The sequence below is a fragment of the Diadema setosum genome, chromosome 1 (assembly GCF_964275005.1).
Source record: "Diadema setosum chromosome 1, eeDiaSeto1, whole genome shotgun sequence".
NCBI classification, from domain to species: Eukaryota; Metazoa; Echinodermata; class Echinoidea; order Diadematoida; family Diadematidae; genus Diadema; species Diadema setosum.
The window spans coordinates 15701425-15989782 of NC_092685.1; the positions used below are offsets into that span (position 1 = coordinate 15701425).

At 38.2% G+C, this 288358-nt stretch overlaps 15 protein-coding genes across 15 annotated transcripts in view; 6 read left to right on the forward strand and 9 right to left on the reverse strand.

The window, feature by feature from the left end:
• Window positions 1–3392, reverse strand: part of LOC140227459 (beta-1,4-glucuronyltransferase 1-like) — a 5014-nt gene extending 1622 nt beyond the window's left edge. The window contains exons 1-2 of the mRNA XM_072307866.1: window positions 2409–3392; window positions 1497–1631 (exon numbers count right to left, since the gene is read on the reverse strand). Coding sequence (XP_072163967.1) covers window positions 1497–1631; window positions 2409–3392 — 1119 coding nt within the window. The remainder of the gene's footprint in view (window positions 1–1496; window positions 1632–2408) is intronic.
• A 6023-nt stretch (window positions 3393–9415) lies between these two features.
• LOC140234310 (uncharacterized) lies at window positions 9416–29425 on the forward strand. Its single transcript, XM_072314375.1, has 16 exons — window positions 9416–9812; window positions 12700–12878; window positions 14060–14130; window positions 14956–15119; window positions 16459–16574; window positions 17165–17274; window positions 17932–18034; window positions 18477–18563; window positions 19225–19367; window positions 20985–21094; window positions 22611–22780; window positions 23392–23498; window positions 23981–24122; window positions 24905–24988; window positions 25579–25688; window positions 26727–29425. The coding sequence occupies exons 1-16, from the start codon at window positions 9506–9508 to the stop codon at window positions 26770–26772; spliced, it is 2049 nt and encodes a 682-aa protein (XP_072170476.1). The 5' UTR covers window positions 9416–9505; the 3' UTR covers window positions 26773–29425.
• Window positions 29426–34157: 4732 nt separating this feature from the next.
• LOC140234321 (ubiquitin-ribosomal protein eS31 fusion protein) lies at window positions 34158–38165 on the forward strand. The gene is made up of 5 exons (XM_072314385.1): window positions 34158–34186; window positions 34300–34368; window positions 35290–35344; window positions 36457–36674; window positions 37806–38165. Exons 2-5 carry the CDS (start codon window positions 34321–34323, stop codon window positions 37953–37955), a joined length of 471 nt encoding a protein of 156 aa, XP_072170486.1. The 5' UTR covers window positions 34158–34186; window positions 34300–34320; the 3' UTR covers window positions 37956–38165.
• A 2464-nt stretch (window positions 38166–40629) lies between these two features.
• Window positions 40630–53058, reverse strand: LOC140227470 (translation initiation factor IF-2, mitochondrial-like). Its single transcript, XM_072307876.1, has 14 exons — window positions 53005–53058; window positions 51829–52204; window positions 50525–50578; window positions 49594–49702; window positions 48973–49133; window positions 48265–48441; window positions 47653–47702; window positions 46882–46971; window positions 46212–46336; window positions 45859–46063; window positions 44967–45207; window positions 43689–43994; window positions 43004–43144; window positions 40630–42458 (listed from the first exon to the last, which is right to left on the reverse strand). Exons 1-14 carry the CDS (start codon window positions 53017–53019, stop codon window positions 42289–42291), a joined length of 2220 nt encoding a protein of 739 aa, XP_072163977.1. The 5' UTR covers window positions 53020–53058; the 3' UTR covers window positions 40630–42288.
• A 959-nt stretch (window positions 53059–54017) lies between these two features.
• On the forward strand, window positions 54018–64441 carry LOC140237265 (prolyl endopeptidase-like). Its single transcript, XM_072317212.1, has 15 exons — window positions 54018–54104; window positions 54935–54966; window positions 55784–55895; window positions 56435–56513; window positions 57227–57439; window positions 57999–58125; window positions 58678–58897; window positions 59510–59728; window positions 60181–60435; window positions 60647–60822; window positions 61050–61119; window positions 61822–61968; window positions 62611–62760; window positions 63254–63442; window positions 63964–64441. The coding sequence occupies exons 1-15, from the start codon at window positions 54018–54020 to the stop codon at window positions 64012–64014; spliced, it is 2127 nt and encodes a 708-aa protein (XP_072173313.1). The 3' UTR covers window positions 64015–64441.
• A 5106-nt stretch (window positions 64442–69547) lies between these two features.
• LOC140227480 (DNA-directed RNA polymerase II subunit RPB7) lies at window positions 69548–82943 on the reverse strand. Its single transcript, XM_072307885.1, has 8 exons — window positions 82841–82943; window positions 74889–74998; window positions 73551–73710; window positions 73050–73100; window positions 72526–72591; window positions 71890–71961; window positions 71089–71122; window positions 69548–70329 (listed from the first exon to the last, which is right to left on the reverse strand). Exons 1-8 carry the CDS (start codon window positions 82850–82852, stop codon window positions 70316–70318), a joined length of 519 nt encoding a protein of 172 aa, XP_072163986.1. The 5' UTR covers window positions 82853–82943; the 3' UTR covers window positions 69548–70315.
• Window positions 82944–86933: 3990 nt separating this feature from the next.
• Window positions 86934–100418, forward strand: LOC140237276 (cryptochrome DASH-like). Its single transcript, XM_072317224.1, has 14 exons — window positions 86934–87030; window positions 88310–88408; window positions 88988–89160; window positions 89633–89732; window positions 90239–90366; window positions 91004–91152; window positions 91314–91402; window positions 95622–95695; window positions 96908–96997; window positions 97156–97235; window positions 97917–98134; window positions 98735–98854; window positions 99329–99502; window positions 100266–100418. The coding sequence occupies exons 2-14, from the start codon at window positions 88343–88345 to the stop codon at window positions 100416–100418; spliced, it is 1614 nt and encodes a 537-aa protein (XP_072173325.1). The 5' UTR covers window positions 86934–87030; window positions 88310–88342.
• A 5716-nt stretch (window positions 100419–106134) lies between these two features.
• On the reverse strand, window positions 106135–115460 carry LOC140227492 (trafficking protein particle complex subunit 6b-like). The gene is made up of 5 exons (XM_072307893.1): window positions 115360–115460; window positions 114307–114486; window positions 108807–108890; window positions 107931–108024; window positions 106135–107143 (listed from the first exon to the last, which is right to left on the reverse strand). The coding sequence occupies exons 1-5, from the start codon at window positions 115438–115440 to the stop codon at window positions 107112–107114; spliced, it is 471 nt and encodes a 156-aa protein (XP_072163994.1). The 5' UTR covers window positions 115441–115460; the 3' UTR covers window positions 106135–107111.
• A 7525-nt stretch (window positions 115461–122985) lies between these two features.
• Window positions 122986–171625, reverse strand: LOC140227501 (transmembrane protein 62-like). Its single transcript, XM_072307904.1, has 15 exons — window positions 171575–171625; window positions 163226–163411; window positions 162405–162516; window positions 144024–144161; window positions 134159–134204; window positions 132881–133028; window positions 130987–131117; window positions 129200–129322; window positions 127735–127890; window positions 126961–127120; window positions 126417–126527; window positions 125391–125475; window positions 124788–124886; window positions 124238–124356; window positions 122986–123741 (listed from the first exon to the last, which is right to left on the reverse strand). The coding sequence occupies exons 2-15, from the start codon at window positions 163406–163408 to the stop codon at window positions 123397–123399; spliced, it is 1956 nt and encodes a 651-aa protein (XP_072164005.1). The 5' UTR covers window positions 163409–163411; window positions 171575–171625; the 3' UTR covers window positions 122986–123396.
• Window positions 171626–175489: 3864 nt separating this feature from the next.
• LOC140234333 (uncharacterized) lies at window positions 175490–184682 on the forward strand. Its single transcript, XM_072314394.1, has 5 exons — window positions 175490–175831; window positions 177415–177681; window positions 179001–179067; window positions 179928–180025; window positions 180423–184682. Exons 1-5 carry the CDS (start codon window positions 175637–175639, stop codon window positions 180558–180560), a joined length of 765 nt encoding a protein of 254 aa, XP_072170495.1. The 5' UTR covers window positions 175490–175636; the 3' UTR covers window positions 180561–184682.
• Window positions 184683–190848: 6166 nt separating this feature from the next.
• Window positions 190849–192000, reverse strand: LOC140237286 (uncharacterized). The gene has a single exon (XM_072317231.1). The coding sequence runs from the start codon at window positions 191998–192000 to the stop codon at window positions 190849–190851; it is 1152 nt and encodes a 383-aa protein (XP_072173332.1).
• A 12155-nt stretch (window positions 192001–204155) lies between these two features.
• On the reverse strand, window positions 204156–221159 carry LOC140227511 (GDP-D-glucose phosphorylase 1-like). Its single transcript, XM_072307915.1, has 10 exons — window positions 220976–221159; window positions 220052–220168; window positions 218188–218295; window positions 217510–217713; window positions 215958–216016; window positions 215427–215529; window positions 213374–213477; window positions 210762–210907; window positions 209783–209848; window positions 204156–208279 (listed from the first exon to the last, which is right to left on the reverse strand). The coding sequence occupies exons 1-10, from the start codon at window positions 221072–221074 to the stop codon at window positions 208158–208160; spliced, it is 1128 nt and encodes a 375-aa protein (XP_072164016.1). The 5' UTR covers window positions 221075–221159; the 3' UTR covers window positions 204156–208157.
• A 3092-nt stretch (window positions 221160–224251) lies between these two features.
• LOC140227521 (cytochrome c oxidase assembly protein COX20, mitochondrial-like) lies at window positions 224252–227971 on the forward strand. The gene is made up of 5 exons (XM_072307925.1): window positions 224252–224342; window positions 225517–225634; window positions 225986–226049; window positions 227534–227673; window positions 227885–227971. The coding sequence occupies exons 1-4, from the start codon at window positions 224316–224318 to the stop codon at window positions 227643–227645; spliced, it is 321 nt and encodes a 106-aa protein (XP_072164026.1). The 5' UTR covers window positions 224252–224315; the 3' UTR covers window positions 227646–227673; window positions 227885–227971.
• Window positions 227972–230452: 2481 nt separating this feature from the next.
• LOC140234343 (G patch domain-containing protein 11-like) lies at window positions 230453–240594 on the reverse strand. The gene is made up of 7 exons (XM_072314405.1): window positions 240528–240594; window positions 237998–238230; window positions 237350–237395; window positions 236130–236337; window positions 234870–235019; window positions 233802–233883; window positions 230453–232561 (listed from the first exon to the last, which is right to left on the reverse strand). Exons 1-7 carry the CDS (start codon window positions 240581–240583, stop codon window positions 232506–232508), a joined length of 831 nt encoding a protein of 276 aa, XP_072170506.1. The 5' UTR covers window positions 240584–240594; the 3' UTR covers window positions 230453–232505.
• A 5322-nt stretch (window positions 240595–245916) lies between these two features.
• Window positions 245917–267498, reverse strand: LOC140234354 (signal recognition particle subunit SRP54). The gene is made up of 15 exons (XM_072314415.1): window positions 267393–267498; window positions 265430–265687; window positions 264770–264946; window positions 264194–264298; window positions 263275–263341; window positions 262777–262834; window positions 262014–262164; window positions 261261–261409; window positions 260182–260282; window positions 259613–259699; window positions 259188–259261; window positions 257504–257612; window positions 251852–252022; window positions 250273–250368; window positions 245917–248700 (listed from the first exon to the last, which is right to left on the reverse strand). The coding sequence occupies exons 2-15, from the start codon at window positions 265505–265507 to the stop codon at window positions 248603–248605; spliced, it is 1521 nt and encodes a 506-aa protein (XP_072170516.1). The 5' UTR covers window positions 265508–265687; window positions 267393–267498; the 3' UTR covers window positions 245917–248602.
• Window positions 267499–288358: the final 20860 nt, after the last annotated feature.

A 288358-nucleotide genomic window follows, 5' to 3' on the forward strand; every position in this document is an offset into this window, starting at 1 on the left:
GTTACCATGGCAACGCTTTGTCCGACAAACACAAAAATTATGTGTTCCACATCTATGCCTCAATGCCATAATGCCTACCAAATTTGATTTCAATTGCTTCAAAACTGTAGAAGTTGTTCACTCCACAAGATTTCGAAGAAAACATGCGGTTACCATGGCAATGCTTTGTCAAGTACAAATACAAAGAGTGTCTTGCATAACTACACCTATAGATCATCATAGATACCAATTTTGAAATTGATTGCTTAAATACTATGGAAGTTATTCAATCAACAAGGTTTTGGTAAAATTATGGTTACCATGGCAACGCATTGTCCGACAAACACAAAAAACATGTCTTGCACATCTATACCTCAATAGCATCATTTACCCTAAGTTTCATTTAAATTGCTTCAAAACTGTAGAAGGAGTTCACGACGCAAGATTTTGCAACAGACCGACCGACAACCCGACCGACCGCCCGACCAACATCATGGTGATTCCTATATACCCCCTTCACACTACGTGTGGCGGGGGTATAAAGTTTGAAGTCAGATCATCAAAATTAGTCAAAACCATAATGTTTTGTCTTATCATCTGCCAAAATCTTGAAACTAAATGACCAAAGGAAAGGCAAGAAATCAGTATTTTTCTGGGCCATGATTTTCTGACTTTCAATGGAAGAGTAATGTGTGCGAAGATTTGGATTTAGCGCTGCAGATAGACTCCGCCCTTAGCAACGAGCGAGTGTTCTTATTGGTCAGTGCGTGGCATCCTGGTTACTGATTGTTTGAACGCAGACCGCTGGTGCTAAGCTTGAATGAACATCGCAGAGGTTGCTGAGAGCATATCTTCTATTGTCCGGAGGTGAAAAATGTCTTACCTCCCCTTGATCATGATTGCGTCGGAAGGAAAACTTTGAAGGTAGTTTTCTCGAAAATGCTGATTTAATAGACCACTCAACATAATCTCATAAAATTGTTGATATCTCTGCAACCAAGTACTTTAATGTGTCATGTGAAATTAAAGCATAAGAGTAAGGGAATAATGTCATGCCATTTTTAGAAAATTGACCTCCCCTGACTTTCGGATCCTTTAGTTGAAGCGGGTCACAATTTCTCTTTACATCTCATAAACTGAAGTGACTTCTGAAAATGCTTCCTGTACCTACACTGGTAGTGGATGTTACAGAAGCACTTTATAACTTTCACATATACAGTAACAAAGCAATCTCAACAATAATCTATGATTAATGGAAGGGCTGCAGTCGTTAATCTAATGTTTTGGGGAAAAGAAACTTTGATGGCAATTTGTGCAAAATGTAACACATACTTGTGATAATATACTTCCTGAGGAGAATCTTGGTAACAACTTTGAAGTAGAAAAGCAAATCTTTGTTTTTGCACTTTTATAGGATTGTCACTAACCACTACATACTGATGTACGGCGGAAGGGAAACTAACAGACTGTCTTTACACAGGCTAGCCCCATCAATGCACAATGGCTAGGATTATCACCTGACTGATTCTGTTGTAGCCATACTGTCTGAAGCGTTCATCATAGAGAGGAACATCACTCCGGCTGATGTAGAAAGGTTCCCATAGGGGTTTCCATTCCACTGTGTAAGCCACACCAAGCTGTCCAGTGAAGCTCTACGGGGTAAGGAATGGGGGATATAATACATTGAAATGTTGGCCATGTACAGCTGTTAATATTGTATATTGCCTGCAATAAAATCACTATCACCTGCTGTGGTTTCCATGCTCATTTCATTCTCTTTTCAGTAATTTTGAAATAACATTGTGCAAGAATTGACATGAAATCATCAGTAATATCACAAATACAGAGGTGAATTATTAAACCAGGGATGACTACATGGCATAATAAAATCAATTTAATTTTTCTAAAATATCAAAATGACTGATTATTCAAACTTATTCTTAAACAACTGAATCAAAATAAAACATCACACATCTTTCATATTTGAAAATGACGACTGCATACACATTACAGACAGGTAGAATTCATAAGTTATTGATGACTGATGTAAACATATTTGCCTAGATGGGTAATTGGGGGAACTTCTTTTTAGCTTCCAGCAGGCATGGGGGATCTTGGTTCTGAGAATAGTTGTATGTGATGCATCATCTTAAAATACACATATTTTTTCACTAATTCAACTAAGTTGTTTGCATTTGCTGCAATATTCTATATTCAACTTTCTCCCCAAGGGTAGTTCACCTTAAGCAAATCAAATACTGGTATAATACTTTATAGTTTATATGTAATGTATGCATAAAGATTTCTTGTTTTTAGAACAGCACTTCTTGCAAATGATCAAAATGTTTCATTCATCAAATTGGAACATGGGAATGATAGATGGATTTGGACAGAAATGGTACAGTCTGAATTTACAAATTGTTACTCACTTGAAGACTTGTCCAACGCAAATAATCTGTATGGTTCTGACAGTAGGGACACTGCTTCACATAGAATTGTCTGACTGTGTCCTTTCCAAACTCCACCATCAGTTCTCTCTTGTTGCAAGGCAACCTGTGAACTGCTCTGACGTCAACCTCAAATGCTGGCAGCACAAACACCATCTGCTGCACCATGTCCTGATCCAGCCAGAGTGAGGATGACCCCTGGACAAACTGAAGGAAGTTCTCTCGGAGACCACAGCTTGGAAGCATGTCGACATCCAACACAAAGTGATAATCGGTGAGGGCATGCGTCCTGCCCACATTTCTTAGTAAGTTCGTTGGATACGAAACCCCGTTCTGTGCATAATTTCTCACATTCTCACTCGAAGACTTGATGCTGTCGATGAGTTTATCACATTGAACCATGGGTACTGAAATGGAGCGCTTATTTGTCTTTGCACCATATACTTCAGCTTCTTTTGAAAAGGAGCTCAGAGGGTGCACGAGGTGGAAAGTCACATTTCTACGAATTCCTAAATAGCACTCTTGGAGTGAAAAGATATAGCTGACTATTGAGGGTATGTCAGGAAGGCTGCCAAAAACAGCTACTGACACTGGGCCTTTCCATCTTTCAACTAATTCTGGCAGGTGAAGCATGTTATTCATAGAGCAGTGAGTAATTAATGTTACATCTCTCCTGTTCAGAGGCCTGACTTTACTATAAACTCTGGATAGGTCGTAGAAAATCTGATATGAGCCATAGGTGTTAAGTTTTGGTGCTGGCAAGTTGATGTATCTGTGCTTGGTCCTGTATTGATGACTGTGGCTGCTGTTTGCACTCTTCTTTGGAGCAAACTCTCTTGCCCCACTCTGAAGCCCATTTTGAGTTCTGTTGTCCAGCCATGAGATCATTGTGAGATGAATGAGTTGGAGGAAGACCAGTATTATCACCAGAGCACAGATGGTGTACTGCATCAGTGTGCAACGCATGTTGACTGTAACTGTAGTACTTCAGAATCATCATTTTTCAGAGAAACGAGCCAATCTGGAAAAAAGAAGAAGAAGAAAACAGCCAAACATTAACCAGAGAAGAATCACCTTCATCACAACAACCTCCCAAAAATATATCACATACCAATAATAATAACTGTAGTACCGGTAGTTTCCTTGTATTATTAATAAGGAGCTTTAGATTTTGACGCGCGGACGTTTGAGCCGACGCTTGCGCTGGACGTTCTCCTCTCCCTGCGTCGTGTGGAAAAGTAGCTTTAGATTACGCTGGGACGCAACGTATAAAAAACAAAATCGCGCCCCCATATGATCAGTGCATGAAGAAGCTCTCTATGTCGCAAACTGTGCGGACGTGAAAATAGCCCAGTACGCGTAGTGAAAAACTCGAGCGACGCAAGCTAAAAATAGATTGACTTTACGCGCGCTACTGCGCAAGCTCAGAACATGTTTTTAAACGTCCGCGCGTCTAAAATCTAAAGCTCCCTAATAATGCAGTAAACTCCCCATATCACATTTAACAAAACTTGGCATCATATACATACAAATGTTCCATGAATATGGTTTGAAATGCTAAAGGGACTTACAGCCTTCTTTAGCAGTACAATGTATGTAAAACTCTGAGGTTAGAACATTCTGTATTTTCAATACAAGGAATGTCATCAAGATCATAGCAAGTGTACATCATATGGGTTAATAGAACTTTTCCGACTCGCTACGTTGTAGATATACGAGAGTGATTGCCATTCAAATTACACGCAAAAGATGAGGAGTGAAGCAATACGGACTCTTACAGACCTGATTTTAATCACGGATTTCAGTGGGTTTTTGACTTAAATTTAAAAAAAAAAAAATTGCACACCGATTATTGAATGAATATCATAGACTATGGGGATTCCTATTTTTTAGTTTTCTACAATTGATAAAGATATTCATGAAGGAAACGTACACCCACTGCTGAAAATGACAGACGTGCAGCCGCTGTCGCAAAGCGATAGCGGCTGCGAGTAGTTATGTACTCTCTTTTTATTCGACATGAATTCAGATACTGATGAGGTATTTACAATGAAGTATTTGTAGGGGCAAGCATGGTATTATCGGACACGCACATTTTTTGCGTACTAATGACATTCTGTACGCGCGAGACTTCGTAGAATAGCCTCACAGAACTTTGTGTGGACCGAAATCGCAAAAAACGCCACATAAAAATGTAAAAACACGAAAAAATTCACATTTTACCTCAAATTTATAGTTGAGTGACCCGCACCTCGAGATAGCTAATATTTATGCATGTTTGAATCACATTTCGCGACTGAAATTCTATGAAATCCAACTCACATACAGGAAAAATGCTGAAGATTCCAATAGAACCAAAAGTTCACTGATTGATATCGGAAATTTGTAGCTATCGTCCTCAAATGCGAACGATGTGGAATAGTTGAGCGCTAAGGGGCCCTCAACTCATCACCCGCGTGTGCAGCTCCCATAGACAAAGCATGTAAACTAGAAGTAGAGTCTAACCAGTTGTCAATTTTTTCACAAGGTTTTATTCTGTGAACTGTTCGAAATGTTCAAGACAGACATTTTACCGTAAAATACGAAATTTTAGCCTCATTTGCCAATTTTTTCTTTGTCATCCGCTCAGTGATAATGTGTATGATGATTTGTGGGATAAATTGTGATTCTTGTGCAAGGATAAGGTGCGAAAGATGTCAATTATTTCGTTGCGAAAGTCGTGTCCGGTAATACAATGCGATTTTGCACCGCGCAAAAAGACAACTTTTGTAGAGGGTTATGTTTGAAGCATATTTTCTAAAAACTGGAGTGAACAATTGACATCAGTTGGCTGAATTCGTAATTTCCAGGAGTCTGTGAATAAGTGATATTATTTTTAGCCCAAATTTCATCCTCTGAGTACAGAATTCAAAGCCATGAAAGAAAGCATCCGGTAATTGGATGTGCCACCCTACTAAAACATTTGATTCAGAGAACTGAATTTTTCATAACTTGTGTGATTTTTTCATATCTTACCCTGATTATTATAAAATGAATAACTGGATAACCCTAGTTATTTTGAGATGAATACCACCCCCCCCCCCCCCGGCCCCCTTGCTCTCAAAGCCATGCAACTAGACAGTCTAGGGCCCGCTGCAAGAAAGTTGCAATCAATTGCAAATAATTGCTAATTTTGAAACAACCATTCTGATTGGCTCATTGTCTGCCCTATTAAGAAGACATGCATGCAACAATGATTTTGATTGGCCAGTGACAATCAGTTGCAAGTTGCGTTTAAACGCAAAGTTTCTAGCAACGGGGCCCTGATTATGTTAAACTACTGTACGAGCTGAAATTTTTGCGTACAGATATTTTCGCGAATTGCTACTTGGAAGACATTTTCACATGCTGTTAATTTCGCGGTTGCGAGGGTCTAACTGAACTTAGTTATTTGAGAGTGTTGTTATTTTCACGGTTCAAAGGCGATTCGCAAAATTCGCGAAAATAAAACCACCGCGAAAATTTCAGCTCGTACAGCAAAGGACGGACGAGAGCTTTGGAAATTTCAATAGCAAATCATGCGAATCATGAGTGTTGATAACCTTGGGGTGCTGTTTAAACCAGTAGAACTGTCTAGTATTAAAGTAGTATAGTAAGGGTACTAGGTCTCGCGCAGGGACCTAATGATCGCGCATAGCGTAACTGCGTATAGCAAGCGATATTACGCGTAGGATTAAGCGCAACATTTGCCGATACGCCCATGGAATAAATATACTTGACTTACCGCTCAACATGAGAAGGAAGCAGGTAAGAAATTTTGATTTCCAACAAATTTTCCACTAAATTTCCAATTTTTTACCTTGTACAAACCTACCTTCCCTTAAAATCTGTTCTAAGGATGTTGTAGCCTAGACGTGTCGTCTCGCTTGTCTCGTTCGTAGTCGATAGAATTCCTAATTTGTTCGATCGATCGTTTACCACGTGACGTCATCATACACAAGAACAATGTATGCTGCCAGCTACGCTGAAATACTATTAATAAATGTTGTTTTAAGTCAAATTTTAACACAACGATTATAATATTTCAAAGGAATAAATATTTCAGCCTATCGAAGTTGAAGTGTGATTTCAATTTGAATTTGCTAGTGATTTCTTGCGCTAACTTGTGATACATTTGTGACAGGGGAGGGCCATAATGATACTGAAGAAAACAAATTAGATGAGAGTGTGACAAATGGGTGACGAAAATGAGAGGGTGACGAATGGGTAAGCACACACACAAACACACACACACACACACAAAAAAAAAATATATGGTCATATTTTACTTTTTTCCATTTTATATTACGTGTATATTATTGGTTAAAGTGATTAGAAATATTGTAAGAAAACTATAAAGGAAAATCATTAACGATTATGAAAATATCAATGATAAAAATAATGATAATAAGAATGATAAAATGATGATGGTGGTGGAAGTGATAATAATAATAATGAAAATGATGATGATGATTATGATGATCGATGATGGTGGTGGTGGTAATAGTAATAATGATAATAACAATAATAACAATACTAATACTACTAGTATGGTTGAGGGGTCTAGATATCGCGCACGAAAATTTTAAATGCTCTTATAATAAACGTTATTCCATAATCGTACCTGAATTTCTCAATGAATATCACGAAAATGCAGAAAAATCACCTCCCAGAATCTCCTGATGATACGATGACGGAGTAGTGCGCTGTCGCCGTTTGTATGTCGGACTTTTTTTTATGCGTTCACCTTCTCGGGGTGTGTAAAGATCGCGCAGCTGCCCTATGTAGTTCCATGCGTGAAAGTGTCTGCCCCTCTCTGCGGCTGTAGCGTGCTTCGGCTTTCGTAGAATATTATCAACGATCGATCGAACAAATTACGAATTCTATCGGCTACGATCATACGAACGAGACAATCGAGACGACACGTCTAGGCTACAACATCCTTAAAAAAAGATTTTAAGCTAAGGTAGGTAAATTATAAGGTAAAAAATGGGAAATTTAGTGAAAAATTTGCTCCAAAAAATTGGAAATTTGGTGCAAAATTTGTTTGAAATCAAAATTTCTTACCTGCTTTCTTCTCATGTTTAGCGGTTGTCAGGTATTTTTATTCCATGGGCGTATCGGCAAATTTTGCGCTTAGTCCTACGCGTAATATTGCTTGCTATACGCAGTTACGCTATGCGCGATCATTACGTCCCTGCGCGAGACCTAGTACCCTTACTATACTACTACTACTAGAACTGTACTACTACTACTAATAATAATAATAACACATATAATAATAACAATAATATATACAAGTTAGGTAAAACTGCTGTTGCTTAACAGGGACAAATTTAATATCAAGTGAAAAAATAGTCTACGAAAGCCGGAGCACGTTACAGCCGCAGAGGGGCAGACACTTTCACGCATGAAACTACAGAGGGCAGCTGCGCGATCTTTACATACCCCGAGAAATTGAACGCATAAAAAAAAGTCCGACATACAAACGGCGACAGCGCACTACTCCGTCGTCGTATCATCAGGAGATTCTGGGAGGTGATTTTTCTGCATTTTCGTGATATTCATTCAGAAATTCAGGTACGATTATGGAATAACTTCTATTATAAGAGCATTTCAAATTTTCGTGCGCGATATCTAGACCCCTCAACCATACTTGTTGGGATCACTGGTCTGGTGCATTTAGGGTGTTGACGGCCACTGTTTCCTTTTGTTTTGTTTTCTTGATGATCCGTGGTGGGCATGGGGGTGGGGCCTGGGCCAGCAGGGGCTGTGCTGCAGCAACCAGCCTTCCCCTGGTCCCTGGCCCCTGCCCCCCTCCATGGTACCCGGTTCCGCATTTCCATGGCCAGCCCGTCAATTCAATCTACTCAAAATCATTGGGTATTACAACTGCATGACCAACAGCACGGTGCGGTGGAGGCTCGCGACTGCACCATCTGTTGATGGGATGGATGGGATCATGTGAAATATAAAGCACAAGCTACAACTCAACTGCAATGCAGGACAACAGCACTATACTGAAGATGTGGGACTACAGACCAAGGCCAAGCACGGCACGGTCATGGCGGCGCAGCAGCAAGACTTCACATCCGACATGACATCAGTGATTAGATTAGGCCTATCATGCCTATCCACGAGTTTGATGTGCATTGCCAAAACACTGCGACATTTAAGACATAAATCTAACTATTACATGTAAATATGTTTGCTATTATGTGACGTATTGCGATGATGCAAATACATTTCAGGTCACATTCGCACTCGTAGTCGTACACACACATTTCTGGTAAATCGAATTTCATTTTTACTTTGCTCCATACCATGAGTTCAAGTGCTCAGACCGGGCAATGGCAATGTCAGTGCAGATGACTGCAGTGGTTATAAGAACGGGGGCTAGGTGGCTAGTCTATAACGAAACATGGTTTCATACCTGGAATTTTCAATGTCACGTCACATGGAGATTTAGCTGATGTGGGCCATCGGACTCATCTCACTTGAATTGAGTACAACTGATAACTGTTCTTGTCATCCCAGGCCCCATCATCCCTCGTGTCTCTATATCGATCGTATCGCGGATCGTACCGCGGCCGTCCCCGTACTGTACGCGGAGGGGAAAAATCTCTTTAACACAGTCGGTTGCGACACAGTATGGATTCGGCTTTGCGTGTATGAAATACACATCTATGGACAGTTTAGTGCATATTGCCTTATCATGAAACGGCACAACTCGCAGGCGCATCGCGCTGCATGAGAGCGACCATCTGTTGTGTGGATAATGGAGCGCGCTAGCGTTATAGCGACTGCGACGACGTACGACGCCGACGTACGGCCATTCATTTACATAGATACGACCGTCTGATGTACCAAGGAGTGTAGAAGCAGGGAGGTGGACTGCGTGCGCTCTATTCTCTTTGCATGCTATGCTACTGTAAATAAAACGTGTGCATTGTCATCGTCGATCTGCTAGCTAATATTGGCCTATGACTGCTTCTTCAGTTGCTGAAACAGTGAATGACGAAGCGTTTGTTGTGGTAAAAAATCCTCCGTAGGCCTAAATCATGGAGCTCAAGTGTGTCTTGGAGCTGCTTTTGAGCGCAAAGAAACTTGAACGAGATAAAGGTTTAGCAGCTCTCCAGCAGAAACTCGATCAACAGCAACCTAATTCGGAGCTGGCCGAAATTGAGGTGCCTCTCATGTCAGTGTTGCATAACCAACAATCGACTTGGGAAGCTAAACATGGTGCTCTCATGGGAGCAAAAGTTTTGACGGGACTGGATCGAGCAAGTGATGATTTTCTTCAAGAAATCAAAGGCTGTTGTTTGCAGCTTTTGAATGACAAAGAGGCGCGGGTTCGACTTGCTGCTGGTAAATTCTAAACTTATTCATATTCATAAAATGATATTTTAAAAAAAATATTGACTCATTTAGGCTACTTGTTTGCTTGAAAAATGTTTTGAACGAAAGTTGAATTAATAAATTAAAATGCATGCCTTAAAGTAATGTATAGACTTACTAGAGTCTTAATTAGAACCTTGGACTTGGTCTAGTGTCTGTAATGAGAGCTTGGCTCTATTCTTCTTTAATCTTCTTCTTTTGTAACTTAAAGTATGTATGGTAGCCCTACTACATATCGACCACCCTTTTTGAAACCGACCGCGTATACATTTGCGCACAGAACGCTTAGTACGCACTTCACTGCGTGCAGAGCACATAAAAATGGATTGGCTTTGACCGTTGATGAGGATCAGCTGAGGATGGTGTGGGAAAACGCGAAAATTCACTGTTCATTAATGGTTTTAATCAAGGACAAAATTTCGAATGAATATTTTCACCGAATCGTCAAATGTAATGTCTATGGAAGTTTCTAAAAAGCTTCGTACAACACGGTGTTCAATACAACTCGGTTTGCATGCATTGTCAATGCAAAAACAGCGGTCGATCTCAATAAGGAGCTTTACCGCGGGTAACTACACGCAGCCGCTGTCGCGAATCTCGACAGCGCTGCACCTCTATTCCTTCGCGGACGTTGTTATCGTTCACTGTTTCCTTCATGAATATCTTTATTAATCGTGGAAAACTAAAATATAAGGAATTATCGTAATCTATGACCATCATTCAATAACCGGTATGCGATTTTTTGTTTAATTACGTCTAAAACTTACCGAAATCTATGGCTGAAATCAGGTCTGTAAACGTCCTTACTGCTTCACTCCTCATCTGCGTGTTATATGAATGGCTTTCACTCTCGTATACTACAAAGTAGGTAGTCGGAGATAGTCGGATGACCCCGACTAAAAAAGGTCAAATCATTGCCGGTGCAGCACGCGCAGATCTACTACAAGTTTTACGTAACACATGAAACGCACGGGCGCACGGGCGTAGGTAAAAAGCAACCACTTCTGAATGCGCATGCGTGGTAGTTTGTTGATTTTTTGAAGCTCTCGAAGGAAAAGATGCCACCGCACGATCTATACTCCGAAAAATTCAACAATAAGGTCTGGATACCAACAAAACGCCGAATTCAACTCAACAATCAGGAAAATATGCTGTAGGTAAGTGTTGCAATTATGTATTCTTAAAATCATACAAAATAAAAGGTATTTTATGTGATTTTGCCGTCAATAGTGACGGTCGTTTACAACGTTGAAACACTAACACATGTCAGACCCTGTGCGCAGCGCAGTGTCTGGTCAGGCTATACCGCGGGCAGCTGAAACGAGGCCACGCGAGTTTGACGGCGATATTTTTGCACTGAAACTTCGAATCGAAAAGGGAACAACGGCATTTGATAGTGCTGGATTTTCTCAATCATGTAGGTCAAGTTTTTTACGTGAATTTCAGTGTAAAATATTCTTATCAAGCAAATAAACATTAGGCGGTCGATGAGTAGTAGGTCCAACCATATACACAGCCCAGTCACTGAATAGATCTAAATCGCACAGCGCGGCGTCTGGTCAGGCTGCTTCTTTTGTTGACTTCCTCCACAGTCCTGGACTGGAGAACTGTGTTTGATTCGCAGAAAGGAATTATTAGTGATACACTTTATCGTCATGTACTAATGTGGTCAGGAGTCGAGCCAGAGACAACAGACAAGAACCGGCCAACAGAGTAAACAAAAGCAGAGAGCAGGAAAGATAAGGAAGACGTGGGTTTGATCATGCAGCAGGAATGAAGAGGTATACAACATCACATCATAGATGAACGAATCACATGCATATCAGTTATCAGCATGGAAGTGAAGGGAGTTGATGTGGAGATACGCAGATTCTTCAAGGGAAATATTGGAGTCACTTGTTCCGACGAGTATTAGGCTGGCAGTGAGTGTGACTTGCTTGTCTATAAGGGCGTCCGGGAGAGCAGTGCCTCTTTCTGGAAGGTGTGAGATTTTTGTCTTCTCCTTGGTATAGAGCATGCATTCCCCGAGGAGATGCATGATCGATGGTCTCATCTTTGTATTGACAGGGACATCTGGTTTTCGGTTGCTTCCCAACCAAGGCTAGTGAAAGGTGTTAGTAGGGTAGACACCACAGAGCAGCTGGCATTTAACTGGTATTGCCTTTTGGAGCGAAGTTGAGTCGGGCAGGGAGGAGGGTAGTTACCAGAGGGGGGTCCAAGGAATGAGGAGGTGAAGTGTGGACTTGGTGGCCATTGCCACTTTGAACTTGCCTTCTCTGTGGCCGAGGACTGCTGCAGTGGTGATCCTCTTCCATTGCTGAAAAGTAGCAGGCATATTCATGACATCCTCTAAGGGTGGAAAATTGTATTGGTGAAGAAGGCTCTTGAAGGCTTTGGCTGTTTTGGAGTCTTGGTAATACCGGTATATAAAATTTGTTATTCTACATCTTGTAGAGTCTAGTCAAGTGAACCGTACACTGTGTTGCAAGTAATTTTGTAGTTTTTTGTTTTGGGGTTGGGTGTGTTTGTGTCTGCAATTTTCTATCACTTTCATTCAGTTAAGTTCAATAGACAGAAGTTATTTTTATGCTGTCTTTATTTCACAATGATTGTTACGTTGTATTCACTATTCTATGAGAGCAAAAATGAGATGAAAGCTTATCTAGTTTTATGTCTATGATATTCTACAAGAAAACCAGAATTTTCTGGGCAGAATCTTTGGCACATTGTATTATCAATTGAGCAAGATGATTATTTTGTGTCTCTACTGTATGGCGGACTAGATTAGGCATGCATCAAGTGCTTGACATTTCTGTATTCGCATAAAAATTGCTACCTTTGGTGTTCGTTTCAACAGGGGAGCTTCTTGGAGCACTTTGCAGGCGGCAAGGGTGTGAGGTGTACCTGTTGTGTCGGGAAGACATTTTTAATGGAGTGAAACCAAACCTTGCACGAGCACCCCTGGGTGATACGATGCTAGATGAACAGACACGAGTTGACCATCTGGTTGAAAAGCTTGCCAGTGGGACCAGCCCAGTAAGTGCATGTATTCAATTCATTTCACAACACTTCAAAGAATACTTGTTTGTTTAAGTTAAAGAGATGTTTAAAGCATTATTTTCTTCTCCCTCTTTTTTTCTTCTTTAAATCTAGCCCCTGCTGAAATGAAATATTACAGTACTTATTCCCATATGTATTCAAATTATAAATGCTCAAATATATATCACAAAAAGATGATGTCAGTGGAATCCATGGCATTACATCTACTTTAAAGGTAGGGAATCCCATTTGCATGCCTTAAATGAAGAGTTGTATAAATACAGTGGTATGTTGAAGAGAGTATCTTTTAGAAACTCCCATAAAGTATTGAAAGTGGAAGGTAACATTTGGTACATTTTTATTGACCGTTAGATTTTGAATTGAATTTTTTTCGGGGCTCACCGTAAATTCCAGTACATTACTAGGCTACCTTTGCAGACCCATGCACTGCATGTGTGTCCATCATGTATATTTTGTGAAGAATGTTCATCAAAACTTACAAACATTTCCATATACATTCTTGCCACACACTCTATATGCTATTACATCAGCTCTTATACTTTTAGATTTGAGTTTATATAGATATGTAATACAGAAGACTGCAACAAAAAGGCTTAAGTGTGGCTGACACACAGAACTACTGAGTAGTTGAGGTTTGTGCATTATTCAAATTGCAGATACTGTTGACTTCCAAATTTCTCAGCAGTGGCCTAAACAATTCCCCTGAGGTTCATATTTAATGTTTTGCTGCATTTTGGGAGGTCTGTAAAAGGTATCCCCTACCTTTAAAGCAAGAAATATTTGGAACATGAAATTTTTGTGAATTTGAGCCAATGTCCTTTTTCATGGGATGATATTTTCACAAATTGACATTGGCATTCAATGCATAAAGTGTAGACAAGAACATCCATATTAATTTTGCAAATCTTGGCTCCTGTGAAATTTGCAAAATTAGAATGCATGTGAATATTTCTGGCTTTACATTATTTGAAAAATAATGTAAATTGTGGTTAAGGCAAGTATGCAAGATTTCTGAATGCAGGGTGTTGCCTTTCAGGACTATGAACTGCATAAATTATTGCATGTTGACCATGCCATTGTAGTTTTTCACTCTCAAGTTAGCTTTTTAATTATCCGTAAGTCTGTTTTATATGTGTGTGTCCTCTTTGATATTTCAGCCAGGGAGCAGTGTTGCTGAACACATTTTCCATGACACTGCAGGATGGAACCACCTTGAAACATGGATGAGGTAAGGTAAAAAAATTTCATGAAGGTGCAGCTACATTTAAAATGACATTGTGAGGCTTCATACAATGGGAGTGATTGTACTGTTATGTTTGGATGTTACCCACCATCCCTAAACATAAGATCCCGAGCCACATTCGACTCTGTGCTGGTAAATCTATGAACTATAGATGTAAAATATGCTTTGCTTGGGTGATGATTTTGACAAATACATGTAAGAGAAAACATTGAAGAGCCTACCCTGCCCAGAATGTGGATTTATTTTCCTTATAAATAAAACATTTTCAAACATCACCCTCAACCCTGAGACTATATGAAATCATTATTTGTGGAATGATCCAAGTAACCCCCCCCCCCCCCCCCCCCGGGTACCAGATTTCTTGACTTGTTAGTACCAAATGTTCACAATAGTATAGTGTTTATAAATGTGATGTATGATTCCAAGATAATATAATGTTACAAGTGCTGGTTCCTTTCAATATGCACATCAGTCACAGTCATTAGGTTAATGTAGGCTCGTACATTATTCTGCTTTCTGTTCTCGGGGCAAATGTTGTTATTGTAATAATTCATATTTCAAAGTGACAGCTGTGTATGCATAATGCTGTACCCAGGCACTTTATTTTCTGTTTACATCCAACATGTGCATGGGAATTAGAAAAAGGTAATCATTGTGTCAGTGCATTTCGGCATGTACAGATGTAGAGTCAATGCTTAAAACACCCATCTCACTCTCTTTCCATACACATTTCAGGGCTTGTTATAATACTAGGCATGCTTATGCTACTGGTAATCCAAACACACCCTTTCTTCATTGCTTCCTAAATAGATGTTTGCAGTCTGTGATCGAGGGCTGTGGTTCACAGTTCTTGCCATTCATTGACCAGGAACTGCTCGACCTCATCTTTCAAACACTGACCCACACCAACCGCTTTGTTCGAGAGACTGGCTTCTATGTTTGCTCATCTCTTGTTAGCTGCAGTACATCTCTTGGTAAGAAACTGCTGAAAAATTGTAGGGCAGATAGCTTAAAGCTATCTGTGAAATTCTTGCTGATATGATTGTTTTTAGCTCACCTAAGCAGATTCTCAAAGTGAGCTATTACAATCGTTCACCATCTCTTGTTTCACTTCATATGAATGCTTCTTCCCTGAAAGCGTACAGAAATATAAGGATTATTACTTGGGTACTGGAAATTTGGTTTCAAGGATAAAGATGCGTTACATTTGTTGTTACAATGTATATACATATATATTATATATTAATTACCCATCAGAAACATTTACTGTAAAAGTGGATATTTTCGCGCGACTAATTTTTCGCGCTAGGCTGGGTCGGAAGAGTTTCGCGTGTTTTTAATTCCGCGGAATCAAGACATCACGCACAGGAACGTATGGCAAGTAAAAATATTCGCGTGTTTTTATTTTCGCGCTAGTTTCTGGTTGCGCGAAATGCGCGAAAATTTCAACACCGCGAAAATTTCCACTTTTACAGTACTCGGGGTTCTGTTTCTGCAGGAATGGGTAAGAAACACACATATTCTTTTCATCATCAAATTGTGAGGATTCAAAAGCTACGTCTACCGCCTCTTCTTTACTCTCACCTACACACTACTACAAATGTAAGATGCAACGGCCCAGGGGTTTAGCAACTGAAAACACACCTTTCACACTTACTATATATATATATATATAGCAGTGCTTACTATTGTTTAAAATGCAAGAGTCATAATTGTGGAATTTGCAACTTCTTTTATTACTAGTACTTGCTCCTGAAGTAAGCTGATAGGCTAATAGGGAGCTTTAGATTTTTGCGATGGAGACGTTCAGAGGGAAAAAAACCTGGTCTGAGCATGCGCAGAATCGCGTATCAGACGTGATCTATTCATAGCTCGCACGCCTGAGTTTTCACTACATGTTCTGTGCCTTTTTTACATCTACTCAGTTCCCGACGTAGAGAGCTACTTCATGCACCGATCATAGATGGCGGCGCCATTTTATATTTTATACATTGCGTCTCAGCGTAATCTAAAGCTACTTTTCAGCACGATACAGGGAAGAAGAACGTCCAGCTCAAGCGTCGTCTCAAATGTCCGCGCAGCAAATCTAAAGCTCCCTAATGTTTGCCCAGTTCAGTGGCTGAATATAGTGATGTAAGTGTCGACATTTTAAAGATTTGTTAAGATAATGATCTATCAGGCTCAAGATGATTAATGTCAGATGTAGTCTCGCAGATTGTGTAAATTGTTTAAACCATGCTTTCAGAGAATAAGCAGGGCTGTATGTAATGATCACAGGGAAAATTTAAGTCTCATATGTCTTAATTTTTTCAGAGGATGGGGTAGAAAACATGGAGTTGAGTGATGGGCATGTCACGAACACCATCCTACAGCATGGGGATCAACTCGCTCATCACCTTGCTTTGGGTCTGGCTGACAACTGGAGCCAAGTAAGCACTTCATGCTTTCCTGTGCACTGTAAATAGCAGTAGGATGGATATTAATTAAATTTTGTGTGATTATGATCACCCTTTCTGATAGTGACCATGACTTTAATATGAAACAGATATGCATTATTTCTGTTGTTAGAAGGTGACAAAGTGTGAGTTTGAGTTTGTAATGATTATGTGTCCTCTCATTAATACAGTACACATATTTTCACTGATACACATTCTCATGTCAGTCTTGCCAAAGAAATTTTGTGGATTCCTGATAAGCTTGTGTTTCTGACTTTAGAAAAAAAAACAGAAGAAGAATGCCAGTAATGAGCATATTCAAATTTAAGAACTGTCTGTATCATGAAATGTACTTAGCATCATCTGATAAATGTCAAAACTTAATATGACTGACTGATATCCACTTACTATCTGGCTACTATCAAAGATATTAAATGGTCTGTGGGAGTCATCAGTATTCAAATTGTTCATTTTGTTAATCAAACAGATTTAGTTCAAATTCTTTGTTAAAACAAACAAAAAATCTTTGAGGATTTCTAATTTGATTGTTTATTTTCATCTTTCTCACAACACCTCCTTGCCAGGTTCGTCTTGCAGCGTCTACTGCCACTAGACACTTTCTTTTGAACTTGCCAACTGAGTCGGCCAGGCAGAGGTTCTACCCCACACTCCTTCCCAGACTCTGTCTCAACAGGTACTTTTAATCAGTTATCCCTACAAAAGAGAAGTACCGTAACACAATGATTACTTTCTATGTTGATAATAGTGAGCAACATAAGCTGCCATTGGCAGGGGCCTGGTTGGTTCTTACCCCTCCTCAAACTTTTAATTTACCAGAGGTTTACATGACAACACATAATTTATCATTTGCAAAAGCCTTTTCAGATGATGGGAAACTTTTTTTTTTTCCTCCTCTGGCACCAATCACTATTTATGGCAGAAATGCCATTACTTGAGACACATCATCATTATTATTTTTGTCTTTCTTTGATATGAACCCCCTATGAAAGGTTGATCTACAATTATTTGAGTGTCGGTTCGCTCACACTCTTAAGACGTAACAGATAAACTGTTTTGTGTGCTTGAGGAATAAGTAGAGCAGGAATATAGTAGTGTAATGACGTGTGATTTGACTAGTGGGGTAATGTAAGTGATTGTAAGTTGTGGCTGTAATTTGTAGAGTGGCTACATACATGCAAAATGTGTAGAATTTTTAGAAACCAGCTTTCCAGGTTTGAAAGGAACCGGGAAATATACCTAAACTGTTTGATGGTCTGCTGAATAATCAGAATGAAAATGAGATAATGCCCATTATCGATTGCATGTACTGTCACTCACCAATTATCATCAGGTACTATGTCGCTGAAGGTGTCCGAATATACTCGCAAGAGACGTGGCGTCAGGTGACAGGGTCACGTGGGAAGGAGCTGGTGGAACAGCACATTGATCATGTGGTGAGTAGTCTGTCCACAGGTCTGATTGCACCATGTACACAAGAGCAGTGTGAGAAAAAAATGGTACCATTTCATTGTCTTTTTGTGAGATCTGTCATTTTTACCTCCGCCAAGGGAGAAGGTTATGTTTTCGTTACCGTAGGTTTGTTTGTTAGTTAGTTTGTCCGTGTGCAAAATAACTCAAAAAGTAGTGAACAGATTTGGATGTCCTCTGATCTTAATTCTGCATTGTTTTATTTGATTAATGGTCATTGACACTTATTAGCAATGCTATGGAAGCTTTTTCATTTGATGATGGCTGCTTACACAGCAACAGGAGGAGAATGTAATAACATTCTTTTGACAGAAACATGTTGAGCTTACTATTGACAAGTATTCATGGATCGTGTACTTTGAGTGTAGATTTAGGTTGTCAATCGGTCACATTGTTTGTCTCCCACAGGTTGAGTTCTACATACAGCAGAGTGATGCAGATAACCATGCAGTGAGGGAAGCAGCATGTGCCTGCATAGCAGAGTTGGGGTCAAAGGTCAGATATGTAGATTACTGTAAAACATGAAATCTTCGCGACATGAAATTTATGCAAATTGGAGCCGAAGGCCTTCTGTGCAGTATGAAATTTTGACACATTGCCACTAGCATTTAATGCATATAGTGTAGACAAGAACTTTTGAGGACAATTTAATTTTGTGAAACTTGGCTCTCATGAAAGTAAAATGCATTTGAAAATTTCTAGTTTTCACAGTACTTGTAGTTACAGACAGACATTAAATTGTCATCATTATTGTTTGGAAGGGGAAGAGGGTATATACATGTTTGCATTTGAGATCATTCACTGCACATGTAGTACTCTTGACAAATGTTATGGCACTTCAGAGTAAATGGATGTTCAAAAGAGGATCAGCTTGTGTACCATATATTGCTCTCTCTCAGAAACAGCATCACTTTCTTTTTTAATACTTACTGTGTTTATTTATGATTTCAGTACACCACTCACTGAAAAAGTAACAAACCATTGCCCAGATATTTCATTTATTTTGTAACTGCATAGTAATTTTCTTCTTTGAGTACATGTTCAATCTGTTTTTTACCACACTGCTGCATTTACCGTGACTTGTGTATTGCAAGCATTTTTCATCATCTTAGATTGACACCTGACTTGTGCATTGCAAACTTTCTTCGTGTTCCAGATTGACAAAGATGCCGTTCGTAGTCATGTGCAACGTTTACTGGAGGCACTCCTGGTGTGTTTCAAAGATGACAGCTGGCCAGTGAGAGATGCTGCCTGTGTTGCTTGTGGCAACTTTGTCAGGTGCTTCCCAGAAGAATCAAGGTCAGCACTCATTAAATGAAGCCTTTCTTCAGATTCCTTCCCCATCCCCATCTCCAAAATATCCAATTTCAAGTATTGGTCTTTCTTGATATTCCTCCCATTGCAAAGAATGTATGAACTCTAATTGATCTATAAGAATTATGCAGCACAATATCGAAATGCTGGACCAATTCGAGGATGATATGACATAACTTTTCACATATCAATTTCTTCCTGCCGTCTGAATTATGGATGGAAATACTTTGAAGTAGTGTTTTGAAACAGGTTTCTAAAGATCTTGCATTGAAAGCAGTGTCATGTTATGTAAACATGATTGATGATGCAGGCATTGCATAGGTTCACAAAGAGAGTATACTAGTACTCTGCTATTTTTGGATCTGTATAACAATGAGTGGAATAAGTTTCAAAAGTATAACATGTGATCTGTGTCATTTTCTCAGAGAAAAAAGATAGCATGAACTGATCTCTGATAGTTGTTTTTATGCCTCCGCCAACGAAGTGGCCGGAGGCATTATGTTTTCGGGTCGTCCGTCCGTCCGTCCGTCCGTCCGTCCGTCCGTACGTACGTCCGTACATCCGTCCCGTTTTGTTTTTGTCGATATCTCAAGAACCGTGAGGTGGTTTTGCATCAAACTTGGTATGAGGGTATATCCTGGGGGGATAATACTTTGTTTGGATTTTAGGGTCACGGGGTCAAAGGTCAAAGGTCACAGGTCAAGGTCAACTCCTCAAAATATCACTGCTTTCCTTATATTTATGCAATGCCCGAAGGATTTTTTTTTTAACTTGATGTATGCATGTATAACCCAATATATATTCTGTGGGAAGTTTCTTGCCAAAAGGTCAAAGGTCAAAAGGGCAAAGGTCAAGTGAAAGTGCTAAATTGCACTTCTTCCTCCATATCTTAAAAGTAACTCAAGGTATTATCATGAAACTTACATATTTATTCATGTTCTACCTAACAGTGATTCTCTTTGGAACTGTGAGGTCAAAGGTCAAAGGCCAGGTTTAGATAATATTATTTTACCATTTGATACTGAAATTATACTTTTTCTCAATACCTTGAAAATTACTCAATGCATAAACTTATAAAAGGGTCAAAAGTCAAGTAAAAATCATCAGTTCCCCCAAATACCTGCACTCTGACGTTTTAATCATTCATCCAATTAAACCTAGTTCTAGGAGTGTGTACATTCAGCACATTTGTGGCAAACCTGTCATTTTAATATTTTGCCAATTGTGTGAAACTTTCATCACACATTGTCAAGACATTGTACTATAGACCTATTAGGAGAACCATGCATTATGGCGGAGGCATACACCAGTCGCCATAGCGACATTTCTAGTTTGAATTATGCAACTGAGCTCAAAACTTATCTGTATCTTGTTTCTTTCTTGAAATAGTCTTACATGCATCCTCTTCAGAAACATTTACGTGCCATTATGCACCTTTAAGTTGAAATTTTGGTTTGAATGCCTGCAGTAGTGAAATAGAACAGATACCTTGATTTAAAAACATATGTAAGATATAGTGAAAGTGTTTGATCTATTTTGATGGGAGGTTTTCAGTGAGTTTAAGTATTGATTATACCTTCACTTTGCTTCCTGTTTGTAAAGACAAAGTATGCCTGACCTGTACCCACTCTTCTTTGAGAACCTCCAAGACAACATTCCATCTGTCAGACAAGGCGCTGCTGCAGCCCTGGCTAATGTAGTCAGAGCTTATGGTAAGTGTGCATGATTAAAAAATGTATGAGGTAGACAATATAGAGATCACTTTTTGTTTTGTTTTTTGCTGTGAAAAATACCATTTGTTGCTTATCCTTTGCTGACTAAAAAACTTGGGAGAAGATGCGTTAATTTTATTAGTTTGGGTTATTTAGCAGTTCTAGAAAGAGTACATTCTTGATGTAATTGCAAACTATTTGTATGACTTTGCAGTTTTGTTGCATGTAATATAACAAAAGTGAGCAGAGATCATAGCATAACAAAACAGGTGGTCTCATTTAGCCATTGCACAGAATAGTACCTGTGTGTATTTTTATGCCCCCACCACAAAGTGGTGCCGGAGGCATTATATTTTCGGGTTGTCTGTCCGTCCGTAATGAATTTTGTGGACAGCGTAACTAAAAAACCTTTTGAGGTATCCTAATGAAACTTGGCATGTATGTATTAGAGGGTGAAGTTGTGCCTATCAACTTTTGGGTGCACATGCTCAAGGTCAAAGGTCAAAAGGTCAAGGTCAAATAAATAAAATTTCACTATTTCTGCCATATCTATGCAATGCCGGAAGATATTTTCTTGAAACTTAGTGTATACATGTATTACCCAATTGAGATTCTGTGGTGAAAGTTTGGGGTAATGAGGTCAAAGGTCAAAAGGTCAAGTAAAAAATAGTAAAACTTCACTTTTTTCTGCGTACCTTGGAAATTGTGCAAGGTATCTTCATGGAACATAGTATATATACATGTACTGACTGGTAGTGATTATCTAGACAATTTAGGGTTCCTGGGGTCAAAGGTCAGGGGTCAAAGGTCAAGGGCAACACTTCAAAATTTTACTATTTCCCTCATGTTTATGCAATGCCAGCAGGATTATTTTTTTTTATACTTGGTGTATGCATGTATAACCCAATAGAGATTCTCTGGAAACTTTTTTTTTTTTTTTTTTTTTTGCCTCAAAGGTCAAAAGGTCAAAGATCAAGTGAAAGTGCTGAACTTACTTTTTCCTCCATATCTCAGAAGTGGTTCAAGTTATCTTGAAACTTACTACATATTTATGCATGTTCTGCCTGACAGTGATTATCTTATGAATTTTAGGGTCACAGGCCAGATGAAAATGGTAACAATGTACTATTCAATACAGAAATTGCACTTTTTCTCCATACCTTGAAAATTTCTCATTGCATAGATGTATGAATGGGTCAAAGTCAAGTTAAAGTCCTTAAATCCCCAAATACATGCTTTCCTATTCATCCAAGTAAACCTCGGTCAAGGAAGGTGAACATTCAACACATTTGTGACAAACTTGTCATTTTAATATTTTGCCAATATTGTGAAAATGTAATCACACATTGTCCACATATAACATCTAGACCTATTAGGAGAATCATGCATTATGACGGAGGCATATTAGTCGCCATAGCGACATTTCTAGTCTATTGTGATTTGATACATGTATATTCAATATCTTTAATTCTTTTTCTATGTGTATGGTTTTGTTTGTGTGTCTGTCTTGTTGAAGGTGATGAAGCATCAGAATTCCTAATGACCAAGATTTCAGAAGGTATCAAAGGATTGGAAAACCAACCGGCCAGCTCAGAGAGATACAGTGGTTTGGATAAGGGTCCAGCTACCTATGGTGTTGTCAAACAGCTCAGAGACAATGACATGGAGCTTCATTCCAATCAGCAGGTGACTTTGCTTTCTGCTGTGGTGTATTTGTCTGTTAAAGATATAATCTTGCTACTTAGTCTATTTTCAAGTAGGTAGACTACCTACAGGGTATGCAGTAATTCCAAGTCATGTTTCATAGATGGTGATTCTGTGCAAGAACCCTTCATTCTCTGCAAACTTCTGCCTGTGCACTGAGAATAGTAGAAGACTGACATACAATGTATGTAAAATATTATATCTTGGTCTGATATTGATTCAAATGACTATGCTCCTTTCTTCATGATATCTTCTGAAAGTTTTTGCATCTCTTTGATGCATTGGGTTGAAAGTCATGCAAAATTTGTTTTGTTTTTGTTTTAGTTTTTAGGGAAGTTTTAGTGTAGTTTTTTGTGTTTTTCGTGTAATCTACACAGTATCATTGAGTAGAATATATGTCAAAGCATCAAACTTGGAGTATGCAAAGTTTCAGGGAGACAATTTATTCCTCTTTAATTTATTTTTTTTTCTTCTTTTTAACTGTAAGAACCCCTATTTTCACCGTATCAATCCATCTGGTTTTGAGTATATTAGAATCTAATGAAGTGATAAAAAGAACTTGATTGAGATCCAGCCGGTCTTTCTCATCACAGATGTATTCCTGTGGGTCCCTTGCCCCCAAGATGGGAAGAGGACGAGAAGGGGGATGTATGGACCACAAGTTCAGGAGGCCACCTGAGCCATGGGAGCTGTGCGATGGGTAAGACTCTTTGTTCTGAACCTACCAGGGATAGGACTTTAAAAATGGTGGCAACAGCTCAATGGAATAAGTAAGCAGAAGAGATAGAAAACACATGACTTCTCTTTTGAGTTTAGAGCTGCAATCATTTTTTCGTAATCAGGTTTGAGTTTCTTGGATTATTTTGTGTGTGTGTACTTGTTTGTGTTTTATGGGATGCAGAATTTGATATAAAGTTGTATCACATCTACGTGTACATTTCCTATCTTACATTTTTTGTCTGTCAACCAAGATGTTTATGCATCACAAAGTGGAATAAATTCATGATTTTAAATTGAGCAGCATGTTGAATAAGATAACTGACAACATCATAATATAGGTATAATAATGGTACTGTGTTGTTGCTGTTTTTTTTTCATTACTTGCTCGTACTCTGGTGTGTAGACCTGTAGTCACCTCTTAGTTCACTCCTGCCATTTACTGTTTGCATGCTTCTCCTTCAGATGTATTGATCTGCTGACAGAGTTATCAACCATCCAGTCACTGGCTAGCCATGTTGCATCATTCCTCCCCATGGTGGCTGGAGCTGGACATAGGCAAGATTACCCCCAGCACGTCGCTCTCCTGGAAACCATTTGTAACCAGGTAGTTACATTATTACCACCACCAAGGGAGGAGGTTATGTTTTCGTTACCGTTGGTTTGTTTGTTAGTTAGTTTGTCCGTGTGCAAAATAACTTAAAAAGTAGTTAACGGATTTAGATGAAACTTGCAGGAAAGGTTTAGAATGATACCAGTAACAGATGATTAAATTTTGGTAGTGATCCAAGAATTTTGGGGGAATTTATGAAGGATTTTTGATATTTTGGCAGGTAGGGTCAATGAACTTGGGAGTTCAGGCTCCGCGTATTTGAGGTTTGCATGCGTGCACTAAAGTGCATGCGCCAGTTTCTGCTAGGGCGTGGCGCAGTGCAGCTGAGGGTTTATGACGTAACAAAGGCTTCTATATTGGGAAATCGGGTGACTTTCAGCACACAATGCTGTATAAAGTACGTATGGGTGGAAATCACTGATATCTCTGTGGAAGAACAAGATCAGTGGTGGAAATGAGCTGCATGCTTGGCGGAGGTCTGCGCTCTCAGAGTGCTTCTCTAGTTTATATATTGTAGACGTACAAGGGCATAAATATCATTCAATCCAAACAGAGTTACACACATCCTCCCTTTAAACATATTACTGACGTGTGTGTACCACATTCATCATTTAATGATTCATGCAGCATTTTCTACTAGTGTATGAAATGGCAATATTTTCTACTCTACATATGCTGTAACTTGTGGAGTGATAGTTCATCTATGATGAAAAATGAAATATGAATTGTGTGGCATTCATCTAATGCATGTTTGAATTTTTTTTTTCTGATTATAGCTACCCACTTTGGCAAGAAACCTTGGGAAGAGACATTTTAAGCCCCATCTGGAACTGTTTTTCGACATCATCTTTGAAGCACTGGTGAGTTTGCTGTTGATAGTGAATGTACAGTGTATATAGCGACTGCTTATAAAGTTACTGTAAAAGTGGACATTTTAGCAGCGTGGAGATTTTTGCACATTTCAGACAATAAGAAATTATCATGAAAGTGAAAGCTTGCAATTTTAATTTTTTTGTTTTGTTATATGCAATAAATAAAAATAAAACCCTGAAATTGGATGCTTCTCTACCAAAGAGATATATCTCACTACCTATATGGGACAAATTATACAATAATGTCTGTGATTACTAGGAGCTACACATGTCACCTACTTAGTAATGGCGGACTTCACTTTGCTCATGTACTCTATGCGCTCAGGTACCATTTTAACGGGATGTACTTGAATGTTTGAACTTTGCTGCGAGTCCGCACTCCTTGATTTGGTTGCCTCTGGATGCTCATATGCTAGCATGCTAGCCATGTGGGGTAAAGCCTAGTGCCTCATAATCAGGCAGACTTCTTTCCGCGCAGTCACAGAGTAGTTATACAGGGCGTATGGTGGGTGCACACTCAACCAGATTTTTGCTCTCTACTGAAACTATTTTCCCTTTTTCATTTGTTTGCCTGACAGAGTAGTGACAGTGCTCTTACTTCCACTGCAGCCAGCCAGTGTTTGGATTCACTCAGCAACTTTCTTGGACCCAACATCCTCAGGGGAAGGATAGAGCAGCATAATCCAGCGTGAGTCTCCTCTTCTCTCACTTTTCAGATCCAGCCAATAAATTGTGCAAACCCAGAGATGCCTGCTGGTTAATACTGTTTTTTTTTTTTCCAGAATTTTTGTGCTGTTTGTTTGCCCAAAATACTGCAGATATCATGGAAAACACTGTTTTTCATGATTCGTCTACTACACTTTTCTATTGCAGGAAAGGTAAATATACAGTTTTTCCACACAAAAATATACCTTTTCAGCCGCCAGAATACTGCAATTCTGTGTACAAGGTTGCCATCCGTGCAAACCTAATAGAGCCATCAGTTCAGTTCAGGCAGGTCACAGATGTGGTGCCGATTTTTGACCGTCATTTAGTGATAGTGTCGAGTCGAATATAGTCACATGAGAAGACAGAACTGTTTAACCATACGTGTATGCTATGAAAATTGGTATCAGCTCATTAAGATTTAAACAGCTGTCCATTTAGAAAGACTTTGAGAATCTGCCATGAAGTGCTCTGTAACAGGAGGTACTGAAGTGTTGCCGTGCTTTGGAAAATGTAATTTTTGTAGGCCTAATGAAGAAATCAAATTTTTCTGGCTGAGAATATTTGTAATAACAGCATATCTGGAGTCACAGAGAAGATGTGTCTTCTCAGGAAGTGTACAATTAGTGACATTTCCTGCTCAGACAATAGAGGAGTGTTTGTGTAAAGTGATGCCGTAGTGACAATTATGCAATACAAGTCCAGTACAGCCATGTTATTTGTTTGACCAACTCGATCTTTATTTTCATAGTGTATGTCTCATTTGTACTTGAAATGTTACTGACATGTTTCTCGTATGTCACTGCTTTGTGTTATACATGCAGTCTTAAAAGGAAACAAAGATGTGCAAAAATTTGGCAAGGAAGATCTTGTTCCTAATAAGAATCGTCCTCCTCCTCATCATCATCTCCTCCCCCTCCTTTGCATGGTGTTTTTGTTGTAATTATTAACTATTGGTGATCCCTTATCATATCTGCCTGGTGCTTACATGTATATCCAATCTGTCATCTTAATCTTGCAGCTATTTGTCAAAGATGGTTCCTCACCATCCAGGACGGCTCTTCTGATGTATCAGCCAGAGCACACCACTATTCTGGACATGACTGACATAAAGATTGGACAGTGGCTACAGCAACGCAGTCAAAAAGGCATTGTCAAGACCCATCGCTCAATGTGCAAAAACAATTCAATGGTTGAACATTACATTTAGAAAAAAAAATGCATATAAAGAGACAATCAGATGGCAATTATCTTGTAAGCCTTTGAATATTAGATTGCATATATCTTAGATTTACAACTATAAGTTATTGGGTCTCTAATTTACATACTCTCAGGGGGTATCACACAAAATAAATTAAGCAATTTATTCAATTAGTCTATATGAATTTAAAAAAAAAAACCCTCCCCTGTTAAATTACAGCACTACATTAACCTCTGTATTATTTTCAACTCCTTTTGTGAAAGGGCATTTCAAAGCATACAAATGGATATGTGTGTTTATAAATGTTGTATTCTTTTTTCTGGATGTTGATAGAGAGAGATGACAAACAGCAGACAGAAATTGAAGAAGGGGTGTAGAGGAGGGTAGAGACAGATGGAACATTGTACTTACTTGTGCATATAGCATCTATTATGTGTACAAGTGATTTATGAAATATCATAAACCAGCTTCTTGAAAATTGACATCATGAATATATCTATAACTAAGCATGTTTTATCTGCAACATGATTTTATTTAAAATGAAACCCAGAAAACTTCTCATTTTTATCTGAGGACAACTTGAAGACTCTGAATGTAGTCACTCATTCATAGGATGCCATGAAATGTTGCAAAAAAAAAAAGGCATGTAAATTTTACGTGACACCTGCTTGCTTGTCTTCTGCCAATTGACAATTGCTGTGTCAAGAGGGAGAACCTACAGATGATTTTATCTGGACAAGATGGACTCATTCTTATTTCTTTTGTTGCAGTGCGATTCCCTTTCACATTAATTGATAGTGTATGCTACCAGGAAGGCATGAATGAAAACTGAGTATCAAAGCAGCTTACCTCTAGATGACTGCCTGTCACTCAACTATTTTGCCAAAGATTGAGTGAGTGGAATAGGTGATGTGGAGAAATTTTTTTGTCACATTCAAAAATGCTAGAATTTTTTGCCGTTCTTTTGCTTTGATGATGTAAATGCAGAATTCGAAGTGGAATTCAGAGAATATGTCATTAATAGAATGTCATTGAGCAGTGAGTTTTATCACAACAAAAAGCAGTATTGCATAGTGACATCCATATACATTTTTATATCTCGTACCCTGCAGCTTTTTATGTGTCAGCAACGCCCATATTCTGGACCCCTCGGTAGAACAGCTCCACCATGAGGGCGGAGCTGAGTAGGGCTATCCAGCCGCAGTTTCATGTACTTTTGTGATAATTTCTTTGTATTATTCAATAAGAAGTGATGTACATATTTTTATTTTGCGGAAATAAAATCAATCAATCAATCAACGCCAGTATTACTATGCTTACTTTGTATTTCAGAGAAGTGAGCAGAAATGTATATCAGTCATTGAGTTTAGTGTGGCTGAGTGCACTTTGATTCAAATGCATACATACTAACGTTAAGACAGAGACCTGTCGGTTTCTATTTTGTTGATGAATGTAACATGGAGCCTGAATGATGGTTATTCTGATTTTGATCAAAGGTACAGTGTAATTGCAAATGGCACAATGCTTCATGCATAAAGCAGAACTGTTTGTGTGATGTCAATATTACAGGCAAGATGCCTTGAGATTGCATACATTGATTCTGAAGTATTGTAATGGTGTAAATCTCTTTCTGAACTTGATGCATTGCAGTGTGAAATTATCAGTCATTGCTGATTATTCCTTAGGAATGTTTCCTGAGGACCGTGTACAGCATTATAGCACACTCATTCTTTCCTGGGTCAAATATGTAAATGATGAAGAGGTATTCATCACTGTGCACATGATTTGATATGTACTTTATGGTGGAGTGTTTTCATTTTCTACACGATTGCAAAAATGTTGACTTTGAGAAGACATCAATCTATGCAGGATTTCAATTTGCATTAGGTCAACTCTGAGACAGAAATGACCATGTTTTCATGTTGCTGACATCTCATCACTAAATTCATTCCATAGTGAGACAAGGCCATCTGACATAAAATACAGTAGACATGCTTTCTTTTTTTTTTCCTGAGTCCTGAGTCAGCCTGTCCCCAACGGGTTAATAGTGCATCAGTACTTACTTGTCACATGTAGAATAATATTCAATTCAATTTGCCTCATACACTTTTGTGGCAGTGATGTTATTAGTCAATAACACGCTTGTGTCTTTTAGCTTTGTATAATTTTCCCCCTCATCACTCCCATAATTTGTAGCCTCTCTAAAATTCATGAAGCCTACCAGATTTTATATGTCATAGTTCCCTATGATTCATCATATTGCTGGTTGTCTTATCTGAAACATACTGTTTATCTGTCTGGCTGTGTATACTGCAAGTTTATTGTCCACCTCTACTATAACCACTATCATCTAGACTACTTGAAACTTGTTCCTCATACGGTACTGTGTTTATGAAAATGGCCTATTTGCTTCCTGCGTTTCCTGAAGTATCAGTAGATTGTTCTGAGGCACTTTTGCTTTTGAGATATATGTTCATGAAGCAGATTTGTCTATGATGTGTATTAAATACCCATTACCACTGAAAAAAAAAGAAGTGACTCTTGCTTTGGAAATTTCTGAATGACAGTTATTACATATTACCAAGCAGTTGTTGCCAATATGCACAGGCATGCATGCTTTTGTGGATTTGTTTGTCTGTCTGTGTACTGGTATGTACATGTATGTGTAGCTTCAAAACAATTTTCCTTCGATGACAAGTGCAAAATACAAACAAGTTACACTAATATATATACATATGATCATGTACCCATTCATAGCAATGACGATAAAAGCTGTAAATATATACAGAATATTTTTATTTTTTTATTTTTTATTAAACCAAGGAAAGAACGAAATGTGGGTAAGCTTATAGTATCAAACTAGTGAAATCTCATATTCCTCAGTGACAGAAATTGCACTTTTTTCTTCAGGGCTACACGCCCCTCAGAAAATACAGGCAACCATGCTTAAGTCGATCTCGCAATAAGTCCAATAATCACGTAAGTTGAAGGTCTTTTCAAGTCCTCTTCTTTTTATATTCTATTAATTTAATTCCTTCATAAGTCAAATTTTTTTCTAAGTCAGAGCTTTTTCTTCAGTTCAATAGATTCGACTTGGGCATGGTTAACTGTCGTGTTATAATTTCTACTAGAGCCCCTCAGTGCATGCATACAATGTATTCGCTTACTCTTCCATGCATGTGATCAGAGCTGTGCAGTTGATCAATGGTTTTTCATTGGTAGCTGCATAAGGTGCTATCTGTATCGGCTTCGCATACCGCTGTGTCTAATAAATTGCATCCATCGCGGTATTAAGTGAGAACATTTTGTATTGTATTTGGGTCCAAGATTTGTTTTGGGATATTAACCAAATATATCATGCTTTGTTTTGAGCCAGTGTTGAAATTATGGATTTCTCAGTGAGAAAGACACAAGTATAGCATTGTTCCTGCCACCTCGGAATCCTCTTCAGCTAGACCTGATTTCGGCTAGAGCATATCACATGCATGGTAGGCCTTCATGAAAGCCCAATTTGTTTACCGGGTACTTAATGTTGTGCAAAGGAGTTTCCAGAGATGGAATCACAATGATCTTATTCACTTTGAACCAATGTTTGGTGTCAACAATCAAACGAACAAATATTTGAAGTTATGTTCCAATTCAAACCAGATATGCCTCACAGATAAATTTCAAATTAATGGATTCACTCACATACAGAAGATACCGGTATGTCTTATTTGGTGATAAACCTACTTTTTGCCATCCCTACTTTATATACCGTACATTGAGTAGAACATAATGATAGAAATACAGGGATCAATCCGATGCCCGCATAGATGTTGCGCAAAGATTGATGAAATAAAAATCAAGATCACTTGACTGGGTCCATCCCAGAAGGAAATACCAGTTACAACTGGACAAGTTGAACAGTTCAAATCAACTGGCAACCATGGAAATTGATATAACCCAATGTATATATATATATATATATATATATATATATATATATATATATATATATATATATATATATATATATGTACAATAATTCATCAAGAACTCTGAATTATTTGAAGATTATACCATATCAATTCTACTTGTTAGAATTAATCTGTATAGTGATATAATCACCCCAGTCGTTTTTCCCAACGAAAAAATGTTTTTTGATATTTTTTGAGTACAGTCAAACTTGTCTATAGCGGCCACCCAATAAGGGAAACGGAAAAGGTGGCCGCTATAGACAGATGGCCGCTATAGACAAGTACGAGTAATCAAACTTTGTGCACATTGCTTACATGTACGTGTATCATCGTTGTATCCTTACATGTACATGTATGTGTGTACGTATGCACACACCGTGTGTTTCGTGCATTTAACCATGCCGGTGTAGATTATGAAATTATCGCACAGTAGTATGTGTTTTGCAGAGACTCCAACTCTCCCGTTTTCGACGGGAGATCTCTCGCCGAAAGCCCATTTTTGCAAAATCTCCCGTTCTCCCGTTTGAGATTTGATTTCTCCCGCCCTGGCTCTGTGTCTCCCGGTGGAAAGGATTTCTTACTTATTTCTATTGTATGTTGAAAAAATAAGCCTTAGATAGCACCAGAGAACACCTAGAACCCAAGGAACTTCGCGCCTCGCACACATCAACTTAGAGTCTCCCGTTTGCTAGGGGTTTCGGGCGGGAGAATCTCCAGATCAGAAGGTGCTTGGGGTTGGAGTCTCTGGTTTTGTCGTGAAGAAAGCTTTACTCTAGTGCATCATTATGACTAAATGAGGGATGAATGCTGCGGTGGCGATCACTGAACCTTGCCCGCTCGGCTACAAAGCAGAAAAACACGCTAAATTATCGGCTCGGCTACGGCTCCATCTGATTTTTGGCCGCTATAGACAGGTTAAAATCTACCGCGGGAAACAAAATTTGTGGCCGCTGGCCGCGTTAGACAGGTGGCCGCTATACACAGGGTCTTTAACATGGCTTTTCTCTCGGGGGGGATTTTTCAGTGGCCGCTATAGACGGTTGGTCGCTATAGACAGGTGGCCGCTAAGGCAGGTTTGCCTGTATTTTCTTCTAAACTGCATATTTTTGTGACATTTTTTGGAAAAATACTTTGAAAATAGCATATTTTGGGGGTGTTTTTTGAGTCGTCAGATGAGATGAATATTTTTTAAAAATATTTTTTCATCTTCCCTATAAACGTTCTTGTCAGTTTGTAAAAATACGCTAAAAATAGAATATTTTGGGGGTATTTTTGTCAAATTTGAAATACTATTTATATTTTTTCCGTATTTTTTTTTCAGCTTAAAGGGGATGGTTAGTAACTGATCAGTGGGAATCAGCGGGAATGCTGGAGGATGATTATCTTTGTGGGATTTATTTAAGAGTACATTATATATCTATTGTTGTGTGAAAATTATTTGCTTCAGAATGGTCTCATATATTCAAGTAATGTGCAGTTTAATGTTTCCAGGTTAGCGTGCCTGGTCAGTGACGGGGCATTAATTTGCACTATGTTTATGTTTGCACTTTTTGTGTTCTGGGATACACTCAAACATCAACATAACTCAAGAAAATATTGTTTATTTTGTCCAAACTTGAACATGTAAAACAAAAATATGTGAAAAATATATTTTTGCAGTATTTTTGTAGCGCAAAATCATAAAGGCATTAAAAATAGCTAGAAAATATATATTTTTATTACTATGTTAGGGAGCGAAGCGACCGAGCCGAGCGAGCGGAGCGAAAAGAGGTGGAGGGTGTGGGAGGGGGTGTCTCCCTCCCAGGGTGAGAACTTTTTGCATTTTGATGTTGTAAATGGCGCAATATGATGCGTGTTTTTGCGCGTCTTATGGAATTGAAACGGCCCACTTGTTTAATTAAGGTAGCAGGATATTTTGATGTGGATTATTATTGAACAACTTGCCTATAAAGACATTAGTGGTAGCGTTTGAATAAACTTCTTGTGTTAATTATTACAATGAATTTCATGAACGCTGTCTGTTGTAAAGCAATCAAACAGAAAAGGCATGCACACGTCGAGGGTGTACATAAGGGATATTTCTCCTTCCATACTAAGGTGATTTTACATTTTCAGACCTGAAATTCAGCGATCTGGTGCAAACTTTTGTTGCAATACTTGGAGTTTTTTCTAGCTCCCCCCCCCAAAAAAAAACAACAACAACAAACAAGCAAAACAACTCATGGAAATAATTGGGGCTTTTTTTCAGGGAAGTGTTAATAGAAAAATCACGGGATTTAGCTATTATTCCGCATGTGCATCACCTGTGTGTATAATGTACAAAGTCTAATGAGGTAAAAGGGGGAGGGTGTGGGAGGGGGATGCCCCCTCCCACTCGACGGAGCTATTGAGTTTTTAAAATTGAAATAAAGCGATCTGAAGCACACTTTTTGTGGGAAATTCGGAAATTGCCATTCCCCAAAGTGTACTAAGTCTATAGAGGGGACCAATCAACGGGAGGGTGGCAAGATACCTCTCCCATATTCGAGGGAGGTTTTTTTTTTTTTTTTTTTCATTTTTAGAACTGAAATTCAACAATCTGGCGCACACTTCTGTTGGAATATCTGAAAATTTGTCAAATAGAGAAGTGCAAGTCTGTAGAAGGAGACATAGCAGGGTGATGTGGGAGGGGATAAGCCCTATTCTCCCTCCTACATGAGGGAGATTCTGTATTTTCTGATTGCAGTTAAACGTTTTTATGCACACGTTTTGTGGTATATGTTTGGAAAACTCGAAGTATATAGCCATACATAGTCTACTTATTTGCAGGGGGGGGGGGGAAGGAGAAAGCATGGGAGAGTGCTATCCTCACCCTTACCGTATGAGGGAGCTTTTGCCTTTTTAAAATTGAAATTGAGATCTATATTTCGTATACGCATATATGGAATATTTGGGAAAGTATTAAAAAAAAAATGATCGGGGGAACCGAGAGAGGAAAGGGGATAACACCTTGTACACGACGGAACTTTTGATTTTTTCGGAATGTAGGCCTAAGTGATAAGTCTTGGGCGTCTTGGACAGCCATCTTGGAGTTCCGCGTATATCTCAAATTGCTCAATGCTGACAGAGCTCCAGCATGTGGATTGTTAAAATAGAAGGTCTTAACAGTCAATATCAAAAAAAAAAAAAAAAAACAAAAAAACAAAAAAAAAACTATAACATTCCAATCAATGCAATCTTACCCCGGCCCCCACGGCTACCGGACTACATGGCCCAGCTATAGCGCCCTCTCTGTTGGAATTGCACCAGTACGTCCTTTCTCAATTGCGGTCGCCATCATTGGTATGTGGAAATGAGATGCCGGTCAAAATCATAGTGAAATAGTATCAAAATCATGCCGATCACGTAAAAATATGATGCAAATATGTGACATAATGATTTTCTCATTCCTGTAGGTGCCGACACAATCATTCAAGATGCAGATATTCGTGAAAACATTGACGGGGAAAACCATCACCCTCGAGGTAAATCGTAGCGGCGAACAAGAAACCCATGGCCATGTTTCACACATGTATGCTCAATGGCCAGTGGCATGCTGCTGTGCACTGCCCGGATAAAGCATGCGTGGGCATGGCTATGTCACGATTTATGGCGATGGCAAAGCAAGCGGCCATGACCATGCTGCTGTTTTACATCAGTAAAATTAAAGCCAAAACATCGTTCTCGCATGCCTGCCGAACGGTCGATTAGTGCTCCCATGTGTACATGTAGATCTATGCATAAGAAATGTGTGAAATAATACTGTAAATAACATGATTTCAGTTGGGTAACATCAAAAGTGAGAAATATTTAAAATAGGGTTAACGTTACTGTCGTTAGAACCTAGTAGAATCTACTTCAGTAATTTACTTGGCCAAAAAGCCAAGGTTTTTCCAGAACTAATGTTAGGTCTTGGAAGTCCACAATCGCATGCCAAAATAGCCAGGTTTAGGCCCTATAAATATCGAAAGGCCTATCCAATCTTGTTAAAGTTTACATGATTTTTAATTATAACTGTTAGATAATCAACATCATGTAGAGTATGACAACTGATGCACTTGAAGGAATTGGAACCTGTGCGCAGGTGTATATCAAGCAGTGTTTACTACCAAGGGGGTACTGGATAATGTAGCTACTGGTCATTTGATTGAAAAACAATTGGTAGGTTTTTCATACAATTTACAATTTTCTCTACAACATTGCTCATTACGTGTCATGGGTAACAATCTGTAAAAGTTACTTAATTTGGAAAAAAAAAAAAAAATGTTTTCCCAAAGCATGACTATTTTGCTGTCTCAGAATAATGTGGCACACGGGGTTTCCACCATGGCTCATAAAGAGTTGATATTGTGCACTTTGAAGATCAAGGATTACATAATGAAATTTATTTTTCTGTCCTCATTTAGGTTGAACCAAGTGACACCATCGAAAATGTGAAGGCAAAAATTCAGGACAAGGAGGGTAAGTGTTCTGCAGAGCCATCTGTGTTTGGGAAAATTTGCAGAGGGGTATGACATGAGTAAAAGATGTTTCTCCTGAATCTCAAATCCATTTAATTTGAGGGATGATGAAATATGTGCAAGCTGTCTTATTTAGTAAAGTACAGTAGAATTTCTACTTGTACTTTTAGTCAGGCTCCCAAACATTAGTCATGATGGGAAATATGATCATGGTATGATATTACCTGATTCTGATTTAAAAAGTTAGAATTGGTAACAAAACATGAATTCTAACTTTGAAGTGCTGAAATGGATAAATTGAATGTCTGTTTGATCAGTATGCACTTAAAGACACAGGATGCAGTAGACTGGCCATGAATAAAGAAAAGATTCAAATATTTCTGGAAATGTTACATCTCCAGTATTGAACGTTATTGAGCTTTAGATGTGTGACACGAATGCTAACACTACACTAGTTTGGCAAAAAATAGTGTTTTGCTTATATGCAAGACGGCACTTTCCATTGTTTCCATTTTGCAACCTGGGGTGCTGCGTCATCTTAGCATTCGCGTCGCAGATCTAAAGCTTGCTACTGTATAGGGCAAGACTGAGATAAGATAGCAAAAGTACTGCTGTGATGACCAGACTCACTTAGGACACCTGATGAGTGCTTCTTTGATATAAAAATGAGTTATTGGTTCTGAGCAATGACAGAGCGATTGATGTTGGGCAACAGTCATACCAGCGTACATGAAAATTACTGTCAAGTTGTATGCAATAGATTTGAAAGGTAGGTGAATTGCTGTAGATATGTGCTAGAAAATATTTTGTGTGTACAGCTGTGTCCATGACTGTATTAGCAGGGCAATGTCTTTTTTCCATTGATTATTTGAATTCTTTATATTTGGTAGTACAATGTACTTTGGTAAAACTTCATTTCCAACTAGCATACAGATAGTAGACGTGCTTATCATCAACCTATTCTTTATAAAAATATCTTTAATAGAAAATATAGTGTGCCATCAGCATCTAACCACAAAAATTACCTGAAACACACCTGTTATTATAAATTCTTTGGGTATGTAAATGGTCTACTTGCAAAATTACATCTCAAAATTATATTTGTGCTTGAAGGCATCCCTCCCGACCAGCAGCGTCTGATCTTTGCCGGTAAGCAGCTGGAGGATGGCCGTACTCTCTCCGACTACAACATCCAGAAGGAGTCCACTCTCCATCTGGTGCTCCGGCTCCGTGGTGGCGCCAAGAAGCGCAAGAAGAAGAACTACACCACACCCAAGAAGAACAAGCACAAGAAGAAGAAGGTCAAGCTGGCTGTGCTTAAGTTCTACAAGGTGAGACAGCTTGGCTGCCATTATGGTGATTTTTTTTTTCTTTTTTTTTTAATTATTATTGGCTTTTATGTTATGAAAGAAACTGAAAGTGTTACCCATCATAATGCCTCCATTTCTACATTTAGGAGGAAAGTAGACTTTGCTTTAGTTGACTGACTAATATTTTTTACATGGGGAAAGAGGGATGGCTGTTTAGGAAATCTGTGGCAAACTAAAGGTGACCACAGCATTCTCTCTTTTGTTGATGTTTCACAAGGATTGCTTAGACAATGAAAGTGAATATTTAATTATTGAATATCAGGGTTTGAATGGTTGGTGTTCTTTCCTTTGATGTCACGTAAAGCAGTAATTTCGATGGGGGGGGGGGGGGGGGGGGGGCGGGGGGCGGAGGGAGGGGAGGGATGATGTGTCGTTTCTTTAACATTTTAATGTTTGTTTGTGTGTGCATGTGTTGTGATTGATCCATACACATACGAGTTAAGGTTGTACCTGTTATGATTTCTCTGCCAGCCTTAGTATTTTTGAGCTGTACTCTTTTCAATCTGAAATATTAAAAGGAGTAGAAATCCAGTCGTACATTGCTGTGATGATGTAACTCACTTAGGACACCTGATGAGTGTTGCATTGATATAAACATGAGTTATTACTTCTGAGCAATGGCAGACACCACAAGGATCTTTAGCAAAACTTAAAACTGCATGAGAGTTATGATTACTCAACCAAGTCACTTCATAGTTTGTAAAATCCTCAAAGTTAGCCTCATTTTTTCCCCCCAGAGGTGTAGTGATATAAACTTTAGATTGATGCAAATTTTGTTGCAGTCAAGTGACACAGATAATTGTAGCATTCATATCCATTCAATTATATCACATAGATCTGTTCAAAAGGATGGTTTGCATTATTTAGGGACATTTAAGTAGTCTTTAGTCAAGGTTTGTAAAACATCTCTTATTATGAATCACATACTAGACACATACCTGGTAGTGTATTCTTCTTGAATGTGAGTTTGTGTACTATGCATGTCAGTGACTAGGACACAGTCTGAGGGGGTAATGTCTTATGTGCATTGCTGTTGCATGTCATCTGATAACTACCAATCCTCTCTTGATCATTTGACCTTGCTATCCTAAGGTTGATGAGAACGGAAAGATCACTCGTCTCCGCCGTGAGTGCCCCAGTGATGATTGTGGAGCTGGCGTCTTCATGGCCTCCCACTTCGACCGCCAGTACTGCGGAAAATGCTGCCTCACATACGTCTACAACAAGCCAGGAGAGAAGTAGAACTGACTCGGCAATATTTCTCAAGCACAGACCTCCAAGCGCGCACTCTCATCACACAGTCTCATTCATTTACTTGTCATGTAAATTGTCATTGAAGCAGATCTGGACATCGCCTCCAATCATGTGAGCCCCAAAACATGAAGATCACTCTCCATTCGTTGCCATCTGCATGATGAACAACATTCGTGTACAATAAAAGATACAATCCAATGTATTGATGTGAATATGAGTTTTTACTCCTGTGTTATCTTGTGTTTACCTGTTTGCTTGGGTGAACAGAGAAGAGAGAAGAGCCAATTTAGTAGTTCTTGAAAAAGTCAAGCGGGCAGACTGAATGTGGAGTTCAGTATGTGTATATAGTAAATGATGGAATGTGGAAATGAATGGATAGTCATCTTTGTATGCCTCTTAATCAATTTAAAGATGCGCAAACACATTGGTACATCATCCAACTTTGAACAAGATTCATAAAAATCATGTATGCAACTTATGTAGCATTATTTAATATCTCTCAAACATGAAATCTTGGAGTACTGTACTTTATCAGTTCTTCATATTTTCATATAATTTGCTGAGATATTGTACGTTCAACAGTCTTCACTTTTTTCCCTTTATTCTCACACAAGGTTCAAACATTTTGAAAATGTTTTGATACATGTATTTATTTGAAGGACAAGAGTTGTAGTCTTGATAATTTTTGGAAGCCCAGTTTTCAACTCACTGCAAGTACATGTACTTTTAATGTGCTGCAGTAAAGTACTCGAAAAAAACAAACAAACTGAAAAATATGTGCTGTGATCATTTGTGCTGCTTAATGATTGTGGAGCTGCGGCTGCACAAGTTTGTTTACACTGTCAGTCTTGTGATGACTGTCATTACATTTGCCAGGAAGGGTTCATTTTAGATTTTGCTCATGGCAAGCTAGACCCCAATCTGCACAACAAAGTGCCAACTTTGTCTCGGAGAGGATATGCATGAGGATTACACTAGAGGGGGGAGTTGTGTGAGTGTGTGTGTGTGTGTGTGAGTGTGATCGGCTGGGGTGATGGGAGGTGAAAGGATGTATCTGAGGAGGGTTGCGCCTAAAAATGTGATCTGTAATATGGACTGGCCTTGAGGGGGGATATGACATCTATTGCCTGAAGTAGAATTGTGTTGCCCTCGTCAAAGCGAGGGCAATGTGATTCTAGTTAGGGCAATTTATGTTGTATCCCTTGAAAGTAGCCAGTCATTATTATTATTATTATTACCCACATCAGGCATCTTGAGCAGTAATAGAAATTGGTAAAATGTAAGCTTTTTACAGTTTCCTGATAACAAATTTCCACTTGGTGCCAGCTCGAGCTCTACACCACTCTGCTGTATCCACAAGCATGCACACATAGCTCAGGCAAGCGACATGCATATACAGTACAGTTACACAAACACACACCAAAGGCTGCAGCGATTGTCTTCTTTATACCCCCGCCAAACGAAGTTTGAAGGGGGTATATAGGAATCAGCGGACGGTCGGGCGGGCGGTCGGTCGGTCGGGCGGTCGGTCCGTTGCAAATCTTGCGTCGCGAACTACTTCCTCAGTTTTCAACCGATTCCCATAAAACTTGGCACAGATGTGTGCCTTGGGTTGTAGATGTGCAAGACGTATTTTTTGACAGTACCCAAAAGTACGTTGCCATGGTAACGGCATATTATGGGCAAAAATGGGTACAAATCTTGCGTCGCGAACTCCTCCCACAGTTTTTGATCAATTTTTATGAAATTAGGTACAGATGTTCATCTGAATATGTTAATGTGCAAGACACATATTTCCGCAGTGGCAAAAAGTGCGTTGCCATGGTAACGGCATGTTATTGGTAAAATATAGGGCAAAGTGCTTCATGGCAAAACTGCTTCATCAGTGTTCTTCCAATTCTCATGGAATTCATACTGAATGTTTGTCTTAGGATATAGGTCAGCATGACACATTTCTTGACAGTGACAAAAAGTATGTTGCCATGGTAACACGCTCACATATTATGAGCCAAAATGATGGAAAATTTTGTGTTGCAAACTACTTCCTCAGTTTTTGCCCAATTTCCATGAAACTTGGTACAGATGTGTGCCTTTGGTTGTAGATGTGCAAGACGCATTTTTCGACAGTACCCGAAAGTACGTTGCCATGGTAACGGCATATTAATGGCAGAAGATCAAGGAAAGATCTTGCGGATTTAACTACTTCCTCAGTTTTTTGACCAAAGCTTATGAAATGTTGTTTTGACCAAAGCTTATGAAATGTTGTTTGGCGGGGGTATAACCAGTCGCTGTAGCGACATTTCTAGTTTTTTTTTTAACATAAGGGAGATTGCCCTCTGTCACGAAATTATCAACCGCAAACTTTCATCACCGAGTGTTAAAGTGGCTGGATGCCATATTCGCCTCCTTAACATACTGGAAGGGAATATATTTTCTACTGCAAAGCTTTCATAGATTCTATATCCATCATGCACATACAAAACTCACATCCTACTGACCACATATATGTACTGTAAAGCAAACATAACTTCACACTATGTACTCTCAAGTCAGACCTGAAGTAACTTTTTACGGTCTCAGTGTAGGCACAAGACTAAACAGGAGTTTGTGTGTTCCCCTAAAGTACAGTTGTGAAACAAGACTAGACACTACAAGTCCTTGTTTATTAGTTTATTTCATAGTTCCTCTGTAATATACCTTTTTTGATACAAATTTGCACTGGATTCTTCCATTTTGTGGGGTGCACATACGTGTATTAATATTCATGGACATTTCATGGACGTGAACTTTTGCTTAGCCAAGGTGGATGGGCAAAAAATTGTCCAAGTATACAACCGTGAGCTTTAAGAACAAATGTATACTCCATGCAATGAATGTGGTCTCCTGAGGCAAGCATCTGACAAGGCATAAAAACCTTTTGAATATTTCAAAGAATGAAGTATAAAATGATTTACCATTTAAACTTTCCTTATTTCCCTTTACTTGCTATCTTTGTTACAAGACTGAAAGAACAGGAAAATTAATGGTCAAGTATACTTGAACACATTACACATGTACCCAATGGCACACAAACATGTGGTGTATAATGCATCCCGTCACACTCAAAGCAAAGATGTAACAGTTGCTGTGCAGTTTTCGTAAGTTTTACAGTTGTAGCACGAGTATACAGCATACTATCTATCAATCTTTGGATGGTAATAGGTGTGGGCATAAAGGATTCTTTGGCTATGATTAGTGAATGCTCACACTCTCCATATGGATGTTAGGAATTGCTTAAAAGCTTGTCAGTGGGAATGAGAAGAATACAATGTATTCTGTCAGTGCCCAACCTTCCCCCCCCCCCCCATTTCTGTCTCTCTCTATCTCTCTCTCCTCAATGCTTACACAAGTATAACAAACAAATGAATTGAATATTCATACTAAATGGCTTGTTTCACTGGGAGTTAACAGATTCACATTTACAAACGTACTGTTCAAAATACAATAAACATCACACAAGTTGGACTAAAGAAAATCTGTCAATCTTAATACCAAACTTTTGACTTCCGTTGAAGTCAAACAAAGAGAAGGCAAATTTGGGACTTCTTAACGGTGTCAACTTATGTGAGGTTTACTGTACTCTATATCTGACAAAAACAAAGACATGCTATCAGGATAACTGTCATCTGCAAGTGAGGCCTAATGTGTCCTGACCATCTGTAGTCCTACATCTGTGTTTTTATGTAGCACCTATGGGTATATGTTTCATCAAGATTCATTATAAAGAGAACATTTTCATACCCCAAGAATCTCATAATAATGGAGTGCACCTATATTAATTGCTTTTAATTGCCAAAGGATAGACAAAGATAAGCATAATGTTCAGTCTATAAATAGTCTCATAAAACACAAACATGATGTGAGATCCCTCAGCTCAGGCCAACAAGAGAACCATAATGTGGCCCGGAAATCCCGTCCCATTCTAGACTGACATTCCAGCTCCTACTGTCTCAAAACTGCAATCCATAACTCAGTCTAAGCACCAGCATAGTCCAGTTCAAGTCCAGATCAACATCTTACTTTTAATTTCTGAACAGAATTTCAGGTCTCAGCTCCAGCTGGATACCAAGGTCCCAGTCTCAACAAAAAATGTATATCTCTGTCAAGACTTGAAGACCTGTTCCATGTCAGACCAAAAAATCTATTCTGGACTGCGCATAGAGGTTCAAGCTCAGACTGGATATCGAGGCCCTGTGACATTCCACAGGAGAAGCCATGGTCGAGTCCAAACTTGAAAGCTGAATTTTAGAGTTCAGGCTAGACAAATAGAACCCAGACAACACTAGAAGTCCAGATCCCAGTCCACCTCCTGAGGAATCTGCTCCAGTTCGTAGCAGACGATGGTGTCCCCTGGCTGGTACTCCAGCTGCTCTTCAAATCTCAGCCCACACTCCGTGCCATTCTTCACTGTGTTGACATCATCCTTGTGGTGCTTCAGGGAGGCCAGGGGACCTGTGAGTCACATGACACAAATACAGAACGATGCACTCCCGTTCTAATAAACATGGTTATAACGAAATTCCAGTTGCAACAAAGTAAACATTCAGGCCACAACATTATCCACTCTATGTATTTTAAATGTTTATTTGTTCGGTTATGACAAATTTTCGATATAACTAAGAAAACTGCCGGTTCCAAGGACTTCATTATAACAGGAGTCCACTGTACATCACTCATGGCAATTCATGGCATCACTAATGGCAACAATCTCTGCAGAAAACCACCACTTACATTTCTGCAGTATTTTTTTTTTTTTTTAATAGAAAATACTGTCCTGAACTTAATGCCAGTGAAAGAGAATTACATAATCCTCCTCATCTCTTGTGTCTCAAAACAGCTCTTAGAGTGGACTGCTTTAGTGATACACCTGCGTGGGTTTGTCTAATCTATACCAAGTTTGGGGTCAAATAACTGAATGCAAAGACAAAAGTTTGCAGAAGATTTAGCTCAGTGGCCTAACAGACATGAGAAGATGAAGGTAACATCATTGTGCTAACCTCTGTGTATGACCTCTTGGCCTCGCATCAGCTTGAATAGACTTCTGACCTGAAGCTCGCCCTTTTCGACACGGCAACCAGCAACGCTGACTTTTCTTCTTCCCATTGAAATATCGAAGGGCTGCAGGACAGTTGCCTCACCTGTTGAAAGAAGTTGTAAATTCATGGTATGTACCTTGAGTAGTGCAATCATTGATTGTGTATGGTGAATAGGTAATGTCCAAAAATTTGACAACGGCATTATGTATTTTCAAAAGTGGACATAGTTCAGAAAATCTCTTGAAAATACGAACAAAATAGAAAGCCAAAAGGATAAGCCAACTGGAGTTGTGAATGTCACAATATTATTGAACCACGGCCCAATTTTGATGTGCATAATGCAAGAGCAGGGTTCCTTTTGTGCAAACCTTTGTTCACATAAGTCTCAACACAAACACACACACAAACACAGGCAAAGACACACACTCGTATATCAATTTACATAGATTTCCAGAAGATAGTTGTAATACAATGATGTACAGTGCATTTGTTAGTTTTGGGGTTGTAGAGGCTAAATGGACATGGCTGAAGGGGTGACTTTCTTCCACTATTCCCAATAAAAGAAAAAAAAAATCCATCGTTGAAGAATAACAAATGCATGACACCAACACTGATTTCTGCCACACACAGATGGGGGCCATTATACCTAGGACTACTTCTTGGTCCAACATGGGTAGCCGGCTGTTGAGGTCCTCTCGGAGGTCGTCCACCAGTCGGTAGATGACGTCGTGCAGCTTGAGGGGAATCCCCTTGCTCTTGGCTAGCTCTGCGGCCTCCTTGCTGGCTCCCACGTTGAAACCCACTACAGCGCCCTCAAAGGTCTGTGCCAACTCGACATCCTTGTCAGAGATTGGCCCGACCCCAAAATTGATGACATTCAATCTACACTGTTGGTGGGCAGTGTATGTGTTAAGGGTGTCTAGAATTGCCTCAACAGAACCATCCACATCACCTGAGGAGAAAAAGTGAATAAATAGGCACCCAAAATATCTTTGCCAGCACTACATTTGTTCTTGCCTTCTACTGCTAAGAATATCACTGTGCATATCATAAATGGGACATGTTTTGTGCTTGTTCAAACATATCATGTGGTTCTGTATAGCTATTATAGTGAATGTGAAATGGCAATTAATACTGTCTAGCCATTCTGGTTTGCTGCCAGTGGTCTCGTGATGAGAGAGATAACAGCAATGAACACAGTGAGGATGGACAATTCCAGCATGGTCAGGTTGGTTCATTTGGCAGATATACATTGCAATATTTTATAATTCATGACAACAAATTTGACTTTGGGAATTCATAATTATCATACCCATCTTCTAATTCCACCATTTAAAAGAAAAAAAAACAACATTAATATGCCATAATTTAAACTTTCAAATGTGAACATGTCAATCACGCACACGTTCTGTATTCATATATGAACACAGCATTGAGATGTTTTTTGCTAAACATAACATATTTTTCAATTTTTTTCTCCTTACCAAATTTCTTTGCTTAACTACTATCATTACAACACTGGCTTTTGACACCATATGTTTGTTCTGGCATACAATAGTTGACACAAAGGGGAGGAATAGAAATTGTTAAGTACACTACATCTCTGAAGACCACCTGTACCATTACAATCCCTAATTTGTCCTTCTGAGCATTGAGAACATATTAATGACCCTGGTCATTAACCCATTGAGGACGGACTGATTTTGCTCCAACACGCATTTCCCATAGACACTTACCCGAGTATACTCGGGACTCGTCCTCAACAGGTTAAGGCCATCTAATTAAGGCTGGGTTGGCTTTTTGTTTGTTTTTTGTTTTGTTTTTTTCTGTCTCCCCTTACATGGAATTAATTACGAGGTTTGCACTGATTTTCTTCTTGTTGAATGGTTCACAAATGTATGGTTTTGTCACCATTTTGCCTTACCCTTTATGATGATATTGAGTTCTGGATCTCCAGATGATGCAGACTCTTTCTCCTGCAAGTACCTGGCCTTGACTTTCTCCGCCCGAATCTCTCTCCAGTGCATCTGACTGTGGGCCTCCCGACGGGCGTCGTATTCACGACGATGTTCACTGCTCTTCTTCTCCACGATAACTGCATCCTCCGCCAGCTTTGATGAGGACATCTCATCCAGCCGCCATTTTAAGACCTCTTTGGCCCGTTTCTTATTATTTCAACGACAACAACAGGAAAAGAATAGAGAAAGATAGAGAAAGATAATAAAATATGTGCTTACAAGACATATTCAGTGAAAACATAATGAAGTGAATGAATTTTAAATTCACAGGCAAAGGAGTTTCTCCTAGCTCCTTTCAAACTTAATCTTTAAGCTTTATTTTTCCTCATCTTGGAAACATAGCGTCTACCATCTAAATGGAACATGCTTGTTAAAACTTGGTGCTATAACACAGAATGCTTTATGTGATATATGACGACTTGTAGATATCTATTTTACCTCATTTTTACAAAATAAAATTATGAGATGTAAAACGATTCCATACGTAGTCTAACAATTTCCTGCAGGGATTAACCAAGGATGATTCATAAGATGAAACTTTTTTCAATCATCACTTAAAGATTAGATCTGAGTGATGTCATTCTGATTAAAGTTTTTGTCTAGTGTTGAAATCTACAGGGAATTCATCCTGACATCAGCATATGAACAACATGCCATGAACTTTTGTACTGTCAGTGTGCACATGTTATATGCATTGACCAGGGGATAAGGTTTGACTGTCTCCACTGAGAATCCTAATTGAATTTAAACTGAAGGCTGTCATTTAAGTCCAAATTGATCATCATATTATCATAGTACCTCTGACTCCACCTGAAGAACCAGATCCCCAGCAGCAGGTGTGTCCTTCCATCCGGTGACCTCCACCGGTTGACTGGGAAAAGCTGCACTCATCTCCTCCCCCCTTTCATTCTGCATTGCACGCACCCGGCACTTGGCGGTTCCAGCCATCAGGATGGCACCTTTCTTCAGAGTGCCTCGCTGGACAATTAGTGTTGCTATTGGTCTAGAGAGAGCATGTGAAACATATAGCCAAGAGTTTTTGACCAAGTGACAAATGGAAATTAATTAGGTTTAGCATTATTCTATGGTTTCCATTTTGTACCCAGATTTGACAAATTGTACTAGTTACTACTAAATTGTACCTTTCTTACCCCATTCCTTTGTCCACCTTGCACTCCACAATAACCCCTTCCACCAGGCCTGTCTTGTCAGCACCCAGTTCTTGGAGTTCAGCCTGGGTCATGATTGCATCACACAGTTCATCTATGTTATCTCCCTGTAGGAATGAAGAGGGTAATGTCCAGTGGCAGTACATGAATAACCCCTCATATGCAAGATGCTTTTAGTAACAATGTATTGTACTAAAATATCCTCTCAAATGTGGACCAAAAACGTCCCCTTTTGTTGACTTTCAGCTGCACTGAGTCACAAAAACAATGTTGATAAACAGCCCACATGAAAGTCCTTTTAACTTTAAGGCCCTCAATTATGCCTTGTGTCACCTTTCAATGTACATTGTATGTGTAGAACAGTGTCACAGCTTGTATTACCTATTCAGTACATACCGGTAGTGCAATTCAAGACCTTTTTTAAGGGAAAGACATTTCTGTACAGCTTTAAATCAATCGAATATCACAGTATATACATGAATTTACTCAATAGGAGCTTGAGTAAACACCTGTAAGACATCTGAAGTACAAAAAACATAAAACAACAATTAACCAATCAACCTAATAACTGGCAAACAGTTCCAGTAAGCAAGCAAAACCAACAAACTACCCAGCAAGACATATTGCTGAGTTGTGCTTTAAAGCTACTCACATTTAGAGCAGAAATCTCCACACATTGTATATCACCACCATACTCCTCTATGGATATGTCATTGGACAGGAGATCATTCTTGGTGAAGGCCTGCGTAGAATCAATATTAAACATGCATAATAGCTCAATACAAGAACCATCTAAAACAACATTGCAAAATGTCTTTCTCACTTCACAGTCACCCCAAAGTATGGATGAGCCAACACTAAGCAAGCCAAAAATTTCAGCTATCAAATAGTTTGAGTAATACACCTATATTTTTTCTTGACTGGGGGGGGGGGGGGGGGATGGAGGCCATTATCAGTATACACTGTCCTATATTATACCCACATCCCTCTGAGCCTCTACCGAGTGTATGATACATATAACTGTATGGAATGCACTGCATTAGATGATGTAATTCAATCCACAATCTATACTTTACAAATATTTAACTTGATTTCTCTCCTGAAATATTTTCTTGCTAGCCTTTATAGGGCATCAGCTGCAGCTTTTAGGAGACTGCATGACTGAACGACTAACTAGAAGTTCACAATAGGCACAAAAGCAAACAACTACTTTCATATCCCCTCTGTTGAGTAATGGCTATTACTTATTCATGTTTGATTTATATCTTGCTGGAAACATCACACAGCAAGTTTGTTTACATCAACACTTCTCAGAAATTATATCAAAGACATTGAAAGTCTACTACCTCATCCTTTCCATATCTATTTTTCATATTTTTGTTTATTTGCACACATAATTTACACCAAGTTTGTAAATACTCACTGGATCTGCATCCGGCTTGTCGCATTTGTTCAAGGCAACAATAATTGGAACTGCATAAATGAAAAAATAAAAAATAAAATCAGTCACAAGCATGATCAGTCCACTCAGTATGCGAGTGTCATTAAAATCAGTCCTGTTTAAAAGTGAACAATATTACACATTCTGATAATAAAAAAGTACACATAGACTACAGACAATGTACATATTGTGCATCACAGAAATATATAAAAAAAAATCACCTTCATTTTGTCTTTAAATTGAATAATTTGTCACAATCTGTAAAAACTTCCTATAGATTTTGGCTAAATCAGTCTTCGGTTCATCCACAACTTTCCCAGGACCATTTCTGAATAGGCAGTTTCTGGACAAACATCCTGTTCACTATGTCACCTCTCACTGACGCACGACACTTCTACCATCCCGGGATAGTTTCAAGGAACTGCTGAAAGGGATTACTACTGCAAGGTTCAAGGTTCAAGGAGACTTCTGGCAAATCAAAAAATGCAAACAATGGAATTGATACAGACTAGCCAACGATTTTGAAAGAAATCTGCTATAACAGGAAAAGCTTTAAAGCTAGGTCCCATTTTTCAATAGTTATTGAAGAATTACCTCCAGCATTGCGAGCATACTTGATGGACTCTCTGGTCTGTTCCATGACACCATCATCTGCTGCCACCACTAAGACCACGATGTCCGTCACGCTTGCACCTCGCTCCCTCATGGCCTTGAATGCAGCATGGCCCGGTGTGTCAAGGAATGTGATAACTTGGCCGGATGGCAAGGAAACTGTTTTAAAAAATAACATAACATTTTAAAAAAGGTGTGTGAATGCAATGCATATTCTATAAAGTCCTTTCATAAACAAAGAGTTAAAGTCAACATCCAAAATATTTTACCATCTCTGAAGTTCTCAGGATCATACATTATCAAAATATCCTTCAGGGAAATCAAAAACTACCCTTGGTGGTAGGGCATTCATGCATGCTGCACTGAAATTGTGGCATAACCCCCTCCCCCTGAGTTTGAACACTGACCACAAGTATTAGAAAGAAAAACATGTGTAAGGCAAAACTTTAGAAACAGCCACCCATGATTTACGATTTGAATAGGGAATTTCATTGCAGCACCAGAACAGAAACACAACATGCTTTAAAAAAAAACAAAAAAAAAACCAACAGAAAGACAACTACATGACTGACAGACAATACTCATTCAGTCTTAAAGGATGTTCAAAATTGCTCTATTGATGAACAGACAATTACTTTCAAAATAAATATCTGCAAAATAAGGAATATGGATTCTTTCATGACAACTCACCTTGGAAAGCTCCAATGTGCTGTGTGATGCCACCTGCCTCACCGGCAGCTACCGATGTCTTGCGCATGGTGTCCAGGAGGGTTGTTTTGCCGTGATCAACATGTCCCATGATGGTGACTACTGGTGGGCGTGGCTTTAACTGGGATGGGTCAGCAGGTGGTCTGTACGTGACATGATGGCACAGGCCAACATTTATACATACTACTCACTAGTTTGTCCTGTACATACCACCATATTGGGTGCCTTCTTTATCCAATATCAACATTTAAATTCAGATATGAATCAACTTATAACTGGCACAAATACACAAGACTTTTTTTTTAATGTCCAGGTATCTACTCTCAAGTGTATTGATTTATTTTACCTCAGGAATTTATGCCATTACATAGACAGCATATAATCATTTTTCTGATAAAAGATGAATGTAATACAAAGCAGTCAGATGTTAGTGTCTGCTATTGCAGGCCAGTAATTGTTTGATGCCGTTAAGTCCACACAACATTCATTAATCATACCAAATTGTCATTTGGGTATTCATGATAATCCTTTAGGGGATGATCTGAACCAGTGCATGACATGGCCTGACATGGATTGAGTGGTTAAGAAAATATCATGGGTTACCTTGGATGGGCATCTTTATCCTGCCTCGGCTCCTCTCTCGTCTTTTTTAGGAACACATAATGCATATCAGCCCCTGTCACAATCTGCTCAATGACCTGAGGTTTCAGCACTGTGGAAAGAAAATAAAGACTCAACTTCATAATGAGATCCTGTATTCCATATAAGTTCGATATGTTAAGACTTCTTGGGAAACTCTTCAAAGTCAACATTTTTCTCAAAATGGGCCCATGATTGCTATTACATTAGCTTTACCAGGTATTCAATTTGTCAAGGTCAAGTTGGATTTCAACCTAATTGAAATTCAACCTAAAATCTCTCTTGTATGAGTGACTAGAGCATCATCCACTGTGCAACAGTGCCTTTACTAAAATCAAACAAGCAACTAGTTGTGAAAGCTACAAAATATAAACATTTATGTTGCAGACATATTTTCAAACTACATAAAATCAATTTCAAATTGATGTCTCTACAAAGATATCATTATCATCTTATGTTTCCTGTACATTCACAGTTCAGTTGGATCAGAGAGCTAGCCAGCTGTAAAGAAGCATTTTAATGTGATGTGAAATATATAGTAACTGGGGAATAATGAGAATACATTTTGGCATTATGGTGACTACACAACTCACTCACTTTGCTACCCAATGACTTCACCAGACATACAACAATTAGTTTACTTTGGCCAACTACAGAGGGAGAGAGGTTGAGGAATTCATACAAATACTTTTACAGATATCAGACAAAACAAATCAAACATCCTACCATACATGTATCTCACAACAAACATGTATAATAAAAGAAAACACAGCAAAACAAGGACATGGGTAAGTTTTTCTCCTTCTTATCTCTTCATTCAGTAGTATCTCATTGATGACTTGATCCATGGAATGAGATGTGGGTACTAGAACGTATTCAAACTCTTTTGTCTTACCTGTTGAAGGAGAGAGGTCCGAGTGTGTTGCTAGGAGGAATTCATAGATGAAATCTGTGTGAAGAAATCATAAATCATTAGTTCCAAATGCTGCAGCAGTAAATTCAGCAATGGCTTCTTTGCAATAAATGATTTTCACGAAGACATCATTTTGGGAGGGTAGGGGAATGGATCTGCTCGAGAATTTTTTTTTGTTTTTGTTTTTTGTTTGCAGTGTTTGATGCTGTACATATACATCAGTCTCTCGTCTGTAGTAAGAATAAAGTATGACAGGCATGGTAGATCAATACACGGAGATGCATCACTACATATTTAATACTACCAGACAATTCCCAACAATCAATAATGGCATTAGGTGATTGATATCCAACACAGAGATTGATTCACGCTTCATATATAAGTGGAATTTTTTGCGGTGTTGAAACCAGAAGCCAGCGCGAAAATAGACACACACGAATATCCCTGCACATCATATGTTCCACTAATACATGTCTTGATTTCTGTGGAATTAAAAACATGAGAAACATATCTTACCCAGTTGTGCATGAAAAATTACTTGCATGAAAAAACGCTTTTACAGGACATGGCATTTTGAAAAAATAATGGAATTAAGAAAAGCTTTCAGAATGCCAAATTTGGATCTTGACATCAAAAGAGAGGAAATATATTTTGCATCAAACATATATTGATCATAAGAAACTCCTCTATTTCACTAAACTTAAAGGGAACGCAAACCCAAAGAGCAATGAGGATTGATTGAAAGCAGCAACATTAGTAGGACACATCAGTGAAAGTTTGAGGAAAATTGGACAATCGATGCAGAAGTTATTAATTTTTAAAATTTTGGTGATGGAACCGCTGGATGAGGAGACTAGTAGAGGTTATGACATATGAGTGGACAACAATACAAAGAAAATATATGTATAAAGAAATTTCAACAAAAATTCATTTTCTAGCATTATGAAAGAGCACTTCACTAACCGCTTTCAGAAAGCAGGGGGAATAATTGCTACCCTTAACATATATGTCAGTATCAAGTTGATGGAATTTGTAATTTTCATGAAAAATGAATTTTTGTGGAATTTTCCTTATATTTTCTTTATATTGTTGTCCATTTATACGTCATAACCTCTAGTAGTCTCCCCATCCAGCGGTTCCAACACCAAAACTTTAAAAATTCATAACTTTTGCATCGATTGTCCGATTTTCTTCAAACTTTCTTTGATGTGTTCTACTAATATTGCTGCTTTCACTCAATCCACATTGCTCTTTGGGTTTGCGTTCCCTTTAAAGTTTTACTCTACCTTCCTCTACACCCATTGCCTCCTGCAGCTCTCCGACAGTCATGGAACCTGATATAGCAATGATCTTCTGTTGACCCTGCTGCTTCTTGCGGGGACGTGTGCCCTTCTTCACAGACTTGTTTTGTCTGGAGGACTCGTGCACAAATCCTCTGCTGAAGATGAGTGAAAAATCGCGCCTTCTCTCGATTGCTTGAAGCAGTGGCAGTCTTTGTGATAATTGATAATGGTCCATGCATACCTCACATGTAACAAGATGACGATGCTTCAAACTCGGAGTGGGTTTGACTGATGGGGAGCCAGCAGTCCTACCAGGACTTGATTGTTTCCTGAACTGCTGTTTGAAAAACCTCTGCATCAGGTAGCTCATTCTGCCACTCTGAATTCGTTTTTTTTTTCCCCGAGAGAGAGAGAGAGAGAGAGAGAGGAAAAAAACACACAAATATTTAGAGACTGTCTACAGTAAACTTTCAAGACACTTGGCATTAGCCATTAGCATGTTGTAGTCTATAGACTTTAGTAGGTTTGACCCATGGATTGGTCTGTATCTGGTCGTCAAGGATATGTTCCGCAGACACTACATCTGGCTTCATGGAATCCCCTCCTAGTCCTGCTACGGAGGAGAGCTGTAAAATGTCTAAAAATGATTTTTTTTTTTTTTTTTTATTCCTCCGGACAGACAGAGTTATTAGCTAGTTCCTCTTTATCACCAGCTTTGCCTTTAATTTTAGTTTTATAATATCAGTGTAATTTGTAGCAATTTCATCATATTCAAGTCTCATCTTATTCAAGAAAATTTCAACTAAAACTGTCACTGATTTTGCATCTCACACTTGTGGACGAGTTTTGTCAGTTTTCGCCAGTCAGTCCTTCCATCCATTGCCATTGGACAATTTGCAGACTGAATCATACAGATACAGCCACAGATACGCTAGACCCATCTAAATTTTACCAGGTAGGCCTACAGATATTAATTATACAGCCACAACACAAGCGGCAGGAGGAGTAGCCTACACAAGCTTAAATGAGTGGGACTGAGCAACTCATCCTTCTGGAGGCTGCTTACGCTACAATTGATGGTTTCTCGTCGTCGTCGACGACGATGTCAAAGGCATACCTATTTTTGTTGTACAATATTTTACTTTATGTGATGAAATATGAATTCGCGATGATACTCACAACGGCTGAAGCCATCCTTGCAGGTAAACACGGACTGTCGAGAGCTGTCCGTGGCTGAGTAACCTATCTCAAGCACGATGCAGCAGCAGCGCAGCGCGAAACTACGGGTGGCGCGGCGTTATGTAGTATGGCACGTGCACGTACCGCTCCATCACCACGAGCAAAGAGTAGCTTCTTTACTCTTTGACCACGAGCACTCACCGGAGCGGCGGGCGCAAGATGCGGCGCCACCGGCGGCTGTTTCCCGACCCCTTCAGTTTCCTGAGTAAACTTTTCGATGCGGCGCGGCGCGGCGCGGCGACGGTAGCTGAGCCGTAGGATCCAAGCCAAGGGCCGGCCAGGGAGCCCATTATTTGAGGTCTGTCAGCAGAGAGGACATGATGAGAGCTAGGAGGCGATTGCTTATACTTGTGGCGACATACACTCAGGTAGGAGGAAGAAGGAGCTTCTCCTGATACTTTGAGTATAGACACCACAACATCCAAGGCAGATACAGAAAAGCTTGAGCTAGCTGGCTTGACACTGAGTACTACAGTAGTACAGAGTACAGTGTCAGTAGTGACAGTAGTGGAGGCCAGTTCTTTTATAAAGATAAACTAATTTGATAAATAATGTCTGTCGTCAGATCTGCAAGTTGCAGACCCCAGTATTGTGTGGTAGCTCTCAGAAGAATTTTAGGATTTGACACCTACAATTGGTATCTTGGACGAGTGCCTGTACCACAATCTGTGCCTCAAAGATGTTTCGCTGATTTGACTTGTCAACACAGTGGCAGCTGTAGAAATATTCTCATTGGAAAGCAAAGTCTCCACTTGAACGATAGGCACAGACTTGTCGCAAAGAATTCAGGACAAAAATATCTTTTAGCAGCCACATTGACCCTACCCATTTGGAACAACTTCTGCAAGGCATTTGACTGCACGTACACTGTGAAGAGCGTTGTAAGGCAGCAATATTGCAGAAGTCTGTCTTCGCATCCTCCAGGAGGCTCGTCACCATGGAAACAGGAACCCATGGCACCCAAAAAGTCTGCATCATTTTGCATCCATGGACATCAGTGGGTTGATGAGTTTGCATGGATGCAAGAAGGCATATCAAAGGTAACCATGGTGACACACCAAACAGGAATGCTATACCTATCAAGAATTCTGATTCACGACACTCCTGTTAATAACAAACATGGTTACAAAGAAATTTTGTTACAACTAGGTTAACACTCAGGTCCAAAAAATTGTTACTGGTATTTGTGTATCATATAATATATAATTATAATAGTCAATACATGTACACTGTACTTTATTTGTTCGGCTGTGACAACATTTAAGAAAACTGGCAGTCCAAGGACTTTGTTTTAATGGGAGTCGCCTTCATTCACCGGTGTGAGGGAACTTTGAAAGATTATGGTGTTTGCTATAGCTGATGAAGTAAGGGTACAGACTAGAGGGGAAAATTATTGGTTTGAAGTTGTGTTGTTGAGGACAATAAAGATGTGAAATACTGTACTGAGAGCTTCTAGTGATACAATTAAGAGTGAAGTCACAGTACTTTACAAAGTATTCCTTGGCTTTACAACTACTTTTCAAGTGATAATTTTAGATATTTTAGATTAGAGTAATTAAATGCATTGATTATTACACAAATTGAGTACCGGTAGGTTAAGTGCTCTATCAGAAATGTAAATGATGGTAATCCCATTTCTGTTTTCAGTTTATACTGTCAGTATGATGATGCATTGAAATGCAAAACAGTGAAGATATAGTAATAAATTCTTTTATTTGCACAAACTCATTTTGAAAAGGTGTATATGCTGTCCCATTAATTATCACTAGCTATATTGCATGTGGTACTGATGTTTAACAATATTTAGTGGTGTTATCCAATGTAACCGAAATTTTGAACTTTGGTTCATGTACAAATTTCTATTTTGCAGGAACTTTTCCACTACATCAATGATGAAAACAGGTGAGCGCATTATCCTACATTCCCAAGAAAATTTTATGGCCAGCAAGTTGTATTTCTGTTAGTGTTTTACAATGACTTAGAACTCTGATCCCACCACTTCTTGGTGTCCTTCACTTTGTTTCTGTTTAAGTTTCATTTCTTTTTAAATGTTGCCCACTATCTTCAATATCTTACAAGCCAGACTGTGACTTTTTACATTCCCAAGAAAATGTTTTGGTAAGCAAGTTGTATTTCTGTAAGTGTTTTACAATGACTTCTCTGATCTCCCCACTTCTTGATGTCTTTCACTTTGTTTTTGTTTAAGTTTAATTTCTTTCTAAATGTTGCCCACTATCTTCTATATCTCACAAGCCAGACTGTGACCGGTTTGAAGAAGAGAAACTGTTCTATAATTAATATGTTGACTTGATAATGACTGTGTAGAGTGAAATGTAAGAGGGACCTCATCATGTCTTCCTGGAATGAGCAAAACATGTAATAATCCATATAGTTTGTTCACTTAAATGATAAATGTTAATTAATGCAAACTGAACTGACCTATTGAAATGTCAAATTTGCTTTCTGTATGGAAAAAAAAAACTCATAGAAGACTCAACACCATCCTTATGATGTAGTGTAAGAATATCATTTTATGATTACAACTTCCTTTTTTACTTTCAGAATGGCAGTATAATAACAAGCATTTAAAGCTAGATATCTATATATATTATACCAGTATATCTCTTGCTTTTCAATAAGTTCATTATGCTTTGTGGTTAATGAAATGTTAACGAGATGCAAATAACTTTGTATTATTTGACATGATTTCTGTTTACAGATACTGTGATGCGGTTCTATCAGAATGGGCAGAATTTCGGGAACATCTGAAGAGAGAGATATCACAGCTTGATGACCTTTGCTCCCAATCACCATCCTATGGAGATATTCAAGTGAGGCATTGGCATTTGAGCATACATCCTGCATAAAAACTGTCAATTCACAAAATATTTGTAATGGATACTTTCATGCAGAGGAAGTTTTTTTTTTTTTTTTTGCGAGTTAGATTCAGTCTTTCAGTTTTCACCCCAGTATTGTAATATGAATATTTCACTACAATGTATATAGTATTTGTTTTTGTTTGTTTGTTTGTTTGTTTGTTTTTGTACAATACATTGTATTCCATATGATTGGCACATCTGTAACCCATTGATTAGGGAAAATAAATGTACCAGTAATCAACTGTTTTGGAAATTGCAGCATCCCAGAGACAGTGTATTGCCTTGCCCAGGACCCAGGTAGTAGATGATAATCAATTTTTATAACTCGTCAGAAAAAGATACTGTTTAGGAAAAAAAAAAATGTATGTCTGGAAATGCAAGAGATGCTCCAGGATAAAGACAATTTCAAAAGACAAGCTTTCAGTGCACATCCATAGTGTGACCAGCCTTGCATTGACACTGATATGTGTGTTTGTTTATTCTTCACTCAGGTCATTGGAGACTTTGTGTATTATCAAAGCATCTCGGAGAAAGGCACAAACACATTCTGTCGGAGGAGCATCATTTCAGGTACTAGTGCACAGGATCTTCAGTTGTTTTCACCTTGTCATCTTGATGTATGCTCATACTTTGTAGTCAATTTCAGCACTGCATTTGATGGCTTCTTTGTATTCTGTTCCTTTTATCTATTCTTTATTGTTTTTATTTGTATTTACTCTGTGATTATGATGTCTTCAATCAATTCTTCTCATCTTGTCATCATAGCACCATCCTTCCTCTCTTTATCAATAACATTGCTCCTGTTTTTTTTTCTGTTGCTTTTATTGTTATGATTATTATTATCATTATCATTTTTGTTGTTGTTATTCATAGTAGTAGTGTAGTAGTATCATCATCACCATCATCATCACTACTGTAATTCTCCCCATAGTGCAATACTGTAATTGTCTTCCAGTTTTGTTTTTGACAATCAAAAATCAAAACACAAGTACAAAGTGTAGCCAAAGCTTGACAATGGCAGTGAAATATTTGACTTCAAAAATCAACTTTCATATTTTGACCAGCCTCAACTTAAATGCAGGTAGAAATTGATGTAATTAGTGGAGTACTGTATGTGTTTGTTTAGTGTTGACTCTTTTATTTTAATAGATACAAGCTGTGAATAAGTGAAATATACAAGTGCATGTGAAGTATATTGGAAGAAAGGAAGATTATTTGTAGAGTAAATCATAATCAGTAAGTTATTTTTTGAAGCACTTTGGTATACTCTTGTGTGCACACAGGAGAAGAACGGATTCTCTTGGATGCTACAGATCTTGCTGAAGAGATTGGAAAGCCACATGTGGTCATCACAAGACTGACCATATCACCATGCCAACGCTTTCTTGGGGTTGTCGTAGAAAGTAGTCCTGATGTGTATGAAGGTCACATCTTCAGTATAGAGAGTGATGCAAAACCCACAGGCTTGGAATGTATACATAACATTGTCAATTTAGGTGAGTGGTTTCTTTTATTTAATAAATTAAAACATTTATGTAAACATCACAACATTTGAAAAAAAGATATATATATAACAAATGAACTTGTGATATAAATTTACTTGAAATTGCTCATGGTACAACTTTTATTTGAATTGTTATTAACATATACGTATGTGTGTGTGTGTGTGTACATATATATATATATATATATATATATATATATATATATACATACATATATATTATATATATATACATATACAATGTATGTGTGTGTGTGTTTGCAAGAGAAAAATATAATTACTAGATTAATACATATGTATATGTGTCAACCCATCTGCCCGCAAGCAAGGCACATTACTTTGTTGTGAGGCGAGTTTGTATTAAATGGTTTAAATATGTATGCCAGCGCTCTCTCTAATCATAATCCACTGTGCAGTTGGTGTACAGTGTTTGTGAAGAATCTACATACTAGTATCCTCGACCTAACTTTTGAGTGCAATGCAGCTAGAATTTGCAGCTGATGTGAGTCACAATGTTTACATGCTTTGAACTTGTTTCCATTCTAACACAGAGTTTGGTGCCAAAGAATCTGTGCTGTACACGACTGCAGACAGTCTGTGGTCCCATCAGGTCTGGTGTCATCAGATTGGCTCCTCAACAGCAGACGATCACTTGATCTTCGAAGAGACGGATGCAAGGTAATGACAGTATCTCTTGCCTACTACGTCAAATTTTATAAACTCTGACCAGTAAAAATAATGTTATGCACATGTCATTTGAAATAGGGTAGAACAAAAAAAAAAAATCTAGATCTAACAAATTTTTAGGATTTAAAAAAACAAACAAACTCACATTCCTTTTCAAAAGCACTCTTTTTTTTTTTATTGCCAGTACATTTGTACCAAACTGGGTATCTAGTGCTTATATTATACATTGGACATGCTGGGTAGGGCCTAATGTCCCTCATTCTCTTTGTTCTCTACATAGTGGATACATTTGTCAATACTAATTTAAATGTGATATAATTTACTGATACATTATCTAGTTGTGACCATCTCTCACTTTCTATATCCCTTTCTTTCTTTCGTTTTCTTCTTTCTTTCATTTCTGCTGTCTATCTCTTTTCATCTTTCTATGTATCCATCTGTATTTACCAATCTGCCTGTAAATATCTGGCTATTTATCCGTCTCTTTCTCTTCTCTCTCAATTTTTCTATCTGATAACCTTGATGTATCTGTCTCTCTCTCAGGTTTTTTGTGGACCTGTCTCATACAAAAGACAGACGCTTTGCTGCCATCAATTGCAACTCCCAGACAACGTCAGAAGTCTGGCTGATTGATGTTCATGGTTCAGTGGAGAACCCACCCACTTTGATCTGGCCCAGACGCGACGGAGTAGAGTGCTACATTGACCACTGCAAGGATACGTTATTTGCATTGGCTAACCCTGGCCCTTCGAGAGAGTTAAAGGTGATAGTCCGTTATTTTGTGTTTGGTGGCGTGCTTCCTTTGTTAGACAATCCATTCAACAAATTTTAGACATCCAAAATAAATTAGACACCATCTTGTAACCATATTTTCCTCAGTTCGGCGTTATTTTATGTATTTTTAGGAAGATGAAATCCATTATTCAACAATAATAAAAACTATATGTACTTTTGTTGAATATCTTATTATTGTCATTAGGAAAATTGGGCTAGGATGTTTGCTTGTACATTCCAGTTTGCTTCAAACATTCTGCTGCTGGCTGTATGAAGTGTATTTACATGTAGCTCTTCCAGAATGTAAATATATGATAAACATAATGATATAAGAGAATTGACTGTGCACAGATTAATTAGTTTACTTCAAGCCTAGGATTTTACAGATGTGAATAAAGAATGATGTAAAATATCTCTGCATAGCTCTGTGATGTTGACTATGTTTAATAGATATGACCCATGGTAGCAGTAACATGTTATCAGTGGTAAGTATTAGCAGAATCTACATGTAGTTGGCAGCTGCCTCATTGCCAGCCTTATTTGCTCATTCCAATCTTTTGTCTCACTATTTATATGTTTAAAATTTTTCCTTGATACACAGCTCATCAGCGCACAATCCAGTGGTCTTTCCAAGAGGGGGCAGGGACTAAAGCAGTCCACGTTGTCATGGCGAGACATGTTCGTCCCTCCTCCTGGATGCGTGCTGCAAGACATGGATGTCTTTTCCTCGGCTTGTGTGCTGTGTGTAGTGGCAAACAATGTTCCACAGTTAATCACTGTACCACACATCTCCACGTCTGGCAAGCCCTCATTTGTTGAGGTATGATATAGTGTTAGCCTCAGTCTCACTACTAAAATTACTCCCTCGGTGACTTATTTTACTGATCTGATTATTAGGGAGTGTTGTACATATTACATGTCCTTGATGACATCACAATCATAACAATACATTGTACATTGTCTGTGATATATACACGGTTATAACAAAATTCTGGTTAAAACAAAGTAAAAATTAAGACAGCAACATTATCCACTCTTTATTTTGTATTGTTTATTTGTTCGGTTATATCTTATAACGAAATTTTGTTATAACGAAAGAAAACTGCCGGCCCCGAGGACTTCGTTATAACAGGAGTCCACTGTATTTTGTTTGTACTATGTGTGTGTGTTGTGTGTGCGTGCGTGTGTGTGCGTGTGTGTGTTTGTGTGTTGCTAGACTCATATCACAGCAATCTGAATTATTTGAAACCAAATCCTATTCTTGCCTTCCAGCTTCCAGCAGATTGTACAAGTCTTGTTCCAGGGGTCAACTCTGATCATAACTCGGCAACATTCCAGTTCCAGCTGTCCTCTCCCGTTCTCCCACCTCGCGACTTTGAGGTTGACCTTCAAACTGGCCATGTGTGTTGCCATGACAAAGATACATTAGAAGTCTTAACTGGACAGAACAGAAAGAAAAAGAGAGAGGGGAATAACCCATGGACGGAAAAAGGATATGCTTGCACAAGGATGCTCTCTTCTAGCAGGGTAAGTGATATGAAGTGTTCCCTCATGATGATCATTTTTGTCATTGTCATTGTACTTTTCTTTTCTCTTTTAGTAGTAGTAGTAGTAGGACACTTTAGTAGGACATTCTAAAAACGCAGGTTAAAAGATGTATCTTATATGTGAGGAGTCCACCACAACCACACCGCACCACAATTTACTAACTGCCCCCTTCCATTTCTTTTCCCTCCAGGATGGAACACAAGTCCCAATGACCGTCATCCACAACAAACATCTCCGTCTGGATGGCAGCAATCCCTTACTGGTGATTGGCTATGGTGCCTATGGGAGGAGTGTTGACATGCAGTACTGCACAGAGAGGAGAGCTTTGGTGGATCGTGGATGGGTGCTTGCTTTCTGCCACGTCAGGTGAACATTTTCTTGTCAACATCCTGATGAAATATCCAAGTTCAGCCTCGTATCAGACTGCATATGATAGTGACATGTGTAATACAGCGATATTACTTATATTACTCTTTATGATATAAGTGATCAGGTTGTTGCAGTTTGAAAAATATCTAATCCTACAGAAGACATTTCATAGAACTCAGTTCTCAGAATGTGATAAGAAACTCCACTGTTCTGTTGCTTCACAGGGGAGGCGGAGAAATGGGAAGACACTGGTATGATGGAGGGAGGCTTGATCAAAAACATCACAGCTTTGAGGTAAGTGCTTGACTTAACATAAACATGATGGGGGGGGGGGGGAGGCACAAGAACTGGTTGAGAGCAGAGAAAGTGGCCCTCTCTTACTTCATCTTATAGGCCTAGTACTTTTAAAGTGCTTTGAAAAGAACAGTTTTTGTGGTAGGTTGGGATGGTTGTGTGAGTCAAAATCAAAGTAGCTGTATGTTTGTCTGTGAGATTCGCTCTTCATGTGGCAATGGATGACATCAAAACAGAAATCAACAAGGATTTGGATGGTCAAAAGATACGGCAGGCTTGTGCTGTATATGTGGGCAAGGTAATAAATTGGCCTTTGTCTCATTTAAGAGGAATCACTGGGTAATTGCAAGATGTTAAAGTCCTACCTAAATTGAACTCTTTGGGAGTGGACATAGAGGTGGCTCAAATCACTACAGAGACATACCTTATGCCACAAGGAAGTAAAGTATGAAGTCATAGAAAGTTCTTGTGTTTGTGTGTATATATGTGTGTAATAGAGAAAGAGAGAGGTATTATACACAATGTACTGGTAGTGTGAGCAAAACATGAACCTACGCATAGGTGCAGTAAACGGCGATCCTGTACTGTTGTGTCCTATATCGCTATAATGGGACTCCCCATGTCATTGCCTTTGCTTTAACCACACAACACATTGTTCATCTTTGCCCAAGTCATGCTCACTTTTAACACTCTCCTCTGCAGGACTTTCAGAGCTGTGTCCACCTGTTGCACTCAGCAGGCTACTCCCAGCCCCAGCTAACAGCAGCCTGGGGTGCTAGTGCAGGTGGGCTCCTCATTGCTGCATGTTGCAACAGATTCCCTGAACTACTGAAAGCTGCTGTGATGCGAGTAAGTCTCCATTTTCAGCTGCTCAAGTTTGTGTGAGGTTCCTTTTTACGCCCTCTATCATCCAATAATGATGCATTGATTTTATTTTAATGTGTGTGTGTTCATGGCAGGCAGTCAGGCTCACAGATCTATTGATAGCATCACCTTTTTATCAAGCAATATAGAATATGTATGGTACATGAATCACATGTGATCACCAAAGACAGTCCTCAATACTTGTCTCCTAGTGACAACCCCTTAAATTTGAGCCTTTTCTAGATTGCAATTATCTGTGACAGTGTGTAGTACTTTTCCAAAGATATACTGTAAAAGTGGAAATTTTTGCGCATAAAATAAAAGCATGTGAATATTTTTACATGCCATATATTCCAGTACGTAGTTAATGTCCTGATTCCGCGGAATTGAAAACATGCGAAATCCATCTTACCCGGCCGAGCGCAAAGAATTACTCGCGCGAAAAAATCCACTTTTACAGTACTGATATACTATTGTGCTTTTCCCCCCTTTCCATCAAGTTGCGGCTTTTGATAGTTGTGGTGCTCGACTTTTCAATGCTTGTAATACTGCAGAACCAAAGACAGCGATATAACTCTGTAATTCTGTACAAATTGCCATCTTATCATATCTTAAATCCCATGTCAGATGCCTTTTGTAGATGTTCTGTCAGCCATGTTGGACAGAGACTCACCTCTGACCCTCCAAGACACCATGGAGTGGGGCGACCCTCAAACTGATGCTGCTGCCTTTGAGACCATCTCGTCATACAGCCCTTATCACAACATCACATCACAAGTAAATTTGAAGATCACTTTTTAACTCATGTCTGTTGTTTTGTTTTTGTTTTTTGCAATTTGTTTCTCCAGGGTTTTTTTTTTTGGGTTGTCATGTAACATTCATAGGCAGGCCTTGAAATCTTTAAATATCATCTTGTCTGTACACAAAAGCTGATGTATGGCTTAAGGATAAAATGCTGTGGTCTGAATACAGGTTTTTGCGACAAAAAACAAACATTGAATTAATTCTCTGAAACCTGTGAAATACTAGTGCAACCTCTAGAATATCAGTATGACTCTATACAAAGCGTATAGATAAATTGTGTCGTCAAAAAAAAAAAAAAAATGTATTACCATCCAAGACAAATTCATTTTTACCATGATCTGTGCAGTAGGCCTACTGTTTGATTTGGGGATGAGTTCCACAAGTGTACACTAATAAATAGTGAAAAGGTACACTTTGTTGACTATTAAATCTCCCATTTTATGTTTGGTTTTACTACATACCTCAGAAAAAGTACCCATCCATTCTTGTTACAACATCAACAACTGACCCAAGGGTCCCAGTCTGGGGTCCCCTGAAATACATGGCACAGCTACGACACGTAACATGCAAGGACCACAGGCCAACATATGTGATGAAGGTGTATACCGACGGAGGACACTTTGGGCCAGAAGAAGTTGACAGAAATTTTGATCAGGTGACACAGTACATTGCTCTTGATGACTGAACATTCAAAAAAGCAAGACTAGCCCCTTCTGTTGAGTACGCTATTCAAGAAATCGCCTTTAATACAGAGTGTAATAAATTAACGAATGGATTGGACAGGTACTGTTATGTTACTAATAAAAATTAAAAAGTGACCAAGACTTTGCTAATTTGTAGATATACATTATATTTAAATAGCTACTGCCATTCAATTATTTATGGTTTAATGAATATAATGCCATCCAGTCTCATGGATTTTTTTTTTTTTTTTTGATGTATGAAAGAAAGGAATTATTCAACAAATATATTACATATTAAATTAAATTAAATTGTAATTTTAAAAGGAAAACAAATCCTTACACCTTGTAAACATTCAAGGTTATCACTTTGTTACAAGACTCTACTATGTTATCCTTGAAACGTTCTGAAAAATACTTACCGATGTAAAAAACATGTATATGATACTTTACTACATGTAATGTTATGTCTTCCTTTTTTCCCCTCTGCATGCAGGCCACTCTGGAATGGGCTTTCCTTTACAGAGAGCTAGGACTTGGCAGATGACACTGACCTCCTTTGCCCTGTTTGAAAACGGCTTTTTTATAATCTTTTACTCTTCTGCAATTGTTTACGGAATGCAATCAAAGCAAAAGTATCCTATTGTAACCCACTGCCTAGTGGAATGGCAACTCAGTTTAGAATACTAGTATGTCAAAGTAGAGGATGGGTTTACATCATCAGAGGCGAATGAAAGAATATTTATGTTGAGGATTTTTCCATCGTGTAACTTTGATGGGAATGGGGTCATAAAAGGAGTTGGAGATTATGTGTGGAAAAAGGGCATAGTTTCTGAACAGGGAATTGTGAGAGAAGCCCCAGTAACGTGGGGTGTGTCAAAAGTTGTAGAGTAGCCATGGAGCACTGCTGTATTAACTCTGATAGGACCTGCCCCCAGCATCTGTCCGCCAAAAAGATGCACTGTGGATGCAGTCATTAAAGGGAAGGTAAACCCAAAGAGCAATGTGGATTGAGTGAAAGCAGCAACATTAGTAGAACACATCAGTGAAAGTTTGAGAAATATCGGACAATCGATGCAAAAGTTATGAATTTTTAAAGTTTTGGTGTTGGAACCGCTGGATGAAGAGACTAGTAGAGGATATGACGTATGAGTGGACAACAATACAAAGAAAATATAAAGGATATTCAACAAAAATTCACTTTTCTAGAATTATGAAAGAGCAGTGGACCAACCGCTTTCAGAAAGCAGGGGGAATAATTGCTACCCTTAACATATGTCAATATCAAGGTGATGGAATTTGTAATTTTCATGAAAAATGGATTTTTGTAGTATTTTCTTTATATTTTCTTGATATTGTAGTCCACTCATACGTCATAACCTCTAGTAGTCTCCTCATCCAGCGGTTCCAACATCAAAACTTTAAAAATTCATAACTTTTGCATCGATTGTCCGATTTTCTTCAAACTTTCACTGATGTGTTCTACTAATGTTGCTGCTTTCACTCAATCCACATTGTTTGTGGGGTTTATCTTCCCTTTAAGAAAATTCCTCTGAACACCCAAGACAACAGCAGTTTTAGAATTGGTGGGACCCACCTTTTTAAAGGACCACTTTGTTTTGCTTTGTTTTACGGTATCTCAGACATTTCAATACCGATTTTCATCAAAATATACTTTTATTTCATCTTAGAATATTATGCTCTTCAATATAAGTGGTTTCCAATTGTATCTCACACAAAAAAGTAAAAACCTGAATCCCTATCTTAACCAAAACTAGACCATACCTTTAACTAAATGCACATTGTACCTATGAAAGTTCTTATTGTACCTGAAGTCTTAAAAAAAAAAATTGTATTCTTAACATCAAATCTTAATGTGTTACCATATCCTTCCAGTGTAACTCATAGATGAATACAGTGTAGATTGTAGTTGCTGGACAATCATCCATGCGCAAATTTTTTACGACGTTTTCTGCACAAAGGAATGGAAGAGTTGCTAGCATCACCTTGGCTAATTTTCATTATGTGTGACTAGTGTCATTTTATGAACAAAGAATTCCACGACTTTCATAATTTATGTCCAATTTGATGAAATTCTTACTCTATATTACTTTTATAAGTCATCTAGTGTGGAGTTCCTTTCTTTCTTGTAAGGAGTTGCACCAACACAGAAACTGTTGGTACACATATACCATACATTGATTATGATAAAGGTGGAATCATTGGGCCAGAAGAAGCACAGAACAGTACACTATGAATTTGAGTCTTTTGACTAATTTTCTTAGACATATTTATTCTGCAGCAAATACACAGAATAGAGTACCAACTGTGGAGAATGATTACTCATATCCAACAAGTCTTACATAAATAAAGTGGAGTGAAAAATGGGTTACTTTATTTTTACACTGATGTTACAATTGCTACTGTCATGAATGTTACAAATGCTCATAGCATGTGTGAATGTTGTGGTATTTTCAAGAACATTTATATTTACATGATCACCCATTTTCCATTAAAGCAGGCAGGAAAAATTTTGATTTAAAGGGAAGATAAACCCCAAGAGCAATGTGGATTGAGTGAAAGCAGCAACATTAATAGAACACATCAGTGAAAGTTTGAAGAAAATCTGACAATCGATGCAAAAGTTATGAATTTTTAAAGTTTTGGTGTTGGAACCGCTGGATGAGGAGACTACTAGAGGTTATGACGTATGAGTGGACAAGAATACCAAGAAAATATAAAGAAAATACTATAAAAATCCATTTTTCATGAAAATTACAAATTCCATCAACTTGACATTGACATAATGTTAAGGGTGGCAATTATTCCCCCTGCTTTCTGAAAGCGGTTGGTCCATTGCTCTTTCATAATTCTAGAAAAGTGAATTTTTGTCGAATTTCCTTTATATTTTCTTTGTATTGTTGTCCACTCATACGTCATATCCTCTAGTAGTCTCCTCATCCAGCGGTTCCAACACCAAAACTTTAAAAATTCATAACTTTTGCATCGACCGTCCGATTTTCCTCAAACTTTCACTGATGTGTTCTGCTAATGTTGCTGCTTTCACTCAATCCACATTGCTCTTTGGGTTTACCTTCCCTTTAATGTGAACATATAGAACATATGAAGAGTTTGTTCGCAAAAACCGATAAGTCCATATTTTCTAAATGGAGATATTTGCGATTAAAGGTCAAGAAAAATAGAGAGAATAATAAGAAAATTTTTGCTTCTTTTGACCATAACTTAAAAAATGTACCTTTATATGTAGTGACCGATATATCATTTAAAAGGTATTATTTTGTACTTTATGACAGAGACCGTACTTCAAAATCTTCAAAAATGGACATCGGTTTTTGCGAACAAACTCTTCATATATTGACAATGACTTATTTGTAGGCAATTTTCATTTCAAGTTACATATTCTTGTGATGAATCAGTCAAGGGGCTGTACACTCTGTAATTGCTTTACAGACACAATATTTTTACAAACTGTAGCTTCTTCACAATTGAGAAATGGCTACATTTAGATTGGTAAATTTAGAAGGCTTTTCTCATTGTGCAACGTTAAGGACACTGTGTAACCTTGTTTAACCCTGTGTAACCTTGACAATATCCAAAATAGTCAAACTTGGCTGACTGAGCTGTATTGTGATGTTCAATCATGTGAATAAATGCTCCATAATACAGGAGTTGTGAGAAATGTGCTGTCATTATCAAGAAGACATCTTTGAACAAATAACACCATACTAATAAACTGTTCACTGAATGGTTCATTCTAACAGGACTGTCAAGCAAATATTGAGTATGATACATGTATATCTGGTCACTTGCAGACTTTCACTTTTTTCAAGCATTTCATGATTATTTTCAATTCTATTTTTCCAATACACTTGTAGTTTCATTTTAAACAATATCAAAGACTGGTACAAAGTGTTGAGCATCTTCAACAATGTAGCTCAGAGTTAGTTTTCAAACACAAAATGTGTTTAAATAGTGCCTGCAATGGTCATAGGGAAAGAAATAGCACTCTTGTCATTAACACATAGCTTCAGGTATTCATATACAAATGATCTATAGGAAACTGGCAACACTTTGATCCCGATTAACAATTTTCCTTGAAATATGGCACCAATATCTGTAAAAATCAAATCAAGGTATGTGTCTGCAGACTTAAAATCATATAAAAAACAGCACCTGAAATTTCAGTGTTATCAAAATAGTTTGACACTTTCCTGTGCTTGCATATCATGAATTTGAAATACATACAGTAATAGGAATCATCCACAGTTAGCTAGGTGTAATACAAGTGTACATGTGTATAACAGTGTATTCTACATTACATGAACAGACATGAAATATTTACAAACAAACACAAAACAATAGCATGATAGATTAATGCAATGCCACAAATGCTACATACTTAAAGGGGAAATCCAGTCCAAATATAAGTTAGTCTGATAAGAAAGAGTAAAATATTACCAGTTCAATGGTAAAAATTTGATGAAAATAGGGTGAACTAGAAATGTCGCTACGGCGACTGGTGTATGCCTCTGCCATAATGCATGGTTATCCTAATAGGTCTATAGTACAATGTCTTGACAATGTGTGATGACAGTTTCACACAATTGGCAAAATATTAAAATGACAGGTTTGCCACAAATGTGCTGAATGTTCACTTTCCTAGAACTAGGTTCAATTGGATGAATGATTAAAACATCAGAGTGCAGGTATTTGGGGGAACTGATGATTTTTACTTGACTTTTGACCCTTTTATAAGTTTATGCATTGAGTAATTTTCAAGGTATTGAGAAAAAGTATAATTTCAGTATCAAATGGTAAAATAGTATTATCTAAACCTGGCCTTTGACCTCACAGTTCCAAAGAGAATCACTGTTAGGTAGAACATGCATAAATATGTAAGTTTCATGATAATACCTTGAGTTACTTCTGAGATATGGAGGAAGAAGTGCAATTTAGCACTTTCACTTGACCTTTGACCTTTTGGCAAGAAACTTCCCACAGAATATATATTGGGTTATACATGCATACATCAAGTTTTAAAAAATCCTTCAGGCATTGCATAAATATAAGGAAAGTAGTGATATTTTGAGGAGTTGACCTTGACCTTTGACCTCCTGACCTTTGACCCATGACCCCCAACTTCCCTAGATAATCACTGCTCATCGGTACACGCATATATACTAAGTTCCATGAAGATACCTTGAACCATTTGCGAGATATGGAGAAAAACATGAAATTTCAACCTTTTTTTCACAAAATAACCTGTGACCTATGACCTTTGACCCTGTGACCCTAAAATCGAAACAAAGTATCATCCCCCCAGGATATACCCTCATACCAAGTTTGATGTAAAACCACCTCACGGTTCTTGAGATATCGACAAAAACAAAACGGGACGGACGTACGGACGGACGGACGACCCGAAACCATAATGCCTCCGGCCACTTCGTTGGCAGAGGCATAAAAATAAGGAATTTATGACATTTTGGAGTGTCACTAATTTTTCAGGAAACATTTCTTGAACGGTCAATATGAATATGCAAATGGAAAAGTGAGCATGTCGTCCCCTCAAAACTTGCCATATAGTTTGTACATAAAATTGTGAAATTTCCAGTTTTTCATTCAAAGGCAATTAAACCTTAGGCTCAAATCCTGATATATTTAACTGATCACTATTCTGAAGTTATTTAACCAGGAATAACATGTTTCAGACTTCAATGACAGAAACATTGAATTTTCGTCATTTTTTTGTACACGATCAATGGAAAATTGTGAGGTTATGACATGGTCATGGTCAGCTCACTCATTTGCATATTCATATCCATATCATATGTTTTTGCAGAAATGAGCAAAACTTCAAAATTTCACAACACTTTATTTTTCATCCGATTTCAGTCAAATTTTTACCGTTGAATTTCTAAGATTTTACTCTTCTTTTTTTTTTAATCAAACTTATTTTTGGACTGGATTTCTCCTTAAACATTTCTCCTTAAAAATCCTTCTTTCAGCTGAACTTCAACTTCATGAAGTACATTGTACATGCCTCGCATCACAAAAAAAAAAAAAGGCCTGTAGATATTTGGTAAAGTAAATACATGTATTTCTACTTTATTTTTCCATCAATTTAAAAAAGAAAATGTGAAACTTTAATGATTCAAATGAATTGATTTGGATATCATATTTGAAGTCCTATGTCAAATGGGTCATTTGTCCAATATGTACCGTACCAGAAAATATGATATGTGTAAGAGCAAAATAGTGCTTTTGGCAAGTACAGTGGACTCCCATTATAACAAACTTCTCAGGACAGGCAATTTCCTTTTGTTATATCCAAATTTCCTTATAAACAAACCAACAATAAAAAACATAGAACGGATAATGCCGCGGCCTGAATTTTTACTTCCTTGTAGCCAGAATTTTGTTATGACAATGTTCGTCATAACGGGAGTGCACTGTATCTGACTTCAATGACCTTATCACCTCTGGCAATGAGTCAGTTTGCCTTCCAGTTTGCTGCAAGATTTTCCCCATTGATCAAATGTCAACAAGGAACTATCTCTTAGCTGACTTGAATATTCTAGACCTACTTTCTGATGATATTGCTTTAACAGCACAAGTAGATAAATAGTCAACAGCTGGCTTCTTTTTTTACATGTTAATATTTACACTGTTCTCACTTTTACAGATGACTGGTTAATCATGTATAACCTGGAAAGAATGCTGTCCTCTGTGCTGACATCTCTGCACGGAGCTAGTGTCCCAGATTGCATGCATTCAGTCACTTCTGCGGAGAACCGTTTTTTGTTCTTTCATGGAAGCACAGGGTGTTAGCTCACAAGACCTGCAATGCCAAAAAGAAATTCAATTTCAGTATCTCGTTACTGCTTGCATGACCAAGACGATAGGCCAACCCACTCCAAGTAACATTAACTTTTACCAATGCAATCAAAACCTTAAGCTTTACTCACTGTACTTGCTGGTGAGTAATTGTGTTTACTGTAAAAGTGGAAATTTTCGGGGTGTTGATATTTTCGCACATTTCGCGCAACCAGAAACTAGCGCAAAAATAAAAGCACGCTAATATTTTTGCTTCCCATATGTTCCAATAGCTGAAGTCTTGATTCCGCGGAATTAAAAACATGCGAAGATCTTCTTACCCCACCGAGCGCGAAAATATACACTTTTACAGTACTCATGGCATTTGTAAAATTTTTGGTCATATGGCTTTAGTGGCTCTCACATAGTACACAGTGCACTGTACAAAACAGGACAATTTACTTACGTTTTTAATTCAATGATTGACCAGCCTGATTTTGTTTTGGAAGATGGGTAACAACATGCAGTTTGGTCCATAATAATATCTTAAACACAGAAGAATTTCTGTACAGTGATATAAAAGCATCGTTTTATGTACAAATAAAACAGTTCAGTGCCAGTATGCCAATGATAGTGATACCGGAATCAGATGACCTACACCAATTTTTGGAGGTGTTTGCACATTGCCATATTACATGACCCACAAACATTCAAATTATCACTTTCTCATAAATTGGTTTCATTAGAGATAAATCTGTGCAACATAATGACAAATGAGACTTACCGAGGTAGTCATCCATAAGCGTACCAATGGCAAACTGTTCAAAATTAAGGACATGAAATTATTGATTAGTGCATGTCATGCAAGGCAGACAGAGACATATAAATACAAGATTTCTCTTCTTTTTTTCCCTTCTTTTGCACAAACCTTAATGAAATCATCTAGCTCTATAATTTCATTATTTCTCTTTACTCGAGTACAGCAAGCTGAATGTATATCAATTTTTTGAATGCAAAAAGTTGTACACAATTACTTGCAGTACTTCACACCTGTGTACAATAGGTACATGTCACATGCAGTGACAATCATCTGATTTTAGACTGTGAATGGGATGAAATCTCTAAAATCCATTATTCATTTCATTTCCATTCAATCTTTTTCCCTTTTTTTTTAAATACCAAACTACTGAAATTGATACTCATATTTCTTACGACTACATACAATGGACTTCTGTTATAACAAAGTCCTTGGGACCAGCAGTTTTCTTTTGTTATATCAACATTTCGTTATAACCGAACAGATAAACAATTAAAAAAAACAATAGTAGGATAATGTTGCAACCTGAATTTTTTTTTTCTTTGTAACTGGAATTTCTGTGTTTATTATTCATCAGTTCAGCCCATCAAGGCATTGTTAAAGACATAAATAGCTCCCATTCTCAATATTGAGGAAGCCAAACAATTTCATCAGACTAATGCCCATTAATTCTATTTGCCCTACATGCCCAAGTGGACAAAGTGTGTTTGAAGCATCTGGCCCATATTTTGCATTTTTATTCCACTGACTGACTGGAAGTAAACTTACAATGTCTGATGCATCAACTCTTGTGCCAACGATCTTCAACCTTATTTCATCATCTTGCTGGATAACGATGTCCTGGTAGTGTGAAATGACATGACAATATGGATTTTAATTTCACGGACATATTTGCTACAGTTACTATTACAAGCAGGGTAAATGATTAAACAATGACATGCTGTTTCTGAATTGCATACAGGAGGACATACAATGGCATGTCTCTAAATAATTTGCACATCACATGCCAAGCACAATGCTCTAAACCTGTGCCTTGTATGTATGTGATATCATAGATAATACCTTCAAATAGAAGTTTTCTGACAGTATTTCAGCAACAATTCATTCATAAACGATACACATGCTTGCTGAATGAGAACATTTTATAATGTGTCTAATATAATGTCAAAGTAACTTTGCAGCAAGATGGAACAAAAATTGTCAAAATTGACTGATTTTTTGTTTAGTTATTCTTAACTCTGGGTGAAATGACTTGTTAAAATGTTCCTGTTTATTTACCTCAGTCAATGTAGTCAAATGAACTAATTTTCACCAATTACATTGCTATAGATGACCATGTTGCACATGAAATTACAATAAACTTGTAATGTGGATCCCATCTGCTCTTTCTGTGGAATAGATTACCTCATCTTTCGTCTTGTAGCACGGTGGTTGCGAATTGGGATCAAACTCCATATCAGCAGGGATGGACTGCAAGGGGTTGACAGACAAAATTTAAACTCCACATGTCAGTATTTTGGTATGCATATAATTTGTGAGACTATCTGATTCAGCAGGAAAAATTAAAGTGGGTATGTTCTTTCCCCATCACACATTTTACACGTTATTTGTGGACTACAGTACTTGCTACAAGGCAATATCCATATTCATACATATGAATACATGTACATATTGCTCACCATTTCCAATTTAACTGGAGTATCAACACATTAAACAGAAGTTGCTTCTATGTGATAATCTAGATGCATAGCAAATGAAATATTCATATTCTTAACACGAACTTCATTCATGAGCCCTTTAACTTCTCACATTAATAGAAATCACTTTGGCTATGGCAGGCACTTATCAATAGCATGAATATACAGTGTAAAATATAACCCAAGTTTTGTAATGCAAAAAATAATAACATAATCTACCACGGAACTTACATGTCTTGATACAAAGCAAGAGAGAGGTCCAATCTCGGTGAAGAGGCCAACCTGCACAACAAAAAAGTCAGTGCTATTACTCGTTCAGTTTCTGCAAAGTTTGCACTGAATTAAAATATGATGTAGCAACAATGAGAAAGATAAGCCACTGTCACATTATTCTAGTGCTCTGTGTGATGTGGGTATAACTACCTATCAAGAGTAAAAGCATTAGACACTTCCACATTGCTCTTAGTCTAAATAGAAAATAGATACAATCACGCACTGTGCATGTCATAAAGTTAATACCTGGTAGACATTGTTTAGTTCAATACTCACATACAGTACCTAAAGCATATTGTGTTTAGAAATTGGAAATAATACAATATAATCTGCAGGTGTACTACAGTGTAAAACTGAATTGCAGGTAATGCTGATTATACAGTGAACTAAACAAAAGAATCACAGAAATTTAATTGTGCCTGAAATAATGAAATGATTTTTAGTTAAGACAAAATTTACCTTGTTGACCTGCGTTACCATTGCATCGACAACTTCCCCTTTGAATGGTCTGAAAACGATGGCCTTGTACTTCACAGGATAGAGAACAAACCCTCTACCAGGCTGAATCATCCCAGCTCCAATGTTATCAATTGTTGTCACAGCAATCACAAAGCCATACCTTGAAAGGAACAGACATAGTTAGACAACTTGACAATAATCAATAAACAACAGCATCGACAACTTGACAATACTAAAACTAAAGTAAACTGTCCATGGTTGTGTAAATGCCAAGAAACTTCACAAATCAGTAACAAAGGTTGTAAATCTCAAGGGTATTTGTCATGATACACCAGTATTCTGAGAGATCAAGGTTGTATACCTTTGGATATGTAGAACAAGCAATGCATGGACAAACTCTTTAAAATCTAAAGACCACAAGCTATCAAGAGCATAGACTTGTCTGCCTGACCTTTTTTCTTTTCTTTTCTTTTTTCACTGCTTTTAGGATGGGACCTGTCAGATTTATCCAATGGCCAAACTGTCTCATATGTTTCCATGCAAAACTTATGGCTTGCCATAAATTGAAATATGGCTTACAACAGATTTTCACCCTTTGGAGGAGAGAGTGGCTTTCTGAAAAAAACAATTGTATTAAATCACAGCCCGAGATGCTCATCAAATTGTCACAGCACCATTTGAATGTTAGTAACCTTTCTGTACTATTTGTCAAACTTTAGCCAAATGTCACTTCTATATTGTTACTGTTTTTTTACATGACGATTATGCAAAATTATTTCCTCTTTGATAGAAGTTAAAACCAATGTGTATACATAGTGTAACATGGAAATGCTACAAAATGAAATAACACCGTGAAATTAAAGCTTTCATATACTTATGAAAATAGCAACTGATCAACTCAACCTGTAAAATACTGTGCCACAATTATCTTGTGGGAATATAATGTACATGAAAAAGCACAGATGTGACTGTGAATTACTATGAATAAACATGAAGCAAGGCATAAGGTAACAGCTTCGAAACCCCTGGTGCATCTCACACCCATAAATTTCACCAAAGTTTCCATGGCAGACACAATACTCCTGAAAGGAACCTTTGAGAGGTTGACAGCATTCTGTGGTGGATATCTTTGATAGAAAGGCATATTGCGGTAACACACTGCAAGAATATTACAAGTATCAAGACTAACAATTTTTGGGCAGAATGTTACAGAAATCTATAATGAGGCTTCAAAATTGAAAGCACTGAAAAGGTTATTATAGAGATTCTTTTATACAAGTCAGCAGAATATCATCATAATAAATTAATCAATGGTAACACTGCTCAATTGTCACTCACTTGCCAGTGCATGTTCCTTCAACTTCTGTGAAAAGCTTCTGCTTGACTGTGTTCAGCAGGTTGGGTCCAAAGTACCGTGGATGGAGCAAGATTTCATGCTCCAGTGATACCTAAAGTAAAGCATAACCTTCCTGTATGAATTCCAATTTGAATGAGCACTACATGAAATCAGTGTCTCTGGATATGGGTTCAACAGCCCCATTATAACTTACGTATAAGTAACACAGGGAACATTCAATATTTATTTCTTATTGGAAATTTTCAATGCAATGACACACACTCAAATTCACACCTGAAAACAGCAAATTCTGAACTTTCAGAAGCTAAATTCACATCTTTCAAGCTATGGAACATTTCCTTCTTTTTTCCTTTTTTTTTTTTTATCGAGGGGGTGGGGGAGTATATTGTTACATTTGTAACACCCTGTACACATATGTCAACATTCATTTTAGATTTTGTGCCCCTTCAAAAACATGTAAGACGAGATATGAAACTCGTCAGACTGACGAGTTAGGTGATACGCTTGGGGTCATCAGATGTCGGTCATCTGCGATCGACAAAGAAAAGAATGTGATATAGGCACATTGAAGTTATATTGAGCGTGCATGCAAAACCGTTTCTCTAACCTCTCGGCCACGGGACATCCACGGAAATGGTAAGGCAAAAAAGAAATGTATAGATATTACAGGGAGAAAAGTCAATGCCCACTCAACCAACGTGGCCGCGTGAACATGTATTGCATTGCTAGACGGAAATGCGGCCTTGTAACTACTGATGTCGCTATGCCATTTCTGGCAACTTGGGAAAAATACGTGCCGTAAACATAAAACCTATAATCGGCTGGATTTGATACCTTGCCTTTAGGCTTTAATCACAATTTTCAGTGTGATGACGTCATCAAAGTACAAAACAATGACATGGTCTTGAAAGACAATTGTTCAAAGTACAACACCTCCGTCGTCGTCATTACATACTATGATCGGTTTGACAAAGTCAGCCTGCAAAATTTTGCAGCAGTCGAAGCAATGTGGTCTCCAACACAAAAAAGAGGGATATGGTGTGTGTGTGTGTGTGTGTGTGTCTGTGTGTGTGTGTATAGGTGCGTTTATATACGAATGTGATTTCTACATGGACGGTATATGTAATACAAAATTGAAGAAAAAAAAAGTAAAATAGCTAAGTATTTTGTTTCGTGATCTTGTGGGGTTCGAACCCGCACGTGTGCAACCTCACGTCTCTGAGACGTCGCCTTTAACCACTCGGCCATACGTCTCGACGAGAAAAAAAAGAGGAACATAAACTTATGTATGTGAAAAATGAATCAGGAATCGTTTTGTCCACATTCCATTCTCATTTTCAGTTTTAAACTGCAAAATTGTCAAACTAATAAGGAGATTTCAAAGAATAACATGCATGATTACTGCAGCTTATTGTCTCAGTTACCACACACTTAAGTTACAGAGGAAATGGAGCAAAATCATCTGAGATAAAGGTGCTTAAACGTTGTCAAGTTAATGCACATAAAAAAAAAAATCACCTCCCATAAAGATAACACGTAAACTTGTCTGATTTTGAGTCTTTACCTTTAATAACAATTTGAAGTATGATGGTAAGTCTTCTTGAACCAAGAGTGTGGAATGCAAGCTTCTACGTGAAAGATGAATCATGACGATCACCCGTGACCGACACATCTTCAAAGGGATCAGTTATTAGAAGTGGAAGCCCTCGTGCCAAGCATATTGTCTCAGCAATTCCAAAGCAATGATACCCTTACATTTATGCATACCATAATTTCCCTCTGAAATCAATGGTAGGTATATTCATGTACAATTGCTTGCCTTGTCCATAAACTTTGCTTTATACAAACTTTCAGTGAAACGTGTCATAACATAATTCTGTAACTCCATTAGCAGGGATTGACTTCATAAAGAAAGATATATCAAATTGAACGCTTAGCGCGTATAACTAAGGGGGATTTTAGCCTGATGCTCTGTTCTTCACTGCTCAGATACCAACAACACTCATTACCTACGGCTACGTATAGAGAAACAGCCATGACGAAAATAAGTTATTCCTTTTCTTTGGCAGATAGACACACAACCCCTTTAAACCACACTATAATTGACATGGAGGGACATGAAAAAGTTCATTACTACTACTGAACAGTGATGCCTTCTACTCATGTGGCACAAGATACCTCTATAGCAACATAAAACCTGTCTACAACTCCGTTATTGCGTCAAACAATAACATCCTGGAATTTCAAAGAGATGAGCGAGACGCCATACACCTGGCCTAGAGTTAATTCATTCAGTTGCCATTCCTGCTCCAGTTGAGTTATGCAAATTATTTTCCGACCTGTCTTGTGACAATATAACAGGAACAAACGTAGAGAAAAGGAAAGGGAAAAGGAAAGGTGGCAAGCGGGGCACTGTACCAAGGGCAATTTAAACAATACGTATGATAAATGAAGCAAATCCAACCTAGAGCCTCCGACAAAAAAAAAAAGAGGAACTTGAGCGACTGTGTGTCGTGGGGTAGTATAATTGATAAGATAATACGATAAATGACATCGATCGGAATAAAGCTGAACTGCCAAAAGAAACACAAAGAAAGAGAGAGAAGAAAATGATAGCGTCCTGCGGGTCTCGAACATCTCGTCCTAAGGTAGTGCATAATGACCATGCAGCGCGCTAAGTGACTATAAAGCCACACGGCTGTACCGAAGATTGGATGTGAAATTTATCTTTAATCTTTATATATATATATATATATATATATATATATATATATATATATTTATCTTAAATATTTATACCATATACAACATGAAAAAGTTCATTACTACTACTAAACAGAGATGCTTTCCACTCATGTGGCACAAGATACCTCTATAACAACATATAACCTGTCTACAACTTCGTTATTGGGTCAAACAATAACAACCTGGAATTTCAAAGAGATGAGCGAGACGCCATACACCTGGACTAGAGTTAATCAATTCAGCTCTCATTCCTGCAAGTTATTTAAACATACATGTTCCTACCTATCCTGTTACAGTATAACAATAACCAATGAAGAGAAAAGGAGAGAGCAAACGAAAGGTGGCAAGCGGGACACTGTAACAAGGGGCAATTTACAACATTAAGTGTGACAAAATTTATGAAGCAAACCCAATCTCCAAACTCCAATACAAAACAAGGGAAATAGAGCAGCCGTGTTCACGGGTTACGTACACTTGATAAAGTAATACGATAAATGACATCGGAGTAAAGCTCAACTGCCGAAAAAAAAAAAAGAGAAAAAAAAGAAAGAACGGATAAAAGTCCTGCGGGAGTCGAACCTCTCGCCTTCCGGTATGGCGTTATGAACAACCAGCGCGCTAACCGATTATGCCACATGGCTGTCCTGAAGATCGAGTGCGAAACTTAAATCTAAATACTATCGTGACAGTGTTGACTTGTGATGGCGCTATTCAACTTCCCACAAGTGGCAGCGTGGATTCGATCAATATACAGTTGCAAAGAAAAATTGGGAATCGTTCCGTACAGATTGCACTCTCATTTTCAGTTTTAAATTGCAAAATTGTCAACCTGATGAGGAGATTTGAAAACATGACATGCATGATTACTAAAGCTTGTTGTCTCAGCTACAACATATTTATGTTTCAGTGGAAATGGAGTAAAATCAGATGAGGTAAAGGTGCTTAAACGTTGTCAAGTCAATGCATGGTTTTAAAAAAAATCACCTCCCATAGACATAACACGTAAACTTGTCTGATTTTGAGTCTTTACCTTTAATCACAATTTCTAATATGATGACGTCATCATATTTCAAAACCATCACATGGCCTTGAAAGGCAAATGTTCAAAGTGCAACATATCTGAATTTGGGGTAATATTGAGCTTAAACAACAGAGATACGAGCAAATGAATGTCAGAAACAGTACCTCAAAAAAATCAATTCCACTTTTTTGATTTAAAATGACGATATGATGACGTCATCGCGTATTCCTGGCAATACTGATACTTGGAATGTTACTTACAATTCATATACTTTTGTAATATGCAATAGAAATATAGGGTCAACGGACGATTTAAAGAGCTATGGCGAAATAAACAAAGACATGTTTTTTCACTATATTTGCAGAAAGACGCGCACGCGGAATTTCAACTTTGACGCCAGTGCATTCCTTTGTTATAGGTCGTAATCGATCGGAAATCAATGGATATTATTACTCAAAGTATCAGGAATCCAAATCAGTCAAAAAAATTGCATTTTCATGTTGCTTACGGGCTCTGCGCGCGAAATTGCGCGGACGGACGCGCACGCGAGAAAATGTTTGAAACGCTCAAAATTGTCTGAAACTTCAAGATTTCCCATTGGGAAGTCGTTTTGAGCCTTTTAAAATTTTGACGCGCGCTTACGCGCGCATAATGATGACCTGTGTAACTAGCGTTAAAAAGTAAGATAGAGCGTGACCTGAACTTCATGTCCACCGAAAATGATACAGAAATGACATCTAGTTATGAAGTTATGATCGATCATGTGACAAGGTCCGAAAATCACAAAATGGCGCCTAGATGACGTCATAGATATGTTACTGTCATGAAAACCTTATTGTGGCTAGATTTTGTCATGAGACATGTTGACTGAAAATGTCATGTTATTTCGTAATGTCATTCTTGAGATATTGACGACACAAAATTGTCCAGAAAGAAAGAAGAATAAAAAAAAATAAAGAGAGATTTTGACAATCACAATAGGTGATACGCTGATAGCGTATCACCTAAATATTCTCACACAAATACAGGTGTAGTGTCGTGGCAACAACAAGTACAAGAATTATGCAGAATTATTCTCTGGATATAGTGAAGTCATTGATCAGATATACAGAGAAGGTTCTTGAAAATCACTCCAGGTCCAATCCTGGAAAAACAAGGAAAAGTAGAAATTACGCGGTGCGTAATATATGTCCCCGCCGGAAGTAGCATTTTGTAGCAAAATGTACAATATAGGTCAAAAATCAAGGTCAAAGGTCAAAGAAGTCAAAGGTCAAAATTCTGTGTAGAAGTTTTGAAGCGCTCACCTAGTGCCATCACATAAAGCAAACGGAATCGAAATCGGGTTAGAAATGGCGAAGGAGTAGCATTTTGTAGCAAAATGTACAACAAAATGTAGGTCAAAAATTAAGGTCAAAGGTCAAAATTCTGTGTAGAAGTTTTGAAGCCCTCACCTAGTGCCATCACATAAATCAAACAGAATTGAAATCGGGTAAGAAATGGCGAAGGAGTAGCATTTTGTAGCAAAGTGTACAATACAGGTCAAAACATCAAGGTCAAAGGTCAAAGAAGTCAAAGGTCAAAATTCTGTGTAGAAGTGTTGAAGCCCTCACCTAGTGCCATTACATAAAGCAAAAGGAATCGAAATCGGGTTAGAAATGGCGAAGGAGTAGCATTTTGTAGCAAAATGTACAATACAGGTCAAAAAATCAAGGTCAAAGGTCAAAGAAGTCAAAGGTCAAAATTCTGTGTAGAAGTGTTGAAGCCCTCACCTAGTGCCATCACATAAAGCAAACGGAATCGAAATCGGGTTAGAAATGGCGAAGGAGTAGCATTTTGTAGCAAAATGTACAATATAGGTCAAAAAATCAAGGTCAAAGGTCAAAGAAGTCAAAGGTCAAAATTCTGTGTAGAAGCTTTGAAGCCCTCACCTAGTGCCATCACATAAAGCAAACGGAATCGAAATCGGGTTAGAAATGGCGAAGGAGTAGCATTTTGTAACAAAATGTACAATACAGGTCAAAATCAAGGTCAAAGGTCAAAGAAGTCAAAGGTCAACATTCTGTGTAGAAGTTTTGAAGCCCTCACCTAGTGCCATCATATAAAGCAAACGGAATCAAAATCGGGTTAGAAATGGCGAAGGAGTAGCATTTTGTAGCAAAATGTACAATATAGGTCAAAGGTCAAGGTCAAAGGTCACGACTGAAATTCTGTGTAGAAGTTTCAAAGCTCCCATGTAGTGCTATCATATAAAGCAAACAGAATCAAAATTGGCTCATAAATGACAGAGAAGTAGCAAATTGAAGATTTTGATCACACACGGACGCACACACGGACGGACACACGGACGGACGGACGGACGGACGGACACACACACGTACGGAGCCCGTTTCATAGTCCCCTGCTCGAACTCGTTCGGCGGGGACAAAAAAAGTTTTAAAATAATGAAAAACTTACCAATATCAGATATTCTCAACCATTTGAAATAAGTGACAGAAATCAAAACTAAAAGGAATTCAGCTTTTAGGAAGGAGCTCTTAGGAAAGAGGTATTATGGTAAAGATTCAGTGACTGACCAACTTAGTTTAATGATTTCATTTAGACCTTTCATTATTCATGCATTCACGAGGACACATCTTGAAACGGAAGAAAGTTGAAGAAACAAAGCAGGAGGGGAAGAATGCCCTAAAAATGCTCTAAAAATACCCATGTACAATGTTACATCCCCCTCTAAACTCTACCTTCCAAGTCATTTAAATGGGAATTCTGGTGCAGTTGAAAGTTAATCTGAAAAGAAGGACAAACATTTTCTTAGCACAACAATAAAAAAATTGATAAAAAATGAATGAAAACTAGGGAAGTTTCGACATTTTGAAGCTTTTGTAATTTTTCAGGAAACAGTTTCTTGAGCAGCAATATGAATAGATCTACAGACTACAGTGTTTATTATAAGCAAGTACTGAAGTGATGATGTCATCCACTCAGAACTTGCCATACTTTAATAACATTAAAGTTTGGAATTTCTAAGTTTTTCATTCAAATGCAATTATGCTCCAGTCTTAAATCCTGATATATTTAGCTGATTATTATTCTTCAATTATTCAAGCAGAAATATGTTTTACACTTAAATAACAGAAACACTGAATTTTCACCATTCTTTTTTCACACAATCAATGGGATCAATGGGATATTGTGAGATGGTGACATCATCAGCTTACTCATAATATATTCCAATCAACTAGAACTAGAACTATTCTGCAGAAACTAATATTGATAGTAAAACTTCACAATTTCATAACTTCCCTATTATTGAAAATTCTTTAAATATCTGATTTTGATGAAATTTTTAGTGTTGTAAATCAAATCCTACTATTCTATTTACTCTTTTCTTTCTTATCAGGCTACCACAGTATCTGAACTGGACTGGAATTCCTCGTTTCGAATTGAAAACTTCAGATTCAAAGAGAAGTAGGAATATTGCCTACTCCTAGTCCTACTGAAAATATCACTGGAGATCAGCATTGATGATTCAGACACAAATCTTTTTAATTTTAATATTTCTAATCTTAGGCCTCGCCAAAAAAAAAAAAAAAAAATGAAGATGAGCCATTGCTTTGTGCTTATTAATAATATTTGATTGAATAGGTTCTAGTCCAGATCTAACACTAACAGATCTATGTAAATTTATAACACTGTTAGAAAGTCCTCAAACTCTGAAACTCATTTGTATCACATTGATGTGTTGATTTGGGTCCATACTTTCCCTTTGCTTTCTCGTTTCTGCTTGCACAGTAGAAACACTTCCACCTTTTTCCAGATCTGCCGTCTTATAGAATTTAGACCATTGTTTTAACTACAAATTCCAAGTATCTAGGGCTTCGGAAGGTGACAAAGACAAAGACAAACACAAGCACGTGAAACCTAACGTTAGGCAGGCCGGCCGCGAGGCGAGGAGAGGCCAGCGTGCAGCGAAGCAGCCAGCACGAAGCAGGTTTATCTCGTGAAGGCTTACCCCACAAAAATATGAATACATGGGACCGCGGGCACCCAAAACCATGAGACAGAGCGAGAGGCATATTTGGAACTTTCAAACCAACAAACTACAGATGTCTGTGCGATTTGAGACGAATTTCTCTAAATATTACAGCTAATAAATATACATATACTTACATGGTAAAACATCTTTATCGGGGGTCTCTAGTTTATGAGGAAATCCCAGTCATATACATAGTCACATACGTAGCGCAAATTTTTTTGAGTACATCACCGTGCCGTGCAATAGTGGATATACAGCAAGTACAGTGCAAAGATCTTGCATACAAAAGATGCAGTTTGAACGGAACGCTAGGGCCAAGGGGTCGCTATTCAAATTTCTCCGTGAGCTCTTGGAGGAGGGTGGGTGGGTGAGGACTATGAGGTGTATTAAAAATCTCCGCATCTTGCTTACAAGAGCTCAATTCATCAAGGTCGATCAAAATGATCTAGGTCGTCAGAAATACTGTACTAGAGACGAGAAAACAGAAAAATGAGGGAGAGAGAAAAAACACGAAGAGAAAAGACAAACAAAAGAATCAAGTCACTGAGCGTTGTTTGATGGTGGTAGTTTTTTAGGTAATGAGAAACCCCTTCTGAAATATGAAAGAGCATATAATTCTAAGAGGAATTCAAAGTTTATTTGATGAAAATCGGTCTTGAAATGGCTGAGATTATTAAAAAAATACAACCAAAGCAATTCTAATAAAAGGTGGAACCACCTTTTATCAAGATCGCTTTGTTTTGCTTTGTTTCTAGATATCTCAGCAATTTTAAAACCAATTTCATCAAAATTAATAAACTAAACTGTCTTTGAATTTCTGTTTGAATTGTATGTTCTTTAACATTTCATAAAGTGATTTCAAAGTATCTAGCAAAAAAAATTAAAAGCTGAATCCTCATCTAAACCAATACTATCTCGTCCCTCTAATTGCATAGGGCCTACTGTATGAAACAAGGCAAAAAAAATTAATAAATCATATTTTGCCAAGTGCATGGTAGACCTACAATGCACCAGTAAGCGTCGAGGATTCACGTTTTTCACTCTCTGTTTCTTATTATCTGTTATACATTTTAAAGCAAATATATATGGCTGCTATGTCATTCACCCAATTTATTTTTTATATCTTTTAAAGTATAGGCCCTATCTTCATCATCATCATCATCTTCTTCTTCTACTTCTTTCTGAGTCATTACACTTAACCTATTATATCAATAACTCTGCACAGTACTGGTTCTTCTTCTTCTTCTTCTTCTTCTTCTTCTTCTTCTTCTTCTTCTTCTTCCAATTTAGTAGTATTCTGGTTAAATATGCCTCCTTCAATTAGCTGAAGATTCTTGCAGACCATTGGCGTATCTGGGGGGGGGGGGGGAGGCAAGGGGGCACGTGCCCCGGGCGCCACTCCTTGGGGCGCCAAAAACGAAAAAAAAAACAACAACAACAACAACCGGACGGGGGAGGGAGAATGGGGGGGGGGAACAAGATAAAAACAAGATAAACAAGATAAAAACAAAAGATGATGATAACGCGGACAAAATGACAGTGTTTATTGTGTTCACACATGTTTTGTAAGCTGAAATACAAAAATTTTCGGCTCGCTCGCTGCGCTCGCTCGCCAAAATTGATATAAAAAAGAAGATAAGAACAAAACGTGATGATGACGCGGACAAAATGACAAATGTCTATTATGTTTACACATGTCATTTTATATTTAGCAGGCAAAATGTTATACGGAGCAGCGGCTGCTCTTTCGTTCTAAAGCGATCGCCGATTGGATCAAAAGAGGGCGACAACGGTTTCGAACATACGGGGGGGGGGGGCAAAAAAAACAAACAAATCAAACAAAGAGCAAAAACGTAATGATGACGCGGAAGTATAAATTTCGGCTCACACGCTCGTACTAATTTAGAGTATTTTTTCAAGTCCTCATTTTGTTGGTATAAATCGTTATCTATAGGGCCGTCACTATATCTTGATTAGAATCGTAAGATTTAATAACCAAAAAAATGACAAGAATTCCATGTTTTGTAAGCTGAAATACAAAAATTTATTACATTTAAATCACCCTCAAAAGACAATTTTAAGTGCTTCAAAAAGCATATCATGTGGACTTTTTTAAAAGTCCCTACTGGGATGGGGTTGGGGTTGAACACTTTTTCAGAAATTAGGGACGCAATTTTCGCACTGCCCCGGGCGTCGTTTTCCCTATAACGCCACTACTGTTGCAGACCGTATAGTTCACCGTGTTACGTCCATTCAATTGATGATACATATTTACAAGCACATAGGTAGCAAATAACCCAGGCCAGGTTCTGGTCTGGGTTGAGAGCATCCAGGTCATTTTGACGACGATAGTATTTGTCTCTGCACAGGTCTATAGGTCCGATGTATTACACGATAACTGTTCACATACACTTTGAGGCCCTACACACTGCCTATTTGCCCAAAATTTAATACCACCTTATTCCACTGTTCTGTTCACGGCTTAAAAGCTGAAGGGATCAAGGTTGATACATGTATAAGCTCTATTGACAGATCAAACCTAGTTTCTCGTACTGCGGCCAAGAAAAGTAAATAGGGCCCTATACATGCACATTATAAAAAATAGGGCCTATAGTCTAAAGATTGTGATGCTGATGATATCTGGATTCTCACAAAAAGATACACAAGTCATGAATACTTATATTCCTTCAAGTTTCTTTTCATAATAGGCCCCATAACAAAGTCGATGAATATGATAATGACTTACTTGACATACGGGAGATATATAAAAGATCGAAGCAGTGATTTACAGTTGCTGAATCATTTAAGATGAGTGCCTAGTTGTTTGGTTGTACTCCTTTTATGAATATTGTCGACTTGAATATTATGGAGTTGCTGTACGTAAGTCTCACGAACATTTTTAGATTCGTAGCGGAAGGGAAATAACAACAGATGCAAATGTCATTTGGTTGGTCAACGTATGTTGATATATCACTGCTGGTCATATCCATTGATCAGCGAGGTGAGAAGAAAATCCTCCCTGTATAGGCCTATAGGCCTACACCAATCACTTGCGCACGATATCAAACTGTAGACTGTGGGACCTGCATTATGAACCAAAAAAAAAAAAAAAAAAATGAATAGGGGTAATATGAGACAGGCAGTGCAGAGTTCAAGTGTGTTAGTTCCATATCACAGAGAAGAAATCCGACAGATCTTGAATTCATTAGTTCATGTCTAAGTTCTGTAATTGACTATACTTCGTATCGTCGGTGAGCGGCTCCCTCCTCCCCCTCCCCGCCCGCGTGTTTTTTTTTAGACGGTGCAGATTGGGGACCCTAAAAATCTATTGGGGACCCTATCCCTAAACCTAACCCTAACCCTAACCCTAACCCTAACCCTAACCCTAACCAGAAACCCTAACCCAACGTTTTTCCCATCGCGCCATGCCCCAATCTGTGCCGTCTTTAAAAAAAAAAAAAAAAAAAAAACGCTCCCCGCCCCCCCCCCCCCTATTGTCCTCAAAGCAAAGGATTCGCATTTCGCTTGAGGTAGTCTGGCTTCCACACCGTCTGCTCGTATTAGGCCTACTAGTAATTCCTTCCCAGAATATTAACGCCTTCTAACGACAAAAGAAATATTAGCAGGTTCAGCTGGATGGTCTTTCGCCTTTGGCAAAGGCAGCGACTTCGTCGTGGGCGGCGTCGCGGAGGGCGCATTTTGTAAAAGGAGTACAGTTTGAAAAGGGTCTGGAAATCAGACTACGCTTGTAGCGGAAATGTAAGTTTACACGTGCTCACGCACATGTGAAGTACAAAGTGTACATAACCTTTATCTGAACGTAGACATAGTAGTAGGCTACGCATACCGTACGTTACTTCCGATAGACGGCGATTATGCAACCTTTTTAACATGGGAAATAATTAATTTTGTATACCTATCTTTAATAGCAAATCAGAACCGATCTTTAATGAATCTTTTATTTCAACAAATATTATATGTTGTTACAGTCTATTCATGAATACACGATGAACATTGATAAGAACGAGCTATTTTATCAAATACTTGTCTGAACTTAGACTAGCTTGCTCGAAAATTACGTAAAGCAAGAACTGGCAGAAAACAGCTGTACATAACTACAAGCTTAGGTTAGGTACAGCAAGGAGGTACTAGTACCTCCTTGGGTGCAGTGAACGGTGGTAGATGTTTTGGCGTGCAGGGATTACAGTACCACATGGACGGTTAATGCCCAAACTGAAACACTCATCAGCAGTGGGGGTAGGCAGGCCTACACTTCGAGTGATTTTTTACTGCACACCGGTTGTTTCACGTACATGTTCCTGTGGTAAGTTGATCTTCTACTGCATGGCTAGAAAGGCTGTGGGCTTCAATTTCACTGTACGAAATTGTCGGGTTCATGTGAGGCTGTTAGGGAATTGAATGGCAATGCCAATGCAATGCCGCAATGGACTGGTCTGCATCACCATCATCAGTCATCACATTCACAGAGATTGGACGAGAGAGCGAGAAATAATGAGATGTAATTTATCTAGTTGTTTTTCAGTGTATTATGTTTGATGATTTTATGTCGAATGGAAATACAAAGTAAACTTGAATTAATGAACTTAATTGAATTGAATTGAATTGATGTGTGCACCGCGCCCCGCCCTGTCCTGCTGAAGGGCCGGGGCGAATATCAATTGAATAATAACAAATGGACCCTTTGCATTCCCATGTTCACATTCTAGTTGAAGCTAGGTGAGTAGGCCAAAGCGAAGCCTGGGGGCCGAAGCTGCAATTTTCTGAATCATTTTGTCTCTGAATCATGTGAATGCAGGCAGGCGCAGGCTGCATGCTGATTGCATGTAAACCTTGACTTTAAATCCCGTGTGTCACAAACTATACTCTCTCAGTGGGCATGTTGTTGCATATGCCAGAGAATAGATGATATTCCTTTAATCAAGGGCGGATCCTGGAATTCTGTAAAAGGGGGGGGGGGGGCGCAAACAATATTTCTGCTGCTACTTCCCGGTTTTATCTCATTTTTTTCTTTTAATTTCTTTTGTTTTAACAACAAATAAAGAGGGGGCGTGTACTCCGTGCGCCCTCTCTAAATCCGCCACTGCTTTAATGGTTTCCGAGATTCTGACTCTGTTTCTGTTTCTGTACTCCACCAGATACAGTTTTACTGTTACTGCTATGTCTGTATAGTCTTATGTCTTAGAGAAGAGCTGGAAAAGGGAAAAACAAACAAAAACAAATACAAGCAACTGTTCTAGGTGTGTTGGTATTATGAGTACAAATCGGAAATCACTTAGTTTTTTAGCATACTGTTGCCTTGGCCCTTACTGTCAATGAATTTCCTGGAACGTCAGTCATTTAGTAAAATGAACAGTGCAGGGGAGCTAAATTTTATTAGTGATTGTTTGTCTTTTTGCATAGTTTGCTCCATTGCTTGACAGAACTTTGTCAGGGATGCATGTGGTATGGGAGCTGTGTGAGGAGGTTTGTCTCCAGGAGAGTCCATTTTATTAATCTTCAGGTGTATGGTGTAATTCAACTTTTGTGCATTACTAGAACATGACATGATGTCCTTCATCTATTGTTTTCATCTTGAAATTCAGGATTTTCATCTTGGCCAAACAATAGCAGTTGACATGGCTGGGAAAATGAAAATCATCATCTGCCTCCTGAGAAATGACCTCCGTTACCATGACAATGAGGTATGAATGCATCAATCCTAGCTAGGCTTTCTATTGTCTTTGTGAATTTGTATTTACATGGATGAAGTGATAAGAGTGAGCACACAAATGACTTGAAAACACAAATGATCAAACCATTTATAAATGCCCAGATGAGACATATTGGATGAGCCTGCCTGACTCAGAATAATTAGAATATGCCATTTGTGTTCGGTTTGGCAAAGAATTTGATGCAGTTGTCTGCACTCTTTATCCCTGAAGTTGAAGTCGATTCAAATTATTGGACTTGTACAACTATGATGTGGCTATCTCAGTGCAATTCTGAGGAAGGATGCCATGAAATTTTTGATATCCCATTGCTCTTGAGAAATGTCCATCAGATTTTGTGTGCAGATATAGGTCAGTACTATGGTCAGTGTTATGGAGAAGCTGCCCAATTGTCATTGAGCAACATGGCTGATGTCTACAATAAGTTAACTCATCTCATAACATGGCTTGTCTTTGGTCATCACATTCAAAAGTCACCCAGGAGTAGAGAGGATGTACATCTGTTATTTTTCTCCTAATATTAATGTGCATGTTTTTCTCTTTGTGTTTCAGGTTCTCTTCTGGGCACACAAGAATGCTGTAAATGTGCTTCCTTTGTACTGCTTTGATCCAAGGCATTTCAAAGGAACCTGGCACTTTGACTTTCCCAAGACTGGCCCTCATCGGCTCAAGTTTCTCCTCGAAAGCATAGTGGACCTGCGGTCTACGTTGAAGTCCATAGGAAGGTAATGTGTAGCTCAGCAGGGGCATTACATGAGCTATAGTTTCCCTCTTGCATAGCAGTGGAAATACATGTAGTCACAAGTCATATTTGTTATATTTTCATCCAAAGTTGTGTTGCCAAACTTGAATCATGACTTCAGTAATTTGTCGTCATAATCTTCTAGTTTCTCTCAGCATAATATTCTTCTGCATCATGAGCAGATCCCCCCCCCCCCCCCAGCAGTATATTGTATCAATTTTTGCTCTTACAATCAGAAGCTTAATTTTTATGTAGTATTTTTGTTTGGAGTGTATGATATCTAAATCTAATCAGTTTAATAAAATCATAATCAATATGATCTGCCTTTCATTTGCTTTTTTTTTCATGTCTGCATGTATGGATGTCTATATTGAATGTCAGTGTTCATGAAAAGTAGATACCAGGTAATGTTCATATTGATTGACACATGTGTCATTTTTCTTTCAAAACTGCAGTGGCTTAGTGGTGAGGAATGGCCCACCTGAAGATGTTGTTCCAGAACTGATCCATCAATTGGGTCAGGATCAGGTTGGAGCTGTAGCTCTTCAAGAGGAGGTAAGTGTGTCTCTTCATTATTAGGTTGCGTCAGTTTTAGGACATCTGGTCAAGTAGTAGTTAATCTGTGATCACAGACCCTCCCTGATTCATCTCAAGCAAAGATTATGTAATGTTGCTTGATAGATATAGTTGCTGTCATACTTTCTGTTCACTGGTTACAGTAACAAAGAAAACCCACTGATGAGCTACATCTCAAAATGTACTAATGAAGTTGTGTACCCCTTAAATGTTATGTAGGCTCCTATATACATGTCATTCTGTCTCGAAGCTTTATAACATTTCTTTGGAACTTCAGCTTTGTTTTTCATGTCAGTGGTGATTGAGTTTTGTGCTGAACTCACAGGTGAAGTGTGTGTGCCTACAGAATTAATCTCTATATGCTTGGTATAATCGTCGCTTATCATCAATAGGATTGCTTCCTAGCATATTGAGTAACCACATCATGTCTTTGCTGCATCCTCCCTTTCCTCCTTTTTCACAAAATTATTATTATTCATGAACAGGCGACTCGAGAAGAGCTGGATGTTGAAGCAGGGCTGCAGCAGTCCTGTTCCAAGCTGGGTGTTCACTTCAAGAAGTTCTGGGGCTCTACACTCTACCACAGGGAGGATGTTCCATTTACCCCTCAGGGGTGAGTAGCACATCAAGGTCTTCCTTGTGTACTGAGATGCATCAATTAATTTTAGCATTATATTGATTTATCAACAATCAACTTGTAGTCATCTCTATTTTCCCCCAATGAGTATACTCTTAGCGCAGCTTCCATCTGATTAAACTCTTCGTAAGTGAAATTATTTTGACATCACGTACAAGTGCAAATTATTAAGAATGTCCCTTGATTACTTTGTTTTTATGGCTATCACATTTAAATGGTTTAATGGGAAAATTGAAGCGATATATTTGTGCACATGTCTTATGAATTATTCGTTATGCTTTATTTCAGTAGATAAATGCACAAGAATTCCTTATAAATTACCTAAAACAACAGGAGTGTGAACTGGTGTATTTTCCTTCTGTGACAAAAGATATATTTCGGCTTGAGTAGACCTCATTCCAGAAGTAACAGTCCACCAGGATTAGAAGGACTTTTTCAAAATCAAATACTGGCATTGCCCATTCAGGTCAACGATAATTGCTCAATAATGACAATTTGATAACACACAGTTCCAATGTGTTCAACTCTAGTGCTATCTACATCCTGTGCATTTGGTATAGATTGACAAAGCTTGAAAGGTCTTTCATTTCTTTCCTTCACCATTCCTGTGTAGAGTCCCAAATGTGTACACAGAGTTTAGGAAGAGAGTGGAGAACCAGGCAAGGGTGAGACCTGCCATTCAGATGCCCAAGCCTCTGAAGGGTTTACCAGAGGGCATTGAGGAAGGCGAGATTCCAACCTTTGCCGTGCTTGGCATGAAAGGTAAGAAAAGGATGGAAAACATGACATGCAACAAAGTTTTCATGGTTGTGATTGAAAGTTCTTAAGCCATTGCATTGTGGAATATGAGAAACTTTTCTATGCCTTTTTTCAGAAAAATTGGTGTCAAACACTGAAAATGGTTCTTTCTTTATTTTCTCCAGAACCAACTACCGGTTCCAGGACAGCATTTCCATTTGCTGGAGGGGAGAGCACAGGTCTTGCCAGGATTAATGATTATTTCTGGAAAACTGTGAGTGATATCACCTTTTTTTTTACATATATTTGTCTGCAAAGTAAGCTATTGTGATGGTACTAGATTAAACAGACATTATCATTCAGAGATAAATAAAAGGGAGCAGAGTAACAAGCAAAATAGTTTATGGATGTTGTTACCTGTAGTGAGAAAGTGAGTGGCTATATGCAATACTTGAAGAGGGATTGTGATTTAACCAGGAGAGGGCAAGAGAAGCACTGCTTCATATGTTACTCATCACTTATCTGTGCTTTTTAGTGGGGGGCCCTGCATGTGTTATTTTTGATTTTCAGTTCAAGTTGATGTAAAAGTTTAATTTTTGGTACCATTGTAAAGGTAATTGTCTATAGATCAATTTTGGTTCGAGTGTCAAGCACACAAGTAAGAAATACTCAAAATGGCCGCCAAAATCCAAGATGGCCGCCAACTTCTAGACTTTTGTCAAAAAATTGGATAAAACTCTCCATTTGAAGTGATTTAAGTGCTGAACCTGATATTTTCAAGGGTAATGAGATTATTGGACACATTTAGAATTAAAAACAACTAATGCCTTTTGCTTAATTTGCATAAATTTACATAAATTCCATTTTTAAGCTTTTTTCCTTAAAAAAATACAATTATTTAGAGACAAAATGTATATAAAAAATGAAATAATCACAAGGCAATGATAATAAGGAAAGAATTACAGCAAAATCTTCCAGAAATGTCCTAAAATACATTTTCAGCACATCCGATGAATAGGGGGTCAATAGCTCCATGTTTTACAGAGGCATTATACTCCAAAGAAAGGTCTTGGAACTGCTAGCGCACCCATTTGAAGTGATTTAAGTGCTGAACCTGATATTTTCAAGGGTAATGAGATTATTGGACATATTTAGAAATAAAAACAATTAATGCCTTTTGCTTAATTTGCATAAATTTACATAAATTCCATTTTTAAAGCTTTTTTCCTTAAAAAATACAATTATTTAGAGACAAAATGTATATAAAAAATGAAATAATCACTTTCAAAGCAATGTATCAATACATTGCTTTGAAAGTGATTGCTATACAGAATCAGAGCGTATGTGAGTTTTGTCCTGGCAGCTCATATTACAGGATATAACAGTAGTTGTTGAATTCATGTTCATGGAATACAGCAGTGAACACAGAAATGTACAGATGCACGTTACATGATCAGGAGTTGATATTTTCACATGTTGTTAGATTTGCGACTAGTACCCAGATCGCAGAATTCCCACAAATAACCCCAGGAAAACAGGTACGGTATGAAGTCTCATTAATAAAGATTGTCTTTGATGTGTTAGAGGTGACAAAAAATGATGTCAAGTATCAAAACTAAATGCAATCGTAGAATTTGCTTTGTGTTTGCTCTGTGTTGTGGGCTGCTCAGGTACAGCCCTGTCGCGATTCATACAGCGACTGGGCTGTGTATAGTTAGTGTTCAGTGTATTTACATAATATGCACAGCCCTGTACAGTGCATTTACATAATATGCACAGCCCTGTACAGTGTATTTACATAATATGTGTATGCACAGGCCTGTCACATTATCACAGCAAGTCATGACTGGTACTCTTAGTGGTCTCAGTCTGGTGGCCCCTGGCTGGGCCCCCTGCCTTGGGCCAGCACTTAGGCTCCTGGCCTCGGCCCGGCCTTGGGCCCCGTGAGCCCCTGGGCCCCTGGGCCACCGGGCCCCCGGGCTCTGGGCCCCTGGTTCTGGGCTAAGGCCTGTGGCCTTGGGTCCGGCCATAGGCCCCGCCTTTGGCCCGGCTGTACTTTGTACATGGTCTATGAGAAATCAAGCTTGTCTGTAACTGTATAATTACAAATAATTACAAATAATCACAAATGATCAACAGGTCCATACTATGAATATATAAATATATGATTATATGAATATATAAATATATGAATATATGATTATATGAATATATAAATATATGAATATATGATTATATGAATATATGTGAATATATATATTATTATATATGATTATATAAATGTGATCAGGCGTTCTGTTACGGTGTCAGATCTGCAGTCATTCATATATAGCAAATTTTATGCATGTATAAATGGCATACTTTCATGTGTACAGTATGCTACACTACCGCTATGAAGTAACTTAACTCTTAACGTGCCATGGTCGCCGCACGGCGACCTTAGTCCTGACGTGCCATGGTCGCCGATCGGCGACCAAGAACAGCGAGAAAAGCATTGATCATTTAAGTTCTTGTGGTACCGTAATGTGTTACACCAAGCAACTGCCAATGATATGTACTGGTAGCTGATTAGCATAGCCATCGCTTCCACTAAAAATATGAGCATGCTTACATAAGAAAATTTTGAGTAAATACATGATTTTTCAGCTAGATGTATTTTTTTCACATCGGGAAAATCCGCAGCGGGCGCATCCTCTGCGAGATGTGTATGGATCAAAAGTCTCATAGGTAAACCACGCGTGTGTATGCTATTGACTCTGCGTGTATTGTCTATGCGGTTCCACTCGCATTGTTCCGCTAGGACGCTGTCCTGCGGGAAGCTGCTTTGATTTTGTCCCTCAAAGTGGGTCAGCTTTCGTTCGTCGGTCAAGTCTTTCATCCTTTTGTTTTGGTGAACATCACTAATCATCCCCATGCTAGCATAGGAATTGCGCGTGGACAAAGGCCTGCCGATTTCAATAGAATACGCCCGCCCGCGGTCCGCGTAGACAAAAGGAGGATTAGCAGGTTCTTCCTTCTCAGGTGGACAAAAGACACTATTCCAGGGCCCGGGACAATTGCTTTAGTTTCAAATACAGGATCTGGGACTAAAGGACTCAGATTTGGGAATGAATTACTGAGGCAGAAAGAGAAATTGCTAAGACAAAATAAACTGCTAGTATCTTTGGAATCATACAATTCTAGAAGGCAATTTTGTTATCATTTGAAAGAGGAAATGTTGCTGTAAAACTTTCTCACAGAGTCAAGGGAGCGTTCCATTGAAGAAAAAACAAGACTGACTCTTTTTGTCCATACTACACAAAAATTTCTAATAATTTTTTTGATGTATCAAATATTTCTGCAATATTTCAGATTCAGATAGATATTGTGGCAAACTGACTGCATGACACAAAAGAGCAAACATTTCTTGATATATGTTGTGTAGAACTCAATTCAAAACAGTCAATAGTTTCAGAGATATGGCGGTTTTAAATTTCATTGTCAGTCCAGTTTCGAAACGTTCTGGCGTTAGGTAAACACCTCTGGCACGTTAGGGGTTTTGGGCCTGGCACATTAAGAGTTAATGCTCTACCGGGAAAACCGTTCCTTACTGGTAAAATATTGTCTTACCGATCTGCTTTCATTCAAGCATTACCGTTTGAAAACTGTTGCAAAGCTGACATGACTACCGGGAAAATACTCACGTAAAGAGAGGGCTTATCGTTGGCACAACTTTTACCGTACCGTACCGTTGTTACCGTACCTTTACCGATAGCGCACGAGTATTGCAGAGCGCGCGCGCCCGCAAATCTGTACTTCTACCAAAGATAGTAGATAACAAGATACGAAGGCGCGTGATAAAAATGGACACATTATGGCTACCCTACATGACGATACAAAAGAGAGCTAAGTACAAACTCAGTACACCTAGGAACATCATTCATTTCCAAAGGTAGTGGAATCTTTATTATCTTAAAAAGATTTAAAAATCATAGTCGTAGCTTTTTTTCGATTAAGGGGATTATTTTGAAGAACGAGATTTTAGAGTAATAAGGATTATTTCGTGGAGGTAAAAATTTGGCAACAACATGATTTCACAATCAAAATGCTTGATAAGCAACAACATCTTCAAAGACAGTGCGTCTCAGGCAAAAGACACACATCACCTGAGACGCGCTGTCCCTGAAGCCGCTTCTGCTGTTTATCAAGCGTCAAGGCAGCGTGTCTCAGGTGATGTGCGTAATCTCCATGGACACAGTGATGTATGTATTTCATCAAAAATGAAATTTAATTTTGCAGAAGCTGATTTCTCATAGGCTCTCATGCCATTTTGAGAATTTGGTCTACTTCCAAGCATGGATCAGTTGAAGTTTAGTGAAGTTAGCTTTCTAGTATGCCATTTTATCCCAGTAAATCACAAGTGATAACAGCTTTGTTTCCTCCAGCCTACATATAGACATGTTTGTATATTGCGATAGGTTTATCAAAAGTTGCTTTATTATTTACTGCCACAGGACTGCATTGCCAAGTACAAGGAGACACGGAATGGACTGATTGGGGCAGACTACTCAACAAAGTTTGCAGCTTGGTAAGCTGTTCATCATGTCATTTGTGTCGTTGACCTGATTCACAATGAAACTGAAACACTGTTTTTTAAGGTCAGTAACCTTGTTCAGAGACATTATTGTGGGTTAAATGGAAAACATTTTTTATGGTTTTGTCATGCAACTACAAGTGCATGGTACAGGTCAACTGGTATTTACCACAGATTAGCAAGGTCGTAGTCACGAGAGCAATAGAAATCAAGACAATATTTGACAATTTGCCATTATTGTAGAAGATTAATGGCACATTTCAACTCTGAAAATTGCATGGAAATATGTGACCGTGCACCTCAAAATGAACATACAGTCGCACACACTGATTTTACGTGAGGACTGAAAATAAGTGAAATGGGTCAACCTAGCCGAACTTGACTTTTTCATATTTTCTGAAAGAGCGGGTCTTCTTTTACATTATGCTAAAATTTGGTATCATAAAACGGGCAGGAAAGTGTGTTTTTTAGCCGTTTATCTCGAACATTTTTGGTAGAATAGTGTGATTAGGTGTGTCTTTAGAATCCCTTTTTCATTTCTGAAAAACCTTGTCCACACTCTTCACTTTCAACTCTAATAACTTTTGAAAGGATAGTGCTACTGCATTGAAAGTTGGCATTAATTATGGACAGAATGTGTTAATGAGGCATGCTTAATTTCAGTTTAATCTGATTATCCCTTCATTGTTGTTACTCTGGTGATTTACTTCCTGTTTTTTGTCCCATTCATCGCACAGCCAGCACGGTTTGGTAAAGATTAAGCGCTTGAATAGACACTGTACTTCAGAGCCTCTTTTCTCAGTTCACACTTTTCCTGAGTTTGTGCTTTCTTTCCAATATTTAGATAGGTTAGGAGAGTCCATTTGATTTGAGTTATACATCATTTTAAAGCTTAAAGTCTGCTCTTTCAGATTATGGTCTTAACTAAAAATTCATGTCTGGCGACTTTTTGTTTGTTTTGAGGTACAGGGTCACATATGTCCTAACCTTGCAAAGCAACTCCTCTCAGATGTACGGAATCAAACTAAATTCTAAGATGCCTTTTTGATACACAATTAACAACACTCAGTTACATCTTTGTATGTGTGACATATGAAATCTAAACTCTGCAGTAAATTAGAATAAACATTTTATTCTCTTTACAGTAATTGATTCAGCCATCTTTTACAAGAAATTTAGATTTTGGTGCCCATCTTGCTTCATTAGGTTGGCCCATGGATGCTTGTCACCCCGGCAGATTTATAAAGAGGTGAAGAAGTATGAGAAGGAGAGAACAGCAAACCAGTCAACCTACTGGTGAGTGGAACATCAGATTCAGTCTCTTTCCTTTCCACTATTGTCTTTCCTATTCAGTCGAGTACACCCTTTAACTGTGTTCATGTAGTTTTGATAGGGTTTCTCTGTCTTTTTTCTATGTGTATTCGATGTAACACTGATTCTTTTTCTTTGGACAGGGTCATCTTTGAATTGATCTGGAGAGACTATTTCAAATTTGTGGCTTTGAAGTTTGGAGACCGCCTCTTTTACCTCAGTGGTAAGATTCGAGCTCATTAGACTGTTCACTGTTACGTTTGTCATTTCTTACATTGTCCATTGTGAGATTTTAGTGATGTACAATATGTTCAATATTTATCCACTAGAGAAGGAATTTTATGAGGAGATCACTCTGTTCATTTTATTTCTGAGCCTTTCGTGTGTAGCTGTTTGAAGAGTTGAAGCCAATATCAATATGTAAAATATAACTGTTTTTGCTCCCTGGTAATGTAGCCTCATGGTACACTGTAACTTTTTACTCTCCTATTGTATATTTTTTTCTTTTTGACAGCTGTATGCAAAGATATTACCATATTATGTTTGATGAGGAGTCAGGGAATCAATTTGGGAGTCATGGTTATCTTTCAGCATTTTGAACTAAGTCACTTTTATGCAAAATACCAGATAATTGACATAACAGTTCATTATTGTAAAAGAGGATTTGTCCCTTCTCTCGCACACTGTACTCAATATGTTAGCAGAGTACATTGTATTACGTAAAGTTTTATCCCCGCAAATCCTGCAAGAACCTGCACGTTGCAAAACCTTAAATCTTCATATTCAGCTTTGTGTAAATGATTCGGCCTATATTTATGCTCAGTGTGCATGGTCATATAATGTCTTAAGGTATGAATTTAAGTAACATTGATTGATGAGTTTGTCTGCATCTTGCCATATGCAGGACTCCTCGGCACCCAGAAACAGTGGAACAAGAACCAGCGCTGGTTTGAGGCATGGTGCCAGGGTCGTACAGGGGTACCCTTCGTGGACGCCAACATGCGAGAGCTGGCTGCTACAGGCTTCATGTCCAATAGAGGGCGCCAGAACGTGGCCAGTTTTCTCACTAAAGACCTCGGCCTGGACTGGCGGCTGGGAGCAGAGTGGTTTGAATATCTCTTGGTAAGTCATGCCACCTTACCATTCTTTTTTCTTCTTCTTTTAAACTCCTAATGCCAAGTGAAATGTCAATCTGTTTTATTCTTACAGCCTAAAAGTAGAATGTCTCGATAGCATTGTGTTGCTAGCTGCTGTTGTGAATGTTCATACAGAGGGACAAAGAGTTACTGGTAATAATGTCCACTTGTGAATACCCAGTATGTACATTTGCCTGACTCACTGTGTACTATGAAGTAGGTTTTTAACCCGTTGAGGACGAGTCCCGAGTATACTCGGGCAGGTGTCTATGGGAAATGCGTGTTGTAGCAAAATCAAACCGTCCTCAACGGGTTAAGTACTAGTACTTGCATGAATCACTTGTCTACAGTGATTAAAATTAGTTTGTTTCTTAGTTTGTTTGTTCCTTTAATAAATGCACTTCTTCTTTTGATGTGCTTTAGTGTATTATTTCCTGAGTCAAAGACCTCACCATTGGTATGAAAGATTCTCCTTTTTTAAAAAACATGTTTCATGTTTCTGTAACTGCTTGTTTTACTATCAGTGAATTTGAATTTTATATATGACAGTAAAGTGAAGGTGTCGGCTTCTCTCTGTGTCATTAAGGTTGATCATGATGTCACCAGCAACTATGGCAACTGGCTGTACAGTGCTGGTGTAGGCAATGATCCACGACAGGACCGGAAGTTCAACATGATCAAGCAGGGCCTGGACTACGATCCTGAAGTGAGTATACTGAGGGCTTGATCTCAAGCTGGGGATGAAGCCCTTGCTTGAAATCAGAATAGAACTGAGCTAGCAAGTTTGATCAGTAACAAGATATTCTTTTTGTTTATATAGTAACATTTTTTATAGGCATTACCAGATAATGCTTATTTGGTCATGTATGATGCTTCCTGCCGTTGATTGCAATAAGAAACATGTTCATGTTTATTAGTGAACTAGTTAAACTCTTGTATTTTGTAGTGAGGATTTCTCTTTTCCTTCAGAGACTCCAGTGAGCGTGCAAGTCGTTAACAAAGGTGCAATGATAATTTGATCATTTCTCTTCTGTCAGTTTCAACTTAATTTTTTCTTACAAATGGAGTTTGTACTGCTATGAATCATTTCCCAATAGCATTTATATCAGTCATGTAAGCTAAGGGATGTTTTCATGCAGCTTCAAGAAGTACATGAGATGTAAAATTTGCCTGATTGCAGGGTGACTACATCCGCCAGTGGGTGCCGGAGCTGAGTCGACTCAAGGGCAGCGGGATACACATGCCATGGACCCTGAGCGGTGCCCAACTCTCTCAGGCTGGGGTATCCATTGGGGAGACGTACCCCGCCCCAATTGTGAAGGCACCAGAGTGGGGAAGGCACACAAGCCGAATGGTGAGAACACTCCCTTTCTTTTCAGATTCCAAAGAAGTGGTCCTTGCCAGAAAACAATAGTGAGACGAGGATCTCTGATAGAAAACGACTGACTCTAGTTGAGACAATGACTTTCATAGTAAGCAGAATCAAGTTTATAAACAGGCAGTTACCATGGCAATATTGTTGATTTAATGCACTACAAAAAGTGTTACCTGAATGGATACACCAATCAGAAATTTGATTTAGGATGGTAATACATGTGACTGTGATTTTACTGTGGAAAAGAAACAATTTCCGCAACATTAGCACTGATGTATACTGTACTCGTTGCTGGGATGATAAGACCTTGTATCTCAAATTTTGGTGAAAAAGACTACATGTATTTTGCATTAATGGTCAGATAACCAGTTAAGTGATGTCCTGTCCAAATCCTAGGTGTCTTACCCCAAAAATGAAGCCACAATGGCATGTCTAAGGAAAGGCTATCCCATTTGATATAGAGCTTTGGCTGCCATGTTTTTTGGCTCTCCTGAACATTTGACATTTTGTAGATACAAGGTCTTGTCACCCCAGCGACAAATATACACTTGTCACAACCTGACCGTTGTGAGTTCTTGCTCATAAAATCCAGACCACGAAGCCTTGTGATTATTTTGTGATGGGTAAATGTGTGGTTTGAATGTAAAATGTGATCACCCTGTGACTAGAATATATTTGCTGATTGTGATTTGAAGAAAAAAAAATCAAGGCACTGTTTCTTTCTTGTTTGTTCACACCTTAGGGAAGCTCAGGAGGAAGCAGGGGTGGAGGAGGAGGTGGAGGAGGGAGGAACCATTCTGGGAAAGGTCAAAGGAAGAACCATGGGTCAAGGGGTCAGCAGAGGGGGATTGACTTTTACTTCTCTAACCCAAGCAAGAAGAGTGAATATTACTGAACAGTAGCTGATAGCAATCTCTTTGCATCAGGGATCTCAGTGACTCATCAACAGACAGTGTGAGTGGGCTTCTGCAGTCAAGCAAGTGGAAAAAAAAAACCCAAACATACATAGAATGGACTTCACTCATCATGTGCTGTTTGTCTCATACTCCTGTAACCAAGTAGATACTTGGTAGTAGACTTGACGCTTTGAGGAGACAAAGATGTTGACCCGTGAATGATGATATCAAGTCTGGCAGAATGCCAGACATATGCCATGTAACCCAGGAGTGAGTGGAATTGTCTGATCGCAGATACAGCGAACAAATGCCTCAACGTATTGCAATGTTGGCTCTGAAGGACTGGCATTAATGTCCACACTTTAATCTGCATCACTGCTCATCTCTTTTTTTCATGTGTTTTTTTTTTTTTTATCTTATGGTTTGTTTGTTATTTTAGTATGGTGTGCTATGTTATTTGTGGTGTGAATTATTGTGTAAACTCAAGTTTTCTGAAATGACTAAAGCAAATTTGAAAATGAGTCAAAGAGAGGAATCACCATTCCTTTCCTCATTTGTGTGTGTGGGGTGTGTGTGCATGTGTGGGTGGTTTCTTTTTTTTTTTTTTTTTTTTTTTTTTGGGGGGGGGGGGGGGTTTGGCTTAATGGATATCGGGATGTTGTAGTATAAAGCATGGTCACACCCATTGATGAATGGATGTGAAAGCCAGTGGTTGTCTATACTTGGGTACCACTATGAACAATTTATGAATGGCATGCCAGTCAGTTATAATCAGGGTCAAGCTTGTTTATGAGTTTTTGTTGGTGAGATAATGTTCTCTTCCATATTGCTCTCAGGGTGTGTACAGTTTGTTTAATGCTCTTTAAAATTTTAAAGTTGCTCAAGGAACAATATTTCATAGCATTACTACATGTAATAAGGAAGCACATAATCATGTTCACCATTAGATTTGTGCAGGCTGAAGCATGAAGATGCTGGTACTGAATACTGTTTGTGAAAATAACTGCATTTTGCATAGATGTAGTGATATGGCTATCATTGATATGTAGCCTATACTTGTTTTGTGTACTTGACAGTTGATAGTGTTAACCTTTATATTTTTCCTAGCATTGAAGCTGATAAAAGCACAAAGACTGAGCATTGAAAGAAGTGGTTTTGGCCATTAGAATGATAGAAATGTAGACAGCAGTATGAAGGATATTTTAAGTTATGAAATCAAAGTTCATCATACCGTGACAAGTTTTAGTGGGAAAGGGCAATGGATGGATTCAAGTTAGGAGAAGTACATTGTATCATGGCAAGGGATATCTCTTAATTTTCAACATTTGTTCTCACTTGCTGAAAATGAAAATTTGGGTCTTCACGTTGGTATGTATATGTACTTACATTGGAGTTTGCTTATTGTTGTTTGGGTCATTGTGACCAATTACTGTGAAATACCAGTGTCAAAGTCATATTCATACACTTAAGGCTCAACAAGATACATGATATTGATATTTCCACTGCCTTCTGCTTATTTTTGCTATTTAAGTATGTAAGCTTAAAGTATTGTACTTGCCCAAGAGAGAAGATTGTCTTTTGTCAGAGACATTCAACCTTCCAAAGTGTTATATTTATGGTTTCCAAGGTTTGCCAGAGGGCACTACTGCCTTTGAGATAAGCGTGTACTGTAGTACAATGTACAGCATATATTAGTTGGGAACTCTGTACAGACATCATAATCGACCACACTCTCCTCACGTGTGATAACTAGAAAAGCACTCCGAGAGCACAGACCTCTGCCAAGCTAGCAACTAACTAGTATTTCCACCCTGGTGCATGCAATCTAATTACCGAAACAGAAGCCTTTTGTTACATTTATTGCACGGCCCCTTGCCCAAGCAGAGCATGCGCTTTAGTGCACGTATGTAAACCTCCAGTACACACAGTTTGAACCCAAGTTCGCTGACCTTACATGCCAAAAGATGAAAAATCCTTCAAAAATCCATGAAAATTCCCGGATCACTACCAAAATTGAATGAGATGTTCCTTGTGTCAATATTGACTTTCCATTCAAGTTTAATTTTTACACAACTTTTTGAGTTATTTTGCAAACAGACAAACCAACGCCAATGATCACTTAACCTTCTCCCTTGGCGGAGGTAATTATGAACAATTGCTGAGGAAAATGGCATTGATTAGTCATGCCTAAAATATACTTATGCTAAGGTATAGACAACCTTGTTAAAGTTTCTCAAACATGCAGACATCAACACAAACACAGGAGCTGCTCAGAAGGCTAACAAATTGTCTCAGTTCCAGTGCGACATATGACCTTCCCATGATTGACTGTATCCTGCATGTCTTCCAGTGCTTCCCACACCCTTCTAACTCTTGTATTGTTAGAGATTGGGATGTGTAATTTTGTTTTTGTTCATGGTCACTCTTTGATGTAAGAATATTATCATAGAGATGAAGGAGACTATAGTATGAAGCCCTAAACAACTCAATTCATGCTAGTCTCTGGTATTGAGCATGTTGATACATAGACTATTGAAGTTATAGTTGTGAGCAGGTCACAAATATTGTGTGGATCTGGCAATACAAACATGAAGTACATCAATGTGGTGATACTTGATAAGTTATTTGTAAAATAAACTGTTGAAAATAAAAAGATACACTGCTTAAAACGTGCGTACTTACTAGATCTGTAGAATTTCACCAGGCAATCATCAATTTCACCACGCAACCATCACCAAGACAGCAGAGACACAGCCTTACAATGAAGTACAGTCATGTTCATTATATTTTTCAGTATTTACAGAAGATTTGTTATAAGCACAGTAATTCATATTTGACATGGATTCAGAAAGAGGCTACATTGCTCTTTTCTCCCCTTTATCAATGGTACAATCACAAACAATGATGAAATGTGTATGATGAAAAAGACCCATATATACCCATATGTGGGCTTCCGGATGATATGGACAAGATGCTTTCACAGAGAGTCTGGGTCATTTATTTATTTTTTTTCCAATATGCACACAGTCATCAAGTTCAATGCAGCCCAGACTGCTCTACAAGATGATTTATGTGTACTGTGCGGGCCAGTTGCTTTGGTTCAAGCTGATCTATCTTGGCATAATAAGCAGGTCCACTGATCTAATACGTTGGGCTTTTGCTGCTATTTGGGGGAAATGGTGTTTGTGATTTGTTTGATAATACATGTACACTGTACATTTTAGGGCTGAAACACTGCAAGCTACTCAATACATGTACACATGTCTGAGTAAGGTGTCATTTCTTTACAAACTATTTTGCCACAGGAACACAACAGAATCTTCATTTGATATTCAAATATCTGTACAAGATGGAATATTGCACCATAAATATCACTGCACATGTATGAGTTATAGGTATCTTTATCAACCAATAGCAGTATGTGCTTCACTGAAACCTGGACACTGTCCAAATCATCAACTGTTGCTGTCCCCAACAGCTTTGGAATGCTAAGCATTTTTGTAAAGAATGCTAAGTACTCTATAGTGAGCTGAGTTTCAATGAACACATCACATTTACAAGACAAGCTAATGAATATACCAGGAGTGATGGGACCTTCGGCATACATTGTACTTTTCCAACAGACCACTCTAAGACACTTCTAAAACATAAGTGCTAGTGACAGCTAATGCAAGACTGGTTATGCTGGCATTGTTGACACCACTGGTTTCTAGGGTCTTGACAGTGTGCAATTCACATCAGGGGGGCGTTTCATCAACGAGTTCGTCGGAGGTTTTCACCGACGAATTTGCTATCAGCCAATCAGACGCAAGGATTTACACTGACAACTGTTAAAAGCTAATGAAATCCTTGGTCTGATTGGCTGATAGCAAATTTGTCGGTGAAATCTCCGACGAACTCGTTGATGAAACGCCCCCCAGATGTTAGCTTTTGCTAATGCAATTGATGTAAATATATGCCAGTTATCTATCTGTTACAGAAATCACACTTACATTGTAATCCCCACACAATTTAACCCTTCTTTAACCCTATTCTAACTGGGGGGGGGGTCAAATTGACCCCCCTCCTCGACGTTTCGCGGCACGATTTCGCAACGCGCAAAGATTTTGCCGCGTCGTTTCACGACTTTTTTCATTGAAGTCTCCCGCATATTTTGAGACCAAATTTGCGACGTCCGGGTACACCGTTTTGAAGTTACGTAATGTTTTGCATATGCATGTCAACCAAAAAACAGCTCAAATTCATGATATCGTGTGCAAATCCAATGCAAATTGTGTTTTTTGGTTAAATTGATATAAATTAGATTATTTTAACTTTTAACCATTGAAATTAATCAATTCTAGTGTAGATAAGCCTGAAAAAGTGCCTGCAACAAATTTTGGCAAAAAAACAATAGAAAACAAAAGGTCGAAAAAACAATAAAATACATAGAAATTAACAAAACGATAAAAAACAAAAGAAATTGATTTCGATTGTGCCAATTTTTTTCAAGAAAATTGTTTGATGTGTCTTGAGGAATTCTGACACAAAAATTTAGCAATCCTCCAGTCTTTTTAATGGAGTTATAGGTGAAAATATGATTTCATGCACAAATTTGCATAATTAATTTATTAAAAATAGAAAGGCAATATTTTTCTATTGTATGACCATGTTATCTTGTAGTTTACATCCAGCTCTATCTTCAGGCAAAATTTCGCGGCGATTGCACGATCGGCGGCCGAGATCTGAAGGGGGGGTCAAATTGACCCCCCCTCAGTAAAAACTTGGTCTCAAATAGCCCAGTTAGAATAGGGTTAATCCTTTGTTAAGAAGGTAGAAGTAGGATGTGAAGAACAATAAATTGAAACAGTGGTACAGAATACTGAGATCTCATACCCTAACATAAACACAACACAAAATGTAATAATACAAATTAACATAAGCAGGGGTGTATTAAGTGTCCTTGCTGACCAAAAAAAAAAAAATCTGAAACTTATGAAAAAAAAAAAAAAATTTGAAGTGCATGAAACTGAACATTTCAATGCATTTAAATTGCCAAAATATTTGAAATTAATTTTGGGCAAACCAGAAAAATCTGAAGTCAGATTAAACTCTGAACTCCATGCCCTGCATAAGCTCAGAAAATGGGCAGGCAAGAAGACAAACTCCACACAGCACACAGGCCGAAGACACAGAGTTGAGGACTCACACGGTTTTTGAAAGAGTTGTTCCCTCATTTGCTGAAGAGATTTTTTAGATAACACACCAAGCTAGAGAACATTGGTAGTTAGACAGGAAGTGAATCATAACAAGCATCAGCTGCTGGGAACCACTAAATCCCTGAAAATGTAAAAATTGATGAATGTACAATAATCTTATGCAGTGAAACCTCATTATTAAGAGGTCAGATATAACAAAACAGTCTTGTGACAAAGTGATTTTGCTGGTCCCAAGTCTTTATATTCCCATGCTTTTTTACTGTGATATTGTAAGAAACGTGATTGACAAGGTAATTACCATGGTCTGTAGGGCTTCATTACAATGAGGTTCCTACATTGTATGTACTGCACACGCTGTCATTTTCACGTACAGATATTTTCGCAAATGAGGAGGTCATAGATATTTTTGCGAGATGTTGACGCGAATTGACACTGATGCCAGCGTAAATTCACTACTGTACGAGCTGAAATCTTCGCGTTCAGATATTTTCGCGAATTGCTACTTGGAGGACATTTTCGCGTGTTGTTTATTTCGCGGTTACAAGGGTCTAACTGAACTTAGTAAATCGCGCGTTGTTATTTTCGCATGTTGTTATTTTCGCGGTTCGAAGGCGATTCGCGAAATTCGCGAAAATAAAACCACCGCGAAAATTTCAGCTCGTACAGTATTACCCTAGTGCTTGCAGACATTTTCGTGTGTTGCTAAATTCGCGATCCAGCTGTGATTCGTGAAATTCACGAAAATTAAACCCTCGCAAAAATAACAGCTTATACAGTGTTCAGTTATAGCAAATTTTCTCTCGGAGGGAGACTGATATTCGAGCGCCGATTAGGAAATTTAAACCTAAGAAGAGGATTTGTCAAACTGAACACACAGCATAATTTCTAAAAGCATCACCACATTAGCAAAATATCTTTACAATACAGTAAGTAAAGTTGAGAAGTGATATAAATGAATCTTGTTAACATTAATATTTGTTTACTTGCACCTGTTCACAGTGACACACTACTAAGAAATACAAAACCCTTACACAACTTGCCTATGTCAGTATCACACAAACAAAGTACTAGGTCGAGCCAATGCTCCATGTATATCCAAGCTGTGCTTGAATCAAGACTTCACTAATGGCAAGACAAATATTGTGTAGAAGTCAGACCCATCAGTCGGCCTCAACAAGTTGACTTCTATGTAAGGACAACTTCGCGTCATGCATCACATCACTCGATGTCCCTGTTAATTCCAGCAAATAATAGAAGTTGTTCACAAAGATGACTGCATCTTGAAGTTGTACACTAATTCATGGTTGCTGCATTGCAAATCTACCTTATCACAGCAAAAGTTTGCTGTGATCCGTCCAACTCCACATTTACCTGGAATTCAGTTTTCATTGGGTTTCATGCTCATGACATGTTCGAGTAGCATTAAGCTCACACTTTAATGATGTCATGTTCTGCTCCGACAAAGGTTTGATGATCCCTGCCTCCAAATTGGCACTATGTTCTTTGGATCATCACTTGAAATTTACCTGAAAGATATTACAAGATTAGAAGGTTTCATATTATTCCAACTAAATATTGAAATGCACTGTATTGAGGAAATATCATCTTGAGGTCATCACTCAGCTACAGTTGAATCAAAATATAAGATGAGAAAAAAAAATCATGCCACAGTTATCTACAGAGTAATCTACATGTATTACATTTGCAAGGCTGCACACTAACCCATTTTTCTACTGGTCCAAATTGTCTGTCAGACCAGTCGGTACCTAGTGTTTCATTTTCATTTTTTTCTTTTTTACTGCTCCATTCCTGAAAAAGTTACTGGTATGCCAGTCCAAACAGTGATTTTTACTGGTCCTAGACTGTCGGACCAGTGCCAGTGTGCAGCGTTGCATTTGTATCAACGTGACCATGGCCTGCCCTCTCATCACACTCCTTGCTGTAAGACGGGTAATCGGCAGCTTCCAATGATAAACATAAGATACTATGGATAGTGACTGTAAGATGGCAGACACTGGGAAAAAAACAACAACAACAACAAGAGAGCATGATCTGGTTCCTGTATACTGCAGTAAATGTCAAAAAGTTTACATGCACATTGTAATCGATACCTTATATGTAAAGAAAATAAACAGCCCTTAAAGAAATAATCATTTTTACAGTAGTCACATGAGGTTGCAAAATTGCCACAAAATAAGGACCCCAAGGAAGACCAACATTATTATGTTGAAAAAGCTGAATAAGGGCAATCCATCTGGTTTTATTGCTTTACACAGAAATAAGTACTACTACTACTACTACTTCTGTACTCACATGCAGGCATGGTGCTAACTTCTGCCGTGACCACACAATTGATGCCAAGGTTCGCCAATGCGCCTCGTATGAGACCACATGGAAATGCTAGATACTGAACAGAAACAAGAAAACAAGCAGAGAGTGGAATAATATAGAGGACACAGTATTGATAATATAATGTACTACATGATCAAGCCCAAGTTGGGGGGGGGGGGGGATGGGGAGAATACAAGAATATATCTATTTCTTTTAGAGAAGGGCTATCAGTATCACAGACCAAATCTGTGCTATCAAATGATATCATCTTTCATTCATTTTCTTTTAGAGAAGGGCTAACAGTATCACAGACCAAATCTGTGCTATCAAATCATATCATCTTTCATTCATTTTATTTCTATCTTTCAGTACATTCTTATCTTGGCATGGATCAGTCTTCCTTGCACCATCTTCATGTAGACCCAAAAAAAAAAAAAGTATCAACTTATAATATGTATTCAATCTACAAGAACAAGAATCCACCAAATAATGCCCTGCAGATACCCAACATATTCTGTTAAACAGCAGATGCAGCACTTGAATGAATGTTATGCAGTGATGGGGGTAAGAAATGTAAGAAAAGGTACCTGTGGACATAGAGCTGCATACAGAACGAGACATTTACTCTACCAATCCTCACTCAATGCATGCATATTATTTCCTTTTCAGTTTTTTTTTCTTTTACTCATAAAGAGTACTTTACTTAATCCAAGCCCCTGTTTTACATCGCTCTTTTGTTATGCCATTTAAAACACCATCCATTTACACTAACAACAAAAAACTGAAGCCATAAGTCATGATTTCTACATGTCTGGCAAATTCTGTTTTATTCTGATTTGTAAGCAATGAAGTACTCACCCTTGGTGCTGATTCCATGTACTGCTTTCCTGCAGACATCTGTGTTAGCAGTTTGAATTTGTTGTCTTGAAGGACGTATACACCCTGTTGAGGAAAAATTACTGTGATCAGTCTGATTCCTGATATCGCACTCTCTTTATTTCACCCCCTTTTTTTTTGGGGGGGGGGGTGGTTTACCCCTGGGACAAATACAAACAAAACAATTAACAATGCCGCTGTATGAATATAATGTGCAACAACTAAAAATATTCCCTCATGCTATGGCAAATAGGGAAATCATTCTTCCAAAGTGATATATATTCACCAAAACTAAAATTTCTTGTATGAATGACTCGAGCAAAAGATGCCATTGATGGGCATTGTCATTACTAGACAACATTTCGGGGGAGGTAAAATAGATGCCCTGCTATGAATCAAAACTGCATGTATAAACAAACTGTGAGCCCTACAACTCAGGGTGACGCAGTAAGAACCATTGATATCTTTCTAATAAATTTGCAACTGTCTTACTGCCACCATTTTCTGCAATGTCAAAACTTCCATCATATGCCTCAACACACACACAAACGAAAATTTGTCACAATGGCAAATAATGAATTCATAAATATCAAGACATGCTACCCATGTGAGGCTGTAGCAATCAGTACATTGCACTACTTTTATATCGTACATGGTACTGGTATAAGTACATCAAAATCCTTATTTAGACTACTGATATAACACATTCCTGCTATAACAAAGCAATTATATCTCATCCAAATGTTAAAGGGGCATTCCAGACGACTTTCATAATTTCACATTATGAAGTACCGGTACGTAAATCAACAGCTCCATGTATAGAGTTGTGGAATTTATTGTGACCCTTGAGCAGAGAAACCAATAATCTGAAAATCTTAAACAAATTACACTGAATAGTGTTGATGACACAAAATAGGAGCCTCACATATTTCAGAAATGTAGCAGTGTAATTCCATTACAATACCGCTTGCTTAAAAAGAAACATGTTCACCTGTGTAGAATCTATGCATGCCATCTTCTTTTGTTCTGCTTCCTTGAGCCCCAACTCAAGCGTTCTTATTGTGAGGCTGCCATGTCATCATCCTTGTTCATTGCAATTTGTTATAGATTTTGAAAATTGTTTTTCCTCATCCCAGTCACCAGAAATTCTGAAACTCTGTTCTCAGTATAACTTATCTATAGCTGTTCAAATGTAAAAATCTGAAAATCTTCCTGAAGTCCCCTTTAAGAGTGTCTTTTTCTTTCACTGTTCTCAAAGGAGATGTTTGTAGGAAGATTTCACTGTATCTCTCACGGTACTTTAAAGGCAGGCTTTCAAGCGGGATAATGTAAAAAAGTAGGAATAAAGTAGGAACAGAATCTCCAAAAAAGTAGGAAAAAGTAGGACATGAGAGGGAAAAAGTAGGACATTTGAGAAAAAAAGTAGGAATAAATCAGGACATGTGCAGACTTTTTGGAGTAGTTTTCGTCGAGACTCACCAGAACTCTTGATGTTACATGTAAATCTTAATTTGTACTCACAACCCTGCTGCCTCAGCCTCACTTTTGCTCCTGGGAGAGCCTGAAAAATACAACAAAGGCAGACATTCCTTAGAACAATGTCAGGAAACAAACAGAAATGCATCTTCAATCGTACAGGCAATATGAATCTTGATCACTTACTTTAATACTTGCATAGAAAAGACATTATTCTGTGATTGACATGAACACCTACCATACATGTGACCCTGCATTGCAACACCAACAAAGGTCGCTAGACATGGATTTTTAGTTAAGAGCAGATTCTGAAAAAGCAAACTTTAAGCTTTAAAATGATGAATAACTCGATTCAACTGGACTCTCCTAACCTATCCTAATATTGGAATGAAAGCACACACTCTGGAAAATGTGAACTGAGTAAAGGTGCTCTGAAGTATAGCGTCTATTCAAGCGCTTAATCTTTATCAAGCAGTGCTAACTCTGCAATGAATGGAACAAATAACGGGATGTTAACCGACGGAGCAACAACAATGAAAAGATTAACATATTTATTATTAAGCTGTGCATGCTTTATTAACACATTCTGTAGATGATCAATGCCAACTTTCAAAGTAGTAGCATCATCCTTTCTAAATTTATTGGAGTTGAAAGTTAAGAGTATGGACAGGGCTTTTTTTTTAAGAAATGAAAAGAGGACTCTATGAGAAACACCTAATCACACTATTCTACCAAAAAAGTTTTCCAGAAAAAAAAAAATTGCTAAAAACACATTTTCCTTTTTGTTTTAAGATCCCAAACTTTAGTATAATATAGAAGACTTGCTCTTTCAGAAAATATGAAAAACTCAAAATTGGCTGGGTTGGCCCATATCACCCATTTTCAGTCCTAACACAAATTCAGTGTGTGCGACTTATTGTTGGTTTTGTGATGCACAGTCACATAATCTTATAATCCCACGAAATATGTCATAAACATTCCATGATGTGTAAGTTATATACTTATGCCATAGGTATGTTATACACGATGGCATCTTTTATCTACTTTCATTTGAATGTTTTGAAGTTGTGAAGATATGTGCTTCATTTCAAAATGTGAGAAAAGAGTGGAAATAAGGATATTTGACAAAATCAATGAAAAAAAAGATGACACTTTTATCTCCATTCATTTGAAGTTGTAAAGATATGTCTCACTTCAAAGTGTGAAGAAGACAGGAAATAAGGATGTTTGACAAAGCTATTCAAGTGACGCTCAAGACAAGGTTAGTATGCTTTCAAGTTCCAGCTGAATTACCATGAGATAAGCAATAGACCAACTTTCCAAGAGACCTTCAATTTCAAATACACGTAAGCATGTAACATGTGTTCAAAAATTTTAAAATAACAGGAGAATTTAAACTACTTATATGTAGCAGTCAGTATTAGTCTCTGAGAGCATGTGTTATCATAATTTCTGGCAAGACATGCATGAAGAATGGATTGTCTCATGACAGTGAGGCCTTAAGAATTGAAATTATACCTACCAATGCATTAACATCTTTATTTTACAAATCCTGGCCCACTACAAATCTACACACTCAAATACTGTGAGTTTATGGCACAGTGTCCACCACTGAATTTCCAGAGATATAGATTATCTTGGTATTATCATATGATATAGATGGAAACATAAGGCTAGCTCAATTTGAAACACTTTAACCAATAGAACACAAAACATCCAAAGAGAGAGAGAGAGAAAAAAAAAAAAAGGAAAAAAAAAAAGAAGCAAAATACTTTACATTTCAGTATCAATCAGGGAAATGTAGTATTGTCACATGTAGAGTAACAGAAGACCAATATAACCAAATGACTCCACTTTACAAAAATGTGAGGAGCATATATGCACATCTGCTTTTTGTTTCTTGTCTGTAGTCTTACTGACTTTATAGGTAGCAAAAATGACTATTTTGATAATTTTCTGTAGATAACAAATATAAATCAATTTTTATTTTTTTTTTTTTTTTTGGTGTTCTGCAGATGCTAGATTCCATGTATTCTTGAATGAACTTACATTTGTTAATCTAGTAAGAATGGTGGAAACTTATCATTCTGTACTTTCCAATGACATCTTACTGTTTGCAATTTTTGCCAAATTCACCGCAGATAGTTAATAATTCTTTACATTCAACTTCTTTTCAGCTCATCATGGTACCCTTTTTGTTGAATATACATACAGCTGTTTGGTCTTTTCAGGAAGTTTCTCCATTTTGCAATATTATTCCAGGCACTTGTAAGCTCATTCAATATTCTTGAAATCAAATTTCTTCATATAATTTTGAGAATATCATATCCTTCAGCCTTTCAAATTTTACAAGGTTGAGGTTCTGCTTTTCATTCTCCAGATATTTTGCTGGCTCAGTATTTCAGCTTGTCAATTTTATAAACTACTCTTTACAAGATCTGGGGAATAAACAGTGACTGTAATTAAGTCCTTGCCAGCTTCTCTGATTTCTCAGAAAATTCCAATTAACAAACTTTTTGGTCATTTAAGTAAATACACACTAGATGATCTGTATATCTACCATGCAGTTCTCATCCCCCCTTAAATACAGCGTATTTGTGTCCTTTCAATTTTGATATTCTCCATTGTTCTTTGGGTTTTCACCTTCAACTTTCAGCTTTGTATGTTGACACAATTGACATGTTACACATCCATCCATTCACTTTTGTCTTCTTTAAGAAGTTTCCTTGTCTCACATTTTACCAAGACTCTTTCACATGGTTCAATATTTTGGGTATGTCACTTCAAACGATCCATCACACTTTAACCACTTTCACTAAGGGATTTCTGTTCTACCATTATCTTGCATCTTGTTCAAACTAGCTGGATAATAAAAAGATGTTCAGCCTTAACTTAAGAACTGTGGAATAAAAAGTCGTCATGGCTTCTAATTTTTCTGCAAGTTGCTTCCTCCAAACTTAACAAACTGTTCTTGGCGGTTCAATTGAAAACATTCACACACTTGCTCTTAATTGTGGAATTAACATTCATTAGCTTTCCTGCTTGTTTGGGGTTTTTTCAGGTATGCTTTAGATGGCTTTTCTCTCTATATATTCCAGATAGTTCTGTGTCTTCAGGAAGTGGACTCAATGTCTCATAGTTTCAACTTCAATCAATCTTTAAACGATAGTGAAATGTTGTTTTTGTGTTTGTTTTCCTTGAAGTTCCTCCACTTCCCGCTTTCTTCTAAGTTCTTCGAGGTAATGTATGTCTTACCTGTGATACAATTCAACCTCTTAAACAATACTTGTAAGATGTAAAAAGCCATCAACTTTTAAGATTGTCCATTAAGAGGTTTTTGCTCCCCTATTAGTCTTTATTTTTCAAGATGGCTAAGTAATTAGTGTTGTTCTTATTCCTTGTTCACAATTTGTGGGATCTGTAAATTACACATTTCTCCCTGTTCATCTGATTTGATGTCAAATTCTACTTTTAAGTGTATGGCAAGCTTACCTGGTAATTTTGAGCGATGATGACAGCTGGTTAAGCACTGCTCCAAGTCCTAGGCTGCAATATCAGTGGTATCAATCACATACAGGTCTTCACAGGAGCAAAAGCTGAGGCTGGCAGCAGTCTTGTGGTTGATTGGATTGTGTTATCCCTCTTTCATGTAGAAGATAGAGGCTCTCCCCATCGGTAAGAATCTGCAACTAGAGTCTACTCATCATTTCTGAATATCAACTATTCAAGTAGCCTTGCACAATCTTTTTTTGGCGGGGTTTTTCACCAAAAAAGTAGGAAAAAGTAGGAAAAAGTAGGATTTTGAGCAAAAAAGTAGGAAAAGTAGGACAGGCAGTAAAAAAGTAGGAAAAAGTAGGAAAAGTAGGATCACTTGAAAGCCTGTAAAGGTGATGGCTGTGACCTGTGGGATGCAATACTGCCAATAGAGTATGAGACATGTTGAATTCATCTTTGTGCAAATTGTGTTTCATACAGGCAACAATATATTCAGAGAGAATCATCTCACCTGGTGATTTGTCCGCAGGTTATCCACCTGTTTCTTGTAGACACCATTCCACAGGTCCTTGCATACAAATTTAATGATATCCAGCTCACTGCTGAAACGTGGACTATCCCTGGTGAACTTCTCAATCAGGCTTTGGCCAACACGATAGCCCATTTGCTCAAGTTTGGAGATCACTTTGTCCTTCAAAGAAACAGCCAAATATTGAAAGTCACAGATTATAACGTCACATGATTAAAGGCACATGATTCACTCAGGCACATGATCAGCAATTCTAATGTTTAGCCATGCAATATTCCACCATGCTATGCATGCTACACATTTTGTCTCATTCAAGTGCTTAGCATAGCCTTAGGTAGTGTAATCTAGTCTACTCAATCTAGGAAATAGATAAAAAAATTACTCATAACATTAACACTCTAACACCAACACTACAGTAAACACTCACTCACAGTCCATCACAGATCACAGTTTAGCATTCTACGAGCTGCTGCAGGGATTAAATTTATCCTTTCAAGGTTCAAGTCATGACCATGTTTTCTTTAACACAGCTTTGCACTTCTTTTTCACATATCATTACTATTATCAATATCAGACTGAACTTTGTAATGTAATTTAAAACTATAAAAGTACAACTTTTGACTTGTTAAATGGCACTGCACTGTGCTTTTCGCATTTTGACAGTTTTTCCTTCTTTCTCAATCTTTCTCTCTTTTCTCTCACTCTCAGAGTCTCAATTCTCTAGAGAAACAATATGTAGGCTCCTACTCATGACATGACTGTGTTTGATCAACTATTATCAGATTACTGATTATGATATAATTTACAGTAACAAATCTAGATATCTAGACTCTGGACATTTTACTAAACTATTATTGTCTGATGACTGAATGAATACACATTCTGCAGTTGGCCGAGAACTGAACCACCACTTACACGATTTATCGCAAATGGGACTGTAGCTAAGCGTATGACATCGAGATTATGGAAACGTACGGGTAGACTACGGCCACGGCACGGGCATATAAATCTAATAAGTGGATGTGCAAAACATACCTTTTCGTCTTTACACGCCGATCTTTGCACATAATCTACAATCTCCATGTGAAGAAAATCAAATATAAAATCATCAGCCATGTTGAGGTGGTATTTTCTGAGCTCTACTCACTGACCGTACGTAGCTTTGCAGAGGTGGTGCGTGTATTTTCTGTGTGCGTAGAATCGAGTCGTAATCGACTGATCGTCCGTGACCATGAAGGCCGCCTCCCACTACACGATTTTTTCAGGCGATAGCTTGCGATGCGATGCGACATCGTATCGCAAGAAATCGTGTAGTGTGAGGCAAGGATAACGGGTGTTGTTTTGTTGTTGTTGCTGTTGACATAGTATACATAGCAATAGAGAGCAACATCCCTTCTCGATCTGCTTTTTAACTTGATTTACCTCGATGTATGTTGGGCATAATAAACATAACTTACTAACATATTTGCCCCTCTGCATGGAACCTCTTATCAGAGTCCTGCTGAAAATGATATAGGTACTGTAAAAGTGGATATTTTTTGCGCGATCGACTAATTTTTCCCACTCGGCCGGGAAAGAAGAGTTTGGCGTGTTTTTAATTCCGCGGAATCAAGACATCAACTACTGGAACATATAGCAAGCAAAAATATTCGCATGCTTTTTTTTTTTTTTGCGCTAGTTTCTTGTTGCGCGAAATGCGCGAAAATTTCAACACTGCGAAACTCTACTTTTACAATAAACGGATGTATTTTTGCACTACTAAAATTCACATGTGTATCCGCTTTTACTTTTTGCGTCATGTCTGCATTTCTGTATGTATCTAAGTATTCTGCATCAGTTACACTCTGCTCAACTTTTAGTTATCATTTTTATTTGTTCATTAGCTACCAGTTGATTTACTGTAGTCCAGATGCCTGTGTAGGCACGTAACATAATAGATCCCTTATAGTCTCCTCACGAATCCGTACAGGGCCTGTTGTCTGCCTGTATATGTATAACCCTTGATCAAGGGCTGCAAAACGTTTTTCAGGGTTGGGGGGGGGGGCTGTAGACTGAGGGGTCAGAGGTCAACGTGGTCAATGGTATATCTCCTTCAGAAAGTCATTAGTGTTATGATTGTTTCTCATCCATTTTTTTCTGATTAATAGATAAAGATAGATAGATAGATAGATAGATAGATAGATAGATAGATAGATAAATACAGGGGCAGATCCAGGAATTCTGTAAAGGGGGGGGGGTGCACAACTAATATTTCTGGTGCCACTTCCAGGTTTCATTTCATTTTTGTTTTTTTGTTTTTTTTATTTTTTTAATGAAAAATAAAGGGTGGCATGTGCCGGTTGCGCCCCCCTCTGGATGGATAGATAGATAGATAGATAGATAGATAGATAGATAGATAGATAGATAGATAGATAGATACTGAGCAGATAGATAGATAGATAGATAGATAAAGAGATAGATACTGAGCAGATAGATAGATAGAGATCTACTCTAGAAAGGGATGGTGCAGTTTCGGTTGAGATGGGGCTGCAGGTTTCCAACGCTTTTTATGATTATTTTTTTTTAGATAATGAGAAACCTGTTATGAAATATGAAAGAACATATAATTCTCAAAGGAATTCCAAGTTTATTTGATGAAAATCAGTTTTGAAATGGCCGAGATATCCAAATTAAATTGAGCAATCCTAACAAAAGGTGGGACCCATCTTTTATTAGGATCGCTTGGTTTTACTTTGTTTTTGGATATCTCAGCTATTTTAAAACTGATTTTCATCATTTAAGGTTTGAATTCCTCTTAGATTTGTAAGGCTCTTTTACATTTCATAAAGTGGTTTCTAAGTATCTCGCAAAAAGTTTTAAGCTGAATCTTTACCTCAGCCAATACTATATGATCCCTTTAATATATTCAACACAAACACACACAAAGAACCAACTTAACTGTATTCAAATGCAATACTTTATTAATGATTTTCCACATCATTTACTGTGCTCATGATTCATGATAACATATGAAGTAAAAGCAGTGCTCCTTTCATATAAGCTAAATCAGCACCAGACAGGTAAGACTGCTGAAGTTTCCATTATTCATATACTAAAACATAGCATATTGAGAAACAATAATAAAAAGGACATATTGCCAATGGACATATCTGAATTTGAAAACAACAAAAGAAAGTGTATACTCAAAGGTTGATATTCATGTGCATTGCTAAATTCACTGACAAATCCTGATTGAATTTACTGTAAAAGTGGATATTTTTGCACGACTAATTTTTCGCGCTCGGCCGGGTAAGAAGAGTTTCGCCTGTTTTTAATTCCGCAGAATCAAGACATCAACTGCAGGAACATACGGCAAGCAAAAAATATTCGCGTGCTTTTGTTTTTGTGCTGGTTTCTCGTTGAGCGAAATGTGGGAAAATTTCAACACTGCAAAAATTTCCATTTTACAGTACTCTCATTCGAATCCTGTGGTCTAACAAGCCAATATGAGCTCTTCTCTTGAAGTGATGTACAATAATGTAAGCATTGCAAATTGTGATCACTCTCCTATGCATTCAGTGCTATTTCCAATTGAAACACGTAACGTACATCTATGCAAACCTTTCTTCCTCATGACACACATGTGCACATATGATATATAAGGATTATTTTCATCTATATATTTAGTAGCTTTGTGGCTACTACATTTGACCGTGTGCCAATGTTCAAAGATGACAAATTTCACATTCAATCCCATATCGATTTATAATCCTCTGGGCACAAACAAAAAGAAGAGAAAACGAAAGATATACTACGTATGTATATTCTTCATCATAACAGGTTTTATGCTGTAAAAATGTCCATGTCAATGACATACAAATGTCATGAACAGCCATAAAAAAAAATGGGTATTCATAATTTCACTACAAAAATAGGAATGGTAGAAAACATCTATGCCTATTCAAGCATTTCTTTAAACACACACACACACACACACACACAAAAGCAACTGGACGTATGTGCAACCCCCCCCCCCCAAAAAAAAAAGCAACAACATAAAAACAAAAACATCGGTCTTTGTCACAAGACAGACATGTAAATCATTACAATTCACAGCAAATGTTAAAACTCAGCATATGTGTAACCATTTTGACCCTTTTTGACACAGGTTAAAACAGAACATAAAAATATGACAGTACATTACATGACAGATTTACACTGTAGGGACAGCTTTTCAAACATGTTAATACACTCTGTCTTTGATTCAGCCTGTATTGTTAAATGGAAGCATCAGTAATCCATGTAACATGACATAGTGGGGGCGTTGTGGCATAGTGGATAAGACTCGCGACTCCCGATCGGAAGACCAGAGTTCAAATTCCGCCCAGTGCTTACGTCCTTGGACAAGATGTTTTTACCCACTATGTCCCTCTCGACCCAGGTGTATAAATGGGTACCTGGCAACGCTAGGGTAATAATAATAGCAGGGCCCTCTGGTAGAGCAGTGGCAACACTGAAGAGACTACCCTGATGAATAAGACCTTATTATTATTATATATCATTATCATAAGATGAAATATTAAAAAGAAAAAAAAATGAGACATCCTGTTGATTAGACTGAACACATTATTACAGTGCAAAACAAATGAAGTTGAGAGATGAGAAACAAAGAGAGAGAAACATACAGACAGATAGACAGACAAATAGATAGAGATGAAAAATGAGCAATAAGACAGAAAGAGAGAGAGGGAGACACACACACATAAAGAATGGGTGTTCTGAATGGTTGACTGGGCAATTTGCATACAGCCTCAGATCATGTGGTTTTCAGTTGACGATTCTTAGGTTCGCATACCACATGGTTTGGCTGAAGATCATAATAGAATCTACCAAGTTCACAAAATCCCTGGTAGTTTTTCTTTTCCCCCAGGGATGGGATAAAAGGCTGGTTCCCCCCCCAAAAATATCACAGGCTTAACTGTGTGGCATTACATCAATAGTAGGGGCAAAATAAGAAATAATATGATAACAAACAAACACACAAACATATGTTGGTTTACAACAGTCAACCATGTCTGCTGAAATCCCCAACTTAGTCGCTATGGGGACAATTTTTTAATGCTCTCCTATGCATGCAAAGCATCGGAGTTTGAAGATGATCTGCGATAATATTCATTTTGGTTTCACATTTCTTTCACTAATTCATCATCACTGCCATACACTTTTAAAAAGGGTTACTTCTGATAAAGTGGAGGCATCTTTGCAAAAGCTCTTCTAATCTTGCATTCCTACATCAGAACAGTCAATCTACATTTGATGTAAATACCAAAAAAACAATTGTGTAATACCAATAAATAGCGTGCACAGCACTGTCAACTACACTGTTACACCATGACTACTTCTTTTTTTTTTTTCAAAGAGTACAATGCGTGTACATTTGGATATCAACATTTCAGATATGTTATCACTTTCTTTTCTGTTCTTTACAAAGTGTCACTGGAAAATGTCACTTAAATATTCAGAACATTGTGTGATATGGGATAAGTCATTGTACACTGGGAGAAAATGAAATAGTGTACACAGATGGCTATAGATGGAGGATTTGCAATAAGGAATGTCTTTTTTTTATGGCTGACTTTTATTTACAAGCAGCAGAATACTGAAAATGCAGGCAGGCAATGTCACACAAACCCCAATTCATTATTGGTCTTCTGGATGATGGTTTATTAGCTGATGTGTAGTTCTGTATGCCATGTGAACCTGATGCCTCTTATGGAACACTCTGCAAATGGATTTGCATACATAGCTCAATTATTCATTTCTTCTATCATGGAAGATGTTTACAAACATGATGTCACAGGGGATATCCTGAGCAGGGTTGTGAAGAAAATTTGTGTTTTGGGTGAAGATTTACATTAACAACACTTAAAGCACACACATTAAAAGAATACTGTGTAAATGTCTGCAATATGTGACTATCATTTTTTACCTGAGATACCTCCTAGACATGAACTTTCCTCTACCAACAAGAATGTAACCTTCCAAAATATTGTTCAAGCCAACTTTCCTTCAGTACAATTGTTCTGTTTCATTGATTTCTTTTAGATAACATTTTCTTCAGGATATATTTTCTTCATGACTCCATCAACTTTATACAGTGCAACACCTCTACTGCTTTGTAAATGTCCATATTTCATACCGGCGAGTTCATATAATGTAAGCTGCAGTATATTACACCAAGGAATGTTCAGAAATTCCTACACTAGACATTCTGTTTGACAAATTAATGCAATTTACATGCATACCCCTTATTCAATATTTACAGGCAGACTATAATTGCAAAACACTAATCACGAGTGTCTAAATTTCATATATTATTATTTCATATCAATATATTCTATCTTTAAGTGCAGGTATATTTGCTAAGTTGCATAAAAACAAAACAATTACATGAGTTTCCACATGATATTCAAAACTGCTTACATACAAATGAACACCATATCATTTGACCAGGTTATTCAATCATGTTCACTTGAAGAAAAATCATTTCATCGCCTCGGGAACTAAATAATTAGCTTTGTTCATACATGTATCTGGCCATGTTACATTAAAAAAAAATAAATAAATAAAATGAATAAATGCCGCCAGAAATTTCTCTGCAAACTGCAAATCATTGGATAACAAACCCTTAACCCACTTAAATGATATGATACCCAACACACACATGTTCAACACGTGTGGTACTAAATATTAAGTAAACTGGGTAAAAATTATCATGAGTAGAAGAAACTGAAAGATACATTGATAAAGCTTACTAACTGGATATGTCCTTGTCACATGCACACCTATAAGCTGCACCAGAATGATTTTATGATGCTAAATCAAAAAGTTTGCACTGTGTGGTCTTTGCTGGTACTCACTTACCTGAGAATTGAGAGAGTGCCCTGGTGAGATTGCTGGAATATGAACTTTGCAAACTGTATTTAATGCAGACAACTACCACAATTTATTACTTCATAATGAATATATCATGATCAATGAGGAATTACCCAAATAAATATATTTTAGGTGCCAAAAATGACAATAAGTTAAAGAAAATTGAACATAAGTCTTTTCAATTTTGTCAGTCAAACATATGAGGCTACGGGTGCCTTCTCCATTTTTTTCCCACAATGCTTTGTGGTATCACATTTTCTCGCTAAACTGAGGAAGATTTACACATTTAGTAATGAAGCAACCAAACAGACACAAAGAAGACACATTGTTTATCTGCCATTTGCTACTTCTCATTTAAACACCTAATCACTTTGCATACACAGCACATAATTTATATACTAAATCAAGTTCATACTCAATGTAAAACCACAAACTTGAAATTATTGCTGTAACATTAGCTTACTGTTGTTTCAAATATCAAACTTGTCAAGAATATTTTTCATTAACAAAAGAAAATGCTTGGCAAGGAATTTGCAAAGAATGCTGCAAGCTACAATTGAACCACACAGGTACACATACAGACAATAAATAGTTGAAACGAATAGCATCAGTATTCTGACATTTAGAAATGCAACCAAATGAGTTATTAATGTACTAAGACTAACAATGATAATAATACTAGGAAGCATTTGCACAATATTTCATGTATTGCCAAAAAAAAAAAAAAAAAAAAAAAATCACAAATAAATCAATACCATTTGAGAGGCACAAGTCTATGGAAAACTGAAGTTGGCCCTACCCATATGTGACAATGCACACAATAATGAAATGTGATTCTTCACATTAGGCATTATATGTTCTATAAGTCATCTCAAAAGAGTGGAACAGGTGTTCATTGACAATCTATCTAAAGAACTTCCACATGATTTAGATAGAATACTCGCCTCAATTCTTTTTTTTTTTAATCAACTCGGGCAAATAATGACTGTAGGCACTATCATAGTGACTATTCAAACAAAACAGAGGTTCAGATTTCATGATAATTAATCAAGCTTTGTAGTACCGGTCAGTCCTTATTAGTTATGAAATAAAATGAGAAGAACAATCAGATTTTGAGGAATGCAACTGCATTTTCACTTTCTCTTGTGTCCAGCTCCATATTGCACAAACTCCATATGTATGGAACACCAGCCCATCTGTGTAACCCCACTTTTTGGAGCTCTTACCCATTCACAACATGGCCTACAGAATATTTCAATAAAGTGCAAGTTCATGAGCGCAAATCAGAATTTGGGTATTAAGCCTCCTACACAAATGAATGTCAATATCATCATTATCATTATCATTATTATTGTTACTATCGTCATCTTCATTACCATTACTATCATCTTCATTATCATAAAGAGTGGAACAGGCTGTGTATTCCATTTCATGCTGATGAAAAACTGAATGTGACAAATTTATGCATAATATGCAGATGGAAATGTTACACGGATCAAGCAAATACAGCGCAGCATCTTACCCAATGATGTGTATCATACATCTTGTTCAAATACATCTCTTATAGATAACCAAATTTGTTCTTTACACATTGCTGCTTCATCCCTACCCCCATAGAGTTTAAATAATCTTACATAAAAATAAGAGTGGGTTCCCCCCCCCCCCCCAATAGAGTTGAAATAATCACACATAAAAATAAGAGCTCCCCCCCCCCCCTCCCTGTGAGGCATAAACCTTTATCATTCATGCTCCTTTCTCCTACAACATGATACCTATGAGTGATTCTGGGAAAACCCACAAGAAGAGAGAACATTAATAGAATCAAGGGGCAATTTACTGAGAGATGATGAGTCTTTTCTGGTGTCTCTATTTGTTTTGCCCCAAAGTATCACAGGAAGAATAAGTCAGATATTCTTACATCCTTCAAAAATTATGTGTCTACTGCACATTTCAGGCATTTAACAAACACAAACATAACAACAATGCAGCAGTCTTCAGTATAAAACAGACACTCAAAGCACTTCTTTTACATCATGACTAGTTACACCAGCACACACATTGTCAACATCTAAGTCACATTACTGGTGTATGCTTCTCCCTTACAATGAGACCAGCATGAAAAATTCAATGCGAGAACTACTAGATAAAAGAATGACATTAGCTCCTGGTGGATGGTTGTAAATTGGAGATGGTCCCCGAACCCAACCGCCATGACCGAAAGGCCAGGTAGTAGGACCACATGTAGGTCCAGAGGAACTTGGGGGAGACGATGACTGAGAGCCAGCTATAGGTGCTATAGAGGGAGTACATGGTGTAGGCCTGCCAGAGGAACCCCAGCACCATGCCCGGTATACATAGCAGCACCCAGACTAGGTGCCTGGTGTCATGCTGCTGCTTTGCGGTGCGGTTCGAGCGGGTGACCGTCCCGTTCGACACGTGGGAGGGCGGTGGGGAGAGTTGGACGGCGCAGAAGAGGAGGAGGGGGTAGAATATTACATGTGCCTGGAAAATATGAAGGAATCAAAAAACAGGAAAGGAATTATGAGCAGCAGAAAAAAATAAGACATGATGAGTTTACTTATCGCCTCACTGTTCTATTTATCATGTATCAAATTTCACTGTCCAAAAGAAGCCTTCCACATAATTACACAATGATTTATTGAAACCAATTGTTAATCATTCTTTTCAAGTAGTTGTCATATGCTCTTGAAATGTTCTTGGTGCCCATCATATGGGCTATATGTTTTGCTTGACATCCAAAGTACCTTTTTTCTCAAACATTCCATGAATTCTATTTAAAAAAACCCATAAAAATTGCACTTTAGAATACATCATACAACTTCAACATAAACTGTAAAAGCCTCTACATTTTACTTCCTTTGTTTCAATTGCCCTTCTTTGGAGTTACTTCATGTTGTACCATTACATTCACAAATATCATGACACATCTGACTCTACAGGACCAAACACTTACAATGACGTCTGAATATAGACTTACCTCTATAATTGTGACACAGAAAGTAAATGTTTCTGTGACAAAGGTACCGTGAACATACATTCCATAGGCAGTGCTTATTCCGATATGATTAGTTAGAAGATGTCCTATACACCATGGACCTTTAAGATAAGGGGAAAAAAAATGATAATTACTGCAAAGATCAAGCATAATTCTTTTACATATAAAACCAACATCAGTCTGACTCATGGACTGACAGATATACTGAGGAAATAAATGCATTTTCATCAGTTTCTAACCAAATTATAGCAAAAATGGAAAAATATTAATTCTAGCTTTCCTGGTGCTGTATGTGCCATTATTTTTTAGCTCACTTTTAAACTCAATGTTAGTTTTAAACCTAAGCTATCATATCATCAGGTTCTGTCACTGACACATAACCTTACATTCAGCATGATGCACGGAAGGCGTCCATTCGAAACAATCAAACACTCCTATCACTGCACAGTAAACTGTAAGACCCATCGTCACACTGGTCCTCCAAGGGTTAAATTCTGACTGTAGCTCTCTCGCATAGGACTGATGTACTCACCAATGAATGGATAGACTAACATGACAACAAAGGAGTAGAAGAAGAGGTCTGTGTGAGACAGACGAATAAGGCCCCTGATGACAATGCTCCTGTAGAAACCTGTGTAAGCAATTCATAAGAAAATCAGGTTAGTGAATCAATGGAATAATTTCTAACATATATGACAATTGTAGGATTAAAAAAGGAATGTTTTTGGAAAGTGCAACCCCAGACAAATCTCTAAAGCACATAATTTAGTGACACATGTCATTTTTACACAAATTCCCTCCTCCTCCCCATCCCCCTCCCCTACACGCACACAAAATGCACATATATCTGGACATGAATAAATAGATAAGTATAAAGGCAATACTTGCACTGGCGTACTTGTTATGTCATTATTATTGCAAAGCAATCAATCATCCTGCCATTCCTGAAATAATTAAATATCCATATTTATGCTTCATTTGTAATTGCTGTCTTTACCAACAATTCTTGTAAAAACATATGTACGCGTATTCGTGCATACATAAACATGGCAATATGCTCTTGATTGACTAATTTTTGAAATCCAGACCGCAATGAGGGCAGTAGTGCGAAAGTGGATACTTCTGTCCGTATTACCTGCAGCAGGCTTGCGTATCTGTGTCCTGCAGATTGTGATTGTGCCAAGCAAGAAGCCAACCAAAAGAATATTCCACAGCTGGAACTGCAAAGAGAAACAGACGACGACATTTGCACATCAAGTATCACTCATTGTTTATGCCTAGGAATTACAGAAATTACAATTAACAACATCAACAACAACCCAGCAACATCATATTACCAGTGCGGACAACTTTCTCTCTAATATGGATGAGTGCTACAAAGGAAAAACAAAACAAACATGACATTTGAAGTGCTTGGAGTGTACAGAATGTATCTCTTGGGAAAAACACTTCACGTCACTTCCCGCCAACTCTCAACTCGAAACGGCTTGCTGATTGTTACAAGACAATGTCATTATTCAACATCACAGCAAGTAAGCCCACAAGTGATGTTGAGTGAAATCACACCCACTCTTTACTACCCCTTACATGCGGTTGCACATGTAGAAGACAAATTAATGTACAACCAGACATTTTTTTGTGCGTGAAACTTTCACGAATTTCACGAGGAGGCAAGATTTGCAAAAGTAAAATGCACACAAAAGTACTTGTCTACATAATACAGTAAATGCCCGTGGCAATTTGCGAATAAAGCAGAATCACTCATGCTACAGGACCAGTGAACATGAAGAAAACCAGAAATAACATAGTAACAGTAATAATCCTACAATAAACCTCCCTTGAGATCAAAGACACAAATCAATTTAACATATAACAAGAAAACAAACTTTGCATGCTTTTATTTTCCAGCTAGTTTCATGTTGCACCAAATCCAAGCCAAATTTTCACCCTACAAATATTTACACTCTAACAGTATCTCAAATCAGAAGAAAAATTCGATCCACACGAGGACTGAGACTGTACATGCTTTCACAGTTTTTCAATTTCCAATCAGAGTGGTCATGCAGCTTCACATGTTTTACTTGCTTCATGTGGTCATCATCAAGAGCAACTAGACTGCATGGGTTTTCAATGGTATTTTGTATTGGTAGTCCCAACTTACCGCTCTGGTAATGTCGATCATGATGATCAGTGCCTGTACAAACCACTGCTGGGGCCTGCTCTCGTCCAGCGAGAAATGCTCCTTGTTCGTACTCCTCCTTCCTCTGGCATCCTGAGAAATGAAAAACAAAATAATAGAAAACATGCACAATATTTGGACACACCAAATCCCTATCCACCATATGCTTCATCAAGTGATCAGATCTTTAGGTTTTGTTTTGTGTTTTGTTTTGTTTTGTTTTTGCTTTCATAAACAGCACTTTTCAAAATGGTGTTCTTGTTTTTACTGGGAATACCACATCCTTCTCGCTAGATGTCCAAGAATTTTGTCACAGCAATTAAAAAAGATCATGTAAGACTCATAAAATTCTAAAATGCTGCATCTGTCTTTTCTGAACGTTTGACAGTATGAAGTGTGGATGTCTTTATGGTTTCATTATTGATGCTTTTTTCTTACTAATCATGTATACAAGACTGTAAAGTAATGAGATCTACATGCAGGAAGACAGGATTTGCTCCAACAGCCTGTCTGTATCACTGCTTACCTCTGCTGTCACTTTAATAGAGTGAAGTCCCTCCGAATATGCATCTGGTTTCCACGGCAACACATGGAGTGGTCCCTCTACATGCTTGGCAACCCCTATCACTGCATCATCAATGCTGATAGTGACAGATTTGATGGGGTCTGGTGAAAAGACTAGAACCCTAAAGAAATGATACAAAAAGAACATAAAAATGTACCTGAGGTATGTAATTCATAACACGTTATGACACTGACAAAGCAAACACACAAACAAACAGTGACTGTTGTCAAAAGATTTGAATGAATGCTGATATACGAACATATCATATTTCCTCAATTCTTTCTTGTTCTGTCATAAAGATTGGGCTAAAAATTCACTGTCATTTGATAACGATATAGAGTCATTTTGCAAGGTAATCACTTGAAATGATGTTTATGACTTGTCATGCCATTACAACATAGTTTTCTCACAACCATCACAGATGATAAACAGCAATGCAGTTGCATGTTTGACATGGAAGTGGTATCTTATACAAGGAGATGCATACAGCTGTAGTCATACTGTACACAAACAAGAATATCAAACATTTAATCATCTCATTACTCCTTATCATCACAGCTGTTCTGAAGCCTAGGAAACAATTGTCCACATTAATCATGTGTCTCCCTCTGAAATTCCAGTAAGACTGAGTCAGAGGGGTAGCTGTAGATGCAAACGGGCTTAAAGTCACATTTCCGATGCAGGTACAGTACATAGGTCAGTATAGCATGATTGGACCAGCACCAAATACCACACCTGATATGGGTTGAGTGGGCCATCTTTTTGAGGGGCTCATGCCTAGGCACCATAAACCGTGCTCTCTTGGGATTGGTGATAAGGATAGCCGGCCACTCATCAAAACGGACGTCAACAAACGACAGCAAGTCATGGTCGAAAGCCATGATTCGATACCTGACAAGAGAGAAACGGTAGTCATGACATAAAATTGCAAGCGACTAATATTTTCAAAGAATGAAACATGACAGCTGGACATCGCACAAGAATTTGCATCATACAATAAACTCACAAAATTTAATCGCTGGTATATAAAATAAATGGGCGCTTGCCCAATCTCTTAACTCTTTGTGCTACATTCACATGATGACCACTTGCCAACTTCACAATACCGTAGTCATATTCTGCTCAAATGCACAACCGCCCACAAACCGATCAATAAATCACAATATGCAACAATACATTGAAAGCGTCACACGTGATTCCATCCCTCACACACATTTGCATAACAGCAAAGCTTGTCATCATCTCTACAATTTGACTGTACTATATTTCTAGCAAAAACACTTCTACAGAAAGTCATATGGCTTTGAAAAACTGAATGTTTTCTAAAAGCGCTCATGAGGTTGTAGTCTCAGAATAACGTGGCACACACTGAGATAACACCATGGCACATATAGAATTGATTTAAGTGTTAACTTTGCTCTCCCAGAGGCTCCTGCCTTTACAATATTTCCCAGCACTGGCAAATCACCATTTATACACCAGGAGTCCACGAGTTTCCTCTAAGAATGTCCACATCAGACAGGATTTGACTCCCAGACCTTCTGTTTCTATTGTCAAGAACGCTATCCACTGCATCCCAGCCCTTCTTTACTACAGCTGTATGTCTTATTCACATATAAGGATGAAAAATAGAAAATCAAAATCAAAACATTGTGGCTCTAGTGCAGGAAAGTTCACTGGCATGTACTGATGTAACAAAATGGCAAAAAAATGAACCTATTAAAATGTCTATTGACAGATTGGCCAGGAAATGTTGTAGAACATTTTATATGAATGCAAAGTTATGACAAGTTTATCGCAGAGAGAACCATGGGTGTACTGGATTACAGTTCATTGTAATAGGTGACATAGATTTCCATGATTTATCTATTTTTTCATTGGTTCAAGACGAAATAAGAGAGAAATATATATTGTATATCAAGGGAAGAATTACCAAACACTATACCAATTTAGTAGTTTGGGCATCTCCACTGCACAATCCTTCTTAGTCCAAGCTATCATATTGTCATTTAAAGTCACAATGATAATAACAACAACATAAGCAAGGTTGTACTGCTACACATACCAATCCAAACAGATTTACATCAATCTTACTGAGTAGATGGTAGACAGAGAAGAAGTTTCTGTTGTTGTTGTTGTTGTCATTGTCTGTGTGTGTGTGTGTGTGTGTGTGTGTGTAATTTTTTTTCTTTTTGCTTACATTCTGTTCTTCTTCCAGTCCTCTATCTCAAGTTCCAGGGATCCAGTCTTCTGTAAAGCCTCCATATGTCTCACAGATCCCCCTAAGCTATGCAGGTGGCCACACAAATAGGTAATGCCGCTCCTAGGAGGCAAAATGCAACAAGATGTCAGCAATACTGTGAGCATTCTCTCCCAATACACACCACACTGTCACAGCAAAAACAACTCTACAGAACAATTTCTGTCTGATCTAAAAGTATCAAAATGATTGCATCAAATATGAAATTTTGTCATTTTCTGTAAGTCTGGCATTACCAATATCATTTTTGATCTAGACAAAGTATATTTACTAATACCGAGATGACTGTGTGGCTAACAACATTGGTAAAGTGCACAAATATGAGAAACATGTGGTTAAGTGAAGTCCTGAAAGGGGAACTCCAGTGCAGTTGAAAGTTAGTCTGAAAAGAAGGAGTATTTTCTCAGCACTCACAATGAAGATTTCATTAAAAAAAAAAAGTCAGATGAAAAATAAGGAAGTTATGACATTTCGAAGTTTTGCTAATTTTTCAGGAAACAGCCCTTGAATAGTCAATAAAAATATGCAAATAGTAAAGTGATGATGTCATCCCCTCATACCTTGCCATATAGTTTGTAAATAAAATTTTGCAGTTTCAAGATTTTCATTCAAACATAATTATGCCCCTATCTCTAACCCTGACATACCTAACTGATCATTAATCTGGAGTTATTAACTGAGGAATAACAATGTAACATTATGTGTTACACTTTAATAACAAAAACATTATGAATTTTAATACTTTTTTTTTGGACAAATATTAATGGAAAATTGTGAGGTGATAACATCATCAGCTCACTCATTTGCATATTCATATCAACTGTATGATAACTGTTCTGATGAAATTAGCAAAGCTTCACAATTTCATAGCTGCCTAATTTTCATCCGATTTTGATTAAATTTGTACTGTTATACTTGTAAGATTTTCTTTCATATCAGACTAACTTATAACTGGACTGGAATGAAGTGCAAACTCCACACCATTTTTACATTGATTTTACAAAATAGCATAAAATCAGATGAACATATTTCTTTACAGGTTTTATCAAAGTCAAATAAAATGAAGGTTAGAGAATTCTGAAATTTACTATCTTTCTCCAAATAGCGCTACCATTGTGATCACGTGTGAAAATGAGTGGAGATATTGATGTCGTTACCTCACAAGTCTCTCACTGGCGAGTACATGAAACTATCATACTAATCATGGTTTGGAATCATCTATTTGTTTGTTTTCTTTGATAGAATAAGAAACAACAACCCTACTTCAGGGTTGAAAAAAAAAAACAACAACTCTAACTCAGGGTTCACAACTAATGCATGGCATTGCTCATGTACTTCACGGCTCAGTAAGCTACATTTGTAATATGGGCTAGTATCATTGCTAATTCTTGACATACAGTGTACACGCTTCAGGGTGAAATATATTGCAAATTTGCACAATGACGTAAGCGGCACATGAAATGAGATAATGGAGTAACTTCACTGAGATAGAGTGTAAAATGATCTATTGGGTATGACATTTGACAATGGGGGACAATCAAGTTACAATACTGGTTGGCAAGGAGATGGGCTAATGTGATTAAGGGGTGCACAAAATTTGATCCTTCTTCCAACTGCCCACTTTAAAGTGGGGCACTGCCAAACACGCTTGATGCAGACGAAGGCGAGTAATTGAAATCAAGGAGACAGGATGGGAAACTGGAGTAGAAAGTCACGATATGACTTACTGCAGACTCCGGCTGAGTCTTTGGTGAGATGTGATAATGGTGGATGTTGGATAATGGCCGAAGAATACCGTGTGGTTGTTTGGACCTTGTGCGGCCTTCGACACATACGAGTCCAGCCTGTCAAGTTCTTCCTGTCAGGTTCATGAAGTGTATAAGAAGATGATATAGTCACATGAAGAGGTTAATAACAACAGAGCAGTAATATGCTACAGTATTTAACTACAACATGCTCATAGGAAACTGCATAAATGGCACTTAATATTCACAAATACCTAGGTACAACAAACTCATGCTGTTGTAAATATTAAAAAAAGGGCCTCATTCTGTCATACTTTAGCCAGCCACATTGACAAAAAAATTTGTTACTGCTGCACATATCATTTATTGTTAGAAGACATTAGTATGTCAATACATTTCAGAGGTTTATTGATTTTTTTAGACATAAATTGTTCCCCCCCCCCCCAACAAAAGAATATATACATGCATGAAATAGACCTGGATATTTGCATTCCCTTTCTTTTCTTGTTTTTTCCGTCAATCTTCCTCCCCCCCCCCCCCCACTCTCTATTTCTCTGTCTTTCTTCCTCTATAATACCCACAGTTCATCTCTGGTCACAGCTGGAGCATTAACTGGCATCCACGCCATTTGTTAGGCTAGAAACAAGAACCTCTCATTCCAATAAATTGTGTCATTTGTCAAGGTGAGTTTATATACCCTGTCTGTAATACATCAACACATCAGTTCTCTAATTTATTTACATTCCATTTTATCTATCTACCAATTCTATCAAAGCAATCCCTCTTCATCTCTTTCCACATTTTTGTCTCTCTTGGAGAGATCCGCTCTACTGGTCCCCCCCCCCCCCCCCCTCCGTCTACCGCTACCGTCTACCCAACTAATACGGCGTAAATACTTTGGACTAATTTGATTTATGTAAACATAGCCCCATCTGTCTTCATATGGTCTCTTCTCTGCACAGAACTATTTACTCTTCCAAATACATTATAATATTCTCTTCCAGAGAAGATGGTCACAAATTATATCATCAGCCTCCCTTTGGGCTGTTGTAAAGTCTTCGAATACTTCTCTGAAACATTACACCAGCTAGCCCATTCTGATATTCCCCGTCTGCTGCAGCAACTGTCATACATTAAAACTTTATGATGGGTAAATGCTGACCTACATTACAACTACTGCATTGAACACAACAAAAGCTATTCTTCTTGGGCCTTCATTTCTCATTTGTGACAAGTTTATGTCTAGCCATCTCATAAAGACATACTCTATCTCCAACTCCCTCTCAGAAGCCATAAATACATACATCCCCCCTTTACACACACCCCAAACACACAAAGTATACACACACAAATACACAAAGACAAAGAGAGAAAGAGAGAGATTTCAACACTTGTGTATGCAAACAATTGATATCAATAGGCATGTATACAGAGTAGACAGCTACTATATCTACAGTTATACATAAAAATGTTTACAAGCACATACACACAGACACCAGAAACAAACACAAACACTCATACTGCAATGCTGTACACTGGCACTGGTCCAATGGTCCCTGACCAGTAAAAATTACCGTCCGACCAGTAACTTTTTCAGGAATGGCCCGGTAGACATATAGGGCAAAACTGGGTATGTTATACCTACACTGGTCCGACATACAGGCCGGACCAGTAGAAAAAATGGGTTAGTGTGCAGCCCTGCATACAGTACATGAAATTCTCTCCAAATAATATACACTGTTGTGCATCTCACACACTTTCACTTTGAACACAGTCTTATTGCCATTGTCACATAACTCTAGAACTGACCAGGGAGGTGGAAGTAAATTTCTTCCACCTCCCTGAACTGACTTTCATTTGTTATCAACAGTCCTACCTCTGGCATGGTTCCAAAGAAATTAAAGGGCCTCTTTGGACCGGGATCCAGGAGGGCGTACACCGAGATAAAGGAGTAGGTACCAAATGATGTTTTGTGTTGGTACATGAATGTTGAATCTCCCAGTTCACCTTGGACAGAGTATTTCCTATAGCAGAGGAAATGGATGCATATGATGGTCAAAGTGTACATCTGAGCACATTTGTAGGTTGAATGATTTCATCTTTTTGTTTTCCCTGTGACTGTTTTTGCTGATTCAATGCTCAAAATTAGTCATAAGATTTCAATTGCATCTTTAGAAATACCTCACTTACATCATCTTACCCATGTAATGTCACAGAATACACTTCTTAAAAATGCAAAAACAAGATGAAATGTAACAATGTCAGAATTTTGAGTTTGCTTAAATAACTCAAAATTTGAAGCATAGTTTGAAATTTAAAATTAAAGTTTGAAATATTACCTCATCTCTGTCCAACATCATAATCTAAGAATTTCTTGAAATTCATTTTTGTAAAGGTTTTCATAATATACTTTGATAAGACCAAGATATACAATGTATGTCTTGAACTTGATAGTGTTCAAATGCAGATCTTTTGCACACTTGGCAACACATTTAAACTTAAATGGTGGTCTCCTTGAACTTGTGTATAGCTGGTTGGCAAATTTCTCATCATTTCTGTGGTAGATTTTAGGAAATAAAGCAAAACAAAGTCTAGATGACAAAAGGATGCTGAGAGTCTGCAGGATATACATGCACAAAAACCAGGAAATCAATGTGCAGGGATTTTCAAAGGTACTTGCTTCAGTGACCGGTCAAATGTGGTGGAAAAAAAAAAACCACAACAAAAATGCAGAACATGATGGTGGAGAGACACAAGGATTGTAATAGCAACATCCAGTGTGCAGAGACAAAAGGGGGAAAAAACATGGTTTCAGAGCCTTAAAAGCCATGACTGATAGATTTCACTACTTTGAAAACTTAACTGATTTATTATCATGACTAATATATGGTATCAATGCCCTGAATGTGATTTCTTCCTGTAAACACGATGACACTTGCACACTATTCACATGGACCCTGGGTATAAATTACAACATATTCTAGTTTATGCTCTTTGTACCTGTGCTTATTATGGCAACTAGCATTGTCTGAGGACTGTCATTTTTGACAATTTAATCACCATATTAAACCAGTCTTTACCGATTTACATGTGATCATAAATCATGCCGTTTATGATCATGTAATATATTACTGCGACATGAAATATAACTCACCTGTAATAATTTGTCTCATGTTTCAGATGTGGGATATCAAATGCATCTGGGGAAAAAACGAACAAATCAGAAAAATAACTGTGGTGTCATAAGCTATATGAAGTCATGTAAATGTACATAAAGGGTACATTCATACATAATTATGGACACTATTTTTTCTTGCCACTCTTTTTTGACCAAATTGTTTCAAATGTTTGCCTTTGGTCTATAGAATACATTGAAACTCATGCTGGGTAAATCACACACACACACACACAAAAAGGTCTCACAATGTGCACATGATACAGATAACTTCCCCCTCGCCGAAATAATATGTAAAGTTTGTTAAACAAAAAAGTAATAACAATAATCCTCATAGCACAAAAGCTGTATTAATTGGTGATTGAAGAGTTATCCATTTCTTTCTTTTTCTGTTTTGCTAGTTAATGAAATTTAGGTATAACAAGGAAAAGTAGAAATTACGCGGTGCGTAATATATGTCCCCGCCGGAAGTAGCATTTAGTAGCAAAATGTACAATATAGGTAAAAAGATCAAGGTCAAAGGTCAAAGAAGTCAAAGGTCAAAATTCTATGTAGAAGTTTTGAAGCCCTCACCTAGTGCCATCACATAAAGCAAACGGAATCGAAATCGGGTTAGAAATGGCGAAGGAGTAGCATTTTGTAGCCAATGTACAATATAGGTAAAAAATCAAGGTCAAAGGTCAAAGAAGTCAAAGGACAAAATTCTGCGTAAAAGTTTTGAAGCCCTCACCTAGTGCCATCACATAAAGCAAACAGAATCGAAATCGGGTTAGAAATGGCGAAGGAGTAGCATTTAATAGCAAAATGTACAATACAGGTCAAAAATCAAGGTCAGAGGTCAAAGAAGTCAAAGGTCAAAATTCTGTGTAGAAGTTTTGAAGCCCTCACCAAGTGCCATCACTTAAAGCAAACAGAATTGAAATCGGGTTACAAATGGCGAAGGAGTAGCATTTTGTAGCAAAATGTACAATTTAGGTCAAAAATCAAGGTCAAAGGTCAAAGAAGTCAAAGGTCAAAATTCTGTGTAGAAGTTTTGAAGCCCTCACCTAGTGCCATCATATAAAGCAAACGGAATCGAAATCGGGTTAGAAATGGCGAAGGGGTAGCATTTTGTAGCCAATGTACAATATAGGCAAAAAATCAAGGTCAAAGGTCAAAGAAGTCAAAGGTCAAAATTCTGTGTAGAAGTTTTGAAGCCCTCACCTAGTGCCATCATATAAAGCAAACGGAATCAAAATCGGGTTAGAAATGGCGAAGGAGTAGCATTTTGAAGCAAAATGTACAATATAGGTCAAAGGTCAAGGTCAAAGGTCACAACTGAAATTCTTTATAGAAGTTTCAAAGCTCCCATGTAGTGCTATCATATAAAGCAAACAGAATCAAAATCGGGTTAGAAATGGCGAAGGAGTAGCATTTTGAACATTTTGATCACACACGGACGCACGGACGCACGGACGGACACACGGACGCACGGACGGACACACGGACACACACACATACGGAGCCCGTTTCATAGTCCCCTGCTCGAACTCGTTCGGCGGGGACAATAAAACAAGAAGTGAAATCAGAAGAACTTTGAATGCAACAGCTCACTTTTCAGTCTATGTTGCTGCTATGATTCCACTTTAGACCACTGATACACGTACTGTATGCATTAACCCGATGAGGACAAGTCCCGAGTATACTCGGGCAGGGATCTACGGAAATGCGTGTTGTAGCAAAATTAGTCCGTCCTCAACAGGTTAAAGGTACTAGCCCACATTTGCAAACCCACGAAAATCAAAACTGCATAAAACAGGTCCAATATGACTTCAAGTACAAGTTATAACAGTAACATACCTCACCTGTCGCTCTTTGTCTATACCATTCGATAAAAGAGAGAAAATCATCGTTTTAAAATCAATTTTCAAACCGGGTCAACCCGACCCAAAATCGAATTACGAGCGCGGGCTATAGCTACGTACATTGTACATGTAACACGTACGTGGACCAGAGCTAGCGAGCGTTATACGCATGCATATGGATTAGGGTGCATTTTCATTTATTTTTATGAAAGTAATGGACTAATTGGAACGAAATTTTGCACAGGTGTTACTGCAATCATACCCAAACTCCATGCTAACTATGAGACCAATTGCTGCAGGTTTACAAATGTGGGCTAATACCTTTAATAGAATGACAACATGAACACAGGGAAAGAGATTTGTGTGTGTATGTGTACAGGTACACTGAAACAGAATCCTTTATCACGAACAGAAAGAATCAATAGATGGTTGTATAAAAAATATGATTCTGCAGATTATGCTAAGCCTTGAACATAATAGTCCTTTGAGTCCATGAGAAAATATTTTGAAGAACTCAAATTTATGTATGTAAGTACAAACATATTATGTGTCAAATGTTAGGCAACAAGTGAAAACCAAAGTTTCTTCTCTAATCGATGACTTATTGTACATTGCTCAGTGTAAAATCTACTTTGGCAGCATATAGAAAATACATCCATTACTTATGCAGTGTACTTAAATTTAGGTCATGGAAAACAATGAAGCAATCACAGATTGGGATTAGATGGTACACCTACAAAGTAGGTAGAATATCATAGGACAGATATCAATGCTGACTGTTATACATTCCGTTGTATAAAGGAGTTAAAAACAACATGAATACTTGCACTATCACTACTACTAATAGTAATACTTGATACTATCAGTAATCTAACAATAATAACAAAAGCAATAACCAGCACACGAGCTCTCCAATGACCAAAAACTATTCATATGAATATGATATTATGTATTGTTGGTGTTGTTGTTTTAAAGAGAAAAAGAAGAAAGAGAGAGATAGAGAGAGAAAATGTATTGTTTGATGTTTTTAATGTCTCTTGATGGGCAATTTGTAGGTTCACATAAAGTACATGTGTCATAGCCAAATGCAAACAACATTTCACTGGCTAAATCTAATAGGGAGTATGCAGTAAATTATCATTGTTGGATGTAGGCTTTCAGTGTGGCCAACCTACACATATGTACTGCCCAAGATATTACACTCACATCCTGTCCAAGTGTGTTAAAGGATAACTCTTCCCACATAGAGATTTTTCCCCATTCAAATAATGAAATGGAACAATGCAACAGCCAACATTGAGAGATAACAAGCGCTATACTGACCAGGGGTCGCACTTAACTTTTTTTTTAACTAGCCAGGCGGACTACTTAGAATCAATTTTGACACTGAAGCAATATTTTGGCTAGCCAGACGGACTAGTTACTTCAGAATTTTGTGATTTTTAGCTAGTCCGACATGATTTTGGGTGGCCAATGGCCAGCGGACCATCGCCAATTTCGAACCCTGCTGACCAGCAAGTCACAGAGCTACATAAATGGTCTAAAAGAAAAGCGTTTACAATAACATCTCAATGATATCTCAAAGAGCTTTAGTCATATTGATTTTTTTTTATAACTTCAAGGTGAATGTAAGTAATTTTACATCCTCTTTTGTATAATCATTTCCAGGATCAATCAAGGATATCACATTTGTACTGTATACATTCTATAGCAGACAATGATGTCTGTAAAAATAAAAGAACAATAAACACTCCAATTCTAGGACTTAATGTGAGGACACAAATAGGACACAAGTGATAATCGCCCCTCCCCCCACCAAAAAAAAAAAAAAGAAAGAAAAAAAAAAGAGACCCAGTACCAAAGAGGTTCTATATGTAATAGAGCGCGCGCTCGCATACATTGTAGAAGCGGGGCCAATTGAACGACCCGCCACCATTAGCAACTCCTAGAAGCCTGAACCCGGAAGTGCCTATAGTAATACACGTAAAGTACAGCTTCGGAGGTGGGGTTGGGTTGGAAAAATCATTCTAATTTTAAGGAAAATCAATATTTGTCCATATGCCTCCCGATTTTATAAGAGAGATACATTCTCAACACAGTATACATGTTTTGATGAAAAAAGGACTTGCTCTAATGTGTCAAATATGTGCAAAATTGCCAAACAGGCATTCATGTATTCATACTACATAATAAAGATTGCAGAAAGGTACAGTTGTGTGTGTTTGGTATGGGAGTACTGATTTGACATAATGTCACTTAGAAACATCAAACACACATACAACACATACAACACACACTCCCACACACACCCACAACAAACACACACATACGCATTGTGTGTGTGTGTGTGTGTGTGTGTTGAAATTGAAAAACAAAAAAGTGTTTGTGTGTGTTGTGTGTGTGTGTGTGTTGGAATTTGAAATAAAAAAAAAGTGGTTTGGTGTGTACGTGTATGTGCGTATGTGTGTGTTTGTTGTGAGTGTGTGTATTTGTTATGGGTGTGTGTGGGAAGTGTGTGTTGTATGTGCGTCTGATGTTTCTAAGTGACATATATTATGTGAAATCAGTACTCCCATACCAAAGAGTATACACTGTACCTTTCTGCAATCTTTATAATTAGTAGTATGAATGCATGAATGCCTGTTTGGCAATTTTGGCTTCATGTTAAGGCACATATTTGACGTATTAGAGCAAGTCCTTTTTTCATCAAAACATGTATACTGTTATGAGAATGTATCTCTCTTATAAAATCCGGAGGCATATGGACAAATATTTATTTTCCTTGAAATTAGAATTATTTTTCCAACCCAACCCCATCTTCGAAGCTGTACTTTACGTGTATTACTATAGGCACTTCGGGGTTCAGGCTTCTGGTAGTCGACCTCTTTCGTGCGCGTGCGCCACTGTTCAATTGGCCCCGTTTTCATTTGTACGCACTGTATGGTGAGCGCTTACTCTATTACAGAACCTCTTTGCCCAGTACCCAGTACCACAGTGGGTTTCATTGTCCAACACTCACCCCAGTATCCTAAGTTTACCTTTTACACATTCTTGCAGACTATCACCTAAGAGGAACACATCAAACTTGAGGAGCCTTGGGGAACCTCCTGTCCCTCCTGTCCCAGCAGAGTTGGGAGCCAACCCTGGATCTGCCATTCAAGCTTTAAATCACACTCTCTAATGTACTTACTCAGAGCATTTCTTGCTTTATAGAAGAAGGTTTTTTTGAAGATTCTCTAGCTTGGGGGATCCCAGGGGGACATGTTGCCTATTAGTTCAATCATATTCTATCACCCTGGCCAGGATCCATCATGAACATACTTCGATCTATGCATGTACACCTGAGTGTACAGTCACTAATGTACTTATTCACAGCATTAACTTATCTCTATCACATCTGGTTCCAGAGAAGAAGATTTTCAAAGATTTCTCAATTTCAGGGCTATGGGGCCCTCCGGGGGTAGGGGGCATTGGGCCCACTTGAAGAAACTGAGATCCTATCACCCTAGGGATGCTACCTGCCAAGTTTGGTGAAAATCCATCAAAAGGTTTTCAAGAAGAAGCTGAAAATGTAAACAGTTTATGCATGGTCCACAACAAACAACCCATGACGGAATATGAATGATCACAATGAAAGGTAGCTCAATTTAGCCTTTGGCTCAGGTATGAAGCTGAAACTGATGATTCAAACTTTGAGTCACCCATTTGGGTGTAATGTTTGATGACTATTTTCTTCTCTTCATAAGATTAATTCTCCAAACATTTTCACTAATCAGTCACAATCAAGCTGTTGTTCTCAGTCACATTCATGTGACCATGTTCAATAAAGTGCGAAATGGAATGCTAGGTACCCTCCAGATCCCCCCCCCCCCCCACCCCACGCACACACCTGTGCTTTCTTCCACTGTGAGAGTCTTGAGAGATGGCAGAAAAAGTAAATCTGCACAGATCTCACACGCATGACACAAAATATGTTTCTCTTTGTTGGCCTGGCCTGCTCCCTCATCTGCATGATTGGATAAGACACTCTGGCGAGATTCCCTCATCCCCCTTTAGATACACTTGATGCCAACTGTGAAATGGCCTGATCAATTTCACTCTGCTGGAGCAGAATCGAGGTCTCTCGGTAACCAGCATATATACCATTTGTATATATATACGCATGCTTGGGTCTGGAATTATGCATGACTGTGAAAAAGACGTCACGGCCAAACCCTGGGGAAGGGAGCATGCTCCTTATATCAATCCACTCATGTCCAAACATACACATCCATACAATGTGTATGTATATCATGGTATGCCTGTAGTATTCCTACCAATGCACGAGACGGCTCGTGCAATGTGTGAACAACCAGAGGACAGAGAAAGAGGTATACAGCACTTAACAGAACTAGACCTCTCTTCCACCTCCTCTCCGCCTCTATCCCTGACCCTATCCCCCCCCCCCCCCCAAGAAAAAGACAAAATGATGATGATCATGTTTTAACAAAATGTGCAATAAAGGCCAATATAATGGACACATAATTTGAGAGCACAAATTTACTTAATTAATTTAGATAAATGGCTGTGGCTATAATTTGTTTACCCATAGCTAAGAAATATCTTTTATTACTCCTTTTTTTTTTTTGAGAGCAGCGCACAAGTGCAGCTTTTTTCTTCTCCTGCTCTATCATTCTCCTTTTTTTCTTCTTTTATAATTTGCATTAATATTCCTCTAAAAAAGAATAAAAAAAGAAAATGTAATTTGTCAATGCTGGCTGACATTCCTGCAATACAACAGCAAGAATCATACATATGTCACATCCTGAGAGATATAAAATGTACAATCTGTAATAAAGTCATAGAGAAAGAGAAGGAGGGGAGAGAGAAGAGAGAGAGAGAGATGGGAAGTGAGAGACTGACAGAAGGTGGAACCAAGGAAGTATGAACATACAAACAAGGTAAGGTGACAGAGACAAATTATTCAAAAAGAGACAGACAGTTAGGCACATTCTTCTGAGAAACATAGAAATCTTTATTACAGGCTATCCACCACATTTTGGTCTAATACTTCGATTGATTTTGCTCAGAGCTGCATTCTTGGTCAAGAGGTATAAAGGTGTAACCATACAAGTTTCTGTTACATGTATATGATCTAAATTTTGCGTTGGTGTTTGTTGATGCTAATCAATAACATATTATTGTTTTAAATTTCTGTATTGTCCAATTAATAAACATAATGAAATTACATAAAGAGAGACAAAATATGCATACTGGATATGAATTCCAAAAAGATGTGTCAACATTACGAAAAGAAGAGAGGAAGACGAGCAAAATAAAGTTGAGAATTGAAGTTAGCTGTGTGAATTGAGGTCACATACTTAAGAAGTAAACAGTAATATCTCAATGACCCTTTATACAACCCTGTAGTTCAAGAGAAATGTCAACACTTCAAAGTTTCCCTGTACAAACACCTTTTGCTCTCCATCCCCTATGATATTTGTCAAACTTGTGCTGACTGCACAGCGAAGAGAATACTTGTGGTAATATTGCATGTACACCAAAATGTTTCATAGAGGTACAATTCTTGAAAAAAAAAAGGCAGCCTATAATGCCTGAAAACATTCTGCAGATACCATTTGTCGTTGTTATTATCGTTTATCTAATCAGCAAGATGAACAGTGCTTGTGAGGTGCAACCCTGATATCTATGTGTTCAAGTGCATTTATCAACTCACTTCTGGTGCAGAATTAAGGTTTCCAAACAACTTTAAAGATAATAAAAAGTTTTGGTACCTCAAAAATTTCCTTGTCTTAGTTTGTGTTTCAGGTTAAAGTACCTTTCATATAACTAACACTGTGAGACTTACTCGCCCCAAAGTGCTCTCATGTCTTAGTAATCATGCAATTAACTGCGACCAGCAGTCCCATACGCATAGCGTAATCGGGCTTTGCATTGTAGCATTCAGGATCATGACAGATTTAGTATCGCGGGATAAATGTTAACTTAAAATCCCAAAAATTCTTCAATTAGAAGACTTACCAATTAAGGTGAAGTATTGAAAACAGGCTTCGGGCAACGTTTGGTTCTGCCTATAGTCCCTTTCTGTTCGAATTGATGACTGAATGTGACTCGGCCGAGAGGACCTTGGGAGAGCTACATACACCATGTACACTGAATACTACAGCCAGTGCATGCGAACACATCACATGCGCACAAATTTCAAATCCCATATCAACGGATAAGATGTTTGTGTGCGCATGCGCTGGCCGTAGTAGTCAGTGTATGCATCGGTCCATGGTGTATGTAGCTCTCCCAAGGTCCTCTCAACCAACATTCAGTCATCAATTCGAAAAGAAAGGGACTATTGGCAGAACCAAACGTTGTTCGAAGCCTGTTTTCAATACTTCAACTTAATTGGTAAGTCTTCATATCGAAGAAATTTTGGGATTTTTAATTGACATTTACCCGCGATACTAATTCTGTCATGATCCTATGCGTATGGGGCTGCTGGTCGCAGTTAGCTATGCGTACAATGGGCTGCACGCTGCTGGTCGCAGTCAGTGGTTTCGTACAATATTTATCGACGCTGTACGGCGACGGCTCTGGTACGAAACCATTATTGCATAATTACTAAGACATGAGAGCACTTTGGGGCGAGTAATTCTCACAGACAACGTACTTTAACGTAATACACAAACCAAGACAAGGAAATTCAGGGAAACTTTTGAGGTACCAAAACTTTTTATTATCTTTAAGGGAGTTTTGGGCAGTTGATAAACGCAAGGCTGTTATGATTATAGGGTTAGAAGCATACTTCTGAAACACACAAACATGAAAAGTGCCATCGCAAACACATTTGAGCCACAAATGCTTTTCTGTACACTACAGTTGATAAACGTTAACTTTTTTTGAAATGCATTTATAGCTCATACCTAGCCACGCCAACCACTGCCAACTACACACCTCCACTCCTCGGGTCAAACTGCGTAATGGAGCTGCGCAGTGACAAGGTCTCCTTGTCGACTCACAACAGAGTTGAAAAATGCAATAACTCGAGAAACATAATCCAAAAGGTGTTTGCAAAGACGTTTTGGTACTGGGTATTGAAACACGCTTCAAACATGGGAAAGTTGATAAACGCAGTGTTAACTATTATTGTTCATCTAATCAGGAGCAAGATTGGACAGTGCTTATAAGGATAATCCGTCAACCCCGATCATCTGTCTATGTCCTGGATGATAAATGTGACCAGTTCCACAGTCACACCATGTCAGCCCTCCCACAACGATAGAAATAGGTACGAGAATTAAAGGGAAGATAAACCCCAAAAGCAATGTGGATTGAGTGAAAGCAGCAACATTAGTAGAACACATCAGTGAAAGTTTGAAGAAAATCGGACAATCGATGCAAAAGTTATGAATTTTTAAAGTTTTGGTGTTGGAACCGCTGGACGAGGAGACTACTAGAGGTTATGACGTATGAGTGGACAACAATACCAAGAAAATATAAAGAAAATTCTACAAAAATCCATTTTTCATGAAAATTACAAATTCCATCAACTTGATATTGACATATGTTAGGGGTAGCAATTATTCCCCCTGCTTTCTGAAAGAGGTTGGTCCATTGCTCTTTCATAATTCTAGAAAAGTGAATTTTTGTTGAATTTCCTTTATATTTTCTTTGTATTGTTGTCCACTCATACGTCATATCCTCTAGTAGTCTCCTCATCCAGCGGTTTCAACACCAAAACTTTAAAAATTCATAACTTTTGCATCGATTGTCCGATTTTCCGCAAACTTTAACTGATGTGTTCTACTAATGTTGCTGCTTTCACTCAATCCACATTGCTATTTGGGTTTACCTTCCCTTTAATCTTCCACGATGCAATCTTGCTAATTAATGGACCTGTGGCATCTCTCCTTCAGCAGTACCCTATAACATGATGGTTTCAGTTTTAAACAAATTAATGTGAAACTAAAAGCAAACAAGTGATTGATTGGGGATGTACGTCCACTTACCATGATTGCCTCTGACATCAATCCACACAGTCTTCTCCGGCACATGAGCGTGCTTGATAGCATTCTGATAAGTCTGCCACTCAATTTCAAACTGCGTCGATCCGATGTTATCATAAGTCTTCGCGTCAGTCAGATCACCTACAAGAATTGAGGAGTAGAGGAATCAGATCATCAGTTCTCAGTTTTAGGTGTGTTGTTAAATTGACAACTCTGTTTAAACACGGAACGTGATCAAGTTTAGAAATCATTATTTCACATGTCAGAGCCTTTGCCATTTTTCAATTTGCCAAGAAAATGAATGGGCACAAAACAACTATGATTCAAATGTTGCGAAGGAGACATCATCATTCACTGAAATAAATGATACCTTATACATAACAAAAATGATGGGATAGTATAGCAATAAACAAGCAAAAACTAGAAATGTCGCTATGGCGACTGGTATGCCTCCGCCATAATGCATGGTTCTCCTAATAATGCAATGTCTTGGCAATGTGTGATGATAGTTTCGCATAACTAGCAAAAATATCAAAATGACAGGCTTGTCACAAATGTGTTGAATGTTCACTTTCCTTGAACTAGGTATAATTGGATGAATGGCTACATTGTTTAAGAGTGCAGGTATTTGGGGATTTGAGGATTTTTACTTAACTTTTGACCTTGTAATAAGTTTATGCATTGAGTAATTTTCAAAGTATGGAGAAAAAAGTGTAATTTCAGTATCAAATAGTAAAATTTTACCATTTTAACCTGGCTTTTGTCCCTTGACCTTTGACCCTAAAATTCCCAAGAGAATCACTGTCAGGTAGAACATTCATAGATAATCACTAAGTTTCATGATGATACCTTGAGTTACTTTCGAGATATGGTGGAAGAAGTGAAATTTAGCACTTTCACTTGACCTTTGACCTTTTGGCAAGAAACTTCCAAGAGAATCTCGATTAGGTAAGACATCTGTTTCAAGAAAAATCCTGTAGGCATTGCATAAATAAGAGGGAAATATTGACATTTTAAGGAGTTGACGTTGACCTTTGACCCCTGACCTTTGACCCATGACACCAAATTTCCTACATAATCACTGCCAGTCAGTACACACATATGTACTAAGTTCCATGAAGATAACTTGAACCAGTTGCGAGATATGGAGAAACAAAGTGAAATTTTATTATTTTCACTTGACGTTTGACTTTTGACCTTTAACCTCATGACCCAAAACTCTCTCTGAAGAATCCTCATTTAGCAATACATATATACACTAAGTTTCAGGAAAATACCTTCAGGCATTGCATAGATATGGGGGAAATAGTGAAATTTTGAGTATTTGACCTTGACCTTTTGACCTTTGACCTTGAGCATGTGCACCCAAAAGTTACCGGCACAACTTCGCCCACTCATACATATACATGGTAAGTTTCATTAGGATACCTCAAACAGTTTTTTAGTTATGCTGTCCACAAAAATTGATTACGAACAGATGGAAGGACGGACGGACGGAAGGACGGATGGACGGACGGACAGACGGACAACCCGAAAACATAATGCCTCCGGCGACACTTCGTGGCGGAGGCATAAAAACTAGAGAAGTACTCTGAGAGCACAGACCTCCGCCAAGCAGCTAATATCCACCAATGATCTTGTTCTTCCAAAGAGATCAGTGATTTCCACCCACATGTATGCATGCTGAAAATCGCCTGATATCCCAATATAGAAGCCTTTTAATTGTTATGTCATCGACTCCAGCTGCGCGACACACCTCGCCCTAGCAGAAACTAGAGCATGCACTTTATTTAGTGCAGAAACTAGAGCATACACTCTAATGCGCGCATGCAAATCTCAAAAAATGTGCAGCCTAAACTCTCAAGTTTATTGACCATGCTACAGACTCTGTACCAAAATATAAAAAATCCTTCATAAAATCCATAAAAATTCCCAGATCACTACCAAAATTTAATCATCTGTCCCTTGTGTCATTCTCAACCTGTCCTGGAAGTTTCATCCAAATCTCTTCACAACTTTTTGAGTTATTTTGCTCACAGACAAACAAACAAACACTGATGAAAACATTACCTCCTCCCTTGGCAGAGGTAGTAATAAATAAACAAGGAGGTTCTTTGCCCTAGCACACATTGATAAAATGTCTGCACTAGGGAAGGCATTTTGGCCACAGCCAAACAAACACTTATGCAACAAAATACAATGTAGGAGTATCCATCTTTCATTCTCGGTTGATCCTTGACAAAATTATAGAGCTGTCTAAGCTTTTGTAGAGTGAGGTCTTGACTCTTGAAAGAGGTTTGACATTCTCCACCATGGAACAATGCATCACAGAGGTCAAAGAGCAGGTATTGTGATAATCCATGCCATACCAAGATTAAGCACACTTTTCTACCACAGTATATCGTGCTAGGATATCTGTTGATGCTTCCAGTGATAATTGTGCAGTATATCATTATCAGGCATTATTCTTATCAAATCCATCCGCTAAAGCTGCACATTGTTCTGTATTCAGCAAGTGATATCTTCTGTTTGTTTGGTGTTTTACAATACAGTGTTCAGAAGAGAGCAGCTAGTCTATCTTCTATACTGAATTCCCATCATTTCATGATTTCACTATGAGGAAGAATGTTGAAAGATATGTGGAAAAATCCTTCAAAAAGTCCTCACTCCATTTGTAAGAGGGTACATGAAAATGTATGTTATACAACACCTATTTAGAATGTAGCTATCCAATTGGTCGATTACCCATCAAGTGACATTAGGCCCATTCACAAACAACGAAAATCGAAATTTCAATCGCGATCCAAATTTCGATTTTTTTTTCGACCGTTTATACACAGGGAAAAATCGCACTTCGCAGCAAGGAAAGAACGATCAGTGGCCAAACTGCGCATGCGCGCATCTTGCATGACCGAAGACTGACCCCGCAGTCCCAATAGAGTTTCGCACGCGCTACGAACGATGGGACAAAAAATACCGATTTCCGAATCTCGATCGCGCTCACACACACGACGCTTGGCAAAATAATCGCGATTATTCTGAAAAATCGCACTAATAGTGCGAGTTGGATCGCGATAAGGATCGCGGTAATTAGTGAGATTTTTCTGTCCACACTGGAAAAAATTTCGAAATTTTGATCGCGATAAGAAAATCGATTTTTAAATCGCACTTTTTCCCTTGTGTGTGAACGGGCCTATTTAGTGAAAGGTTCTATTGCATGCTCTGGCTGTCTCAGCGTGCAATTTTGGTTTAATCAAAATGTTCTATTGCACGCGCCCTGATGTCACAATAAACAAACATGTGCCGCGCGCACTCAACAACAAGCGCGCTTACAAACGCGTACTTTTGTCACTATTTTTTGTAAACAACTTCGTTTTGCATACGTATGTACACGTTAACATACACGGTGACTGCGACTGTGAGGCTACTCATTCATCTTTCACGGAAAATGGTTGCCATTTCTGTGCTAAATTCAAGAATCTGTGAGTACCAAATTCGTTGACGTTCAAGGTGTTGTATAAAACAAATAGTGTACCGGTATGGTCTTTACTCGTGCAATGGAACGAGATTTCGCACTCAGTGAAAGATGAGGCGCACTATTCAACTCGGCTTCGCCTCGATGAATAGAGCGCCTCTATCTTTCACCTCGTGCGAAATCTTGTACCATTGCACTCGTGACCATTCACTGTTTGTATATTATGAAATAACAAATATCATACAGTAATGTCATAAATAATGCAAATTTCTCACAGCTGTGCCAAACATTTGGGCCCGAATTCACAGAGGTGGTACAATTGAAACCATGGTTTAAACCATGGACAATGACCGTAATTTTGTATGGCCTATTTCATTACGAAATCAGTCATTTCGATTACTGAATGTTAACATTTCATCGGCGAAATGGTCATTTTGTCGAAGAAATTACCATTTCGTGACGAAATATGCCGTGAGACACTTGGCGCCCCATAAAATACTACGGTCTTTGTCCATGGTTTAAACCATGGTTTCAATTGTACCACCTTCATGAATTCGGGCCATGGGGGTTACTGATGCACCTGTCCAAGGCAAGAGGCTCACGCATCAACCACATTAAATATCGATGCACAAGGTGACATAATTTCTAGGCTTATAAAAATCAAATACTGAAGTATACACACATACTATTGTAGCTCTTGAAATAAAAATGAGAACATGACACACACACATACACACACACAAAATAATAATAATAAGACAAATAAATGAAACTTTCTATGAGAGAAGATAAAGATAATTTTTTTACCATCATTTCACTACCAGGAGCTTTATCCCCCCCCCCCCCAAAAAAAAAAAAAAAAAAAAAATCAAGCTCAAATACTGGATGATGGAGCTTTTTAAAATACAGTGGGTGCAATTCTCAAAACATGTTTGTCACGAATTATCTTTCCTTTTCCTTGAATTTGTACACCATTGCACAATGAACAATGGTAACAAGCAATGAAACCTTACAAAATCATTTCTATCTCCTTTAACAGAAGGAGTAAAAACATAGGCCCTACACAATGACGTATAAAATGCAATATGGCATGCAGATCTCTTTTCAAAGAATTTCTGGTATTTCATTAAAAGATATGATTGTTCTGATTCAATTCTGGAGCTCTTACAACTCTAGATGCCAGGAATCTATTGATACTGTGTCTGCACGATTTTTGTATGACAAGACTTGGGACCATTATTTCCCCTTCTTTTAGGGGGAGGGGACATGGGAAGATGTGTGCAAAGAGACAGATTACCAACTTCTTCATTATATTTGTATACAAAATCAGAGGGAGAACAAAACTGTTGGAGTAGCACTAATTTCTTCAGTATAAAAGAAGAAAAGAGAAACATGAACATTTCTCTGAACATCACGGGTGTCTCTGCCTGATGGGGGAGGGGTAAGGGGGAGGAGGTTGGGAAAGTGGACCTACATGTAGGTCTTCTTATAATGTACCTATTTGTACACTGCTTCTTATACCTGATGGCTATATCAAAATATAATTGTACAATGTAGGACAGCCGTACACTAACACACATAGTACAATTCATATCTCTGTAGACATAGAATCATAGATCATTGTTGTCAATATCAAAACATAAAGTGCATAGTATTTAACTGGATTGCAGTCCCCAGGGGCAGATCCAGGAATTCTGTAAAGGGGGGGGGGGGGGCGTGACTAATATTTCTGGTGCCACTTCCGGGTTTCATTTCATTTTTTTCTTTTTATTTCTTTTGTTTCTAACGAAAAATAAAGGGGGGGGGGCGTGCGCTGGTTGCGCCCCCCTCTGGATCCGCCACTGGTCTCACTTACAAGGTAGCCCCACTCCACACCCCCTCCCCATATGCACACACATGCCTACCTTTCTTGTATTTTAACCTACACTTCACCTTCTCACTAACACTTTCATCATTCCAGCCACCACAATGCCACAGATTTCCTGCTATAGTCACAGGAAGTCACAGGACTTTTTCTGTAAACCAAATACCTGGCCTGATAGTGTCTGTTGTTTGTGGTTAATGAGACCACATGACTGAAACAAAGTTTGCTGACCCTTGTATGACAAAAAATGTTTGTTCCTTTGTTGTTTTCAGAGTGCATTGTCAGTGATTGCAGAACAAGTTGTTCTGGTTAAAGGGTGTGTACAGTTCTGGTTGAGGTGAGGTTTTAGCAAGGAGGTTTAAGAGATGGAGTTCCAACTGGCTGTAATTATTCAAACAGTTGTCATTTTTCTATTGATGTACAAAAGAATTCCACAGGTGCATCTGTGCCTTTGGTGACGGGGTTTGATGCCGCCATCTTGCTGAGCAATCTGAAGATTCATTTTGAACGTTAACTTAATGTTGGCTATATTTTGCTTGTTTATCTATCAAATGAAACAAAATCTCACTTAATGATAAAGCTCATTAAACAAAGTTCAATCCCTTCAAAAAATATGTGCAAAAGTGTAAATCAGAGCTGTATCATGTGAAAGTGTTTAAAACTGTACCCTCCCGGAAAGCCGGTTTTATCACTTTTCCACTTATTTCCTCCAAATAAAACTGATATGGAATAATCTTCGAGTATAATTCTATATTAATAGATATATCAGATTAGTGGCCAGGCACGGCCAGTCGAGTAATTTTCATTTTCATTTCATCATTTTTTGCGCAATTTCTATTCGTGCATCCCCGTGTCTTTACCATTATATACCACCTATCTTTTATAAGTAGGGATGGCGAAAAGTAATTACCATCACAAAGACATATTTTCGTTAGAAAGTGGCTGATGATTATGCAATGAGGCATGAGTCAATTGTCTTCCTATCTGCGCGGCAGGTCCAGTTTGCCACATGCTTCAAATACTTTCGAGTGGCGGCATCAAACGTGACTTCAAAGGAAATACGACAGTTGTGACTCCATTCTCTTGAACCTCCTTGGTTTTAGCTTTTAAAGGGGCATAGTCCCGGTAGTGTAGGGGGCGCTGTTGATGATACTGCCGATCACTGTTAGGATTTATACGAAGATTACCGAAGTTGAGCTGTCATCAAGAGTAAAGTGCGTAGGTGTTGCTAAGTAACGTTGCCTTCGTTGTCTTCTCTGCGCAAAGCGTAAGCGCTAAAGAGGAGTCGATAGCGTAGGTCTCTATATGAAACTTGCGCCGTGCGCCCGCGTACGCATTTGACTAAAACACCGGGACCATGCACCTTTAAGGGATGGTACAGTATTGGTGGAGATGAGAATTGGGCTTTTAACTTTTTGCAAGATACCAAGAAAACACTTGATGTAGTACAGAACATACCATTTTAAGAGGAATTCAAAGTTTATTTGATGAAAACTGGGTTTGGAATGACTGAAACATCTAAAAACAAGGTAAAACAAAGCGATCGTAATAAAGTGTGGGTCCCACACTTTATTAGAATCGCTCTTTTTGGATATCTCAGCCATATCAAAACCAATTTTCATCAAAGAAACATTGAATTCCTCATAGAATTACATGCTTTTTCATATTTAATAAGAGGTTTCTCATTATCTCACCAAAAATGTTAGAAACCTGAAATTACGTCTCAACAAAAACTATACGATCCCTTTAATGTTTTGGGAGATATTCAGAAACCACTCTATGAGATGTCAAAGACCATGCAATTCTAAGGGGTATCAAAAGTTTATTTGATGAAAATCGGTTTTGAAATGGCCGAGATATCTAAAAACAAGGTGAAACAAAGAGATCCTAATAAAAGGCGTGGCCTGTCGCCTTTTATTATCATCACTTTTGTGGATATCTCAGCCATTCGAAAACCAATTTTCATCAAATAAACGTTGAATCCTTCTTAGAATTACAATGTACATGGTCTTTCATATTTACTACTGTACGAGCTGAATCGCCTTTGAATTGCGAAAATAACAACACGCGAAAAAAAAAAACACGCAAACAACTAAGTTCAGTTAGACCCTCGCAACTGCGAAATTAACAACACACGAAAATGTCCTCCAAGTAGCAATTCGCGAAAATATCTGTACGCGAAAATTTCAGCTTGTACAGTAAGAGGTTTCTTATTATCTCACTTACGTATGTTCAAAACATGAATCCCCACCTCAACCAGTACTGTACAGTCCCTTTAACAGGTCAGAGTTGAACATGATTTATTTTCACAACCCTTATGGGCATATTCACTTGTCCAACTAAGTGGGGGGGTTTTTCCAATTTTCCTACTGAAATTTCTTTCTCCAATTTTCCAACTGAAATTTCTTTCCCATCATGTGCAACAGTGTTTCTGTACAGAATAATCTAGTTAATCAAGGGCACTAACTACACACACACACACACACACACACACACACACACACACACACACACACACACACACACACACACACACACACACACACACACACACAATCTTTATGTACATAAGAGGTTTTATGTGATAATAGCACTGACTCAAAGCAAAAGTCTCCTAAGAGAACAATTAAGGGATATCAAAATGGCTACTTTGTGAGATATGGGGTATGGCACGATCAACTAGGGGTTTGAGCATGTCACTGCAAAGTGCTCAAATTCTTGTGCAACATTTTCAAGAGCCAGCAACATGCTATGCAACATCCTTGAGTATTGGTGGCATGCTCAAAATAAAATGTAGTAAACATTATTGTGCAACACTTGAGAAACGAAAACCTGAAATACATGCCTAGATCCTGGCCAAGCTTCCCTGAAATTTCTTTCTACTTGGAGGACATTTTCGCGTGTTGTTAATTTTGCTGTTGCGAGGGTCTAACTGAACTTAGTTATTTGCGCGTTGTTTTTTTCGCGTGTTGTTATTTTCGCAATTCAAAGGCGATTCAGCTCGTACAGTAGTAAATATGAAAGACCATGTACATTGTAATTCTAAGAAGGATTCAACGTTTATTTGATGAAAATTGGTTTTCGAATGGCTGAGATATCCACAAAAGTGATAATAATAAAAGGCGACAGGCCACGCATTTTATTAGGATCTCTTTGTTTCACCTTGTTTTTGGATATCTCGGCCATTTCAAAACCGATTTTCATCAAATAAACTTTTGATACCCCTTAGAATTGCATGGTTCCCCCCCAAAAAAAACAAACAAACAAACACACAGTTGTGATCAAAACAACTACCTGTTCATAAAGTTTATCATTACAAACCAAAATCACAATCTCTGTTACCATTTGCATGAAACAGGATGATGAACAGATGTTATACTAGGAAAGCCAAATGCCTCCTTGGTAATGCCACTTTAATAGTCCCTGTTTACACCAACCGAAAGGCCGGCCTTTCGGTTGATGTAAACGCACTAAAATCAAAATGCGGTACCACATGGGGTACCAAATTGCGGTACCAAATGGTGGCCCGAGACTACGTCAATGGGCCAACCTTTCACTGCCGTAAAGCAGATCCAAATGCACGGCCTGCCCTCTCAGGTATCTGTAGAAATTGCGCTGACGTCACGCACCGGTTCGGTTTCATTTTGTGTTCACTTCCATTGTGTCATTTTGTGCAGCTGGGACCTGCGTATAGAAAACCGGCTGCTGTCTCATTAATTTTTTAGATTATTTCCTTCTTGAAAGGTAAGAATAGATCTTTATCTAGATGTATGTATCCGACTTGTTTACCCTTATTTTTACGATTAAAATTCTGTATTCAAACGTCAGAGTAATGTCGTCTCTACTAACAGAATACAATAAACCTTTCGTTTATAAAAGTCCCATCCGGGAGGGGATATCTCTCCGAGGCCGCTGCTTGACAAGGCAGTGTAAACGCACAAAAATGTGAGTCCGAGGACCGCAAGGCGGGCCGGCCTTGGGCCCAAGGCCTGCCCGCCACTGTAAGTGGGGGTCTCACTGCAGGCATTATTTTCGTGTACAGATATTTTCACAAATGAGGTCACAGTCATTTTCGCGAGATGCTGTTTTCGCGAATTGACACCAACGCTATGGTAAATGCACTATTCCCCCAGCATGGCGACATTTTCACGCACTGCTTTAATTCACAATTCAACTGTGATTCAAGAAATTTGCAAAAATAACAGCTTATACAGTAAATGTATGCTATCACAAGCCACTAGTTGGTATTCATGAGTTTAAAAGAATAACTTTATTACACAGAACACAAACAATTGTATAATGTATAATACCTGTTTATATCCCTAAGAGTAAACATAACTTATGAAGAGAGAATGGATGAAATAGGGGAGTTTCCCAAGCCAATGTGGAAATCACTTGTCTATAGTACATCACATACAATGTACAGTGTACGAAACATCATCAAACTCCTACTTCACATATTTCAAGCAAACCTCCACCTCAGTGATCACTTCACAAACTGTGGTATACAACTGTTACGAGATAGCTAAGCCTGTAACATTCTTCTACTGGCCATATAATGTGGTCAGCATACCAGTACATTTACTCTTCACATCTCATATCCCTAAAAAGAAAGAAAAAAAAAAGACTACCTGCACTAGATACTGTAGTTGGTCATCCATTGAAATCCAGATGATTAAATGGGAAGAATTTTGTTTGTTATCAGTGAAGAATTGTTAAAGATGTTGATCTCTTGAAAATTTCCCAAGTCTGAAAGAGGTCCGAGTCAGACCTACATTGTACCAATGTGGCAACAGATCAAATGCATTGTCTTCTATGTGGTTGTGGAAGGGCTTTTGCCTGAGTGCTGAATACTATTTTTCCACTCATATATTTTCAAAATGCAAAATATATGTTGAGTTTCTAAGGTTATATTCTGCAAAGTTCTTGATGAAAAGAAGTCCATCTGTATGTTTATTGTCATCAAGAACTTTGCAGAATTAACTATATCAAATCGCAATAAACCACTTAATCTCTGCATAATTGCTCCAGCTGGACCAAAACAATTTCACTCATTCTTGGGTGATGATTTGATACTACTGTTGAAACATACTTCACACCACCATCTCCCTGAACAAAACTGACATTGCCGGGATGACTCAGCGGTGAAACTGAGATATATAATCCCGGTGTCATACAGTATATTAATGCATAATATATCATGATGGTATGATATATTGTTGTTCCTATTTGGCACGGTATTGTCTACACAATGGGCGGTTGTTAGCATTGATCTGATACCATAAATACCTTCATTGCTCTGCATGGACATACATTTTATATGATAACTATCAAGCTGTAGTTCATTTGACTGAATCAACACAAAAGTGCAGTTGTGAGTCATCTCTCAGATTGTCCAGTCCTTCAATTCATATCACATGGTCAATGAGTTTTTGTACAGCAGTTGTTTATTCTATCTTCATTTTATCTTCTCACACTGAATACTTCCACTCTATTCTCACATCTAATGTGCTGGTAATATTTACGTAAAGGTGCCTTTAACCCGTTGAGGATGGGCTGATTTGGCTACAACATGCATTTCCAATAGACACCTGTCCGAGTATACTCCGGACTCGTCCTCAACGAGTTACTGTAAAAGTGGAAATTTTCGCGCATTTCGCGCAAACAGAAGCTAGCGCGAAAACAAAAGCACGCGAATATTTTTGCATGCCATACATTCCAGTAGTTGACGTCTTGATTCCGCGGAATTAAAAACACGCAAAACTCTTCTTACCTGGCCAAGCGCGAAAAATTAGTCGCGCGAAAATATCCACTTTTACAGTAAATGATGGATGGTTATGGACTTTCTATTTAGATGATTAAGTCATTGAATGGGTCCTCTTCTGGGGGTAGCTTAAAGTTGTACACCATGTTCAAATAGCTCTGAGATTACTTGATTGCACCATGAACATAGAATATTTCATTCTTAAGAAATCTCCTCACACCTTCTTTTTTTATTGTGATACCTGTACGAAATAAAAAGAATGATAATAAGAAAAAATATTTTCCCTCTTTTGTCCAGGATGTCAAAATTGTACTTCTATTATACCTTGTTAACTGTCAGGAATCAGCATAATGTACAGCCAACATATGATATTTATGTCACTCAGCTGCATGGAAAAAAAGAAGAAAATGTATCCATATCAATGGCACGAAACAGTTACTATTTTTTTCAACAGAGTCTGTAACTTGTCATATTGTACAAAATGTACCTTCACTTTGCTACTGGTATCAACCGACTATAATGAATTATACATACTGGCACATGTACTTGTAAGTAGTGTAAGTCTGTACAAACTTGGTAAATGGGCTTAATATATTATGTTTTATTTCAAGTACCGGTGCTACACGTCTCATTACAGGGATGCCAACATCAAATAAAGAAGTGAGAAAGAGACATTTGTACGGGAGTGAGAGCAACCTAGGGGGGGGGGGGGAAGTCTACACACCATGGGGAGAGAGCTTCTGCATTTTTCATCACTAAGTGGTGTAATCAAGTGCATTACTTTGGGGACTGTATTTTGTGTCTGAATTAGGATTCAATTTATTCTGATCAAAAATTGCATAATTACCTATGAAGTACAGTGTATATTACATTTCTTTCTAGGGACGTGAACATGAAACATTTACATTTAGTACACTTGTCAGGTTTTCAGTGAAGGTACTGACATACATTTTTATTATCAGGGTTTTCTACTTGTAAAGACATGCATACTATGGGAGATTAACCTGAGCAGACGTGTGGAATATACTGTACATAGGTGAGTCTTACACTCATTTCATTACACTTATTGGTACAGCCCTGCCATAGTCATCACCTTCATTTAATCAGAAACATTTCTATTTTTCATAAATCCTTGTTTAACATAATAGTAGTAGACTTTCATCAATTGCATTATATATATGAATACAATTGTACATGTATGTAGTGGACTTAGCTGTTGCTGTTGTGGTGCCAGTAGTACTGATCACTGTAAAAGTGGAAATTTTCTCAGTGTTGAAATTTTCGTTTATTTTGCGCAACCAGAAATTAGTGCAAAAATAAAAGCATACAAATATTTTTGCTTGCCATAATGTTCCAGTTTGATGTCTTGATTCCATGGAATTAAAAACATGTGAAACTCATCTTTATACCTGGCTGAGCATGAAAAAATTATGTGAAAAATATCCACTTTCACAGTAGTTGAGCTTTTAAAACCCATCAGGGCCTTCATATATTATGGAGTTGATAGCAGCTAGCATTATGAGATAAAGATAAAACTGAAGTACAATGTACATCAAGATGAAATAATACATGTCATACAATACGTCATCACATGTATTTTATCATTTGGACAGAAAATATATGAATCTGAGACTGATAAATTTCTGTACATGCAAACACACCAATATAAAATTCTTTCTCTTTGTAGATCTTACGCACCAAAACGTTATAATTCATTGTTTCTTTTTTTAATACTCTAACCACTATCTTAAATGTGAATACTGTGAAGCTTCACTGAATGATGAAGGCATCAGCATCAGGTTAAATCTCAAATTAAGGTACACTATGTAATATTAATAACCAGGCTAGAGGAGTTAACTACCATCATCTGACCTTCACAATATGATCTCTATACAAGATTGTCAGTGCTCATAGTCATATTATGGTGTGTTTATGAAAAATAAAACCAAAAGATTCTCCCACTAAATAAAAATCCGCACTGTCTTTCTAATTACCACTCAATGATCAAATGGCCTTGATGCTCTCTTGCAGACACACACTTTCCAATTCTTCACAACATGTGTGTGATCGCACACAGCTTACAACTATGTATACCTCGCCCAGCATCTCTTGCATCACAATTACATGTATCATGCCTGGCTAAACAGAGCCCTTGCAGCATTGCATACCAGGTCACCTACAAACCCTGAGCTGTAGTATAGCAATGGCTCACCTGACTAGTGCAGGCACTTTGACTTATTACGGTATACAGCTTTACCTGGCCATCAAAAGGCAACCAGTCAAACTGAGAGAAATGAATTGCCTACAGTCGTTTCCTTCTCAGATCTCTGTTGCATGGATCACATAAAAAAAAAAAAAATACATTCAATGATGACAGAAAGTGCTCAGTTAATGATCACTCACTGTTGATACATCTCACTTTTAATAGCATTGTGATACAATGTATGTACACTGTATACATGGTATGACGGATAGAGAGGCAAAGCAAACATTATACAATGTAGAACAATTTACATGTATCGGTATACACACTGTATGTCTCTAGACGTACTTTCTGTTAGTTACCCTTCTGCCTCATCTGTTGCATGAAGTGCATCCAGATGATATTAGAAAAAAAAATATATATGTAATTTCCCCCCCCCCCCAACAGTCACCATCTATATTGTAATGAATCAACTTCATACTTGGACACAAATCTAATCACTATATCTGAGAACCTTATTTCTCATAGAAGGAGAGTTCATTTTGCAGTCCTCTGACAACAATTAATTATGTTAATGAAATGTACAGTGTAACTCAAATTGATGGAGCAGAAGTGTGAGTACAAAACTCTCTTTTCATCAACACACAATATAATGCTGTGTTTATTGTATGTAGCTCAGCATATCACGCAAGAATACAATGAACTTTTCAAAATTAATGTCCCACTATTAATGCGTGAGTCACATGCATGGAAATGTGTTTGAAGTTGTGTACGGCTGAGCTGAGTAATGGTTTTCACAAGCTCAGCATAGTCGAAACCACACTGTCTTCTTCATGTGCAGTGATGTCATCAACCAGCGCACATAAATCCAGCACACACTTTTCAGCACCGCATGCTGATTATGTGGCCACATGCGGCTGTTTGAACTCCTGTATCCAATACATTGGCACATTAAGTTAATTAAATGTGTAGCCCTCTTCCAGTAAGTTTAATCATCCTAGCACAACAGAGTGAATCAGTCAACAGTTTGGCTATTTTCAATGCCTTTTGTCACATGATGTTTTGTGAATTTGATTCTACATCCAACAATATAATTGCACCTACACAAGTGCAGGTATCAGCATAATGTAATGCAATTACTATTCTGTTGCTCAACAGGCTGAGACCTACAAAATGTATATTTCAAACCAATCAGCAATTCATATTCAGCCAGCAATATCTTTAGCTGCTGTACAATAACATGGAAAAAAGCTCTGGATATGACAGCTAGGCACAGTTCCAATTAAGGACTGAATATATCAAATATGGACAACAAATGTCTGTCGATGTTAATGAATATTTTCACAAGAAATGGTAATGTATCACAATACTACTGTTGTATCTACAATGTATTATACATCATAGACCTGCTCATTTACAAATTGGTGGTAACTGCTCTTGGATGAAAGATGTATGGTATTCCTTCAAATGGTACAGTAAAACTGATGCAGCTACAAGTGTCCATCACAAACTATCAACATTGTATAATTTGACTCAAACTCACACTAGCTGCAGTCACACATACCAACAAATAAGTTTTTAAAGACAGATATTTAGAATGCAATGCAAAATGTTATTGCAATTAAAAAAAAAAAAACAACATTTGTAATAATTTGTCTTATGCTGTGTGTGAGAACAGTGACAAAAGAAATCAATTTTTGCAACATGATGCAAAAACTGATAACTCTTGTGCGTGAATTATGCAGCTTCTTTTTCAACCTGCAAACTGTACCTGAAAACATGCGATAAATGATTTGTACAGCCTCAGGGATGAAACAAATCCTTGTATTTGATAAGTAATTGACTTGCAGTCATGCTTCAGGTGTGTAAATCCATCCAAAGTCATATCTCACAGATTCTTAGCATAACAATTTGCAATGTGACTCGGTCGAGAGGACCTTGGGAGAGCTACACTGAATTGACGGCCAGCGCATGCGCACACAAACATCTTATCCGTTCGTGGATTTGAAATTTGTTCCCATGTGATGTGTGCGTATGCGCTGGCCGTAGTAATCAGTGTATGTAGCTCTCCCAAGGTCCTCTCGACAGAGTCACATTCAGTCATCAATTCGAACAGAAAGGGACTATTGGCAGAACCAAACGTTATCCGAAGCCTGTTTTCAAGACTTCAACTTAATTGGTAAGTCTTCAAATTGAAGAATTTTTTGGATTTTAAGTTGATATTTACCCGCGATACTACATCTGTCATGATCCTGTATGTTACAATGCGAAGCCCCATTACGCTATGCGTATGGGGCTGCTGGTCGCTATGCGTATGGGGCTGCTGGTCGCAGTTAATTGCATGATTACTAAGAAATGAGAGCACTTTGGGGCGAGTAAGTCTCACAGTGTTAGTTATTTGAAAGGTACTTTAACCTGAAACACGGAAATTCAGGGAAACTTTTGAGGTACCAAAACTTTTTATTATCTTGAACCATAAGATTTCTTGTGGCTCTTAACATCGAGCTATAAACCTCGAGGTTAGCTAACTATGCGTATGGGGCTGCTGGTCGCAGTTAATTGCATGATTACTAAGAAATGAGAGCACTTTGGGGCGAGTAAGTCTCACAGTGTTAGTTATTTGAAAGGTACTTTAACCTGAAACACGGAAATTCAGGGAAACTTTTGAGGTACCAAAACTTTTTATTATCTTGAACCATAAGATTTCTTGTGGCTCTTAACATCGAGCTATAAACCTCGAGGTTAGCTAACTACGAGTGCGTCTTCACGGTCCCTAACTACAAGCTCTAACCTCGAGGTTAAGGCTTGTCATCTGAACGTAACTTATACTACACCATCTTGACAATGCGAGATCAAAGTTTCACATGATATGATTGGCATGAAATCGAAATGACATGTTTGAATATATTATGATGGCTCAACCCTAAAGAAATGTTTTGAGAGGTTAAGTGAAGTGAGGCTCAGTCCTACCCTTCCTTTTTTTTTGTATAATACATAGGAATACATAGGGTCTAACCACTTGCCCCCCCCCCCAATTTTTTTTACCCCAAAAGTGACATCAACCTTTTCCTTTCAAGCCGATCAACCCCAGAATTTGTAACAGAAAACTGCCACTGAAGGCCTTTTTTTTCTTTGTTTCTTTTGCTTGTCAGCTGATGAACCCCTCCCCTGCCCCCCCCCCCCCCCCCCGAAGTGGTACAGAAATATTAACTGCTCACTGCTCCCCCCCCCCCCCCACTTTTAAAATAATTGTTCATTGTGTAAATACCTCATGAAATGTAAAATTTACTTGCTGTGAAAAAAAAAAATGTGTGAAGTACATTGTGATGGATCATTTGAATCTGAACTTGTTTAATCATGGTATTTATGAGGGTATTTTTTTTAGTATCCACTAAACATGGTATCAATTAAACCCATTCCTTTCTTGGTTTGTTTTAAATGCAGCGCTTTCTTCTCCGCATAGCCACATGCTCTAAATATAATTTCAGATCATACCATTCATTTAAAAAGGGAGAAGAAGAAAATCAAGTATACAGAAAGGTATCATTTTATTGTCCAAACCCATCAAACTCCAACTTATATTGCATCTTAAGGAACATACACCATAAAGTCATATTTCACTACAAACTCTCTCCAAGGAATCCACACATCTCACTGGGTACAAGGCGCACCGGGGCATGAAACTAACTACAGGTATGCCTACATTGTATGCCTGCATCCCAGGGCATGACATGCTTCACTGACACTGATGTGGTCCCCTTTGGGTGCATGATGCCCATAAGTTTTCCCATAAAACATGAAGTGTGACAAAGTGTGCTTTTCACACACAGCTCATTGCATTTTTTATGTGTGCAGAAATTGCTTTAAGGGCAGCTAGATTAAGTTTGTTCAAGCCACATGACACTTTGCATAGCTGTTTCTTCATGCCACAGTCTGGTCTGTGCTGATACGATAAAGCAAATTTGTGTGCATTTATGCTCAACTTTTCAGGGCCATAATCAGCATTTTGAAACGTGATTAGTGCAAACGAGTTTGCGTCCATGCTCATTTTGATATAAACGCCGTTTCAAAATGTCGTTTCAAAACGCATAAAAAGGAGCATTACATACGAGTATGCTTGGTGATTCTGCCTTATCACGTTTCATGGATAAGTATTAAAAGTATATAAATGCAAAATCACACACACTGTAATTTGCAGGGGTTGTGCTTTTTAGCTTGAGCTCCCTGCTGGTACATTTGTATACTGTACGCACACAGACACATCAATGCATGAACAGCACACTTCAATACAATACAATTTTGTCAACACTTTGTCGATAGAATAAATACTCATATTTCCTATCATTGTCTGCAGCTCACACATGTGTACTCCCTAATAAATAATTGAAATGATGTTATACTGTATTTAGACATACAATGGTAAACACATAGCCAGTCAAAACGTAAACAATGCACAGACTCAGTCCAGAACTTCGAGAAAGCGCACTCCCCAATTTGACCTAAGCAATCGCAAACACTCTTTCCCAAGCTCAAAAAAAAGTGAGCATTCAAACTGTACTCCCATGAACAGTGTTTTGTTGAATCAACGTTCAAAACACTGATTCTGCCTTTGCAAATTGAGCATAAAAGTACCCTTTGATAGTTCGATGCTGGGCCATCTGTGAAATCTACAAACTAACAGAGGTCTCACAGAAATACTGTATAAATATATTGAAAAGTAAAAGCGGATTTCTTGAGCTAATGAATGTACATGTCAGCTACTGAACACCATCGTCTAGTTCACAGCAAAAACAAATACAGTATTTATTCCTCCCCTCCTAACTGCAACAACGGGCTAAGAGGCACAGTTTTCAGAATATGAACACAAATCTACAGTTTATCTCAAGAGGCCTCAGTGTTTTTCACAGAAGTAGAGGATATTGAACAAAACATCAGCTGACAGCTGCAATAATCTTCAGGATTGAAGGAGGCAGATTACCCCAAAAAGAAGAAGCAGAAGAGAAGAAGAAGACGACGAAGAAGAAGAAGAAGAAGAAGAAGAAGAAGAAGAAGAAGTAGAACTGACACTTCACACTCACCTGTTACAAGGACAACTTCGGGATTTATGATGTCAATGTATTCATTGCAAAATGTTTTGAAGTCCGCTGTCCGTGATGGATCTCTGAAACGGGATATGTGGATATCCGATATCTGCAAAGCAAAACCACAATTCAACCAGCCAGTGAATTTCTGCATGTTACACAATGGACGGCAGATTGATAACTAAGCACAATGGTCAAATGTTGTGTTTAATCATTATATTTAACATTTGTACTCCAAAAGTGTCAAAAGGTAATGAAATATGTGATCCGATCTTAGATTTTGTACAAAGTAATCTGTATGAAATTACTTACATCCCTGTACATGTATGTCATTCTCTAGGCATAACCGTGGGGGTAAATGTTTCACACATACATGTAACAATGTGTCATCCTACAAATAATGTATTTTCTTGGATATCAAATTTAGTTTGTCTGATCTCAGCATTAAATACAAAGGAAGAGGATTTTCATAGCTTAGCTTTCTGGAGACTTTCACATGCTGGTACTAACTTCTAGAAGTAATCATTGTTCAGTACCTTAGATTATATGCATGCTACTGATACAACAGCTTTACTTGCTTGATATGACAGCAGCAACACCTATGTATGTAACAATCAAAAAGTTAAAACAAAGTATTGGTGAGCCATATCAAATTTCAGTTACACCCTATTTGTAAAGCCAATGAGCGTGACTCAGACACAAATCAGCAAAAGAGAGATATTATACTGGTGACCACCCCTGGCTAGAGACAAGCAAGCACTCAAACACAGTGACAGCGTGAATAGGGCAGTTGGTGCAAAACATATATGTAAACTTACATGAATGAACCACCACAAGTTGTCTGCTGTTTCCCCTGGGAAAGGGGCTTGCATACTCCTTGGATGGGGTGGCCCGTGGTAAGGAGTAGGGACCATGAAGTAGTCCAGCAGCAGAGCAGACAACCATGCTGCTACTGTCATTAGCACAATGAATATGATTGCACAGAGCCCAAGTCTTGCCATTTTCTGTCAAAAGATTCCAGAACAATAACAACAACAAAAGTATCAAAATGCAACTTCAGATTTCTTTTCACACGAAGCAAGATGTTGAGAAATCAATGCTATGATCTGGAATTACTAGAATATATCGGTACATGTATTTCCATACCACATAAAATCTGCATACAATCTACAATTGTACCTGTGGCATATCTATGCAAATGCTTTCTCAACAGTACACCCCATTCAGGTCCTGAATATGCACAAAATTATTACAAGAGGAGATTCCAATGCTATGTTTGCATGACATCACAATCAGTTAGGTGAATTTCCATTGGTTTTTTTCAGCCACCCACGATAGACGTGGCAACTCAAAATCGATGTGGACGGGGACGAGAAACACAAATTTGTGATAATTTCTATTGCCATTTTGAAAAACAATAAATATCAAAATAAAACAAAAAACTAGAAAAGCGCTGAGAGAGCACAGACTTCCACCAAGCCAGCAACTCATTTCCACCCTTATTACACACATGCAAATTCCCAAAATAGAAGCATTTTGTTTACGTCATTACGTGGCGCCTTGCCTATCAGCAGAGCACGCGCTTTAGTGCACGCATGTAAACCTCCAGTACATGCAGCTTGAACCCCCAAGTTCGTTGACCTTAAAAGAAACCCAAACCCAAGAGAAATGTGGATTGAGTGCAAGCAGCAACATTAGTAGAATATATCAGTGAAAGTTTCAGGAAAATCGGACAATCGATGCAAAAGTTATGAGTTTTTAAAGTTTTGCTGTTGGAACCGCTGGATGAGGAGACTAGAGGTTACTGTAAAACGAGGAATTTTCGCGTGCATTTTAATTTTACGAATTTCGCAAGCGCCAAGATTCGCGAAATCAAAATTCACGCAAAAGTTCTTGTCTACACTACATGCATAGAATGCCAGTGGCAGTTCGCGAAAATTTCATGCTGCAAAAAAGGCCGTCGGCTCCAATTCACGAAAAATTCATGCCGCAAATATATGTTTTACAGTATGATGTATGTGTGGACAGCAATATAAAGAAAATACATGTATAAAGGGAATTCCACAAAAAATTCACTTTTCATAAAAATTACACCTTCCATCAACTTGATACTGACAGTTGTATGTTAAGGGTAGCAATTATTCCCCCTGCTTCCTGAAAGCAGTTAGTCAAGTGCTCTTTCATTATACTAGAAAAGTGAATTTTTGTGGAATTTTCTTTATATTTTCTTTATATTGTTGTCCACACACACATCATAATCACTAGTTAGTAGTCTTCTCATCCAGTGGTTCCAACACCAAAACTTTAAAAATTCAAAACTTTTGCATCGATTGTCTGATTTTCCTAAAGCTTTCACTAATGTGTTTTACTAATGTTGTTGCTTTCACTCATTCCACATTGCTCTTTGGGTTTGGGTCCCTTTAATATGCCAAAAGATGAAAAAAACCTCCAAAAATCCATAAAAATTCCCGGATCTAAAATTGAATGAGGATGTTCCTTGCTTCAATATCAACTTTTAATGCAAGTTTCATTTTAATCTGTAGGACCTACTCAACTTTTTGAGTTATTTTGCAAACAGACAAACCAACGCCGATGATCACTTTACCTCCTCCTTCCTTGGCGGAGGTAATGATGTGGTGCCAAAATTGGATGTGTGAAAGGTGAGAAACTACTTTCTTTTTGTACTTGTCTTTAATAACTCTATTTTTATATATTACATATTGCTCATATACAATCAGCAGATGCAAAACTCATTAATATTAAATTCATATTGTACATCTAACACTTTCATTTCTTTCAAGCCATTATCAGATATACAGTAGATCAAATGCCATGCTGCACTACATTGTACATGTCCAATGAAACTGTGCAGTGTATCATTGTCTTTATATAGGTGTTATACATAATTGTTTTACATCACCTTTTTCCCTTTTTTCTTTGTTATTCTGTGTTTTTGTTTTGTTTTGTTTTATGTGATATGTTTATTGTTATGCTAAAGATGTTGTTATGGATCTTGAAAATCAATAAAAACATATATTTAAAAAAAAATGTTTGTGTGTCTTTCTTAATACAAGCATGTACGCATGTTTCAGTTGTGCTCATATACTATCAGCTGCACTGATAATCTTTAATCCTATAAAAACTTGATGTTGTTTCTTTTCTACTAGCAATTGTGATAGTGAAACTTATTTGTGGAGATCGGGTGGGGGAACAATGTACACGGTATGTCCAGTGTATGCTGTTTATCACATTTGGTAACCAGGTATGGTCCCATTCAGGCCATTGGGAACATAAGAAGATATTCAGTTAGAAAATGAACTCTCCTTCTTCTTCCAGTTAGACTTAATTTTACAGTCCACCATTTGGTGAATTATTATTTCATACTCATACTGACAGACTGGTCTGATGTATTTTGAGGTGAGCTACTTTACCAGGTTCCCCCCCCCCCCCCCCCCACTTAGGCAGGAAGAATCCAAGGACAGAACCTTTGGAAATTCATGGGTGGTTTTTTTTCTTTGACAAGCCCAAAAAAGTGGGGGGTGCTGCAACCCCTCCCCCTACCCCCCCCCCCCCCATTCTGTGGCCCCTGTAGTGTTACTGTATGCACATCAATTTCCATTACCTCCGCCATGGAGGTTATGTTTTTGTCAGCATTGGTTTGTTGACTTGTTAATGTTAGGTGCAAAATAATTCAAAAAGTTGTGAACATGTGCTCTACTCAGGCACCGCACAGCATGCAGGAAGTCAGCTGATGATTTAGGCCTACCAGATAAACACAAGGCTTCTTTATCATTAGTGAGTTTCACGTCTACACAAATCTCGAGATTTGGAATGTGATCGTATAAATATCCCACTATTTTGTATGTGTGAAACTGGGCAATTTTCAGCATGCATATATGGGTGGAAATGAGCTGCTTGGCAGAGATCTGTGCTCTCAAAGTGCTTTTCTAACGTTAGTTGTTTTTTAACTTTTAATATTTTGGATCTGCCAAGATTTTCTCCTTCGACATTCCTGAAAGAAAAAGTGTTTATATGAGCAGATGACTAAATACAGGCAATACAGAGTATAGAATCTAGTCTTTTTATGATTGAAATGGTTTTTATCTGTACCCGATGTCAAATATTGAAGCCCGGCAAGGAGTTGTACTGCCCATGCCCAGCCCTGCCCACTGCACTGGCACTGCACGTGATCCTTTCTTAATACCCCGGAGCACTCCACTGCGATCAGGCTCGTCACAGTTTTGTCTAGATCGTTTCTAAAGACAAAAGTCTAACGATGTCTCTTCCACCTCCCTGGTCTAACTTTGTTAACCCGCCAGCCTGACATAAATACCACGCATAATGAAATCTTTGAAGGCTTCCGTGGCGGTAGAACGTTGGGTGGTAGAAGGCTGAACGGGTCACCACGTATTCTGTCTAGGGTATTAGTGTGTGGCCTTAAAAAGGGCCTGCCCAATCCCGACGTTTTGGCAAGCATGTTCTCGCCGTTCTCAAAGGAATGAGAATTCTCCGTTCTCAACTTCAAGGGAACGTGCTTGCCGAAACATCGGGATTGGGTAGGCCCTTTTCAGGGCCACACACACACTTACCCTAGAAAGAATATGTGGTGCACCGTTAAGCCTTATAGTTTAATATACCACAAATAAATTTACATTGTTGCAGCTTTAACGTGTTAGATTGCCCACCATGATGCCTGATGGCCCATATCATCAAGCAGGGCCGGATAGTGAGCAGAAGCGGATCTAGAGGGGGGGTTGGGGGGGTTGCAACCCCCCCCAAAAAAAAAAATCTGGGGACCATTTTTTTTTAAATCTTATCTTTGTTTTTTAAACTTGTAATTTTATTTTTTTCTATTTATGGCAATGACCTCTATACCAAAAATAGTGGTGTTTTAGATGCAAGGAAACGCCATTTTCACACACAGATTTTCAAAAACAGCCAAGATGGCATCTGAGCAAAAAGTGGTTATTTTGTGAAATGATCCTTGTAACATGGTCTTTGCGTGTGCAAAATATGGGAAAGATAGGACATGTATTCACCAAGATACAGGATGAAACATTTATGACCTTTGACCCTAATTTACATACCCAAGATGGTGTTGGATCAAATAGTTATTTTATAAAATACATGTAATGTTCGTGACATGAACTAAACATGTGCAAAATATGAGGGTAATAGGGAATGTTTTTCTTGAGTTATGGCAAAGAAAGTTGCAAAAAGAAAGAAATATGAAAATACATCGAAGCTAAGCTTTAATTTTAGCAAAGTTTTTCGGCATGATTTCGACATCGTATGAAAAAACGGAAGACACTCTAACGATAGCGCAAAGTCTCAGCTACAACATATTAAAATCTGGGAGAAATTCACCGAAGGGTAAGTGAGCTATTGCTCGATAAAGACAATCATGTCAATTTTCACATCTAGAAAAATTCCCTCCCATAGAGTTAACACGTCATATAACGAAGATACAGAAAGAAGTACATATGACCTTTGACCCCACTTTGCACAGACAAGATGGCATCTGAGCAAAAAGTGGTTATTTTGTGAAATGATATTCTTGTAACATGGTCTTTGCGTGTGCAAAATATGGGAAGATAGGACATACACGTGTATGTATTCACCAAGATACAGGACAAAACATTTATGACCTTTGCCCCTAATTTACATACCCAAGATGGTATCTGATCAAGTACTTGTTATTTTATGAAATAATGTATGTGACATGAACTAAACATGTGCAAAATATGGGGGTGATAGGGGCTGTGTTTTTTTTAGTTATTGCAAAGAATGTTGCAGAAAGAAATATCTGAATACATCGAAGATAAGCTTTAATTTCAACCAAGTTTCTTAACGTGATCCCGACATCGTATGAAAAAAGCTATTTGCGATAGCGCAAAGTCTCAGCTACAACATATTAAAATCTGGGAGAAATTCACCGAAGGGTAAGTGAGCTAGTGCTTGATAAAGACAATCATGTCAATTTTCACATCTAGAAAAATTCCCTCCCATAGAGATAACACGTCATAACAAAGATAGAGAAAGAAGTACATATGACCTTTGACCCCACTTTGCACAGACAAGATGGCATCTGAGCAAAAAGTGGTTAGTTTGTGAAATGATTCTTGTAACATGGTCTTCGCGTGTGCAAAATATGGGAAAGATAGGACATGTATTCACCAAGATACAGGATGAAACATTTATGACCTTTGACCCTAATTTACATACCCAAGATGGTGTCCGATCAAGTAGTTGTTATCTTACGAAATAATGTACTTGACATGAACTAAACATGTGCAAAATATGGGGGTGATAGGGCCTGTTTTTCTTGAGTTATTGCAAAGAAAGTTGCAGAAAGAAATATCCCAATACATCGAAGATAAGCTTTAATTTCAACCAAGTTTTTTGACGTGATCATGACATCGTATGAAACGAAGGGCACACTTACGATAGCCCAAAGTCTCAGCTACAACATATTAAAATCTGGGAGAAATTCACCGAAGCATAAGTGAGCTAGTGCTCGAAAAAGATAGTCATGTCAATTTTCATTTCCAGAAAAACTGCACTCCCATAGAGATAACACGTAAACTGGTCAAATTTGACAAGATTACTTTCAATCCATTTTTACGAGGTTATACCGTCATCAAATCAAAATGTTGTTATCACACTTATGAAAGAGCATTAAATAAGCTACAACAAACTGAAATCTGGGTGAAAATCGGCAAAGGATAAGTGAGATACACTTGAGTGAACTTGAAATGTGATGACGTCAATTTGAAAATTTACTTTTTTTATTTTATTAAGAAATTTGATATCTTTTAATCATTTTTTAAGCACTGCCAACCCATGAAATGACATGTACAACTCATCAGCTTTCAGAATGGGGGGTCACCTTCCATCCTGACGAGTAAAATCAGATTTAAAATTGGCGGTTTTTTGGCATAGTTGCACTGTATATCGCCATTGACGCGCGCGCGGAATTTCAACTTTGACGGGCCCGTATGACGTCATATTGAGTTGGATTGACTTGAAACTTATTAGTGGAAAAGTGAGCAAAGAAAATGGGATTCCATCGGGAGTCGAAACCGAGACCTCCAGATTGCTAAACCGGCGCTCTACCGACTGAGCTATAGAAAGCCCTAGTACAGTGTTCGTCCTAGAAACCCTTAATTCTCAATGCTTGGGTGGTCAGAAGCTATAGCAGTGTGTTTGTGTGTGACACACACGCACACACTTAAACCTGGCATAAGCCCGAAGGATGATTCAACTTGGGGATAAATGCGAGGGATCACCGAAGTGATGCAGCTTTTTGAGTTTGTAACAAATAAAGACTTGAAACTTGGTAGAAATATTCCTTGACATTTCAGACATCCGACCTGTGTGAAAAAACGGAAAATTTCTATTGGATATGAGCTGTGCGTGGGTATATGCGCGCGCATACGCATCCGTCCAATTTTTTCAATTTTTAAAAAAATGCTCCAAATGGTCTGAAACGTGTGCAAAAAATTTTTGAGCTCGATTGGAGCATGCAAATATTTCAACACGTGCGTACGTGCAGGTTTTTAGGGTATAGATGAATTTTGAGAATATGTGTAGAATCAACTTGACTTGAACTATATCAAATATATGTGATGTAAATTTCATTGAAAAATTCCATGCCATTAATGAGATATATGAATGAAAATGTGTTTTCAAATAATGACATCATAGCTAAGTGACGTCACGGTCGACTGATCACAATGATTCTACTAGATCTGTCGTCTTTGGGACACGGTACATATATGGTATAATTTTGAAATTGATAGGCAGAGGACTTTCCGAGCTAACCTCTGCACAACTTTTGTGGAGAAATAAAGAAGAAAAATAAAGAATCAGTAACCAGTTACAGATACAGAAGGTGATCCGAGACTACTCGGATCACCTAATTACAAAGTGACAAAACTGGGGGGGGGGGGGGGAATTCAGAAGAGAAACCGTTGCTACCACTGCATTGGCGTTGCGTTTGAAGACCGGTAGGTATATCTGCCGTTTGATTTCCTCCACCATCTAACTGTTAGCTCGGCCCCGGCCCGACCCTTGAGCGTCACGGAAAGCCAAGTCCGACAGAAAACGTAAACAAAGCATGTGAGAATCAGCTGATCGACACAAACCCGCTGTTGTGTGTGCGTGTGTCCCCACATAATAGGGACTTTTCGATTTGCACGTTGAGCCAGGCGTCACCCTGTTATGACGTAGTTTTACGTACTGCGCATGCGCGAGTGTCGACCCTCGGCTCATCGCACAAATTTCGAACGCGTTCACCCCGGTTATCACCGTCCACCCAAATCGGTTGCGCCGCGCTCAACCCACCTTGCTATGACGTCACACTCCTCTCGGGTATCGTGCGAAAGAGCACGATGACTCTCGGGAAATCCGTGCTCAGTTCACCTGTTTTCCTTTTTCTTTCGAGAGAATATTTATATTCTAATTACATGAAAGCTTATGATCTTGATACGTCACAGCAGTATCGCTGACATACAAACTACAGCCTCTGGTACCTACTTTATTTGCCCGTTTTCACTGTTTCGCACTTTGCAACTGCCTACCGTAGTCCCACACATGCATTTACACGTAATGCTGTACGCAAACAGATTTTGGTGCTTTTGGCCTAGCCAGTGCAGCAGTGCATTTGCCTAGTAGTCTTACCATGCATCATGTTTTAAAATCCACATAATTCCTCCCAGGATACGCATCTAGTCAAAGACAAAATAAATATTACAAGTACAGAAACGAGTCACAAATTCCGCTTATATGCACACAAGGCACAGGGCCTGGTTACCTCCTGCACACGCCACGAGACGTGACGCCGGCGCCCGAAATCGAAATGTGTTTTAGCAGCGGGTCAACGTACAGACGTGACGCCTTGACGTACGGTTGCGCTCGGCGGCACGTCCTTCTCGTTCACCCAATCGAAAACTCCCTAATACATTGTATCCCACCGGCGGCACGACACAAAGACAAACAACAACACTGATGAGCCACACGATCTAGAATCTAGATTTCAGTGCTGCCTACTTGCCATTGTGTTACTGTTTGGGCTTTGTGTTTCAGTATGACAACATCAGACAATTTAGCCTAATATTATGACATATGGACAGAATAACGCAAAGGAGTGAAAATTATAAACTTACCGAGACTGCCTTCAGCTTTTCTGTCACGATTTCGCATACGCCACGGCTTACTCTACAACACTCACTCGACTACACACCTAGCGACTAGACTGGCAATCTATCTGACTCCACCGCGCCGCGCTCTCGCTCTGATCCTACAAACAAGGGGATTTGAAGAGGATGCCGCGCCGTGCGTCCGCCGACAGTACTTCGCACTGTACATCCCCGTCGCTCTCGCCAGCATGCAGGTTACGCACACGACGCAAAGCCCAGGATCGATCGGTAAAGGTCTCGTGATTTGATTCAAGATGTGTATCATTGTTTCCAGAGCGGGTTGATTGTTTCTGTTCAGCGCCCTCTGTTGGTATGTGTATTCACATCTCATCGTCGACGTCTTCGCAAAGGCACATCGGCATCCATTCGTCTCGAGAGATGGTGTAGCGCTAGTATAAATGGTCAGAAATTGGGCCTGCTTTTCGGGGCTGTTTTGTTGTCCCGAGGACTAGGGATCTAGGACCAGGGGTCCTCTATCCCTAATCAGTGTATGCTGTAAACTGATGGAACATTATACTGGACAAAAATCCTTGCAAGAAGATCTTGACAATGATCTAGTCACATGGGCAAACACATGGGGAATGAAATTCCATGCAACGAAATGCTCCGTTATGAGAATTTCTAGAAAACGCGACCCATCAGGGCATACGAAATACACACTCCTTGGCCAACACCTCCAAGAAGTCGACAGTCACCAGTACTTACGGATCTACATAGAAAACAACCTGAAATGGGATAAACAGACATGACTCCATCAACAAGGGTACAAGGGCCTTAAACTTCATAAGAAGGAATTTCCACCACTGCTCCAAAACAGTTAAAGAACGACCCTACCACACCTTTTAAGAGCTCATCTTGAGTACGCATCCATAGCATGGCATCAGGGCACCGCCAAGAACACCAAATCACTTGAAATGGTTACAAAGGCGTGCAGCTCGATTCATAACAGGAGACTTCTCTAAAGAGTCTAGTGTCACTAGGATGAACACACTTGGCTGGATTCCCCTGGAGGACAGAAGACAACATCTACGCCTCATCAGAGCTTTTACAAGCACATCCATGGTGAACTTGACCTAGATCTCCACAAATACACCTCAAAGAAAGTAACCAGGCTACGGCGGACACACGACGAGCAGTATACGACGCCGTATCAACCTTCATTTCCACAAGCCAGCTAGCAAACTCATTCTTCCCAGATGTAATTTCCCTCTGGAACGACCTCCCAAAAGAAATAATTATCCACGAGCACAGACATTTTCAGAACCAAACTAAAAAATCAAAGCTCTCATAAAGCAAAATAAACTGGTGCTACCACTCTCGTCAGCGCTGAGCTACCCTTCCTAGCGGAGGTCTTCGGGGATAACTACGAGTATACTACAAGCAAGGTACAAGGTTTATGATCCAGGAAATGTGGTCTGAAACGTGCACAAATTATGTGACTCTCTTGCCAGTAAATGCTTTGTCTTTGTAAAATTTGAATTGTTGAGTTAAAATCTCCGTATTTCAAGATGTCTTTAAGTGTATGATTGATCCTGTGCTTGTATATATTATGCAAATCATGTCTTTTATAGGTTTTCCCGGCCAATTTCGCACTTTTGTCAGTCCATTTAATAGAAGGTTCATTCAATTAAGCGAAACCTCTCGTTATCGCACAGTCTGTCTTTCAAAATTGCAACTTATTGTGCGTTCAATTTAACAATAACATTTCGATCAATGAAATTTGCACATGTGGCTATGGAATTCGTAAAAAGGGCATTCAAATTGGCTGGTACTCTACGTTCATTCATACAGATTTGCCGTCACTCATCCAATAGGGTAATTTAGTCATTCAATTTCGCGTATGGGCAGTCAAATTCCAAACATTTTCGTTCAAATTTACGTCATATTACACGGTATTTCCTTCTCTCTCTTTTTTTTTTTTTTGTTTGTGAAAAGGTGAGAACATTTAAACGTGTATTTCCATGTGACTCTTTAATGTTTCATCCACGCACTGTTAAGCAGTAAAAGTATCATATTTTTGACACATAACTAGAGTTTGTGTTCTGTAACGCCCCTTTTCTTTCATGTCATTGTAGGCTTATATGTAGGTATACCAATACTACCAATAACTTCATCTTCTTACAGTCATGACAGCACAAGTTAGATAGAGACGTAGCAGTGGCGGATCCAGAGGGGGCGCGACCGCCGCGCACGCCCCCCTTTTTTTCCGTTAAAATCAAAAGAAATAAAAAGATAAAAAAAAAATGAAATGAAACCCGGAAGTGGCACCAGAAATACTGCTTAATTGCCCCCCCCCCCCCCCCCCCCCATACAGAATTCCTCACAGTGGATCCGCCCCTGCCTAGCCTACCCCAATCTCAAGAAGACAGAGAAAGATATAGAAACATTACAATGATCTGTAACCTTGACTCCCTGGAACTGGCCGACATGCACACTCGGAATAAAGCGCTCAACGGCCAGATAAGTTGTGGCCACATGCACTGAGAGACTCAATAAGCATATTGAAAAGAAAAAAAAACTGTTGCCATGCAAAATCTCTAAAATGAATACGAAAATATGAGATGTACTGATGCTTACAAAACAATAACTATGTTGAAAAAAAAAATGAAATGACCAAAGCATAAACACGTACTAAACTGGATGCCCAAAAATGAATTCGAATGAACGAGCGCAGCATTTACATGATCACGTTACTTCTAGTATATCATTCTAAATTGAATGAACGAATAACGAAATGGTGCTTTTTTACCTATTTTAATTGAAAAGTGGTAGAGCAGTGGCAACACTAATGAAGAGGCTTCCCTGGGTAAATAAGGCATTATCATTATTATTATTATAAAATGAGGTTAAAGTTAATTTGAATGCTCCAAAATGAATTTGAATGAAGAGATCATAAAATTGAAATAGTACCGAATATGTCATCTGCGCTAAATTTTGCTGGATTAAATGCAGCAATAAGGAATTGGACTGACAAAAAAAAAGTGCGAAATTGGTCGGGAAAACCTATATACCGGTGACACAGAGACTGGTAGAAAAAAAAAAAAAAGTATACATCTTATATCAATTTCGCGTCACAAACGAGGGAAACTCAAATCTTACATTCCATTTTGAGCGAAGAGGCATTGATATTTTGTGAGTTTTCACAGAATAAAGAATATTTGTGTACAATAATTATGATGGATTTGGCTGCAATAGAGTGCTAAGCCACATATTTGAAATGTGATTCTAAATATCCTCTTTATTCCACCAAAATATTAATTTCTTTAATTAAGAAAATATTCAATCTTGAGTATGTAAAAGTTCATGTAACAAAAAATTGGCCTTCTCGAGTCATTAACCTGATTTATGGATTTTTTTCAAACTTTCAAAAACGTTAATGTTTATGGAAACTGATAAGATGCACACCCACTGAAACCCGACCCTGCAAGCAAACTCGACCACCAAGATTTCTTCAAGAACTTCAGAGAAGCACACGCAGTCTGCGCGCCCAGTTAAAGTATAATAGAGTACGAGACTGATGTCCCTTCAGAGCCACCATGTACATTACCACTGCGACTCGTCAAAGTTACCTACGTGTAGCAAGCCCTAGGCCCTGCCAATGCCTGACTCATTCTCTTCTCAGTCGTTCGTGTTTGGGTATCTCGGAGTAAATGTAGTCCCACACATCAATCATACTGTTTGTATAGACAGTGTCTTACTACTACTAGTAGTTTACCGCTGTTGAATCTAATCATCAATGTTGCGCACTGCATGCCGGCGGGCTGCGCTGCGGAGCTCGGAGCAACCTTACATTTTTTGTACACTGTGTTCTCGCGCACATACGTGTCTGATTGCATATACTGTTACTGTCGCCAGATATCCTGTAACTGTATAGCAAAGATCCCCTGTTCGGATCTTTGATATTAGTCTTACGAACCTAGTGTTTAATGTTGTCATATCGACTGGCAGGATTCTGAATCCGGCACTGAATTCTTACAATTTTATACTGTCCAACTCTATTGGATCAAAAAAAGTCGGCGAATCAGTGAAATGGCTTCAGTTGTCTCAGGAGCAGAATCGAGAGCTATTGGTTCGGAAAGTATTGCCAGCACTGAAGCAGAGCAAGGGAAAATCGCGAAAAGTATGAGTGTTGCAACGCCAAGTGCAAGCCGAAGTAGCGACGTTGGACTTGGAGTTGGTGACATTCCTAACAGTGACATCCTGGCTGAAGTGAAACTCGAAACGGTATGTCTGAGTCTCCTCATATCTATTTTACCTGAATTACCTATGATGACGCCCAGTGCCATGCCAGTAAGTTGAAGGCTTGTACTGTTGTACAGTTGCAAGTTGAGTTGTGACAGTGCGACCAGCCCCATACGCATGGCTACTGGTCGCAGTTAGGTAGAGCCTAACTATACACAGCCCAGTCGCTGTACACGGTACGTCGCGACAGGGCTGTACGCGCGCGACCACCAACCACTAGGAGAGCGACGTAATCGTATTACGATAGCTTTGAATTTTGATACTTAACATCATTTTTGTCACCTCAAACTCAACGAGTATACTTTTCAATATTTACTCTACATCTGATGCTATCAGTATTCAAATGTACGCAATGAAACTTACCGAAATTGATCATCATATCCAGCATGTCCACACGGTACACAATCTTTCACGCCAGGCCTAACTATACACAGCCCAGTCGCTGTACATGGTACGTCGCGACGTACCGACGGTCAGGAATTGCGCCAGAAAGTGTCATTTATTTGTTCCACGGACTTATCGCAAGTGGTCTCCATGGACCCAGTGTGGCGAACTATTCTTCTGTAATAGAAATATGCATTTAACGTGAGTAAAGTATTCTGTTTAAAGGAGAAAAGTATACATTTTCCTAAGTTTTGTAGTGCTAGTTGTGTTGAGGTTCCTCACTTTGAGGCTGCATGCCGCGCTCGTCAGACGCTGTTTTCGCGTAGCGTAACAGCGTCTGGTCGGGCTAGGTAGAGCCTAACTGTTAGACTTAACAATAGTTAAAGGGTCTTTCAAAGAATCCAATCCTGAGCCTCAGGCTCAGGCTCAGGATTGGATCCTTTGAAAGAGTCTCTAGAGTTGTCGAATGTCTGTGATGTCTGCATGGTCTGTGTCTGTGATGTATCCACGTAGACCACGACACGGCCTGGGATGGTCAGTAATGCAATCTGGATTAACTGAGTGTTAACCCTGTCTAGATTTGTTATGTTTCTGTTTCCAGTGATCATTGACTGAGCTTAGACTTGAAGCTGTTAACTGATGTTGCCTCAACAGCTTCCGCACAAAGATTATTCCAAGTAGGGCCTACAATGTATTTACTAGAACTCTAGTCAGCTCTCTGGCTGAAGTGAAAGAGCTTAATTTTAGTTTTACTAGCCTAGGCCAAGGGCCCAACGTTAGTTTGGCCCTAGGCGTGTAACTTGATCATTGATAACAACAAAGAGAACAGCTGGATCAAAGTCTTCCATATCAGGCAAAATTATGCCTGAATAACATTAATAAATCATTCATGTACAGGGAAATGCATTGATTATGAAATATGATCATTAATATCATCAATAATTCTGATGAAGGTTGATTCGAGGCATTAATAGCCCAATTAAAGAAAGACAATGTCTTCATGTCTGATCCCCCCCCCCCCCAAAAAAAAAAAAAAATATATTGTCCCCGGGAAAGATGTACATTATTCATTTGTAAGTGTGTTCATTACAAAAGTGACTATGGAGATACAAGGATTCCTACACTGCACCGTGAATTGCTAAAAATGTGTCTACATCTATGTAATCATGTTTGAAACTCAGGAAACAGGCAGCCCATCCAGAGATGAAAACTCGGCGCCACTGAGTACAATCAGTACAGGAGCCATCTTCCCACCTGGTTTGATACCAGGAGCAGCAGGCGATGATTCATCCGGTCAGGCCCGCAAAGAGTTTGAGACCATCTCATTAGAGGAACAAAAGAAGCCCCGGAGGATCATCCACTTCAGCGATGGGGTCCTGGAAGAGTATAGTACGGACGAAGAAGATGGAGGGGAGGAGGAGAAATTGATGCAGCCATCTGTGGATCCAGTGAGTAGGGAAATGAATGGACTGGTGTCTAGGAAGTTTGATCCTCTTAATGGCATGTACAATGCGCTTATGATGAGTTATCTGATGATTGACCCTGAAAAGGAGACATCTTTACCATAGTCTTTATGGTCAGGTACATGTAGGATAAAGCCATATAGTGATGTCCTTTCTGTTTTGGTCTTGTATATTCTTCTAGCTAAGCAAATCTGGAGATGAAAGGGGAAGTACCCTGTACAGCATTTTCAAGAGTACTAGAGTGTACATTGTACAGTCCAATCTCAGTTATCTGGCCATCACTCATCCAGATCTCTCTATCATCCAGACTTGGGCTCAGGCTGGCTTACAATTTTCTCCATGTTTTCATGCATTTTCAGTCCCAAATCCCACCATAAAATCAAAAACAAAAACAAAGCATGCAATTTTAACCATTACTTGATTTATTCTTTAGACTTTAAGAAATCTGCAAAATTTGTACAATATCTGTAGTATGCAATTAGAAGTTCACTCATATTTGCTATGAGCGATGATGGCACTTTGTTGATGCCGTGCAAGTCCACTAGCAGTGCACTGCTGTGTTTGACGAGTCATGATTTCAATTTCATAACAGCAGCAGTATTCCATGGGTCACAATCTCAGTTTCACTCTCAGTCAATATACATCAAATAAGCACGCATACATTAATGGATTCTATTAGTCACATTATTTTTCATTTCTGTATCATCTAAATCATGAAACATGAGATGACAATACCATGCAATTGATTATATAGTTATGGTAAATTGGTGATACCATGTGCACACACACAGCAGAACATGCTTGAAAGTGCTTATTTGAGCATATCTTAACCTGCCAAATCAATTATCTGGATTCCCAAAGGTCCAGACATGGAAGAATAAAATCTGAAGATGGACTTTTTATGATAGAGAACTTCAGATGTATTGCTGTGAAAATTTTCTAGTATTGTAATGAAACAACAACCATACAGCAGTGTGCTGTATTGTAGGATAAACGAGCCACCCACACAGGCACCATTATTACATGCCACTAGTATGACGCATCAAGCAAACTGCAGAAGTTTAAATGGGGAAAAAACTCATTTAGTATGTTTTCCTCATTAAGCCATACAAACGACTCATAAGCCACATGGTTTCACCAGTGCGGATGTGTTGTCAGAGCTAAGCTTGTATTTTCCCCTTGATTTAGAATTAATCTATGATGTAGATTGAACTGCATGACATAAAATGGGCTTATTCATTCCAACTGCCTTTTAAATCCTAGATGTCAATTTAATGCCATAATTACTTTGACTCTGCTTTCAGAAAACTTTGGATTGGCTGCCTTACATTTGGCACTACATGGTAGCAGCATCATTTGCCACGTACCGAGGTGAGATAGAGCAAAGTCACTAGCAAAATCCTGAAACATGTATGCTTGAGGAGTAGGATAAGAAAAGTTGTGGTATCAAAAAAAAAAAAAAAAAAAAAAAAAGTGATTATCTTGTGAAGCATTCCACTATCTTCCATGTGAATGTGACTTGCTGCCATTTACTTATACTACCAGGCCACAAAGAAGTCTCAGAACTTTTTAGTATTGATGTACAATTGTACATTGTATGTGTGCATTTCCTAAATGCACTGACTTTAGTAGGTCTGGTTTCATTACCATCTCTACTATGTCTCCTACTTTGATATGTGTATGTTTATAAATAAATGCTTCAAAGGTTTATTTTAGTCTGTTTTTTCAGGAGTGCTGTCAGAACATAATTTTCAATATCATGAATATGACGTAAATATGAATATGAAGTTAAAAAAAAATAAATTCCAGAAATGTGGTACTTGTATACAGTCAACCTTGCTTTAGTTGACCTCGCATAAGTTGAATATTTGCTTAAGTCGAAAGTCTTTTCAAGTCCTCTAGATCTTCTCTTTATATTCTATTGATTTTAATCCCTCATAAGTCAAATTTTCTCTAAATCAAAGCTATTTCTTCAGTCCAAATAGATTCAATGTAGGCAAGGTTGACTGTATATTGATAATTACAGTATGACAGCTACTTTAGGCTGGTACAACTGTAGATAATGTTGAATAACATGGCACTGTGGTAGGATCAAACTTGAGCCTATATTTGCAAAAACAGCATGATGATGTTTTGTGTAACTTATTCAGCTGTGTGTCTCGATACTCACAAAAGTCTTATGCGATTGATTCAACATTGTGTATGGATCTCTCATTGTCTCTCATGCTCAGCATGCGATTTCATGGGCGAAAAACTTGCCTACTTCTTCGGCATCACATCGCCAAAGTATGCCTATGCCATCAGTGAATACAACAGACTCGAAGCAGAGGTAAGTACCACCTAATGTGGGTGATGGGCATACAAATATCTGTATCAGTAGTATTATGGCTGTATCTATTGCAAAGCATTATATTGATATGGACTTTAAAAAAGAATATCAATGTCACTTCAATATTAATCGCATTTGTGTTTTTGTACGTTGCTTGCTTTGTCTTATCGAAATGAAAAAAAAAAAAAAGGTGATACATAGACAACTCCTGTGTAACTAACTTCTCGGGAGCGGCAGTTTTCTTTCGATATAAGCATCAGCCAACACAGGTTTGTAATTTTTGTGCAGTTTAAAATGTGGTTGAAATTGGCTGAATGTTATTGACATCTCTTGTCAGAAGAGCATCAGTATGATTCCCACAAATATCCCTCCCCACCATCATCACGTACAATTGTAGGAGAAAGAGGAGCTGGACCGCCAGATGGCCGAGAGGGAGGAGCAACGGGAGCGTGTTGCCATGCAGACGGCCGAGGAAGTCAACAGGAAGGCGATGATGAACCAGCCAGAGCCCGGCTTGCCTACCAGCACTCACTGATTCACGTCGCATTGGGTGATGGAACAAAGTCACCAAACACCTCTGACATGAATGTGCCCACGACCAGCTAACAAAGTATGGCAATGAATGTGTGTCTGATTATTTCGCTATCGGAGTCTCTCTTTGGTATGGAATGTAGCTAAGGTGTCAGCAGGGAGAGTGTCATCTAAGGGCAGGTCATTCATTTTGAGTGATTAGCCCTTTATGTGCCAATGAGTCTAATGTGCACAAATTTCCCATACATACCTATGGACAAGAAATTGATAAGGCACAGACAGAGTTAAAGGGTTGAGATCAGAGGCTGAAATTGCTGTTAAACCATTTGCACTATAGGTGCCATTTGTCTTAATCACTGAGATGTTCTACGGGACATTTTTTTTTTCTTTTGCCCTTTTACTTTTGCTCAGAATACAGTTTTGAATAACCATAAACTGTAAAAACGAAAGCTCTTAGTAAAAGGCCAGACATTGGCAATTTTGCCTTACTCTATTTTCCTCAAATATCACTCTCAAATTTGAAAAAAAAAGATGTGCCAAATATCTTTGTCTTTGTGATATCATCATCATAATTTTTACTGTTTTGCTAACCAAACTACCTGGCTGATATAATCTACTCGTCAAGGAATGCATTTCATGTCTTCCTATGACTTTTTCTCTGTCTTACCTCAATAATGAATTATCCTTTGCATGCAACTATTTCTTAGAAAGGATTTGCAAATCCTGCAGTTAGTTCTACAGTGGACAAAAAGCATCCAAATTATCAAGCCTGCTTATGTCTTTCAAACAGAAAGCATGCTGTCATGATTAATGAAGTTGATGTCGCTTAGATCTAAGCAACAAGACTGCTGGAAAACTATGATTATTAGTACATCATGCCTGCTCATTTTCACCAAACAATTTGTTTAAAAAAATATCCTATGAAATCCTATGGGTTGGATCTAGTAAAGCACAGCTGATCAGGAGCAGTCAAGACTAAGTTTTGTATCTTGGCTTCACAAAATATTATGTTGAGAAATGTACTACATCACAAGGTAAATGATTCTCCCAGGTTAGTCACTTCAACACACCTCCACCTTCTGCCAATTTTGTGTATTAGATTTGTGGTTCACTTTATTCTTGTAAAGTTTTCACACACACAAAGTTAATGTGTTCGGCAGTGTTCCACTCAACTATTGATGTTTGTAATGCTGTTCTGGAACCTGATCGAGGCCTAAGAATGCTATCAGTTCAGCGCAATTACATTGAGCAAAATTCAGCCAGTTTTGTCACACATTTTCTACCTCTCCCCAGTATTGTGCATAACAGCCACCTTCACTTCTTTTTTTTTTCCCCCTTTACCTTTTCCCTTGAAATGCATTGTAATGCAGAGGTGCAATGTAGTTTCGACCATTTAATTTGCTTTGCAAGGTAAGAATATGAGAATGAGAACATGAGAATGTGAAAAGTGAATCTACCTGCCTTTTCTACATGTATTTATTTTTCAAGCTCCATCAAATAGAAAACATTTCTCCTAGATACAGAAATTTGGTTCTGTTCTTAATTGCTCAAGCTCAGAATACTCAATAATCTGTTCCATGCATGATGCATGTATTTTTAAGTCTTGTCAATCGACATGAATCTGTGAGTGCTTTATAGAGAAAATATCTTCGCACGTTTTAATCATATTATTTGATTGTTTTGTTTGTTTTTCAGTCACAATTTAACATAGGTGTAATTATAAAGGTTATGCAATGAGAGTGGTGCTTGCTGTCCATTGTTAACGTAGAATGATAGATTCAATTTAAGATGATAGTTTTACTCTGCGTATGGGTTAATGTTGTCCCACCAATTCACCAAGTGATGACTGGATGATGTAGGAAGCAGTTTGTATTGGAGGAATGGTAAGTTTAATATAGCATTATTTCTGATATCTTAAAACAAGAAAGAAACTTATATGAAGATTTATATTCTAAAATATGTCTGTGCTGGTTGTGCTGAGAGTTTTATATCAAATTCTTCCGGTTTTGTTTTTGTTGTTGTCAGTTTTTGTTTTTGTTTTTGTTTTTTTATTCCATTTCATTGTAAAGCTGTACAATATGTATTAGCAGGTATGTTCTGAATAAATAACAATATTGTTTGTCCAGTGCAAGTACTGTGTATGAAAAAAGTAAGAATGGTTACAGTATTGAGAACAAATGATGAATTGAAACTGCTGGGAGTGAAAATTCTGATGATCTCATTCCTCATCAGAAAACAAAGCAAAACAAAACAAAACAAAAGACAAAAGCTGTTGTCATTCTGGTAGACCACAATTCTGTGGCTACAACCATTATAGCATAATTCCAGCTTTGATAATAGTCAATAATGCAGTCATTGCTCTTGAGTGTAGTTTCAAATATCCTTTTCTGGTTGCACTCTTAGTTACAGTTAATGTTCTTAGTGTTCAACTAGACTTCCCATTACTTTTAACTTTATACCCTGCATAATATAAATGATGAATTCTTCGTGGTCCAGTGCATGTTTTCATACCTGTATGTTACGGTTCTTCCTCTGAATAGATAGTGTATGGTGTATGTTGGTTATAAATCAACTCGTATGTCACAAGAAATGATTGTGCCTTTGTATATATATAGCTGTCATTATTTATTGATGTGGTTCAAAACCATTTTACATATTTACACTTATACACTGGTGTAACAGAATGCATGGTAATGTTCATGTTACTGATGCGAGTTCATTTCATAAGTTCATATGAGTGTGGGTATATGGTCTAGATTGACTAGTACAACGACCTTTTAACTATCAGACAGACCCCATTAGTCAAACTAGTCAACGAGTAGTCGGTGTAAAGTTCTGCTAGATCACTAAGGTATAGTATAACAGGCACCAAATGTGTTGGGGAAACAACCTAAATTCTGATGAGAAATTCATGGAACCTACTGAACCTAACCTGCCAAAGTAATTTGTTTGTGTTACTTCTCATCACTCCGTAAAATTCTGTGAGATTTACTGTGGTTTACTTAAAATCTTATTTCAATGGGAAAATGGACATGTTTATAATAATACCATAACAATTTTGACAATATGAATTCCTGATGAGTGTTTTGGCATCAAGAAAAACAAAACAACAACAACAAACAAACCATGAAATAAAAGCCAAAGGTCAGATTCTCAGAAATTATTGGAATGATTGAACCTAACCTGCCAGAATTATCTCTATACACTGCTATACATGTACATGTACATTGCTTTTTAACAGTCATTCAGTACTGTATACGAGTAATATCACTCTGTAATACTTGGTGAGATTTACTGTGGTTCATTCAAAATATTTGATGAACGGAATGTACACATCTATAATAATACCAGAAAAGTTCTGACAAAAACAAGAATGGCTAGTGAGTGCTTTTTGTCATCAAGGGGGGGGGGGGGGGGACGTTTTGGGAAGATATGCTTATGGGAAGATGTGCAAGTTAAAAATACCAAGACTGGTTATGTTAGTTTGGCAGATACTGCAAGGGGAAGGAAGTCTACATTCCGTAGCAGAGGTTTTCAAGAGACAAGAAGAGTACTAGTATACACATAGTGACAAGATGATATACAGTTCGACCTCGATTATCCGGCCATGTCGGGACCGGCGCTCATCCGGATAAGCGAATTGGCCGGATATGGGAGACACAATGTTAATGCATATAGCTGCCGCCCAAGCTGCCGTCCCAGTGCACTGGCAGCTAGGCAGGTAGCATACCCCACAACAGTGGTGTAATCTATGCTAGCCTGCGCAAAATTGTAGTCCCTTCTTCACAAAAATAAAATATATCTTTATGTGAAAATCATTCATGTTTTACCTCATTAGATATTGAGAAGCCTATCATGCACATCTTATGAAATTAGTGAAATAGATCCACGAAAAGATGTTGAAGTCACTGTTTTTTTCTCAATTTTTGGATGAAAAAAAACAAGTCCTTCACTGCATGAACGCGTCCGGATAATAGAGATTTCCGGATAAAAGGAGGCCGGATAATCGAGGTCGAACTGTATGTAAATATTTATCTGGTGTATTACTGTTTCATTTGGTATTCTATTTCATAGTATGGTTGTAAATATGATTTATAATCTGTTTTCAATAAATTCCTGAAAGAAACTTGGCTGTAACAAGGGTTTGTTCTACATTTGTACATGTACAGTTGTATCAGTGTTCATTATAACAAGAATGGACTGTACAGCCATCTTAAGATCTTCCCCTCCCATGAAGATAGTTTGATGCTATAAATCTATTGTAGGAAATTGTAAATTTTGAGTTGTGTGTGCGAATATACATGTACATATCTGAACAATGTATAAAGGGCTCAACATTAGCGTTGGCCCAAGGCCAGTTGAAATTTATGTCAGGCCACCAGCTTTAATTTTAGTGGCCCGATTGCGCACATAGATTCAAATGAATTATGTTTCCATTTATTTTGGACCCCTACATTTCTCTTTCAGGCCATCAAAATTTCAGATTTAAACATTTTAGTGGTCTGAACAGTCCTCCAGAGAAGAAAGATACTGTCCAGTCCTATTATATAATATACAATACATAATATGTAGTATATAATATATTACATATACATATATATCATATATACATATATATATATATATATATATACGTATATATATATATATACATATATATATATATATATATATATATATATATATATATATATATATATATATATATATATATATATATATATATATATATATATATATATATATATATATATATATGATACATATCATATAATGATATTTGTAGTCTGCGTGTTGGTACCAGTACAGAAAAGATGACGAAGTAAGGGTAGTAATAGTGTCATCTTGTTTATTTTCATAATTGTTCATGTCAACCCTGAAAAAGACGTGTGTATGCGTCGAAAATTTGGTTTGAATGAATAACACTGTTGGACTGAAATGCATAGCTACCCTACTTCAGCATCTTTTATAAATATATATATATATATATATATATATGCGTATCTCTTGAAAGCTCACAAAATCTTGAAATAAGTCGTTATTGATTCTATGATATACGACACAAGAGGGCGACTGCAGAGGGCTCTAAAATGAGCGAAGAGCTGTCGTGGACAGTCGAGAGCTGAACACCGGCGGCAAATGGGCTCAGTCAACGTAACGAGTTTGATCTTTCCTCCTCCAGATCACGCAGGTTTCAGCTCTCTTGTTCACTCTAATTTGTAATGTCCCTTTGGGGGCGCCCCTGAGTTTCCCCCTTTCAGAGATTTGATATTTCTTTAGACTGCATCTTCCCGGGACCGTCAGTAGATAATTATGTGTTTTGGGTGCATTATTGTATTTTTATTTATTTTTTTTTTTTACATCCACAGTGTACATTCAACGTCTGCGTGCAAATATCTGTGTAGACGAATTGTTGCTAGTCATTTTTATGCCTTTATTTATCTATAGAAGAATTTATAGATTAACAAATTTATTCATTTTCTTATCTATCTATCTAAATTTATAGTTATCTATCTACTTATTTGTATGTGTGTACATATACCACAAGAGGGCATTGTTGAATCTGTTCATTCTCGATTGTATCAAAAGAAGGCCATCATGTCAGCGAAGAATTCGTACCATTTATCCTTTCTGCTTTTTCTTTCCACCGAGGTGCACCCATACTTAAAATGTTGGAGATGCCCAGCGTCTTGTGTCATACGAAGTGCCAAGGGAGCTATAATGCTCAAAATGCTCTCTCGGATTCAGGAATTAGCAAAAGGATGTCTAATTTAGACTTAGTGATGCTAAGGTGGGTAATATGTTATCGTGCGTGTGTGTGTGTGTGTATGTGTGTGTGTGTGTGTGTGTGTCGAAAGATATCTTTTTCCCTTTAAAGAGTTATGCTTAATTTGATATATTTTTGTATAAAGCGTGTGCTCTGCAAAAAAAAAAAGAAGGAGGTTATGTTTTTTAAAAAAGTGATTTAGCAGCACAATTTCTTTTGTGTGTGTGTGCTTGTAATAAGGCACATTTGGATTAGCTTCATTAGGTTAATCAAGATAGCTTTTTCTGAGAGTTATGCAGAATTTCATGTCATTTCTCATATATAAACATGGTATGATTTGGAAAAAAACACAAATATATTGTACTGTATGTTGGAAAAATGATTCAGCAGCACAAGAAAGAAGAATATAGCTGCTTTTTTTGTTGGTGATATTAATTTCATTGTTAATATGGATTTGATATTGAATGAAACTCAAATAAAGGATATCATAAAACAAAAAGTGTGTGTGTGTGTGTGTTTGTGTGTGTGTGTGTGTGTGTGTGTGTGTGTGTGTGTGAACGCATTGATGTGTGTTATTGTGTTGGCACAAAATTAACAATGGGTTATGTGTGTAATCGGAATAGAATGCTCTCTGCTTGCAAAGAGACTGTCCCACACGCCAGAGCAGGAAGGATCTTAACGTTGTTGTACTTTTTTTTTTCTGTTTTGTTTTGTTCTGCATGCATCTTCGGTGCAAATGATTATTTCCTCCTATACGTGACGTTAGGACGCAAATGTAGTGCAAGCAAGGTTCGTTGCGTTCCGGTGGATACGTACGATCGTCTGGCTAATTATCAGTATCTGTTATCTCAGTAAAATGATAGTTGCTCAGTAAGCCATCAGGACATGAAACGTGCTATGTGCTCAGTTCGTGATACATTGTGGACCTTCCAAGCATGTCGAGGCTGTCATCTAATGGTATCTGGGATTCTAGAATTACCAGGCGAACACATTACCACCGTTGTGCAGTGAATTTTAGAGTGCTATAGATAAGCCCATCAAAATAGAACACCATCACAAAAAATATTGGAGCAATCTACGAAAGATTATTGACAACGAATGAAAAAGGAATTACATGTATAGGACCTACTTTTTTTGTTTTGTTTTTTTCTACGAGAACGTGACTTCTTCATTTTAGTGGACCGACCTGCTCATCAGTGTGACTCTTTGTGAGCTAAAAAAAAAAGGTCAATCAATGTAAGGACATCGTCTTACTTCGGTGAGCAAATGGGGCGCTAAGTAATAGTATAGCACATTATGGCGCACTCGTGAATTATTGATATGCACTGACACACATCTCGTCAAACTCCAGACAAACCCATAAAAGTGATGTGCACTCCACGCCATGTGATGATCTTTGTACTCTGGCATGTCATAAAACAAATAGCCCTCGTATTTCAAAGTGAATGCGAGAAGACACATAATTCATTCGTCGACCCAGATGACGAATGTCAACTCTAAATTGCCGGAAATGATTGTTTATAAATTCGTTGTATTCTGTCCTCTATCCTATGGGCTTGTATGTCCATATACACGCACATGCTTCTGCCATGGCATAGTTTGTTTCTTTCGCATGAAGAGACTGAGGCACTGATTGGCTGAGGAAATTTCGAGTGCCTTTATATGAAAACATATCAAAACAAGAACCTAAATGAAAGTATTATTACTTTCTTTCCATCCAATAATTTCGGTATGGTCGAGGTATGCACACGCTCACACATGCGCCTGTTATTGAATTACTCGTATTGAGTATCTCCACCCTACCCCACACCCCCCCCCCCCCAACAAAAAAAAGGGGGTTCGGGGGCCGAGGAGGGAGGAGGAGGAGGAGGAGGAACACAGCATCGCAGACGCTGCGCTGACCTTAATGATTTACAGACAGATTATAACCAATGACATTTCTGCTATACATGTGCACCTGCAAATTTTATTTGTTAAAGACTACAAAAAAAAAAAACAACAACAACAAACAACGAAAAAACATGTATAACATAATATCTTCCGACTTGAGTGAGGTTTTTGTATGTGCCATGAAAACAGGCGTCGAGACGAATGATTCATTTATGATTATAATGTCATAACTGACGATCACTCGTTTAACAGATATCCATTCAATGAAGACTGTCCCATTTAGCGCTTATTGTTTTCATCCATCAACCTGCAATCAATTATAAATAACATCGCTTCTGCCTCTCTCATTTCAACACCAAGTTTCATCCTAGATTATATTCAAACGCTTATCACGATCTTTCCTATGAGAACACATTACTCAAACCAAAAGTGCACCTGCGTAACTTCCTGCCTGAGAAGGGTCATCAATGGCTCTAAAGGAGTGTCACATCATCACCATGGGTACAAGCGTGTGGACTATTGTGCCATGCAATGACGTTTTGTTCTTGTTGTTTCTATTTTTTTTTCGCGGGAAGGGGCAGTTGCATTTTACCCAAAGTCAGCAAAAACATCATGAGCATGATTACACAGACGACTAATGTCGGTGAACTAAACCCTGGGCTCATACGGAAAAGGTTTTAGTGACGAACATAATTGTACAGCCACTATAAATACACATTCACTTTACCAATTTCACACGCAACACATATTGGCAAAATTTATTTACAATGTAATGCCCATGTTTGCGCTGCTGTATTAAGTGACACTGATGTAGACGGATTATACACAAGTTCTTTGTCGTACAACTGCATGGCTGAAATATAAAAGTCATTTGCAATGACTCAATGAGGAAGAAAATCAGAGAAGTAATGATTCGTATCATGAATCAGCATGCATAATGCTATAATGCGAGCAAAAATCGAGTAGTATATGGTGATATCTAAATTTCATATTTCCGTCGGCTGTTTTCAATGAGCTCATAATTCGATTTACCATGCTTACGTGTCCATAACCCATTCCTTTTATAACATATGCTTTACATTCACTTATATGCTGCCGTCCCGTCATTTCTGAATGTTTGTAAGATATTCTTTTATTATCATGTATACTCGACTTTTTCCCTTTAACCGACCATTATTCTCCATGTCAACAGCGTTTCAGCGGGAAACTAAATTCCCGTTTGGTAGATTTAAGCAGTGAAAGCAAAGTCCAGGATGGAATAATCAAAGCGCAGACTATAGAAAAGAGATTAATTTGATGAAATCGCTATGTCTGAGGTTTGAGAACTTGGAAGTCAGTAATATTAAGTGTAATATGCAGAGTGAATATCCGGCGAAACAAACACATTCAACATAGTAAAATCGAGTTATGTCGAATATCATTATCATTATTTCGATATTAGACCATTTACTCCTTTCTAGAGCTAAACATCTGTAATGGAATGATAATGGTATAATCTGTGTTTATCGTATACTGGCACACTCGAATTTCTGTTTGTATAAGATTTTCTATTTTTCCCAAATACGGACCAACGTAAATGCGAATGAATGCCTATGAGCTATATATTGTGTAACTTACACATAAAACAATAATAACAAGCTTATACGTTTCTATTTACTAATGTTGTTTTCGCTGTCTTGTCACGCCTTAGATTGATTCTTTGCTCGGATAAGTGTTAAGTCAATTTGTGAAATACTATCTCATTACAATTTTAAATTACTATGATTACTTTACTGTTTATTGTGAAACAAATTTCAAGACAACCTACACAGTAAATAATTAGTGCGTGACCACAGTGCAACAAATAAAGCATAACCTATACTGACTGCAGCAATATCACTAGAATATAGCAACTGCAGAATTAGTGCATATTACACCTGAAAATACATTGAAAGTACATTCACTAGACGCACTCATGGGACAAGGTCTGTACAACAATAGTGACGACAAAGATTTATGGAGAGTAAGGTCCAATACTCTCAAATCTACGTGATTTACTACACTCTTTGTGGCAAACTTGATCGATAAAGATGTCACAAATGCAATGATTTTCTATTTAATTTTCGATGAATACAAAACCAGCAGATTCGCTGGACATTCAAAGACTCTGCATCAATGACGTATACAGATAAACGCGCCATACCGAATTCACATCGACAATACGTTGTTTACACCCACACTCATAAAAGAAGCATAATTTTCCCTTAAACTTTGCTCGCTGCATCTGTCTCAATCAAGAACTCCCACACTGCTCCCAACCTTCGTAAACTCACATCGCCTAGCTATAAAAGTACTGTTCACACGTCGGTCTGCAAATTAATGGTTATTCAAATCGGATTCGTATTAAAGATAAAAATGACATTGAATATTGATCAGGTAGCTTTTATATTTCCATTCTAGACCATCACTGGTGTATTCAAAGAATGCCTCATAGAGTGGGCCTGGGCTCATTTATTTTCCTTTAATGATACCCTGCAAGTATAAGACGATAGTTGCTCTGTTGTTATAGGGTAGGCTAATACTCATAATCAAAGTTCTGCTGAGGTAGATTTAGAGGCTAACTCGGTAACCTCCTAGATGAGGCACATACGTCCTTCTATCTCAAGGACAGGGACCTGAGGAGATGCGAGTTAGTGGAGCTGTTGCCGTCCATTGCCCCACGTGCCATGTCTTCCCTCAAGGCAGCTGCCCGTTGATTACAAGCATCGGCAGCATCATGCTCAAAATGGTGGCTAGGAATCCTCGTCTGCGGATGTTGCTCTCCATGTTGGTGACCTTGATGCTCATGGCGATGGATGTTTTGGACGGTAGCTCTGCCCCAGTCGGCGTATTTCCGGTAGCGTGCAATACTCTGCAGCCAACAGTGGAAATTAATCTTTTGGTTATCCGAAAACCAGTTACTAGCGTACGCAGTAGCCACGAGCATGTGTACCTCATGTTCGTATCGGGATCCACATCGCGCAAAGTTGTCATAGCAACGTTGGATGCAGTTGAAGATGCGATTTCGATCCACTTGGTCCGGCTTGGCATGGAGATGGCAGGCGAGGAGAAGGGATAGCTTAGCGACACTGTCCGGATGAAAGCCATAGGGATAGTCCGAATCGAACTCGCAGAGTTGCGCTTTGAGCAAATTGAATTCCCCGCGCTTTCTTTGTAAATCCAGGCGTGCCTTGGAAAGCTCGCGTTCTAGTTTGCGGTTATCAGCTTGGCATAGATGAAGCTGCTTACGACTGTGCTTGAGCTGAATTTCTAGTGCGTTTAGTCGGCGATTTAGTTCCTCCGTATTTGGGAGTTCACCACCTCCTGCCTGGCTTGGTGTTTCTTTGGTTCCTTTCTCACAACATGCCTTATCACATTCAGCTGTATGTGCTGGATATTCCAAGCGATTTACGACGGCTCCGCAAGCGACGCACTCCACAGGTGCGTACCCGCAGCAATCAAGGTGCTTATCCAACATTTCAACGCGCACGGTCAACGCGCACCCGCGATCCGCGTTGGAACAGAATATCGCCATCCCGTTGACGAGTTCACGGATGGCCCACACCGGGCTCACCTGAAACTTGCTGATGCAAGTTCGACACTGAGGACAGGTCCCCGCCAGAGGCCGGGCAAGCCAAGTATCCAGGCACGTCTGACAAAACGCATGTCCGCAGCGCGTCAAAACCGCATCTCGAAGCACGCATGCGCATATGCCGCACATGAGGTTTGGATCGGGTTTAGTGACAAATCTCTCCACTGAGTATCCCATATTTCTTGCTCCACTAACAGAACAGCGATTATAATCAAAATCCTTGTAAGCGTCGTAAATATAAATCGATAATTCTCATTGGAAAGTGCAAACACTGTCATATGGCCGACAAACGGACACGGAGTTGACGAAGATCAATATTGTCACTCGATAAACAGTGGGTGTCTTGTCTCATTGTTTGCACTGCAAACTGAAAACGGGCGAACTAGTTTGACACAGGAAAAAATCCTCAAGACTTGGTGATAAATCCGCGACAGTTCTTGTTTTCATGCAATGAGACTGTTATGTTACCACTTCTTGTCCCAGAGATGTAATCCAAAGACACAGGTCAAAATATTGAAACACTTTGATTAGAAGCACAGCATCTTCTCATTATCATCAATTTGATGATAGAGGCCCTGGATATTTTCCGCACATGACCTGCCTCAATGTGAGCATCAATTTTGTTCATCTGAAGAGAGTGAAATATGAGATCCACGGGAGCGATATGTTACAGGGTGATAATGACCAGATGGTCTCTTCCAGGGGTATAACTAGAAAGTACGCAAGTATATTCATGTTCGTCCAGCTGTAAATCCGACACACAAAGTATATTAGGATATACTCCCTCGCGTAGGCTGATCCAGTGGGCCGGTGTGTTCACAATCACAAATCAGATTTTACAGAAATGTCCACACACCGAATTTGCATGAACTAGCAGTGAATATTGTATCTGACATCAATGCCGCATCCATGAAGATCCAGATAACGTGAAAACAAGGTGAACATGAGGCAAGACCTTAAATGCGTATTGTATGCACTAACTAGCACTCGTTCGTTTAGAGCACAGCTGAGGTTCTTTAGCTCGGATAGGTACCTCGGAGTGGAGCTCTGCGCTGCAGCTACGGAGCACGTTCTCCCTCTCCCTCTCTCTCTTGGAGTCCCACGTCCGGTGTATAAGCCGGCTGCTGCAAGAATGAGAAATATGCGTCGAATGTGAAACGCAGCGCAGAGTGACGTAAACTTGCGGAAGAGATGGTGGTGGGGAAAAAGTGAATCACCCGGTTGTACAGTAAGCTGCTAGCAGGGTGCGATGAGGAAGAAGACATGAGGAAACCTCTATCTATATAATTCCATTTGCGTTCTGCCCGACATCAAGCATGAGAAGTCCTAATGAGATAATTCCTCCATGCTCCTCAGGAATCCGTGAGGATCGAGACACTGTGTTGAAATCAGGATGAAAAGAGATGAGTTGCTTCTACTACAGCACATGCATGCATGCACTTCGTGAATAATTTGTATTATATATTTTTCGTTTGTAATTGAGAAGGTTACAAAGGCACAAAGCGTCCATGGTGAAAGATGTAATATTGCTCTTCCTTTCGTCTTCTTGAGATGATGAATTCCAGTACTAAATGGAATGAGTACGCAGTTTTGCTCATTATCATGCGAAGCGTAATATCAGAGGAGTAAGGAGGTAGTGCCTTTCCCTGGTTCGATCTTTCCCTGGATATGTCTTGTTTGTGGAAAAAAAAAAAGTCTCCTCTGTCGGATCACACAATGAGTTCAACGTTTGCTGCAGAAACGTATAGGGGGCCTACACGAGATCATAAAGTCTATTTGAAGTGATGAATCCCTTTAAGCTCAAAAGCTAGGCCATGACTCTGGATACACCGTGCAGTACATGTACACGTCAGCTTCCCCTTTTCCTTTTGGCGCTTCCGTACATATACCGTTCACCTTGCGGAAGACAGTGTCTGGAATCCGGCAGGCGGGAAATGAAGCACGTGGCTTACCAATATCAGCTTTATGCCGAGGAAATACAAAGCTTGAGAATCTTTTTTTGTTTTGTTTTGTTTTTTTTTTTTTGCACAAGCTAGACTATTTCGTATTGATGATTGTATCACGCAGTCACATTCACAATCGATATGAGGGAAGGGGGAGAGAACAATACTTGCTAAAAAAAAGAAAAAAGAAAGAGATCATGAGTATGCAACTTTTATGCAAAAACATACAAACACATGATACTTAACATACAACTACATGCGTACTTACAAACATACATACACACATACATAATATGGATAGATGAAAACATACAGCTATATCTCCATTTCAATGACAAAACTACTATTTTGGGCAGAAGGCACGAAGATTATATCGAACTGCAATGGATATAATGCAACGGCATATTATTGCTCTCTTCCACACATACATACACACACACACACACACACACACACAAACACACACACACACACACACAAACACACACACACACACACACACACAGACACACACACACACAAACACACACACACACACACACACACAAACACACACACATTCTCTCGCTCTCCCTGTCTTTCCCATTCATTGGTTGCACACGCACATACACACAAAGAAGCTCGCCTATATACAATATACGCGCACACACTCACATCCGACACCAACTCCCTGGTATCAGAGGAGTGGTTAATACACTCCAATACTCTTTCAGATCTAATGAAGACAGGAGAAGCGGCATAAAGTGAAAGAAAAACAACAACAAAACATGGCATGACCCCGCCCGGCATCACCCAGCCTCGTCGATCGACAGGCGACGCTGAAAGTGTCAATGTCTAAGGTCCAACGGCGGAGCTCGAGATGGTTATTTGCGTGATTCAATAGCTCCCCTTATTTATTATGCTGCCACGAATGAGATGTGAAGAACAGTATCTTGAGTGGATGTCAAACAAAAGATCAAGTGATAAGAGAGAGAAAGAGTTATTGGGGGTGCGCGGCACTTTTTTTCGGTAGTATGCACATGCAAAATACATCATGCATTGTTATTGGTGTGTAATCATATCATCTGAAAAAAAAAGACTCTGATTGTATACCTGTACAGGAATGAGGGAAGATAACCAACTTTCCCCCTGCCTGATACTTCAACTATTTTCCGTGCGTTATCTACACGGTATCATGTAAAATCCATATGCACAGCTCCATTATGGCTGCTGTTAAAAATCCACGACTTCGTCTGAGACGAGAATCGAAATTTCCTGTGACTAATAGTGGATATACAGTGATAATTATGAAGGCATCCCCTTCAATGTTTTAGCACTTTGTCCCACTAGCCTTTATATTGTGCACAATATAAACAAGACCAGAATATGTCATGATAAGTCATATCAATATTTTCTACGTCATCCCTCAATCTCCCTCTCATGTATATGTACTGTATATGTATATGTGTATGTATTGATATATAAATATATGAATATATATATATATATATATATATATATATATATATATATATATATATATATATATGTATGTATATGTATATATATATATATATATATATATATATATATATATATATATATATATGACGTCTCCGTGGCCGAGCGGTTAAAGCGTTGGCGTTCCATGCCAAAGACCCGGGTTCGAGTCCTGACGGAGACCAATTTTTCAACTCTTGCGCTTTTCCGAAAAGGACAAACAGTAAGAGGAATAATAATGTCAAAGATACGCACCGATTTTTCTCCTTCCTTTCTCATATCTCACATAATCTGCAAAATTATCCAGGAGAAGCCAAAAAGCTGTTGTAGTGGTGACTTCTTTCACAAAAAACATTATCCCAATTCACCGCTACGTGAATCTCATTAGAAGATCCAGCTGAGGCACGCGGGTGGTTATTATTCATAACTCTCTGCCCCAAAAAGGAACGTGTGCATAAAGTCAAAGAGTTGAAAGGTTGGTCCGTCGGGTATTCGAGCTTGGGTCTGCCTGAACCGCTATGACGTCTCCGTGGCCGAGCGGTTAAGGCGTTGGCGTTCCATGCCAAAGACCCGGGTTCGAGTCCCGGCGGAGACCAATTTTTCAACTCTTGCGCTTTTCCGAAAAGGACAAACAGTAAGAGGAATAATAATGTCAAAGCTACGCACCGATTTTCTCCTTCCTTTCTCATATCTCACACTATATATATATATATATATATATAATTATATATATATATATATATACATACACACAATGAGAGGGAGAGATAAAGAGATGTAGAAATTTGGATTTGACTATGCAACCAAAACGTCATCCCAAAACAATTACTTTACTTCCGAAAGCGTATTGTCACATTCATTGTTTTATGTTATTAATGTTTAAGTCCTTTCGTTCACATTTCACTCAGTTATAGCAGGGAGGTGAGAGGATATCACCCCCATGGTTATAGTACCAGCTTCCTTTGCTGTTTTGGACAGTACAAGATAGGCCTATATACTAGTAATCAACCCGTATATATCACGGCAGGAGTTCTTTTATAGCACGCGTAAGTTCTGAGGACCAAACACTGTACATGTCTTCTTAGATTACCATGAATAATCACGATGGTAACAGCTGTCATACGCACTGCCAAAAGGCTGTGTCGCCGCTTGCCAAACGACAGAGCGTTGCGTAATCACAGCAGATTCACTTTTGTTCCTCAGAATGGCAGAGTTTATGCGACGGTCTCTTCGCCTCTCGGTTTTTCATCCGCTTCCTTCCTTCACTAATTACCCTTTCACAAACAGTTGCTTTGTTTAGCTATAAATCAGACTTTTGTCCTACAAGCCGCTGGACGCCGCTCGGCGGAAAGTCAAGAGCGTTAATCACACACGCTTGACAGAAATTTATATACAAACCGGGTATTTTTTTTTTCTCCTTCTTTGTGGAAAACCATCAATATCAGTAAGCTTGTGCTCTGCGTGACGGAGCTGTCTTCGACGAAGTATGTTTCTTGAGCCTCCTTGTGCCACTGAGAGAAGTGTGTGCCGCTGCTTCTAAGTTCTAGATTACGCATTTTCAATTACTTATTTCGCCATTGAATTGAAGTCGAACAGTGCTTTGTTCTGTGTTTATACAAGCAGTATACCATCTCAAATTATGACATGATAAAGTGTTGTATCATTCATTCTGACTTTCTTTTCTAAAACTTAACTACCTCGAAACACTCATTATCATCAGATTTCTCCCCCTTTTTGGGGGGTGGGGGTGGGGAGGGTGGAGGCTCTTTCCAACACACCATTAATCATTGAAATGGGAATATTTTGAAGAGATATCCCAGCATTGTGTTATACTCATTCTTCTACACAGTATATTATATATATCTTATACTCGTATACTCGTAAAATCACTGGACTGATATACAGTCATACCCCTTGCACACAAATATCTAAACTTGGAAGAGAAAATACGTGTAATAATCTTTCAGTTTTGAAGTTTCAGTGTTGCTATACCATATTGTAGGAGTGACACAGTAGGATAACAAACTGAGGACAATGCAAACAATTTATATCTACCATCATCGTGTACAATAGAAGAAATTAATAGAATCACAGCTGAGCTAAATGGAAATATATAGCGTAATGTAATTTTGAAATAACTTTTATAGTATAAACCAACCAAATATCACGTCACTAGAGAGCGTTGGCATCGGCCTTGTGCAAAGATTGGGGGGGGGGGGGGGAAGAGAATACAGGGATATTGTGATGTATTATTATACGAGAGGGAGAGAGAGACAGACAGTCAGATTGCACGAGGATGGCGCGCATTTGTAACGACAAATGTTTATACGAAGAAGAAAAACATGACAAGTATAATTTATGAGAGAAATATGATAGATATTAAAAAATATAGTTGTAATCATATTTATACGTGCATGCATAACACCAAATATAATTATGTGCAAATATGTCCCTCTTCTCTCTTTATATTCATATAAGGAAAAAGGAAGAAAGGGAGAGAGCGCGCGGAAGACAGAAAGGAAAATGTAAAAGAGGCACTAATGCTCGGAAGGATTATGCAAGGAATTATTCACGCTAGAACCCCTGGCTATTAATGAATGTCCATCAGCAAAGCGCGGTATCCCGCTGCGTCCAAGGAACTCCGACTGCACGCATGTGCCATTGTGTAGGTCTTATTGTAAACCCCATGCATGAGTCATCGCTCATTAACATTGATGCCCGGCCTCCCTCCGGCATCTTGGCCAAGAGCGAGGAAGATCTTGTCGGTAGAAGCGGAGATTGCTCACTATCGCCGCATCTCAACAAGCTGCGAAATGATCTCCGGTCCAGGGAGGATGGAGTTTCCATGGTTTTGCAGCCGCCTGGTGGTCCCTACCCGTCTTCCGCTCAACAATCTCTTCCTATTTTTTTTTTTCTCAGCCTTCCTCTCTCCCCCTTCCTCCCCCGCTCTCTTTCTTCCTTCTTCTCCCCATTTATTTCCCTTCTCCTTTGCTTTCTCCCGCACTTCTTTCTTCTTATTAAATTTTCCTCCAATTTCGTTTTAATTTCACTTCTATTTTGTTCGTTGTTATACATTCCATTGATATGTTTTACAAAATGCATAATATCATACAAAATATAATGCCTCCTGATGTCATACACTTGAATCATTCTAGACTGTTCAAGAATTGCATGCTCAAATATGCAAATATACAAAGTGAATATAGAAAGCATATCTCCTGTCAATATGTACACTAGACAAATGTAAATAAATTTTTCAAAACACAACTTCCCATCTCCCAAAACAAGCAAAAGTATTTCTTCACTTATTATTAATCCCTTAATCTACCCTTCATAATTATATACCCCACCCTTACCTCCTTTTCTTCCTCCTACCCCCTTAAAGGGATAGTATTGTATTGGCAGAGATGAGGATCGGGCTTTTAACTTTTTCCAAGATACTGTACCAAGAAACCACTTATGAAATAGTATAAAACATACCATTCTAAGAGGAATTCAAAATTGATTTGATGAAAATCGGTTTTGGAATAGCTGTGAGATATCCAAAAACAGAGTAAAACAAAGCGATCCTAATAAAATGTGGGTCCCACCTCTTTTTAGGATCTCTCATTTTTGGATATTTCAGCCATTTTAAAACAAATTTTCATCAAATAAACGTTGAATTCCTCTTGGAATTACACGTTCTTTCATATTCATAAGAGGTTTCTCATTTTCTCCCCAAAAATGTTGGAAACCTGAAATTAGGTCTCAACCAAACTATACGATCCCTTTAACCTACCTATTCCCTTATACACTGAGGTAATTCAATCCTATTCTTATTCATTAACCACCATCCCCACATTAAAAAAAAAAAAAACCCTACCCACGTAATATCCCATCCATTCCTCCCATACATAACTACCCCCACATACACACATAACTCACAAATGTAGGTACATTAATCCCACCATTGTCGCTATATGCATGAAAATCAAAAGGGAGAAAAAAAAAGGAAAAAACAAACAAACAAACAAACAAGTATACACATGTGCATGCATTAGCTCTCTTCCATATTTTTTCCAAATAATCAATAATTGGCAGATTAAACGGCAAATGTTCCATGTAAGTATATACAGAGTCTCCCTTAATGTTGCATTCGTTTTACACTCATTTGGAGTTTTAGAAATAAAATGGTCTTCTAGATGAATCATCAAATCTGCACTTTTGGTCCTTGAATAACATTTCTACAGAGCGATTGTTTGTGCTGCTAGAGTTAACAATGGGGCGGCGAAGGCTTTAAGTGTCTGAATTTTCCTCGATTGGAATAGGCAGAATTTTAGAATGCATGTTAAACATTATCTAGTTATTCAAGCGAAAGTATTTTGGATCTTTGAGTGTAGGGAAGCTCATTTGAAGTCACATGGCTTATTCTCCATCCAAGTGTGACGCAAAAGTCGAATTATTTGCTGTTATGTCTGACTGAACAAAACATGTGCAATTTGAAGCAGGAGCATGCATGGTCAATGGTAAAAAATGCATAAGTGAATGCAGGTTTCACACTTCTAAATGTAATTGTATCTCATTTTGTAGCAGTAAGTCACCCAGGAACTATTTCCACATACTTGTTATTGATGACTTGAACCAAATTGACAAACACTGTGTGGCATGAAACTCTTACTTGGCACAACAACTACAAATCAGAAACTCATGCTGCATACACTGTTCTAAACAGTACAATACCGTTTTTATTTCTCCCTTGAGCATACATGAAAGTTTTCCATACAGGCACCAGCAGGAGAAAAACACGGTATAGTGTGTTTTCATGAAGCAGGAGAGACATAGTTTAACAATATTACTACAGCATATAAAAAGGAATGAAGTTCAGCAAGTTCATTTGTTGTTTTTTTTTTTTACACATAATGCAACAGAGCACCTCTACTCACGGAGCAAAAATCAAGTACAGCAGGAATGTAAAAGAACAATAATGATAACATCTACAGTAATTGATAAACAGATTGCCCTACATCGATGTAAAGAAGCACTGAATTGATCAGTGTTTTAGTAGTAGCCATGATAAAAGAAATCATGGGCGTACGTACTCGAGCAGGTTTCAAACCTACAACCTCCTGATCTCCGGACAGGCATCATCTCCACTAGACCACTGAGCTTCCGCCCAACAGCAAATGTTGGTTCTAATCCTATAAGCACGCAGCAGGTACTGCGTAATCATTTAAATTCATGAAATTCTTCTGTCAAGAGGTTTTTATGCAACTAATTGACAAATTGCCCTAAATCGACGTAAATAAGCCCAGAATTGATCAGTGTTTTAGTAGTAGCCATGATAGGTGCTTATTTACGTCGATGTAGGGCAATTTGTCAATTAGCTGCATAAAAACCGCTCGACGGAAGAATTTCATAAATTTGAACGCACAGTGACTGCTTCCAAAAATAGAGAAGTCACAGCCAAAGGCAGTCTAACAGCCTTGATATTTTGAAAAATAATTATGTGGATCTCTTGAGAAGCGCAAGTATTAAACACTTTGAGAACAAATAAATAGATTTCAGTTCTATTCATCATTGTCTGGTCTGCACAAGAGAATATAAGCAGTACATGTACTACATACACGTATTTCGTGAGCAGATGACTGCAAAGGTAATCCTTTTTTTTCTGTGTCTTGACACCAGCATTAATACATGTATTCTGACTCTGTGTTGTGAAACACCCATTGGCAATGCAGAAACCTCAACCTCAAGCACCTCTTTAACAAGAGATTCTCTTGCCAGGAAATCCCTAGCAAACTAGGGACAGTTGATTGCACAATCATGCGCACAATACAGTATGTGCCAGCAGCACACATCACGAAGCTCTGAGATTCAAGATGTTTCTCTGGTGCTATTTTAGCCTTGATTTTGAGCTTATATGACGTAGCTAATGTTGGGTGGGAGAAAGCTAAATTCTAAGCAAGAGAAAATAATTATGTCTTCAGCAGGAGACACACAGCTAAAGCAAGAGAAATTCAAACTCAAGCAGGAGAATGGGAGAGTTGGAGTCTTTAGAAAAGAGCCTAAGAGATACTCGTATTAAATTGAACATGATTAAAAAAAACCCCATCAAGTTTGAATATCAGTTACTAGTAATGGAAGGTAGATGGTGTTCTCTCATTCTTCTCTCACACACATTCACCTTGAATTGATATAAAAAATATGCTTAAAAATCTTTCAATAAACATGGATTTGTACGGAGATATCTTGACTCACATTCAGATAATAGAACAAAATGACAGAAACTATGGAACTGCAAAATGTTGATAGCATTTGGCTTTGAAATGATAAAACAAACACACAGAAATCTTGGCCGAAATCCTACGGTAGTCTACTCTTTGAAACTAAGATAATATGGCACAAATAAGCTGGACATTTAGAGCGCATTGTTAGATTCACTCTTATATAATTTTCTGCAGTGAAAAGGAGAAGGGAGAGGTACTACTGATGCTTGACCCAACCACAAGCACTAACCTTGCCCCTACCCCCATATTCAAAGACGGCCTGCAGCTCCCTGTAGGAAATGTAGGCAATAATCTTGAACAAAAACACTTTTTTGTTTATCACATCAAACACACATGGTTGGCAGCAGCAGTAACCACATTTCAGTTGCCATTACAGAGTGCATGCAGCACAGAAATCATGTGGCAAGTTGTGGCATGCAACAGGCAAAACAAGAAGATTCTTGACAATAGTGCCTCCTCCAATGCTACCAACACCTTGAACAGACATGAAGTGCAAAAAGTTTCATTCTTCTTTAAAGGACAAGTTCACCTTCAGTAACATAAGGATTGAGAGAATGTAGCAATATTAGTAGAACACATCACTGAAAGTTTGAGGAAAATCGGACGATCGGTTCAAAATTATGAATTTTTGAAGTTTTTGTGCAGTCACCGCTGGATGAGAAGACTACTGCAGTGTATGATGTCACATGCGTACAACAATATAAGGAAAATATAAAGAGAATTTCACAAAATTTCATCTCTTGAAAAAAGTACACATTCCCTTGACTCGTTACTGACATATGTTATGGGTAATATTATTCCCATTGCCTTTAGAAAGAGGCAAGTCAAGTGCTCTTTTATTATGCAAAAAAAAATGAAAATATGTTGAATTTTCTTTACATTTTCTTTATAATGTTGTACTCATATGACATTGCGAACCTTAGTAGTCTCGTCATCCAGCGGTTCCAACACAAAAACTTTAAAAATTCATAACTTTTGCATCGACTGTCCATTTTCTGTCCATCTTTCACTAATGTGTTCTACTAATATTGCTGCATTCTCTCAATCCTTATGTTTAAGAAAGTGAACTTGTCCTTTAAGTTGCAGCTAATAACTGTCCAGAAGGCTCAACCATTTCTTCTGTTTACAACAGAATTACAAATACAAAATTATAGCACAATAACAACACAGGAAGTTGTCGTTGTTCGAATCGCAGAATGGGGAATGTTGCAGAGTGCTGCGTTCTCAAATAAAACATTAGCTTGTTCCAGCTGAAATCTACAGCTTATAAAACAGACAAACTACCATATTGAAGTCAAGGTGCTAATTCACTACTTGCCAGAGATGTTTTCCTGAAAATCATAGGAACACATTCAACTGGTCTTCAACTGGTCATACCCAATGATAAAGACAATCATTCTCAGAGACATACACAACAAAAACAATAAAAACAACAATTAGGCTAAAAGCTGAATAATGGCAGGCTGATATCAATACCATCTCTTGACAATATTTGGTGGATACTGTGAGCACCTTGAATTAGACACTCCTACTTCTCGCATCCTGTCAACGTCATAGGAAAATACGCACTGCTCTCTTTTCACCCTTTATTTGGACTGACCTATGCATTTATCCTGTTCCTCTGAATTATTCTAGGTGTGGGGCTTTTTTCTGTTAAATTAAGACTTTCAAACAACTATTTTGCATTCAACAGAATAACAACATTACAAATTACATCATTTGTTTGTACTTTCAGCACCATGGCCTCTTGAAATGCCTATGCTGACATCAAGAAAGAAAATGTACATGACATTTATATTGTTATTTGATTACACCTGCTTGGGAGTGAAGAAATCTCTTACATACCTAATTTAATCAGAACAAGTGCTTAACATCAGATCTGATGCTGGGGGAAGATGAAATACCTTGGTTCTCCAGTGAAGAGGAAGAGAGAGAAAAAATACATATATCAATTAGGGTGCAAATAACATGCAGTATGCATGAGTTGGAAGGAGAAATAACCTCATGATAACATCTTGCTAGAATCATGGAAGATTCAATGGTAACAGCTCTAATGATCACATGCAATTTGCTTGCTGTCTTCTCTCCCCCCCCCCCCCCCCCAAAAGCTGAAGTCAGTTATTGTATGCTGTTACTGGTCTTTATCAGGCACCTAGCACAATGGGAAACTTAGGGCCTACCAAATGGATATTAATATTCATGAGACTGATACACGCGATAATATGATACACCAGTATTCTGCCATTCCATTCGCTTCTTTCAGTCTTGGTAACTAATCACACTTGAGCCATTCATGATCAACTACAGTGGTGCTTCTGTCATATTGACCATAATGCAGCCCGCAATGAAATCAAGCACATAAGCCAGGAGATAAATCATCATTGAGCATCATAATGTGAGTAAACCTCCACTTTGGACAGAAGTGGAAAAAAATGACAATATGACAAAACTTCTTGCAACTGACATTTTGAATGAGCATAACAGCACAAAATCAGAGGTAGTGTGGTGTGACAAACATATTAGATGGATAGGAATGTCTTCCTCATGTTCCTAGCACTGAAATACCATGAATGTTGATACACTGACTTCATCCTATCAATACTGGATACACTAGTGATGCTTTACCATAGAATTTGTGGACCATCTCCAAAGAAGCAATTCTATATAGTTTGACAGTAGGCCTTACCCATTCTTGAGCTTTTACTTTGAAAAGATACCAAATATTTCAACTAGAAATATGGATAAATGTAAATAGGACAGCGCAATATGAGCAAGATTGATTCCTCAAGACTAAATAACACTCTTATTTTGAAGTACATGAATGTTGATTACCACTTTATTGCTGAATTTTGTAACAATACTGCCCTACACCTTACCCTCACAAGTATGGCTGATCTCAAAACTTCCTTCAGGAGATTGCGAAATACAAAGACATCTCCGCAAATGTTTACATGGGGTGGTTTTCAAAATCTATAACAAGCCGTGTATTCTACTATCTATCTTTCAAAAACATACCCAGGAGCAAAGAGCGCACATGATCTAAATCAATTTGAAACTCATAACTTCCAGTTATCCAACTCCTAAAATGTGTACATGGTGTTTTATGTGCTTAAGAGAATTCAAATGTACATAAACACTATGAGAGAGTATTCCTACAAATAATTCACTGAGTGACACACATATTTTACTTTACATGACCTGATTCCAATTGAGAATCTCTAACGTCATAGTCATCATATTTTACAGTCATTGCATACTTTCCCCAGATTCTGATTGCTTTGAGTTGTCTGGTAGTACTCGCATGGCACTCACATAAAACTTGCCTCTAATATGATAAAAAGAAAATCATCTCGTATCAATATCAATTAAAAGGCACAAAATATGATATAATTAGTGCATACTATAAAATATTCTTACAAAAGTTACGTTACTCAGAATACAGCATCAGAAGAAAGACAACACTTCTATTAAGTGTTCAAAGTTCATCACAGGTGCAATTGGGATATAGGAACTGAGCAATTATTGTTATTAAAGTGGGCCAAAAGTAAGTTCAGATGTGAATTGACACAATTTGGGTATAACAAAATCATACATCTTTACTCGGTGTCTTTTTAGTTGACTAAATATACTTTAAACTAATGCACTGTGAAAAAATGCAAACAATCTTGCTGTTTTCTTCTGAAAACTCAGTGTTTCTCTCTCCAGAGAAATATATGCCAATGTAAGTGCAATTAAACCTTTTCATTTCATACAGTTTAAAACTTCTGTTTCAAGATTAAACCATCTCTAAAAATAATTTTGGCCTCCAGTTCAGAACATAACATAAAACATGTAAAACATGTACCACATAATATAACACATATCCACACAGGTTGTATCTCTAAAACCTTCACTTTCAAACAGTACACAAAATAGCATACAAAAAGAATATATACAATGTCTTCCACTTTTGACTTCCATCACTCCGCATTAAAAGGCTCGTGAAAAAAAAAATCAGGAATTCTGGTCCTTTTAAATGTGAGTCTGAGAAGAAAGAGTAAAATCTTGTATTGAGCACAATGGTGGAAATTTCATCAAAATCAGATAAGAATTAAAATTATGACAGTGTGAAGCTTCATTTATTTTCACAAAACACTTCTCGAACAGTCAGTATACAATTCATAAATATGCAAATGAGTTGATGTCATCCCCTCACAATTTGCCCTACAGTTTGTACACAAAATCTTTGAACTTCCTTCTATTTCTTCTTCTTCTTTTTTTTTTTTTTTTTTTTTTTTTGTTCAAACATATTTCTCCAGTTTAAAATCTGAATACATCTGACTGATCATCATTCTGAAGCTATTCAGCTGGGAATGACATTATGTTCCACAATCTTACAGCAGAAAACTCTTTTTTTTTTTTTTTTTCTGTACACTATCAATGGACACTATCAATGGAAAATAGTGAGGTGAAGACATCATTACCTCACTCATACGCATATTCACATCAACTGTTCCAGAACTGTTGCACCAAAATTAGTGAAACTTCACAATTTCGTATCCGATTTTGATAAAATTTTCACTGTTGTGCATATAATATCTTACTCTCTCTTTTCAGATTGTCCATATCTGGGCAGGAATTCTCCATCAATAAGGCCATCTTTGAAGCTGGCTCATGGACTACCTATTCAAGGATTTTGAACATCTCTTTCATAGCTTTGCATCATGTTGTACCTCTGGCAAATTGGTTTTCTTTCAAATCTTAATCTCCAAATAGAATTATGGTTCTCATTAGTGCCCTTTTGCATCTGCTTTGAAGAAATTCAGCTAAAAAAATGAGCTATTTGTTATTGATCATCAACATCAAAAATCTTCACAAAAGTTTTGATCAAACATGTGACAACAGAATTTTAAATATTTCACATCATAACTCAGGCTTCTACCTTTACTCAACTGCATAAATGCTAGGTGATAGGGACTGCCTTTTGTAGAATATGTCTAGAAATTCCATTCTGCCTTTTGGGATGGAAGAATACCTTCATTCTTAAATACAATCATCAGCAAATGAAAAGTCTTTCACTCAGGAAGTCAATGGATATATGGAAGTATTGCTTACTGACTTAACAGTTGGAAAACCATCAACTGATCACACAATGATGCAATGCATCTAACTACATTTTCTCTGTCTTGGCCTCACTTCAAACATGACCCTTTACATTATAACATGAAAACCTAGAGCTTTTTTGAATATATTTTATCTTTGACTTCAACTGCAATGCCAACCATATGAATATAATCAATGCATCTGGTTATTTACAAAATGAAAGCATAAATACATTTAGACTGCATGACAATGAAATTGACAAGATTGCAATGTTGATTCAATCTGACAATTAAAAAACAAATGACAAAGGCAAGTATGCTTAATCCCACTGTACCTACTTCAGAGTGATATTGCCAAAAGATGCATATTTTGCCACAAAATTGTAACACATCTTGTGTGTTGATCAAGCCTATCTTGTATACGCGACTGCCCAGCTCAAAACCTATGAAAGATCACGGATTAGAATTCTCGGTAATGGACAAAATACAGTAGGACCTCAATCATGTTACCACATCAAGACCGACGGGCGTGCGAATAATGGATTTGTATGGATAAGAGAGATATGCTCAAATACAGCACTTCCTAGCATATCATGCTAGGGCTATACACATGTCAAAACCAATTTACTAATACTATGATTTCTGTACGGCACTGTCATGTTTTATAAATTGACAGAGAAATAAAACGAAACACAAGAAAAAATCCTTTTATGTATTGTTTGTTTGATTGATATTGACCAACGAGATCAATATTGTGACTGAATACTACTGCTGCATTGTACTGTAACCACTGCTGTGCACTCAGTTCCAGTGACAAGTAAGCATTAGTCATTGACATTGCCTAATGAACTGACTTAAAAGTTACAGTCCGTTGCAATGATTGGAATATGTCCCATCATGCATTCACACAAAAATGGTTGAATTAGTGTTTGCTTTGAGTGAGACTTGTTACTGAAAATAAATGAAACATTAAAAAAAAATATTAGCCAGTGGATTTCCAGATAACAGAGAATCCAGAAAATTGAGGTCCTACTGTGTGTCATGTGGGTTGACTGCCTCAAAAGTTTACATTTCTGGACCATGTTTTTGGGGACAGGCACTGTTTCATTGGGATATTGATACTTCTGCACAGCATGCATGAGTGACCCTAATCTTTGAATCTGCTCTTCTTTCTTTTCTATGAAACTGCACGACCTGCCCCTCTCTTATTTCAATTACTTTTTGAATGGGCTAGGATGGTCCAATTTTAAAAAGTTACATATCATTTCAAAGCTTACAGCTTACTCTTTTAAACTATGTAGAAACGAGGAAACTCATTTTGGCCTACTTTTTCTAGGTTTTGAGTTGGAAAGTCACATATATATGTGTCATTTCAGCATCATATGATTCATATATTTAGAGAAGATGTACATGACAATAGGACAGTATATAAATATATTCTTAGAAAGCCTCTGCACTCTGCAAAGACGCTGACCCTGATATGAGATTCAGCAAAGAGCTAGTATACACTCCTCAATGCGGGACACCATTGGAGAAGATATATAGACAGAGCATCCAAGATGTCATCACTGCTGCAGTATACTCTTCATATCGGCTTTCAGCCTCTCGTACTCCTCTCCCGGCAGGGAATCACTCTGGAGCAGCTCACAGCACTCCTTCTCGGTCAGGTTGTTGAAACGTTCTTCCCCTAATGGCATGAAAACACAATACAAATATGTGTGAATCTGGCCTGATGCATTTCTAATCTCCACTTTTCAATGTAGCAAACTGTTGTGATGAAATCAAATCACTTTTACGTGCAGGAGAAAAAATACACAAGTGGTGGATCAGCTGGATAGCAGCATAAGGAGACCAACAAATGAAAAGGGCACTACAAGACTGACAATGACAAACATTCTGTCAGAAACAGATATGCTGGAGTGTCATTACTTGGTTATTTGGAACAGATCTTGGGAAGTCTTTACATATTGGATTTTACTTGTATACGAGGGCAACTGAAAATACTTATAAAAAACACTAAACACACTAAATCACACTAAATCAAATCAGTAAAAAACAAACAATTCAATAACTTAAAAAAAAAAAATCTAACTAGATATATCGCTACGGCGACTGATATGCCTCCGCCATAATGCATGGTTCTCCTAATAGGTCTATAGTACAATGTCTTGACAATGTGTGATGACAGTTTCACACAATTGGCAAAATATTAAAATGACAGGTTTGCCACAAATGTGCTGAATGTTCACTTTCCTAGAACTAGGTTCAATTGGATGAATGATTAAAATGTCAGAGTGCAGGTATTTGGGGAACTGATGATTTTTACTTGACTTTTGACCCTTTTAAAAGTTTATGCATTGAGTAATTTTCAAGGTATTGAATTTCAGTATCAAATGGGAAAATAGCATTATCTAAACCTGGCCTTTGACCTTTGACCTCACAGTTCCAAAGAGAATCACTGTTAGGTTGAACATGCATAATTATGTAAGTTTCATGATGATACCTTGAGTTACTTTTGAGATATGGAGGAAAAAGTGCAATTCAGCACTTTCACTTGACCTTTGACCTTTTGACCTTTGACCTTTTGGCAAGAAACTTCCCACAGAATATATATTGGGTAATACATGCATACATCAAGTTAAAACAAAAACAAAAACCTTCCGGCATATTGCATTTTAAGGAAAGTAGTGATATTTTGAGGAGTTGACCTTGACCTTTGACCCCCTGACCTTTGACCCATGACCCCAACTTCCCTAGATAATCACTGCCCATCGGTACAAGTATATATACTAAGTTCCATGAAGATACCTTGAACCATTTGCGAGATATGGAGAAAAACATGAAATTTCAATTTTTTTTCACAAAATAACCTGTGACCTTTGACCTTTGACCCTGTGACCCTAAAATCCACACAAAGTATTATCCCCCAAGGATATACCCTCATACCAAGTTTGATGTAAAACCACCACACGGTTCTTGAGATATCGACAAAAACAAAACGGGACGGACGGAAGTACGGACGGACGGACGGACGGACGGACGACCCGAAAACATAATGCCTCCGGCCACTTCGTTGCGGAGGCATAAAAATTCTGATGAAGAAAAAACATACAAAATATTGTAGAAGCACACTAGTTGGAAGCTCTACAGAGAGCAACAAAAGCATGGGAGTGAGTTCTTGGCTACTCACTTTTGACCGGTAGATGACCCCCTAGCTCACAGCAAGCTCCATTGAATGCATCACTGGCTTTCACACCTGTGTAGAGAAAAAGAGGGATGTGACATCACTTGTAGCATCTATTGTTGTCATGTAAACACATCCCGTCTCATAATCACAGTCTGAATGACCAAAATTGATCATTGTGACGGAAATTAACGGAATTTCAGATACTCCTCTTACTCCTACAATGTCTACAAACATTCAGTTGTACTTGAAGTCAGTCTGTTGCATTTAGTGTCATCATAATCCTTTCCTTGCTTGGACTGTCCACATATTCTCATTCGATCTATACATTGTGTTGTGACCACATCTGCACAAACTACTTCGTTGTCGATTTGGTTTTGAAATTGAGGTTTACTGTGCACTTGACAGAAATATTTCTGGCGTTTGTCTACAGAACTGTCCCATGGTTGCCGTGTGGCACCACTCTAACCAGTTGTCTAAGTCAAACAAAGCTTAACAACAATGACTAAACAGGGAGGTGCACGGTCAATATGGAGACTCCATTGACTCCACTTGACACTCGACACCACAAATGAGATGTACAATATTATTATGTTCCTAAGTCCATTCACCCATGGGTCTCCTTGTATGGATGTATACTGAAATATTGATTTATCCAGATAAAGCTATTTTGACGGAGAGTACTGCCACACATACGCCACACTAATAATTACATTTCTGGTGATAATTACAGTTCTGGCGATAGCAGAGTGAAATAAACTGACTGGCTTCTACTCTGGACATTAAAAAAAAAAGTACTCAAAACAAAACTACATATAATATTGTCATACTCAGTTGTTTTGTTTTTAGTCTTCCTTTTCCTTCATGATTCCCATCAGTGGTTTGAGCTGATATTTGGCATGGGCACCTTTACAGCGTAACAAATAATGACATGGTGGCTGATGCTTTCTTCATTTGGAGGCAGGATATTAAAGATGTATCATACCATAACTGGACAGCCGTGGCCAGAGTAAGAGTCGAACAGTCTGACCATCCTCTTCTGGGTTTGGGCCCAGGGTGAGTCCTCTGCTGAAGAACATATTGTGAGCAATGTCTTTGTCTTGGAGCAGCTTCACCATGGCGAACAGGTCCCTGTCAAGAAAAGGGAGAGATATACTGTAAAACGAGGGATGCAAGATTCGCGAAATTAAAACGCACGCAAAAGTTCTTGTCTACACTACTGTAAAACATAATATATTCGCGGCATGAAATTTTGGTGAATTGGAGGCGACGGCCTTTTTCGTGGCATGAAATTTTCGCGAATTGCCACTGGCGTTCAATTTACATACAGTGTAGACAAGTTCTTTCGCGTGCATTTTATTTTCGCGAATCTTGGTGCTTGCGAAATTTGCGTAATTAAAATGCACGCGAACATTTCTCATTTCACAGTATAGGCATTGAACGCCAGTGGCAGTTCGCGAAAATTTCATGCCACAAAAAAGGCCGTCTACTCCAATTCGCGAAAAATTCATGCCGCGAATATATCATGTTTTACAGTAATTCATGTAGTTCCTATTGGGCATTACAAAAGACATGTCTGTGACTTTCAGCACTAGTCCCAAATAGACTATTAAAGGCACCCATACTCCTACTTGACAAGTGCTTATTCATTACTAGTCCAACAGTGGGTTTAGTTGCACCAGGATAGCAGGCAAGGGATTTTGTCACAACATGGACTATACGGAGGTACTTATTAATCTCCATAATATGCACAAGGCTTAAAACTGAACCAACGTGATAACATTACTCGATATCATCAATGCACTTGCATATATCCTTTGACTCATGCCTTGCTGAGCTTTTGCATGATGTATTGAAACATACGGATGAAAATAAATAAACTAATACATAGCAAAACTAGAAATGTCGCTTTGGCGACTGGTATGCCTCCGCCATAATGCATGATTTTCCCAATAGGTCTAGGTAGTACATGTGGACAATGTGTGATTACATTTTCACAAAATTGGCAAAATATTGAAATGACAAGTTTGTCACAAATGTGTTGAATGTTCACCTTCCTTGACCTAGTAGGTTTAATTGGATGAATAGGAGAGCATGTATCTAGGGATTTAAGGACTTTAACTCGACTTTGACCCATTCATACATTTAGGCATTGAGTAATTTTCAAGGTACAGGTGTGGAGAAAAAGTGCAATTTCTGAATTGAATAGTAAATTGTTACCATTTTCATCTGGCCCTTGACCCTAAAATTCATAAGATAATTACTTTCAGGTAGAACATGCATAATATGTCCTAAGTTTCAAGATAACTTGAGCCACTTCCGAGATATGGAGGAAAAAGTTAGTTCAGCACTTTCATTTGATCTTTGACCTTTTGACCTTTGAGGCAAAAAAAGAAGAAAAAAAAAACTTTCCAGAGAATTTCTATTAGGTTACACATGTATGCATACACCAAGTGTAAAAAAAAATAACCCTGCTGGCATTGCATGATAGGAGGGAAATAGTAAAATTTTGAAGTGTTGCACTTGACCTTTGACCCCTGACCTTTGACCCCATGAACCCTACATTCTCTAGATAATCACTTCCAGTCAGTATATGTATATACTATGTTCCATGAAGATACCTTGAACAATTTTCCAAGGTATGGAAAAAAAAAAGAAGTTTTAATATTTTTACTTGACCTTTTGACCTTTGACCTTTGACCTCATGACCCAAACTTTCACCAGAGAATCTTAATTGGGTAATACATGTATACACTAAGTTTCAAGAAAATATCTTCAGGCATTCAATAGATATGGTGGAAATAGTGAAATTTTATGTATTTGACCCTGACCTTTTGACCTTTGACCTTTGACCTCATGACCCAAACTTTCACCAGAGAGTCTTAATTGGGTAATACATGTATACACTAAGTTTCAAGAAAATATCTTCAGGCATTCAATAGATATGGTGGAAATAGTGAAATTTTATGTATTTGACCTTGACCTTTTGACCTTTGACCTTGAGCATGTGCACCCAAAAGTTGATAGGCACAACTTCACCCCCTAATACACATACATGCCAAGTTCCATTAGGATACCTCAACAGGTTTTGATAGTTACCTTGTCCACAAAATTCATTACGGACGGACGGAAGGACGGACGGACGGACGGAAGGACGGACGGACGGACAGACGGACGGACGGACAACCCAAAAACATAATGCCTCCGGCACCACTTCGTGGCGGAGGCATAAAAAAAAAATATATATATATATTCCTCCAACAATGCCCTACAAGCAAAAAATGTGAACCTCTTCCCTAAACATGAAGGAAAACTGGGCTGCATTCCTGATCACAAAGAATTGGGGGGTGTTGAATGTGTCAAGTAACAGGCACATGATCAAAGCTGTTACTCTGAGGTGACCAAAGAACGATGGAGAGCAACGGATAATATTAACAGGGCAATTTACTGCCTTATAATTGACGTGAATTTTTGGGATTTCACAAATATAACTCTTAATAATTTTTTTTTTTAAATACTCTACTCTTTAAGGTAACATGCCATTTAAGTGACAGTCCATGAATGTATACATGTAACTTCTGCCATAAAAGCACAAACCTGATGACAGATTTATAATTCTTCTTTGTCAATCCCAACATGAAGCTTTGAGCTGACCAGTCGACAGTCTCATGAAATCTGTTGGCAATCACTTCCCTGGTATGCTGGTAAAACAAAGACAAAGACACTTCACAGCTTTAGTTTTCTTGATCATTCTTGTGAAAACCACTTTCCTATTACAACATAAATTTCATGGTCATCAATATGTGCGATAGTTTTTGTTATAGGCATGCACACAAAAACAAACAAAACACAAACAAACAGATCTCTCTTTCTCTTATAGCTACATGATGACATTTGAAGTATTCATTTGACAGTTGTTACTGTCATACTGCTGACATGCTTTTCACTTGCAAGTTAACTATGTGTGGAAGAGCCTGTGTAGGAACTTGAGATAAAGAGCTCCTCTTTAGACAATTCATTACTGCACTGTGATAGTTTATGGAAACATGGTCCACACTATGTCTTACGCATCAGCAATACAACCAGGAACCATCCTCTCAAAACAAGACTGAGATCAAAATCAGGACACGTACTGTATACGCTATAATTTTCGCGTACATAAATTTTCGCGAATTGCCGATGTCACACATTTTCGCGAGTGGTTAAATTCGCGATTGGGGGACCAGAGAAAATATGAAGTGGCAAAGAAAGTGTGAATTTTCAACTTACTAGCAACGAATGCTACCACAGCGACTGGGCTGTGTATACTAGAGATTCTAGTAGTTAGACATGGACATGCTATATGTACGTAAACAAGCTTAGTCAGTATGGTCTGTTCGGTAAGCCGTAAAATGATCGTATCGTCAAGGCAAGGGATTCATTTTGGAAGGTAATATTTTCGCGTGTTGTTAATTTCGCAAATAGCTCCCGACTCGCGAAATTCGCGAAAATAAAACCCACGCGAAATATATAGCGAATACAGTATATAATATGCTGCCATTAGTCTCACGGGAAACCAATGTGAGCCGTGTGATGAATGAGACCGTGGGGTTGGCTTCATTTCACATTGTAAAGAGCTTTGATGCGTAACTTTCAAAGCATAGGTTATAAGCAGAAATGACACTGATTAATTTGCAAAGGGATGGGTGATTACATTCATCAGCACTTTCCCAAAGTAGTTAATCTCACCTAATTCACATTCTCACCCCAACTGACAGTGATCAATGTACTGTAGGATGTCCTTGTTTGCACCTAAACAGGAGTGATTTTTTTTTTCCATACTCAAGAGTGAAACAAAAATTTTCAGCTCATACATTGAAATCAACAACTACACAATTATGTGTAAAGTTCTCTATTCTACCACCATCTTTCCATACATAATTGGTTGTTTTTTTATATTCCAGTATTGTCTCAGTCTCTACTTTGTAAAGCACTTTTATCTTTTTTGTTTTTCCCACTGAATACAGATGGATTGATATTGTAGAGAAATTACCAGTACAGTACGGTATGCAAAGAAAGACCAAGATTATGAGAAGGGTCTGAATTTCCTAAGCAAGACCTCATCAAGGACCCCACATCAAAACCAACTGGCTTTGACCTTCCATGGAAGCTGTGAGTGTCCCTTAATAGGATCCACACAACCCATGCCACGACAGCCCACCACTGCCATAGGCAGAAGTTAAAACAACAGCCAAGCCTGTGACTGTGGTTTTCCTGACCACATTGTGCTGCATGTTGTGCAAGACTGCCCCCTTCAGATGCTGTCCAGGTGGCCTCAAGGAAACGAAAGACAGAACAGATGATACCCCAGCCTGATCACTCTAACCATGCATATGTCATACAATAAGAGGAAGAAAAAGAAGTGTATGCAATAATGGCAGATAGCATCCACCATAGCTTTATTTTTTGTATGTCAATGCATAAATTGTTGATCCACTGGAGTGTGTGTGTGTGTGTGTGTGTGTGTGTGTGTGTGTGTGTTTCAGTCTGTTTGTGGCTACTTGTTTATTCTTTTTGACATGACAGTATAATTCCAAAAAAAAAACCAACAATTAATCAGCAACAACACAATTGTTTGTAAAAAGCGGAGTCTGCCTCCCTATACACTCACCATGTATTCAATGGGAAGTCGATGATCAACATAGTAGGCATGCATGTGCAGGTGGTTGACTGATGCAAAGGCACAGAGACTGTTGTAGCCGATCCGGTAAGATCTGATTCATGAACAAAGACATGTGAACACCGACATCATTGATCATGATGCCAATACCATAAACGTGAGTTCATTTCAGACACTGAACAAAGGATTCAACCAAGCTCCCTGATAACTACAGACCCACCTATTGAAATTTATGATGTAAAATACTGGCACATCTCTATTTTCAATCTTTAATATCGTATCAAAGCAAAGAGCTGAATTGTATCAGCCGTTATTCACATTGACAATCCTGCACTATTGCTGCAGATAGAGCAAAAACTGTTACATTGTCCATTAGATTTAAGGCCCAACCAAATTTTCATTTTTTTCTTCTTTATTTTTTTATTTTTTTATTTTTTTGCAGTACAATGACACATAAAGCAAGCATTCATTGGTTTGACAATTACAAGTCAAAGAAAAATAAATACATGCAATCTTACAAACCTGCTTGAACTCAGCAGCAATGTTTCCACACCAATTTGAATCATCTCAAGTGTAGCAATCTATAAGAAAAAAGTGGAAATACAGTCATACAGATGCATTATACCAGCTGCTGATTAGTAATAGATTGTACATCACATGATGCCAAGGTAAGGCTCCTAACTGCTTGTGCAGCTGAACGTGGGCTATCCAGCCATCATGTCAGATAGAAAATGAAAACAAAACAAAACAATTCCTGAATATTAACCCTAACTAGGCCGGGCTATTTAGGTAGATCATAAAGCCGGGGGGGCCTCCCAGGCCCCCCCCTCCAGATCTCGGCCGTCAACCGCGCGATCGCAACGAAAATTGGCACACACATTGACTATGATGTAATCTAAAGTACTACGGAGTGAGATTTTTGAAAAATTGTCATTTATGCTAAATTATGCTAATTTATGCATAATGATGCATGAAATCAGACAATTTGGTATAAATCACTAAATAAAGCCCGAAATGGGCACATTTTTATGTGTAAATATTCTTGTTAGTGTCCTAAGCAAATATAAGAGAAAAAAATTGAGCCATCCAAAAAAATTTCTTAAGTATTTTATTGTTTTTTGAATTTCTTATGTATTTCGTTGTTTTTTTGACTTTATGTTTTTCATTGTTTTTTCGATGAAACTTGTGCACGACATTGTTCCGAACGAGAAAACATGTTATTAGTTGATTTTAATCAATAAAACCCCAAAATAATCATGCTTTTATGAAATTTGACTGTAAGCACAGTTTCCATTGAAATTGTACACGAATTCACGTTTTTGAGCAATTTTTGGTCTGACATGCATGTACATATTTATGCGAAACTTCGGAACCGCGCGCCCGGGCATCGCAAATTTGGTGTCAAAAGATGCGGGAGACTCGACAGAAAAAAGTAACGAAACGTCGCGGCGATAGCTTTTCACGTTAGCGATACATCGCGCGGAACGTCGAGGGGGGGCCTCGGAGGCCCCCCCCCCCCCCCGGCCTAGTTAGGGTTAACATATATAAAAGCACAATTATACACCTCTGATTTCTCCTTCACATAGTTTATAATACTGATCTTAAATTGCACCTCACTATTCTATCACTGATTACCTTTGACAACTGCCCATGAGTACGTACATGTATGTACGTATTGTATGTATCTTTCAGTTTCACAGCCTGCACATACAGCACACTACGTAATAAAGACACTAATTGGTAATGCAACATACGTAAGGTAGGACAATATTCTCCATTACCTCCCTGACTGCAATACACCCCTCCCTCCATTCATTTGGCACTCATTAAAGAGTTTGATTGTTATCCATATATTTTCTCATCAGACAAAAAGAAGGAGAATGCAACATACATTCTGGTGGCCAATTAAAAGAAACTATGTGGGAATATATGAATGTGGAACAATATACTGGTAACCACATGCAATAAAGATGTGTTAAAAAGCAGCATTTAACCAGATCATCATTTCTCATGACACAAACCCCTTCCCTCTTCTCCATTAATACATTATCTCCTCCAGGAACATTCATCTCACCTGTGGTTGACATAATTCCGGTCTTGGGACGAGAAGCACATTACCATACTCAAGGGGACTGATGTTGATGATAACCTGGACCTTCTCTACCCTATCATTGTTAGTGCACTGGCCCCCTTCCGTATGAGTTCCATTGGCTTCGTGGGAGATTCCATTTTGCAGAGAGGTTGGATCACTGCCTTCATGACTCAATTCCATCAGAATCTGTGCATCAAACATTATACGAGAGTTAAGACATTTTACCTTAACACACTTGTATAGTACCCACAGATGCATCCCGGACTTCTTCGACCTATCAAGAAAATATGATTCATGTACAATCATCCCTGCAAACACACAAAACCTCTACAATAAGCAAACAGTAACAGCAGTGCTTGCATTTCAAATTTTAAATTCATAAGCTTGCAGAGCTTGTATTTTGTTGCAGCACATCCTCTTGCCATGATGCCATATCTGTGAAAAAAAAACTAATGTTATTCTTCTAAAAATGCAATATCTGAGATTCAAATGTCACTCAACAAACAATCAAAACAGAAGTGAATTCATTTAATCATTTACACCATGTGAACATATACAAAAACTGTTTAAATGAATTTAACTGAGATGGAAAGAAAGAAAACACAAAAAGGTACAGGATAGTGAGTATTACAAAAGACAGTTTTCCTTTTTTCAACTTACTTCATGTGGTTTGACCTTGTTGAAGTTGAATTCTTGTGGTTTGAACGGTTGTTTGGTACTCTTGATTTCTTGTGGTACTCGGCGATCAGTGGCTCGTTTGACGTTTAACTGGAAATGAAATACAACAAATCTTCAAATTTTCCTCATAGTCATACAGGTGTAAAAGCTATCTTGAAAGTCACAGCCCTCTCACCAAGTCCTCAAAACTTCCACAATCTGTTCTTTCATTTGTTCATGCATTCATTAGTCTACAAACTGGGATGACATTTTGAGCAAAAGCAAGCATCACTTTTTTGTTTAAGTGAGAACACTAAATATATTTCAGAAAATTCAAAGGAATACTTCTAATGCACATGTCACTTCTAATATGCGAATCATTCAGTTGAAGGTAGTCCCATTCTGATATCAGAAGCATTCTTTGACGAATTTGATTTACAACAAACAATAGAAATAGGGAATAAGATAGATGCTTTGTCTGATATGAGTTCAAAATGCTAGTTTAGTTGGAAATAGTCATTATGGTCGACTTGACAGATGTGCTCAGCTATGAATCAGCTTCACATCCTCCTATCTTCTGGATCTCCGTTTGTTCATGTGAATATAGCTTATTGTGCATTTTAGAATATAAACCTTCACACATTTTTCTGACTAAGATTATTTCATGGACGAGGTCAAACAATCATGCTGGTAAAACCCAGTAACAAATATACCAGGCTTTTCAGCATATACTGTATACAAAGGATGGTGCTACACACACAAAAACAACAACAACGAAATGGAGGCATAAAAATCCACATACCACAACTTGCTTTTACATAAGAATAAAATGACCCATTGGTGCTTCAGACAAAAGCTGGTGCAAGCTGAATGATTAAAAAGGCAGGCACAATAACTTTATGGGTGTTCAGGAGTTTGGTGAATCAACAGGCTCACTGAAGCAGTTGGATGGGAAAGGGGATACAGTGTAGGCACTGGATGGTACATGTGGCATTGCAGAGAATTGGAATATTTCGGTAATTCTAAACCACAATACATTGCCTGCACACTGATGCCTCCTTCACTGCTCTCTGTACAAACTTGTAGTCATTGCACACAAGAATCTTTCCATATTTCTGTATCAACATGTGCATAATTCGAAACTACAGGTCTAATCCTGCCTGATTAATGGCATATGACTGAGATTACAGTTAGTTTTTGTACTTCACAATCAGTATATCCAGACAGCCATTTGATGTATATTGGTATGTAAGTAATTTGTGTGAGTGGGATAAAACACATAGCATCACTTCACAATTTTGGGTCACTTTTCACACCAGTCAGAGACGCAAACCCACATGAAATTAACAGTCATCTCCCAGTTGAAGAGTGGGAACAGAAATATATCCAGTATTTTCTCTAACTTCAACAACTCATATATTCACTTGCCGTCACCAGTCCATGGGCTACTTTTATCCATGAGCAAATTTACTGTAAAACTAAAAATTTTGCTTGCATGAAACTTTCAAAAATTATTCAAGGAGTCAAGAGTCACGAAAGTAAAATGCTCATGAAATTTTTTTGTGTACTCAATGCACAGAATGCTGTACACCATCATGATTGGCAATTCACAAAAGTTTCATGCCGCAAAAAAGCTGCCCACTGCAATTCACAAAAGTTTCATGCCACGATATTTCTTGTTTTACAGTAAATGGAGGTAATCAATGTTTTAAATGTAAATCATAAATAACTGAAGATGACAAATAATCTGTGAGTCTGCAAAAAGGAAGTCTGTTCATCACTGCAAAACCAGTAGATTTGTAATCCAAAAAATGTGCTTGGTATTTTATGTTTTCAGTTTAAATTAATGACAACTTAAAGGACTCACCTGAGCAACAAAACCATGTGACCCTTCAATGACCCTTGTTGGGAGGTTGCCAAGGAGATACCGGAAGAAACCTTTCTCTGCTGCTTCATCCCATCTTGACAGTAATTCTTTGTCAAACTAAAGAACATGAAGAAAATGAATTCAGATCAAACATGCAAGGCAAATTCCTGTAATTACTCTATTTGCCCTAAAAATGTATGGCTACAATGTTCACATTTTCTCAGAGAACTCCTGTTTCAAAGAACTACATGTACAATTGTATGACCATAAATGGAACACTAAAATACACAGAGAGAAGCACACAATACTTGGCCAGTATGCACCATGACCATCTAAGACCCTCTGTGATGCTGAAAAAGTAACAATTATCATCTTTAAAAGGCATCAGAGTCTCAAATAAATGACTGACTGTCAACAGAAGTACAAGAAAACTTTCAAAACATGATAAATGTATCACTTCTGCACCAGGATGCACAGATGTGTATTGAGCATGAATACATATGGTGGTTTAAAAACTGACTTATCTGGTGTCTAAATACACATCAATGACTATGGGAAAAATCTCACTGGGGAAATCAAATTGGCATAGATTGGTCACATATCTCATTTCATTTGGCATTGCTGCCATAAGGATGCCACCACACACACAGATTTCTTAGTATTTTAATATGTATCCAGTACCAACTTCAGGGACTTATTCCAAGAGGCTTGACATTACAGCATTACATACTTTTGTTTTCAAACCTGGATAAATGAATATATTCAATTCATTTATCTATCTTCATCTTTTCCTTAATGGAGTCGCAGCAAAATACACTGTACATGCATTTTAAAAAATCATTACCATTTTCCTGGCTTGATAACCATAGACTGAGAGGAACAGTCCTTTAGCATTATACTGGCATGACAGGAAAGCATACTCACTGTACTCCGCTCTTCTCTACTCTCTGCTTCAGGAGGGATGTGAGACACAAAGTCTTTGCTCGAGTATTTGAACACTGAGGCCATATCTACGGAGATCATATAGTGACAGAGAATGTGTACTTTATTATTCAAATTTCAACAGGAAAGAAAGCAAAACAAAATAATATCCCTTACTGAAGACAAAAACATATTACATTTTACTCTGACAAATTACCAAAGTTACCAAATTTACCAAATCTGGTAAATTACCAAAGTTAATAAAATTCTAAGTCTGACTGCATTACATAAGGAGTCACTCTGTTATCTTAAGAAATCTCACATACATGTATACCCGGCACCCACCCATACAACCTCACTACAATTTTCTCATTATATGAAAGGCTCAAATAATCCAGCAGTCTGAACATGACACTTAACTTGAATCCTGTTCCATACAATTCAACAGGCCTACACAAAGTTACACAGCAGAAGCTGTGCTAAGCTACTGTGTATCACATTTTGGTTAGAATATTGGTTGTATAACCCAGCAAAGAATAGTTAAACAACCTATCATGGATTCTTGGGGTATACAAATTACAATGTTGTCATAGACCTAGGCAAGGGAATCTGGCAGGGTCTATTCATATGACCAACTTCAAACAAGTTGTTGCTCTAAACAGAAGAGAAATAGACAGAAAAATCTGTCTGTCTGGAGGAGTTTTAAAACATTTTTTTTTTCTGGTCTAAAACACTAACTTGTTAGGAGCTGGTAGTGGAGGGGATTCGGTGGAGCCAGATGTAGTCTCCGCGGAATTATATCCCCAATAATAAATACAGACTGATCTTTCAGTCAAATATGACAAACATGATAACACTTTTAACTGACTCTTGAACTTCAAATTCTATGCAGAACGTGGAACACGTTGCTTACTACTTTGATGATAACCAACTATTCTCTGCCCTTCATACATCCCGACTGAGTTATTCCCAGGTTCGCAGTGATACTTGTGTTGTACTCCAAATACTGTAAAGACATTCGACTAAGCAAGTTTTTCAACTTGAGAACAGACAACAGAACTAGTAGAAGGCACTAGTACAACTTATTACAAAATGACAAAGAACATACTGTAAAAGTGGTTTCATTCGCGTACAGATACTTTCGCGGTTTCCATTGGTGCTGACTTTTTTGTGTGTATTTGAATTTGCAGTCAGCAAAATCTGTGTGTGTTGACCATCAATACCATCAATACCTGCAATGCGCAGAATTTTCGTGTGTGCGCAACAGCATTGTAACAAGCGGCGAGTTCAAAACATTTCCTTGCGTGGTTAATTTCGCGCGACTTTTCAAAACATTTACGCGTGATGTTAAATTCGCGGTTCAACCTCAAAACGTGAAAAGCGCGAAAATAAAACTACCGCAAAAGAAACCACTTGTACAGTATGCAAACCTCCAAAGTGGTCAAATGTTTTCTCACAAGGCGACTCACTGAATGGAATAATCTCCTGGATTAATAGAGCTCTATACCCGCTAAAAAATCTATACCTAGACATATGTACCGTTAGTGCACCAGTTTTCAACAGGACCCAGATTTCGACACCCAGGAGATAATTCTTATAAAATTTTATACTCAATACAAACGTCTGACTTCAGCAATCAACCAAGTTATCAATCACATTTCTAGTCTTATATAAACACCGTTTGTCACTTGTCATCATAATCCGACGGTAGAATATTTAGGAGAAAAGCAACACAGTGTCAGCAGAAATGTTAATGTCAGCCATTTTTAAGGGTTCAAAACAATATGACGCATTTTGTATACATCGCCGTAAAATTAAATTCACCCGTGCCGGTTATCTTGCTTTAGTATCAGTTTGTTTGCCAAATCTTGATGTTTGATTTCATAATCGTCTTTAGTAATTTCATGGCTGAATTCGTGATAAATGAGCAAACTTGTAGAAAGAGTTGGCTTTGAGAATGTGGCACCAGATTTCGACATTCCCATATCAAGACACGTTATAGAGGAAACAACAAGTTCTTGCGCCGGTATGATTGCTAGTTTGCGTCCACAATGCAGTGTACGTGTACTGTACGCGCCATGTGATTTCTGTGTGATGCGCGCTGTGATTGTGTCGAAAAAAATGATGCTGGGTGTCGAAATCTGATGCCAGCGACGGCGTGACGGAAATCGCTTAAAAATTGAACGTGAGTGCATTCAACTGGGAATTCGGTTAAGGCATATTATTATTGGCCTTTGTAGCTCAACTTCATATCGAAATTCCGAGGTAAAACGGTGCAGTATTGATGGTAAACAAGGAAATGTGCTAAAGTGTCGAAAACCGGTACCCTTACTGTATGTGGTAAACAGCGCATCACTCAACTCTTTCAAATCTAACTTGGAGAAAGCATGGAAGACAAAAAAGGACAAATTTATAACCCTGAGCATGCTGCAATTTTTATGCAAATGTTCTCAATAAACTGCATGCATGCACAGACAGCACAGAAAACGTAAAGCTTGTTATCACCGCATCCAGATGACGGAGTAGCAGAGCAGAGGGGCAAATAAGTTCTGTATAACTTTATTTGGATCCCCCTTTATTCAACCTAATTACAATGCCTACAATTAAATGTACACTTGGCAAGAGTTCCTTTTGAGACAGCCACCCAAAAAGTGAGTGCGTGCATCCGCATCCGTGCGTATCGCAAGCAAGGTTAGGCTAGGTAGAGTTGTATAGATCTGCACTTATTTAGTACCTGTACTAGTGTGATTGGGGTGGCTGTCTCAAAAGGAAGTCTTTCCGTACACTCTCTATACCGGTAATTCATAGATTCTTATTCGAGCTCACTAACCTGTTACACTGCCTGTGCTGTGTAGGCAGTGGTACAACCTGTAGGGGATGCCGTAGTAGCGTGTACAGGCTGTACACGATTGTACAGTCGTAGCCTACGTGTATTGTGCACGAGTGGCTTTAGACCAGCAGTGTTCAACTTCAGTCTTCCTCTGTTCTGTCCAGTGCAAGGTGCAGGTCGAGCAACGGTCAGATCCTTACTTATTGCCTATCCTTTATCCTTGCTTGCAATAAGTGGCAGATTCAGGATAAATAATTTATTTAAGTGAGGGAGCATCAGCACCATAAAAACCAACCTGCACAAACGTGACCCCGGGCTGGGCAAACGTACAGGTAGGGCCTACACTGTACTGTAGACCGGGCGGGCTACGTGGACGCAACGTGGAATTGTACCTAAACCTGGCGCCGGTACACTTCGCTTGGCGCATATGTTGTCATACACGCCGGTACCTTGAAGCTGTGGTTATGTAACTCACCCAGTTTGCGTAATCACAGATACTTGAGATAGATAGACATGATGGACTCAGACGATAGTAGTAAGGTAAATATGAAAATTAATCACTGTTGATTCCGAAAACCTAGACATTTCGACCGCGTTGACCGTTGTAAATATCACAAGCTCGGCCCATAGCCCATCCACATCCCCGTCCCGTCCCGTGAGGTGATCCCTGTGCAATTTAATATCTCTTAGTCCCATATGCAGACTTTATTGTTAGCTGTATACGTATGTATCGTAGTAAGAACAGTTGTAAATTAAGATATTATTACCAGACGGTCCTCACGCCACGGTCGCGGTTAGTTCTCTGTAACGAAGGCCGTAGCCGTAGTACGGGTAGGCCCTGTTGTTTCTGCTTACTGATGAGTATTAGCTTTACCTTTAAACACCTCTTTAAATACACATGCCATATTATGAATTTAAACATTTGTAGATGACCATCATCAATCATGACTGAGAATATGGTGAAATGTTCCAAATTATTACAAATTAAATTGATACAATCTTCGCATAGATCCCCACCATTGTGAGCTTATAAATAATAGCGTTTAACTTCAGTAGGGTCTACAGTAAGTAGACCCAGTCTATTTAGGGTCTCCTAGAATCTGTCGCTAATATCATTCAGTCATGGCCACAGGCACAGTGTTGTACGACCCCTGCCCTCCAATGCTCCATGTTGATGTAAAATAGTTTCTGAAGGGGCCTTTTATAGAGTTATTTCATGAGTAATTATAAGTTTAGCTACTCTATCCTTCCAGGTTCATCAGCTAATGAGCCAGAAAAAAAAAAGGCCTTCAGCGCAACTTCTGCTTCTGGGTTCATCAGCTATAACAAGCAAAAAAAAAAAAAAAAAAAGAGGGGCCCTTCAGTGCAAGTTCTGCTGCCACTTCTGGGTTTCTTCAGCTGACAAGCAAAAAAACAAACAAACAAACAAACAAAAAAACAAAACAAAACAAAAACAGCCTTGCCCGTGCTCACACTTCTAGGTTTCATCAGCTGACCAGAAAAGAATCACTCTGGTTCCTTCTATGTTTTTGTTTTTGTTTTTGTTTTTGTTTTTTTAGGTACCACTTTGTACTTCCAGGGTTAAAAAAAAAGTGGGGGGGGGGGGGCACAAACTTTTTACACCCTATGCATTCCTCTGTATTGTGCAAAAATGTTGATGCCTATACATGTCAAGAGTTATTTGGTGATTTTCCTTCCTTTTTTTTTTTTTCAGAAGCCATTCGTGTCGCAGGTCAAGGAGCAGATCCAGGAGACACCATGCATGAGGACGGCATTCCTGTATGGCATCGGTGGAGGTCTGGGAGTTGGTTTAGCAACATTTCTCTTCACAAGTGAGCTTCATTGTTGTAGTACTGTAACAAGAGTTTTTTGGTAAAATGAGTAGATGTCTTCCTGTTCTTTGTATAACTAGAACTGTTTCAAATGTTTTTGCCATTTTATGGGATTGCCACTGTGTCCTGAAGTGCAGTACCAAAAATTCACATTGCAGATATTGAATAGATACATTGTATTGTGAATTTGATGTAAAACAGAAACTGATTTCCTGACCTTGTGCATTACAATTAGATATGTCTAATGCAAAGCAATTAAACATGTTAATCGATCCCCTTTTAAAATTGAGGTAAATTTGTGTGTCATTCAAGTCTCATTCTAAAATCAACATCTTATTAATATTTCTCCAGGTCGAGTGAAACGGTCAGCTGACATGGGAGTCTTCTCCTTGGTTGCAGTCACTCTTGGCTCATTGTAAGTCTTCGCATCTGTAATGTGCAATTACCCTTCAACAAATTACAGTCAGCCTTGCTTAAAGGACAAGTCCACCTTCATATACATGTGGATTGAGTGAAGGCAACAATTTTAGTAGAGCACATCAGTGAAAGTTTAGGGAAAATCGGACAATCCGTTCAAAAGTTGTGAATGTTAAAAGTATCTGCGCAGTCACTGCTGGATGAGAAGACTACTACAGTGTATGATGTCACATGCGTACAATGATATAAGGAAAATAAAAAGAGAATGTCACAAAACTTTACTTTTTGAATAAAGTGCACATTTCTTCGACTTGTCACTGATGTATGTTATGGGTAATATTATTCCCCCTGCCTTCTGAAAGAGAGAAGTCGAGTGTTCTTTTGTTATGCAAGAAAGGTGAAAATATGTTGAATTTTCTTTATTCTTTCTTTATATCGTTGTACACATGTGACATCACAAGCTATAGTAGTCTTCTCATCCAGCCATGACTGAGCAGAAACTTCAAAAATTCATAACTTTTGAACGGATTATCCGATTTTCCCCAAACTTTCACTGATGTGTTCTACTAATATAGCCGTATTCACTCAACTCACATGTATATGAAGGTGGACTTGTCCTTTAAGTCTACCTCACATAAGTCGAAGGTCTTTTCAAGTCCTCTTCTCTTTGTATTCTATTGATTTCAACCCCTCTAAGTCAAATTTTCTCTAAGTCGAAGCTATTTTCTTCAGTCCAAATAGATCTGACCTAGGCAAGGTTGACTGTAGCTTGCCTCAATGACGGTGTATAATTTTTTAGACTGCCACAGGTGGTACACAATGTGGCTTAACATGCATCGGATAACAGTGCAGAGGACTTTTCTTTGGTGACAGTTACTGTTCACAAAGAAGAATTACATATGTATGATGATTCCATGTGATGGGCATATCCTCCTCGGTGGTGCTCTAGCCAAGTATGAAATGGCTGGCAATACCTGATCTTGTGGGAGTTAGTTCTTGAACTGGCAACTTTCAGCTTGCAATCATTAAAAAAAAAAAAAAAAAAAAAGTCATGATTCTGTCTGTAGTGACATATATGATGTATTTTGTTGTTGCTGCTGTTGGACATATTCTGTCTCCATTGACATTTATCAGGTCATTTGGTTGTTGTTGCACGTAGTGTGTAGGTATTGTCAGATTTCAAGTTTTAGAAAGATGAAAGCAACCATTCTTCCATGAAATTATTTTTAAATTTATGTTCTATTATGCAGTGTAGCGTATGTTTGTTTGAGTTTTTAAGGGTCTAACATTGGGGTTTGAGGGTCTTAACAAGTTAGAGAATACTTTATATATAAAATTTACATAATTTAGAAATTTCATGGAAAGTACAATGTATTCAAAGGCAGAAGATACCTAGATTTAAACTCAAGTCATGTGCCACGTCTTCAAATTAAATGTAAATCCTTACACCAATGAGTTATGCGCCCTATCTCTTTTCTCCAGTACATACTGCAGATACAACAGAGCAAAAATGCTGATTAAGCAACGGCGCTTCCGTGAATTGCAAGGGCTGGAACCAAGAGAAGTCTCCAATAGCTTCAAGCCGGAAAGATGATGAATAGCCTGTCTTGCATCATATTCAGAGTACTGTAAAAGTGGAAATTTTCGCGGTGTTGAAATTTTCGCGCATTTCGCGCAACCAGAAACTAGCGCGAAAATAAAAACACGCGAATATTTTTGCTTGCCATACGTTCCTGTGCGTGATGTCTTGATTCCGCGGAATTAAAAACACGCGAAACTCTTCTGACCCGGCCTACCGCGAAAAATTAGTCACGCGAAAATATCCACTTTTACAGTAGTTTTCCATGTAACATGAGTATGAACTTCACAAATTCAGTATGAATAGACTGACTGGAAATACCCGACACCTTACAAGCCAGTATAGTTTTATGCATTGAGAAGATCGTGTAACTATTAACTTGTTGAGTTGTATTATAGTATTATTGCAAAAGTTTATATAACATAGCTATGCAGTGGAGCAGATGTGAAGCGAGTTGCTGATAGGAAAATGTAGCGTGGCTTAAAAATCGATCTGATGTACAGTGTAGTGGTTACCACATCAGCTGGTAATGTATTCAAACATTGCATCACTCCCATCGTGTTTGCTCGCAAAATACCAAAAGTGTGATATCTGCTGGAATTGTTTGAAGGACTTAAATGACTGGCATCAAAGCAGAGAGCTTCATTAACATATCTGCTGCAAAGTCGGGAGAAAGATATTTTACGACAGAGAATGTGAGGTTTGTGGCATATTGAGAACACGCATTCGTCAAATCAGGAGTAAAACAAGGCGATGGCATACCAATTTATCACCAAGACAAGGACTCTCTCAATTCGGGTAGGCAGAGGAAGGTCATGTGTAAGATGACATCTTCACAGTTTGATAGTTCTTTTTTCTATTGGTGATTGACTAATTCTTAGTTGACACACTGACACATGTACATGTACAGTGTGTAAAATGACAAATCTGTGTGCAAAAAACATAGTGACATCAATACTCTATATGGGAAAAGAGAGTTTGATGTAAAGGAATTTCAGACAAGATGAATGATGGTAAGGTGATTTTCACAGGAGAGTATGTTACCGAGTAAGGATAGATGAAATCTTACATCATGTAGCAGTATACATATTGTGTACCCTATGTTAATTTCTTGTGTTTGATCACACCAGCGATTCGTATCAATATCGTATTTAGAAAAAAGTCATCACTCAGAAATCATGACTGTATCCACCTGCGCAAAGGAATTGCAAAAATATGTGGAATTTCTGTTTAATATGTACATGTACATGTGTATTTCCTCTCCATTCTTGATCTTTACTCACATAAAGTGATAAATACACTTGTATAAGGTACAGTGTACGTGTATCAGCTGTCACTTTATTTTGGTGTGCAAGGAATATTAAGACATGCCATCCATGATATTCCTGCAACAGTTGGTATTTTCAGCCAACAAGAGGTGGCCTGTTTTCTCATTTTAGAACCCCTTAATTTTTTTAAATTAATGAGAATTACTTGCTGCTCATTGTATCGTGGTACTGTAAAACGAGGAATGTTCGCGTGCACTTTAATTTCGCGAATTTCGCGAGCGCCAAGATTCGCGAAATTAAAATGCACGCGAAAGTTCTTGTTTACACTATATGCACTGAATGCCAGTGGCACTTCGCGAAAATTTCATGCTACGAAAAAGGCTGTCAGCTCCAATTCGCGAAAATTTCATGCCGCGAATATATCATGTTTTACAGTATGTGCATTGTAGGATACTTTGGATTGAGCAGTGTTATGCTGCCGCATCACATTTGGTTCTGCGATACTGGCCACAATCTTGATGAATTTTATTTAAATTCAGTATGGAGTTGTGTCATTAAAAAGATGAAAATAAAATGTCATTCAAGCTTTGTTCAGGGGTTTATCATTGTCAAATCTTGACCTTTTGTGGGTATGCTTTCCCCCAATGCCCTGCTTTTTATTTGGTCAAAGGTCACCACATGTTATGTTTCTTGTGAGTGCTCTACATCCACATTTCTTGATGGATTTTTTATCAAAACCTATTTAGACCCATCATGCTGGAATTCAGACCCATATTGTTCCTGTTAGTGTGATTCCCAGTGTTCCATCTTACAAAGTGCTAAGGGTCAAATTTTGGTTTGGTGTCTTGTGAGGCATTAAATGACAGATACATGTACGTGTGTATTGTCAAAATGTTGTACTCACTGTACTGTATTATGGTCAAATGTAGACTCTTGGCATTTTGTTGATGCTACCTTTTGTCTTTGATAACTTGTACATGTATATGCTCAACAGTACACACTTGAATGTTTGTCCCCCCCCCCCCCCCCCTTAGTATGCATGTTTGTCACAGTATATTCTAACTCCTGGGGTTTAAGGACCAGAGGTATACACTCCCATTGCATGGCAATGGACAATGTATGTGCATTTGCTGTGCAACTGCTTGCCCATGTGACCTGGTAAAATACAGTAGTTGTCTTCTTTCCTTTCAAAACACAGATTTGTAGCACAGTGTACAAGTATACAGTGCATTCTCAATATAAAGAACATGGTTATAACGAAATTCTAGTTACAATGAAGTAAAAATTCAGGCCGAAAAATTATCCGCTCTTTGTTCTTTATTGTTTGTTTGTTCGGTTGTAATGGAATTTCGATATAACGAAAGAAAATTGCTGGTCCAAGGACTTCGTTATAACAGGAGTCCACTGTACACAATGTACATGTATAAGTTTTCAAAGTGGGTTGTTACATACATTGTATAACTATCTTTGTGTTTCAATGGACTCTGCAATAAAGAAAGGGTAAACAAATAAAACATGTTCAACTTGCCAATGACATTTATTTGACAATGATACTCGATTCGATTCGATAAAATGATTATTTCGTAACAAAATAACATTTCGTAACAAAATGATCGTTTCGTCTATGAAATGACTGATTTCGTAACGAAATAAGCCATGCGACACTTGGCACCCCATAAAAAACTATGGTCTTTGTTTGTGGTTTAAACCATGGACAAGATTGTACCACCTCTGTGAATTCGTGCCTAAGTGTGTACAATGTGCGTGATTCAATGATTCTGCAAGGCTTACATGTCATAACATATTCAAAAGGAGAGCCACCTTGTCCATCATCAGATACCAGAAGGCTGTTTACTTCATTTTTTTAGTCTCAACTGTGCACTCACTGTCATGGTATACTGAATTCATATCAAGTGTTACTTACTTCAGATATACAATGTATCATGAGTAGCACCACCTTTTGTTCTGATTTAGAAACACATACTATTGCAGTGCACTGTAGTGGAAGGTGGACACAGCAGAGAGCTGCAGAGAGAAGCAGGTATGCCTTAGAACCCGGAAGAGGCACGCAGTAATTCAGCCTCCTTGTACTCCTACTTCTACTTTTGGTCAGATTATACTCCTAAGTACACTACAGCTATAATGTACACTGTAATTTCTTTGTCTGATGTGGCGAAAAAGTCATCCAGTGTCATTTGGCGATGGAAATGATTCAAATGCATTGTAGTTAAGACAAGCTCAGGGTCAGTCATCATCGGAATCAATAAAGAAAGGCCATCAATCCAAATGGACCATTATGATTCGCTACGAGTTTGTGAATGATTGAGTATGTATGGACTGATTGAGTTGAAGTGGAAATCAGAAGACTGAGTTCACGGAGTGGAGCAGCATGATTAGAAAAAAAAAAAAAAAAAGTGAAGCCTGGGGTATACTGCAGCATGCAGAAGGCCTAACCAGCACCTACATTAAGTACAATATGAATAATACAAAAAAAAAAAAATCTGTTTAACTTCACACAAGTATTTCAAGGTAATATCTTTCATCTTCCTTCTTTTCTGAAGGCTGTACAGAAGAATTTCCAGTACATTCCATCATACTGATACATGTAACAATGCTAAAACAAATATTCAATCCTAAGATTTCTCCGATCGACCGGACATCCCTTTAATTTCTTCCAAACGCAGAAAATCAAAATTTGCACTATGGACAATACTAATGGCATTTGTGCCAACATATACGGGGATTATGTCTTTTCAGAATCACAAGTACACATGTGTAAACAAAACAAAAAATAATTGCCACGTGTATATGTGTTCATATTTCACTATAAACCCTACTCCTGTATGCTCTTCCCATTTGAAAGGAGGGAGTATCAATTTTGGTTTTAGATTGCCCCATGACTGATGGGTGGCTCAATGTAAGGTAATACAACAGAAAAACATACAATTGACTCTGCATTATGTCACTGGTGAACTACTGGTCTGTATTGGAGTGTTACCTTCAGAGGATTTCCCTCGAGCACCTTATCACGTTATTAAACCACACAATACATCTGTCTTCGATTTCACTGATCATCCTAATAAATAGCTTAGCCAGATATCTGCTCACTCATATAGTAGTCCTCAGTGGTTGCACAGGGTCCAAGAGAAGACTACGGCAATATTTTCATGCTTGTTTATTTTGTGATTTAGACTCTCTTTTGATGTACATTAACTTGCACAACATCTCATAATCTCTGATCTTTGGTTGCAATTTCTCACAGCTCTGTTCTCCACAGAGGGAGGGGGAGTAGAGTGGGTGCAGGTGCAACTTTCATTGACACACCGCTCTACTCATCATCCCTTCATTCACAGATATCCTCTTTCCTTCATGTGTTTTTTCTCTGGAAGCAGATGTCCATGTTTGCGAGAGGGGAGTCAGGCCTGCTGCTCCCATGGGCTTGACTAAACGAAGCTCATCACATCACATCAGCTACGTGTTCTCCCACATGCACAGGAGAAGTGGTAGGCTGTAGTGTGTCCTCAATAAACAAGCCATTTTGTCTTCGTCGATGGCTCACTTCATCCATCTTCCATGACGATAATCATAGCCCTGTGAGACTGGTATACTACCTGTGTACCTCTGCATTGTCTCCCGGACAGTTTTCTGCCAAGTCTTTCTCATCTGTAGACATACACAAAAATAAATTTGGCTCTATCAGTTCTAAATTTCAATAATTTGAATAAACACACAATAACCCGCTGCATGCAATAAGGATTTAGAACCAACACTGGCTGTCGCCAGAAGCCTGGTGATCTACTGGGGAATACACCTGTCCAGTGATCAGGTCATAGGTTTGAATCCTGCCCGAGTATGCATGCCCATGATTTTTTTTTGTCTTGGCTGCTACTAAACACTGATTAATTTGATTTTTACATATACCCCACATATGTAAATATAGGACAATTTGTTAATCAGTTGCAATAGTTCTTGGAATTATGGAATACAACATGAAGACCCATTTATCAGTCTTACCAGCAAACTTGAACCAAAGAATTTTGAATTAAAAGATTTGCGCAACTGGCATACCTGAATAGTAACTTCTCTGGCACATTCAATAATATAAATGCACTGGATATCCTCCCCAATGTAGGAATCCATGATTTTTTCTTTCTTTCTTTTTTTTTTTTTTTTTTTTTTAAAGAAAAATACTTTTTTTCTTTCTGTCCCTGTGATTCTGTATTACCGATACAACCGACTTGTGAAATTATCTTAGAAGTTGCAATATGTAAAATATTACACACGTGAAATATATGGCTATATACAGTACCTAATATTCTGTATTAACACATGTAATCAAAGTAATATGAAGATGGAAACTAGGTTAGCTTTGACAGCTACAACGGAAAACTGAAAGTACAACCAACCCATAGCTTCACTGCAATGCAATACAGTGCACACCTGGTACAACAAAGTCCTTGGGACCGACGGTTTCCTTTCATTGTATTGAAATTTTGTTATAGCTGGACAGTACAGTGTTTAAAGATATATAGATGATAGTTTTGGAACCTAAATTTTGATGTGGTTGTAACAAGAATTTTGTTATAACCCGACTGTGGTGCATGCATATTCCTTTTGCCTGCAATCAAATCTAGCTTGACACTACAGAGAGGTAACCATCCTTAATTTGCAAAAGACCTTCAAATGTTTCAAATGAAAAGTAGCTCACTGAGGCTGAACAGCTACCCATGTGGTAGACATAGTCATTTGCAACACGCAATTCTCTCTACCCCAGTTGTTTAAATGCAATTACAAAATCTTTAACACATGAAAGTTTGTGACTTCAAGAATTAAACAAGTGCAAGGTGAAAGTACGTTGTGTTCAGACTCCTGTCCATGGTCGGTGTAGATACTTAGTACTCACCATTAAATGTTGCCCCACACCATACACAGTATCTATGATGAGTTCTCAGGTACACTGTAAGCTGTGATAACTTTTCTCCAGCCTGCATATGACAGAATGAAACATGAGCAATGTGAAAAATCTAAGACGGTTGAGATGAGATCAATCATATTTACTTAAAAAGATATTGGTGGCCAATAGGAAAAAATGCATCCACATGAAAAACCTTTTCCTCTCTTTCTGATAATATGATACCTTTACACCATAATTATATACATAAAGTTAGGTACAGGAGTGCTCCAGAAGCGATTCGACTTTAATGCCCTTTTGAAATTGTTTATTCAGAGTCTATGCCCACCGAGACTACACACGAAGTGGCTGAGAGGCATAACTGTCATGGTAATCTTCACGCATGCAAGAACCTCAAATATATGCACAGCACACGCTACACACCACTTTTGGAGCACTCTTAATGTTGGTGAATGTTTTTACTAGAGTTAGAGTGCTTCAGGATTGCTCCTGAACCTAACCTCAAGAAGGGTATACCTATGCTTCGCAGCTACTCTCTGTTCATACAAAGTTTAGAGCATTTTAAGACCATTCCTGGAGCACTTTTAATGCCTGGTATAAATTATGTATCTCTCTGTGGACCTTTAATTCCCTCCCTTAAATCTTCACTGAAGATGAAATTACTGTGTCCAAATTGTAAACATAAGGGGGTTCACCTGTCACAAACTGTATTTCACTGTGATACTATCATGCTCCTCAAAAATTTGAAATCAAACCCTCTACAAAACCTTGGGAAAATACTTTTATAAAAAAATATAGTAACAAAGAAAACAAAAAGTTGACTCATGACTGACACAGAGCAAAGTGTAAGTTGTACAAGTTATTGCTTGACTAACTTTCATAGGGGTGGTAAATTACGATATTTCCATCCCATAATCACAAGTATTTTGAATAATTTGCAGTATATACCAATAAAATAAACTTAAATGAACTAACACTGTCAAATGCATTCCTACAAAACTATGCTGGTCAATTCTCAAAAGCACCTTTTCAACCATAATTCCAAACATCAGTCCTCACCGTAAGTTCGTCATCCTCATTTTCTTCTTTTTCTTTCTCTTCTCCATCATCTTCTTCTTCTTCCTCCTCCTCCTCCTCCTCCTCCTCCTCTGTATAGCCTGGAAGCATTTGTTTGGGCCAATACCAAGTAACTTCAGGCTCACTGAGTCCCTAGGAGGAGAACAATTAGCACCAATAATTTTCCATATAATCACTTGAATATGATATCTGAACAAAAACTTAAAGATACATAACCTATCATTCATACACCCAGAATTTAGCACATACGATACGACAATGAGTGTGAAACTATTGGCCTAGTCCCAAGAGATCACACAAAATGTTCACTCTATTATATACAAGAAATTATGAAACACACTCCCACATAAACAATAAAAAACCCTACTTCCAAAACCCTATCTAATGTTGCAGCTCAGACACAGTGTGGTTTGGAGATTGCATTTGTTTAAGTCTGCTTGTTTCTCTTTCAAGAAATATCTTCCTCTCCATTTCTTTTTCTATTTATTTAAAAATGGTTACAAGATTCAGCAGTATATTTCATTCATGGCAAACAAAATGCACTTCCTGCGCACCCAATCTTCTTTTTCAGATTTCTAGAATTTAGATTGCAACCAACAAATTTCTAAATGCATGAACACAGACAGCTATTACAAAAGCCCTTTTAGCAGAAGTTGTGTGTGTATGTGTGTATGTTCTCGTAAATGATTTCAATTGTGAAAATATTGCTGTGTTTCACTTCAGGCAAACAGGGATATATTTCACACCAGGTATGCATGTGCACGTATACTAGTATATCTTCCTTTTTTAATGAAAAGGCGCCCTCTTAAGGCCCTGGGGTACCTAAATAATATGGGTAAAAGGCAGCTGCCCATTCTGCATGAAATATGTGAACTGCATATGGGCAGATAGTAATTCACACTGTTCGAATGAGGAAAATTTTTTTACATGTATCCTTGATTGATGTGTATGCACCTATACATTACATGACGCCTAATTTTACTTACTTACCCAAGTTTAAGTAACAGTTTTAGTGGTTTTTCATTTTAATAAGCCAATTTATTGGAATACAGAAAAAAATCACAAACAAGTAACTGAATGTGCCCGGTCACCATAAGCATACTATCATATCCCCAGTCAGGTATGAGAATGTGCGTGTGTGTGTGTGTGTGCGCGTGTGTGTGTGTCTGTGTCTGTGTGTGTGTGCGCAAGTGTTTGTGTCCACATCATCTGGATGAGACACCTAGGATAAATGACACTCACTTCTCCATGGTCGAGGTGCGCACAGGCTTTCTGGCTGTTGTACAGGTCATGCTCTGCTTCCTTCTCCAAGAACCTATCGCTCTGATGCCTCAGAAAGTTGCCTTTTCTGCTGACCTCCATTTTGACCCGCTTCCGTGCCATCACTTCCCGCATCCGCTCCATCTCAGCTTGCTTTCGCTTGAGTTCTGTCTGTTGACCCAGGCCACCTCTGCCTGCATGGCACAAGCATGCAAAAAAGCATGTGACCGCTGCAACAAAAGGATCCTAAAGTCGCTGACGGCTGAGCCGAGAAAAACGAGTTTGAAGTCACATCATCAAAAATGGTCAAAACAATCGGATTTCTATTTTTGGCATAATTTTGTAGTCTAATGTTTTGTCTATCATCTGCCGAAATTTTGAAGCTAAATGATCAAAAGAAAGGCAAAAAATCCGCGTTTTTCTGGGCCTTGATTTTCTGACTTTCAAGGTAACAGAAACGTGTCCGAAGATTTGGATTTAGCGCCGCAGCTAGACTCCGCCCCTAGCAACGAGGGAGTGATCTTATTGGTCAGTGCGTGGCATCCTGATTACTGATTGGTCGTGCGTAGATCGCTGGCGCTAAGCTTGAATGAACATCGCATTGGTCACTAGGAGCTGTCTCCTATTGTTAAGCGGTGAAAACTGTCTCGCCTCCCCTTGACCATGATGGTGTCGGAAGGAAAACTCTGAAGGCGTTTTTCTTGAAACTCTGATTTCCTCAACCACTTGACATGCGATAATAAAATCATCGATATCTCCACAACTTAGTACTTTTATGGGTTGGGTTACATATGAAATTAAAGTAGAAGAGTAAGGAAATTATGCCATGCCATTTTCAGAAAATTGTCCTCCCCCGACTTTCGGATCCTTTGTTGTAGCGGGTCACATATGTTCCAAAATCTTGGATTTATATCCTTATTGATGCATTTCTTGATTGGCAACATCTTTCATGTTACTTCCTTTCTCTGATTTATCATAACATTTGTCAGTCTGCTTTGTGCAAAGCTGTGTCCTTCTACCTGTGGCTTGATGGGCTGAATCAACAACACTTAGTACTTTCACTGATTCCATAAAGATGATGAAACATAGATCAGTATACACATATGACACAAATTTTATAAAAAGCATTTCCAGTCACCATATTTGTAGTATTATTATAGTACCTTGATTGTCCTTTCAATTTGACATTCCAATAATCCAACTTGCCTGTTTTAATTTCAATTCCAATCGGTTCAGCTCTTCCAGTTCCTAAAACAGATAAGAAAAATAAATAGGATTAATTGGCATTACATTCATCTGCACATCAAATGACACATGTGTATAGCAGTCTTTCATGGTTAAAAAAACAATCAATTTAGAGCAGATACATGGTAGCAAACATTACATGATATCTTGTCATGCTTCAAACAGAATTGAAACTAATATGTTAATTTAAACAAAAGTTAACAATGAGTAACTAGAAAGTTGATTTATCCTTTGTTTATCAAATGTATAAGGTACACAATTTCTGTAAAGTGTTCGATGTGCATTTTAAAGAGTACAAGTCCAAGAGAAAGGGAAAAGCACACAACAGTCTTACCACCTGCACATCCTGAGGGAAGAAAAATTATATATGAAGATTATATGATATATACAATGTCAAATAAACTGAAAAAATTAATGCCATGTTCATATAATCCAACATGGACTGTTTAATCTTACTCTGCTGTTCTGAAAGTAATATGCATTCCTATGCTCATATCTAAATTATGGTAATGAATATAATTGCAATATTATCAAAATGACAGCACAGTGTACTGACATATCTTTCATTCTCTCAAAACAAAAACAAAAAACAAAACAAAACATACCTGTCTTGCCCAGTCCACTTCCATGCTTGTAGCCCATCTTTTGGAGCATGGCAAAGCCCTTGCTTTCTGTGGATATTGCACTGTTGAGGCCCTTCTGTCTCTGCTCCTCCTCATGCTGCTTTACTGGTTTGAACTTAGCTTTGTTCTTTTGGTTTGCCTGTCTCCGCTTCTCATCCTGTCTGTGCTGTCTGGCGGCCCTGCCCCATGACAGCTGACCAGGCTTTGATTCTTTGCTGAAAATCAATGGAGGTTTGAAATTTGAGACTAGGATGACATGAACATACACACCATGTGCACTGAAGCATGTAAGATGAACTGAACAAAGCCTTCCATCTAGATCTAGATCTAGATGAGTTGGGACTGCCAGCTAAAGATTGAGATTGACTTAATAAAAAAAGATGCCTGATTATGAGAGTCATAGGGCTTGATTCAGCCATGTCATATCTAATACCATGATACCATCAGTAGCAGACAAGACACAATGGCAACAAGGTTTATTGTTATGCTCATGGCCTTAATTCATGGTTTTCAAGAGCAACTACTTTAATGTATAAGCTGTTATTTTCACGAGGGATTAACCCTATTCCCACCGGGGGGGGGGGGGGGGGGGGCATTTTGGCCCCCCTCAACGTTTCGCGTGATTATTCCACAACGCTTCAATATTATTGTTGAGGATATTGAAAAGAATATGTTCACCGAAAAATAGAAGTCTTGGAGCCTTATTTTTTGATTTTTAAGCAAACAAATATATGTTTACATAAATTAGCATAAATTAATATAAAATACATGAATTAAAATTTGAAAAATCTAACCATGCAGTCTCGTAGATTACATTGGCCTCTATCTCAGTGCAAATTTTCGTGAGGATCGCGCAACCCACGACTGAGATCTGAAGGGGGGGGGGGGGGGGGCCAAGAAGGATCCCCCCAGTTGGTTTCAAGTCCCTCAAAAAACCCGGTGGGATTAGGGTCAATTTTCGCGAATTTCGCGAATCACAGTTGGGCCATGAATTTAACAACACGCAAAAATGTCACCATGCGCTAAGGTAATAGTGCGCTTATGAAGGCCTCTGTGTGAGTTTGCGAAAGCAACATCTTGCGAAAATGGCTGTGACCTCTTCATTCACAAGAATATCTGTACGCGAAAATAACAGTGTATACAGTATTCCATTTCGTCTTGAACACAAAAAATTTGTCCTTTACAAAACACGTATACAGGCAGGTATTGAATTTGTAAGGTATGTGTACATAATGTATACATTTGTACATGTAGTACAATAGCAGAACTTTGTTTGAGTATCAGACCCTGGCTCTGTGGGCAAAGTGTACACTACGTGTACCTCCTCACAGATATCCTATAACAGTAAAACACAGTGACAACTGATGTACAGTGTACTTGCTGGTTAGAGTCTGAGCAATATTGAATAAAAGGGAAAGTACTGATACCATTTTTGTTGTTGTTGATAATTTCAAGTGGAATGATTCTCTAGTAAGTAATCCACTGACATTGTTCTCTGACAGTGACACTTTACCCTTCAGAGTTAACGCTAACAGAAGCACACATATAATAACACAATTTTTAATAGTTGTTATCAATATCAGTAGGAGAGTGTAAATTCATTGTATTTTAAATACTGGATGCATATTTTTGGTTGCTCTGAATTCCGTTTTCAGAGGATGAAATTTCGAACAAAAATAATACTAAAAATATATTCAAAACATTCTGAAATTACGAATTTTGCAAAATCATGTGAATTATTCACTCCATTTTTTTGAAAATATACTTCAAGTTAACCCCTCTACAAAAATTTATCTTTTAGCGCGGTGCAAACTCGCATAATTCCAGACCTGATTTTTGTAATGGAATACTCATTCATGCACCAGAATCATTATTCATACCCACGATTCACCGTACACATTTGTACCGAGTGGACGACAAAGAGAAAAATAGCAAATGAGGCTCAAATTTCATACTGTACGGTAAAAGGTCTATCATAACATAAAAGTAATTAAAACATTTCAAATGATTCTACGCGATAAAACCTTGTGAAAAAAATTGAATATCTTCTTCTAAAATCTTCTAAAGGTGAGATGTGATATTATCATCAGTTTTTGGTTTTGGCAAAGCCTTTATTCAGATTTAGACATATTCATCCAATAAACTTAAATTTACTGTACATCCGAACGAACAAATTACACGGAATCAAATGACTGATGAAGCACGGATTCAGTTATTTCTAACGTCAGAGTGAGCTTTTAACCACCGTCCGTACTAGTAGAAGGTGGGGTTCTAGGCCTAGTAATTTTAAAATTAGATCAGGAAGTAACGTTAGATATATCTGCTATATACAGTACAGGACACATCATCACATATTTTTGAAGGTGTGGGACTGATCACGAGCCGGCTGCTTTTTAGCAGTGTTTTGCTGGCGGTGCCTTCCTAGCTTCCCAGAATTAATGGCTTACATTTATTCCGCATGGAACCATCCAAATGCTATGAATAAAACAACAGAAAGGATAAATAGAATTACCTTTCTACAAGAAAACTATCTGACATATAGTCCTCTTCTTCCCCGCTGTCAGTCATCTTCTCGTCGCCCCTCCGGATTCAGTGGCCGCTGAGCGAGAGCGCGCACTATGTACCACGCTGCGCGCGCAGCAGATACAGATGGATCTCACGAAGAAACGCTACGGAACATCAAATCGCCCGTCGACCGTCAACCATCGAGATCATAGTACTGGAGCTGGAATTGTTTTTTATTTGAAAATAAAAAAGTAATCTTTTTCATTTCTGTAACCGGAGTTATGCATTTAACGATATTTCCCTCCATGTTGTTGGGATTTTGATATTGTATGTATGGTTGAGGGGTCTAGATATCGCGCACGAAAATTTGAAATGCTCTTATAATAGAAGTTATTCCATAATCGTACCTGAATTTCTCAATGAATATCACGAAAATGCAGAAAAATCACCTCCCAAAATCTCTTGATGATACGATGACGGAGTAGTGCGCTGTCGCCGTTTGTATGTCGGACTTTTTTTTATGCGTTCAATTTCTCGGGGTATGTAAAGATCGCGCAGCTGCCCTCTGTAGTTTCATGCGTGAAAGTGTCTGCCCCTCTGCGGCTGTAACGTGCTCCGGCTTTCGTAGAATATTTTTTCACTTGATATTAAATTTGCCCCTGTTAAGCAACAGCAGTATTATTATTGTTATTATTATTATTATCATTATTACTATTATCACCACCACCATCATCGATCATCATAATCATCATCTTTTTTTTTTTGTTTATGAAGCAATGTCATGCTGAAAGTACAGCTCGATTCTTTTTTTTTTCTTATGAATGCACTGTCATGCTAAAAGGACAGCTCCATTTGATTTTAATGAAAGTAAGTAAGCAGTGTATGTTGTTTTTTTTTCGATGCGTTGTATATTCTTTACGAATGCACTGTTTCTGCTGAAAGTACAGCTTGGTTTGATTTCATTATAATTGTGTTTTGTTGAATCGTGGATTCTATGATACATGTGATTTGATTTATCATGAAACTGTATTGAATATGGAATCAATAAAAGATTATGGAAAAAAATCATCATCATTATCATTTTCATTATTATTATTATCACTTCCACCACCATCATCATTTTATCATTCTTATTATCATTATTTTTATCACTGATATTTTCATAATCTTTAATGATTTTCATTCATAAAGTTTTCTTACAATATTTCTAATCACTTTAGCCAATAATATACACGTAATATAAAATGGAAAAAAGTAAAATATGAACATATATTTTGTGTGTGTGTGTGTGTTTGTGTGTGTGCTTACCCATTCGTCACCCTCTCATTTTCGTCACCCATTTGTCACACTCTCATCTAATTTTTCTTCAGTATCATTATGACCCTCCCCTGTCACAAATATATCACAAGTTAGCGCAAGAAATCACAAGCAAATTCAAATTGAAATCACACTTCAACTTCGATACACTGAAATATTTATTCCTTTGTAATATTATAATCGTTGTGTTAAAATTTGACTTAAAACAACATTTATTGTTCTTGTGTATGATGACGTCACGTGGTAAACGATCGATCGAACAAATTACGAATTCTATCGACTACGAACGAGACAAGCGAGACGACACGTCTAGGCTACAACATCCTTAGAACAGATTTTAAGGTTAGGTAGGTAAATTACAAGGTAAAAAATTGGAAATTTAGTGGAAAATTTGTTGGAAATCAAAATTTCTTACCTGCTTCCTTCTCATGTTGGGCGGTAAGTCAGGTATGTTTATTCCATGGGCGTATCGGCAAATTTTGCGCTTAGTCCTACGCGTAATATCGCTTGCTATACGCAGTTACGCTATGCGCGATCATTAGGTCCCTGCGCGAGACCTAGTACCCTTACTATACTACATGAAGAGAGCTGTTGCGACACGGATTGTCGCCCCTACACGGATTGTCGCCTCCTGCTCGGGGCGACAATCCGTGACGGGCGCTGGCGGCACGGATTGTCGCCCCCTACACGGATTGTCGCCTGGCGACAATCCGTGACGCTTGTGCAGTTCCCAGTTTTTGACCTCGAAGGCGACAATCCGTGTTTGCAAAAAAATTGTTGCGACACGGATTGTCGCCCCGTCACAGATTGTCGCCCCGGGCTCGGGGTGGTTCCTCCGGTGTTAAGCTTTGGTGGGATGGGTATGACTGGTAAGTTATGCGTATGTGTGTGTGTGGGGGGGGGGGTGTGCGTGTGCGTGTGTGTGTGTGTGTATTGTGAGCTGCATGATATGTGATGTGTATGATTTGTTGTGTGTGTGTATCTGTGTGTGTGTGTGTGTGTTTGAAGTATAATAATACAATATGTAGAAACTGTGCATGTGTGGTGGTCATAGTGGTAGTGGTTTGTTTGTCTGTGTGTATACAGTGTGCCTGTACGCTTACGTGTGTATGTGGAATATAGAGGCGCTTCTGCGGCAATACAAACGCCTTCAGAGTGTATGAGCACGTGTTTAAAAAATTCACACCAGCGTTGATCTAAAAATAGTATGGGTGTGTGAACCAATATCAGCGGTGAGGCAGGCTAGGCGCGAGAGAGACCGAGAGAAAATACATACGAGGGAGGTACCCTCCCCAAATGTTATTTGTCTTTGTTCATTTTTCACTGCTGTCATTTTCTTCCATCAGTCTTACAAACTAGAACGTCCATACCACTATTCTTTGTCCCAGAATAGGTTTGGCATGCTTTATGCATGAGCGAATAATTTCCACACGCCGTAAAAAAATTGTCAATCGTTAGTTGATTTTAGCACAAACGAACTGCCATTGCACACCGCTAATACATACGTAATACAAACAAACACCAACAAACACTCAAACAAATCCTCATAATGCAAATAAACCAACTCAACACTTTTTTCCTTGATATTCATTGATTTCATTCAAATCATTCATAAATCGACTCATTCTGGGTGTTACATGAAAAAAGTTAAAATGGCAATTCGAAACAGAAACAAATCCATTTGTCAATTTATACCACAAATAATCTCACTTCAACATAGATAACTCGATTATAGACCAACCCTACTAACAATTTCTTCACGAGAAAGTTTTGACATGTAGGGCCCTACCAAACCTATATTCCTTGAATACATTGGTTTGGATCATGTAACACCTTCTAACTTACAAGGGCATATATATAAAAAAAAAAAACACACACACAAATACATTACACGAATCTAGAATGAAATCAGTCATAAAAAACCCGACCATCCCCTCCCCTCCCCATCCGAAACAAATCTAGGGCCTACATCTATCCTAAATATTAAATCCTACCAACATCTGTCATACCATTTATAACTATCCTTCTTCAAATCCAATCCCCAACCCACCAACCCCTGATTAAACAAAACCTAAATCATCCCACACCCACATTCACCAACCCAAATACACACACACACACACACACGCACGAAGGTTCCGTTATTCCGAAGTTTCGTTTTTTCCGAGGCTTCATTTTAATGTCCGAAACACACAATTCCCTATACCTAGAGGTTCGTTGATCCAAAAATGAAATTCGGAATAACGAACCTTCGGAATAATGAGCCTTCGGACGAATGAGCCTTCAGAGTAACAAACTTTTGCAATAACGAATTTGTTAATGTAACCCCCTTCCCACATATACCGACGCACACCCGAACCGATACCACATTCCTTCCTGATGAAACGATTTCCCAATGTTGATAAAAAAGACATAATGGACCGTATGCAGAAAAGCAGCATCTGCCCGCACGCAAGCTCCACTCCGAATTCATAATTATACAAATCTGCCCAACAAACTCATCAAATTCAAAGCTGCTGATAAAATCAATATCAACGTTTATGCCAGCAACAGCTTACTAGTTATCCCTCCACACGCGCAGCTAAAAAACACATACGCAAAAAACTGACATAATAAACACATTCTTCCATCACACACACACACACACACACACACACACACACACACGCACAAACGGACACTAAATTATCATGTGCACGCGCACATACACACTTCCTTGAAACTTCACCATGACTTTTTACATGGCATGTTTGCATGGATGTAGCCATGTAAGTTATGTGTTAGTATTTCAATGATTATGTCCAAAACGATATTACCCAGCAAAATGTGCTTCGAGGGCGGGCGACAATCCGTGCCGCCAGCCCCCTACACGGATTGTCGCCAGGCGACAATCCGTGTAGGGGGCGACAATCCGTGCCGCTAACGCCCGTCACGGATTGTCGCCCCGAGCAGGAGGCGACAATCCGTGTAGGGGCGACAATCCGTGTCGCAACAAGAGCACTGCTTGATAATCAGAATATTGTCACCCAGATCAAGGCTGTGAGAGATACACTATTTGGTTCCTCAAAAATGCTGTAAAATCCGTAAAATCTGTTTTCACTCCTCCACTACTGTTTTCTTTTTTCCTTTATCAGTGTCCTTTACTACTATTATCAATGTACAAACAAAACTGAGAGGACAATCCCCCCCCCAAAAAAAAAAAAGAATAAATAAAAATGAAAAAAAAATAGGAAGAATAATTATATATATATATATATATATATATATATATATATATATATATATATATATATATATATATATGTATACATTGTATATTAGTTACTCCCTGCTTGTTCAAGAAATACAGGCAAATATCTACGGTCTGGTACCATATTCCATGAGGCCGGAGGCCGAATGAAATATGGCAGCAGACCGTAGATATTTCCCTATTTCGTAAGAACAAGCAGGCGGTAACGATTTTATCTTTTTAAGTGTACTGGCCTTTGCTGTATTTTTGGGCGTTGTGCTAACCTTCTCGCTGATTTCCTTTTGTGAATGATGTTGAAATTGCCGGCTGTCAGCCATGTTGACTTACGTCTCGCGAGCTGATTATGTGCGCATATGTACACGCGCAGCTAGCTAGCTGTGTAATATCATGACGTCACATCACGGAATGTGGAAAATATTCAGTGGCAGATTTTGCCCATGCGCACAATATGACCTTATTCACAGAATACAGGAAATATTCAGTGGTTGGTCTGAGTAACACAGGTAATACGGAATTTATCAATTACGTGATTGACCAGTGAAATTACAGAATTCACGATCACTAAAAGATAAATATTATTTATATATATATATATATATATATATATATATATGCAATAAAGTCACTAAAAGCATTACTGTGCACAGATGATATACCCCAGTGTATGCAATAGTGGTGAGAAATGATAGCAATATATTAGTTACTTTATAAATGGAAATAATGTTCAAAGTGTTTTTGAATGTCATTTGTCAAATCTTCTCTCTCTCTCCCTCTCTCTCTCACACAAATAATAATAACAAATAAAAACTGACATGAAATTGATTGAAAGTAGAATATATAACTCACATATATTTTCTCTCATGCAGACATTGAAAAGAATGACATTATGAACAATTTGAGAGAAAAGAATTGAAATAATAATAGTACAGTGGTACGACCAAACATCAAAAAGTGACCTGTGTTTAATATTCAATGATACTATTAAAAATGTGGCATTTTTATCAACATAGTCAGGTCTCCTTCAAGTCGTAACTCACATTGCCATGACATCTTGGGGTATAGAAACATACAGAGAACATTGATCAAAGTATAAAGGAATATACTAAGTACAGTGGACATGGTCGCCAACATTCATCCAACGAAATCAGAATTACAAAGAGTAACCAGGGACATACTAGTGTGTTACATGCAACTCAATGGGACATACATGATTCCCAAAATCTTAGGAGATTTTTATACAGTGTACTCTCTCTTCAAGACATGAAGGGGATTTTCAAGCTTTCAGGAAACATCCTGCAGAATCGGGAGATCTGTAAATTTGAAGCAAGGTTTGAATAAGACTTTTAAACTATTTCGTATATATTTCCTATAGGTATTTTACCCTCAGATTTTTCTCTCTTTTTTTTGAGGGGGGGGGGGAGGGTGGAAATGAAGGTTTGCAGTGAAGGGCTACTGCTTGAAGTAGACCACTGAGTCTTCAAACAGAGAAGCAAAGCCAAAGATAATATAACAAAATCATCTCCTCATTTCTTCATTTTCTTGAATGTCATTGATATGCTGCACTCCAGGCAATTGAGACAAAAAAAGTTAAACATTTGCTGTTGGTTTTGTTATTGTTTTTTTTTTTTTGAGGGCACATTTATCTTTTTTATCATTTGCAAGGTGAATGCAAGTTTGATAGACATTTGGGGATTTTACTGCGGACTATCAAACAAGCTTACATGCAACTGAGCTTGAAGATTATGTCTTACTACTTAATACAGTAATATTCTTTGACATAACCCATTTGGCATTGCTTTCTCCATCAAGAAATATGTATTGTACACAGTTATCTCCTTTTTCCCTTGTTTCTCTGTCTCTTTCTGTCCAATTACCTGTAAAACTTTGGCATCCACAACCTCAACTATATCATTTTGACTTGATAAAGCATACCATGCTTCACTGTACCTCTTTCTGTTGCACAAGACAATAAGAGCTCTACCCTTTTTTTTCAAACACAAGATCTGAAGATCTGAACAGACATGTAAAACAACAGAGTACATAGTTCTGACCATTTCTATTCATGCCATTGTGGTGGTAAGTAATAAAAACACATGTGACATGATTATCTATTTTTCTTAACTGCAATGTGCACCAGATTACCTCAATCACATATGACAATTACATGCAAGTCAGGTATAACAGGAGTACATCCCCAACAAGATGAAGACCTCAAAACAAAACAAAGCATGGTAACAAAACAACAACAAAAATGAACATACAAATATATCCAACACACGAATGAATGACTAGGCAGTAATGGCATGGGACTCGTGAGATCATGGAATCAGAATGAAATCTACCTGCCCTTGCACAGCCAGTATAACCACAATTCTCCTCTGGCTCACCTTTAAGCTTCCTCCTTAGATTGCTGTTATGTCTGCATGAGAAAATTCCCTTATAAGAGAAAGTACCATACACAAGGTCAGAGGAAGCAAACCAACTATGGTGTTATGGGAGCCAAATGGCTACATTTCCTTCTTCAAATAAAAAGGTAAAGAAAAAAGGAATAATTCCAGTGTATGAGACCAAAGAATAAGGAAATCTACTGATGAGACACTACCGGATACAGAGACCCATGAACAAGTCCTAAAGAATCATTCTCTGTACAAACTAACAGTAAGAAGTGCGCTCAAACACATGACTGATGCCAAAAAGAGCACATGGAAAAAAAAAAGAAGTGACTACTTTCAAGTGTATAGACAGCTCTGACTTGCCTTGTTGTGTCTTGTTATGTCTTGGCCTAAAGCTTTGTCAATTTCAAGCCTTTGCTCCATGTATGATGGTTAATCTAAACTTATCATATGCCTTGACTGTGCAAGATACACGCTGCAGCAGGTTTATTGATTGTGATACCGGTATCTCACCCCTTTTAATAGTGTTACCTGGTTTATCAAACTGGGGTGGGGGGGGGGGGGGGAATAAGGAAGCCCCCAAAGAGTGAAAATGAAATGAAGGCGTAGAAACAAATCCAAAATGGGATGAGGGTTATCAAAATATTTAAGCATACAATCATTCTCACATCACATCCATTTGGACAGACAGGAGAACTAAATATGAAAGGAATCCAAGCTTGGCATCGGGATACCAAATCTCAGCTCAAGAGGAAATACCCCTTGTAATGTCTCTTTGTAATGTCTCTTAATGTCTCTCAACATTCTTGATATGGAGGAATAGAGCAGCAATGTCTCTTGTTGATGAGTGACACGGCCATTTGAAGAACACTTGGGAAGAGATTGACTGCGTGTCCTCACAGGCTAGGCATGACACGTTCTGACTTGAAGAAATGTGATTAACATGTTCCTGTACTCAGCATCAGGGCATCAAGAAGAAGAGTAGATCACGGAAAGATAATGCTCCATCATTAAACTCAAGTTCAAGTTTCTGCCAAGACTCTGAAAGAGCTGCTTTGGTATGGCAGAGAAATATAAAGTCTGTTGATTTCAAGAATCATGGTTGGCATAGTCACAGACAGATTACTGCCCGCCACCCATCATATTGCCCAAGCCCCCCATTCCGCCACCTGGTCCTTGCTGGAACTGTCGCATCATGTTCTGGAGTCCATTCATTCCTCCTGTGCGAGAAAAAAATCAAGAGAGACATTCCCTCTTATCATCACAGTTTTCTAACACAGTTTGCCCCTAAAACATTCCCTTGATTTCTCTGCTTTTGTCTGGATGGTGTTAATAAGCACTAGAATCATTCTGAGTCCCAACGAGTGCTGTAAAACCAAAAACATTCATTGCATGAAACTTTTGCAAATTGGAGTCGATGGCCTTTTTTCGCGGCATGAAACATTCCTGAGCTGCCACTGGCATTCAATGCAATGTGTAGACAAGAACTTTTGTGTTCATTTTACTTTTGTGAATCTTCGCTCCTCACAAAATTTGCAAAAGTTTCGTGCACACATAAAACTACCGGTTTCACAGTAGTTAATCCATTGACAGCAACCACCGATATACAGAGAGATCCATGTTTTACTACACTGATTTTGCATATCATTGGTTTTAATGAAGATGCATCTTTGGGTAACCACGAGTATCAATGTCCAAAGTGTCGAGGAATGTCTGGGTCTGGACTAGATTTAAATACAGGGCATTACTTATTCTTCTTTTATCCCAGGGAGCATTCAGTACACATGAAAGTAACACCTACATACACACGAGGCAGAATCTACAATGCTGAGAATGTATCCCAACTTTATGAATCTAGTCTTCCTTCACACAGCTAATCCATGACTAGCCTACAGCTCATTTGAGGCTTTAGTTGATGTTTGATTCTTAGCAACAACTGATGCTGGTATATGATTCAACTGCAGCAATGGGATCAAAATAAAATGGAAATTGAATTAGGGCCAGGGGAACTACAAGTTCAAATACCAATATCTGCACAATAATGTTTTGCCTGCATTGAAAAACAACTCACAAAAATTCAAGGGAAGCTATCTGTGTTTTTATAAGATATGCTTCAAATATTTTTTTTGGAAAATTTGTATCATGTTCCTTCCCAAACCCCCATCATGGTTTCATAATCTTAAATGATCTCCTTCTCTTATATTTTACTGTCCTTTTGACACCATTCTGCACTAGAAATAATTTTCAAAAAGGTCACATTTACCATTACTTCCATAGACAGCATAGGACATGGACAAGACACATTTCACCAGTATGATATCAGGTAATCTAAAGTATTGCTTGTATTTTACGTACTGGCATTATTTTGCTTTACTTGTGGCAGTGGTATTTTAACATGAGTCAAATTGGCTAACTTTGGTATGAGAAAGCTCAAGTGATTTTTTTAACGTTCCATTATTCCATGCTCCTGACAAACTCCTAGAACACAATGATATCTAATACTTACCTTGTCGGTTAGCTACAAACAAACAATCACCTTCTGATATAAAACATGTATTACTAGCTGATGACATTAACATACTCTACATGTGTGTCAGATCTACGATTTCAGGAATCTCGATGAAGGGGAGCAGAGCTGGAAGTTGGATTCAATGGAAGATGTGTTACTGTTCTTTCTTTTTTTTATTATCATTATCACTGATATTCCAGCAACAGCACCTCCTCCCAATCCCACTCCTCATTTGAGGGAAGACAGCGGCATTGGTACATTGCCACGTACACCAGTCACTCACCTAGCTGTTGCAGGACTCTGGGATCCATGGCCCTGGCTATCGACTGGTTGATCTTTGCCATCTGAGCTGGGTTCACGTTCTTGGACATGTTCCCGTCTACACGGTCATGGGACAAGGAACAAAGAAACAAAAATGTGGGGATTGTTTCTACTATTATGCCTCATCACTCTCCCCTGATTAATAAGAAAAAAAAAATCTACTAGTCTGAAATGATCTATAATGATATGATTATTATGATCTACTTATTGATCTAATTGTTACCTACACTCAAAATTGCATTCTGCATTCAACTCATTACTTTCCACTGCATCTTTTTAAATTGGGGGGGGGGGGGATGAATAACATCCTTGACTGCAAAGTATTGTTGCAGTAACTTGGCAGAGGTGACTTTTTAGAGGGAGAAGATGGTAGTTGCTTAACCTGATGAAGACTAGTTCTGAGTATTCTTCGGCTGGGGTAAATGGGAAATGTGTGTTCTAGCAATATCAGTCCACCTTCAATGGGTTAATTAAAGACTGAAACATGATTCTTTTTTTTTCTTTTTTTTTAAAAAGATTTCAGTGAAGCGCCTACTGTCATTGATTTTTTTTTCTACTCCTATAGTTGTAGTGAACAAGAACCATGAACAGACTTTTGCTGCAAGGATCTATGACAGCAAGTTCGTGCTATCAAGAAACTCCTTATTGATGGTGTCATACACAATTTGGCACTCTTATTCTGATTGTCAGAGATTAGCAGGAACAATCACATCAAAATTGATCACCTAAGAATCATTTTTTTTTTTGAAGAGTCACTGACTACAACTTCAGCAGTGTCATCTTGATATATATATATATATATATATATATATATATATATATATATATATATATATATATATATATCACATCTAATGAATGGACTACATACATACTATTAGCAATTGTAAGTTATTGATACCAGTAGATCTTGCTCTACCAACATTTTGTTGTGATCTGTTTCTTTGTATGTTGTTTGTTTGCTTTTTTGCTCCTGCATTACATCTTGATAAAACAGTAAAACTCATAAGGTGATTCAAACCAGATGCTTTGCTAGGCTCCCGTTTTAAGCAGTGAAGGCACTGCACCTTCCCAGACACCTTCCCTGCCATAACTTTCTGTGACACTTATTATTTTTTTTTTCTCTTAAACATTCTTTCATTTCTCTTCTAAAGTGTACTACATCCCATAATAAAACAAAATACAATGCTGCATATGCTCCCTTTAAAATATTCCTTGTGTTCAACTCCATACAAGCCTTACAATAAGTCCTGCAATCATACACAAGATAACTGTTGGGAACTCTGCAATTATGCAAATTAATCTCTCCCTGCCTCATTGTCTCAAGAAGCCCACCTTGACAAAATGTCCCTCACTAGACAAAGTGTGGGAGTCCCATAGCAGGAAGAAAGGACAACTGTAATTAAGCCAAACCATGGCAAAAAGGTTTACTCAACTCCTTTACTACGTGTTGTCAAGGTACAAAACAGGGCACCATCTTTTAGAGCTTATCAAGATTTTGTTGTTGTTGTTGTTGCTTCTGTCTTATGACCTCAACCAACCTTTGAAGAGTCCTTTGATGCCACCCATTTTCTTGACCATCTGGGCAAACTTCTGGTACTGCTGCAGCAACTCCTGGACCTCCCTGACCGACACCCCAGAGCCCCGGGCCACTCGTTGGATCCTGCCGGGGCAGCGCATGAAGAGTTTGGCCCCCTCCCTGCTGTCCAGCTCTGAATGGTATTATACACACACATAAAGGCACATCACTTTCAGGGCATAACTGAACACACAGGTGACGATTACCTTGGTATGTGGCAGCACTGATGATGACAATAATGGTGATGATGATGGCAGATGTGTTGACAATGAATGGGATGATGATGGTGATGGTGATGGTGATGGTGATGATGGCCATAATGATGGTAGTGGTGATGATGATGATGAATGGGACGGATAGCAATATTGATAGTGATGCAGACACTGATAGAGACAGAGATAATATGCATGGTGATAATCATGATGGTGGCGATTGGGATGACAATGGTGATAATAATGATGGTGGTGTTTGGAATGATGGGGATGATGATGGCAATGATGGATAATGGCAATAACTTGAATGTTGATCATACTGATGATGACGATGGTGATTCGGATAATGACAATGGGGATAATGGTTATGATGATGATTGGAATGATGATGGTCATATGATGATGATGGCATTAACAGGAGAAATGTAAATGGTGATGATATAGGCAATAACTGGAATGTTGATCATAGAGATGATGCTGGCGATTGGGATAATGACGACAGGCATGATGATAATGGTGATGATTGATAAGGTGATGGTCACATGATAATGATAATGGCAATGATTATATAAAGATAACTGGAATGATTCAAATGGTGATGATGATGATGGCCCCCTGAAAAATCAGCCCTAACTGGCTGAAAGGGCAATCTTTCCCATGAGTGGAGAATGAATAACAAATAACAATGATGATGATTGTGATGAAAATGGTCATAATGATGATGGCCTTGATTGGGTTGATAAAAATGGTGATAATTTTGATAACTGGAATGATGATAATGATGACTGGAATGACAGTTATAATGTTAATACTGATGATGATGATAATCACAGAGATTGGGGTAATGATAATGGCAATGATGGTGAAGACTAGAATGATGATGACTACGATGACTGGCATGATGAAAGTGATAATGATCACAGTCGTGCCGGGATGATGATAATAGTGATGACGACGATGGATATAACTGGAGTGGTGATATTGGTGATGAGAATGATGGTGAAGACTAGAATGATGATGGTGATGATGATGATGAAGATGGCGATGATGATGATGATGATGATGGTGATGATGATAAGCAGATTCTCTCACTGATGGAAAAATGCTGAAGCAGCAGACCAATGAAAACTTATATGAACACATCTATGACTTCTGTTAAGGTCACAAGTAGGACTTCATGACGTACACAGTCCATGGTCACTGACTGTAAACCAGGTTTCAGTGCCTCAATGGCCACTCAGAAATAAACTTCAGTAATTCTGCTCAGAATTGGATGCATCTGAAGTTATGGCATGTCATGTCAAGGAGTATCACCTATGCCAGTGCATGGGTGAGGACAGTCCGAGTGGGCATGAAAAAAATTGAACTCAGTATCATGGTAAAATCTCCATGATCGAATCACTAATAAGAGATGCTGCATCAATCAGAAAGAGGAGCTTGGAGTTAGTAATTAGTGGCAAGAGCCTTCACGTGCCTGACATTATTGAGGGAGACATTCTAGAGAACAAAAAAGGGCATCTAATGAGCATGTCACACAGCTGTCTGAGGTAGTATCACATGTAACTCTTCGGGACTTTAACCTTTTATGACTAGCCCTATCATTTCAAGCACCAAAGCACCAAATGCACATGGTTGACAAAACCAATGAGCACAGTGTACCATATTCAGATTTTTTTTTTTTTTTTTTGTACACAATGAAAACAAATTGATAACTAGAGCACTCAGCAGGAGGACCCTATCGAGCACATGTATCCCCCGAACCCCCCCCCCCCATACCCCATTTGGATGATTTTTTTTAGGCTAAACTGTTGAATAATATGGCAAATGGAAACCATTGTTTGCACTTTGGGTGTTTTTCAGTTGTTTTCACAGAATTTACCTTGTGCCACTACAGGTTATTAGTAGGAGTCTTCAAATACACTGGGTCATGATCACTGTAATGAGGCTGGTGTAGCATAAGAAATATGACATGGCATCCTATAAACTTTTGTTACCCAGAATAACCCCCATAAACATCCAAAACAAGTTTGAATGGTATCCTACAAGAAATGTGGCTGATAGAGCACATACAAGAAATGTGACATGGCCTCCAAGTCGGAACACTGAGGGCGCGGTCACCACAAACTGTTGTGTCCTTCATGTAGAATGATCACCCATACACCTCTTTAGCAAGTCTGAGTAAAGTCCAGTGAGTAACAATCAAGTTATTGCATAAATAAGCATTTTTGCAAATTTTGTCCTGATCAGGGTGACCTTTGACCCTGTAAAAGGTGTAATATGTAAAGGTGTCAAGAAACAAGGCCAGCGTTGCACACACAAGCAGACCCTGTTAAATTTACCTTTTCATGTATAAAGACAGAACAAGCGAGGGCGCCATCACCAAAAACAATAGGCGTCTTTGTTTTACCATAATACACCTTTATGCCAAATCTGAAGATGATCGAAGAAGAACTGCAGCCAGTAGAGCGCTCATAAGAAAATCTCTGCGGCGGACGCAGACGCGGCAGCGCAATGAGGTCAAATCCATAGTATCCTCCGAACTCTGTTCGGGGGATACAATTAGGCAAAGCTAGCTGAGAATGGTGTATAATACTACATTAAAGGACAAGTTCACCCAAAAAATATGTATGTGTGAATTGAGTGAATGCAGCAATATTAGTAGAACACATTCATGAAAGTTTGAAAAAAATCAGACAATATGTTCAAAAGTTTTGAATTCTTAAAGTTTCTATGCAGTCATAGCTGGACTACTACAGTTTGAGATGTACAACAATATATCAAAAGAAAATATGATTAGAATTTTATAAAATTTCACTTTTGAAATGAGAAGTACATATTCCCTTTACTTTGTTACTGACACATGATAAGGGTAACATCAGTCCCCCTGCTTTCAGAAAGAGGTAAGTCAAGTGCTCTTTCAAATAGTCAGAAATATGAACATATGTTGAATTCTGTTCATACTTTCTTTATATTGTTGCACATACGCGACAACATAAACTGTAGAAGTCTGTAGCAGAAATGGCTGCACAGAAAGTGTAGAAAATCCATAACTTTTGAGCACATTGTCCAATTTTCCTCAAACTTTCACTGCTGTGTTCTACTAATATTACTGCATTCACTCAATCCACACATATATTTGTGTAAGCTTGTCAACTGTAAAGTACATACCAAAGAACATTTATTACCTCCGCCAAGGAGGTTATGTTTCTGTTGGGGATGGTTTGTTTGCTTGTCTGTTTGCAAAATAACTCAAAAAGATGTTAATGGCTCTTGATGAATCTTACAGGATAAGTTGATTATGTTACGTGGAACAGTTGATTACATTTTGGTAGTGATCTGGGAATTTTTGGAAGGATTTTTTTTTTCTTTGGGCAAATAGGGCCAATGAAATTGGGAGATTAAGCTGCCGGCATATTTGAGGTTTGCATACACGCACTTAAGTGCGTGCTCTGTTCAAGGCACCGCCAAGCAGGAAGCTGATGAGGTAAAATGGACGAATTTCAGCTTGCAATTGTATGGATACCAAATGAAATGAGCTGCTTGGTGGAGGTCTGTGTTCTCCAAGTGTTTTTATAGTTGTTATAGGAACTCTGGCTTTGTGGAACATTGTTGGCTTCTCAAAAACAGCAGATCAGCTGTAATGACAGTGACCAAGTTTCATCCATCTGATGGCTGGTTTTCAGTTGTGACACAAGTTGAGGTAATTGCAGGAAATATGGATGGCATTACTAACAATTAGCCTTGTACTCTGAAAGAGTTTGACAGAATGCATTCCTGGAACGAGACATCAATTCCTGTTTTGGAAAAATCCTTTGAATCAGCAAATGACTAATTAGCATATGCTCAGTACAGAATAATGGCCTCAAACCCTACGAACTTCAAGTCTTGATGAGTAGCCAGTGCTGTTGTGGTTACATTGCTAGATCTCTGACACTTGACAATGATTGTGGTTCTTTGGTTTTATTGTACATGGTCACTAAGGAAGCGCTTGAATGCATCACTAGTATGCTACCACCTAACAAATAACTGTAAGTCCCCTCCGTACAACTATGCAATGAAGATAGAGCACCCTGGGATATAACTGCTGCTGTCAGTAGATTTGAACCCATGACTTCAAGACTGAGAGACTGTGGTGTTATCCACTGAGCCACACCATAGATAGCAGATCCCCATGAAATGATGCAGAGACTCCAACCCTCCCGCTTTCGACAGGAGATCTCCCGCCGACAGCCCATTTTTGCAAAATCTCCTGTTCTCCCGCTTGAGATTTAATTTCTCCCGCTTGAAATGATTTCTTACTCAGTGTCATCGTATGTTGAAAAATAAGCCTCAGATAGCATGAGATAACATCTAGAACCCTTGCGTTAGAGCTGGACCCGGCCGGCCACAAGGAACTTCACGCTTCGCGCACATCAAGTTGGCGTCTCCCGTTTGCTAGGGGTTTTGGGCGGGAGAATCTCCAGATCAGAAGGTGCTTGGGGTTGGAGTCTCTGATGATGTGCAGATGTATAACCATGATTTCTACTCTGGTGACTGTAACAAACTTATCTACACTAATCACATGGTATTACATAATGGTAAGACAAACCTGAGAGACAGTGATGAAGTTTTGACAATTCATTGTCTAAACATTGTCTAACATCGGAGTCTGGGAGGGATATCGTTGTTCCAGAAAAACACACACATTTTTAAAAATCAAAAAGTTTTCAATGTCTGTTGGATCTGAATCAAATTTTTGTTGTTCTGTTTCTCTGAGTGCACTCAAGTTATGTACGTATCTTTTTGTTTATTGCAGTCAACTGAAAATGGGCTGGATTTCACTTTGAGGGACTACAGTCGGCTACCAAGTTTTGTGTGAACAGTAGGTACATTGCTACAGAAGATCTCTACCTTTGATCATGCAGACAGTATGCCATGACATACAGGTACACTGTAAATGATATGTCAGTCTGTAAGTATGTACAAATCAAAGTCTTTTTAAATGTGTGTATGTATGTATATCGTCGCTGGGGCGACAAGACCTCGTATCTACAAAATGTCAAAAGTTCAGGAGAGCCAAAAAACATGGCAGCCAAAGCACTGTGGTGAATGGGATAGCCTTTCCTTTGACATGCCGTGGTGGCTTCATTTTTGGAGTAAGGCAGCTGGGATTTGGACAGGACATCACTTAACCCATTATTTGACCATTAATCGAAAAAAGTCATTTTCACCAAAATTGCAGATACAAGGTCTTGTCACCCCAGCGGCGATATATGTGTGGTTATATGTTAATATGTATGCATGTACGGATATGTATGTATGTACTGCATGTATGTACAAAGTTGAATGTGTGCATGTATGTGTTTATGCATGCATTCTTGTTAGCATGTAGCAACAATATAGGCATCACCACTTCTGCTCACCTTCATCATTCATGCTGTCCATCATCGTCATCAGCTTCTTGAGCCGGGCCATAGACTCCTGCTCATTGCCCTTGGTCATGAAGTCACTGCTGAATCCTGGAATCATACCCTGTACAGAAGGGTACAATCAGAGACAAATGTCACAGCATGAAGAACTTTTCCATTGATAGCAATTGTAATGCTACGCATACGAAGGGTACAACGCAGTTACACTACAGGATGTCTCTATGCTCTTGAAAAAGACATACTATATACGCAACATATTTCGTGAGTCTAAATTTTTACGAATCGGGAATTCCTGACAATTTCGCAAGTGGTCAAATTTGCGATCATGGAGTCTTGTACTGAACTGAGAAATGTACCCGCATACGTCACATCCACATCGGGATAAGAGTCAATATTTTCGCATGTCTTTAATTTCACAAATAGCACCTGACTCACAAAATTCGCGAAAATAAAAACCTCACAAAATATTCAGCGTATACAGTATACAAATCAATGGTCTACATTGTGGACATAAAAAAAGGGGAAAAAAGTATCTAATGGTTTTTGAAATAAGGAAGTCATTGAAAGAGTCGTATGTACTAAGGCCAAAAAAAAAAAATTGTTGCATTGGCGTAACATGAGATTTTCAAATAGGGTCGGTCGGGTGGATTTTTTTTTTTTTTTTTTTTTTTTTTTGCTACCTGCATTTTACGTGTAAAACTCGTGCTCAGCTCAGTAAACAGTTACAACTGCTGCACCGAATGTGCTGTGTTCATCTATTCTACAAATCATTTATGAGGCCAATATTATTGGAATTATACCCCTTCACAGAATTTAAAGATGTTGAAATCCCTATCCTGAATGTTTCCACTTCATATTTTACTATTTTGACTTAGATAAGATAGATGCAAATTGACCCATATGTACGATCTTTTCATCGCACACGGCGATCTCTATTACAGTCCCACATATACAGATTCGTGTAAGTTCTCCACACAAGAAACCTATGGCAAAACTGTGCACAATACATCGCAGTCTGAATGCTACGTATACACTGAATAAATCTTGTTAGAGTATGTGTCCGTGTTGGAAACAGATGACGTACTGATCAAGGAAGGCTTATGCGAGGCGCTAGATCTCTCCACAGAACTCTTCTGTGGATCTCTCCCTCGTACATCCGATATCCCCAGAGCCGTTTCCACTTCCGGGTTTGTGCGATCGCGATCGCAATCAACAAGATATTTCATATCGATAGCAAAAAAAATAATAAAAAAACATGGGGTCGGCAGAATTTTTAGGGTCGGGCGGGTTACGCCAATGCAACAATTTTTTTTTTTTGGCCTAATTAAGCTGCTAAGAATTCCTCACAAAGTCTGGTAAGTTCTTCACAAATTCAGCAGAGGGAGCTTCACAGAATCTGGACCCCTGGGATCCTGTATTCACCTGGACTAAAACTGAAGGACCAAATCCTACTATTGTAAAACACGATATTTTCGCGGCATGAAATTTTCATGAATTGGAGCTGACGGCCTTATTCGCATCATGAAATTTTTGTGAGTTGCCTCTAACATTCAATGCATAAAGTGTAGACAAGAACTTTTGTGTGCATTTTAATTTCGCGAATCTTGGCTCTTGCGAAATTCACGAAATCAAAATGCACGCGAACATTCCTCGTTTTACAGTATATGCGACAACTTACCATAATTTGTCCAAATGGCCCCATCTTCATAATGTTCTGAAACTGCTCATACATGTCCCGCAAGGTGAATTCACCTGTATAATGGTAAAGACGGCAACATCAGTTAGTAATTGCACAGGTTGCTTTTATTTTAATTTAAACTCTAATTCTTGAGTACTCACAGCTGTAGTGTGTTTTTGCAGATGAGTAAGCAACATGAAATTGCTAACCTTTATGATATTTTTGCAACAAGTGTACATCTGTAGATCTCTATCAACTTACAATATTACCATCACATATTCCCAGGAAAATCACACACAAAACGCTGGCAAATTTGAGCAAAATCTTCGTATTCACAATATTGCATTTGTAACAGTAATGTCATTCAATGTAATAAAATCATTTCTAAGATGTACATTCTTCAAAGATTGGCAGGATGATCTTACCATGCTTGAGTTTGTTGATGAGTTCCTCATTTTCATCCAGGTTGAGTTCACTGACCTTGTCAATCAAACCTTCAATGTCACCCATACCTGTCAAATAAAGACGTCAAAACTATGAGACATTCATTATATGAAATATAACTGCAACCATGCAAATATAGTCAAGCAGCTACAGTCATATCATGAGAACATGACAGACATAGGGAAATCTGTCAGTCAGCTGCAATAAAACCAACTCAACGCAATAATTTCATCGATTTGAATGACAGAGGAGATTATAATTTTTCTTCAATACAAGTCACCTTTTTATGTTATTCTTATGATGAGATTGACTGATATGAAATAATTGCTGCATCTAGCTGAACCTTTCCACCGAAGAATATCCTAACCTCCTTGTCACACCAAAATACCCCTGGATTACAATCAAAATCACAGATGATGACGATAGTGATAAGATATTTTTTCTTCTCTCATTTCATCAGGATCTGCAAGGACAACAGACTTTTGTTTGTGTCATATTACAGTCTGGGAGGTAGAAAACTATGGCACAGAGCAAAAATAATCCTCCTTACCAAGAAGTTTGCTAATGAAGGGCTTCGTCTTGAATGGCTCAAAATCATCTATGTGTTCACCGGTTCCAATGAAGATCACTGGACTCTTAGTGGCTGCAACACTAGGGAGCAAATGAGTGTATGTATTCATGTAAACAGGTACCAATGCATATATCTATCTCTACATATCTTGCTATCCATCTCTCTTTATGTACACATCAGGAATTTTAAGATACAAAAAAAATCTCTAAGGAATAAAGATTACTGCAATGAAACAAAACAGCTGCCACATGCAAGCAAAGTCTACTGCTTTTTTGCAGAAGAATCAAATGTCTTCAATAAACCCCTTTCATCTGACAACCGAATAATTTTTTTAACCCATCTCAAAAGTCAGTAAATTGCCCATCACCACTTTTATTTGCGTGTGTGTCTTTGCATGTGTAGGAAGGTGTTATGTGTGTGAGAAATTCATGTTGATCCCTGCCATGTTCATATAATTCCTGCAGTATGCTACACTGCAACCAAATATCTACTGATAAGATGAAATTTGTTACTTTCTTTAGGAAGGACAGGTTGTCATTATCAGAAAACTGCCAAGTACTAAATACAGGGTAGATAAAGTATTCTTCACACTTGGGGCCTGTTGTATCGAAACATTTTTACCTCAGAAAACTCAAGTTACTTTTGACAGTCTTTTCCTGTGTTAAAAGTAAATGGCAGAATCATATTATCCTGAGTTTTCAGTTCTCACCAGAGTTTTTTCTTTGGGAAAACTTTTTATGTATATAAACAGACCACTGGTATTTCAAAATCATACTCAAATTGGAATGTTTCATTAATATCATGCAACAAACAATGCTCTACAAAAAACAACAAATAAATAGAATACTTTCATCAACACTAACAATTCTTTTAAACATGGAGGTTCAACCAGAAGCTGTTCACCAAGCATGAGCAGAATACACAATTCATTAGCTCAACTGCAATTGCTGACAACTTTTGGCAGATTTGCTATTGTTTTGTTTTTAATTCTCCTTTCTAGTATCCCCGATGAGGTCTCCTCACAGATCGTCTCAAGCTGGGTAAACCCTGGCACTTACGCGCTGAGGGCTCCTCCACCCTTGGCATGGCCGTCCAGCTTGGTGATGATGACCGACGCCACGTCCACTTTCTCCTTGAAAGCCTTGGCCTGGCTCTCACAGGCTTGACCAATGGAGGCATCCATGACGAAAATTATGTTGTCAGGATTCTGTGGTGGATCAGGGATGTACAGTTCGTTCACATATGATCAAAGGAGCCCTACAATCTTCTTTGAAAAATTTAACCATTGCAGCACGTTGGGAGCAACTCGGTACATAACAGGCTCTCTCTGAACACTCCAGAGTTAAAAGTTTTGGATTTCATTTGATGACATCATTCATAACTCAACTCACTTATTTGCTCTTTAGTCCTCGAGTACGCCTTCGTTCACATCAACATCAAGCCATAAAAGCTATAATACATGATTGATGGCAATTAAAATCCCCTGAAAACTGATAAAAGAACTGAACCTGTGAACAGAGGTACTGCAAAAATGTTATTAACTGTATCAACAGCTACAGAGAAGCAAAGAGATCAGAATGAAGACAATGGACCCCTTTAAATACAAAATTAGATAATCTGTTTGTAAAACATAAATCTCAAATGACAGCTCATTGAATGGCAATTTACCAATGCAAAAACTCCCAAATTCATTTCATAGCAGCTATTACTACTAGTAGCACTACTGAATCATTGCTAAAACAAAAGAATATGGTTACAAATCTAATCAGATGACACACCCAAAAGCAAAATCAAAGTGAGTTCAAACTTACCACAGCATTGGAGACCTGCAACATTTCCTCAAAGAGGGAATCCTCTTGTTTGTGCCTGCCACTGGTGTCAACGATGATGATGTCAAAGTTCTCCTTTTTGAACTTCTCCACACCATCCGCTGCTATAATGACTGGGTCAACCTCTGTGTAGCTGAGTGTAAAATCATGACAATAACGGCTTGTGTCATCACAACTCAGCAGAAACTGGCAATCATGCATTGACATTACACAAAGTTCAGCATCTCATTACATCACATCTTTAAAACATACAACATAGATCTTGGGATTACTATAAAACCCAAGTCAATCATGGACACTTACTCAGAGAATGGCGAGGCAGTATTACAACACTTAAGAACACTAGACTTCAGGGTGTATTTCCTTTGTGTAGTTCAACTGTTTTGGGACAATATATGTAAGTATACCGGTACTTACATGTCTATGTTCAATGAAGTTCACTAGGCTAAAGACAGACACATCCTCTTCAATCCACAAGCAACAACATGAAGTACATTCTCATCAGATAAAACTGCAATAAAAACATTTGATTTCAGAGTCCTAATTACTCCCCCCCCCCCCCTCGCCACTTTTGAAACTTCTTTCATTTGAATATAATGTAGCTCTGAAGAGGGAAGATTTTGGTAAATTATTGCTTGTGTCTTGAAGACTTTGATGTAGAGAAAGAGATCATGGTTTGCTGTATTGGCAGTGTCAGATGTGGAAGTAATAACCTACCATGCAAAATGCTTATTGTATGACATACCTTCCATAGAATGGTATCCTTGCTTTGGTTGCATTCTGTTTTAACTGATCGAAGGCACCTGTGTTAAAAAACGAAAGAAAACAATTAATAGCAATATGTAATATATATAAAGAGACATAAAGATACAGGTATAGATATAGATATAGCAGCATCCATTAATCTTCCATGCAAAAGTGAATTGCATGCAGTTGTTAGGAATACTACTGTTATGGCAGGAATCGTCAATCATCACATAACATTCTGAATAGCCACTCTTGAACAAGGAGGGTGCTTGATCATTTATTTTGGGTAAGAGTCATGTACTACGATCAAAATTATTTTACACCTTTGATCTCCAAAAGGATCCAGGCAAATCGCATCAGACAAGTCTCTCGGTAGACACTTTTGATATAATTGCAAGCAAATTCCAGGTGGTGGAAGATGAATTTTGAGCCCCTCTAAGAACTATGTTTCTACACTTAAAAAAACAAACAAACAAACAAACAAAACAAAACTTACCGGCTCGGAATGTGTCAGCACAGATAAGACAGGCTTTCCATCCTTTCTTCTGATAGTAGTAGGCAAGCTGTCATGAGAAGAAAAAATTATAGTTCCTCACATGAATCATTCCCTTCTTGAATAATCCAATCAAACTTCCTTGACAGGAATCCTGATTCATTCAAACATTTTTGGTTCTAAAATAGAAGTCTCAAGGCCTGTTTTTGTTTTTTTTTTTTTCAAAATGAAGATCAAGATGAAATATCTGCATACCCCAGATTTACAATTATACAATATACAACATGCCTATTAAAGAACATGAGTTAGTGGCAGGTCAGAAGGTAAATTTTAAGCCATGGTTTGACATTTAACCATCCTCAGTAATTCTACATTTTATCACTGACATTCTGCCTACTAAAAAACATGAGTTAGTAGCAAGTCAAAAGATAGATTTTAAGCCATGGTTTAACATCACACCATTCTCAGTAATTCTACATTACTGACATATCTGCCACTTTAAAGAGCATGAGTCAGTAGCAGGTCAAAAGGTACATTTTAAGCCATGGTTTGATATTTCATCATCCTCAGCAGTTCTACATTACTGACATATGTACCAATTTAAAGAGCATGAGTTAGGAGCAGGTCAAAAGGTAAATTTTAAGCCTTTGTTTGACATCTATTCCCAATCCTCAGTAATTCTACATTTTATCACATATAAAGGTTCACAGAGACAAATGCTGGACTTGGGGTGGGAAGGGAGAGAAGACAGGCTACATTTACACACTTTCTCTGTGAAATGCATGATTTTTTTTGTGTGTGTGTGTGGGTGTGTGTGTGTGTGACACTTACCATCTAATATGGCTTTATACAAGTTTTTCTATCCTAACCTGCTAACATTGACAAAAAATGAAGCCTTTAATAATCACAGGGTTTACCTTACCTTTGTGCAAGTTGTTGTCTTTCCACTTCCCTGCAGACCAACAAACATGACAATGTTGGGTTTGCCCTTGACTGGTGTCCACACTTTCACTCCAGGATCAACAAGCTGGAAAATCAAAGCCATGGTTTGGCAGGAAACTGGTTAAAGACCACTTTAAGAGACAAGATTTCACCAAAGTACAGAGAAGAGCATGAAAACATTCAACCCCACATTAGCATTTGTGAAATGAATTAGTAGTATACCTTGCACAGCAACAAAACAAAAACAAATACAAAACAAGACACAGCTTGTAAAGAATCTGATCACTTCTCATCACATTCTGACATTTTCCATTTTTTCACTTCAGCTGAAACAGCCATGTCACCTAAAGCAAATGTTTCCTTGATATCCAATCAAATTTTTTCCATACTACTCAAGACATGTGTCTGCTTTATGTCAAGCCACTTTAGAATGCAATTGTCCCATATACACCTCTAACTCTCCTGCTGAAATATCAGAAACAGTCAAAACACAACAGTCATTATAAAGGTGACGAGAGGCTCTGACACTATGTAAAGTGTGACAGCACTCTCTTACCTTGACAAGTTCCTTGAAGACGGCAGTCTGGATCATTTTGCGCTTGTTGAGACCAGCTGCCATTTCATCAAAGTCAATGACCGACTTGACATTTTCCTTGAGTCTCTTGACGAGACGGACATTGACGTCCGCTTCGAGCAGGGCTCTGCAGACCTCATTGAGCATAGAGTTGAGTACCTGAAGCAGGCAGAGGTCAAATTAATTCTTGTTAGATAGTATGGACACAGAATCTTCTTTTCCAAGCCCTTGAGTATAAAAGCAGTTCTAAAACAACCACTAAGAAACATGTAGACAATTATTAAAAGGAGAGGTACATAAAAGTAAAAAAAAAAAAAATAATCTCCACTGGGGGAAAACAGGAGGTAACACACACACACAAAAAAAATGTGGAACACTCATGGATATACAGGGAGATAATTGTCATACAGTACTGAAACCTAGGCAAAAAAACATTAACCTGAAAATAGCACAGTGATGTGTAGATGGCTGGATAGATAGAATGAATTGTAGCAAATTAAAAACTATTCAAAGCACTGTCTGCATTCATTTTTTTTTTCTCTTTCAAACTACGAGTAAGTTTACTGAATTAGACTAAAATCATATTCCATAGTTCCTTTACAGCATATCAACAGGCCTCTTAGAAGCCATGCAAATACTCACATCTTCATCAATTATTGTTGCGTTGCTGAGCGACTTCAGCGCCGACGTAATTTTTCTACCTAGGTCTGCTAGCACCATCTTGCTTCCTAGTTCAACCTCTGCTGAGAGGTCTACAAGTTACTGTATATGGCTCTCGAGTTGGAGTGTATCTTGCTTATTATGAAAAATTCTCAGCAGTGGATCCACTTCCCCGGCTGTTAATGTCATCTACGGTTCATTAGAATATGGAGAGGAGGTTGTCTAGGAACCTATTTCATCCTGCAAAGGGAAAGACAACACAATGAGGGAAATATTTCAAAATCATTAATGCAGCAAAGAAGACATTTCTTAGCCAAGCAGTTGATTAGCACTCTTGTTGGTCAACACATTGAAGAGAATATGCTGGATTGCTGTTTTTAGCACTTTGATGTTTAAAGACACTTGCTCTGTATGATGCACTAGACAAGCTAAACAGCATGCACCAGATAAGGGGTGTACATGGACTAAAAGACGATAGCAGCATGTTACATTCTTATGCAATTTTTTTTTTTTTTCATGGAGAGTGTGTCTGTATCCTCTCTGGATCCCAGCAACTTTTTGACTCACAGTGGCTGGACAGTGTGATGTAAACACAAGATGTCTTCTTACAAAAAATGTTGAATTTTCTAGGTTTGTCGCATAATAGGGATAAAAATTTTTTTTAATATTTCTTTTTTAAGATTATCATTGTTTATAGTAATACAGTTCAAAATTTGTATCAAGTAACACGTGTCATTATGTGCCATTCGGAACCACTCTTTGAAGAACTACCATTCACTCATACTTCTCCCATTAAAAGTCATCATCTTGCATATAAGCTATAATGAATTTCTTTCTTATGTCACCATAAAACATCACATAAATGTGAACTTTGGTGATGAGCTACTGGGGCTTCAGGATTCACAATACAGTAAGACAGACAGTGTCATTCAGTGACTACTGTATACACCGAATATTTCGCGAGGTTTTTATTTTCACAAATTTCACGAGTCGGGTGCTATTCGCAAAATTTAAGACGTGAAAATATTGACTCTAATCCCGATGTGAATGTGACGTACGCGTGCACGCACTACAGGACTCCACGATCGCCAATTTAACCACTCGCGAAATTGTCATGAGTTCCCAATTCGCGAAAATTTGGACTCGCGAAATACATGGCGTATACAGTAATTTGTTAGGTTTTGTTTTGTTTTTATACGGAGGATTAACTCTATGAGACTTACTGGCCACCAGCAGTTCTCTTCACAACATGATTTTGGACCTCATATTTCAAGGCAAGTTTCAGGCAGCAGGCCATGGCATTGCCATTGGCATTGATAGACTAGATGAATTGAGGAGTTTTCTTTTGTTTATGACAACACAAGTTTCAATGTTCAAGGCTTGAAATTATGCCTCAATCAAACTAACAAGTTAAAAACCATAGGCATAGGAGATGCTTGGCATCCTGGAGAATGGGCGTAATAGATTGCTTGTTTGAAGCAATTTTGGGGAAAAGTCGATTGATTGCATCGTTAACATCTTCTTTGTCCTTTGACTGCAATATTGCATACGAAAACATGATAATGATGATAGACAAAAATTCATAATAATTCAACTACTGAGCAACAGATAACCTTATCATATGGTAATTATAAACACGCTCGACTCTACAACAAAAACATTAAACATGGTTTCCATTGCCATTGAGCCACAGGTATTAGAGTAGACCTAACGTTAGACCTTGTTGATTTCATGTCATATGTGTGTTACTGTAGTCCCATAAATTGGTATTCATGATGGTTGCGCAATAATGCCAAGCGTAAACAGATGGCGTTGGAAATTTCGGAAAAGGTGTAGGCCTAGTCTAGAGTCTAATGTTAGATAATATCATGTACAACATATTATACTACTAAAAACGCCTAGGTCGTTTTTCCCTTACCATACGCCAATATACTACTGTACTCACTTTTGATAGTAAACTAACACTGGCTTTCGAAGAATGTTCAAGAAATTGCTGTCCGACGATAGAAAGGAAACACTGAGCAACGTGTCAGCGTCAAAAGCTGGCGCTCTTTGTGCGTGTGCATAGAGCTGTATTTACATCTGTAATAGACCTCTATGTGCGTGTGTCACTTTTTAATAGGCCTACACGGCCTTATGGTGTGCCACGGTGATTTTGTTTTTGTTTTGTCCATGTGTAGGAGGTAGGGGTCTATGAGTTTGTTTTATGAAGTGTTGATGAAAGCCTTAGGTGATTGTAATGTGAGAGAAGTGTAAAAGTGGTAGACCTATACTAGTAGAACCAGTGGCGTAACTACGGGGGGGGGGGGGGGGGGCATGGGGGGCACGTGCCCCCCCAATCCGCTGGTAAAAAAAAGGAGAACAAAAAAAGAAAAAAAAACCTACCAAAATGGTAATTCAAGGGTTAGTAAACTGATTTTGAAATCGACATGAAAGGATGATCAAGAAAAAAGATATTTTTCTAAGATTTCTTTTAACCATTTAACTAAAGAGGTATTATAGTGAAACATTGTTCAAAAAGCCCGGAGACGACAAAAGATTGTGATTCAGCGTGATTCCTGGTTGGCATTTTGAATATAGGATGTGCGCAGTGTACTCAGAACATGCTACGCAATGTGATGTTTGATATATAGGTTGTACGCATTTGCTATCAAAGCTTGATCATTGCTTTTGCAGTGCTGCTTTACATACTAGTCTATATTAAAATGCCTTGCATTGCCAATAATAAGACTTGACCTTGGCTATTTCCTAACTTTTCCATCTATATGAAACACACACACTCACAAACGCAAACAAATTAGGGGATGCTCTATATAAAGTGCAGATTTTGGACATCCTTCTCCCGCTTGGTCACTTCGACGCCCCCTCGCTGGTCATACTCCCCCAATCATAAACATAAACCAACACCCTTGACTACCAGTGGCGGATCCAGGGGGTGCACCGGGCGCCCCCTCCCTCCAAAGCGAAAAAAAAATACATGTAGCTACAAACGACAGTTTTTAGACTGTAAAATGTCAACATTTTCAAGCTCGCTCGCTCGCATTTAACCGTTATATGCCATTCTCCTAATGTTACTGCCAATAATTGCCAGCAGTTGCGCCCGGTGCGCCCCCCCCCCCCTCCCTCCTGTGTTTCCAGAGCGAAAAATATAGCTACAAACGGCAGTTTTGGGACTGTAAAATGTCAAAATTTTCAAGCTCGCTCGCTTCGCTCGCTCGCATTTAATCGTTATGCCATTCTCCTGATGTTACTGCCAGCAATTGCCAACAGTTGCGCCCGGTTCGCCCCTTCTCCTTAATTCCAAAGCGAAAAAATATAGCTACAAACGGCAGTTTTGGGACTGTAAAATGTCAAAATCTTCAAGCTCACTCGCTTCGCTCACTCGCATTTAATCGTTATGCAATTCTCCTGATGTTGCTGTCAGTAATTGCCAGCAGTTGCGCCCGGTGCACCCCCTCCCCTTAATTTCCAAAGCGAAAAAATATAGCTACAAACGGCATTTTTTGGACTGTAAAATGTCAAAAATTTCAAGCTCGCTCGCTTCGCTCGCTCGCATTCAACCGTTATATGCCATTCTCCTGATGTTACTGCCAGTAATTGCCAGCAGTTGCGCCCGGTGCGCCCCCCCCCCCCCGAATTTCCAAAGCGAAAAAATATAGATACAAACGGCAGTTTGGGGACTGTAGCGTAAAATGCCAAAATTTTCAAGCTCGCTCGCTTCGCTCGCTCGCATTTAATCGTTATGCCATTCTCCTGATGTTACTGCCAGCAATTGCCAGCAGTTGCGCCCGGTGCGCCCCTTCTCCTTAATTTCCAAAGCGAAAAAATATAGCTACAAACGGCAGTTTTGGGACTGTAAAATGTCAAAATCTTCAAGCTCACTCGCTTCGCTCACTCGCATTAATTTTAATCGTTATGCAATTCTCCTGATGTTGCTGTCAGTAATTACCAGCAGTTGCGCCCGGTGCACCCCCTCCCCTTAATTTCCAAAGCGAAAAAATATAGCTTCAAACGGCATTTTTGGGACTGTAAAAATTAATGTCAAAAATTTCAAGCTCGCTCGCTTCGCTCGCTCGCATTCAACCGTTATATGCCATTCTCCTGATGTTACTGCCAGTAATTGCCAGCAGTTGCGCCCGGTGCGCCCCCCCCCCCTCCCGAATTTCCAAAGCGAAAAAATATAGATACAAACGGCAGTTTGGGGACTGTAGCGTAAAATGTCAAAATTTTCAAGCTCGCTCGCTTCGCTCGCTCGCATTTAATCGTTATGCAATTCTCCTGATGTTGCTGTCAGTAATTGCCAGCAGTTGCGCCCGGTGCGCCCCCTCCCCATAATTTCCAAAGCAAAAATATATAGCTACAAACGGCAGTTTTGGGATTGTAAAATGTCAAAATTTTCAAGCTCGCTCGCTCGCATTTAATCGTTATGCAATTCTCCTGATGTTGCTGTCAGTACTAGTAATTGCCAGCAGTTGCGCCCGGTGCGCCCCCTCCCAATAATTTCCAAAGCGAAAATATATAGCTACAAACGGCAGTTTTGGGGTGTAAAATGACAAAATTTTCAAGCTCGCTCGCTTCGCTCGCTCGCATTTAATCGTTATGCCATTCATGTTACTGCCAGCAACTGCCAGCAGTTGCGCCCAGTGCAACGCCCTTAATTTCAAAAGCAAATATAGCTACAAACGGCAGTTTGGGGACTGTAAAATGTCAAAATTTTCAAGCTCGCTCGCTCCGCTCGCTCGCATTTATTTATACCGTTATGCAATTCTGATGTTGCTGCCATGAGGTGCCCCCCCCCCCCAATGTCTTCACCCACGGTACGCCACTGAGTAGAACTACTACTAGTATGGTTGAGGGGTCTAGATATCGCGCACGAAAATTTGAAATGCTCTTATAATAGAAGTTATTCCATAATCGTACCTGAATTTCTCAATGAATATCACGAAAATGCAGAAAAATCACCTCCCAGAATCTCCTGATGATACGATGACGGAGTAGTGCGCTGTCGCCGTTTGTATGTCGGACCTTTTTTTATGCGTTCACCTTCTCGGGGTATGTAAAGATCGCGCAGCTGCCCTATGTAGTTTCATGCGTGAAAGTGTCTGCCCCTTTCTGCGGCTGTAGCGTGCTTCGGCTTTCGTAGAATATTATCAACGATCGATCGAACAAATTACGAATTCTATCGGCTACGATCATACGAACGAGACAAGCGAGACGACACGTCTAGGCTACAACATCCTTAAAAAAAAAGATTTTAAGCTAAGGTAGGTAAATTATAAGGTAAAAAATTGGAAATTTAGTGAAAAATTTGTTCCAAAAAATTGGAAATTTAGTGAAAAATTTGTTTGAAATCTAAATTTCTTACCTGCTTTCTTCTCATGTTTAGCGGTTGTCAGGTATTTTTATTCCATGGGCGTATCGGCAAATTTTGCGCTTAGTCCTACGCGTAATATCGCTTGCTATACGCAGTTACGCTATGCGCGATCATTAGGTCCCTGCGCGAGACCTAGTACCCTTACTATGCCTCCATTTGTTGGGGTGATGGGGCGGGGAAATTATTATGATTTTACGTCTTCCTGAATGTCAATTCCTATAAGCTATTTGATTTTTTTTTTTTTTAAGAAGAAAAAGACAGTATGATTATGTATAAGTTTCAATCGTTATGATCATCGAGTGATATGATTTATGGAAGTGTTTTTTCTTCGATAATTGAGTAAAGCAATGAAGAGTTTTCAAGTGTATTTTGTATTAATGATCTTGTTTTGTTTTGTTTTGTTTTATACAATGTAATCGTTTTGTGTATTGTGAATCTATATGTATTATTTGTGTATTGTGAATGTATGGCAAGAGAACGGAAATAAGATATTCTTTAAGACAACATAATCTCTACGTAGAAACAAACGGTACAATATGCCATATTAGGAACAAACCTAGGAACGGCAACGTACTGGACATCGCGGCAGTTCAGCGATTTGTTTGTTTGTTTGTTTGTTTGTTTGTTTTTGTTATCGTATCGTAAAATGCAAACAAACAAACAACAAGAAAACATAATCTGTTCTGTTCAACTCAGAGGGCTTACTTCATAAGTCCACAGAAATGTATATCATAAAATATTTTAGCCCAACGATTTTTTTTTCTCCAGAGCTATTATCTTCGAGCTGTTTTCTAGGCATAAGTGGTCCAAGTTCCTTAAGACTTTAATTTCACAGTTAGAGCAAATGTGTAAGCAATAATAAGTCATGGAATGTGAATATAAGTATAAAATATTCCTATTCTGGCTACTTGTATGTTAAAACCAATATGGTGACAAACATCGATTTTATTTGGATATTTTGCCTGGACTAGAATGAACTCAGTCGACCTCAAGCTAGAATAATATTCTTGTCCTCGGCCCTCAAATGGTCGAACGGATTGGCGAATTATCTGTTTTATGTAATCAAAATCACTCCCTTTTTCATAAAAACAGAGTTACATTCTCTCGTCTCTCCTTCAAATGTCGAATAAGCCATCTCCCTGACCTGACTCAATTAAGTCCCGGTGGAGGGAAAGGAGAAGTAGGCCAGAACCATTCGTCTGGGTAAAAATGGCTGTAGCTATAGCTCGCGATGGCCAAAGTACCGCTGTAACGTCGCCGAGTTACGTAAGATTTCATAACAAAGTGTTCACGCTCAATGTCAGCGAAAAACTTGAGCGCTCTTACCTCAGTGCTTTCCCCCTCTTTTGTTCAGCTATTGAAAAGCAGCAAAACTGGCTGAAATTTTTGGAGTCATTGTCTGACGTGTTGCGAGGACGCATGTAATAGAGGAGTAAGGTCGACTAGCTTAGAGCGGCGGCATTTTCACGGACAGCAAACAAGAGAAAAACATGGGCAAATCCACACACCTCATAGGCCACTGGTCACTTTTTCACCCTTTTTTTCACCCTCACCTCCTGTACCCTCCCCTTACTAATAAATTAAAGCGATTTATATACATAACCTCGCTAATGCCCTAATTCAGAGGGCAGTGCACTTCCCTGAAAATTTCGTACGTTCAAGAACAATTTTCCTCCGTCGACGACACTTTCGAGAGAACATGATTAGAAAATCGAAGGGGTTGGAGGCAATAGCTCTCTGCAGGGTGCACAGCTACAAACTGCCTGAAACGAGGTAGGAGACTTAGAAATGATTTGCCAAAAGATGTGGTATGAGTTTCTTCCCTACGAAAGCACAACAAGAAAATATACACATTATTCCAATTCCAGTGGTCGCAAATCATTAAACCAGAAAGAAAGAAGAAATTGTGAGATGATTCGACAAATTAATCCGCTGACAAAGCTTTGACAAGAAAACCAAAGTTGGAATGTAGACCAACTAAAAAGACAAAATCCTTTCTTGCCTTTTCCATATAAATATACTGGAGTTATTGTCTGCAACATGTATGTAATGAATATAACTTATATGATAAATTTTCTGTTTCTCGATTTATCTTTTAGTGCATGTTTAAATAAAAAGTTGAATAGCAAAAATCGTTAACTCCATTCTTGTTAAGCTGAGATATTTGTGATTAAAGCTGCAAAAAAAAAAGAAGAAAGAATATAATAAGAAAATTTTGGATTTTGAAACAGAACTTCAAGAAATGAAGAATATACCTTCTAATATAAAAAGTGAGGTATCACTGAAAAGGATTTATTTTGCTCTATCTTGCTATTTTGATGATTAACATACTTCAGAAGGTTTAACATGGCTCTCAACCCGTTTATAGAAACCATTCTTCAAATATTATGACTCAATTTGAAACTTGTCAACGGTAAGTCGCAAACTTGAAAACAACTCATAAAAAACCAATATTTCAATAAACAAGCCTATATTAATTTTTCTCTCTCTCCCATAGTGTGTTCTCATGAAAAATGGAACTTCAAACTTGGCGTTATAAACGCCAAGTTCCTAGAATTCTACATTTAATATCCATGTTGTTGTTGTGTTTTGTGTTGTTTTATTTCGGCGTGCTATAATGGAGAACGATAAGAAACCTATTATTCATTGATAGGACAATGGATAATGGTTTCCAATATTGTAATAATTATCATTTGCATTAAAAAATGTTATCCTATGATACCAATTTGATCTTGACCATTTTTACGATGAGGGGACACATGCCAGTGGGAATCATACATCAAAATTGTTCCACATTTTGTTCGCATGATCATGGCTTTTGCATTCGTTGGCTTGATCATAAGGTGCATTCAAATTGAATTATGTAAAAATCATTAAAGTTGTGTTTAATTGTCTGAGGAGGAACACATAGTTTTTGATGTGTATACACATGACGTGCAAATCAATCATACGTTAAACATTTCAGACATTCTACTATAATTATTCCCTTTTCTTGTTGCGATTATTATCACCCATTCTACATAACCAATGGTCAGTATTCCCTCGTGATCTGGCTATCCCTTTGTCCACTGTCTTTTGCCATCTCAAATCGGGATCAATATTGTCCTTCTAAAAGTTCTAATGACTTGCTTGCTATACTGGCTCACCGTGTCAGCTTCCGCGAGCAGGAAGATTGCGCAATGAATCAAACATTGGGGTTTCTTTTTCTGTTTGTTTTAAGCCATGACTTGACAGCGTTTAGATAGACCGTGTAATAATGTGTGAACTACAGACAATATGATACTCTTTCCCTCGGAAGCAACCCCTAAACAATTGAACGACCTTGACAGCAGATGGGCAAAAGAAAAAGGGAAGAGACTATAACTTATGGTTGCAGGTCGTTTCTTTGTTCGGAGAGGAAAGTTATACAGAATTACTCAAAGTTACACAGATGTTGCACTTTCGTGAACTCATGACAACCTGAAATCGTGAATGATGCTGGTCAAACTAGAGTTTGTTGTAATTATGAGATTACCTCGGTCACTGCAATTTGATGGCACTACATGTATTTGAGATTGTTATTGTTTCTCTGCTCTACCCATTGGCGAGAACTTTTTCGAGGCCGGGGGCAGTTAAAAGAGTCTAAAAGCGTGTTGAACGAGGACAAAGCAAAAATGCTCTCAATCGCGTAATATCGTACGATGAGGAGTTATGTAATTCTTATTGTCGCGTCGACCGACAGTGCGCGTGACCTGAGATTGGATTTTTTTTTTTTTTTTTTTTTTTTTTTTTGCAGAAAATTGTGCGATTTAACTGAGGAAAGAGGAATCATATTGTAACTACTTCCTTGGTCTGGAAGCAATTAAGTATCAGAGAAGAGGGTCTTCAGGCAGAGAAGAGCCCACCTCCTGGACGACGTGCAAGGACAATAGACCCTATTTCTCGTAGTACGTTGGGAAGAGAATGAACAAAATGATGGTAGGCAAGCCGTTATCACAGTGGTTGTATATGGCAAACAGAAAGCATTTCTGAGGCAAGCCAACATAGCAGCTACTAATTTAACACTGAAAGGCCTGGGAGGGGCGGAAACCGTATACCGTACTTTAATGACGTGGCGTCACAAAATGTCGCTCCGTGCATGAAGTATTTTTTTTTCCCTACTGCTATTCCACAGAAATGCGGTTTGTTGTTGTTGTTTTTTTAACAAACTGTGAAATTGTGAACATCTATAGATAAACCTGGTTTGTACTCATGAATGCATTCATAAGTTTAACAAGGTAGAAGTCAGTGCAAGGTCACATATAATGGTCAAGGAAAGGTCAAATATTTCCTTATGGTTGGGTATGATATTGATACGATCAATCATCCATCCTATTATGGTATGTCCAAAATGGCCGCTCTCGCTCAGTCTCAGTATGATTAATGTTGGTGTGCTGCCGTTTTTTGCTTTTGCAAAGCAAATAATGCAACATAATACAATAAAAACAATAAATGGAATCAATGCAGAAGATAATAATAATTTAGAACAAGTTTACTTACTAAATGAAGGATTTGTAGAGGGAGACAAATTGAAAAAAACTCACACCTGAAGTTTACTTACTATAATATCGTGAGAAACCCATACGGCCTGGGAATTTGCCTATTTGTATATTACATTTGATTAACAATTAATTGAAAACTTATGAATGTATGAAATTTCAGGTGTTGATTCAGCTTGTGTTACTTGATATTGCTTATATTGCTTGATATATTGATGTTTCTTGACCTTTATATTCAGTTTCTGAGATTGGGTGGGGGGGGGGGGGGATCCGCCCCCAAACCCCATTTCGGCTGGAAGATGGGTCCAAGAACCCTGCTCATTCAGGGTTTTGAAAAGAAAAGTGAATTCAAAATATTGTCATTTATTTCATAGACACTGATGGGTTGTTTGGTTGGGTCTTTCGGAAGTCATCACATCGTTTGAACACACTGGCTAAGATGATGTTTTATTCTTGTGGTTACCATTTCGTCTCAGTGGGAGAAGGACGTATCAGACGAGCAACAAACTCATATTTTGACCGAGTTGCACGTGTCCTAAGTATGGGAGGTTGGATCTAAGAGTTCCGGATGTTTTAATACTTCCGTTGATGAGTTATTGCAAGCGGTAAACAATGTCACTTGTTTGAAATTTTCAGTGTTTTCTCCTCCGAACACGACATTTCCTGTTCCTTGAAAGGGAGCAAGTGCCTTCGCCAACAGGTCGAGTGGTGTAGCAAGCAACCCTCACGAGATCAACATTAGCATACTCCTAGAATGACTCCATTATATTTCTTGTATCCGCCATAGGGTCAGACGGTGCCGATTGTTTGAAGTAAATACGGGTAATCTACTGTATAATATAGATTGTCCAGGTAAAGGAGTAACGTTTGCACTCACCCACAAATATAAAGAAGCATCGCGTTGCCGTTTTGAGGTTGACGCACTTTGTAAACCCCTCATGACATTCAGTGATTATCATCAGAGTAACCTATGATCCGGAAGTCCAGTACAATGTACTGCAAACCCCCACCCGGTCATCCCTTTTGCTCACCGAGATGTTACCGACTGTGCACCTATAAAATTGTATCTCAGAATGTTGAGAATCTCTCAGTAAACATAAATTATTATGTGTGTGTGTTTGCATGTGTTTGTTTATTTGTGTGTTTGTGTGTGTGCTGGTGAGTTTGACACAAACTGTAATATTTTCGAACATCATGAGGAAACTGGATAACCCTTTAATTTTAAGAAAATGAAATTCGCACAAAATTGGACCAGATTTATATCGATAAGAAACAGCTTATTTCTTTTGTAGTTAACTTACTGTTACTTTTTTTTTTACTGTATGTTGCTATCATAGCTGTTTATTTTAGGAATTTAAAGGGGAATTCCAGTGTAGTTGAAAGTTACAGTCTGAAAAGAAGAAGTACAATTTTCTTAGCAAAAATGAAAATTTGATCAAAATCGGTTGAAATATGAGAAAGTTTGACATTTCGAAGTTTTGCTAATTTTTCAGAAAACAGTTCTTGAACAGTCAATATGAATGTGCAAATAGTGAAGTGATGATCCCCTAACAACTTGCCATATACTTTGTATATAAAATTTTGCAATTTCCAGTTTTTCATTTAACCGCAAATACCCCCAGACTCAAATCCTGATATATCTAACTGATCATCTAAATAAAATCATCTAAATAAATCAACTAAATAAAATCAACTAAATAAAATCAACTAAATAATAAACTAAAGAAAATCATCGTGAATTGAATTGAATTATTCTGGAGTTCTTCAACCAAGAATAACGCCATGTTTTACACTTCAATAACAGAAACATTGAGTTTTCGGTATTGTTTTTGTACACGATCAATGGACAATTGTGAGGTGATGACATCATCAGCTCACTCATTTGCATATTCATATCAGCTGTAAGAGACCTGTTCTGCAGAATCAGTGAAATATGACGATTTCATAATTTCCCTATTTTTATCCGATTTGATAACATTTTCACTATTGCGCGCGTAAGATTAACTCTTTCATATCAGACTAACTTTTAACTGGATTAGAATTCCTCTTTCAGAAGAAAACGGACAAAACAAAGCTTGAAAACGCACTGGCAAAAATTGTATTGGAACAATGCGCCAAAAAAAAAAAAAAAAAAAAGCCCTTCTGGTCATGCTGCGACGAATAAAGGAGGTCTATCTCCGACTGGGGTGAGGGTTGGTCGGTCGGATATCGGTTGTCCACTTGAATTAAACCACTCGCGCGTCCAATGAGTTATGAAACTGACCCCGGCAAATTACCCCCACCTTAACAGATAGATTCCTCTTTTGTTGTTTGCGTAAACAGCTGCACACATCTTAAAAGCCATTCATGCACGACCGTCGTCGTCGTTTCGTCACCAGTACGTGCGATGAGGTCATTTTTTCCTCTTTCCCTTAACGGGAACAATGTCTGAAAAGCTGACCTGCGGGATTATGGTAGCGTGTCGTAAAAACGAGTCTAGAGTAAGATGTCGTTAATCACGGGGATGACACAAAGTAAACAGCATCGCATAACTTCGTAACAACGACTAGACCTTGACTTGTTACCCAGTCTTGCCCCGGGCGACCGCCAACAGGAGGCCTTTCGACCTTCAACTTCAATAGCCATTTCGGCCATGGTCTTTGAGGACAGGACATTAGAGAACTTTATCACAGAGTGACGTGAACAAGCAACTTGACCACAACTGCCGTTCACGTGACAATTGAGAAGACTTAATAGACAACGAGACGCGAAATTGTAAACACAAAGCAAACTCCACCAGTGTCCACGGAAATTAGGCATCGAAGAAAACCCTGCGTCTAAAAGAGCATCATTTTTTAAAGGAATAGTGCCGATATCTGTTCATAATAGCATGCCGCGAGTCTCCGGTTGATTGGCACCGATATGTCCACCAGCTTCCTTCTTATTAACGTACTCATGAAGATTAGAATTATGATACATTGTATATCCTTCTCCACAGCCATCATTACAGTTATTAGCAATGACGACTGATAAAATAATGAATCTTTACAAATTAAAATGAATAATAAAGTTGTAATTTAATAAAGTTGTTGTAATTTGTTTCTTCTTCACAAGAAAATGTCATACAAAAGAAATATGATTATACGATACCAAAATTACAAAGTGCAAACTAGGTGATATATTCTATAGTTACAACTGTCTTAATTAATGTGAAAGTAAACACAAAAGTCTGTCGATAGTAATATTGGACTACATTTAAAGTACAAAAAAAGAATTATGATGGGACCTGCGTAAAAGTAAGCTTGTGCAGTTGTAGGTCACAGGATAAAAATCACTAATGTACACTATAAAGGAAAGTAATGAAGCATGCACGGATATCTATTTAGACCATATCATTATGATTGAGGGGGAAATGATTACAAAAACTTAAACAAACAAACAAACAAACTAATGTTACTCTATTGGACACAGAGACGCCACGTGTTGGAACAGTTATAATGACAATAATAGGCCTACATAACTGACAAGTAAAGACCTTACATCGAGGGAAATTATGCAAAATCAAGTACTAGTATGAGACAGAAAATTATAAAATCTCAAGTTTTACATGTTTTCATTGAACAGTGAAAATGAATGAAACAAATTATGCAAATTGGATGATATGATGGTGAGAGGGTTACAGGCTTTTCGTTTTAATGTCACGTCCTTAAGGAAACGTTTTGTGGATATCAATGTGCAGCTCCATGTTGGGAGGTGATGACCCTATGATCTTGTTTGCGACTTTTATCCACTGTTTCGTGACGGCATATGCGAAAAAGTGCCATAATTTCCTTATTGTATTCATGGTGATCTGATGACGCGTCTACCAGAGAATAGCGCAAACTAGGCCGATGAAATACAAAGAGCTGTGGAACCAAACATAGCATGGATGCAGGGGGGGGGGGGGGAGGAGCTGCATCCCCCTCTCCATTATTTCCAGTAAAAAACAACAAACAAACAAAAATCGGGAAAAAATACGAACTCCCACCCCGAGGGAGTTTCATTTTCCTTTTGGCTCTTGACACCCCCTTCCGCAGTAGTCCCCTCCCCCACCACCACCAAAAAAGAAAACACAACAAACAAACAAACAAACAAACAAACATATAAACGCTCCGCGGCCACTGTCGAGTTTGCTGAATTGCGATTAAAAAAAAACTGGAAAAGAACAAAATTGGCGCATAAACAGACTATATGATTGAAAATGTATCACCGACTTCGCATAATGGGGCTGTGCCATCGCTCTTGTCCGAGAATAGAGTAAGTTCGCGGATTGAAACGTGGGGGCTAATTAGATCACCGGGTACGAGTCATGTAATAGGGCCACAGTGAAAAGTAGGTCACACATAAACCTTGCTGGTAACTCCTACTCGTTAAAATTTATGATAATAATAATGATAATACTGTCTTCTTGTACAGCGCACAGGCCTATCTTTAGGTGCTCATGGCGCTTCAAAAAAAGAAGAAGAAGAAAAGAAAGCAATGTACAAAAATGACAACAGAGAAGAAAATTACAAACAACAAACAAATAAACAAACATATTTGGAGAGGAATGAGAGATTTTAAAGCGTTTATTTTAAACGTCCTGTTATGATTTTTGTTTACGACGATATGAAGAGATGCGGTGTTTAATGATGAAATGCGCGATATTTGTAGGTTTGTGATGGTATTTCCGGAAGGAAAATAGGGTAAATATTGACATAATTATATTGCGCGCTGTTTTCTTTAACGTCGTATGATTGCACGAATTGTCATGGATTCTTGTCATGCGCACGCACACGTGTGTGTGAAGAAATAAGTTCGTGTGTGTGTGTGTGTGTGAGGAGGAATGCACGCGTAATCATCAAAGAATTTAGCAAGACACTAAAATTGTTATCAATTCAAGTTCTGGAACAGGGCTAATGAATTCTGATATTTCTTTCGTCTTTGTCATACATACAATAAGTTAAATGTTAGAGTCATAATCATTCAGTGAATACTAAAGTCTTGTTTGTATGTGTGTGTGTTTGATTTTGTGTGTGTGGGTTTTTTTGTGTGTGTGTCTGTGTGTGTGCATGTATGTTCAGTTTAACTACTACTCTCGATAAAGAATGTATCATTATCCGCTGCAATAATGCACGAGGATTTTTTGAAGTGGACAAGTGTCGACATTGAATGACATTCTGCTGTGACTCATAAGCCCATGATTTTGTTTTATTGTCAATTGCATTAATTGCTCACCGTTAAGATGGAAAGGGGGACAAGGTGACATGAATCTTGAACCATCAGACCAGTCATCATCTATAATATATTGTCCTCTGCAATCTCAAAGAGTCATGGACATTGGCTACTCGGTGAAAGTGATCCTAATGTTTCTCCAAAGGAAGCGAACTGACTCGGGGGACGACATGGCGGAAAGGTGAGTGAACCGCATCCGTCGTGCATCCGTCGGTATCCAAAACGATATAGGACTGTCTGCAGTGTCTGGGACGATTACAAACTCACAGACCGGCGACCTAAGGACAGCCGTAGCTGAGCCTGAACAATATAGTCAGAGTTTGCTATGCTGACTGGTTCTTGACCATAGAGTTCGCAAAGTTATTCATGACGCCCGCCTTGTTCGTGGCAAGCAATATTGAAGGCAAAAGTATGATTCTCCAATTTCAGCAAGTCCGTTCAAGTCAATTAAAACCTACGCAGGAATAACGGTGGATATACAGGACTACATACGAATACATAAACACTCGTCACACACGTGCATATACCTATATCATAAGTGTGTGTGTATACTACATAGTATATATGAAGAGTTTTATTGCAAAATGAGCTGAGCGCCATTTTTAGTCATTTCAAAGCAAGTCCATCATCAGATAGAGCAAAATTAAACCTTTCCAGTAATACCTCACTTGCGACTTAACAAGAAATATTGTAGAAGTAGTTATGATTAAAAATATGCTGTATTTTCTCATTATTTTCTTTGTGTTTTTTTAGAAGCTTTAATCACAAATATCTCAACAAGAATGGAATTAGCTCGTTTTGGGATAAAACTCTTCATAATTATGTATAATTGTCAGTAAGTTACCTTTACGGTTGTATCTAAATGATGGCTTCTCCACCACCAAACGCACAAAACAGAATCAATGAGAAAAGACGATTAAAAAACAATTAGCTTATTCACAATGTTCAGAAGTGACCAACAGAAGGGTTTAAGGGTGAGAAGTGCACATTTTGGTATTTAAAGATTCACATTGATGAAAACGCTCATCGCCCACATAAGAGTGCTCTAATAAGTTTACTGTTTTGGGTATAACACAATAATGCTTTCACTGGGGGAAGTTACGTGAATTCATAAGGAAGGAAATTCCTGTGGTTATCTTTGTAACATTTCTTGCTGGTACTTTCAGAATGTATAGGATAAAACTTTTTTTTTTTAAATTATCATTTCAGCCAAATTTTCGTCATAACAACTGCCATAGTTTATTTTGGTTTGCACACAGAAGCATCCATGTTGCTAAATTCATCACTGATCCTTAAACCGGCAACACATTTTGTTTATCTAAGTTCCTGTTTCTCTCTCATTTTGGCAAATTTATGTTAATCTTTATCTGATTTTGTGCAGATTTAATGGATATAATACGTACTTCGGCCTACTCTTTCTGGAATATATAATAAGACATGCGGTGAAATTCAGTGCTGCCAATCTGTGTAATGACCAGATAATATCTGCAGAAGAATTGGGTTAAGCAATGTATTCTTCAAAACTGTCTTGTAGTCTATTTTTTAAGATAAATTGTGGCGATCTTTCTCTTTTCCTTTTCATCAAATTTTTCCAAATTTTTTATCTTTTTATTATTCTCTAATTCAATTCAAATTTCAATTTCAATTTATTTTCAGATTTCTCGATAAAAAAAATACATCAAATATCACAAAAGTAATGGAGTGAAGAGACAAAAAAAAAGTGGAAGATTGTTACGTGAAGAAAGGAGAACTGAACAGAAGAGAACAAGTGGTGGACCTTTTCGAAACTATTAACAGTATTTCTTTGAATTTTGTCATTAAGTGTGAGTGAATATGGGTGCTTGGGTTTACCTCTAAGTGTCAGGTATACGTACGTGTGATACAGTGTTTGGTCTGTTTCCATACATGCATGCTGCAATCAGAAACTGTAGGGATATGTTCGAGGAAAAGAAAAATACCAACTTTTTGGATGAATAATTTTGTTCTATGCTGACTGAATGGTTGTTAAAATCATATCAAAGCCAAATAAGAATCATTTGGGTTGCGAAATGTGCTTGGAAGGATAATCACAATAATCAGTAATCATGACTGTTGGTAGAGACCTCTAACGATACCGTGCAACTCACAATGCGGTGCCAATGCGGGTTATTTGCCTGTCTCTTGTTTTATTGTTGTGTTTAATCATCATACGATTGGAGCTATTCCACCTTATTGGTAAAGATCTTCTCTAAAACAGAAGTCTTATCCCTTTTAATAATAATAATAATAATAATGATAATAATAATAATAATAATAATAATAATAATAATAATAATAATAATAATAATAATGATAATAATAATAATAATAATAATAATAATAATGATGATAATAATAATAATGATAATAATAATAATAATAATAATAATAATAATATTGTTATTATTATTATTATTATTATTATTATTATTATTATTACTATTACTATTACTATTACTATCATTAATTATAATATACAAGTAATAAAGTCTTATTTATCCAGGGTAGCCTCTTCAGTGTTGCCACTGCTCTACCAGAGGGCCCTGCTATTATTATTACCCTAGCGTTGCCAGGTACCCATTTATACACTTGGATCGAGAGGGACATAGTGGGTAAAAACATCTTGTCTAAGGACGTAAGCACTAGGCGGGATTCGAACTCGGGTCCTCCAATCTGGAGTCGGGAGTCCTATCCACTATGCCACAGGGCCCCCTACACCAACTTACAACTTACAACACGATCCCGATCGTTTTTATCTGATGATTCCGATATATCTTAGACTGGTGTGACTGGAGAGATGCTCATGACCATTCGGGGGAAATGAAACACTTTCAAAATTAAAACACTTAAAAAAAGATTATGGCTAGTGTGAGATGAGCTATTGGTACATGCTATCTGACGTCCATGCCATCCTCAGACAAAATTGATTTGGGTGGCGACTATTTGGGTGTTTGCAAACGAATAGGGCCTGCTTGTATAAACAGTTTAGTCAAGAATACATAGATCCGATTTACCTTAAGTTTAGACATGTATTAAACAGTGTCTTTTTAACGCATTTTAACGTTGCATAGAATAATAGAAAGCTTTGCCATTTTGATGTTTTTTGGCCTTGCCGTCAGGTTCTCCGAATTCATCATTAGCAATTCCACACTCTACTTCGTCTCCCTCTCCTCCTCCTTCCCTCTATATACCTCTCTCTCACTTTCTACCCAGAGCTTGACGACAGGCACCGAATGACGTAATAGCTGTACATGGACTTTTTCCGTTTTACTGAACATAACCTTGTGATAGTTTTAATGAAAGAACAGTTTGTAGTGTATACCAAAGTAGGCTCTATATGCAAATCACGTTCTACTCCTGAAACGAATGATAGCTCGGTCACACAATGGTTCACACTTTAATATATATTTTTTTTTCTTTTTTATCACATAGGCATACTCCGCTTTTCTTATTTGGTATACCATTAAATCGCCTGGTTTTATCTTCTATCCGTTCTCCGTTTCTTTTTCACAAACACTGATTACTCGGGGCTTGCAGCCAAACAAGCTTGCTTTCATGTACATGTAGGTCCTGTCATACTTCTCTTTGTTCAACCCCATTTCGATTTCGACCAGTAATCATTACAATTGATGTGTTATTACCATGTATATTGTTTGTTTTTGCACATTGTCTACAAGGTAAAGAACTTGTATTATTATTTCTGATGTAATATTCATAAATGAGAAGTATGAAAATAAATGCATTGAATTGAATTGAACTGAATTGAATTGAACTGAATATACGCATGGACGAATGCCTTCCGGAACGTTGTAATCTCGTCACCCAACTATACTCGTACATTATTATCGAAGATCTAATGACCTTTCATGTCAGGCTTGTTGCTGGGGAAATCGAGCGCCAGCGACGGCCTGAAGTGACCGCCGAGCAGCGGAGGACCAGAGGCTTGGGTGTCGGTATGGGGCGATACACTTCAGGGTCAGTGGTCAGTGAACTCGGATGGTTCGGTAGCGGCGGCGAGAGAACTGTCACGTCTCCCAAAACGGTCGGTCACCTGCACTTACCTCACCTCAAGACATTTTTGGTGTCGGTATAAAGGGCGCCTCCAGAGGGCAGGATGAACGAACACATTTTCAAGCAATAGCAGCTTTCAAACAACAAGTCAATCGTATTCTGCTCAGCAGCAAAGAAGAAACAAAAAACAGACAAACAAACAAACAAATCAAAACAAAACAAAACGAAAAGACACACAAAAAACAAACGAGAACAAACATGAAAACAAAACAACTCCCCCACCCCCCCCCCCCCCCAAGAAAACCAGACAAGCAACGACACGTTTCCTCTCCCTTCTTATCCTTTATCTAAACATTTCCAAGTGCACTTTATTGTAATCGTTGGCATTGGCTGTAGGGCCTACATGATAATCGTAAATTGATGCATTGTTGCTGTTGTTGCTGTTGTTTCCATAGAGCAACCATGGAGGTGGGTAGAGACCCACCTCCCTGATTTCACGAAATCATTCCCCCCCCCCCCCCCCCCCACCACCACCATTATGGTCACTTTTTCCTGGAGTGGTAAGGAAGACAACGAAAAAAAATCTATACATGTATACCTTTCAGCATAAGGGGTTATTATAACTCTGACAAAGATGGGTTTATGACGTATTAAATTATGTTGTACAACGCCACAAAGTTATCACCTATTATGATAAGATTTGCAATCGTGCATCAGAAGTAAATATCATCCTCAATCATGATGTGTGCCAGCGCATAATCAAAATAGGGAGTTTTATGAGGTCTAATCCCTTGAGACCGACACGGTCTCGCTTGTAATAACTTTATCAAAACAGTATTTACGGCCAAGCTATAAACGATATCAGTGACACTTAACAATAGACCCTTTCTGCAGAGAGGTGGAAAAAGATCCACCTCCCTGCTTTCTGCTATTGAAAAAGAAAAACATCGTGTATACGTGTAGTGTTATTTGGTATAGGTCATATCTTTAGTTCCTATAGCATTGAGAATTTAGGGTTTCTGGGACGAACACGGAACTATGGCTTTCTATAGCTCAGTTGGTAGAGAACCGCGGGCTCGCATTCCGGAGGTCCCGGGTTCGAATCCCGATGGAATCCCATTTTCTTTGCTCATTTTTTCACTAATATCTTTAGTTTGACACAGTTAGATGTGCCACACCATCTGCCATGAACTTGGATTAAACAAAAAGCGGTCTGCAAAACAGGGCACGAAGACATCTTCTCTTCATAAAGAGAAGATGTCTTGAGTGAGCTTCCATGCCATGCCATGTCATGAGTGAGCTTCCATGCCACATCAGGACAGTCGTATCGAGTCAATTAAATGTGTATTGCCCCAAAATAAAAGTGTACTATGATATAAAGGCTGATCGTCCATTATCACTTTTGAGGATCCATTTTCAGGGCAATATTAGCTCTTCCACAAATTATCATCTCGAGGATATTCTTCTTAGATCTCCTTACACCATGGGAATATGTCCTTGTGCCACAGACCATGCGATAATCGCCTTCCATAGAATCTACTGACTATGTAGTCCCACTTCTTCGTGGGTATTTAGAATCGCCAGCATCGTGTCAGCTATAGGTTCGACGTCGAACTGCCGCGCTGATCAGTTTTGTGCTGTGGTGAACTATATAGTTCAGCCGAACTTGCCTCGTCATCATCGAAGACAATAGGAGGGATCACAGTTTTCACGTTAACTTTTGATTTTTCTTTTGTATAAAATAATGGATATATACGGTTTGTCAAAATTGACATCGTCTGACAGAAGAAATGCTCTCAGTTATGAGCAGGATTTCGGCCTATCACTGGAGACTATTCCTATATATACCAATCATTCATATCCATGACCCAGAGATATCTAAGGGTCCTCTTCAGAGATCTTGAAACATGGCGTGGACATTATACTATTCTAAAGTGGTATACAATGCTATAATGGTGACGATCATATCCAAGATGCTCATACCTAATAACATACGGACAATACATACAGATATTCATAAGTCATGCTGGTATTAAATAGAAACCTCATCGCGTTTAAGCGATGAAGGTTTATATTGCACAGCATCGGTGTTGTTCACCGCCATCTTCCCCCATCTACCTATCGTGTGTTTTCTACCATCTTGAAATTGATATGGTGATAACAGGCGAACACATTGTAAAATTATTGGTTGAGATGAGGATTAAGCTTTTAATTTTTTGCAAGATACTAAGAAACCATTTATGAAATGTTACAGAGCAGAGTACAATAATTCTAAGAGGAATTCAATTAAGTTGATTTGATGAAGATCGGTTTTGAAATGGCTAAGATATCCAAAAACAAAGTAAAACAAAGCAATCCTAATAGAAGGTGGGTCCCTCCTTTTATTAGGATCCCTTTGTTTTGGATATCTCAGCCATTGCAGAACCAATTTTCAGCAAATAAACTTTGAATACCTCTTAGAACTACATGCTCTCTTTCATTTTTCATATGAGTTTTCTCATTATCTCACAAAAAGTTGGAAACCTGCATGAAGCCCAATCTCAAGCAAAACTATAGCTACCATATACCTTTAACGAGAAAGACAGACGTTCGTTCCTGACTTCAAAGTGCCCTAGTTTTTACTGTTTTTTTAATTCTCTTTGTGTATTTATTTTACTTGTTTTACTATGAAAACTAATGCGAGCTTTCGTTCAGTATCCTCAGTTTTAAAAACAAACCAGCAAACAATATCTTAAGAAAGGGTTTATGTAAAATGAGAGGGTATAGATCACAATCGAGACATGATTACTTTGACGAAAGAGAAGAAAGCAATTAATATCCGTAACCCGCTTTTTGGTGCGTGTGTGTACAGATAATACACCCATTAAAGCCTATCAGTGGTTCCGTAAGTCTAAAGCTGCAGTTGTTGTTGTTGTTGTTGTTCTTGCTGTTGTGACTCAGTGGAAAGCCTTAAGAGTACAGCTCAATCAAAGACCAACAGAACGACATGTGTAACAAGATGATTTTGTTTACATGGCTTTTGCGTGATCATTTAGAGAGATTCTACCCGCACAAATGAGGGTACAGGCGAACGATACCCTGTTGCATGAAATAGGTATAACAGCATCACAATTTCGTAGTGTATAATTTTTAGACTCTTTAAACAGAAAAATTACTAAATTCGTATTCACCCATCAGAGCTTGTTCCTCCACACAGTACCGGTGCCTCGTTGTAAATAGTACATATCCTGATTACATCTCAGATAGGCGCACAGTTGTATCTTTACTACAAATACCCACTAGAGAGCTTATCTTTCAAGAGGAAAGCGAAAGAATAGAGAGGCTAAGGGGGAAATAGGTAATGATGAGTAGTATATCCAGACTAGCTAAGTACCCTGACATTCATCCCGCTTTCTCCATTTCACACATAAGCATTCTTGGCCTTGTCTGGAGCCTGTTTAGATCAAGGTGATGTAATTTTAGCATAGGACACGGGTTGCCATCAGTTATTACAGCCATAAGTACAACAGAATGACCTGAACTCAAAACGGACGAAATGAACCAGTTTGGAGATCGCAATAACATCAACCCCAATACACGCCTATTTCACACACACGAAAATATATGGGCTGGAGATGTCTCAGTCGTCGGCGGTCAATAACTAAAAAAAAAAAAGTAGTGTTTATTTACTTTGAAGCATAACCCTTATTAGCGTTCATGATACAACACTTTGTGATTTTACGTTATGGTCATGAAGACAGAAAAGGTCACACATTTCAT

What these genes read in the sequence shown, in the direction of transcription:
- LOC140234310 (XM_072314375.1), top strand. Translation starts at nt 9,506, where the DNA reads ATGGAGCTCAAGTGTGTCTTGGAGCTGCTTTTGAGCGCAAAGAAACTT. An exon ending in TAATGTAGTCAGAGCTTATG is followed by an intron (nt 21,095 to 22,610) that starts GTAAGTGTGCAT and finishes GTCTTGTTGAAG; the next exon opens with GTGATGAAGCATCAGAATTC. An exon ending in AGCTTCATTCCAATCAGCAG is followed by an intron (nt 22,781 to 23,391) that starts GTGACTTTGCTT and finishes TTCTCATCACAG; the next exon opens with ATGTATTCCTGTGGGTCCCT.
- LOC140227501 (XM_072307904.1), bottom strand. Translation starts at nt 163,408, where the DNA reads ATGGCAAGACTTGGGCTCTGTGCAATCATATTCATTGTGCTAATGACA. An exon ending in TCTTTGGAACCATGCCAGAG is followed by an intron (nt 131,118 to 132,880) that starts GTAGGACTGTTG and finishes TGAACCTGACAG; the next exon opens with GAAGAACTTGACAGGCTGGA. An exon ending in GTTAGTCTATCCATTCATTG is followed by an intron (nt 124,357 to 124,787) that starts GTGAGTACATCA and finishes CTTATCTTAAAG; the next exon opens with GTCCATGGTGTATAGGACAT.
- LOC140227521 (XM_072307925.1), top strand. Translation starts at nt 224,316, where the DNA reads ATGATGGACTCAGACGATAGTAGTAAG. An exon ending in ACTCAGACGATAGTAGTAAG is followed by an intron (nt 224,343 to 225,516) that starts GTAAATATGAAA and finishes TTTTTTTTTCAG; the next exon opens with AAGCCATTCGTGTCGCAGGT. An exon ending in AGCAACATTTCTCTTCACAA is followed by an intron (nt 225,635 to 225,985) that starts GTGAGCTTCATT and finishes ATATTTCTCCAG; the next exon opens with GTCGAGTGAAACGGTCAGCT.
- LOC140234321 (XM_072314385.1), top strand. Translation starts at nt 34,321, where the DNA reads ATGCAGATATTCGTGAAAACATTGACGGGGAAAACCATCACCCTCGAG. An exon ending in GGAAAACCATCACCCTCGAG is followed by an intron (nt 34,369 to 35,289) that starts GTAAATCGTAGC and finishes GTCCTCATTTAG; the next exon opens with GTTGAACCAAGTGACACCAT. An exon ending in CTGTGCTTAAGTTCTACAAG is followed by an intron (nt 36,675 to 37,805) that starts GTGAGACAGCTT and finishes TGCTATCCTAAG; the next exon opens with GTTGATGAGAACGGAAAGAT.
- LOC140227492 (XM_072307893.1), bottom strand. Translation starts at nt 115,440, where the DNA reads ATGGCTGATGATTTTATATTTGATTTTCTTCACATGGAGATTGTAGAT. An exon ending in ACATGGAATCAGCACCAAGG is followed by an intron (nt 108,025 to 108,806) that starts GTGAGTACTTCA and finishes GTTTCTGTTCAG; the next exon opens with TATCTAGCATTTCCATGTGG. An exon ending in AGTTAGCACCATGCCTGCAT is followed by an intron (nt 107,144 to 107,930) that starts GTGAGTACAGAA and finishes AATATCTTTCAG; the next exon opens with GTAAATTTCAAGTGATGATC.
- LOC140237276 (XM_072317224.1), top strand. Translation starts at nt 88,343, where the DNA reads ATGGCTGGGAAAATGAAAATCATCATCTGCCTCCTGAGAAATGACCTC. An exon ending in ACGTTGAAGTCCATAGGAAG is followed by an intron (nt 89,161 to 89,632) that starts GTAATGTGTAGC and finishes TCAAAACTGCAG; the next exon opens with TGGCTTAGTGGTGAGGAATG. An exon ending in CTGTAGCTCTTCAAGAGGAG is followed by an intron (nt 89,733 to 90,238) that starts GTAAGTGTGTCT and finishes ATTCATGAACAG; the next exon opens with GCGACTCGAGAAGAGCTGGA.
- LOC140237286 (XM_072317231.1), bottom strand. Translation starts at nt 192,000, where the DNA reads ATGGGATACTCAGTGGAGAGATTTGTCACTAAACCCGATCCAAACCTC.
- LOC140234333 (XM_072314394.1), top strand. Translation starts at nt 175,637, where the DNA reads ATGGCTTCAGTTGTCTCAGGAGCAGAATCGAGAGCTATTGGTTCGGAA. An exon ending in CTGAAGTGAAACTCGAAACG is followed by an intron (nt 175,832 to 177,414) that starts GTATGTCTGAGT and finishes TTTGAAACTCAG; the next exon opens with GAAACAGGCAGCCCATCCAG. An exon ending in ACAACAGACTCGAAGCAGAG is followed by an intron (nt 180,026 to 180,422) that starts GTAAGTACCACC and finishes GTACAATTGTAG; the next exon opens with GAGAAAGAGGAGCTGGACCG.
- LOC140227470 (XM_072307876.1), bottom strand. An exon ending in TTCTTCAGGTGGAGTCAGAG is followed by an intron (nt 45,208 to 45,858) that starts GTACTATGATAA and finishes TGAAATAATAAG; the next exon opens with AAACGGGCCAAAGAGGTCTT. An exon ending in ACTCAATATCATCATAAAGG is followed by an intron (nt 43,995 to 44,966) that starts GTAAGGCAAAAT and finishes TTTTCTCCTCAG; the next exon opens with GTGATGTGGATGGTTCTGTT.
- LOC140234343 (XM_072314405.1), bottom strand. Translation starts at nt 240,583, where the DNA reads ATGACTGACAGCGGGGAAGAAGAGGACTATATGTCAGATAGTTTTCTT. An exon ending in ATTGAAATTAAAACAGGCAA is followed by an intron (nt 236,338 to 237,349) that starts GTTGGATTATTG and finishes CCATGCAGGCAG; the next exon opens with AGGTGGCCTGGGTCAACAGA. An exon ending in GTGTGGGGCAACATTTAATG is followed by an intron (nt 232,562 to 233,801) that starts GTGAGTACTAAG and finishes GTATGTCTACAG; the next exon opens with ATGAGAAAGACTTGGCAGAA.
- LOC140237265 (XM_072317212.1), top strand. Translation starts at nt 54,018, where the DNA reads ATGGCACCCAAAAAGTCTGCATCATTTTGCATCCATGGACATCAGTGG. An exon ending in TTCGAAGAGACGGATGCAAG is followed by an intron (nt 58,126 to 58,677) that starts GTAATGACAGTA and finishes TCTCTCTCTCAG; the next exon opens with GTTTTTTGTGGACCTGTCTC. An exon ending in CTTGCTTTCTGCCACGTCAG is followed by an intron (nt 60,823 to 61,049) that starts GTGAACATTTTC and finishes GTTGCTTCACAG; the next exon opens with GGGAGGCGGAGAAATGGGAA.
- LOC140234354 (XM_072314415.1), bottom strand. Translation starts at nt 265,507, where the DNA reads ATGGTGCTAGCAGACCTAGGTAGAAAAATTACGTCGGCGCTGAAGTCG. An exon ending in CTTCATTAGCAAACTTCTTG is followed by an intron (nt 259,700 to 260,181) that starts GTAAGGAGGATT and finishes TTTATTTGACAG; the next exon opens with GTATGGGTGACATTGAAGGT. An exon ending in GGACAGCATGAATGATGAAG is followed by an intron (nt 252,023 to 257,503) that starts GTGAGCAGAAGT and finishes AATACCATTCAG; the next exon opens with AGCTGGACAGCAGGGAGGGG.
- LOC140227480 (XM_072307885.1), bottom strand. An exon ending in GAAGGAACATGCACTGGCAA is followed by an intron (nt 73,711 to 74,888) that starts GTGAGTGACAAT and finishes GTTCCTTTCAAG; the next exon opens with GTATGGCTTTGTGATTGCTG. An exon ending in TGGTAACGCAGGTCAACAAG is followed by an intron (nt 73,101 to 73,550) that starts GTAAATTTTGTC and finishes TTTGTTGTGCAG; the next exon opens with GTTGGCCTCTTCACCGAGAT.
- LOC140227511 (XM_072307915.1), bottom strand. Translation starts at nt 221,074, where the DNA reads ATGATCTCCGTAGATATGGCCTCAGTGTTCAAATACTCGAGCAAAGAC. An exon ending in AATTATAAATCTGTCATCAG is followed by an intron (nt 210,908 to 213,373) that starts GTTTGTGCTTTT and finishes TTTTCTTGACAG; the next exon opens with GGACCTGTTCGCCATGGTGA. An exon ending in GGGTCATCTACCGGTCAAAA is followed by an intron (nt 208,280 to 209,782) that starts GTGAGTAGCCAA and finishes TCATGCCATTAG; the next exon opens with GGGAAGAACGTTTCAACAAC.